Source organism: Lepidochelys kempii, chromosome 12, assembly GCF_965140265.1.
Source record: "Lepidochelys kempii isolate rLepKem1 chromosome 12, rLepKem1.hap2, whole genome shotgun sequence".
Taxonomy (NCBI): Eukaryota; Metazoa; Chordata; order Testudines; family Cheloniidae; genus Lepidochelys; species Lepidochelys kempii.
Genome location: NC_133267.1, coordinates 32,742,070 through 32,996,307, shown reverse-complemented (window position 1 = coordinate 32,996,307; position 254,238 = coordinate 32,742,070). Strand labels below are relative to the sequence as shown.

The following is a 254,238-nucleotide window of genomic DNA, read 5'->3' as shown; positions in this document are numbered from 1 at the left end:
TAACCTGCAAGAAAAGCGAAACCAAGCGAGGAGGAGGCAACTGCAGCGCGGTGACAAGAGTGATGAGGACATGGACATAGACTTCTCACAAAGTACGGGCCCCTGCAATGTGCACATCATGGTGTCAATTGGGCAGGTTCATGGCGTGGAATGCCGATTCTGGGCCTGGGAAACCAGTACAGACTGGTGGGACCGCATAGTGTTGCAGGTCTGGGATGATTCCCAGTGGCTGCGAAACTTTCGCATACGTAAGGGCTCTTTCATGGAACTTTGTGACTTGCTTTTCCCTGCCCTGAAGAGCAAGAATACCAAGATGAGAGCAGCCCTCGCAGTTGAGAAGCGAGTGGTGATAGCCCTCTGGAAGCTTGCAACGCCAGACAGCTACCGGTCAGTCGGGAATCAATTTGGAGTGGGCAAATCTACTGTGGGGGCTGCTGTGATGCAAGTAGCCAACGCAATCACTGAGCTGCTGATATCAAGGGTAGTGACTCTGGGAAATGTGCAGGTCATAGGGAATCCCATTGCAGCAAAGCCATCCACTAACTGATGGGGCAACAGACGGAACCCATATCCCTATATTGACACCGAAGGAGTACATAAACCAAAAGGGGTACTTTTCAGTGGTGCTGCAAGCACTGGTGGATCACAAGGGACATTTCACCAACATCAACATGGGATGGCCAGGAAAGGTACATGACGCTCGCATCTTCAGGAACTCTGGTCTGTTTCAGCAGCTGCTTTCTGTTGAAACAGGGGACTTACTTTCCAGACCAGAAAATGTTGGGGATGTTGAAATGCCTATAGTTATCCTCGGGGACCCAGCCTACCCCTTAATGCCATGGCTCATGAAGCCATACACAGGCAGCCTGGACAGTAGTCAGGAGCTGTTCAACTATAAGCTGAGCAAGTGCAGAATGCTGGTAGAATGTGCATTTGGGCATTTAAAAGTGCACTGGCGCAGTTTACTGCATTCACCACCCCGCATTCACCACCTCAACGAAACCAATATTCCCATTGTTATTACTGCTTGCTGTGCACTCCACAATATCTGTGGGAGTAAGGGGAAGACGTTTATGGCGGAGTGGGAGGTTGAGGCAAATCGCCTGGCCACTGATTACGCGCAGCCAGACACCAGGGCGGTTAGAAGAGTACAGGAGGGCCTGGTGCACATCAGAGAAGCTTTGAAAACCAGTTTCAGGAATGGCCAGGCTATGGTGTGAAAGTTCTGTTTGTTTCTCCTTGATGGAAACGCCCCTCCCCCCCCGCCCCCGGTTCACTCTACTTTCCTGTAAGCTAAGCACCCTCCCCTCCCCTCCCCCTTCGATCTCTTGCAGAGGCAATAAACTTATTGTTGCTTCGCATTCATGCATTCTTTATTTATTCTTCACACAAATATAACTGCCAAGGTAGCCCGGGAGGGGTGGTGGAGGAGGGAAGGACAAGGCCACACAGCACTTTAAAACTTATTGAATGCCAGTCTTCTGTTGCTTGGGCAGTCCTCTGGGGTGGAGTGGCTGGGTGGCCGGAGGCCCCCCACCCAACATTCTTGGGCGTCTGGGTGAGGAGGCTATGGAACTTGGGGAGGAGGGTGGTTGATTACACAGGGGCTGTAACGGTGGTCTATGCTCCTGCTGCCTTTCCTGCAGCTCAACCTGGAGCCTACGAGTTTGATCCTCCAGCAGCCTGAGCATTGACTCCTGCCTTCTTTCAGCAAGCTGACACCACCTACCATCTTCAGCCCACCACCTCTCCTCATGGTCATATTGTGTTTTCCTGAACTCTCAGACTGTCTGCCTCCTCGTATTTTGCTGTGCTCTGTCACTGTGGGAGGACAGCATGAGGTCAGAGAACATTTCATCACGAGTGCGGTTTTTTCGCCTTCTAATCTTCGCTAGCCTATTGGAAGGAGAAACATATGCAGCTGGTAGAGGGGAAAAAAAAGGAAAGTAGCAGTTAAAAAGACGCATTTTATAGAACAATGGGTACACTCTTTCACAGTAAACCTTGCTGTTAACATTACATAGCACATGTGCTTTCATTACAAGGTTGCATTTTGCCTCTTATTGAGGGTATGCCGGTTTGGTGTGAGAGATCACTCATGCAGGGCCGGGCAACAGAATTCGGCTTGCAGGCAGTCATGGTAAGCCACAGTCTTTTGGCTTCTTTAACCTTCATAACATGTGGGAATGGTTTCAAACAGCAGCGCCCTCATTTCCCATACGAAGTAGCCGTTGGGTTGGCCATTTAAAATGGGTTGGCAATTTAAAAGGAGGGGCTGTGGTTTCCACGTTCACGTGCAGCGGAAACCCAACAAACCACCCACCCCACCCACCCACCCACCCATAGAGTTCTCTGGGATGATGGCTTCACCCCTCTCCCCACCGCGTGGCTAACAGCGGGGAAGATTTCTGTTCAGCCCCAGACCAACAGCCCAGCAGGAATGGGCACCTCTGAATGTCCGCTTACTAAAACCACCCTATTTCAACCAGGTGACCATGAATGATATCACTCACCTGAGGGTAACACAGAGAGATAAAGAAGGATGTTGTTTGAATGCCAGCAAACACTAGAACCATACACTGCAATGCTTTGTTCTGCAATGATTCCCGACTAAGTGCTACTGGCCTGGTGTGGTAAAGTGTCCTACCATGGAGGACGGAATAAGGCTGCCCTCCCCAGAAACCTTTTGCAAAGGTTTTGGGAGTACATCCAGGAGAGCTTTATGGAGATGTCCTTGGAGGATTTCCGCTCCATCCCCAGACACGTTAACAGACTTTTCCAGTAGCTGTACTGTCCGCGAATGCCAGGGCAAATTAATCATTAAACACGCTCGCTTTTAAACCATGTACAATATTTACAAACGTACACTCACCAGAGGTCCCTTCTCTGCCTAGCGGGTCTGGGAGGCAGACTTGGGTGGGTTCGGGGGATACTAGGTACAGGTACAGGGTGATAAACAGACCCTGGCTGTTGGGGAAACCGGTTTCTCCGATTCCTTGCTGTGAGCTATCTACAACCTCCTCCTAATCATCATCTTCCTCACCCCCAAAAGCCGCTTCCGTGTTGCCTCCCACTCCTTGGATGGAGTCAAAGCATAGGGTTGGGGTAGTGGTGGCTGCACCCCCTAGAATGACATGCAGCTTATCATAGAAGCGGCATGTCTGGGGCTCTGAACCGAAGCAGCCATTTGCCTCTCTGGTTTTTTGGTAGGCTTGCCTGACCTTAATTTTCATGTGGCACTGCTGCGGGTCCCTATTATAACCTCTGTCCTTCATGCCATTGGAGAGTTTTTCAAATATTTTGGCATTTCGTCTTTTCGAACGGAGTTCTGCCAGCACGGATTCATCTCCCCATACAGTGATCAGATCCCGTACTTCCCGTTTGGTCCATGCTGGAGCTTTTCGGCGATTCTGGGACTGTGTGTTCTCCTGTGCTGATGGGCTCTGCATGGTGACCTGTGCAGGTGAGCTCGCCACACTGGCCAAACAGGAAATGAGATTCAAAAGTTTGCAGGCCTTTTCCTGTATACCCGGCCAGTGCATCTGAGTTGAGAGTGCTGTCCAGAGCAGTCACAACTGAGCACTCTGGGATAGCTCCCAGAGGCCAATACTGTTGAATTGTGTCTACAGTACCCCAAATTCGACCTGGCAAGGCCGATTTCAGCGCTAATCCCCCTGTCGGGGGTGGAGTAAAGAAATCGATTTTAAGAGCCCTTTAAGTCAAAAAAAGGGCTTCGTCATGTGGACGGGTGCAGGGTTAAATCGAAATAACGTTGCTAAATTCGACCTAAACTCATAGTGTAGACCAGGCCTAAATCTGGTGAGAAGGGGTTGCTTCAATACTGATGCGGGAGCCCACAGTTCACTTGAACCTCTTCCATTAGCACATAGGGAAATACTCATCCTTGGTCTGCAGCTGGGTGAGGGCAGCTGTTCGGCACATTCTGGTCCATTTCTTGGAGTCAGCGGTAGCTACTGCTTGAGGACACAGGAAACTGTGGCAAGGGACTCTGCCTGATCTACTTTAACAGCTCTTTGATCTCTGGGTTGAAAGGGATGGTCGAAAGACTCCAACTTCCACATTTGTCCCAGGCACCACAATGGTCCTCAGCACCTATGCTAGATGGATGGAAAAAAGCATAAAAATGTATTGCCTGTATAGACAAAATTGCTGCAGATAATGGAATCCTACAGATAGGGCATTATGTCATATGGGATCAGGCATGCTAGCAGAGCCCAAGACATGCTATTCTGTCCAAGCATGGATACGGACATAGAATTTAAGGTACCAAAACTACAACAAACAGGAAGGAATAGGAACCACATAAGATTTGAGATCACCCATGGTCCAAGTTTGACCTAGATCTACTGACTTAAACTGGAGTAATTACTATTTACTAGTGACAGGTTTCAGAGTAACAGCCGTGTTAGTCTGTATTCACAAAAAGAAAAGGAGGACTTGTGGCACCTTAGAGACTAACCAATTTATTTGAGCATAAGCTTTCATGAACTACAGCTCACTTCATCGGATGCTGTAGCTCACGAAAGCTCATGCTCAAATAAATTGGTTAGTCTCTAAGGTGCCACAAGTACTCTTTTCTATTTACTAGTGGATTACTCATTCTTTCTTAAATAGTTATGTTGAACAATAAAATGAGTAACGATGTAATAGTACATTGTAAATTGCAGTTTGCTCTCCATAAGATTCCAGGTAAGCTAATGAAAGTCATAATTCACAAGTGGCTCATTTTGTAATTATATATCACACGATATCAGTTCCTTTCAATGCACAGATGAATGGGTTAGCATAGGGGTGGACAACCTGATCTTGAGAAGGAGCCAGAATTTACCAATGTATGTTGCCAAAGAGCCACAGTAATGTGTCAGCAGCCCCCCCATCCACACACACACCCCGCTCCCAGTGCCTCCCCGCCACCGGCAGCCCCGCTGATCAGCACCTTCCCCACACCTCCCAATCTGCTGTTCTGTGGCATGCAGGAGGCTCTGGGGGAGAACGGGAGGAGCGAGTGCATAGCAGGCTCAGGGGAGGGGGCAGGAAGGGCTGGAGTGGGGGCAGGGCCTGTGGCAGAGCCAGGGTTGAGCAGTGAGCACCCCACAGCACATTGGAAAGTTGGCACCTGTAGCTCCAGCCCCGGCATCGGTGCCTGTACAAGGAGCTGCATGTTAACTTCTGAAGAGCCACATGTGGCTCTGGAGCCACGGGTTGGCCACCCCGAAGTTAGCAGAAAAGCAGGGTGGATAAAAATCAGTGAATTTTTAAAAAAATTTTTTTTACTTAAATTGAATTTTTTTATTTGATTTTGTTAGTTAAATTATAACAACTTTCTTTTTTTAAAATAAATCTGTTTAAAATGAAATCTGAATTTAATGCAAAATATATTAGGCCTAAACTTATTATAATTCAGTTATAAATGTGAAATGTTTTGATGAGAAGTTTATGTATCCAAAACATTTAAAGTTTGTTTGTTTAATAAAAATACATTTTATATGTTGTTTTGTGTGTTTGTTTAAATTCCAGTTACCATCCTAATATGGCACACAAATCATAAGTAAAAAGTTAATTATCTAATCTAGTAAATAAGCAATACATCATTCACCATTTTGTAACGTACTAAAAATGTACAGTTAATAAGAATCTGAAAATATGAATCTATATAATTGCTTAAATAAATGTAGTTATAGTGTACCCTCCTACATAGCAAAATCTACAGTGTAGGCTTTATTTAGTTGTAAAATCAAAATATTTTATTGGTCATATCAACCAATGAGAATGCACATTTCTTTAGAAAATACCAAGTACAAATGCAAAAGTTAACTAAAATTGATTATTTAAACTGAGGCTTTCCACTTGGTGATTTAAATCAGCAATTGAAATCATGATTTAAATCAATCCACCCTGAAAAGTCTGTACAAATTGCAAATAACGATTTTTTTTAAAGGCATGAAGGATTCATGGGATCAGTCTCATAAGACTGGGGCCGAGAAATAGAATCAGTCACTTACTGGTACTAGTTTGTCATACATTCATTGCCCGTCTACCCATAGATATTACACAAATAAACTACTGGGTATGTAAACTAAGAAAAGTAGAGAAAACTCTTTCCGGACACGCCAGCTAATATCCTTATCCCTTTGAAATGTGTCATGGAACTTCTAATGACCACAAGTACTCAGGGCCAGAATTGGACATTACATTCAAAAGATATCACCTCCAAAGTCCAGAGCCTGTGTGTCCTATGGCTGCAGCATTTGCTGAAGCATCTACCCATTGCCATTCCCTTGATGTAGAATTGTGCTTCAAGGTCTACATCAATGTTCCCTCTAATTTCTGACAGGCCATGTGCGCAAAAAATTTCTTCTGTGCAAATTTTTGACAGGCTGTGTGTGCAAAAATTTCTTCTGTGCAAATTGTTGTGCTTCTGTGCAAATTTTTGGGCGCGCAGTGTTTCCCCATGTGAACGGGGTTTAGGATCTGTGTGCGCGTGTGCACAGCTTAGAGGGAACTGTGGTCTACATTTTCACTTTAAAATATTTCTAGCCCTCATGGTTACAAAAGGAACCCTCCAAAACCCTTGAAAAATGTGAGCTGAGCATAAACTTATACATTGTTGCATATCACAGTCTATGGATAGCCTGAAACAATAGCTCTGAGAGGTGTGGGCCATGGGTGTTAACTGAAACTAAAGATGACTATTGAACTTTCAGCATTGTTAACTATTTTACTGATGATGATTTTAGCAGAAGCATTCTGCTAACTGCTTCCCACATCTTTTCAGCTGCCAAAGCCTACAACTTTCCCCTTGACAACATCTGTGATGTAGTTATGAATTGTCCATACAAAACTTTGCAGGATATAGAAAACTGAAAATGTGGGGGGTATCAAAATACAAAACAGAGACTGTGCCAAGTGTATTATTTATTTTCAGTTCTTAATCATTAAACCTCTCCATTTTTTATTTTAAAAGAAGCTGCCATTACATTTTTAGTCAGTTGCTCAACAGTGCAACGGACTCCAGAGACCTTGCTGTAGAAGTTAGGTACAGCTTACTGCAAGGCTTTGCCTAATACTGTGCTAATGCAGTGGTTCGCTATTGACTCAGAAGGAAGACTAACACCTATTGAATCACCAACACATTGCAGATTATCTTGTGATAGCACCTCCACTATTGCACGTATACTTTGTCTTAAAGGAGACATACATAGTCACAGAATCTATTAAATATATGGAAGAGGATCAAATCATAGCTGCATAGCACTAAATTCCCAAGCTTTGTTGGATGTAATTAGGATCTCAGCCATACCATTGCCTAGGTTTGGTGGGTGTATTTTGCAAACTCTAGGATTTTGCCCTTTACATTTGTGGAGATATTTGTGGGTAAAGAAAGAGGCCCAGATCCAGAAAGGGACTTTGAGGGTTAATCTATGCTGCAAAAACAAACAAAAAAGCCTCAGCAGTGAGTCTCGGAGCCTGGGTCTACAGACTGGGACTCATGCTACGGCACTAAAAATATCTGTAGCTCAAGTTCTGAGATCCATAGTGCAAGCCCCATGAGCCTGATTCTGTAGACCTGGGCTTTGAGATTTGCTGCTGTGGCTTTATTTTTGCAGTGTCGATGAATCCTTCCTAGGAGAGCACTGGAACAACACTGTTCAAGTTAAGTGCCTCAAATCTATTTGAATTGAGGGAATGGAATTCACAAAAGCCAGCATAGTAGGCAGGGAGCCACCTCAGCTAGCCAACGGAGTGGTGTGTTCTAAGTCTTGCCCCTCTCATGGAGATAGGCCTCTCTCTCTCCTTGCAATCCACAGCCAGGAACATTCCCCCTCCCATCCCTGTTTACAGGAGTCAGGTGGCTTAGGCACCTAAGTTGCCTCTTGTGAGAATGATTTAGGAGGAGTCGGGCAGTTTAGGCTTGGAATTTCTTTAAATCAAGTGTACAAAAACTATCTGCAATTTGCATTTCAAGCAAGGGGAAAGCACTTGTAGGGAAAGGCTGTAGTGCAGATCCAATGGGATGAATAACCATCTCAAAAAGGTTCTTAGGAGTAAGCAGAGAGCTATAGGGTACGGGGAAAGGTTTTGATCAGCAAAGAAAGCTACATCTTGGAGGCTGGAAAATGTGGGAATGAATGAGAATGGCTACAAATCAAGCTGAATTAGCTCTTGCCAAGGAAATTAAATAAATAATAAGTTATATAAATAAAAAGAGAATAAGGAAGGATTAGGTTAGGCTGCTATACAGTGTGGATGGGAGGGAGAGTAAAAATAATGTAGGTATTGACCAAAAACTAAATGAATACTGAGCCTCAGTTTTCAATAAGGATGATAATATGAAACATGACCATGAAGGCAGGACAGCTGATGGAAATGAGTGCATAGATATGGAAATTACCACATTTGATATGGGGGAAAATGTAAAGATCTTAATGCACTCAAATCAGGGGGACCAGATAATTTCCATCCAGAAAATTGGAAGAACAGGCACATGAGATTGCTCGTCCTGTAGCAAGAATTTTTAATATGTCTATCTATTCAGAAGTAGTACCATATGACTGGAGAATAGCTAACATTGTACCTATATTTAAGAAAGGGGAAAAAATGATCCAGGCAATTACAAATCTCTTAGTCTGACCTCTGTACTAAGCAAAGTTTTAGAACAAATTGTAATGGAAAGAATAATTAAATTCATGGAGGTAAATGGAAAAGGAGATTAATGCAACGTGGGATTACCAAAGGTAATGCCAGACTAACCTGATTTGCCTGTTTTATTCCTGTACCTCTTAATTGAAAATGACATCCTTTTTGGATGTTTCTAGTATTGTTGGTACCAGGATAAGAGAGAGACAAGGTGATTGATATAATATATTTTATTGGACCAACTTCTATTGATGAAAGATACAAGCTTTTGAGTTATACAGATATCTCCTTCAGGTCTGGGAAAGGTACTCCAAGTGTCACAGCTAAATACAAGGTGAACCAGATAGTTTCAGGGGTTCTCAGGACAAATTATTTGGTGGCCTCAAAATGTAGCCACCAACTCTTGCTGGTGGCTGCTCTCACACTTTTTCCTAAAATATTTAATTAGCTTTAGGAAAAACAAATAAATATGCACATATACATGTCCAAATCATTGTAATTTATTTATTGCTAACTAATAAGTCTGTTGTGAAAAGTGATATTAACAAACATACAAGCATCACTTTTCACAGCAGACTTACTCAGCCCTGGCAAGCCTGAGGACAAATTAAGCCCTTTATGGGCGGGGTTGGGGGAGGAAGTGGAGGCCAGGGGTGATGGGGGTGGATAGGTAGGTGGCTGGCCAGGGGAGATACCAGAGAGCTGGAGCCTGAAGCCCCACACCTGGGGGACAGGGCCTGGGGATGGAGCCCGAAGCCATGCGGCCAGAGCCTGGGGCGGGAGCCTGAAACCATGGAGTCAGAGCCTGCCTCCCCACCACTCTAAGGCTGAAACCCAAAGCCTGAGCCCCACAGTCCTTCAGAAGGTGGGGAACTCACTGGCTGCCTGCTTCTCCAGCATTGTGCCCCAGGTGTCTCCAGAAGGGGGCAGGGCCCAACCGCTGCTAGGGACCCCAGCAACCAACACCAAGGCGGTGCATCCAGGAGCAACAGGGAGGGGGAGGGGCGGCTGCTTCCTCCCCGCCCCAGTCACAGCCCAGGAGGTTGTGGCTGCAAGAAAAGCCCCTGGCAGCTGCATTTGAGAAACACAGGTTTAGCATAAATAGTTAACATATATTCCAAGAGACCATTCAAGGTGAAGTTGCCTGTTCAAGTTAACATCTCTGCAGTCATAGAACATCCTTTTTAGATGTAAATTTTCCTGTCCCACACAAACCTCATGTATAGTATCATAATGTACATGGCTCCATGCTTTTTACAGGGCCTAATAACTTAGCCTGCATATCTAAATGCTCTGGTAGATTATATCTGGACTTCAAGCATATTGTACAGCTGCAGACATGTCCACATTCTCATACCTTGGATAATTACAGCGCCATCTCACTACATCTTTTGCACAGGTCTGAATCCAGATTCCCTTGAAAGTGGTTTTCTTTTAAAGTGCTCTAGTAGTTACTTGACTCAGTTCTTACGGATTTACATTTTAATCCTCAGAAATCTTTGCAGCCTAATCATAATATATCAAAGTAAATACTGATTTAAAGTATACTATTCAAGTGCAGTAATGGAGAAGTTAATATGGGAGAGAATGGGTGTTGTGCTTTTTAATGACTGGCTGGGACATTTGTTTGAATCTCCAAATGCTAAACTGCTCTTTTTATACCTACCATCTTCTTGCCCTCTTATAATTTGCAAACCTTTATGAAATTGGCTTTTTTTTTTGTTCACATGAATGTTTGGGGAATGGCTGTCCTTTGTATGGATGCCCCATCCTGAAAGAAATCTTTTCTGAACCCCCCCTCTTCTGGCCTTCAAACAACAGCCCCAACCTCTCCAAGCTGATCATCAGAAGCAAGCTCCCCACAGACCAGGATACACCAACTCAAAGCGACACCAGACCCTGCCAGAACAACAGATGCAAAAACCTGCAGACATATCTCCACTGCTACAGTGATCATCATCCCCCACAGCATACCAATCAAGATCCATGGAACCTATACCTGCCTATCACAACATGTGGTATACCTCATGAAGTGCACTGACTAAAGCAGAAAAGCACTGACTAAAGCTTGTAAAGGACAATGTAAATTTTTCTTTAAGTCAATAAAGCAAAAACCTTTTGTAGGAACAAAAGTGGTGGCAGATTGCCAGCTCTGATAAACCCGGCTCCTAACAGTGCTTTCAAGTGAAGAAGTGCATTGCAGCTCAGTAGAACAGAGCCTAGATCCGCTGTTCAGTAACCACTCAATTCTTTCCTTACTTACCCATTGGCAAGAGCAGTGTGATAAGCAAATATAGGAGTAGAAATTGCTCCATTACCATCTTTAGCCTCTTGCTCTCACTCATTATACCTGTGAGCCACCAGAGGTGTGTGCTGGGAAGGAGAATTTAATGCGAGAGGAATGTGGAGACAAATGAAAGTGAGCAAGGTAATACACATAGGGCCAGACTGTGGCATTTAGCCATTGGTCTGTTCTGCGGGCAGTGTGGAGCTAATCTGCCATGGTGGGATCTCAGGAAGGATTGTGCATCACTAGCAGAGGGGTATTCGTGGCTATCCAACACTAGTGATGCACTTGACCTGCTCTATGCTTTTGGATGGTGTAGTATGCTCTCCCCTATGGCTGGCTATCTTCAGGGGTCACAATGCATTCATAGTCCTTTTCCGTCCTCTCCAAAGGCAATTTGCACCCCTGGGGACACGCAGAGTTTGCAGTCTGTGTGCATCTTGGAGCACTGTGATTGTGATGGTCTCTGGCCCTTCTACAGGGCGCACAGTCATGGGAGGGAAAATACCTTGCATTCCCCTGCCACATACATTCATTCATGCAAAGGTCAGACCTACACCAATTTTTTTCTGTGTTATAACCGCAATCAAAAAAAATCCAAACCTTTGAAGTTCACCTTGAGTTTCTCTTTATTAAAACAACTGGGCGGATTGTAAGATCTTTTCAAGAATGGTGAAGTCTTCCTATGACAATCACTGTATTTACCTCATGGTACACAAAGGAACCCTCAGTCCAGGCCTTATCCTGTTGTCAAAAATGACAGAAGAAGAACAGTGCATGATGCAGGCAGTCCAAACTCATCTTGTCTGACAGAACCCTCAGCCGCCCATCATGAGCCACTTAACCCCAGTCCTGGAATGGGTTACTGCTGAACTGAGTCACAAAGAAAGCTACACTTAGTTTTCTTTTAATCCTGTGCAAAATAATAAGTGACATACTGAGGAGATACGGTAGACATTTAGGTAGACAGACAGCCTCTTATACTCTCCATTTCCAGTGGGGTAGAAACAGACGTTAAAGCCCCTTATGCACATAGGATCTCAAATCAAGATATGAATGGACCAGCGCATTTGCGTTGAGGGGAATATAAATAAAACATTTGAACGCTTTCACTTTTGGCAACTCTTCACATGCTTAAAACTCCTTTATCAAAAATGGAATTTGTAATAGCTGATGTTCAGAGGGGAAAAGAGGAAGTGATAAGAAAAAGAATGCACCAACAATCCTGAAGCATGAACTTCCAGCCAGCAATAATCCCTCTCATAGCATCATGAGGGATTGGACCATGGTTCTTTCATTTACAGTGAATGCCAACCCCACACATTCAAAAATCATGAGTCAGGCTCCAAAAACCCACGAGACTGGCTTAAAAATTATGAGAGTTAAAAAAATAGATTTGGGGTTCTTTGTCTTTACCTCCTGGTTTCTTTGCTTCCCGTTTCCAAGCTTTTCTCTGTAACCTGGAGGGCTAGAAGCATACTTTTTTGAAAATTCAGATTCTCATGGATTCTGTTGATTCCAGCAGTTGGGGCTTTAAGAAAAACACCAAATATCACAAGATTCAGGATAAATTTGTGAGCGCTGGCAATGCTCATTGTTATCCCAATATATGTAAAGTACCCATCACTGTACTATCTGGACACATCTTATATGGCTTGTAAGGTGTCTCTGACATTTTCATACAAGGGTAGAAAAATCACCACATTCCGCTACAACTGTAACTGCAATATAGAGCTGGGTAAAATTTGTCATCAATAAGAAATTTCAACTAAAGTGTATGCCTTTCCATAGAATCATAGAATATCAAGGTTGGAAGGAACCCCAGGAGGTCATCTAGTCCAACCCCCTGCTCAAAGCAGGACCAAGCCCCAATTTTTGCCCCAGATCCCTAAATGGCCCCCTCAAGGATTGAATTCACAACCCTGGGTTTAGCAGGCCAATGCTCAAACCACTGAGCTATTTCATCAAACACGAACATTTTAGTGGAATGCTTTCATTTTCAGTAGAATTTTCCACCTTTTATTCCCCCTCCAAATCAACAACCAGACATTTATGCTGAAAAAGGTTTTTTAAAAAAATGCAAAACACAAAAAATTTGGGTGTTGGAGGGTTTTTTTGTTGTTGTTGTTGTTTTGGGGGTTTGGGGTTTTTTTTTTAAAGAAAACACAAGAATGAGAAAATGAAAAAATGGAATTTAAAAAAAATGTTCGTGGAAAATAAATGGTATTTTCTTCCAGTTCTGCTATAAAGATAAAGAAGGCCTGATCCTCTGAGGTGTTGATCACCCTTAGCTCCCACTGATTGCACTCAGCACCTTTCAGGGTCAGGTTCTATGCCCAGCTAATATTTCTTAGTGCCTGAGAGCTGCTGAGTGTCCTCAACACCCATTGGCTTCAGTGAGTATTGCAGGTATTCAGCACCACTCAAGATCTGGTCTCTCCAGAGAAAGCCCTAAGCAAAGCAAGGTGCCTTGCAACTCTTACTCAGTGTTGCTAAGTTTATGCTTAGATGTATTTCCAGCAGGGAAATAAGAATCAGTTCAAACCTTTTTCTGAATCTCAAACTAACCCCAAATCCTTATGGAGGTTTGAAAATTTTACAGACAAGAAATTGCTATTAAATTTTCAGGCACTTCTTGATTCTGGGCAGGAGCAGCAGGACCAATACCACATGAAAAACCATTGGCGAGATATTCCCAGCCTGACCCAGACCACAAAGAATCAGACCTCCCAGCACAGGATCCTTTTATGAGATCTCCAGCACCATCTCTTGATTGCACGCTTGTGGATCAGCTTTGTATGCACAACTGAACATTTGGGGTGCTTACCTCAAACCAAACTGAACTACAGACTTCTGAGTTTCACTCATCTCCAGTAACAATTAGGCTCCCTTGCCCATGTGGGAGGTTTTATTGCTCACTATTCCCATTTTAACCCCGCCAGTCACCTGCCCTGGTAAGAGAAGCCAGAAAGGGTGCTCTGACTGTAGAGGTATTCTGTGATTTGACAATATGACTAGATTATGTCCAAAGGGAAAGTATCCTCTTTAACATCTTGATTGCTGATACAGCCAAGGAACACAGGGTGAATTAAAATTTAATGGTCCCAGATCAATCCAGGTGTAATTCCATTCCCATCCTGTAGTCGTCCAACCACACTATCTCACCCTTAAACAGATTCTTCTGCCCATACCCCCAAGCATAATCACGGTGAGGGCATCTCAGTAACTTCATCCCATGGCCTCCTGATTGCCAGCCAGTCTGCAGAGAGCTGAGGCAGATGGACCCACAGTGTGAGCATCTATTCCAACTGTGGGGGTGACTCTTGGAGGCCAGCGTTCACTGGTCCCAAATTCAGAGGCCACTTCTGACCTCAGGGACTGGATCCTGGTGCTCCAAAAATCTTACCTTGATCTGCCACTGGGAACAAAATCCCCAAACCACGTGTTCAAAGTGGAGGAAAATCTTGGATTCAGTTCTCTCTGCCATCCCTCTTTCTTGCTTCTCCCCCCAAGGATATGTTCTCTCTTTTAATTATTAAAATAAAAGTCTAGAATATGGAAGAAACTGAAAGTTCGCAGTGTGGGGTATGGGCTTTGCCATTGGATGTGCTGGGAGACTTTGAGGGTAGCCATTTCACATTGCAGAAAGTAGGTGAAGGGGCTGCTGCTATCCAATGAAGATCTCATCTCATGAGTTAAAAAGACCCTCAAAGACAGGTGGAGCAGCAGAGGAGGTGCTGTAAACAAAGGGGCCAGATTCATAAGCATTTTATCAATTCAGGCCTGCACCTGACTGAGAAACTTGCAGTGGGAAGTCTACTGATCTAAGGCTATTTAAAAGCTGACCTTCACTCCACCTCTTCCAGGTTTTGAGAGATGGTATATAAGGTATGTACATGCCTTTTATGTCACCATATATATTAAACTACATTAATTGCACACTTTTCCAGAGAAACCACTTTGGCTAAATTATTTTCCCAGCATTATCCGGGTACGAGTGTAAGGCCTTTGTTCAGCAAAGCACTTAAGTCAGTGTTGGGCAACCTGCGGCCCACACACGATCTGTCAGGGTAATCCGCTGGCGGGCCATGAGACAGTTTACATTGACCATCCCTAGGCACGGCCGCCCGCAACTCCCAGTGGCCATGGTTCACCGTTCCTGGCCAATGGGAGCTGCGGGAAGCAGCAGCCAGCATGTCCCTGCTGCCCGTGCTGCTTCCCACAGCTTCCATTGGCTGGGAATGGTGAACCACAGCCACTGGGAGCTGCAGGCGGCCGTGCCTGGGGACAGTCAATGTAAACTGTCTCATGGCCCGCCAGCGGATTACCCTGATGGGCCGCAGGTTGCCCACCACTGACTTAAACACATGCTTAACTTCAATGGGCATTGACTTGAATGCTTAAAGTTTAACATGTTCTTAAGTGCATTGCTGAATTGGGGCCTTTGAGAACGAAATCAGACTACATGGACAAACCACTGACATTCTGTAAGCCAAGTGTAAGAACAGTACATTATTTTGAATATTTGATTCCTATAAGCATGACGTACCATACAACTTCATAAAGCACATAATCTTCTATACAATAGAAATCCAGTCACAAAATAACTATGAAGTCAAGACATACCAGCACAGCTAGCCAGCAGTAAGAGGGTGGGCAAGGGAGACTAGAGCGGTTTCAGCTGAGGTGTAAACCAGTTGAAGAGTACAGCCAATGAGGCAGCAGAATACAGGAAGGAACTGGCGAGAGAAGGAGATTAAATAGGCCAGATTCTGTGAAGTGACAGAGGATGCAAGTGCTAGAGGAGTGGGAGAAACAGAGACAGAAGCAGTGAGAGGTGAGGTACACAGCAACAAGGCCTTAGAGGGTTTTAAATAAAAGCAGGACCATTTTGACCAGGATCCTGAAATAAATGGAAACATAGAAACTGTAGTAGATTACAGCCAGATAATCTATTTTGTAATTGACAGCAGTTGGTACCAGATGCTTCAGAGGAAGGTGCAAGAAACCCTGTAATGGACTTGCCTGCCCAGGGAGAGTTTTCCTCCTAACCCTCATTAGTTAGAGATTAATCTATGTCCTGAAGCATAAGGGTTTGTATTCTTTATAAATGTTTTATCCAGTCTAATGTAGCTGTAGATGTTCTCATTCAAATAAATGTGTAATCCTACTGAGCTCTTGGCTTTATTGATATCTTGTGGCAATGAGTTCCACAGTCTGTGTTAAAATAACCTTTTACAAGTAATAAATGCATAGTCTTTCGACATTATTGGATGTCCTTGTACTATAAGAAAATAGGGGCACCTAATTTAACTTCTCTAAACCTTTCATTATTTTATATACCTTTTGTTCTCTTCCCTAAACTGTCCTCATTTCCTCTTGCATAAATAGCTCCATGGGGTGTTGTCTGAGGGGGGACATTGATCTGAGCACACTTTTTTGTACCTGTGGGAAGACAGGAAGCAACGTTCTGCATGTGCCATGGTCTAGGCATGGGGGGCAGGGAGGAATTTATGGAGACCCCGGAGCAGGCAGGCAGTTGTCATTCAGCTGAGAGGCACAGATGAGGATTTCAGCACAGATGGAGGCAATGGCTAGCACTGCTGGATTAACAACTGGCAGATTTACAGACATAGAAGACATGGAAGGAGGAGGATGGTTGAAGGGGAAGCATGCTGCCAAAGGTATGGATGGAAGAGGTGAATGGGAGGGCCGAGTTACGGAGAGAGAGCCCGGGGTGGAATTGTCTGTGGAAAGTATTTCTGCCTATGCAGTTAACAAGGGTGATAGCGGTTTTGGTTCTGAAAGTGCTCTATCCCCATGGCATCCAGATTACAAGAAGAAAGCCTGTCACTGACTAGCATATAGACCCAGCATAAGAAAAAATCCTCATGACCTCTCCTCCTCCCGGTCCAGTAACAAATACATACGGAAAGAAGAAGAAAAATGTTTCCAGCCTCCTCCAAAGGAGGCCACGGGTAGGCTATGTATGTTAGGGAGGAGACTGTTTTGAAGTAGCGGGCACCCATCAAAGAAGGCCATAGTTGGAGGGGGAAGGGAGGTGTCTGCCCGTTGTGTGCTGCAACAGCAGATTGAGGGCCTGGTTTTGATCTTCGTTTAAGTTCTCTACTTCACATTGTTAAACACAGCCTCACTGTCCCCAGGAGACAAAGTCAGTGGGAAACCAGGTGTTGCCAGATCACCCCTGATCGTTATTCTTGCTTTTTTCACAGAGAGGAAATAGTGTGTACGCACCAGCAGGTGGTTTACACTGGGTCAGCCAGGAAATCTGTGGCTGGTTATTTTTTTAATAGAGATATATTTTTATTTCAGGTTCCAGGAAAGATCTGTCTTTTCTCTAATATAAAAAAAGTACATGGCTAAAATTTTTGAGATAAAAGCTACAGGGTGGGCTTGCTGTGAAGGGAGATCACATTTGAGGTTGAAGAACATGTCTGTAAATGGAACATTGAAGCTATGAAACTATGAATTTTGTGTCTATTTTCAGAGTAACAGCCGTGTTAGTCTGTATTCGCAAAAAGAAAAGGAGTACTTGTGGCACCTTAGAGACTAACCAATTTATTTGAGCATGAGCTTTCGTGAGCTACAGCTCACTTCATCGGATGCATGCCATGGAAACTGCAGCAGACTTTATTTATACACAGAGAAGGTATTTTTTCATATTCTCTGTGTATAAATAAAGTCTGCTGCAGTTTCCACGGCATGCATCCGATGAAGTGAGCTGTAGCTCACGAAAGCTCATGCTCAAATAAATTGGTTAGTCTCTAAGGTGCCACAAGTACTCCTTTTCTTTTTGTGTCTATTATTAGTTGTGTTACAGTAGCAACTAGAACCCCCCACACTAAGTTCAGGGCTCCATTGTCCATGTAGGAGGAGACACAACAGACAAAATAGGTGCTACAGTAACACAAATATATAATAAATAATCATAATAATGTGGTGGGTGCAAGGAAATATTATTAGTTCCATTCTACAGATAGGGAACTGAGACACCGAGAGATTCAACGATTTACCCATGTTCACACACACTGTAGCAGGGCCAGAAATTAAACCAAATGCTTCTGAGTTCCACTCCAGTGCCTTAATCATAAGACCATGCTTCCTTTGTGCAGATCAGTGATGAGTGCAGAACAACAGTGGATTATTGTGGCTGCATTTCTGTTTTAAAATGTTTGAAAAGGCTGTTGAGGGGAAAGTGGGCAGAAATGGGGGGACAGGAGAAGGCTGTATTGTTTTTTGGCTTTATAAGGGAAGTATCTTTCAGAGGCTTGTGAGTTGGTCACGATTCATGCCCGTGGAGAAAGTAATTCACATAATCAAAAAGCCCTGAGCAATCATCAGTGGATCTGGCATTAACTAGCAACCTCTTTGGCCATCTCAGCAAGATGACCAAGAAGTAAAAGGGCATTGGAGGCGGAATTGTCCCCTCAATCAGCTGAGGTAGTCCCTCCAAGTCAGGGTTGAGGAATACAGGTAAGGCCGTGCAGGAAAGCCTGCACTGTTGGTGCTTGATGATATCATTTTTGGGCACAAGGAACTCCACAGTGGGTCCTTTGCAGGTAGCCAGGGGATTTTCATATCCCAAGATATCAGTCCAGTCCCTTTCACAGATGCTATATTCATTACAGCTGAATATTCCTTCAAACTAAAAAATACGTTTCAATTTGACCATGTGTGCAAACCTTTCATGTGCATTTTCCACGAACATCAGATTAATTGGTGATCTTCACTAGCCTGAGTAGTCCTGTAAAGCTACACCCAGAACACTCAGCTTATCACCAACTGAGATATTTGACTGGCACATTTCATTGGAATCTCTGAAATTTGAATTGCACACTACATTGGTTCATTACTTCTATCTTCTAATCAGGGAGCAGAAGCAATGCTACTATGTGACTAAAGTAGTTAACCAAACCAGTGTGAGTTCTGAAGTTTGAATATCAAATATTCACATGGGACTGTTAATGAACGATTCATAGCATGTGGGAGAGGGATGACATTTCGCTAAGAAATTTATGAATGACTTTGACTAACAAATTCAGTTTGAGATTCTATAATCTGATTGCAAAGAAAAAGAAGTGAAACTGGATAAATAAATTATTTGCTACCAATAATTCACTCAGATCAAATATTTGTGCTAACAGGTTAAGAGTGGAACAGCTCCGGAAATTATTCCTACTCCTCTCCCCTCTATAAAACATTTAAACAAAAATGAAAAAAACATTAATTTTGATCAAAAATTATCAAAAATGTCCAAGTTTCCACCAGTATCCTCAGATTTTTAAAAAAAATTTTTTAAAACAGAAACAGGATTTTTTTCACCGAAGTTGATCATTTCTTCAAAAAGCATTTACCACCAGCAAAATTTCTGACTAGCTGAGGTTAAAAGGGATAAAACAAAGTTGTATTTGATCTTTGTTGTGGGTGGGTCTGTCACCCTGTTTTTAGCTCACCTGCCTTGGAGGATACGTGTGGGTAATGAACCCATCTATAAGCAGGTTTCAGTTGGACATTCCTAAAGTAAAGGAGGAAAAAGGATCGTTCTGGGCAGGTTTCAGTTGGGAATAGACAAGAGAGGAAGGGCTCATATCTTCTGGCATGCACTGATGGGGTTTATCACAGAGAAGGAGGCCACTACGTCTCTGCTGTTGATTTTACAGGAAACACTTTGTTAACAAATTGCAACTACACTTTTAGTAGCTGATTTGAACTGTTAAAAAATAAAATCCCAAACAGAAGCCTCTGTTTCTGCAGGCATTGCTGACATGGACTCTTGAAGACTTAAAAACAAACTGTGGTTTCATACCACCAGTTTGCATTTTGAACACGAGCTGATGTGCAGCTGAGGTATGACCACTGCTGAGCCATTAAAGTTTGTAGGGGGATGGAAGCGGCTCATTGCTTTTACAGTAATTGCTGCTTCTTAGTTGAGCTGGGTGGTTAATAAGTTTAGGCTGAATTCTTCCTAAATGTCCTTCTGAAGTCACTGGGAGCTCTGGATGCTCAGGACTCCTGGAAATCAGTGGACAACTTTTTGTTCTAATTTGGCCTTAGCTTTTTGTTCACTGAGAATGAACCCTCTGGACCCTCCTCTTTAAGGGGCATTCCACTACCCAGGAGCAACCACAGAGGGCTAACATAGCATCTGGTTATATTATCTTGCTGCCTTGATGACTACAGAGCCAATATGGGGACAGCATGTGTTTTTCCCTGTTCCAGGTCTCCCGATTACTTCCCCAGCCTAGCACTTTTCCCACACTGGATCCCCAGAGTCTCCTCTGAGGAGAGAGGACTGACAGAGAGATGGTAAAGCCCCCTTTCTATGTGGGAGGTAGAGATCCGGATGTGAATCTTGAGGAGCAGTTGGGCCAAGAAAGATTATGGGCCATTTTGAATGACTTCATATGAAGTTTACAACTACGTGGTATTGGGTGGGTGGATAAATAACATTTTACATACGATGAGGCAGTGTGGCCTAGTAGATACAGCACTGGACCTGGGACTCAGGAGACCTGGGTTCTGTTCCCAGCTAGCCTGCTAGGTGCCCTTGGGCAAGTCACTTCACCACTCCATGCCTCAGTTTCCCCATTTGCACAATGGGGATAATGATACTTAGCTCCTTTGAGTTTTCACTCAAAAGCACTACATAAATGCTCAGTATTCATTATTATATAGTTCTCCCTACTGTATTTTCCACTGAATGCATCCGATGAAGTGAGCTGTAGCTCACGAAAGCTTATGCTCAAATAAATCGGTTAGTCTCTAAGGTGCCACAAGTCCTCCTTTTCTTTTTATATAGAGCAATGAAGTCCAGACTTAAAAAATTACTTAGAAAACAAATGTGTGTGAGCCCAGCATTCTTAAAACAATTTGCAACTCTGGTGACAATATGCCACTCCATCCCTATGAATATTTCTCATATCTCATTCAGTGAAACAAGAAATCATGTCACAGCAAGAGCAAACAATGACAATCTGGTTGCAGTAACTTTTACATTTTACTTACTGGTATCCTAAATGCAACAGACTGTGGAATAAAAGCAAGTCCATATTATAGAACTGGATGTTTGAAATGAGCATGATGAATTGAGCTTAAAAATAATCTCGATCCTGTCATGCACCTAAATATAAAAGAATGGAACAGACTAGGAAAAAATACTTAGTAAGCACCACTGCTAAGAATGTAACACAAAAGGAGAGAGCCAAAGTAACATTCCTATTCATATATACAGTAGTCCCTGTTGTTGCATATATATATATATGCACCTAATGTTGCCTTACCACAAGCATTATGCTTCATATACTGTCAACCCTCAGAGCTACAAGAGAGCTTGCTTTAGCTTTGACTCCATTCCTGCTGGCTTAACTTTTCAATTATGATTCCTGATACCATCTTTTATAAACCACAACACTTGGGAGAAGCAGCACCCTTCTGCTTTGTGCTGAAGTGGTGTTTACCTTGTTATACTGATATGAGATCATATTAAATGAGAAAGGAGGTTTTTGAGTCAAAGGCAAGGAACACGGGCAGAGAAATCACTGGAAAATGTGAGCGCACAGAGCTATCTACTTTATTTGCTATGCCAGTAGGACTAAAACACGCGCAGTAAATTTCATACTGGTGGCATCTTGACAGCTCTGGAGGCCAAAGTCCTTTGTTTATTCACAAGGAGAAGCACTGGCAGGCAATGCAGGCTCCCTCACACCACCCTGTCAATATGCCTATACCGGAACATGGATGGGCTAACTCAATGGGGGAGGGGCTAATTAAGGGCCGAATCCAAAATCCACTGAAGTCTATTGGAGGTCACGTACATTCAATGATCTTCGGATCAGACCTCAAATTTACACGCCCATTCGTTCCTCGGTTGCCCTGCAGCCCTGCCTGTTATTCAGTGTTTACGCGTATGGGAGTTAGAACGTTCGCCCACTAGGAGCTGGAGTGAGGCCAGCAACCCACTTTGCACAGGCTACAGAACAGCCTTGATTTAAACTCACCTTGATTAAACCAATGATCTGATGGTGAAAGGCCTCTTCTCTCATTATCCTGATCCACCCAGTCCCCTGCTAGAGGAATTCTGAGTATCAAAATAACTCATATGCTTTATAGTTTGCAAACACTTTACCCCTTGTATTTCGCCTTACTTAGACAACACATGAGCACAAGCCCTGCCCTTTCTTCTATTGCTCACTCTGTTGCTCTCCCTTTTAATTATAAATTGTTAAGGACTCCATGAGCTGAAATACAAGAGCGTCATGCTGTTGGCATCTGTGACGTATGCTACTTATTTCAGCAAGTAATGAAGGAGGCATATCACTTTCATTCTAAGGGGCGGGGGGGAAGAGGGATGGAAATTACTCAGTTTCTCTGATTAATATCAGTGAGGATTTCAGGCCAAGGAGAAAGGAACAATGAACGTTCCATCAGCAATTTCCATAATCGGCATTGTATGCTCCTTGATTCATCTATACAACCGGGGGAGGAGGGGGCGCACTGAAAGAGGGTTAAGAATTCAGATCATGAGAATAATCTCTTCTCTCCTGTGCCGCTGATCTATATCTCTGCTGCGGTTAATCATCTCCTTTTATCTACCTCTTCTTCTGCGATACCAGGATACCACATTCTGCCTGCATCCTGCTTTCTACCCACAGTTCCTTTTTCAGGAGCATTGCCACATCTGAAGAATCATAGCAGCTACCGGCTGGGTTGCTTGGGCCCTTTGTTGCTGTCATTCACCAATTCAGCTTTTAAATCACCTCTCTTCCAAAAGGGAAATAACGGCACAAAAATGGGACTGGAGCAGTGAAAAAAAAATCTACTGTGCCATAAGATATATGCATCCAAACTGCCTAGAATATATGAAATAATATGTACTCCAGCCTGACAACCACAATACCTTAATGCAAAACAAAAGGTCTCCCTTTCTTTCTCTGCCTTGGTTAACCATCCATATACGATAGAGATAATATTTCATAATCTAACATAATGTATTCTTTCAGAAGGATTCCAAAGTGCTTTTCAAAGTGCATCTATTCTTTACAGAGGTCAGATTTCACTATGTGACCCTCTTTGGGGTGAAAAGCAGCATTTTTCAGCAAGGCTATCCAGAGTGGAAAGTAAAGAAAGCCTTCTCCAAGGAAGTGGGGATTTTTGGCCAGCAAGAACCTATGCAATTGCCCAGCAATTATGTTAATGTAAAATCTGAACAATTAACGTACAGACCAAGCCATCCTCCTGTTGGGAAACTTCACATGCTCTTGCCTGTCACACCCAAGCATTTTACGACTGCTTTCTGTTCAGCTCTTTAAAAAATGAGATTCATGGAAACTTTGGACACATTGGGTGTCCTGCAGCAGAGGAAGGCCCAATCCTGAAAGGGTGCAAAGCACTCTTACCAGCATGAAACTCGGTGGCAATTGAATGCACTCATCATCCTGGCACCTTTTGTGTGAAATATACGTTTTATTCAATATGCCACATCTGAACAATGCAGTGGCTGTCATTTCGAATGACTGCCAGTGGGTGGCCATTCTGGCTCTATTTTGGTTTGCCCGCTGTATTGTAATCTTACTGGCCAGCAGCACAGCTAATACTCAGAACATAAACATGTAAAGCGATGCAGAAGACTAAAATGGAGAGAGGAACTGGCTTTTCTTTGTGCTATTTCTAGAGGCAGAAATATCAGTGAGGGTGAGGTCTAGTAGACTGATCTTGGGGCTGCAAGCACTTGAGTCCTAATTCCAGCACAGCCGCTGATTTGTTGTGTCACTTTGATCAAGTCATTGTGGGCATGCTTACACGGCAGGCAACCACAGGAGAGACTGCAGCTTGGGCCACCTTACCCCCAATAGATTTGATCTAGCTGCCATGGCTAAAAAGAGCCGTGATGTCATGAGGGCACCAATCCCAGCATGGGTTAGAATGCAAATATGTACCCAGGGTTTCAGGGGGCTTATACAGCTCATGCCGCAGTCCATCCCCACCGCATTGTCACTGCTATTTATAGCCATCTAGCAAGATTAAAGCTGGCGTGGGTATGCCAACCTGAGCTGCAACCAGACCTTCGAATGCAATGTTTTCATACCCTTAGAACCTGATTCAGTCCCCTTGGCAGTCAGTGACAAAACTCTCCTTGATGTCAAAGGATTGGGCCCAACGCTGCAAGGTGCTAAGTGCCTTCCAAGAAGTAATGAGTGCACTCAACACCCACTAACATCCACAAGTGCTGGGGATGCTAAGCACTCTCTAGAGACACTTAGAGCACTGACCTCTTAAGCTCGCTGCCTCAGTTTCCCTATCTATAAAATAAGAACGATGATAATATACAATTACCCATCTCTCAAGGGTATTGGGGGTTAATTAGTCCATGCTTCTAAAAGAATATGAGATGCCATCATACAAGTACTATGTATTACTAGAAGAGGAAAACTGAAAACTTTCCAAGTGCGTAATTCTTTGTGTTCAATGCCCATCTGGAGAACACAAGACTTACCTGATATTTGTAATCAGACACACAGGGAACCATAGACTGTCCCCTGGTGTAAGAACAAAGTGGCTTGGCTCACATAAGAGGCCTGATTCTCTGATGCTTTGCACCCTGTGAAATCATATGCATCTGTGCACAGTGAGTGTAAAATGCATGTAAAATGCTACCACCAGTGTAAGATTGCCCAGGTGCAGTGGCAATGCAAAGTACAAGGTAATAGTTTATATATTGCAAAAATTTAATTTAACTAGCATTGAAGACTCTAATATGGCCCTCCAGAGCCTTACCATTTGTTCCATCCATTCAGGTTAATAAACATTTACTTAACAGACTTGCTTCAGATATCTTTCTAGGTGGTTTCCAATAAAACTGGATTAAAGATCAACTTAGTTATCTATTAGCCAAACTGTTATATACTATCAGCTTGACTATGATCTGAGACCTGCACTGCACTATATCTTTTAGAATCGTGTGGGCTCACATTTGTATGGACATGATATGGTAGGTTTAGTTCTTTGCATGTTAAATTTTATTGGCCATTATATAACAGGCTTTCTCTGTAGTTTTCAAAACCCCTACAAAAGGTACACACAAATATGCAACAGAATGCAAATTTTGTCAAGGGGGTTTAGCAACAGGGAAGTAAACAGCAAAGAAATCATGCAAAATCCTGTATTAAAATAAAGCTAACACAGCAAAAGCAAGGGACTAAAAAGTTATAGCTAGCAAGGGATCTGGGGGGGGTCTTGTGAGATACAGTACCATATTGGCTGCAGGGATCCCGAGAATGGGTTAATGGTGGGTGATTGTCTTAGCTCTGACTCGTCTGATCACGTTGTTTCCACATAGTATTTGGCAATGTCTACAATGAGGTATTTTTGGCAGAAGAATGTTCACCAGCCGAGCAATGGTGGCGGGTAACCCTAGAGCAAACAAAACTTCCGTCACACTTTGCACCGTGTCTTTTACACCTGCTCTGAGCAAGGTCAGATGCACTGTTGTTAAAGCAGTCTCCTGGAACCCTGTCTACACTCAGGCTTCCACCGTTACTACCCCTGACAGACTGGCAATAGCATTAGAATCACTGGAAACATTTTTGTCAAAAAAAATCCCCCAACGATCACCTAGCACAGACACTGCCTACAGGCCCAAATTCTGCTACTGGATGTGTGTACATGGACCCAATTAATTTGAGGAGGAAAAAATAAGGATGCCCTTGTGTCTAAGGCTGACTTCTGCATGACCTTAGGCACATCTCCTAACCTCTCTCAGTTTGCAACCAGAAAAGCAGACTTAATGATGTTTACCTATCTTACAAGGGTGTTGGGAGGCCGAATTGACTAGCATTTGTAAAGTGCTTGGATGGAAGGCACTATCGATGGGCAAAGTGTTGTTATAATGGCAGCTGGGCACTCAGCCAAGGGCAGAATCCAGTCCATTGTCTCTTTATGAGCAGATTTTTGTTGTTGTTTTGGAGTGGGGAGAGTTGTTTGTTTTGTATTTTTGTAAACTTAAACAGCAGGGCTGAGCGGATTTACAAACAGAGTTAATATTGTAATTTCTTATTATTAACATATTTATTAAACCCAGTTTCAGAACACACACACTTTGAGAGAATCAGTTGTTTGGTGTTATTAATATACAAAGTTCACTTCAGTGCATAACACTCAAGCTTGTAGAACCAGCTGCAACCCTGCCTTAAAATACAAGCATGAAAGGCATCTTATTCAATACATCCGTTTGAATTTGATGAACGGCCTGTTTTTTTCGTTACTAGCTAATGCCACATGAGGGCAGCAGAGATTGTGAAATGAAGAGACTGCGTGTATCTATAAGCTGTGATGCTAGACTCCAAAGGGGAAGAGGAATATCAATGGAAGAAGGAGTTTCCACATAACATCATGCTGACAGGATCAGCCTCATCTTGCAGGGGAAATCTCTACTGTTCCAAGACAGATGATACCAACAGAGAGCAGGGCCTAACCTAGATCCTTCCCGCTTTCCTATGCTCTTGGTAACCATAGAGTCCAAACCCTTGATTGAGGCTTCCCTAGGTTTCAAAGGGGGATGGAGCTGAGGAGTTTATGATGTTTCTGCACATCTGTCCTTCCTATGCGTGGTGCTTGTCCAGCTTTAGTCCTTATGGGATGACCTGGCCCTGCGTAATGTAGCATTAAAAAGTACAAGATTGGGGCTTCAACCATTAATGTATGGGATAAATGTACGCATTGTACCCTGGTCAGATACACCATATATCTAGGCTGCATCCAAAAACTATGTTAAAAAACCATTATTAAGGTTGCACCAATGTTAGGAAATGGCAGAATTAAGATTGCCTGTGTAACAAATCTGGCTACTTGTGCATGTGCAGAATGATACAGTCCTTACTTACATGGCCCCGTATTATTTTATTCCATAGGATTCCTGCCCTCATTCAGTGCACAGGATGGACCCTGCTCAGATGAACAATCAGGGTTGTGTAGTGAAGTAGACTGTTGTCTGTAGGACCCGGGCCTTATGTTTTGCTGCAGCTGGATGGTGTGGAGTGAATAAAGCTATATCATTCCGTGGCTCTCCTCCCCCCGCCCTCCCCCCGCTCTCCTTGCCCTCCCCCTCTGTTGCTAACAACCTCTGGCTCCTGAAACCCTCTCCTTCGCATTCTGCTTCCTCTATTTCTCTCCCCTCTGCATTCAAATCAGGTTGTTTCTCCTTCTCCACATTGCCTGCCTGGGCACAGGGTACCACTGAGAGTACAGGACCGACAGTGTTCCTGCTCTCAGTTCTGCTGTCCAGCACCACAGCAGATCCCAGCTTCTGGGAAGACCAATTTCAGGGAAAGTCCTGCTCTGCCTCTGAAGCTCTGGACTGGAGCATGCTCCGCCACTGTGTGTGGATGGTACATGCAAAGGCTGGTCAGCACCCAGGGGTTGGAGCATGCTCAGTACAGACAGAATGTTCAGAGAAATTAGGTGCCAAATAGCCTCTAGACTCTCCACTGAACTGTGATTTTCCAAGGGCTTATCACTTGGTGAAATTTGGGTGGATTGTCACATGAACAGCAAAAAGCACCTCCCTGATACCAGGGAAACCCCTTCCGAAAGTTTCAGTCCCTGCTCCGAAGCATGGAAGCGCTAGAGCTTCGCAATGAAATGGCGTTTTTTAAAATCAAGGGCAAAAACAATTTTTTTTTTCCTAGCCTTGCTCTGAGAAATGGCTGAACTGTTTGACTGGACATTCCTCCCAAAAATTCAGTCAGAGGCAGACAACTGGTATGGAAAATTTCTTCCCAAACAGTTAAAGTTTGGCAGAGTTGTAAGCAACCAGCGCTTAAAGTCTGTGGTTGAAATGGGGTGGGATGGCGGTCAGAAGGGGTCACAGACATGCCAAAAAAATAACTAAAAATTGAGCCGGATTACTGAGGGGCACACTTTAAGCACAGTCTTAACAAAGCTTCTGCTCCCAGATTCTGGTGGACTCCCCCCACATATACTTTTTACAGACCACTTTAAACACTGTAAGTAACTGAAAACAGGGTGTTATAACTGGACGGGTCAGGCAACCGTAACTATAGTTGGAGTTACTGGCTCCGCTTACAAGGGGAAAGATCAGCATATCATTCGTTACAAGCAAAGGTAAAATAACTCAAAGCACCTATAAGTTGACGTGAAGATTCCCATGCTCTCAGGACAACACTAACTGCAGAGCTGCAGCTGCGCTTTGACTCGGATATCATACTCCAGTCTCCCCATGCAGAGAGAGCAAGAAGAATATTAAAATCAAGACCCCTTTCGATGGGCCAGAATCAGTGACAACAGTGCAGAAAGCAACAGAATGTTATTCAGTTAGTCTTGGGTTACAGGTTCTGTGTTTTCTAAATTCATGCTAATTACCACCAGATGGGTTTCAGAGTAGCAGCCATGTTAGTCTGTATCCGCAAAAAGAAAAGGAGGACTTGTGGCACCTTAGAGACTCCATTTTTGTTGTTAGTCTCTAAGATGCCACAAGAACTCCTTCTCTTTTTACCACCAGATGGTGCATTGTACCATGGAACAGCAGGGCATTCAAGTCCAAAAGCCATGAAAACAACAAAAAGGGGTATGGAGTCTTTGAGTCTCAGCATGTTTGAAACCCTCAGCCTCACAACAAAGGCTTGTGAATGCTGAGAACCATCGAGGAGCAAACAGAAAGCACGGATGGGGGTTTAGTATTATGATAAAATCATTATTGGTTGTGTGGTGTAAGAGATACTTCTGAAAGGTAAGGTGTGGATAGACAGTGAGTGCTGAGCCAATGAGATTGTGTGTGTGTGTGTTTGTGTGTGTGTGTTTCATAGGTTGAGTGTGTTGCTACTCATTATGCTGTTGGGGGTACAGCTCATTCTAAGGATTGGAGGATACTCTATCTTGATTGCATAAACTTGAATTAATTTCTCCTAATAGGCACAGTCGAACAGTTAGACACAGGAGCCATATTTCGAATTTGCTTCTGGACCTTGTAACACTATAACTCCCAAATATCCATAAATCCTGAGCTTTGACTACAAGGGTACATCATGCCTCCCCTCTCCTCTAAGGGCAAGGATCCACAGCTGAATTACATCTCCCATGATACACAGTGGTCATTTGACTCCCAAAATGCACCACATTGGTTCAGTGGGAGGAATATTGCTGTGCATCACAGAAGATATAGTTCATTCAGGGAATGCAGTTTATAGAGTAGACTGGGGAGTGAGGCATCATGGCCGGTATGGTAAACACCGATTAATATCAAGTTGACCCAAAATGAAATGGGTTTTTTCGGTTCAACAAACTGAATTACCATTTGAACCAATCCCCTATAAAACAAAACAAAATTCATTTATTTTGGCCAACGGAAAAAATGAAAAATTGTAAGAAAATCAAAACTTTCCTGTGGAAAATTTTGATTTTGCAGAAAAAGCATTTTTTGTCAAAAATATTTTGATGGAAAATTCCTGAACAGTGTTACTAAGTAATTCACAAGGTACAATATTGACATCCCTACAGACCATGTAATTATGATGCCATAGTGACTGAAGTCTATAAAGGCTGCAACCCCTCATTCTAATACACAAGGATGAATGTTGGACAGCTTACTGTTAGGAACGGGTGTAACTTGTCCATAACAAAAATCTCACAGTACTCTTTTTTTAAACTGGATTACAATTAAATCTCCCCCTATATAGCTTCATTTTGGTTACCTTGCTGATGTGAAAATTTCCTGTTTGTGAACTCATTTGCCTAAAAGTTCCCAGGGACTCACTCTTTGGCATCTTTGACAGGTTCTCTGCTCTTTATTTTCTGCTCAGTTTTATTAACATGTCAGCTGAGTCACTTATACATCTGTTCAATGAAAACCACGTGGTTATTTAATATTTGAGGAAAGAGAGCTGACTATCCGAGAGCTGACGGGAAATACTGACTATTGCTCTAAAGACAAAAAGCAAACATGTAAGTCAAAATCTGGAGAGGTAGTTTTCAGATGGAAGATGCAAAAAGTAAATATCTTGAATTATATACAACTATTCAGTTTCTAGCACTGTGTGACCTGATGTTGCAGTCCTTACTTGAGCATAACTCCTGTTGAAATCAGATCTTATCTATAAATTAGAACGTGTTACAGAAATGCATATTAAGTAAAAGATTTGTAAAAAGATGTATCAATACAATCTCAAGTAAAGGCAAGATTATGAAAAAAGACAACAACTCAAAGGGCGTTTTATCTGAGTAAAGACCGCACCAGGTGAACATGCATCCAAAATAGTGATCTAAGCTAAGTTAAATTTGCCAGGACTAGATTTCTGTGCAGCTAATTCTATGTGACTATTTAACTGCCATTCTAAAATGATGTCAATCATCAAACTCTGACAAATGCTGATACTTGTAAACGCAGCTTGTCCTAAAGACAGAAAATGACATTAATGGAGCTTTTCCTTACGATTCTCTTTGATTTTGTTTGTGAAACAGCTTTATGATGTAAGTAGAATTTTTCTTATATTCATGGTATTAAGACATTTTGAAGACATCAGTTGCATGGTAAATATAGATTCTCATAGCTCAACGTAAGAACACACAGTTAGTTAGACAGCTGCAACAGTATTTGGCTGGTTTAGGTAATACAGCAAAGACTTAATAAAATATAGCTGATTGGGTGGCTCAGAGGACTGGTAATGGATGTGGGATCTTTTAGCTCTAATGTACCAGTTCAAACCTCACCAGACTCCAGCGAGAAACTGCTGAATTGGAATTCATTTGCAAATTGGATACAATTAACTTAGGCTTGAATAGAGACTGGGAGTGGCTTAGTCATTATGCAAGGTAGCCTATTTTCCCTTGTTTTTTCCTACCCCCCTCCCCCAGACGTTCTTGTTAAACCCTGGATTTGTGCTGGAAATGGCCCAACTTGATCATCATACACATTGTAAGAAGAGTGATCACTTTAGATAAGCTATTACCAGCAGGAGAGTGGGGTGGGAGGAGGTATTTTTTCATGCTTTGTGTGTATATAATAAGATTTTCTAAACTTTCCACGATATGCATCTGATGAAGTGAGCTGTAGCTCACGAAAGCTTATGCTCAAATAAATTGGTTAGTCTCTAAGGTGCCACAAGTCCTCCTTTTCTTCAGGCTAGTAGTGACAGAGGAACTGTGCCTTCTAGAGGCAGTTTTGTAGGCTGTGTAAATCCATTCCAGCTCATAGCAAGCAGGAGTTCGTATCACAAAACCACTAGAGTTCGCATGTTGGTTGTAAACCTCAGCAGACATGCCAAGGATTGAAAGGGCACGGAGACTGCACTAAGCCTCCAGATCAAAGACAAGGCACATTCCTGAGCAGTGTGGGAATGCCCGTGTTCTGCTGTACCAGTTCTGGGGATAAATCTCCAGTTCTCTCAGTCTAGCACTGAATGCATTTTAAGAAGCTATTGGGACAAGCTCACTCTGTTTATGCCAGGGGGTGGCTACTTTAGTTTCCCCTGGGGGCATTGCTGTGCCACTGGTGAAGGCTGCAGATGAGCCACTCGGATGATCACATCTTCTGATCACTCCTTCCTTGGCAACTCTTTGGCAATGGGGACTGGGGATGGCCTTTGTCACTGCAACTTTTCCTTTGGGGGACAGACCACTACACTGTGGTCAAGACTGGATTAACCCATAGGCTAATAAGGCTATAGCTTTAGGACCTCCTATTTTTAGGCCCTACTGGTCATGCAGGGGGCATGGCCAGGGCCAGGTGATGGGGAGAGAGCTTGCTCACACAGCCCTGCTGGCGCACTCCTGCCAGCAGAAAAGGCAAAGCAGCCCCCTGGCTTGGAAGGAGCTGAGCCAGCTGCTTCCACTCCCTCCTGTCTGCATCTCCCCGCATGCAGGAACACACTGCCAGGTATCCAGTTAACATTGGTGACCGGGCACTAAAAATCCAGTTACCATGGGAACCCATGCCAGCTGTGGGTGTAGTTTGAGCAGGCATTGTCATCCCCCCTAGCACCCCCTACACCCAATTTCTCTGGAGCTCTGCTTAGCCGTCAGGGAGGGAAGAAGCTCCCTCTATCCCTCTCCTCAGCTGAGGCTGGGTGGCAGGGTTCTAGTTCCCATCACCATCATCTTCTATGTGTGCTGGGTCCTGTTTCTGGACAACTGGTGAGTGCCTGGGGCGGGGTGGGTGTGGGGAAGCAGGGAAAGAGGTGGCAGCGGGAAGAGGCAGTACCAGAGCGGTAGGGTGGGAAGCTTGCACAGGACCGGCACACACTCTATCCAACTCCAGCCTCTCCCATGTATAAGGAACAACTTCCCACACATTTGCAGGAAAAACAAAACAAAACATCCCGTTCTGGATACCAGGACTTTAACTTTTACAGTACCTTCCGTCGAGCGGCTTCAGATTTATGATGCACTGTGTTCAATAATGTATTGGACTGTATTAAAAATCAAAGAAATCAATTTTTTTTTCTTTGATGTATTTTTCTGTACTGGGCTACACAGGCAACCAAATTCTTTCCTTATGCTCAGCCTACTTCCACAAGCCAACACATCTTTGTACTTTTAAGGAGTTGCAATAGTGTTGCCGGCACAGAGTGCCCGAGGCAAGCAACAGCTGGGTTCGTTGCCCGGTGTGCGTCGCGCCAATGACCACAACGAGGTGGAGAAGCCGACAGTTTTATTTGAAGCTTCAAATAGGGCGCAGGGAGACTGAACTGTCTCAAATCCTGCAGCACCGCATGCAGATTCCAGTATACATTTTATACCTTTGCCTACTTCACTACACAAGCTTAAGCAACCAATTACCTGTTGCCCTGTACAATAGCGTAGCCACTCAGCTAAAGCAGCCAGTTGTGTTTTTCCTCAGTAGCATTGCCCGAGCCTTGCCTTATTTGGGTCTATTTGTTACTGGTTTTTGCTAAACATTTCTGCCTTATCTATACGTTTCCCAGGTCGAAGCTGGCCTTGGCTGGCAAGCCATGTGCAAACCTGTCTGTTTGTGTGCGAGCTTCCTCAGAGTTTTGCAGGGTCACAGAAAGTTCAAGGAGCAGAGGGGCTTCAGTTTGTCTGGGCCTAGACCAAGAGGGCTTCATCAACACTCGTGGTCTTCCACCCTCCCAAGTTACCTAGAGTAGTGCCCAGTGTCACCAACAATAGCACTGGAGGAAGCTCAATATACAATGTTGTAGGTTTCTCCCTCCCTTCTCCCTCAAGGATTTTAAATCCACTTCTTAGCAGAAAGACTTCTTGATGGAAAGACTGGCTGAATAGGCTAAAGGCAGGTGCTGTCCATTTGCTGGTTCTCCAGCAGTTCAATCCATCATAAAAGTACCTCACTTTTGATTTCTTTTGCGTTTCATTCCAAAACCTTAAAGCTAAATAAACCTGAAGTTAGTCCTCATTTTTCTGCCCCAACTCAAACGAACTTCTTTCCCAAGCGGGAAATGTTGGGTAAGCATGGAATGTGTGTGATTCGAGAAGGGAAGGAGAACACAGTCCAAGTCCTGCTGACAGTTACACCTGTGTAGCCTTATGGACTTCAGGGAGAATGGATTTTTACACAAGAATAGATTTTGGTCCCTTCTGCTTTTTCACACCAGGTATAAGCAGAAACTCATTCACTTTCCTCCCCTAAACTCTGAGCATTTTAAGTGGAAAAAAATAAGCAAGGTCTGCTTGATTTACACATTCAAATGAAACAGGAAGCTCTCCCTTCATTCTACACCAGCCTTAAACACCAGATCTGATGTAACAAGGGTGTCACTACAGCAGTCTTGGCTGGATGGTTCTTTTGAAAGATCCTTAATGGTTCTTTTAAGATGCTGATTTTCAATGAAGTCTTTTTGTTCATGGGGGCAGAGAACACAACAGTGAATGCTCTTTTTTGTCAACTCCTAGTCATTCAAAAGCTGAAAGGCTTTCAATTAAGTTTGTTTAATGATTGTACAGTGATTTTGAAGAGCTAACATAGTACAGAAGAGCTAAATGTTACGACTGGGCAACCATCTAAAGATCTGTGTCACTTCTAGCTGTTACCCTTTTCTTACAGAAAGCTTAAAACAAACAAATGCAAACACTGTAGGGGGCTGGTGCACACAGAACTCATGCTTAAAACACCTCATGTCAGAACTGCTGATCACACATTCTAGAATAGAAAATACTTAGTCCTGCCCTGAGTCCAGGGGACCGGACTAGATAAACTCTCAAGGTCCCTTCCTGTCCTATGATTCTATTCTATTATTCTAATTGTGGAAGAGCTTGGTGACAGAATGGCCTGATGTGGTGAATCACTGGAGATGAACTACACAAATGGGGTATCATCCTACAAATAATATTTGGGTTCAATGTGAAAACAGTAATTCGTTGTCCCCAGCCAGTTCAACACTAGGAGTCAGCTTTCAGAGCAAAACAGCCTAAAATACAATGCCACCCAATGTAATTTTCCCACTACTACTTCCTCTCATCAAGGATCTACAACCCATCCTGAAGGACGACCCATCACTCTCACAGATCCTGGGAGACAGGCCAGTCCTTGCTTACAGACAGCCCCCCAGCCTGAATCAAATACTCACCAGCAACCACACACCACACAACAGACCCACTAACCCAGGAACCTATCCTTGCAACAAAGCCCGTTGCCAACTGTGTCCACATAGCTATTCAGGGGACACCATCATAGGGCCTAATCACATCAGCCACACTATCAGAGGCTCGTTCACCTGCACATCTACCAATGTGATATATGCCATCATGTGCCAGGAATGCCCCTCTGCCATGTACATTGGTCAAACCGGACAGTCTCTACGTAAAAGAATAAATGGACACAAATCAACGTCAAGAATTATAACGTTCAAAAACCAGTCTAAGAACACTTCAATCTCTTTGGTCACTCGATTACAGACCTAAAAGTGGCAATTTTTCAAGAAAAAAACTTCAAAAACAGACTCCAATGAGAGACTGCTGAATTGGAATTAATTTGCAAACCGGATACAATTAACTTAGGCTTGAATAAAGGCTGGGAGTGGATGGGTCATTACACAAAGTAAAACTATTTCCCCATGTTTATTCCCCCCCCCCCAACCCCCGCTGTTCCTCAGACATTCTTGTCAACTGCTGGAAATGGCCCACCACTTCAAAAGGTCCCCCCCACCCCCACTGGTAATAGCTCACCTTACCTGATCACTCTCGTTACAGTGTGTATGGTAATGCCCATTGTTTCATGTTCTCTGTGTATATAAATCTCCGCACTGTATTTTCCACTGAATGCATCCGATGAAGTGAGCTGTAGCTCACAAAAGCTTATGCTCAAATTTGTTAGTCTCGAAGGTGCCACAAGTCCTCCTTTTCCTCTATTTCAGTGCATTTTACACCTGAGTGGTTTTCTTTTACATAATAAAAGCTGGCTGCCTCCCAGAGTGCAGTCAGAGTGAGATAGGGTGTGTGGTATAGAGTCCATAGCTTGGGGGGAAACCCTGCAGGGCTTGGCTTTGCACTGTGCCATGTGGAGAGCTGAGGGTAGAAGCAGAAGGTTGAAGGAGGCGAGCAGGATGGGGAATGTTGCAGTGTTCACCCTCATACAGAGGAGCACTCCACTACCTCGGAGGAAGGAGGCTCAGGAGAAGGACAGTGGAGCATCCCCCGTGCTACCACTTACTCAGAAGTATCTGCCTGGAGAATTGAGTGTCGCGAGAGTAGAATAAACTTGTTAATTTTACATAAATAAATAAATATGCAAACATGTATGTAGAGAAATGTTGGATGACATCATACTTTGTTTTGCAATATGTAATTCATACTTAGGCCCTTCCCTCCCATTAGCCTTAGGTCCCTCATAACCTTAATCCGGCCCTGACTTTGGTGTATCCCACTAAAAGGAAACATGATGCAGAAGGGACTCTGGGCCCATTTCCTGGACAACGATATCCTTTTGTGGCTCACCCAGGGAAGGACGATAAAAAAGGGCCACAGGAGTGCAAAGTTTCTCTTTTCATTTCCCCATTCAACCTTTCCCTAACCATGCTGATAGAGTGCTCACATTTCCCTGTAAACAGTGAGGTCCCAGTCCTGAGTCTAGATGGAAGCCAATAGGACGTGCCATTTGCTCTCCATTAAAAGAGAGAGGGACATGAAATGGAAACAGGGAATTATATACACTGGAAATGAAAAGGGACATTTCGCTTTCTAGGGCAGATCAATTTAACAAGCAAATGCACTACCCTAAGACCAGTGGTTTTCAAACTTTGTTTCTGGGGACCCAGTTGAAGAAAATTGTTGATGCCCATGACCCAACGGAGCTGGGGATGAGGAGTTTGGGGTATGGGAGGGGCTCAGGGCTGGGAAAGAGGGTTGGGGTGCAGGGGTGAGGGCTGGGGATGAGGGGTTTGAGGTGCAGGAGTGGGCTCTGGGTTTGGGGGGGGCCTCAGGGCTGGGGCAGGGGATTGGGGCGCAGGCTTACCTCGGGCCGCTCCCAGTGAGCAGTGCACCTAGGGTGCTAAGGCAGGTTTCCTGCCTGTCCTGGCACTGCGGACCATACTGCGCCCCAGAAGTGGCCAGCAGGAGGTCCAGCTCCTAGGCGGAGGCACGCAAGCAGCTCCATGCAGCTCTCGCCTGTAGGCACTGCCGCCCCAGCTCACATTGGCTCATTCCCGGACAAGGGGTGTGTGGAACCGGTGCTAGGGGTACGGGCAGTGCGTGGAGCCCCATGGCCCTCCTGCCTAGGAGCCAAACCAGCTGCTGGCCGCTTCTGGAGCGCAGTGCTGTGTCAGAACAGGTAGGGACTAGCCTGCCTAAGCCGAGCAGCACTACTGATGGGACTTTTAATGGCCCAGTCGGTGCTGCTGACCAGAGCGACCCAGTGCCTTACATTCCGCAACCCAGTACTGGGTTGTGACCCGCAGGTTGAAAACCACTGCCCTAGTCTATCAGGGAAAGGGAAATGCAGCTGCCATGCTCTGAAAACGCACCATTTGGGAAGGGGAAATTCTAATAGATTTCTGGGGGAAAAGATTATTTTTTCTTCCTCCACAAGGGCTCTGAACAGAGGTGATGCAGTAACTCATTTCCAGCATCGGTAATACCTGCTGTCTTTGTGTGACCTACTTATTCCATGCTCCCTGCACTCACAGGTTAGGCAACAGTTAATTCAGGGCCTGTAAGTGAAAAGTGTCAGACAGCGACTGCAGCAATAATTATCACGTCTGATGAACCAAATGGAAGAAATTACTGCCCCATGATAGAGATCTCTGGGCAATACCACATTTCAGATGCATTTTTAAATAGATATCGAACGGAAAAGCAGCCATTTTCAGATCTAAGTATAATCTTTCAAATCACTTTATCAGCTGAAGCAGAAGTGTTTTCTAATATTATGTCACAGCAAACTGCTGAATGTATTGGTTTTAATGTTATCTCGTAAGCCCCCCGCCATCCACCACCTGAAAGCAGCTGCAATGTCATGCTGTGACGTGACCCCAAATGACAATATGCACGTGCGTGCAAGAGAGAATGCAAATGTGCTGCTTTGTGTACATTGAGGAAGCATGGACTTCCCCTAGACATTAATGTGTGTAACACAACATGTATGCGGCAAAATACCACTTCGTATTATTTTAGGTCTCCATTGTTCATGTTATTAGCAGTGCCTTTCAGTAACTCTTTTGCCACTCATTGAAAGGTGACCTTATTTCCCTTTTTACTGACTGATCGAAATGCTGAATTACAATTCTGTGCAAGAAAAGAAATGGAAATCACCACTTGGCGATTTGAACTTTCATAGCATTTCCATATATTAATGCTCATGGGGGCTGAGATAGGGGAGTAGAAATGAATTAACAAGGTGATCAGAAATTTAGATTTTTAATTAACTTCTGTTAATTGCTGCACCCGATAACTGCAAACAACCACATTGTTTAAGGGTTGGTGTTTATTGTCACACTTGCTGATGCCAGGGTTCTTTTTCCACCTGGAACTAAAAAAAAAACAAAATAAAAAAACCCCGGCATTGTTTCTTGATGGGATCTCACTTCCCAGCTGCACAAGACACGTCACCCAATTAACAAATTAGTCAAGGTCAAAATCATCCCCAAATTACCAACAAGAAATAGAAACACAGGGGGAGACACTTTCAGCCATAGAGTCCTTTGAGGCTTATTTCCCCTGTTCTCCTGGGGTCTGATTTTGAACATTTTATTTATGTGCAATAATGCCTCACTCCACAAAACGTTCCAGGGATTCACTGAGTTTCATTGCTACACTGCAGAAATCTTAATGTGTGCTTTGGCAACATTCCTGTCTAGCGCGAATTAAGGTGTCATGCAGCACTCCCACACACCGCCACATGTGGAAGTTGATGCACGCTGGTGCAGTCAGAGTAAATCAACGGAGCACACGGTAGCATCCTAAGGAACACAGTTTGCACCTGTTAGGTGAACCGTCAATGAAACATACAGCTTCCCTTTGATCAGGAAGCTCCGCAGCTGATCTCCAGTCAGTGAACAGAGCTGACCTATCACAATCACAGCACGGTAACATCATCAAGTATTTAATAGGCAGTTACTGATCACAATTTAAGAACTTATGTCGGAGTTCTCTATGGCTATTTATAGTATTTTAAAGCATGGCTGCACACATGCTTAGAGAAAACCACCGATATCATCCAATGACGTCAATGCTATTTCTCCAAAGGGTGCACTGACTTCATAATTGCTTCTGGATCCAGCCTGTGATCTATGAAAGCTGTCAGAGGTTTGGGTCCTAACCACCTGACAGAGAGAAAGAGAGACAAGATCCCTCTCTACCTTCCTGAGCGAACTGTGCTATTCTTGTGGACAATCCCTTGATATGAATGCATGCGGGCTGAAGGCCAGATCTACAGTGACTGAGGATCTGGCCCATGCTCTTCTCAGCAGAGCCAAGGCCTTTAGAGTTCTCTTTTCTCACTGCTCCAAGACAGCCCAAGTCTATTCACCATTAGGGAATGATGCAGGCCTGTCTCTTTCCTCAGGCTTTTGCCTGAGTGCTGTGGCTAATCTATGTATATATGATAATGCAGGGAGTGTCTAGTGATCCATGCACTGATGTTAAGTGCTGTGTGTGTGTGTCCAGGGACAACAGTAACAAGGAACCCTTTTAATATGTTTACTAACCAACATAGGCGCCGACTCTGTGGGTGCTCCAGGGCTGGAGCACCCACGGAAAAAAATTGGCGGGTGCTTAGCACCCACCAGCAGCCAAGCTCTCCCCATCCCCGCCAGCACCTCCCGCCAGCAGCCCTGCCAATCAACTCCTCCCCTCCCTCCCAGCGCCTCCCACCCGCCACCATCAGCTGTTCCGCAGCATTCAGGGGGCGCTGGGAGGGAAGGGGAGGAGCAGGGACAGGCATGCTTGTGGGAGGGGCAGAACTGGGCGGGAAGAGGCGGGGTGGGGGTGGGAAGAGATGGGGCTGGGTGGGGATTTGAGGGAAGGGATAGCCTGGGGGCAGAGCCTGGGGCTGAACTGGGGGTTGTGCGCGCCCAGGGAAAGTTGGAAGCTGGTGCCTGTGCCAACCAATAAGCAAATACAGCAATGTCCTTGGAGACTGCTACGGGACACCTTTGTAGTAAGAGCACTGCTGTGGCTCAAGCTCCGGCTTCCCTATGCAGTAGTAACAAATTAACAGCAGGGTGATGGTTTCAGCCTGCCCTGTTTTTTCTATGTCTGGGACCTGAGAGAAGAAAAACGGGTGATCTCCTGTTCTTTACTTAGGCCCCACACTCTTAGGTTGGGACTTTCAAGTAAACCCAAGCAAATTAAATGCCTAAATCCCACTGAAATTCCTTCTCCTTTGAGAATCCTGTCTTAAGCCTCATTAATTTGAGCAGGGGAAATTCCAATTCAGCCCAATGTCAAGGGCCTACACAAGGTCCTCTGTACCCTTAACACAAAGCTTTGGTGATGCACCGGACATTTCATATATTCTACGGTACTACACTGGACTAGGTTGAATTTCACCCTGACCGTAGGAATTTACACGCATACTCTGTGTACACACTTTCCAACTGGGAAAGAACACCACACTTCTTACTCACTGATCTGACTCGTAAACATTTAGGATGGAGGATTTCTTTAGGGCTGTCCATCCAGCTGCTCTCTCTTGGGTATTTCTAAGGCCCCGATCCTCACCTTCACACAATATCTAAATGCCACCTCCAAGAGTTGCATCGAACACATCCTCCCGGCACATTTTTTTTTTTTAAGCAATCAAATACCTTGTCTGATTCCCTTTTCTAGAAAGATTTTTACTTGGAGTCCACTACTAGCTTTTAGTCTCCCAGCTGGGGAGAGTAGAACGAATCACATCAAGACTTGGAGGAGCCCAATGGGGAGCAGTGCCTCCAAATCACATGACTTAGCTCTTTTTGTCCAGTTCCAGACATTGCTCAAGTACACAGCTGATTGCTGCATATGGAGAAACAGTTGATGAAAGAGGACGTGGGCTAAGTCTTAGGCAGATTTAAAAACAAAAAAAAAAAAAACCTAGAAACGCACACAGGAATTTGCCAACTTTGTCGGGATAGCGAAACAGCAGTGAGGAGATGAGTACTAGTACAGAAGACAATCAAAGGCAACTCTACAAACAACTCTACTGAAGCAAATAGGGGGAAATTCACCCCGGTATAACACCACTGAAGGCAACTTGTCAACCAAGTCATCTACCTGCCCAGTTATTTTTCTTGGCTTGTCCTCTGACTTGTGCTTACCAGTGTGCAGAAACATTGGGCCTGATTCTCAGTTACACTAAGGTTGGTCAGGCAGAGTCAAGGGGCCTTAAAGGAGATGGAAAAGGCTCCCTGCCAATACTTGGTGTGTGAGGGGCCTCCCTGGCCCATGTAAAGTCATTGTAAAGACTCTACAGCCCCAGCAAAGGGCCTCACCAGACTGCTATGCACTATGACTATTCTCTGCTGTCCGGGGCCCGGAGGGGGCTAGAGAGAGCAAAAGCATATGTTAGAGCAGCAAACAACACGTACGTGTTGGCTTGCACAAGCAGACAGTGCATGCAGAAGTGCACCCAGAGGGGGGTGCACACTTAAAACTTCTGGCTCTGCCTGCTCCTTTTCAAGGGCTTGATCCAGCTCCTACAGAAGTCAGTGAGACTCTTCCCAGTAAGTCTGGAGGAGCTTGATCCAGCCCTTATTCCTCAGGGCAGTGGATGATTGCGTTCAGTGAGAGCTAACAACTCACTGTAACTCAAGTAACTTACTCCAGGATCATTCACAAACAGATGCCCATGGCTTATGAGGACACTATTCTCTCATACATATTAGGGGGCTTTTGTGTATGTGTGTGTGTGTGGGGGGGGTTCCATACTCAGAGGCTGAAATGAAACCAGATCCCAATAGAAACACGGATTACAGAAGACGCCAGAGCATTGTAACATGCACAGAAGTAGATGAGGCAATCCAGATACTTCATGATGACAAAGTTGAAGAGAAGAACAGGACATGCACTCAAATAAAGTGTTCTTATGAAACAAAACATTGCACCAATACAAGAAATGGTGTAACATGAGCTCAGCTGTGCCATTCTGGGTATGGGTCCCTCTTAGAATTTGCAATAAAGTTCGTCCCTTGGGCTTGGATTTTCAATGGAGTTGTGTGCCTCAATTCCTTTGGAACCTAGGAAAATGGCAGCTTTCATATTCATGCACAAGAGTAAGAAGCCACCTGGCGCCATCACGAGTTGCATCGTATAATCAGTGAAGCCACCAGCACCAAAATTATAGCAGGGCTCACTTGCCCAGATAATTAAGATCATGAGATCTTTCATTATGGGAAGTCAGGCTAAATGAAAGTCCTGAGAGCGGTTTCTCAATCTGGAAGCAACAACGACTCCTGACTCTGCTGGTGACTCAATTTTTCATACATTCTGATCACAAGATGAAGAGACAGTCACCTTATCTTACCACTTCCCACTTGCGAACGTCTTGCATGGTAGGTCACCTGGCTTGCAATGTCACACATCATCTAGAGTTAGAGTACTACACAGAAGGTCACATTTTATAAAAGGAGACTAACAGACCAGCAGCAGCAGTAACTGCTGAGGAGAAGGCCAGGCTGGGAACCCAAGGTTCTGGGAGAGAGATCCCAAGCTAAGGAACATTTTGTTCCCTTTCCGATGCTTTGTTAATTGTTATCATGTGCCTGATTATAGTAAAATTGACTCTGAGAAAAGGGCCATGACTGGCTGATGTTGTGGGGCTTTTTGCTGAGGTGCTTCACCAAAATACAGACATAAAGGCATCCATCTTCTGGATTTGCAAGCACAATGAGCTAATTAGATGTCTAAATGCTATCATTTGCGCTCACAATTAATTTAACCTGAAATTGTACACCTACAATTGGTGATGGATGCAAAATTAGTTGAGATCCTATTCCAAATCTGTCCAAAATTTTCAACTGTGTAGCGCTAAAGACATTAAGCCCATAAACATTCTTCTGCAGGAGTGATCAGTCTTACCTGATTCGGACTGAGCTAACTAGACGCCTTACCTTAAGGATGAACTCACTAAAGCAAACTGCAGAGTTAACCTGACAACGGAGACAATCCCAGATTGTAACAAATGTCCCCATGCTTTGACTAACCTGTTACTAATCCATTGCTCCCTCCCCGTCCTGAAATCCTCCCAGCACTTCCTGGCTTATTATAGACCTCCTAATGTGCATCACTGTGGTACTGCAGATGCCACGGGACGCAATGAGGCATGTGGCATGTGTGCAGATCAGAGAGGAGCATTTTGCCCTCGTTAGGAAATTGCTGACACAGTCAGCGGTGACACACACTGCCAAAGGCAATGCTTCATTTTCTCCTTCTAACACCTTTTGTTGGGAAGAGAACTCGTCACTGCTGAGATCAGTGCGCAGTTACCTTATTTACTCCCCTGGGATAGTATGACTCAGAGGTGAAAAGTGCAGTAGGCTGAAGGGATCCCATGTTCCTACGAAGGGTCAGTATGAGTCACTCAGAAGGGAGCTTCTGTCATGGTCTCTTACGGATGCCTGCTTTCTCTAACATTATATGCTGTGGAATATCCATGGACAAAAACAGCTACAGTGACGCACCGCCGTGGAGTGACATCAGTGCTCCCTCCTGAAGTCTCACAAACCCAGAGACCTCCCCTTGATCAATAATCATGTTGGTAACGTAATATTTAGGCCTCATACAGTGGGCAGGAGTTCTTCTTGCACAGTTTCCCTGCTGCTGTTCTCGTGGAAATGGACGAATACAGTCAGAGCTGTAGAAGCAGATCTATCTATAGACAAAGGCAGTGTTCTGATTTCTGCTAAATGTATTGTGACAAAACTCTGTCCTTGCCTCCATGGGTCCCGTGTTTCCTGGCGGATTTCGCTAGCCTCAGAGGCTCACTGTGACCCTCCACGTAACCCTTCTTTCTCTAGAGACAAGGGTCACAGTCTACTGAGCCATTTTCATCATAAGCCAGTGAGGGAGGTGAGGAGAAGTTATCCTTCCTTGCACAGTCTCTGTTGTCTTCCAGTCACAGTGACTAATCAGGGGGCAAAGGGAGGGGGGGAGCCCGGGCCCACCCTCTACTCCAGGCTCCAGCCCAGAGACCTTAATAGTATCAGCTATGGTAGCTGACCTTTTAGAAACATGACATGTACAATTCCCTGGGCTACTTCCCCCACAGCAGCCCTTACTTCCTCAAGCTCCACTTCACCCTTACCTCAGGGCCTCCTTCCTTGTGCTTGATATGGTGGTTACTACTCAGCTCCTCCCACAGCTCCTGACATGCACACTCACCTGACTAACTGGGAGGCTTTTAACTAGTTTCAGCCAGACCCTGATTGGCTTTAGGTGTCCCAATCAACCTAGCATTCTCCCTGCCTTCTGGAAAGTTCTTAATTGGCCCCAGGTGTCTTAATTGAACTGGAGCAGCTGCCATTTCACTTATCCTGGTACCAGGGATTTGTTTAGCCTGGAGCTAATATATCTATCTCCCACTACTTTTCTATAGCCATCTGGCCTTGCCCCATCACAGTATATATAAGATTAATGCTACAATAATGAGGCATCTTCCATAACAAAAAATAACAGACGATCCGAAGCAAACTAAGAACATGATTTCCATTGTACATTGATCTTTGGGTTCATTCTGGTTTTGCCCTGGCCATCTGTGGTTTGCACTTTCAAAACTGCAATAAAGAAGACAGTGTGAGCGTGGAATGTTCCATTCCAAACTCCCAGAGCAATAGAACAAGCCCAGAACTGTTTTTCTGTTTGTTTGTGATGGTGTTGACCTCCCCACCCCCACGCCTTTCTCCCATTAGCAAATATCACTTATTGGCTTGATGCAGGAATTACTGGGAGAAATTCTATTGTTTGTGTTATACAGGAGGTCAGATTGGATCATCATAATTGTTCTTTCTGGACTTAAAAAAAATCTAGGAATGAACCATTTCTACACTTTCCTTCGGTCTATCCCTGTCACCCCCATTTTCCTTAGTACACCTGTTCTAATTGGGGTCACCATTTTCCCTCCTCATTTTCTCCAAAACTATCATATCATATTGGCCCATCTCAGGCTGCAAAGAGAAAGACATTGGCAGGGAGATGGCCTAGATGAGTCTCTCATTGACTTCAACCACAAGCAGCCCTGATTCAGTTCATCATGACAAAAATTCACCTCTTGAGACCAGAAATCTTGGTATTTACCTCTAATGGGAGTAAATATCTGCTTCTCATCGATACCTCTAGAATCGTTTCCTATTATACTGCCAGGAAAAGACCAGTGCTGGCACAAGGGCCTCTTATTCATGCTATTGTTCAAATGTTAACTTGTCAGTAAATGGAAAGACTGTGTGTCCATTCATAGTTTCCATTTGAACAGTCTATATAGTAACAGTAGTGGCCCGAGTCAGCCATTTCCTTGCAGTGAATGCATTACGGTCTACACTTTCAAAAATGACACCTGATTTTGCCCAACTTGAGATACTTTAGAGATTCTTGACTGTGAGAAGTTGGGACCTCAACACTTTCTAAAAACTGGGCCTCTTCAAGGTGTCAAGCCCGGCACTCAGAACTGGGCCTTCAGTTTCTCCAGCAAGTTAACAACTGCCAGGAAGTATCCTCTGTTTCACTCACTGCATAATTAAACTGGGAAGCAATATAATTTTATCCAGAAACTGCAATGTGGCTACTAAGATTCATATATTCACACACACACACACACAAATACACACTGGAAAACTGGCAAATAGTTTTCACTGGCACAGAGCTCAGGTGGAATAGCCATGTGTCTGTACTTATACATGTGTCTCTGGGCCTAGAGACATCATTTGCCACTGAATAAACTGGTCTGTTTCCAGCTTTGAAAAATAGCCCAAGGTGACCTTCCATCTTCTCCATTCATCCACCTGAAACCGTAGCAGTGAATCCACTGATCATATCCCTCATTTTTTTTGAATCCAACATGATGAGTTTGGAAGCACTTACATATTTCCTGGCTTCCCCCTCGGCTTCTTTCTCCTTTTTCACAATTGGTCCATCTCATTCAAATTCTCCTTGGTGACATGACTGAAGAGGTTGATTAATTGCAGAACCCTAGTCCTCAATCAGGCAGTAACTCACATTCCCAGCAGATGTTTCTTTTTAAGATGGATGGGTTCTTTTCTCTCCAGCAACAGCTTGGTCAAGAGCCAAAATCGTGCCTTTTAAAATAAAAGCTGTAGATCTGCCCAATTGTGTAGAGAGACAGAGTTTTTTCCTATCCAGATGTGTGCAGTGCTGTCCATGTCACATTTTAAGGGATACAATGTATTCGCCGTTGTAAAATCACTGAAACTTCAAAGGTGCTCGTCAAAATCCATGAAGAAATAAGACCGTTCACTGAGCGATCTGAGCCCGATTCAAAGCCCACTGAAGTCAACAGATGCCTTTTCTATTAATTTCTATGAGCTTTGGATCAGGCAGCCTCTTAGAAGGGAGTGGATCCCTGAATCATGAACATGCCAGCAGCTTTGGTAATACAACCCAAGATTTCACCAACTTCTTTTCAATAACCTGAGGTTTGTTTTCCGCAAACCTGGACACAGAGCTGTGCATGTGTCAGTGAAGGATTTATTTGTTGTATGTTGTTTTGACCCTTATCCAGGAGAATCTATCATTCTGAGTTAATTCAAATCCAAAGTCTGTGCCAACCAAACCAAAGAAGAGTTGGACAAAACTCACATGAGCTGAAAACACCCTGGATCAAATACTTTACTCACTCAAGTAGCCCCATGGAAGTCAATGGGCCTATTAAGGAACTAACGACCCATGTTGACTGAAGTCAATGGGAGACAAGTTCTACAGGATTTGGGCTACATGTTTTGCACAGATGTAATGGAGACATGAACATGTTAATTTCCTAATTAATCACTATTCACAGTCATCCTGAGCTGAAGAGCATTCGGTAGGTTTAGTCCACAGTAAGCCGGGTGGGGGGGGGCCTGTCGCGCACTAAGCGGCTGTGGGAACCTTGCTAAAGTGCAATAAAAGTTCCGTCGTCTCTGTAAAACAGGAGGCTGTCAAAGTGCATGATGGAACTTTTAGTGTGTGGTGGCAGGGTCCACCCAGCTAGTAGATTCACCACTGCAGCTCGCTGCGCACAAACTGATCATGTAGACAAGCCCACAGTCAGTCAGTCATTGACTAGAGCTGGTTGTAAAATTTGAAAATGTTGATTAAGAAAGGTACAATCTTCTCATTAAATTTTTCACCAAAAAAGTTCCAGTTTTTCAGCTAGCTCTGTTATTGACTATTCCCCTTCTCCTAGTGAAGGGAAGTATCCAGCAGATATTGATGCTATCAGTGGAACTCTCCCTGTTTAGATATGCAGGTAAAGTTAGTTCTCCATGTTCCAGAAATGCCAGCCACACTGTGTCAGAGGAAAGTGGCAAAGATCTTGAAAAACAGACAAGACAGGAAAGATCATTGCCACATGGAAGAAACAATTATGTACGGAGCTCTACAGAATTCAGATCATTCTCTCGTTCTCAGTCTCATTGTTTCTGGCAGGAACGAGTCATTTCAGGGAAAGGACACATTAACTCAATTCATTGAGTTTCCTCTGAATTCCTCTTCTCTTGTGGGTGCTGGTGGAGGTTGCTCCTGCCATCGAAGAAGCTGGGAGTTTCACCTCTCTGTCCCACACAGCCCCGAAGATCTAGGTGGGAATGGCAGGAAAGAAGGCACAACTGATTGGAGTCACCTTCTACTGATGGCACCTGGAAACAGCTCATGTGCTTCCAGAGGCTGCCCCATAGTGTGGCTGGGACTGGAATTCCCCTTAATCAAGGCAGAAACATCTTGACTCAACACATTTCCAGGCTGAGTTAACTAGTATTGTTGGTGGTAGAAAGAGCCTAACTGGTTTCTCTACCTCTCCCGATCCCGCCTGCCAGCCCTCCCCATCCATCTCAAAGAAGCTGGAACTCCATGAAGTCTACACAGAAGGGTTTCTGCAGGGTGGGCATGAGAAGAGAAGACTATGGAGAATGGGTGAGGCCTGTCCCCTTTCTGGAAGTACGTTTCTCTTCATACATGGATAAGGCTTTGGAGAAGATGTATGTAATGAGATAGTACAGCTGGAGTTCCCTTTCCATGGTCTCCATTCTATTGTCCTAAGAGGCATTTATCCTCGGAGATAAAAGGGGACCTGAACTGTAACATACATGGCCAGATTCCATGAACCCCCTGGACTTAATTTGACCCAGTTTTGCTCAAGACTTTCAAGCAGCTTTGCTCAGTAACCAACTAAACTCCACCCCTTTGTCTGAGTTTTCTTATGAGTTTGCAGGTTTACAGGAACACAAAGCAAAACTCCAGAGATGTGAATCACAAGAAGTGAAATAAACACTAATGAGGATGGTGGTAACCAAGCTGCCCAGTTTCAGACCGCTGTAGAGCATGCATGTTAATGCACCCATTGATTGTCACCTTCAGGGTAAGGTATAGGAAATGTCCGGACAATAACTCATGGGAGATCAAAGAATCCAGTAGCTCCGTTAAGTCACTTCCATTTACTGTGCAACCACGCCAGTTGTCCCCAGCTCCCGCAGGCACTGAGAACACGCATTACCTCCCAGGAAGCATCAGCCCCTGCAGGATGGAATTAGAAGAAAAGTCCTTCTGAGCTGCTGCCAGAGGCCACGTCAGTAACAAAGCCGTGATGTCTGCTCAAGTGTGGTACTTGCATTGTCACTTACAGTGGTTTCCTTGGTAGCCAGTAAGCAAACAGCACTCAGGATACCTAAGTGAAGATTTGGTCACCATGGCGACACTGATGTCATGGGCTTTGTGGCCGAGCACACAGAGGTAACTTCAAGTGTGACTTTTTCTCTTTTTTTTTTGTGTGTGTGTTCAAAAAGAGAGAGAATTTGGAAGCGGCAGCCTAATGAAGCTTCAGTGTCGCCCTTGTTCATCAGCCAGCGTATCACGACACACACAGTTTGGGGCTTTTGGGCACTGGCTCAGCTGATGTGGAAACACTTCACTGAGAAGAGAAATACAGACAGTACTCCCTGAGGTCAGGGGTGGGGGATAGGAGGGGGTGAGGGAAAGGGAGCTGCGTACTGGGCTAACTCTCCATCCCGGCCCCCTTGGGACAACCCAGCAGCCGTTGCTTGTTCCTCTGCTGGCAAAGAGTGCTATATGTGCTGGACTGAAATTCTGTAGCTTCCTATTCAAGCAGCTTCGCCCCTGAAGATCTGCTTAACAAATCAAACTTTGCTCACTATACCTCCTCCACAGTAACCACACACATACGCTCTCTCTAGAGATCACTGCATGTGCACAGGCCAGGCTAGGCTGTTCCTTCTTGGCTAGCAATCATTAGTTTTCAAGCAGTTTCCCAGACAAACAGCCCAATCCTGCAAGGAGCCGAGCGCCTTCCGCAAAGTCTCTGATGTTCTCTTCCCCCATCCCCGACCGTGCAACATTATGAAGGGAGAGGTGCCAGTCCCTGCTGTGCTACTGTACCAATAAGCAGACAAACAAACCAAGCTGATGTCAGACAAATTGTGCGCATGGGCATATTGTCACAACTAGAGCAGGGAAGGAACCGACCAGCAAGATACCAGCACTGAACCATGCCCATCATTCCGTGGACAGCAGATTATAGGTGTAACAGGGGGTCAAAAGCAGATTCAGTACCTCTAACATTGGATACCATAGACTTATTATTGACATCCTCCTTTTTATCTTGTAAACTAACTTATACTATGATACCTTGCTATACTAGGAGTATAAATTACTTCCTGCTGCCTACTTCCTGATAAATTGTCAGAGACTGTTTTTCTGAACAATTATTTGACTCTTCCTGGATAAGGCAGGTCTGATATTAAAGAGGTGAACAGGGGAAGCGTGTCTCACATCCGACTTCACTGCAAAGAGCTGTGTTTTTCATGTGAGTGGTTGCAGATTTAGCCACAGAGAAATGCAAAGCACGTAAGTGTAAATGCAAGTGTTATTTTAAGGTGGAACTGTCAATGCTTGATTACTCTACAGGGAGCTTAACATTAATCTAGGGATACCTCTTAAGGTAGAAAACGTGAAAAACTGGAGAATCTATGCAACTGATATAATGCCCTAATCTGAATATTTTCATAAATATGAATGATTTTATTTGCATAAATGACGCAGGCTGAATATTTGCAACTCAGAAGCTCTGCACTGCATCATCCCTGCCTCAAAGCACCTTGATAAGCCAATACAGCTAATATTTTGAGGGAGAGGGCAACATACTTAATGATATCCTTGTGGACTGAGCAGGACACCACATCTGGAAAGAGGTAGAGAAACCTGAACAGAGTAGAACTGACTGAACCAGGGCCAGAATCCCCCAAGGGCAGCTGTAATTTGAAAGGCTGACCTGCACAATGCCAAGAGAAGCGGAAACCCAGGCAGGGAATATAACAATAATCCTTTGGACTACTAGTGTACCTTCCATAGGAGAATCCGTGCAGAGAGCTGCATTGCTTTAAGGCAGCTCACGTGAGCCATTGTTAAATGTAGGCAAGGGCAAGGTGGTTAGTTGTTAAACACCTGTCAGGTATTTAATCCTGCTTCATCATGGGGGCGAATGGGCATCTCTTGAGATCTGTTCCAGCCCTACATTTTCTCTGTTGCCTGAGGTAGCTGGTGATCAGTATAAAAATCTCTCACTGTGCAATGCTTGCCTCCCTGTCAATGCATCGGACCCTGTTGCCTTTCGGCAAGCTGAGTATCTGTTCAGAATGTACTTTTCAAGTATGGGAAAACCTCATCTCAGCAGCCAACCTGGTCCACCCCATTACAGAGGGGTTGATTTTCCTTTACTTCCTAAGAATTGAATGAGGGCCGCTCTACCACCATTGTGTCAAGGTGCTGACACTGCTTCTATTAGGAGGGGGCTGTATGAATAAGTATAATCCTCGTGGCTCCCACCCTTAGTTCTGCTGGGTACAGCTGCAGGGTGGGGAGTCTTTGTACCGCTCTGAGCCTGGGTCTGACTATTCCTGGCTGGCTATGGTCCAATTTAAGGGCTATTTACCAGTCAGGAATTGCTGCAGTTACACCCCCATCTATCTCTAGGAACACACCTGGCAGGCCACCTAGGCTGGGCACAGCAGGGGAATGATGTTAGAGCTGGCTACACTAGACTCCATCTGCTGGGAACCCCCCAACATGGAAGGGGAAATCCAGTTGCCTTGCAGCCCCCTTGCACCATTAGAGCAGTGGAGAAGGGCCAGAGTGGGGCTCAGGATTAAACCCAGCGTCTCAGGGATTGGCACTGTCAAACTTAATCAGTCAGAGCGGGCTGGTGCGAGAGCATTCAGTGTCTGCTTTGTGATTGCCTTTGGGACATCCTGGCCCACAGTACGTTTTCCTTTACTTGAGCTAATCCAGCTGCCATGTTTTTAATGGCAGGTTATTATTTTTTAAGAATCAATCCATCCTCAGATGAGACCTGGCCTATTTTTAGCTGGCTTCAAAGGGAAGCGGCCGCTTATCGTTCTATTAGCCGAAAGACCCTCAGCCTGGCTGCCCTGTGGATTGAAAAAGCCGCAGCGAGGTTATTTTATTGCTGCTGTGCTCTCCAGAAGGGTGATGCAAGGAACTGTGTGTTCAGCTAGAAGTGGCTCATTTTCTAGGAAAAGAAATGAATGGTTTTTTTATGCCAAGGGCACGCTGAAAACGATTTGTCAGCCAACGCTCTGCTGCTCCACCGCTAGGCCTGTGTGAAAACCGGGACTTGTAAACATTGCCTTTTCACTACCCAAACATTGGATCAGAGAGGAGGTAAGCTGCAGTGGTTAGCCTGGGGGCCGGGCCTCTGGGATTCTATTACAGACACTGCCATGACTTCTCCTGGGTGAAATGCACCCCTAGGCAGAGGGCCTGTACGAGGTCCATAAGCTCTTGGAGGCCAGGACTTCGTTTCCTGTGTTTATATAGCGCCTAGGTCCATGACTGGGGTCCATAGGTGCTACACAATACAAACAACATTTAATAATATAATAATAATAATAGGCATCATTTCTGTGCCATTTCAAAGGCTTAATGAGGACTTAAGATACATAGGCCTTTTGCCTGCCCTCACTACAGGGCTGAATTTCACGCCAGGTGACCTTAGGCAAGTCCCTTAACCTGCCGGAACCGCCCTTTACTATTATTGTTAGCCCTCGGCAAGGGCCAGAAATCTGGCTCTACTGCACCAGATTCGAAATAACACACGTCAGCCATTTTACTGGGAGGCTGAGGCCCAGCCAACCCACATATTTTGGCCTCCGCCCACTTTGCAGCAGCTGCTTGTTTAATGAATCGGCCACCTAGTTAATGTGCGGGAGCAGTATAAAGGCGGAACCTTCGCTTTGAATTTCTTGACTTTCTAGGCCTGTTCCACATGGTAGAACTATGTTGGTTGGGGCATGAGTTTTTTTAACCAATGAACTGATACAACCCCCAGTGTGGACACAGTTGTACTGGTATGAAGGTACCTTACATCAGCTTATTCCCCTCCCATACGGGAATATGGCCGGATATACACTCAAAAGTTACATCGCCCCAGCTATGTAGCTCCAGGGTGTGAAAAATCCACATCCCTGAGTGATGTAGTGAAACCGACTTGACCCATGGTGTAGACAGTGCCAGGTGGATGGAAGAATAATTCCATCTACCTAGCTGTCGCCTCCTGGGGCAGTGGATTAACTTTGCCCTCTCTTGTCCCTCGAGCAATATCTACACTGAAGCACAATAGCGGCGCAGCTGCCTCTTGTGACTAAAACGATGATCATGTGAAACTTGCATCTTTTGTTTTATTATGCTCCCTTTGGAATTCAAAAGACTCTTGATAAATGCACCATCCCTTCAGGTTCACAGCGTAGTATTTTACTGACCAAAGAACAGTAATACCTCACCTCCTATACGGTACTTTTCATCAGTAGAACTCAAAGCCCTTGACAAAGAACATCAGTAGCATCACTAATCTCATTAGCGTCATTAATAAAATGTGTCCAGCGTGTACCTAACGCGTTATGTCCCCATTTTAAATACACCCCAAAACCAAGTTACAGCACATCCCAAACATGCTGAAACCACTTTACCTGAAGGGAAACTGGCAATAAGTTTTAGGCCCCATGTTTATTTTTTTTGTTGAAAAAAGGGATTTAGGCAACCTCACTGAAGCATCATCACGTATTACTGATTATATTGAAAATGGCAATGGGAGTGTTGCAAAGAGAGGAGAATCTAGCCTGGGATTTAACTTTCTTCACTCCTGTGTGAATCCTAATCTTCAACTTCCCCCTGCCTGTGCTAGTGTATGCCAAGGGGAAAGTGAAATTGACAAGAATCTGCACACTATTGCAACAGAAAGTGAAACAGACTAGTTTAGTTTCACTGTTCAAACTGAGTGAAAGGTGCAAAATAAACAGCAACATAAATAATGGACAGTAAACGAAAGTTTAACAATTCTTTGTTTTAATCCATGAAAGTGTTATTAGTAACATGGATATAGATATCTTTTTATATTATGAATTTTATACTGGTAATGTTCCTTGAAGACTAAATGAGCACTATAAGATTTGTGTGTGTGTGTGTGTATTTGGAAGTTGGAGCCTATTACAATATCAGTTTCCAGCTAGTATTTTAAAAACATATGTAGGATTTCTAAAAATAAGCACTATGTACCATCCTGATAGGAAACATGCCTGTATAGCCAATACTATTGACATAAAGTATATTCCGAGACATGTTATTAATCAAAATGGTTCCTCTCAAATATTTACCCAAGATATTCCCTAGTCAATAGAAAAGAGTGGATGGAAAAAATGAAGGTTATAGATGGCACTAAAGCACATATTTTTATGCATGTACTATATTTAGTTGACAAAAAATCATTAAAAACTCATGATTCAGAGTAACACAGTTGAATGATGGGTTCCAACAAGGACATCTGGTTGGCTTTACAAAGGCTAAGAGTGGTCAAAGTTGTTTTTCACATAAAAATAATGGCAATACTGTGGTTTAACTGTTTATAAAGGTAAAGAAAGTAAGGATACTCAGGAGTGAAGAAAGTGTCGTTTCTCTGAGCTGTGGTGTTGGGAAACATTTAGTAAATCATCTCTCTCTATATATAGGGTGTGTCTGTGTCACATACACCCCCAATAAAAATAATAAAGACTGGTTAACTGATCACTTTCAAGAAGCCTGGCCATGAGAACTGGACATGTGAATTGGAAAGGCAGTAACTAAATACCCTGCAAAGCACAAGAGTTGATCTCTTGTTTGGATACAGTCTCTCAAGACAGAATAAAAACCCACTTACCTTCACTGATGGTCCTTAGTCCAAAACCCAAATTAAATCTTTGGAAAATTAGGGTTCACTTTTGTTCATCCTTGTTTTTCAGTCAGCCTTGGCCAGACCAAAAGTACAAAACAGCCTGCAAATGCAAGGCCTTATTTCCAAACCCAAGAAATCCATGTAATCTGGATGAGCATCCAACCAAATGGAACATCAGAGCTGTCTGAGCTGTACCTATTACTAGTGCCAAATTCAGCATGAAAGATTTCCATGCTACAAAGAGGCAGAGGACTTAGATCTGTGCATTGCAGCCGGATGAGGCATTCAGAAGACGCCTTGCCCGGACCTTTTTATGCCTGAATCTGTGGAACAGAATGCTGCTGGGGAGTGGAGAACACATCTAATATATTCAATTTAGCTGTGGTTCAAACAAACCATCTATGGTCAATGTAAAAACAGAGGAAACAGAGCCAAAGGTTGGACCATGCTGCTGCCCTTCAAGGCTCTTTGTGCTAATCTTCAGGAGAGGGCTCCTGCCTCAGGGGCCATCACCAGACAGCTGAGAACACTGAGTCCTTGATGCTCTCATTTAAAAAGTTTTAAGGTGCTGCCTGGATAGGTGGCTGCTAGAATGACCCGGCTAATGTGCTGCTCAACAACCTGGGACAGAGACCCCGTCATCAGCCCTCACCTGGCACAAGCAGAGAGCAAAGCTGACGATTCTGCACCCTAAAAAATTAAGGGTAAATCCTTTCCTGATTCCTGAAAGGGGTTATAGGAAGGAGATGGTGGGTATTTTATTTCTTCTGCACCCCCACACTCAGGGCCTCAAATCCCAGCCAAGAACTCAGACAGGCCTCCCATTTCATGTCAGTACCCAGAAGAATTACTCTAGCGTATCTCAAGGCATTCTCTTCCCCCTGGGGTTGAATGTGATGCTGCCACAGAATTCCCAACTCTGGGGCACCTGGGGAGTGGCAGCCCAGGGCCAAAGACAGCATGATGCACCGCTCTAGGCAATGCCCATTGGTGATAAATATCACCTCGGGCTCCATTCTCCCGTCAGTTGCATAATTCAGTAATTCATAATTGCAGTAGCAGCTTGAGGTCACCAGCCAAGGATCAAGGCCCCATGGTGCTAGGGACTGTACATGCAAAGGCACCTCCCGCCCTGCCGAGAGCTTACACAATTGCTACGTTTCTAAAGGACCTTTCACCCAGAAGCAAACCCCAGGCACTTGGTGAACAGGAATGTAGCAAATGTGGCAGAGACACTGAAAACACCTTTCGCTCTCTGCTGTGTGTTACTGAGGCCTGTGGAGATGTCAACAGATGACTCCTGCTCCCTCCTCCGTACAGCATGAGCTCCCGAGGGATTGGCCAGGAGATGGCATGCCCCACTCTGAACAGCTGACCAAAGGCATAGCAGGTCCCTGGCTACAGAACAAATTTTCCATTGGAGTGTGAGCACTGGAACCAGCCCTCATGTGGGACGCTGCAGGGATCTCTTCTGTTGAAGGTGTAGGAGAGTCTGCCAGGAGGGTTATGGGGGAGCTCCGGGTTAAAGTGGTTTCGGTGTGCTGGTGACACCCAGCTGTATAGCTCCATCTTGTCCAGCCCACAGGCAGGCGTGGCACTCAGGGTCCAAAGGAGATTGGGGTAAGTCTTACGAACAACTCCGGGTGCATGGCACATAACCCTCAGTGCAATACAATCGGGACCATCACTCAAAGAAGAACAACTGTTCTCCTCAGCTGCTGTTGTGGTCCTGACCTAAAATTGGCACTCTGCCCAGTAGGGGTCCAGGACAGGTAGTTCTTGGAGCCTGTTAGCAAGGGGAGTGAAGCTGGATCGAAATCACTCTCTGTCTTGCAGCTCAAAGCTGAGGTCTGGCTCTTCGTTGGCTCCTCACGTGCTCTGCCTGAGCTGGCTCATTGGTGCTGAATTTTCAGGCCTTTGAGCACAAATTTGGCTGGATGAGCCAGGCGTGAGTGCTGGTCTTCCAGCTTCTCCTGGAGATGGGAAATATGCTGTGGAAATGACTGCGGTTGTCGGGGCTGTATGGGAGTTTGACTCCCTGGGCTCCCAAAATACCACCCATCAGTTCCTGCACTCCAGCGTGTCAAGTAGCTGTACTGGGAACTGTGGAACAGGTACCCAGATGGCAGTACAACCGTAGCCCTTCTGTTGAGTGGCCTTGGGGTAAGTGCACCTGCAGCAGGATGCCGACTGAGGATGCACTTCAATGGTGCTATCCCACCAGTTCCAGTGCAACACTCTGATTCTGTAGCTTGGACAAAGCTCTGGACTCCAACCCTGCACGCTTCCATAGTTCCCTCTGATGGGAAACGTGACTGCTTCCAGACAGCTCACACCCCTCAGCAAACAACAGGGGAGGGAAGAAAGGGATCATTGTGAAGGGTTACAGACTCAGATATTAAGGTCAGAAGGGACCATTATGATCATCTAGTCTGACCTCCTGCACAATGCAGGCCACAGAATCTCACCCACCCACTCCTGCAATAAACCTCTCACCTATGTCTGAGCTATTGAAGTCCTCAAATCGTGGTTTAAAGACTTCAAGGTGCAGAGAATCCTCCAGCAAGTGACCCGTGCCCCATGCTAAAGAGGAAGGCGAAAAACCCCCAGGGCCTCTTCTAATCTGCCCTGGAGGAAAATTCCTTCCCGACCCCAAATATGGCGATCAGCTGAACCCTGAGCATGTGGGCAAGATTCACCAGCCAGATACCCAGGAAAGAATTCTCTGTAGTAACTCAGATCCCACCCCATCTAACATCCCATCACAGGCCATTGGGCCTATTTACCTGAATTATTAAAGATCAATTAATTGCCAAAATCATGTTATCCTATCATACCATCTCCTCCATAAACTTATCGAACCCCCCCCCACACACACATCCGTGATGCCACCTGATGTGCTGGGGTCCCACTGGTTCTGCCCGTTCCACCAGCCTGGGTTTCCTCACCCTGTCCTAGCTGTGCCAGGCTCTCAAGTCTTCTATAGCACGCACACGCATGCAGGTAAGGCCACACCCAGCTGCAGACACAGACTGAAGTCAGCTCTGTGTGAGAGGATTCACCCAGTACTTGTGCACATCCCTTTTGGGGAGTAAACCCAAAATAATACTGTCTTGTGTTGTATAGAAAGATCTGCACAGTGCGAGCTCATAACAATAGCCCTCTCCCTCACAGCAGAGAGAGATATGCACAGCTTGTTGCCCCCCCCCAACCCGATATGAATTGCACAAATTGGGTTATGTTATAAACAAGAAATAAGTTTAACAACTATAAAAGGTCAATTTTAAGTGAGTATAAAGGATAGCAAACAGAACAAAGCAGATTACTGAGCAAATAAAACAAAACACGCAAACTAGGCTTAATACACTCAAGAAACAGGTTACAAAATGTAATTTCTTACCCTCAATGTTGTTTTAGGCAAGTTGCAGAGTTTCTGTAGCTTAGAGTTCCAGTTATTTCTCTTTACTGACTAGACTTCTCACCTTCTCAGTCTTAGTCTGGACTCAGCCCTTGACTTTCCCGCCACTCAGTTCCTTTGTCTCTTCAGGTACTTTCAGCTGTCTTTCTTCCTGGGCAGGAAGGCAATGGAGAGGAGTCCTGTTTGCCTTACTCCCCGTCCCCAGGCTTAAATTGAATTTACATAAGGCGGGAAGCCTTTGTTTCCAGTGGAAAAGTACCAGCAGCGTCCAAGTTGGTACTCTGTACCAGGTGACGTTCCCACCTGCCCTTGCACTGTTACAGCAATCATGAAACCAGGTTTATTTCCAATGTTCACAGGAAGGAACTTCTGGAAGATGGGAGATCCGCATCTTCAAAAATTCATTGTTTTTACTAATGGCCCATCAAGGCTGACTGTTTACGGTCTGGGGGGCATCTCCAAGTATAATCACAGTTGTAATCATTACATAGTCAATATTCCTAACTCCAGCTACAGAAATGATATGTGTACAAATTGGATAATCACATTCAGTAAATTATAACCTTTCCAATGATATCTTACAGGAGCCATCTTGCATAAAATATATCTTAGTTACACCTAATTCATATCATAAGCATATTTCTATAAAGAACATGGAACATCATGTCACAACCATATCCAACTGAAACTGCGGAGGGGATTTTAAGGAGGCAGAATGAAGTGCTAACACCCGCCGGAAATCTCATCAGTAAGAGCTGGGTGCCATGTCAGCTCTGATTAGTCCATTTGCACAACCCTCCCACTATTTGCCAGATCTGACAATAAATAACCTGGTCTGATCACTGGAAAGTTCTAAGACAGTTTCTTTGCTGTTGCCATTGGTTGGATGCCAAAGGCAATTTGCACAGACATGACTACTGAAAAGTTAGCGAGACCACAGATATCCTGTTTAATTACACATTTGTCATCATTCTAGCTTCTTTTGGTTGTTGTTTTACTTGCCAGCCTAGGGGAAAGATGAATAATCATGAATGAGCAATTACTGATCTGAAAGTGCTTTATAAAAAAAAAAAGGGGGGGGGGGGAAGAATCATTTATCCCCATATTCAGAGGGGAAAACTGAGGTACATAAAGGAGAAGTGACTTGCTCAAAATCACACACACACACACAGCTGGAATATAAAACCCAGGTCTCAGGATTCTCAGCCTTTTGTTCTGTCTACTCATGAATATTACCACCCTGGTAAAGGTTGACCCCCAGGTACCCTATATGGCAGTACACCGCCATGACTATCCCGAGTCCTTAGGCTCCAGCATGTGATGGCCACATTTCCATCTTCTCAATGTGCCAGCAAGGCAGTTCAGGTTGCTGAAATCTGAGTGTATGTGCTGCCTTCCTAAATCAGCAAAAAGCTAGAGCTGTTAATAAGCAAATGGTTTTCTCACAGTACATAAAGTGCACGGTTTGAAACCCAAGCCACCCTCGCCCGGGTGCTTTGTGAGACAAGCGGCCATGCCCAGCAGCGCTTGGCATCCTTTAGAAAAGCAAACGCTTTATTCAGAAGCTTGTGTAAGATTCTGCTTTGCACATTAGCGCCATGTTGAAGGGGCAGCCTGGGTAAGGCCACCAGCTTGGGGCTCTCCTCTAGCCTAACAAGGAAAGAAGTGTGGGGACCAGTTAGTGAAATCCTATGAAAATAACGAGGCCCAGAACCTGCCAACCACCCGCATTCCAACTTTCAGAGGGAAATTGCAGCTGTTCTTCTCCCTTAGGAAACTAATTCCCATGGACTCTGGGGACAGGCTACTTCTACTGGGACTGGGGAGCAGCTGCTATGGGTCACTGCTAGGAAGGAAGAATCGTCCTAGGCAGCCAGAAGGTAAGTCAGGTTAGGCTCTTGTCTGCAGTGAGGCTGGAGTGACACTGCCAAGCCCCTGCTGGATCCCTCTCCCCACTCCAAGCTGAGCGGCCAGGTCCACCTTCTCCCTCAGGAAGGAAGTGAGTCTACATCAGCAGGATGGTTCTGGGGACTTGGGGTAAAGGAGCCCGGAGAGACTCAGTGAAGCCAGGCCAGCCCGTGAGTAAGTAAGGGACACTGTCTGGGATGGGGGCTCTCCCAGGAGATGGAGAGGCAAAGGCAGGGGCGTCCGTGTGAGAGAGAAGGTACTCGGAGAATTACACTCACCCACCAATTATTTCAGAGCTAGAACGGCGGCTCAGAAGGAAATGTGGGGTCTAATTCTGGCACAGTCCATGGGGATAGTGACAGGAGATGCCTGCCCCAAGGCCGCCCAGGAAGGCTTTGTCAGAGCATGGATCAGAACACCAGGGTTCCTGGCTCCCATCCAGTGCTCAGGTGACTAGGTTCTGGCAGCTAGACTGGACCACTCTCTTTCACTGAGACACCATAAGAGCCAGTAGATCTCCAGTGAGGACTATAAAATGCATCGCACAGCAGCCTGGCTTTGCTCGCCCCACGGGGGTTTGCTCTTTCAGCTGCCTTGAGACAAAAGGGCTTTGGGAAACTTTTCTGAAATGCTGCTTCACAGAGTCGCCCAGCAGGGTCCCCCCGTGAACCTCCACCCCAGCTGTGGCTACAGCTCTAGCTCAAGGGCTCGCCAGCGCATCGCATCTGGCCCGGTAGACACCATCTCCCCACTGGAAATACACGGACCAGCCTTCCCTCCAAGCTGCAAACACGCAGCCCCTTCCCCATCCACAGCTGCATGAACCCAGAGTCCTTTCCCCTCTGCAAACCCCTCCCCCCCGCCCACACAAGGCCTTTTCATGGTGCTTGGGGATGGAAGGGTTGGCCACTCTTGGGTCACGGAGTGGAGCCCATGGAGCCCAGGGCAAAGCTCCCATTTATTCAGTGGGAAGAGGAGAAGGTCCGATTTCTCCATTTCAGTACATGTGCTTCCCCAGTTGGGAGGGACGATTCTGCAAACACTCTTCTTCAGTTGCGTACAGGCTGTGCTATAGAAAAAGATAGGTTTGCACACCCGGCTCTTAAGGCCTTTCTGAGCAGTGACTCCGAAGGAACTTGGAAGCACTGGCCGAGGTGAGAGTGAGGATGCGGGGAAGCCGGTTTCACTAGAGGCAAGGAGGGTTTGATAACTGTCTAGATGTGGCACTGCCTTTGTGAGGCCATGGTTGGATGCTTTGCTGGCATCCTGCCCGCACGCCGTGTGGTGGGTTATCTGGGACAATGGGCAAATCTCCACAGGATCAGCAGTCCATTTGAATGCTTTCCTGAAGCTTATGTCCCTTTATCAGCAGCTCTCTGGATCTGGAAATGCCGCAGTGTTTCCAGGGCTCTCTGCTTTGAGTGCCCCACAGGAGCCATTTGCCAGGTAAGTGAGTGTGAAGCAAAGCTGGGATAGGGACTGGCTGATTGGCTTAGGGAACTCTCATGTGGCTACAGAGCCTTTCACCCATAAGTCACCAATTCAAAGCCAACCAAAGCTGGTAATAGCTGAAAGTTGTTTCCATCCAAAAGCTGTCTGGTGCCCTATGTGAATTGAATTTGGCACTCTCAGTGTGGTGCCCACATGTCAAAAATCCATCCATACAGCTGCTCCTGTGATAGCAGCCCACAGTATTGTGTGTATTAGGAATGCTTCAGCAGACAGTCAGTTCTACTGGAGGTGCCCAGGACTGAAAAGGGGTGGAGACTTCACTATCCTCTCAGCTCTACAGGGGGTCCCCGCTAGGTTAAGACTGGAGGTGGTGAGGAAATCTTGTACTACTACTTCCCGGGCTGCACCCAGCCTCCAGAGCGGTCAGACTTTCATAAGGACTAATCCATACAAAGACCAGTAATAATACAAAGCAATGTAAGTGCAGCCTCTAATTCTTATAATAATGCCTAGCTCTTACATAGAGAGACAAGGAGGGTGAGGTAATATCTTTTATTGGCCCAAGTAATAATATCCTGGGACCAACACAACTACATCACCACTGCATAGCTCTTATCTAGCACTTTTCATCAGTAGATCTCAAAGCGCTTTAGCAAAGAGGTCAGTATCAGTACCCCCATTTTACAGAGGAGGAAACTGAGGCACACGGGTGGTGAAGTGACTTGCCCAAGGTCATCTAGCAAACCAGTGGCAGAGCTGGGAATAGAAGCCCAGTCTCCTGAGTTCCAGCACAGTGCTCTAACCTCACAGTGTGACTTACTGGTTATGTTCTATCTACTTAGGTTCTTCTATTGATGCCAATCACCTTTATTATGGTTGTTCGCATTGCAGAAGTGCTGAGAAGCCCAAAGCGAGAGCGAGGCTCCATTGTGTTAGGCGCTGCACATACACAGAATAAGAAACTGCCCCGCCTCAAAAAGCTTACAATTTATATATAGACAAAGCAGGTGTTTTCTTACCAGAGTGGGAGCTGAGGCAAAGAAATTTGTGGCAGAGCAGGGCACTGAACTCAGGTCTGCTAAGACCCATTCTTCATCTCCTGAAAGTATCAGAGATATTCCCCTGCCACCAGCCAGTGCGAGAGCTTTAATAAAAAAAAGCACAAAGCACGCAGCTAAAAGATATTCACTTACAGTTTATTTTTGCCTGAAATTATTTCACATCTCTTTGTACACAGCTACAGAACAGTAGTAAACCATTGGTAAAAGCAACAGTGCTAAGGAAAAATGTTGGCATAATTTTTCTTTTCTTTTATTCTTTTCTTCCCGTGCTGTGTTCTTATACAGGTTTGGGATTTGAGGGAGGAAAAAAAAATATCTGGCAGACTAAGTGAGTTAAGACTTAAACCAATTGTTCTCTCTCTTTTTTTTTTTGTTTTTTTTTTTTTGGGTAAGTTATTTGGGCAGGGGTAATCTATCTAGCAACAAAGTAAAAAAAACCCATAAAATAAAAAGCCCCCCAAACAAACCACCCCCGCAACAAAAGCCTGGCTTCCATTGAAGATTATATATATATATATATTTATATATATTTATATATAAAAAAATTACATTGGCTGTATGTTAAATCTTGAGGTGCTCAAGAATAAAAGAACAGTGCTAAACTGAAAGAAAAAATAAAAAAAAACCAAGCCGCTCTGTACAACAAAGGCTCATTATGAAAAAAAGCCAACAGCATATTTATAAAATAAACCACAATTTTTGTTTATAATTTTTTAAGCAATTCTGGGGGGGGGAGGGGAGGGACGGAGAGATTTGGAAAGTAGTGGTCACATGTACAGACAGGGCAGAGCCATTAGATCAGCAACAATGTTATTTCTCACTCTCCCAAGAGGAACATGCAAAACAATGTGTGCATGATGAAAGGAAAGAAGAAAAAAGGTGGGGGGCGGGACACGAAGAAAATAAAAGCTAATGCACGAAAATTGCAGGAGAAGTTTTGTTTGAAATATTGGACGTAAACAGAATATGACAGAAGTGACTTGTGAAATTTACCAAGTTTTGTAAATATATCATTGGTAAAATGGCTGACAGGGTTTCCTTGCTCCCACCCAAAGCCCTAACCCTGATATGGCTTGAAAAGGCTCAGAGAAAGATTTCAGTCTTTCAGGAATGAAATTTATGTCTTATTAATCCCTGCGCCTCTCCCTTCACCCCCTCTTTTTATATATATATTCTCCTTCTGACTGCATGATGTTAGAGGCATTTTAAAATCAAAAATGCAGTGGGGTGAGTGTTCTGACACAGAGTGAGATTATAGTACGGTATGCATTACTAACAGGCAATTCCTCAAGGAGGGCTTTAAAAAAACAAAACAAAAAAATCAAGATAGCAAACTAGTTAATACAGTACTATATGCAAAAAAAAAAAAAAGAAAGTAAAAGAATTAACAATTCATAAATAAAAGACAGGTCCCAGACCTGTTATTTGTGAACCATTTTCTTAAATAGGTGCATTATGTAAATCTTATGTACAACAAAATTACTTTGCATAACAATTGCAAGGACCCAGGGAGAGGTGCAAATCATGTGGGTTGGTTTTTTTTTTTTTTCCCTTCTCTTGATGTTTTGTAGGCTGCCTTCCTGGAACAAAAACGGTGAAGAAGGAGGAGGAGTTCCTAATGGATGAACTCCAGCTGAGGGAACCCAATTAAAACCATAAGAAATTGATGTATTCTGTTTTTTTCCTCCACACAGCATAAAACACAAAGGCAAATAAAATCCACAAAGGATGGGTTTTTTCCCTCCTCTTTAGAATCCTCTTGCTGCTACAAAGTCTTTTTTTTTCCCCCCAATTTAAATTATGTTGATTTTGAAATTACAAAGCTGAAAGAATTAGGCAGGGTCTGGGCATGCTCAGTTCACCCTCCCCCCCCCACACAGCAACTCCTCTATCTCACAACCACAACTGCTAGAAGTGTAGTCCCAGAACTCACTGCTCTACAGGTCTTAGCCAAAAGTTGTTTTATTTTCTGGTTTTGTTTTTAAAATCTTTTTCTTCTTGTCAGAAGCTAAAGAGAGAGTTCACCAGGCTTCGGTGTAGCGCACATCCACTTCCTTCAGGTTGGGCAATTTAGCCTGTTTTGAAAGGGAGAAGAAAAAAAAAATCAGAATTAATGATAAGATTGCAGGTTCTCACAAGTCTGTATTGTCAGAACAATATGAGGATAGGTGCAATGAGCGAAACCAAACAGCCACCCCAGAAACGCCCTGATCCTGTGAACCCTTAAGCACGAGCTTAATTTATGCACGTGAGGAGCCTTATTGCCTGTAAAGTTAAGCACATGTGTAACTGCGTAACGGATTGAGGCCTTAATTAAGAAACAACGAGAAACCCAGTTCAAAGACATATGAGACCTGGTTCTGGTCTCAGTTACACCAATATGAATCAGGAGCAACTCTACTGAAGCCAATGGGATTATACTGATGCAAGATAAGGACCAGACCCTGGTCTTTAGTTCTGGCTATAACCGATTAACACAACTTGCTGTATGTAAAACCTTAAAATGACATTTGTAAAAGCAATCAGCTGACACTACTGTAGTCGCATAATAAAATACACAGCATCACACACTTCTCCCTCTGTCTCTCGTATCCTAATTTCCGTCCCCTTCAATTTATTATAAAGATCCCAAAAATTGTTAATGGATGTTTACTCTAATTCTGATCTCACTTAAACTGTAATTCCATCAACTTCCTTGGGGCTACTCCCAATTTCTACAGATGCAGGTGAGATCAGACTCAGGCTCTTTGTGTTGCTATTTGTCAGTTGCATTTCCATGGTCTCTTACTGCAATTGTAAAATTCTCTAAAAACAAACACTTACTTAGACTAGAGCCTTAGGGGGTTGTTGAAGTTTCTAGAGGTGATTATTACCTCTGTGTTAAGATTTATGTGCACATATATTTTGATAAGAGCTAGTTAGAACACTACAGACACTGCCAGCAAATAATTTTTCAGTTAGGCAATGACTTCAGTTGTGGGTGTTTATTTATTGTCTGGTTCAGCCTGCCTAGTACGTATGGGGGCGTCTGTGTACATGCAAGTGTGTTCGCTGACGGAGGGAGGTTGACAGGAAATGTCATCATTGCTCTAAAGGTTTGGGGGCTGAATCCTCACAAAGAGGCGTGGGGTGGAGAGGAAAGGTTTTTTATCAAAAATAGACTCACTTTGAAATCGGATTCCCAACAGATACAAAACCAAGTGCCTAAGGGAAAGCTGGTCTCTCTCTTTGAAAAGTCACACACACTGTATTTTTTCCCCTACTACTTTTAGAAGTGCCCCCTCAGATTAATGGAAGTAAAAGGGATCAGAGGGGAAAATGATTGGTGTGTCTGTTATTTCAGCTTGCTTAATTTTGTGCAACTGGCAACACTTTATGCAGGTTTTGTTGTTTGCCCCATATCATCACTTTCTTGTGTTGCTTGTGAGGTTCTTGCCACGCAGTGTCAGGGCAGAGCAGAACCAAAACAGGAAAATGTGACTGTAAAGCCACAGAAACTGCCAGGAGAGCTCAGGAGCTGGGGTGGGACCAGAAATTCTTTTAACTCATTTATTTTAATAGACCACATTTCAGGAGGGTGTTGTTTCTTTTGGGGCCCAATAGTCAGTGACCATGACCGTGTGTACATGTGACAAGTAAATGACAATTTGCTCAAGCAAGTACCTGATGCAAGTGCAAATGTGTTAACTGCATGTACAAATCAAGTGTTCAGTGGCATGTAAATTTTTACATGCACAATTATGATGCACATGCACATTAAGGTTTGGAAAAGCTAGCCCTGAAAAATCCATAGGATAATGGCCCTGTGATCATGTCTATAAGTGAGCTCTGTCTCCAAAGCAAGAACTAGGATGTACATTTGCAATGAATCCTCAAAGCTGTTTAAATTCAGCTGGTTCCAAGATTTGTCTCAAATTCAAAGCTCAGCCCAGGTTTGTGACCTTTTTGAGTGAACCTGGGACAATCTAAAATTTTGACACAAAAGTCGGTGGAACGAGGTGTTTCATTTTGAGTGTATGGGTTTTACAAATCTCCAGGGACGTGACTCACTCAAAACTGAAACGAAGAAAAAGTCCGTGTGAAGTCATGAGAACCAGAACCATCACGCTTCACACAGCCTTTGTCTGAATCCACCCATGGCTGCTTCCCTATCCCCGCTCCACTCCAGTGCATTATGTCACACTGTCTATGAAGTCCCTGGGAGAATGCAGACAACAAACTCTGAACATGGCAAATCTTGGTGTTTGGGGCAGTGCACAGGTGGTCTCTGTTTAAAGAGGAGTTCTGCCCTGATAAACATCTGAGTAAAAAAAACAATGGCACCTTTTTGCCCAAACAGTCTAATTTTCTGTATGTATTCCGACTCAGATCTCCTAATTAAATTGCTACTCCTTTTAATCCTGGTAGCACCAGAGGGCACACGCAGCTCTGGGAGAGGAAACTAGAATCAATTCTAGCTTGTGCATCAGTAATAGACCCAATTAAAAATTCTGCAATAGGAACATTGCATTTCTGATGGCACATAAACCAGAAAGAATCCAGCTGGAGTTTCATATCCCAGCTTTTTACTTGTACATTCAACAGACTAGATGTGGGTGTCCCTGAGAGACAAACACAAAACCTCCCAACACTACTTCTGCCATCACTTTTCCCCAAAAAACCCATGCTTTAGGCCACACAGTGTGCTTTTCCTGACTTAAACCTTCCTGGGTTTGTTATGCTCTGTTTAGATGCTCCACACAGACATCTGACTTTAGGCAATGCCCACCTCTTCTCCTGGAGTTTCCAGATCATCCGTTTCTCCATGACTGCTGCACTACAGAACATCTCTTTTTTCAAAGAGGTAAAATACAAGGTCTCCCCAAAGGCTGCCCCAACCAATTACCAACGATGAGGACAAAAATATATAAAGATCCCTATCCCAACACCAGAAGACGACTCAGGACACCACTTCCATGATACACTGGCCTAGGCTATACAATGTCTTAGTATTTTCAGGCTGACCCTGTCAGTATTCACAGACTACTGGTTGACTTTTACTAATGGATCTCAAAAACTGAAATACCTTGAGATCTTCATAGGTGTCTGCTGAAAGTTTGGTGCTGTTCATATTTAAGCTACACAGGCTTTTCATGGCTAAAAAAAGAAAACACACAGAGATATTTATGGGCTGGCCTACCTCTTACCACTTAATAATTCCATTTTATCTATAGGGCAATGCATAGACAGAGTGGTTTATACAGGCACAGTTATGAAAATTAAAATATATAACTTCAAAACTGGGCAATGGCATATTGGTCCCAGTTCAGGAAGGGCCTTTAATGCATGTGCTTAAGTCTCATTGACTTCAAAGGGATTTAAGCACTGCCCCAAATTGCAGCTTTTATTCTCAAGAGCACTGGTTGCCTATGCGTTATTTTGAATAACATCAGTCTGCACTGTGGGCGTGTTTATACTGTGCAGGAGAATATGCTGATCTAGAAACAGAGATGGTCATCAATCCATGCCATCTAATTTCATTTTGGGCTACAGTGTATTGTTGACCAGACTTTTCTGCTTGGGAATTCACCACGCCATCAGGTATTGACACATCTGGTACCTCTTGTGATGTCAGACAGCTGCTGATTTACGTCACAGCTATACATGCAGTGTGTATGACCTTTATAAACCTTGGCATCTACGATTCCCCAGCCCTCTCATGCAGCTCTCAGCACGTGTGGGATCCTGAATGGCTAGTTCAGAGGTTCCTCCTTTTCTTATTTACCTCTAATGTTAACAAACTAAAGCTGGGGTCTCCCCTCCCAAAAACCACAGTCACAAAACATAGCGCGGGGAATATAAAATTGGTCACTTCCTGAGAGGCTGAGCTGCCCAACTGATTTATAATGCAGCTCCACATGTCACCTTGGCTTTGCCTTTCTCTCTCTGACTCTCCATAAGATCACACTCCCATCAACGGAGGTATACCCACAATGGAGAGTATTAAGGAAGCGGTGCAGGTCTAAGACCAGTGGACCTGAGCATAAGGTAGAGGTGAATTACTATTGGGGGGAGAGTCCCATGAGGGACACCAAATCCAGCACCTATGCCTGCAGGCTGGGGAGTTCCAGATCCCAGTTGTTACTACTTGTGCCAATGGAACGCCAAACCTGGACACCCACTGCCCTCTCTAATCATTGCACAGCACAGAAATCCTTGTCTTTGAACCCACACGAATTCCCCCTCGAGTGTATTTGGGTCACTTACAGCTCAGTGCCAGCAGCCCAGCATCTGTGACGGGAGTCTCACACAAGTTGAGCACTTGCAGCATGGTGAGGTGTTCAGAGAGAAGCCGCAAACCTGCATCTCCAAACTGCAGGGCACAAGCAAACTCCATTAAAAACAAGTAAAATATTGTTCTGCAAGTAACCTGGCTGGGTATGTGGAATATTCAGGGCTTGGTCTGCATAGGAGACTTCAAACACTTCCCCTCCATCCCACAAGATTTACTACAATCTCAGATGACGAACGAGAAGGGTGAAGGAAGTATTATCCACATTTCACAGATGGGGAACAGAGAAATTAAGCCACCTGCTCAATGCCATAAACAAGTTTCTGGTAGAGCCACAATTTGAAAACAGATCTCCTGAGTTACAATCTACAAGGCCATTCCTTCACTGGATTGAATCCTTTGAAAATGTGCCCCTTATATTAGAGAGTTCCCACGCTGTCTACATGACAGTGGTCCCCAACCTTTCTTGTGAGAATAGCATATTGCTATTCCCAGAAGACTGTGGCGGGCGCCTAACACCCCACCACCGAAAAGCAGCAGCGGCAAGAAGTGCCGCCGCTGAGAAACGGCGATGCTTCTCGGCGGCCTTTCGGCGGCGGCGTGTCCTGCGGGCGCACAGAAATGCCCCAGCAGCTGCCATGGCACCCGCGGGCACCGCATTGTGGACCCTTGCTATATGAAATAGGCGATGGCAGTCTCATCCCAGTTCCTAACTGTATTACACCACAATTAGCATTAACTGGCTACTTTGGTGCCAGGAACAACGTAGTATCGGTAGGGCAATGGTCTTGTCGGCTCTGATCTCTGCTGTTTCTAAATTCTATGTTGATGGGCACACCAAGGTTGCACAAGATATTCAAAATCAAAGACAACATGGCTCCAAACTTGGGACCACACGTTTCAACTTTAACAACCACCCCCCACAGGATTATTTCACCCCAAAATTTGTGGGTTTTTTTTTTTTTTTGCGCAAGAGATCAGACTCCTTGTCCAACAAAAATGAACTCATTTTGAGCAAGAGGCATCTCCAGAATTCACATATCAAAAGTCTGAACATTCTGGCGAGATATTTTGTCCAATTTTGCACAAAAAAGGGACATTTGTTGTTTGCAAATCTCCGTAGAACAAAGTGGCAAAAATGTTCATGTGAAATATTGAGGAAAAAGATTCACAAATTTTGCACCGCTACATTGGGAATCAATGCACTATTTCTGGTGAGCTCTACCATGAGGTGCTAATAGTGCAGGGACAAACTCTATTCAATATTGGACCAGGGAGACCAAAACCAGCATGGCATGTAAAGAAAAATAAAACCTTACTGTTAAATGTAGGGTAATTTATTTAATGAATTTGTCCTCATTCTGCTAACCAAAATCACCATCAGCTAATTGCAGTTTCCTCACATTTATTCATTATTTGATTTCTTTTCCTCCTCTGTTCTTGTTTTTTAAATGCTTGATTCATCACGATTCATGGATGATTCACTATAAGTAGTTTTAACATTATCTACCGACTGTTGCTGAGCTGTGATTGGTCAGATAAATGGCATGGAATTGTTTCTCTTTCCTAATTGAATGAAAGCACTAGCATTTCCGAAGCAAACACACTGATATCTATGATCTAAAATTTTGTTTCAACGAAGTCAGAGTGGAGCATTCGAGTGTTGATAAGCAACAATCACTAAAGTGGTGTGATGTGACCAAAGGAAATTAATGTCAATGTCTGAAAATATTTGCAGAGGTTTTCACTGCAGTCCTTACCCCCTGAGATGACAATATGCCTTCTAAAATAAGGAAAACATGATTGACTAAATCATAAACCAGCTATAAAAACAGCAGAAAGGCAAATGCATTCTAAGGAGGCCTCTTCACACATCAGAACTCACATTCTTCTCACAATGACATTAATTCTGAAATTGCCGGTTGTCAGCACTGCTTCCATCTCGGTGCTTCTGTCTGCAAAACACGTACCTGAGTTGACCACAGGTTCAGCTGCTTGAGTGAAGGCAGTTTGATGAGGTGCTCAGCGCAGGCACTCGTTACATTGGTGAAGGCCAGGCTGAGGTTTTCCAAATTTCCAAAGGATCCCGAGCTTAATAACCGGGCCAGGTCTGCATCCTGAAAGCAAATATCAGTGTGACAAACAGGAGAATACTCAGTCTGCAATCATCTGCAGTAACCTGACTGATATGCTGGCCAGCAAGAGCTGCACAATTGTGCCGCATGTTTATAGCGATAAACAAGAACCACTCTGCATGGCTGCTTGTTTGGCAAAGAGCTGAACACTTGTGGCAGCATTGCCTCATAAACCCTTGGAAAATGAAACCAGCTGAGTCGAACATTACAACAAAATCTTCTTTGCAAGTGTATTATTATGGAAGCTGTGGGATTCATTGTCAGAGCAAATGCAGATTACCCCCGAGACCTGTTATTTACTCAGATCCAAAGTCTATTCCATTTCAAGTTCTAGGTCCCAATTCTGCTCAACTCAATTAACTGACTTCACTGGCATTAATCAAGGTGTACATCATTGCAGCCAACTGTGATTGTCTGTTTCAAACTTTCAAATGTAGAGTCCAGAATCAGACTTTCTGAAGTTTGCTTACGTTTTCTGTAAAATCCTGCCCTCAAATCCACACACCAGATTCTCCTGTAAATTCCAAATCTAGCGCAGATATGTATCTGACAATCTGAGCCGCACTTGTAGTGGCATTAAAAACTGCTGCACAGACCTGAAAGCGCAAGTTCCCCCTTACTTGGGGAATCCCCAGTGGAACGACTGCCCTTTAGACTGATAAAACTACTGGGGCCAATCTCTCCCCGTGCACCCTGTGACAGTGGTACAGCAGCATGTCTGAAAAAGGAAAGACAAAGCCTATTTTTGCTATTAGCAAGACTAACTTACTGTGGATTTGGACGGCAGGGTTAACCGTGTGGGACCACCTTTCCTTTGCTGTAACAGAGAACATACTTTGGTTACACAGGCCACTGTCCGCATTTCAGATCTCAACCAGAGTACAGCAAGTTTTTAGCCCTGCCCCAGTTCCTAGGTTTCTTGCCAGTCCTTCCACCGGCTTGCCTTGTTCTTCCAGGTGGACTGAATTTATTCTCGAAGCGCGCAGCAGGAATGGAACAAAGACCAGTTGTTGGTGCTGAAGCCAGTTCCACGCGCAAGCAGTTGATGCTTTTCGGTGCAATCAGGCAATGCTCTGCCTGGGTTCCACAAGGCAATATGAGGTTAGTCTCATTGCTGAAATAACCCTGTGAAGCAGGGCTAAGAGGTAGGAACAGGGTGGGATTTTGCTGCAGGTCAGAGCATTCATTCTATTTTAGTATATCATTGTTAATCCAGGCAGGTTTTTTCTTTGGGGGGCAGAGGGGGAGAGAGCGCGTGAGCGAGCGTGTGTAAAAAAAGAGAGATAGGATATTAGGAAGGACCAAGAGGAATCACTGCAAAATGGACAAAATTCATTTCGAATTTGTAAATCTTGTGTTTAAAACCAGGAAATTCAACACAAGGAACTTGTTAACCAGCTTTAATGCTGCTTGAACTCGTCAGACCATTTGATTGGGTCCATCACCTGGGAACTGAACAAGTCACTAAAGCTGCATCCCAAAGATGATGACATGAAGGTTGAAGCGCTTCAAAATACCAGGCTGTGCTGCAACCCAAATGCTACCAAAGGTAGCAGGATGTGACAATCAGACGTACAGTAAGATGTCACCATTGTTCTTTACGCTGATTGGAGACAGGTTATTGAATCTCATACAGGAGCATAACATGTGATCAAACTCACAGAGAAACATCACACTAGAGATACATGCACAGTGAAATCCTCTGATTACAGTTCCCACTCTGCTGTTCACAGGGAACTTCACATCCTGATTGTCTTTCCTTTGCACCTCCATTTCTGGAGAGTCCAGGCTGCTATGTATTGTGGCAATATCATATGCAGGGTGACATACCAGTTCTTTTAATTCCCTCTGCCTGTCACACAGCTGTTCATACATTCTCTTTCCCACATCCGTGCTTTCCAGGGTAGAGATGATCTGGAGCTGCGTGTCATTGTTGTCGATGATGTTATATTCCAGCATCAAACACAGAATCTAGCAGTAGAACAAAAAAAGAAGATCACTCAGTGGGAGCTCTGCAGTTCATTTCTTCTGAATCTCTTGATTGTGGTGCGTATCCTGGGCTAGACAAGAACTACAGGGTGAAATTCTACAGTCTGCATTATTATGCAGGAGGTCAGCCTACGTGATGTTAATGGTCCCTTCGGGCCTTAAAATCTACAAATCCTAATTTACTGATGGTAAAGAATGGCTTTTGGTCTCTGAACACTTGACCTATCCATCCTACCCTCTACGTCTGTCCTGTTCAGTCAATCAATATCACATGGCAATTAAAAAACATAGCGTTTCTCTCCTGATCATTTTTGACTGGTTTTCTCTTTTTACCAAGATCTATTTAAAGATGTAAAATTCAAGCATCAGAAGAACTCAGGCAACATAGTATTCAACTTCATTCAGCAACTCCCCCACTATTAAAGGGATTAATGATAAATGGTAACAATACCTAAGGGCTCTTCTCCAGCATTTTTCACCAATAGCTCTCAAAGTGCTTTTACGAAGAGGTCAGTATCATTATGTCCCATATTAGAGATGGGGAAACTGAGGCATAGAGCAGTGACGTGACTTGCCCAAGGGCACCTAGTAGGGCACTGGCAGAGCTGGAAAGAGACCCCCCAGGTCTGCTGAGTCCCAGTCAGCACTCTATCTACTGAGCACCACTGCCTCCTCTTTATACAGATACAATTAAAATTACCTAAAGTAAATGAAGCTAGTGAAGAACTAAAACTCCTTCTCCCTATTTAATCATTTCCTATTTCCCTCTGAACCAAAACATAAAGCCACATTTCCAAAGGAGCCTCCTCTAAAAGGCAGTCACAAAAATGACATTGCACACCTGTTAGTGTAAGACCAATATGCCACTCCATGCACTAAAAGTGCACGTTGGTGCAAACAAATGACAATTTCCAAGGCATGCTGGAATGCTACCTGGATGCTAATTTTGCAGGTGCAGTTTAAAATACTCTTTCAGAAAAAGTGTGACCCCATAAAATATATGATTAGCTACAAGAAATACAGGTTTCTTAACACTTGATGGAGATTACAGATGGAATTTGTATGTATAAAAGTTATGCCGGGCATCTGAATGACTTTAAAAGCTTCCATCCTGTCCTGCATTACATATCTCCCCGTTCCATACACTGTTGAACTAGACATCAGCCTCCTCAAGGATTGGCTGTGTGGGTTCCCTAACCCTCACAACTCCTCTCTGTCTTTGTCTGTCCTATTCTACACAGCCATTGAAATTTCTGTCATTTCTTGATTCAAAAGCACATAACATCCTGGTACCTCTGACTGACTACAGTGAACTGCTGGGAAGAAAACATCCTTCCAAAAGCATCAGCGGCCACCGTTCATGTATCTCATACTCATAATTGTGGCAAAACAATATTTCACGGCAACCACATAATCAAAAGAAACAGAACATCCCCTCAATAGCGTTTCATTTGACTATACAATCGCTTTAAAGTTGGCCTAATGCTTCTATAATCCCAGTAGATCTTATTCTGGAAGAGGCACCAAAGGATTCCGATGCTATTTATTGCCCACAAAACATATTTGAGTGGTTATTCTAGGAATTACCTCCACCATGGTCTGGTTGCCCCTCAGAGCCAGTAGCATGCAGGGACCAAGTTTGTTTTCAGCCAGCGAAAGCAGGAACTTTTTTGTCTTATAACAAGACCCCATTAAAATATGAACCTGTGTAGAAGAGAAGAGAGGGAGAGATTAGAGAAGTAATGTGGATGCCCATAAAACAGTCAAAGAGCCACATCCCATCTACCGCAAAGGAAATTGGATCAGTCAGTACCGTGACAAAGAGCTTGCAATATTTCAATAACTTCACTGTGAAGAAGGCCACCTTTGCATTCTTCTTGAACGATCCCTTGATCGCTCTTTGATTTCAATGGGACTAATTCACTGAGAAAGGTGCTACCCAGCATGAGTCGTGGGAGCAGATTCTGGCCCTTAGTGAATACAGGTTTAATGAAGGAGCTGAACTGACAGTAAGGGAAAAGTCCTTCAATTATCCAAGGACAGGTGGGCAGTGGCAGTCCAGCCTTCCTCACAGAGCCTTGATCTGGAGGGACAGGAGAGTAGCCCAAATGCAGCTTTCATGCTCATTTGTAACTCAGTTTGTCTTCTGGGAAGGCCAATAAGGAAGCTGGGTGAAGTGCTGGGGTGGTATTGGCAATCAACCAATTTCACAGAGGCCACTGGATCACTGCTGATGGCATGTGGTTCGTACTGCTGACCTAGTTGGATGAGAGCCTCTGAGCGAGGCGGGTAAGTCTTCGTGACAAGGGGCACCACCACCCGTTCCCTGGAACAAGAGGTTAGCCTATCAGAGTGGCTGCTTGGAAAACTGGGGGTGTGCTTGTACGAAAGGAATACCTTGGGAAGGCAGGGTTCCCCCCAAGAAGTCACAGGAGTGCGACAGAAGTCACAGGAGTGAGACAGAAGCTGGGAAACTTCCATTTCCTTTCCCATTCACGAGACATTGTCTTGCTTTCTCTTCACCCATTTTTTTTTTCCCCTTGAAGAAAAGACTTCACTGAGCCACTCTTCGTTCTTTTCTGCTGAGTCATTCCGCCCGCTCAGACTCCATATTCTACGGCCAATCCCGGAGCCGTGACATCACAACATACGTGGAGATTGTATTCCTGGCATAAAACTAAGTCACCTGTGAAATTCAGTCAAGAAACTGGACTCTTCTCATAGAAGAGAATGGCAAAGACCTTATTCTAATTCCAAGGCATCTTGGAATGGAGGAGTGGGGGAGTCCTGGACTTCTTGCTCACCATGGCACTGCACATAGAATGCTATTTAGAAATCATGCATGAGCTTCCTTGCAGAACAGCGTGTGGCCTTTTACAACTTCTCCTGAGCCAGGCTGACACTGGGCAACGCATGCAGTGAGAGCTGCATCTCTCTGGAGCTAACAGCATGGCTATTCTACAACAGATAGACCATTTCTACACAATGGCTACCTAACACCATATTGCATAAGACTGAAGGAAAATTTGGATGTGTGTATGCGCACAAAGAATACTATGGAGCAGATGGCGGACAAATGGGGTTTGAGGTATGATTTCTGTACAGACTCCATATAGGGTATGGCCACAGAATCTTATGGCCTTAGATGTTTTAGAGGAGACCCATGTTATAAGCTTTGCTCCAGGCCTCATGAAATTCCTCATTGCTACCATGGTATTGGACTCTGCTAGAGAAGAGCTGAAACCTCATGGAAAACACTGAAAATTATTCTACAGCTGAGACCATTCTGCACACAGAGTAGATCATATACTACTGTATCTTTTTTCATCCCTCATTTTATTATCACCAGGGACTTTAACAAAGATAAATTAACAAAGGATCATTGTTTCTTAAGCGTTGATTCGCTGCCGCTGTCTGTAAGCAAGGTGCTCTCCGAGCCAAAAGGTTCTCATTTTCAGGCAAATGTCCTTATTAATATTTTTTTTTAAGAGCAGAAAAAAATACTGAAACACTAAGGTTAAAGTCAGAACAAGATTTTTTTCAAGCTTTACAGTGAGTCATTCATCGCTCTTTAAATATTTATCAATATCCTTTTAAAAGTGCCCAGGCTATGCCATATCGCTATGGGCTAGCGGCATCATGCTTTCTCATGCTACCTTGGGCTTGTCAATGCCATGCAGTCACATAGCTCCCTCAAGAGCAATGATTCAGTTTTAACAAAGACAGGGATTAGGACTTGCAAGGACAGAACACAGAAGAGAAAAAGCTAAGTTGTGACCAGGATCCGGTTCACAATTAGCTGATCAGCTTGAGTTTCAGTGACTGTACAGATAGGCACATAGGTACTTACATCACCCAAGAGGATCATTTTCAAAAATGCCTATGGGACTTAAGCTCCTAAATTAGTGACAGATCACGGTCAGATCTGAGTGCCTCACAAACAGTAACACAGGTCTCCTCACAACAGGAAGCGGGGAAGGAATGTCTCCCCTTTTACCTTACACGTTGGACACAGAGGGATGTAAACTGCTCACATGGGGAGTCTATGGCAGAGCCAGGAAATGAACTCGGGTCTCTTGTGTCCATTGCCAGGATTCCTAACAGAAACCGGCAGAGTAACATTGCTGTTCTCCAGTTGCATTCCCCAGAAGAAAACAGAATATGAAAACGTGTCGATAGAGAAGAGACACTGGACAGAAATCTTAAGATGTGTGTGTAAATATTAGTTCACATGTTTCAGTTTTGTTGAAAATCCACAGTAACCTACAATCCTCAGACTGAAAGCTTTGGGGGTGGACGTCAAGAACAAAATCCCTTCAGGTGACCATATTTTACTGACAAACAGATCATTAATGGTGATCACCACCCCAAGGGGGTTTTGGGGGCGGGATGGGTGTGATACCAATAAAATAAATGGGTTAAATTTTCAAAAATGAGAATGCAAATTCAGTTATTTGCATGTGCAAGAACATCTGTCTGACTTTTACTGTGGAAGTGCCTGTCTGTGCCATACCAATGCTCAGTCTGCATGTGCAAAAGTGTGGGTGACACTCCTGCATTGTGTGAGACAGCATCCACTTCTGAAAATGTAGCTCCTAACTACCTTTGAAAAACACACGCTTCTATTTGTTTTAAGGCTGTATAGAGGGATCTTATTTAATGATCTATAAACACTACGTGTATGGCTTTCTTGTTAACATACAAGCCAAATTGCCATTGTAAGTGAGAACAATGGATTAAAACTGGTTTTATGAAGATTTGGATTTACTGGTTAGACACTGATAGTTCACAGTGTCATAATTTTGCAAGACAGGGACAAAGCAAATAAAGCTACTTATCACCAGCTACATATTGGCTAAAGACTACAAAGAAATTACTAAACTCACGTTATTGCAGACACGTACCATACTGGCAAATAGTTCTCCATCGTCATCACAGGCCACTCCCCCAGGACTGTATAGCTGGAACCAGCCATCTTTGCCAGCCCGCACACTCAGCAAACACGAGTGGACCTGAGAGACAAAGCAAAGACACTTGGAAGGTTAGGGTTACCTCCAATATTCTCAGCACGTCCAGCATATTACCCAGCATCCCCAGAGCAGCCACTCCACAAAGCAGGGGGATTCCTCTTTTGGTGTTAATATTATTATTTACAGAGCTGCAAGCCACTCATTGTTTTTGCATCACTCAACAGAATCAACACTTGAACAAGGAGTGGAACTCTATCAATGCTAGCCAAACAGCCCTTTTCATTTCCTTCACACAAAGCCCAAAATGGCATTAATCTAGAGCAGCTCCACTAGAAAACAAAAGGCTTAAATTCCTCAGCTCCCTCACCACTCCATGTGTGTCTTAGTTTCTGGGGTGGCAGACTGTGGCTTCCTCATTCTACTTACAAAAGTCTGTTATTCTTTCTGCTGCTATGAAACTTCACCAGGTGCAAGGGGGAAAGCCCAGGAAAGAGACTACAGCAGAGACAGAGAAGGCAGAAACTGGGCAGAAGAATTGGCCCAAACAACTGGCAGTTACTCGTCCAAATTTGGCTCTGCACATGCCACTGCCATTGTAGTTTCTCTTATATCTAGCTCTACGGTCTTTAAGAAGAGTCCTCCCGCTTCTTGGACTCTGATGCATTAGAGCAAGCAGTCCCTCTTGTGATTTTCTCTTTTCAATGGGCATAGCTTTATTTCAGGTTTTTGGTGAGGGGGAGATGAAGCGAATTATCTTGCATTTGGGTATAATAATAATCTTGGGCCAAATTCATCAGTGGTGTAATTCTACAGAAGTCAATGGAGTTACACTAGCGTGGTAGGTTTGATCAGAGAGTCGAAAAAAAATCTGAATGCCAAAAATTCTCAGCACGGACAACAATGCAAGTTCCAACTTACTCCTTGCCTGCAGTTCTGTGGTAGTTTTTTTCCCCTGCATGCTGATATAGAAGATTAATGGAGATGAGAGGCCCTGTCTGAATCAGCTTCAGCTGACTACGTTAAACAAGTTACATATGTGGCTGTGAAGCCGTCAGCCATCACGACACAAGAGCTATGCACTGATTCCAGGAATACCCTCCTTTGTTCATGAGAACAAAGTCACTGGCACACAACAAAACTGAAACGCAGCTAAACAAAAACTTCTTGTTTTGTAAATCACAGGATCCAGAGCTTGCTGCTTCCCTGTTCTCAACAGACGAGGAAGAGCCTGAGGGAGCATACAGCAAATAGGAAAATAATTCTTGCTGGTTGCATTTTACTGCAAAGCAGTGACATCATCAACTCATTTCTGCCACAGAAGATGGAGGTCATGTTTATATACAAGGCAAGAAGCCATCTATCATACTGCAGCCTATATCCTGAATGCATTTTGGCTCTCTAGGTGATTCAAGGGCAGCAGACCGAGAACTACACAGTGCTTTGGCACTTGTACTGCTTCGTGCAGGAACGTTTTGACAAGTGCACTCACAAAAATCCCTTTGATTACTATTCTGCTTAAACTGGAAAAAGAGACTCACTTCTTGTCTTGGGTCTTCCGCAAATCTTTGAATCACATATTTCAGCTCCCTAAAAAAAAAAAGGATGAAAGCCAACAGTTGATTGGTTGCAGAATTCACACAGGAGTCACATTTCTTGTGGGTTACACTTTAAATTTATATATTTGCAGTTTAGAGAGAAATAAATGGAACAGCAGTTCCAAGAAATAGGTGGTCTAAAAGTGATAGTGCCTATTTAAAATAGGCTTGGAAAGCTTTTGATGATGCACAGTGACAAACTATCAGTATCAAATGTCTTTAGTCCATGGACTTTTGCAGCCGCAGTAAATTACAAAGTAAACCACATAACTTTATTACTAACAGAACATACGCTCAGACCATCACAGACAAAAATATTGGAGACAAGACACCAATCGACCCATCCTTGCTAGTGCTGACTTGGTTTTGGTATCACAGAAAGGCATTTTAAAGAAACAAACACTTACTTTGTGAATTTCTCATGTGCGAGAGCCCTGCAATTAAAAACAGAAAGGTCTGAGAATTTGATTGATTGATTTTTGCAATTCTTACACAACACATTCCATAAACACGCAAAGCAGCTGCAGCCCACATTGCATAAAAGGGACTATACTGCGGACACAGACCCAGGTAGAAAACCCCCTTCATTTAACAATTATGAAAAGCTAATAGCACAGGGACAAATCCAGTCATTTTTACTCAGTCTTTATTTAGACAAAATTTCCATCAACTTCAACGGGAGGTTCACGTCAGCGGAAAGAGAGTAAAGGACTTCACAGTTTGGCCACTGAACTTAGAGTTGTAAACAGAATTTTGGCTCCCTTAAAGGCCCAGGTGTGTTCTTTAATTGCACTGCAAGGCCCGGTCACAACTAATTAGTGTCGCACATCAGTAAGGCAATTGTTGGTCATTTTGTAAAGTGCCTTGCATCATGGTACTGAGTTATACTCCCCCTGGGGAACTTCAGGAAGACTGACTCAGGCAAATGATGCCACTGATTCCTATTTCCCAAGACATGCCATAGCTCAGGTAGCCTGGTCCAGAGGAGTTGGACCTTGTTGCTTCAAGGCATTGGGCCACTGGGGGATGTGATAAGCTAGCAAAATTGTACAATTATAGGCTGTAATGTTCACCCTTGGAGATCTACATTTTATAAACACTAGTGCTCATTAATAGGTTTCCAAGGGAGCTTGGCTGCTCCTTAAGTGGCAGGGCAGCTTCTTCTTTCTACCAAAACACCGTAATACAAACAATTTAAGTCTTGATCACGTGGATGAAACGTCCTTGGATAGTCAGTCATGCGTTTCCTCCTCCCTGCTACAACTTCACCCTCCCCACCTTAGTGTATCAAATTACTCATTCCTCTCCAGGATTGTCTTGGAAAAAAGGGGAGAGGGACACAGGGCCAGGAAAACTATGCCTCTTTTTCTGTGGCCACATTGCATACGTTCCACTGGACTTTTCCGAAGTACAAGTTCTCCGGTGCAACAAGGTTTAACAGACTGTAGAGATTGCACCATCAAACAACCACACCAACAGGGATCTCAGTAAACAATCTGGTGCTGTGAACTTACTCCTTGGGAAACGGGATAGGTTGAAGCAAGCTGGCCAGAGCTGGTCTCCAGTCATCATAGTCTGACCTAGGAGAGGAACATTGTTATTAGCACCAAGATGTTTTAATACAGACTGTCAGCAGTTGGTTCAATGAGTCAGAAGTCATTTACTGTAAGCAGCAGCAATTTCTCTGCTTTATTGACGCACTCTAATGATCTAGGGTGACATTTTCCCGTTTCATTTTCAGCATGTTCTCCGGCATGGCACAATAAATCACATATTTACAATGAAATGCTGAGACCTGGCCTCCAGAGACCTCCTCCATGTCACCTTAAAGATGTGAGTTGTTTATGAGACCTAACATTTAATTGCTAGGTAATATTTTCATCTAACTTTGAACTGCAGTTACCAAGCCATTATTATTTACAACTCCACTCTGAACTTTAATCAGACCCCCCCCCCTTTTTTTTTTATGGTGGAGGAATGAGCCAGATTACAAAGCTGCCATCACATTTGCCCTACAAGTACCAAGTGCAATTTTACGGCCTGCTTCATAAAACAATTACATATAGTTAATTTGAGATTTCTGTGAACTTCACTTGGTGCGCACTCACAACTCATTAGACCCTTTTTTCTTCCGCCTCTCAGAGGTGGCCACTCCATTATACAACAAAGTGGCATGGAATCAATGGAATAAAAGGGCAAACCAAACTCTCTGCTCCAGAATGGAAAGTATGCCCAAAGAAAAAGAAATTAAAACCCTCGGCACATGGGAAAGGTGCCATTCAAACCAGACAAGGACCAAGGGCTAATTTAGATCAGGGGTCTGCAACCTTTTAGAAGTGGAGTACCAAGTCTTCATTTATTCACTTTAATTTAAGGTTTCGCATGCCAGTAATGCATTTTAACGTTTTTAGAAGGCCTCTCTCTATAAGTCAATATATTATATAACTAAACTATTGTTGTATGTAAAGTAAACAAGGTTTTCAAAACGTTTAAGAAGCTTCGTTTAAAATTAAATTAAAATGCTGATCTTACGCCGCCGGCCTGCTCAGCCTGCTGCCAGCCTGGGGTTCCACTCACCTAGGCCGGCAGCAGGCTGAGCGGGGCCTGCTGCCGGGACCCCGGCTGGCAAGGGGCTGGCAACCAGAACCCCAGACTGGCAGCGAGCAGAGCGAGGCTGGCGTCCAGGACCCCAGACCAGCAGTGGGCTGAGCGGCTCCGTCTGCCAGCTGGGGTTCCGTCCGCCAGCTCCTGTCAGCCAGAGTCCTGGCTGCTGGCCCTGCTCAGCCCGCTGCCGGTCTGGGATCCCTGCCCTGCCCACATAGAATGGGTACCTACCTTCTCCCTGGTTCTAGCCCATTCTCTTCCTCTCTCTCTGCACTGAGCTGAGGGCGGGAGTGCACTGAGCACAGGGCTGAGGGTGAAGGAACAGGCTGGGGGTTGGGGTGTAGGGTCTGGCCAGGAGCTAGAATGAGGGAGGGGGCTCAGGGTTGTGGCAGGAGGTGGAGTACTTACCTGGGCAGCTCCCATTTGGTGTGAGGGGTGCAGGGGGAATGTGTGTGTGTGTGTGTGTGTAGGAGTTCCAGTTTGGTTCTCAGGGTTGGGGTGGGAATGTGGGGGGGGGGTGCAAGAGTCAGGGCACGGGGGAGGCTGGGGGCGTGTGAGGAGGTTGCAGGAGTCAGGGCAGAGGGCTGGGGACATGTGTGGGGGTGCTGGAGTCAGGGCTGGGGTCGTGCGTGGATGCAGGGGTCAGGGCAGAGGGCTGGGTGTGTGTGAGGGGGGTGCAGGGGTCAGGGCAGAAGGCTGGGGTGTGTGTGCCCGGCCTGGGTTTGGCAGCGGGCTGAGCAGGGCCAGTGGCTAGGACCCGGCAGGCAGCAGCGTGCCATTAAAAATCGGCTCACGTGCCGTCTTTGGCACGTGTGCCATAGGTTGCCGACCCGATTTAGATCATGAAAGGGAAAAGACAGCATTGTCATTTTCCAGAGACATTATTTTTTGCACAGATACATTTTGTTTTGAAAATACTTCAGCAGTGTTGTCTGGGGAGAGGGTAGGCGAGGATAGCAAAAGAGGGCGGAGGACAAGAGATCTATTTAAGTTGAGCCCACACACAAAAAGGGAAAGAATTCACAAATGGAAATATCTCCCCTCTGTAAAACATTAGCAGGATGTATCTGCTACTTGATTCATTTTATTTTCATCTTCAATGTCTGTAGACATAGTTGACCATATCTGAGGTGCCTTCCAAAGGAGGATGTTCATGTGAACTGGGCTAGAGGGAATGATCGGCTTCAAGTGTAAGTGTACTTTACTGGAAAGCCAATTCCCTCAATCCGCCCACAAGGTGGGAACCGCTCGAATGGATAGGTCAATAGGGAAAAGCAGGGAAGGTACATTTTGTATGAATAATACTCCGCGCCCTTTCATCAAAGGATCTCAAACATCAATTAATTAATTAACTAGGCCCCACAACATGCTGTGCAAAGAGTATTACTACAACCATTCTATAACCATTTACAGATGAGTCAGATGAAGCAAAGAGAATGTAAGTGATTTGACAAGTCTGTGGCAGAATTGGGAATAGAACCCAAGAGTCCTGATGCCCAGTTCTCTGTCCTAAATACTAACACTCCCACAAGAAGTCCAGGAGCTCGTGGCCGAAACATAGGCTGATTCCAAGCTAAGCTCTTAATATGAGACAAACACTGTGGAAGATCTAAAAAAGATAGCGTAGGAAAGATTTTAGCTCTTCCTAGCACTGTTACCTTTCAGATTTGGTTTAAAAGCTAGGAGACTAGGGACTCCAGCTTCATTTCAAACTTGGCACAAGATTATGACGTCTCTTCAGAGATGAACAAAGCGTAATGTTCTCGGATGTGCATCATGTACTGATAGCACTAAGATCACACTCAGTTAAGAGACAACAAACAGAAGAACCCACTCAATAGTTATAAAAGAGCAGAAGCGGTTCTGTCCCAGAGAAAAGAAAATATAGACAAGTGCTGTGTCCAAACGCCCTAGCAGCCTTCCCTAGTGAAGCCAAGTCAACCCAACACATATAAAACAGATTTTCCATAATCTTTCAGATACGCAGTTTAACAGACAGTAAAATCCAGTCCACTAAACATCAATGATGCAAAGAAGATCTGCATGCATGAATATCGGATTATTAAACAACAATGTAAGGAGCTGATGAAATCCCAACTCAAGACAATCAAAATGATCAAATTAAGGGAGGAAAATAAACAGACAAGAGTATGACGACTCCAGCTCACCGGAAAACCTGGGATCCCTTTCTGCTACAGCTTCCAGTTCTTTAGAGCAACAAACACCACACAACCCCTTGGGATTCTGAAGGCATAGAAAGCTCACAGATGAGTGATCCAAGAGCACTGTGAGCTAGGATAGTCCCATATCCTAGTGGTCTCTCTTCCACCCTACCATGTGGGAGACCTGGGTTTGATTCCCACTTTCGGCACATTTCCATCAGATGATGTGTGTAACTCAGTGAGGGAACATGACAAGGAAAGGCACACATTTTTGGTTCCTGTACTCCAGAGAGCAGCCTGCTTTTTCATGATCATATAATCAGGTAGCAAATCTACACTGTGAGCAGCTCCTCCTAGCAGGCAAAGGGTCTCAAATACTGTGGCCAACAGAGTTTCGGGACATGATTTAGAGATCCCCCCCATCAAGAAACAGTAAAATAAATTGGTGTAAGGTGTCAGCATGAGAAAGGAGGTCAGTTAAGCACATAATGTGGCATTGTCCAGGCAGATAACCCCAACTCAGTTTTCTCTAGGACTCTAAACAAACAACAGTTGAGAATCCTGGCTATGTCCTCTAATAAATCCAACTTATTACCCTCTTGTTATCTTTAGTACTTGAGGCACAAAGCAAATCTCATGTCAAGCTATGGTGCTCTGCAACAGAAAGCCTCAGGTCTATGCCAGTGATTCTAAAAGGCATCAGGCCTGATCTTGCCCTCTGTCACACTAGTGTAAATCAGGAGCAACTCCACTGAAGTCAGAGAAGTTACACTCGTGTACAACCGGTGTGAGACCAGAATCAAGCCCACTGCAGCTACAGTACTCTTTGAGCTTTCATTAACAGAGTTTCTTCCTTAAGACACACAGCACTTTTGTGGACTGTGAGCACAGCTCTCAGCACTGCCAGTTTTACAGACACTAGGCAAGAATAGCACCGAGCCAGCTCCATTATGTGCTTCAGAGGAGCAGGTCCTAAAGACGGAATTCTTTAAAGCAGCAGCTTTGGTTCTCCATCATCTCCATGTAGGAGTTAATGCCTTCAAATGTAATAGCACCTGGGGATGGGCCTGCCTGGAAGCATGACTGGTGGTAATGCAAGAAAAACGCTGCACTGACACAGACCCTTTCATTAGAGAATCTCCAGGCCCTTTAAGCAAAGAAATATTAATTAAACTCACAACAGGCCTGCGAGATATTATCCTTGTTCTAAAGATGAGTAAACTTAGGCACAAATAGGTTAAGCAAAATACATCCGGGCAGTAGCAGAGTCAGGATTTAATCTTGGGAGTCCTGTGTGCTCTAACCACTAGACCTCTGTATAAGACAGACCACGCCAAACACCTACCTCCTGGGCACAGCCATTTATTCACAGTTGCAATTCATATTCCATCTGCAGCTACATTTTGAAAATTACTGTCACTGGGTCTACGACGTGCTCCCAAATAGCTTTGAGATTAAATACAGTAAAACCTCAGAGTTACGAAGTGACCGGTCAACCGCACAGCTCATTTGGAACCAGAAATACGCAGTTAGGCAGCAGCAGAGGTTCTACTGTACGTATATTGTTGATGTTTAGGTGCAGTGCGACCAACTAGAAAAGTGATCCTTTAAACCAGGAGACAGACCATTGCCAAAAGACTGGGCTAAGACATTCAAGGCTTCTTCAATACACATTTGAGTTAAGCACCTGAAGATCTTTCCCAACATAAGCTTAAAAGCTTAAACCTACTTTGAGGTTTAATATGTGAAGTCACTGTGACATCTCAGGTTAAGTTTTACACTGTGGAAATCCTTTCTTGTGCAATCTGGAGAGTTGTGATTAGGAATAATATGCACTAATCAATTTTTTTTGGCTGATCTTCAAAAGAAATTGGGAGGAGGAAAAAAGCAGCTTATTAAAGGGGAAGAGAGAGTGAGACATTGCAGACAGAGTCATGCAGAAATCTGAGACTCTCTATATTAAAGCTGGGATGTTATCTACTTCAAGCAGCACATGTCATTTGTGGAGGAAGGTCTATGAGGAACATTAGTAATAAACCAGATTCCATTTTAAACACCAGGAAAAAAGAAAACTACCTTAAGTGAACTATTTAGAGTTTGGACACAGAAGTGTAATCCGAACATGGAATACAGAAGTGTAATCTGAACATGGAATCTTGTCATGCATCTAGTCTCCTTTTCTGGTCACTCTTGAGAATTAGTTGTATCAGCCAATTCATGACCACGGAAACATGAAATAAACGCTGCAGAAAAATAACAAGATGAAAACTAAAACTTATTAGAAGCCTCCAGGAGTGGTCTCATTCTCCTCACACCAACTCCTTCTTCAAATACATTCTCACTCTCTACAGATCCCGTCAGGTTATTGCACTCACAAGGTTGATTTTTTCATTTTTTGGTCCCTGAAAAGCTCTGAAGCCCTGTTGGACAAGTCAGGGCTGTTTAAAACAGGAAAAAGGAAGGGAGTTGGGAGTATCTCTGGTTGAATGTTAACAAGAGGCCACAGCAGGGGAGGCATAGTGCACAAAGATACAGAAAGCATAATGAAAAGTGCGTATGACAAAATTTCCCATGTAGCTGTTCAGTGGTTGCTGAACTGAAAGCTCCAACTCACTAATCACAAGCCTTTAATCCCATGGAGGGCCTCTGCGAGAAAGCAGCCCCAGTGCAGCCATTATTCAGGATTTCAGTTTAAAATCCCAGATCAGGCAAAAATTAATGTCAGGATTGTGTGTTACTGAGCGTGAAGCTATCTGCAGAGTCCATGGAAAGCTAGGCACAGACTGGGTATCAAGGTGCTAAACGTGTGAAGGCTGTCAGAGTGACCACTTGCCATTGCAAACAATGTAACTTACCCAGAAAACTGTCTCTCTCTCAGTCCAGAATGTTAGCCACCAATAATAATTAATCTCTGCCTAAACTGCATTTGACTTAGGGCCATCACAATCATCTGCCTGCAGACATAATACATTTTCCTTTCCAGGTATCACCTTTCACCAAAATGAAAATCTGCCCACATGTCATATGCAGCGCAAACAATCCAAAACATATTAGCAGCCCAGGGCAACCCTGATAAACATGACATCAGAGAATCTGCTTGGAATATTCAGGGCATGGTGCTGACCTATTGGGGAATGCAGAGGAGGCTGGGGAAGCTGCAGTACATGTGTGCAGTAAGAGAACCTGGAGTTTGGGGCAGTGTGGATCCACACATGGACTGGAACTTCAGGGCGGAAATCATTTTCACTGGGCACTCGCTTGGGCCAGTAAGAAATGCTGCTGCCATTGTCTGAAAAAGGAGCTGGAAGTCTCTTATGCTCAGCATTGTTGTTTTAAAGGCAAATGTAGTGCTGCTGGATTGACAGCTTTGGAGAGTGAAGTCCTCTAATGTTCCCAGCAGATACAAAGCTCAAATAGCAGCAATGTAAGTTTCTCCAGGCATCTCTGCCGCTGGACTTAACTCTGTCCTGTACTTACCTACAGGCATGGCCCACATCGAGAGATATTTGGGGCCTCTTTTAGGTTCCGAAAGCACCTAGCACATTGTGGACAGCAACGGAAACAAATAATAACAAAGAGGAAAGATGGTCACAGGAAAATTCACAAGCACCGTCCGTGGCTGCTGCCTCTCCTAGTGGATTCTGCTCTTGCAACTGGGTTAGCCGCTATTTTAACTTACATATTAGCCTGACTGACAACAGTAGATGTCTCCAGATATGAATTGGGGAACACATTTTTCTTTTTTCCTTTATAACATAATTGCTTATATACCCTAAAAGGTAAGAGAACTCCCACATAATCTGAAGACTAAGCAATCCCGGAGACACTTGCATACATGTGCCACCTGCAAGTGGTGCCCCAGTGAGTCAGGCTGCAGGCAGCCTTTCCTCTGCTGTGGATGTACAGATCTCAACATGTGAACTTAAATCAGTCAGCTGAAGTTGAGACACAGCCAAATTTGTCAGCAGATGTTTCCCTCCTTACAGGTTTGCAACTGGGAGAAGACCTTGCTGACATTATGCTGGAAATTTGCTCCACGTGGAAGAAACATTTTACTGTACAGGAAACTCTTCAGTGTATGGGAATCATCATCACTTAAACCAGGCACTGGACAGTGGCAGGCAGCTCTCGGATGCTCTAACTGAATATTCTCAACCGCAAATTTTCAATCAATTTACCATAGATTCAAAGTAAAAAATTAAGACTATTTGTCTTTCAAAAAAGGGGGAGGCGGGTTGGCTGGTATTGATGATATCATCAAAGTCCAGGATCTGTGGGAGTCTATTTGACACTGAGTTTGAACCATCACGAAGAGGACAAAAAGCATATTTGTATTCCAGGTTAGAATACAGCTTCTTTAAAATCTGTCCAGACTATTCCTCATCTTCCAATACATGTCAAAAAATTAGTATAGGTTTTTCTTTTGTATGATGATGATGGAAATCATCAACCATTCCTGGTTCTATCACAGTCATCTCAATGTGGATGACAAAACTGAACTTGGTTAGAGATGAATTTTGTCAAACAGGTGCTCAAGCTTCCGTGTTGCAGAAGTATGAGTTATTCTAGAGGTTATTGAATAGCATTAAATTTTAATAGCTCAAAGGTTCTTTGATTCAAAAATGCCAAGTGTTCAGGAGAAAGAAGAACAGGAAATGTCCTCTACTGAAGATATTGTTAAGGATTCTTATTTGTGAGACTTTGAATAATTAAAATTAGCCTAAATAGATTACTCCCTGACGCCCTAAATTAATTATATAGTCATTAAATAAATAATGACTGTTATTGCAGGTAGAACTTCCTAGTTCAGGACGGGTTTGGGAAAACACCCAGAATGACTGAGGGACATTAACTCGCAACTTTGTTAGTAGTCTCAGTAGAGAGGAGGGGCTGAATGGGAATAGAAGGGCATTGGAACTAGGTTAAAAGCAGTGCCTTTTGTGTCAGGACCAGGACATACTGGCAAGGCAGTCAGAGGAAACTTGCACTGATTTTCTTGTACCCATTGGTGATGTGCTGTGCTCATTTTGTGGACTTAGGTCTCCAGGGTGGCCAATTACACACACACACACACACACACACACACACAGCCATAATGGCTCCCCATCACCACTGTTTCAGTTGAGGAGCTTGTTGAAAATACTTGTGGATCATGTCACAAACTGTATTTTAATGTACAGTATGTAATGAAATCATAGTTCTCTGTACAAGACTTGAGACTGATGCAGATGCTTCATATGGGTAACCTGAGAGTTGGAGGTAAACCACAAGGAAGAACATGCCCGTTAGTGAATGTGTTTATAAAATCTGTGTCAGTTGCATGATGAAACGAAAACAATAAAACAATCAATGCTTAATGAGAAAAATGAGTAGCGCCCAAGATAGCGTTGGGACTGGGAGTTCATGGTGTTTATGGAAAGTATCAAGAGTCAAGGGGACTGGGATGAATATGAGGTATGTCTCATGCATTACCTACGCACACACAGACTCTCAAGGTACCATGTAAACCAAAGCCAAATGCTGTGTTGATCGAACACTAACTTTTCTAAGGGGCAGGAAAGAGGAGTCTAGTCAAAGAGGAACCTACTCAAAACTTTGTATTAAAGCAGCTTGCTGCTAAAAAGGAGAATGACAGCTCCATCTTGGATTTAACTCGCCTTGCCAATAAATTGTATAGCCCATATTTTCAGGCTCTGTCTGCATAGAATCAAAGTGTGCGATGTCTGCATGTATACATGCAAATGTGGTAACGGCATACACAAAACATACTCGTGCATTTTTATAATTCTGAAAATGTGGCCCTCTGCTGGCTCTTGTTTTTAGGAAGTCCTCAGTCATCACATTTTGATTTATTTAATTCCAGGGAGTACATATTGAAATCTTGCCCACTTATTTAATGAAACTCTGGCCTCGCTGACGTCAGTGAAAAAACTCCCATTGACTTTGGCAGAGTCAGGATTTCATCCACAATGCCTTGTAACCCAAACATCTCAAATCTCAGTTATTTACCCCTCACAACACCTTGTATTATTAAAACATTAAAAATGGGGAAACTTTAGTGGTTTTCCCAGCACCACTTTCATTTATTTATGAGCACGAATTCGATCTAGTTGGTATTACTGAAACCTGGTGGGCTGATCTGCATGATTGACATGTTAAAAATCAAATGGTTATAACCTATTTAGGAAGGACCGAGTGGGCAAAAGGGGAGGCAGAGTGGCACTCTATGTCAGCAATGGGATTATCTGTTTCCCAAACACAGAAGAAAATGATCCTGAATGTTACACATCAATGTGCTAACAGATAAAGCACAAGATGCGATATTAGTTAATGTCTGCTACAGACCATCAAATCATACTGGGGAACAGGATGACCACCTCTTTACACACCTATTTATAATGTGCAGGGGGGAAAAAGCTGTGTAATCATGAGGGATTTCAATTTGAGTGACATATGCTGGAGGTCTCATGCTGCCAGCAATAAAACATCCTTGACATTTCTAAACATTATAGATGACAATTTCCTAACTCAAAAAGTGTTGCAGCTAACAGGGTAATTCTATATTAGACCATTTCTTGACAGATAAAGAGAAAATGATCACAGAAATAGACATTGATAATAGCTTAGGTACAAGTGATCACGACTTGATCACATTTATAATGTGTAAACAGAATAAAATCCAGACCAGTAATAAATAAATAAATTATATACATTTGGTGCTTTAAAAGGGCCAATTTCACAAAGCTGAAAATAGTTATGAGCAAGATCAGCCGGGAGGAAGAGTTTAATCAGAAAAATGTGAATGATAATTGGGAATTGTTTAGGAACACTTTGTGGGTTTTTTGGATGTCTAGCAATCGAACAAGGAGGCTGTACTGATTTAAAAAAGAAAAAAAACCTTGTTAGAGAGGAAATGAAAGCAGCTATAAAAATAAAAAAATGACAGTAAGGAAGAGTTTTTAAAGTATATTTGGAGCAAAAAAATTCCTAACAATGGTATTGCTCCATTATTAGATGGAAATGGTAGAATTATCAATAATAATGCAGAAAAGGCAGCATTGTTCAATAAATATTTCTATTCTGTATTTGTGAAAACACAGATGATATAGTCAAGTCATATATGCTAACAGTCTTCCCATTCCACTAGCATCTCAGGAGGATGCTAAACAGCAGCCAGTAAAGTTAGACATTTTAAAATCATCAGGTACAGATAACTTGCGTCAAAGAGGTTTAAATGACCTGGCTGAGGAGCTTGCTGAATCATTACTGTTGAATTTCAATCCAGAACCTTGCTGGATCATTACTGTTGAATTTCAATCCAGGAGCTTGCTGGATCATTACTGTTGAACACTGGGAAAGTTCCAGAAGACTGACAGAAAGCTAATATCATACCAATATTTAAAAAGGGTAAACAGGATAACTTGGGTTATTATAGGCCTGTCAATCTGACATTGATCCCAGGGCAAAATAATGGATCAGCTGATATGAGATTAAATCAACAACAAATTAAAGGATGGTAATATAATGAATGGTTTCAGAGTAGCAGCCGTGTTAGTCTGTATTCGCAAAAAGAAAAGGAGTACTTGTGGCACCTTAGAGACTAACCAATTTATTTAAGCATAAGCTTTTGTGAGCTACAGCATCCCATGAAGTGAAGTGAGCTGTAGCTCATGAAAGCTTATGCTCAAATAAATTGGTTAGTCTCTAAGGTGCCACAAGTACTCCTTTTCTTTTTGCGAATATAATGAATGCCATTTAACATGGGTTTATAAAAAATAAATTATCAGATGAACTCTGGTACTTTTTTTTTTTTTTTTGAAGAGTTTACAGGTTTGGTTCATAAAGGTAATACTGTTGATGTAATATACTTACACTTGACTCAGTAGCCACAACATTTTGATTAAAAAACTAAAACGATATAAAATTAACATGGCACACACATTAAATGGATTAAAAGATGGCTCACTGATAAGTCCAAAAATGTAATTGTAAATGGGGAATCATCACTGATCGGGTATGTTTCTAGTGGGGCCCCATAGGGATCGGTTCTTGGCCCTATGCCATTTAATGGCCTGGAAGAAAACATAAAATCATCACTGATAAAGTTTGCAGATGACATAAAAACTGGGGGATTGGTACATAATGAGGAGGACAGGTCACTGATACATAGCAATCTGGATCACTTGGTAAGGTGGGCACAAGCAAACAATATGCCTTTTAATATGGCTAAATGTAAAACTGGGAACTAAGTATGTAGGCCATACGTACAGGATGGGGGACTCTATCGTGGGAAGCAGTGACTCTGAAAAAGATTTGGGGGTTGTGGTGGATAATCAGCTGAACATGAGCTCCCAGTGCAACACTCTGGTCAAAAGGGCTAATGTGGTCCTTGGATGAATAAACAAGGGAATCTCGAGTAGGAGTAGAGAGGTTATTTTACCTCTGTATTTGGCACTGGTGCAACAGCTGCTGGAACAGTGTCCAATTCTGGTGTCCACAATTCAAGAAGGATGTTGATAAGTTGGAGAGGGGTCAGAAAAGAGTCACAAGAATGATTAAAGGATTAGAAAACATGCCTTACAGTGATAAAGTAAATAGACTGAGCTCCTTTGAGTATAACAGAGAGAAGGTAACGGGTGACCTGATTATTTTCTATAAGTGTCTACAGGGGGAACAAATATTTGATAATCGGCTCTTCAACCAAGTGAGAGCTAGACAAATTCAGACTGGAAATAAGGTGCAAATTTTAAACAGTGAAGGTAATTAACCACTGGAATAATTTACCATGGGTCATGGTGAATTCTCTATCACTCCAATTTTAAAATCAAGACTGGATGTTTTTCTAAAAGATCTGCTCTAGGAATTATTTTTGGGAAGTTCGCTGGCTTGTTATACAAGAGGTTTAGACTAGTGATCACAATGGTCCCTTCTGGCCTTGGAATCCATGAATTACACTGTAACTCAGAAGTAGAATTGAGTGTAAAACCCAGGAATCCTAACATTCAATCCCTTTGGGTCACACAGCCTCACTGTTTGAATACATGTTCCACTCTAATTTTTTTATTTCTACCATGCATCTCGTGTTATCCATTGATTTTACTTATTCATCCAGTTGATAATGTCAATTTCCACCCCAAAAAATTAGTGCTGAAAATCCTTTTAGTATCAATCCTTCTTGAAAGTATACTTGCTCCAGTGAAACCTATCCAAAAGACTAGCCTGATTAGGCAACGTCATGTCTCAGAGACCTTGTCAAAATATCCCTAAGTGTATGGAATTCAATTCTAATTCATCTTTATCACAAGCATTCTGTAATGGTTTCTTTAGCAGTCATTTATTTATCTGGGTTTCATTGTACCATGTGGACTGCCTAATCAACAGAGTAGCTTGTGAGGGAGGGAAGTCTGAACCACCTACAAAACCCAGGCATAACGAGTTGCAATACGTTAAGGGCTCAATCCTGTGAAGAGCTGAGTTCCTACTGAGGGACACTTGAGCTCACTCAACTCCCACTGAGGCCAATGGGTGCTGTGATGCTTATCACAACACAGGGTCTTGGCCTAAAACAGGAGTTTGTCTCTTAAAGCTAGTTCCACCCCCTGGAATCTGTGTTCAGTAATCCCGATGTGGTCCAGAAGGGTGAAATGGGAATGTTTTGTGGGTAATAAATGACCAATAGCTGCCAGCAACAATATCCTGTCTCAATGTACAAATAAGCTTTCAATTTTCATCCTCCGAATACTATTTTTAGAATTTATTGGCAGCACCAGATGCCTCTTTCAGGCACTGGACTTCAGTGCTCACATTAGATTTACAACCCTGTCTTATCTTGCCAGCTGCACACAGATGTTGGAGGAGACAGACCTCTGGGAAAAGCCCCCTAACTGCTAAGACGACAACGTACAAAAGGCTGTAAAAAGTCACTCACAGCATTTTGAGTATTTCCACGTAGCAGCCAAGAATCCTGTCTGCCTGGGCACTCAGCTCGATGCTCATGGTGCTACAGGTGGGGCTGACCATCAGGCAGTCAATCAAGTTGGGCTCACTATCGTTGCCGACATTGGCCGTCATCTTCTGGTTAGCTGTGTTGTTACGCTCCACTTCCACGTGGATCTCGTTTGATGTGACAATGACTGATTTGAGGCGAGATTCGCTCAAGGTTGCCTCTTGAGAGACTAGGTCAGGACTCGTGTGGAGAAGCCGGAGGGGTAAGTTAGACTTTCGGTCACATTGCTGTTGGCAGCCGTTGCGAATTTCCTTCAGGCTTGGAGAATTGTCTCGACTGCATTTTAAAGAGAAACTTATAACGTTAGTAGCCAAGCATAACAGACATAACATGGGGAAGACAGTGGGGCTGAGAAGCCAAGTTCTGTTGCAACTGCCCACTGTATTTTACCCCAGCCCATTTGATTACGATTCTCCTTTTTATTCGTATTACAAACCTCGATGAAAACTATTGAAGCCCCAGAAGGACCATTCCACAGGCCCTTATACTGTGAGAATTTGTACTTTCCATCAGTCTGACTGCTGTGCCAGCTCAACATAAAGGCGCGGGGAATGCTGCACTCTCACCCAAGTTACACGAAGCTGACGTTAAATTCATGCACAAGTGCGCAACTAAATATAGTACATGTCCAGACTCTGGTCTGCAGTCCTCTAGTTAGAAAATTTTGCTGGCTACTAGACAGCCAGCACACATGGGGAAAATCAGATAGGCATAAACGAGTAGGAAACAAAAACAGAAAGAGCCCTTGATATTGACTGAAAAAACGTAAAAGTACGTCAGTAGCCTGACACCAGGCCCATTTTAACATCGATCTTGTGGTAACACTGGAATCTGACCAGTTAAACGTCTCATAACAACAGCCTGCGGTTGAAAACCAACCCAGGTACGGAGCTAAATTTACACTACGATTTACATGCGGCCTCCTCTCAGATATCTAAACCTCTTTAGAGATCATTGGTCTCCTGGCTATTAGTATAGCTCACTGTGTGGGGGAAGACATTCACTGTGCATCGGAGTTAAGGAATTTCAACTAGCTCGTCGTTTCAGGTCATGAGCTGTCCCAGTGTCATGAATACACCGCCCCAGACTGGAAGGGGCCTTTGTGCAGATGCCTGGCAAGCCTCTTTACCTTGTGCATCTCTACAGGACCTAGTCACAACTGCAGGCCTCCCCTACAAGGGGATAGACAGAAGGTGCAAAGGAAGATGAGCACTAGAAGGTGTTGAGCTTCACCATCCTGAAAGATGCTGAGGCCTGCACACCCCCTTTCTACACTGGGGACTTGTGAGAAACCTCATCTCTGCATTATCTATCTCACAGTGTGTGGATTACATCAAGGGGGCCTAGCCATGGGAATCAAGGGTACTCAGCTCTCACAGGACATGCTCAGTTTCTCACAGGATATTTGGGAACAAATACAACAGGGTAAGGGCTCAACACACCTGATTCCGTTTACACACACCCCCCCACACACACCCCCCCACACACACCCCCCACCAGTGTTTGTAAATGAGCAGAACATAGTTTGGAAAAGTCAAACTGACCTGTTGATAAATTCCTCATAACAAGAATAAATGGCTGCTAAGCAGACAGCTACAAGATTCGGCAGGACCCTGGGATGGGGGCATTGTCCAGTGGGACCGTGCATGCTGAAAAATAAAAAAGAAACAATGGGGGTGGGAGGAAGTAACCTAAAGGCGACATTACTGTAATGAAGGTGTCTCTAGGTGATAACATTTTTAGGCAAAGAGGGGTCCCAGAACAGGGGACAGAGATTCGGGGAAGTTCAGTAAGATTGATTTAACCCCAGAAATTCCCACTGAATACGACTGCATTGAGAACTGTATCAAGTTGCTCCTGAGTTTATTTACTGTAGTACTGTTGTAGCCCCGTTGAAGAAAAACTACCATGAAGGTTCACAAATAGCTGTACACTAGATAAGAGTTCTCACTTAAGGGCCTGATCCAAAGCCCACTGAAATCAGGAGGAGTCTTCCCATGGACTTCAGTTGGCATAGGATCAGGCCCTCAGTGGGAAAATTTGTGCTGATGAACCTCTAGTTTTTCCTGGTGCTTGCTAACACCGACAGCGTTTCAGCAAACATTGGCCACTCCATGGTTATCCACAAGGAAAATTATACTTTTTCCTGTCTTTCATCTCAGCCACAAAGAGGAATATGTTTACAGGGTTGGAGAATACTCCATAGAATTAACTGTTACTAACCTATGAACGAACTTCTTCACCACCTCCATGCCGGCATTCAGTTCATTCAGAGCCAGAATATACTCCTGAGTAAACAGCCTCAACCGAGGGCACTTCCCAAAATCCTGTCCAAAAAGGAGACACTCAGTGAAGCCGCTGAAACATGCCTGCAATGTATGTTAAAACTGTGTGTTTTCAACAGAGATCAGCCCAGGGACATTTGAATTCATTTAATCACTATGCTGACATCTTCAAGAGAACAGCAGATACCACTGTTCATTGACCATACATACAGATAAATAATAAAAATGATGCCATATTTTCAAATTCTGTCACCCAAGATACACCTTTGAAATATGTGTGTACATGCAGAAGATGACCTTCCATGTAAAAATGTAGTACTTATACATGAGTTCCAATTTGCATATGCACAGCCCTCTTTTTGCACACTCAAGTGCAATTTTTTCGAGCCACAGTATATCTTTTAGGAAGACAACCAGTCTCAAGATAAATACTGAGTGCTGGAGAATGTCCTAGGTAAATTGTTCCAGTGGTTAATTACTCCATTTGCAATAGTTGAGCATGCAAATAGTCAGTTGAGCGTGTAATTGTCAGGACTTTTCAAGCAAATAATCACATTCAGTCTTAAAAATTCGAGCCCTCTGTTTTATAAGCTGGTCCAAAGGGGAAAGCTTTGAAAGGTATGGTCTGATGCAATTTGGAGGGGGAAAGTGTGCTCAAAGACAGCTGCTGACTTGGAAACCTTTGCAAACCACCCCCAGCTTCACCGTGTATCACAGTATGTCTGGAATTCCATTCTCTGGCTCCAGTCACATTAGTAAAAACATGACAGCTCATCTCCCATTGATGGCACCACAACCCCTTGATAAAATTAGTTGTCTTATGTACATAAAATGTAAATTATTCAACGTACTCTCTAGCATTGCTATAAACCCCCCAAAACCAGAGCGCTCAACTAGGAGCTATTCACAGATTTCTCTGTTCAATACGTTAGGCTAGCTTAATGGATTCGTTTAGCCTAAAGTCCACGTCAACTGGGGAAAAAAAGCAAAGCAAACCCAAAACGGCTTACACGCAAACACAGTCTGATCTAGCAAAGAGCTGAGCGTCTCTTGGAAGTCAATCGGTGTTGAAGTTGCCCAGCACTCAATATGTAACAGGATTGGGCCCACTGCCTTGCAATCACAGGCAGACGAAAATGCTGTGGCCAACACCACAACCAGCAGCTCTTTTATAGTTCTTTTCACCCATAGATTTCAAAATGCTTTACAAAAGAAGAGTATCATTTTACAGGGGGAAACTGAGGCACAGATCTTGAAGCAACTTGTCAACGACCACAGAGCACATTAACGGCAAAGCCACTAATAGAGTCTAGGTTTCCCGACTCCCAGACCACTATTCACCGGATTTCTAAGTGGCTTGCTAATGCCATGAAATTAACACTGGGCTCTTTGCTTCTGTTCCCCAAGACAAGGTTTTTATATACACACATACGCAGTCTAAAGAGACTAGTCAGAGTATAATTCCCCAGAGAGCAGTAAAGTGCCCAAATCCACTCCCATTAATATTTAACACTATAAATTCTTCAATTACACCCAGTGGTAAAAAGGCATGTTGAGTTCCAATCTGCAAATGCTAAGTATGGTAAACAGGAGCAATTCTCTTAAGCTAACCAAATACAAGCAGCGCACTGTGCATTTAGATTTTATTTGAGACCCCACAAGAGCACTGGATTTTGTTTGTTTATTTTTGGTGGTGGTGGTAGTAGTATTTTTAATGGTCTGGAATCCAAGAACAACACGTACAGAATATTTTATTGAAGGTTACGGCATATTCAAAAATGACACGTCTGGAGAGAGCGGGCGCAGGACCAAGAACACAGCCTTTCGGCCCTGTCGGATTGGTTGGTTTGTTAGTTCTGAAAACTCAAGGAGTTAAAGAAGTTGTATAAATAAGAAAGAAGAAATGTTTACTTGGGATGTATGTTGTGACCCAGAAAGGCTGTGGATGTCATCTATAATTGTAACAATGAAAACAAACCCTTTGTGCAGTTATAAAAGCATGAAACCCGTTCCAGGGATCATAGCAAACTGCAGCTTTGGGCAATCAAATCTGCTTATGCAAAGTAGAAAGTGTACTAGCAGCGCTCGTACCCTTCAAAGAGCTCATAAAAGCACTTTCTTGTTCTGGAACGAGACAGGCAGTCCTCAGTGTTGCTGGGAGGTGATAACCAGCTACTGGGCTCCATCCGAGATGGCTGCACTTCCCGGTATTAATGGACATACCTCGTAATAATTACATACAAATAAAAATGAGAGGTCAACATTTTCAGGCTTGGGGGTAGGATTTTCAAAAGCACCTAAGTGAGTTTAGTGTCTATCTAGCTTAGATGCTTTTGAAAATCTCAGCCTGAGTGCCCAAAGTAAGCACCTTAGATGTAGTGCATGGCTACCCTGCGCAAGGGTACACGCATATAGTGACCAGGCATCATGGTGATGGGTGCATTATAGACAAGAAATATAGCCAGTTCATATGTAAGGGGTCACAGTGACTGCTCTCCTAACCAACCAAATACATACATACATCGACATTTACCATGTTGTGTTTGAGGATTCTCTGTACCACTGGTGTGAACACTTCTATGACAACCATGGACCGAGGGCGTTCTCTGCAGTGCTGCAATGAGAAACCATAAATACATATGTGGCTTGGAGGAGCCCTAGCCTTTACCAAATCACTGTATAAAACCTGAAACTACAACATTCATCAATAATATATTTAGGTCTGTTCTATACTACAGACCTATACCGGTATATTGTAACTATGTTGCTCAGAAGTGTTAAAAATCCACACACCCCGAGCAATATGGTTATACCGACCTAACCCCCACCATGTAGACAGCACTACGTTGGCAGGAGAACTTCTCCCACGGACATACCTATCGCCTCTCGGGGAGGTGGATTAATTAAATTAACAGGAGAGCTGTCGACCATCAGTTTACACGTCTTCATTAAAGCACTACTGCAAAATAATGCAGCATTTTAAGTGTAGACTTGCCCTTAGTCACCAGGAGCCAATTTGGGATTTTAGATGCACATGTCCTTGAGGGCAGGCACTGGCCCTACAGGTGGTTAATAACAATGTGTGAATGACTTTGATAAGTTTCTGAATCTGCCAATCTGACCGTCTTTCCTTACAAGTGAATTATCCGGTAATCAAGGGACCTGATGGAAAGCATATATCCAACTGTCAGCAATTAGACTTTAAATTGAAATATCAATCAGTTTAGAGAGGAAAATTAAAATTATAGCAGCTTTTTCAAATTCAAAGACCTTGGGATCTCAAGTCCAGAATCCTAGTAACACACACACAACCTTTCAGGAAGAGGACAGTGTAGTGTATGCCCCACATTATGATCCATCAGAACGCGCTGGTTCCAGTGGCACTTACGCTAGCGACGGGACATACAAAGAGACATCACTGTGTGTCAGAGTTTGAGGATTACATTCCTGACATGTAATACTATTTTACAGTCTGGCCCATTAAGAACAGGGATCTTCCTGGCCATCAACCAAACACAGAAACCAACTGGGGGATCAGTTCAAGAGGTTAAGAAAAACAAAACAAAAAAACAACAACAATGAGGCTTCAGACAATGAATCTGTTCTTAGTACCTTGCAGAAGAATTCACAGAGGTCAGGCGGAGGGTGATTGTTTTCCAGCAAAGGTGCAATTGCCTTGAAAATAAAAAGTTAGCATACTTCAATTTGACTTCATCACACAGGCCAGCCCTAATAAAAGAATGTGAGTGAATATATTTTAAAATTCTTTAAAACAGAGACCTGGATAAGAAGGTGACTGTAAATTTAGTCTAATGCAGTGTTGTTGTAGAAGCATTGGTCCCAGGATATTAGAGAGAGACAAGGTGGGTGAGGTAATATCTTTTACAATAAAACACAACATGGTAAGTATCGACATTATAGATAGCATTACGATAAAAGATACTACCTTTTCACCTTGTCTCTAAGTTTAATTGGACCCTCTCAGGATTAAGTCACATATTTAGGATTTTAGGGGGTTTTGTTCTGTTTTCTGGAACAAAATCTACCACCAGTAGAAATGTGGTTTGTTTTTTCCCAAGTGTTAATAAGGAAACTAGGGTTTGTTTTATTTTTAAATTATGGGCCTAAATTCATCCTTGTTATAAGCCCATAGGGCAAATTTTGCTTTCAGTTACGCCAGCGTAAATTCAAAAGTAACACCACTGAAGACAATAGGTTACTCCAGATTTTACACCAGCGTGAATGAGAGCAGAATTGGACTCACTGATTTCAGAGGTAGTTCATTAGGGATGAATCTGACTCATGATTACAGTGCCACTTTATGTAAAGGGTTCTAAAATATACATAAACTCACACACGTTATGTCTTTCACGTTATAATTCATATAGTTCATGCTCGGACGTTACCACCCAGTACAAAACAGGCCCCGCTTGCGGGGAATGACTGATTTCCTTTCATTTTACCAAGATCACCACAATGACACTACTGTTTTTGTGGAACTATGCTCTATAAAAAACATGAGTCTAACTTTCCAAAAGTTCAGGTCAGCCTTTCTTTCTCCATCACTAAGCAACTTGATGTGGTTATGTACTGTAAATATATTACAAGTCATACCTGCCACTGTGAGTGTAATGAAATTATGTTGCTGCTGTCTCCTTTGTAAATTAGAAAGCAGTACTAGAACAATGCATTCTCTGTACATGATGATGCCTTCAGGCTTTTTCAATCTTGGGATAAGGGATTCCCAGTACCAGTTTAGAAAGTAAAACTCTTCAACAGAGCAGCTAGGGCATTTGTGTATTAAACTTCTGAACAACCGGCATTCTACCTGGATGGCATTTGGGGGTTTTGCTAATGCAGCCTGTTTGGTTTTCTTTTTTTTTTTAAATCTTCCCACAGGAGATCAGTTCAAATTAGCCCATCAAAATCACCATGAATCACAACACCCACTCAGCCATAGGAGAAGATTAACATGAATTTCTGGAATGAAAACCAAGCACATCTGCAAAGAGCTGCCTAGATTTTACATAACAGTGGAGCAGCTAAAGCTGGCTATTGTGCAATTCCCCTCCCTACAGCTGTTTATTTCTTCACTGGTCATGGCCCTATAGCAATATATTCTTACTACAGTACTATAAAAATGGTGCACTCTTGCTGTAATATTCAGCTGGACTATAATATCCTTGCTACATATTCGACAGTTAACTACATTAAGGACTCTACCTGAATTTATCTTTATAATAATTTGCTATAGCATCCATCCTCCTCCATCCCTCTGATAAACTGTATTACAAAGTCACGGTGAGGGTTTTATGCCTGCCTGTTGACAGAGAGGTTATCAGATCATAGCAGTTGAAGATGGAATTGCTGTTTGGTGGCTTGCATCAAATAAGCTTTGTCATCTCAGTCCAGACCCTAGTGTACAGATGTCCACTTCACAAAGAGACAACCAGAATTGGCAGTCTCAGAGAGGCTGAGATCTGACTGGGCCATGGAGATTCTCCAGTCAGTGATCTCTCTGGAACAAGGACAGTGTGGGGGAAGCCTGCATTCCTCTGCTCAACCTATGCCTGTCCTGTGGATAAAGAGAGAGCTTTGCTCTGCAGGGCTGCCCATCTGTTACCTTTCACCAGAACTAAATTCACATACATTCCACACAGACCCCCCACTCCACCCCAAAAGAGATGGATCTAAACCAGGCAGAGAAATGGTTTGTTACTCTCCGGCAATTTGGAATGAGAATCAGGCTGTTAGCTAAATCTAGGGCAAGGCACATGGCTTTATCTATACAGGTAAATCACTGAGGCCACAAATATTTACAACAACAACCTACTACTACTAAGCAAATAAATAACAAGAATAATGCAAGGCTGCTGCTATATTTGCAAGGGGCTTTAAAAACCCAGAAACTGTATTTCTGTTAATAACTGAGGCACAATCTTCAGAATTGGATAAAAGTCAGAATAGTTGGGGTTTTTTATTTGTTTTTTTTTTAAAACACAAAGTTTATTTTCCCCTCCCCCAAATTACAATCATCACTGACTGGCAACAGGAAGTCTGAATTAACCTTAGCACTGAAGTAAAACGAAATCCATAGTGGACTTCAGAGCAAAGAGACTGCCACTTTAGAAACTTATCATAATGACTGATACCAGCTAAAGTGGAGTCCTGAGCAGGAGATGAGTGCAATTCACACCTAGTGGCAGCTACATTTTATGTCATGTTGTTTTGCAGGAAGATTCATGGATGGACATAATATGATCAGGTGGTGGTGAAGTACTAGATTAGATTACTAAGAAAATCTCCTAGAAATCGCCAGCAACTGAAATTAAATTACAATGAATGGGAAGCAATTTTTACCACTGATAAACTGTTAACATTTTATATTTGGTTGCATGGGGAGGAAGGCTACCTTTTGCTTCACTTATTTATATATCCAAATAAATGCACTGTAGGTAAATCAGAGAAAACTGAAGAAAGCATTTTCAGATCCACTCGTGTACATGGGTAAAAGCATACACACACATTCCCACATTTGCAAGGGCAAACACATGATCACACACCTTCCACAGTCTAGCCTGAGTGTGCACAAAAGTACAACAGCACACTAGCCCCTGAGAAAACCTTGGCACCCACAGGTTGCGAGGGGCCAAATTTGGCAGGTGCAGATGTTAACATTTGCACTGTGCAACCATGCAGTGAGACAATTCATTCTAAAAATTTCTACAGAGTTTTATACACATTAATCAGGGATCTTTTATTGTTATTTATACCAAACAGGAAAAAGGGGACAATAGAATTATGAAAAAGTGAATGGGTTAAACGGGTGTGACCCTGCACCCATTGAAGTCAATGGTAAAGCTGCCACTCATGTCAATGCGGCAGGAGCAAGCACTATAGAAGCCAAAACCAGGGCGAAATGAAGCTATCAGAAACACAGAGTGACCCCCAAAACTTGACATAAGGATACTCACCACAATAATGCTCTCATGGTCTTGAGTGGTTAAGTTGGTGTTCTGAAAAGGTTGAACAGAAGAAATCAATGAGCTAACCTTATTTTGAAACTGACACGATCAATGCACACACCTCAGCCAATGCAAATGAACAAGGACCAGGGTCCAATTCTGCAATCACTGACGAACAGGAATAAAATCAGGCTCTATTAAAACCATTCCTTTAATGCTATCATCTATGCTAAAACTATTCCTTTAATGCTAATACATCATCTACTATCAAGGACCATGCTCTCTTCCATTTCTCAAAAAGGGGTGCTCAGCACCTACAGAATCATGACCCCTGGATTTACAGCCAGGAAGTTTCTGCTAAATGTTGATGCTCCCTGAGATACCAATTAATGGGAAGACTGAACTAATGGGAGGTATTTCTTAAAAAATGCTTTCTAAATTTCATGCTTTCAATTCCACAGACTGAGTTAATAAAAGGTTTTCCTTGCCGCTCTCTGCCATGGCTGGAGGACGAACTGTAGCAGTTTGCCTGTAATTCCTGCCTACTAACATGGAGCCAAATATACCCCCAGCATATACCATATAGCAGCTCTTAAGTCAACTGAGCTGCATCAATTTACTCCAATACACTATTTCCCTATGTTCTCTGTGTTCCACAAGGCGCTATGAGGTTACAATAGCGCCGCAATCTTAGTGCACCAAAGGAAAAGCAGCTCTTTTTCTCCTCATCGCAGATGAGCACAAAAATGCAGCCTGCCCTTCACACCCTTTACCCAACAGATACAAAATTTTGATATGCATCACATTTCATTTTTGTAGTGGAACTGAAACAACCAGAGAACAGGTGCTAAGAGTAAGAAGGAAACCCATTTCAAAGTGAGCAACAGATTAAATACAGCACCAAATGCTAGCAAATAAAAATGGGGACAAATGATATCAAACCTGCCCAGAAGTGGACCACCTATTTGACACAGATATGGGGGAGGCTAAAACCTCTGATATCTCCATTTGAAATTGCAATAAGAAAAGAGCTGCTTATTAGACGTATCAGTGTTCACATCCCACTGATCCATTGTGAGAATGATATAGTCTATTACATACATATAGAGCCCAGCTAGGAACCCAATGAAGTCACTGGGAGTTTTGCCATTAACTTCAATGGGCTATGGATCAGACCCATAATGAATGAGTTATCGACTATGAACACCTAGGTAGTGGGCCACTGAAATCAAAAGGAATTACAGTGCATATTCGAGGGCAGACTTTTGAACCCAAGTTACAAGTTTGGGATGGGGACAGGCTGTTAAATGTTTGGTTTCTTCCAAAGAGAAGGCAACAAGATGGGAACATCCTCATGATCTTACCTCCGAGAGCAGCTTTGAGACAATTTCCAGCGGTGCTTGATGGATGGAATCATCCTGTAGTGGAGAGTTTAGCGCCATGTCCACCAGTGTCCTAATCTCCTTCAAAACAACCTCCCAACGGCTTGGGTTACTAAGCACTTTCTTGTACTTGTAAATCTTTTTCTGCAAGAAAATATAAACAACCATATAGATACCATTGTGAGACTGTCATGATAAGGAAACTGCAAAAAAAAAAAAAAAAAAAAAGAGAGAGGCTTCCCTAAATCTATTTTAAAACTTCTTCACGTTTTCATCTTTTTCTTTGATGTGGGTTTTTCTTTTTTTGTTGTTTTTGTTTTTTAAAGAAAAATGCAGTGCTCAAGCTCTTTCAAGGGGGAAAAACAACCTCCATGTGTATAAATTTGTGGGTTCATAATTCCATAGAAGAAATAGGTTATGGCAGCCACATTTTTGCTTTGGTTTCAGATAGGGTTGCCAATTTTCTAATCACATAAAATCGAACACCCCTGCCCCAACCCTTCTCCAAGGCCCAGTGCCCGCTTGCTCCATCCCCGCTCCCTCTGTTGCTTGCTCTTGACCACCCTCACTCACTTTCATTAGGCTGGGGCAGGGGATTCAGGTACAGGGGGGAGATATGGGCTCTGGGCTGGGGGAGTGCGGGCTCTGGGCTGGGACCTGGGATGAGGGGTTTGGGGTGCAGGAGAGGGCTCTGGGTTGGGACCATGGAGGGCGGCTCCGGATGGGGGCTCTGGGGTGGGGCCAGGGATGAGGGGTTTGAGGTGCAGGAGTGAGCTCAGGGGTGGGGCAAAGGGGTGGGGTCTGGGGTCCTGGCGGGGCTTACCAAGGCTCCCAGGAAGCGACTGCCATGTCCCTGCAGCCCCTAGGTGTATGGGCGGCCAGGGAGGCTCTGCGTGCTGCCCTCACACCCTCAGGTGCCGCCCCCGCAGCTCCCAGCCAATGGGAGCTGTTGAGCTGGCACTGGGGGCGGAAGAAGTGCACAGAGGCCCCCTGGCTGCCCATGCACCTGAGGGCCGCAAGGACCTGGTGGCCGCTTCTGGGAGCTGTACAGACCTAGGGCAGGCAGGAAGCCTGTCTTAGCCCCGGGCCCGCACTGGCCGCCGACTAGACTTCTAATGGCCTGGTCAGCGTTGCCAACCAGAGCCGCCAGGGTCCCCTTCCAACCGGGCATTCTTGTTGAAAACCAGACGCCTGGCAACCCTAGTTTCAGAAGATGAACTATCTCTCACTGAAGTATGCCTCAAATCGTCCATATCTTGCAAATGCCCCACTCCTTGAAGCCCAGTGGAAGATAACAGCAATTGTACCCTTTTCAGAGACAAACGTCCTTTTGAATAAAATGTAAATAATTGCATTTAATTGCTAGGAATAGTAAAAAAAACCCTGCTATTGCTCTACATATGATTTTTTTTCCTCCACAGTCAAATGATGAACTATGATTCTAGAAAAATCTCAGCATTCTTCACTCAGAACTAGAATTGGTCAGAAAAACTTTGCCGGAACCATTTTCCATTGGAGACTATACTCCAGTTGAAGTCTAAACTCTTTACAAAAACGCGTGAATTTCTTTTTGGAGGGGGGGGAAAAAAAGGGAGAAAAAGTTCCAGCAATGTCTAAACATCCCGTTTCAGTATTTTTAGAACAAACAGAATCATTTTTTCCTTTTGAAATGACTTTCCATTTTAAATATTTTTTATGACAGAATACAAAAAAGTAAAAATTGAAAGAAAGCATTTCAATATTGTCAAAATGAACCTTTTTCATCAACTCAAATCGAGAATTTTTCTGAAACTTTCTTTTGCAGAGAATTTCAAAATTTTGGAGGTTTCATTCCTGATGAAAACAAAATTTCATCAATCTTGAAATCCTTCATAACATGGCATTTCCATTCTCTGGCCCGGTCTAGTTAATACCTTAATCAATGGATTGTCCCTGTGGACTTTTATATTGTTCCTGGTAATCTCCACACACTTCCAAATCTACTAGTTTTACACACACACACACCACAGCTAGATCAGCAGAGGATCAACTCTTGCCTTCTGAATAGCTATGCTCCCATGAATGATTATAGCATAGACTGTGTTGTGTTCATATATGGTATTCTTTGGGGAAAACCCCACGCTCCAAAATCCCAAGATTTTGATAAAATTCTAAAAGCCTAACAAAATGATGAGGAGATTAAAATATCACCCCATGTCATCATGATGGATACCTCAGAAACCAATACCGATTAGCCCAGACAGACAATCCTCTATCTCCATTCCAATTCACAGGCCCAGAAAGAACACAGCCTGAGCTGACAACTGGAACCTAACTGCCACCCCCAGGAGTTTTTGCTATAAATCATTTTCCTTTTTCACTTATGTCTGTTTACAAATCTGATCCTGTGACTGAGGTGTTCAATGAAGTCCAGATACATTTTCCCTCTGGTTGGAGTAAACCACATGGACAGACAGTTCCTCAGTTTGTACACAAAACACAGAGTTACGCACACACACACTCTCACAAATGAACACGTACGTTGAGCAGGTGCAACAGAGACCCTTTGAAAAATCACTCCCTTAACGCAGACTATGAATTTAACTCTGGTATGTAGGCTAGATATCAGCAACATAAATGTGATATCTAGACAACTCTCCAGCATTCTCGTTCAGAACTGCTTTGCTATGTGTTAATCAGCATTTTGCCCCTTCATTAATACAGTGCAGTCCTTCCAGAATCATCTGTAGCTATTTGCTTATTAATCACTTCTTTCCCGCGGTGGCATCAGCTTTCATGTTCAACACAAGAGCGCAATCTGCCCCAATTGTAGCAGAATGCAAGGGGGGAAGAATAAAGAAGGGATAATACATCTCACATACCAAGTTTTGGCTCTTCACAATGATGAGTCACGGCATTAGTGCTCTATACGCAGGCTGATGAAGTATTCCAGTGAAGTGAGCTGTAGCTCACGAAAGCTTATGCTCAAATAAATTTGTTAGTCTCCAAGGTGCCACAAGTCCTCCTGTTCTTATTCCGAATCAGTGATTTAAATGCACTTTTCATTTTAATTAAATTTATACAAATGAACAAGCACAACAGCAGCCACTCTGGCTTGCAAAGCATTTTGAAGATATTGGAAAGTAAAAGAAACAGGAGAAAAAAACCCCACTCTGGATACTAAACGTATTTCAGATTTTAGAGCGGAGTAAATACCTTTAGGTTTGAAAGCTCTTTGGAGCAGCCCTTTAGGGCTTCTAAATTACAGAGCACATTGTCATCATTTAATTATTATCATTACAGTCTTTTTTAGGAAACATAACATGATGCTCCCATAGAGATTTTAATTTCACTTATTTATTTAATGGTTCTCTATAGTTTCTTTTTTGTTAGACTGGCTACAGCAGTGAATAAAATCTAATCTTTCTAGGCTGATCAATCAGCCTGATAACCCTAAACTACTAATTTCTGGCTAATTATGCACAGTGAGCAAAGCATCCTAAACAAAGCAAGCTTAGCAAAGAGTTTTCAACACTGACATTTTACACTTCTGTCCTAGGAAATAAGCAAATTAAATTCAAAGCAGAAACCAGAGGATGACAGAACAACAGAAAGCAACCAGCTGGGCCATCCCAAGCACCCACTCCTCCCCCAGCATTCGGCTCTTCTTCCCTTTATCACCCCCACTCAGACTGCTTACAGCAATGTGGCTTCAAAGGTGGGTGTTGCAGTCTGAAGGGGAGCGTACTGTTCGGCAGGATGACCTTACCATGCAAACCCTTCTGCAGCCGTCAAATTCTCCCGTGCAGATAGAAATAAATCAGAAATGGTTTCCATTCAGATGTGAAGCCGTATATAGGAGAAGAAAGAGGGAAATGAACATCCTGCCACGCAAGAGAGACCTACAACAATTGCTGCTGATGCCAGCCGGACAGTGATCAAAAGGAAGCTTCGAGGTTAGGCTACCTTTGCACACACGCTGTGGCAGCTGCAAGCAAAGAATCCAAAAGGGCTCTGTATCAGCTCCAGCTTTCCAGGACAAAGGGGTTTAATGTGCTCACATGACGCACTGCTGTCTTTAAACCATGTTAAAGGACTTCTGAATGATGGTGGGAAATAAAAAAAACACAGCATCCATGAGAGGCTTGAACTCTGCTACCCTGAACCTTTGTCCATGGTTACCCGGCTGCTTTTGTCAACATAATGCTATTTACTGTGGAGCAGCTCACCGAAAGCTTCAATTAAAGTCTGAAACCCATCAGCTGGTTACCAGAGCAATTTGGTTTGCATCAGCGAGCACTGGGCCAAAGCTAAGCCATCTGTCCTCTTACCTGCACCAGACTGGTGAGCAAGCGATAACTAACACTTGGGGGTGGGGAGGGGGAGGCTGTGGCCGAGGACCAAGAGTAGAGACAGGTCCATTTAAGGATGCAAAATGTGCATGTGTTTGGATGCAAAATGTGCCTGAAGTTAACAAACCCCCCTTGCAATTCAGATAATGTTAGTGTCACATTTAGGTAGTTTGTCCTCCCCGCCACGTGGCACGCCCCTTTAAGAGTTTGGGGGTGCCCTGATACATAAAAGCCTCAGGAGATATGGGGGGAGAAGAAAGGGGATCCCAAGAAGAAATAGCACTTAGAAGGAATCCTGTTACTGGGTCTTTAAGAGCCTGGAACCTCACAGAGAGGGCAGGGCAAGGCTGCCCTCTCCCCCAGACAGTAAGGAATGAGCTGGGAGAAGGGGTCAGCGTCAATGCTGTCCCCTCCCTCATAGCAGGGCAGATGCCTGCTGACACTGTGGGGAGCAAGAAGGCCGCTGCGGGGTCCTGAGACTGCAGGAAGCAGACACCAGCAGAAGACTGCCATACCCACTAAGTCTGGGAATTAAGTAGTGCCAGCTGGGGGAGATACAGTGCCACCCAGCTCCAGGAGGAGAGCTGGTGCTCCTGCCATAAGGAGAAAGTGTGATGTACATTGCTACCCTGAACCAGGAGAACTGGGAACAACCTAGATGACAGACTTCAGAGAAACCCTGGGAGCCAGAAGCACCTTTTGTTTACTTGGGACTTTTTGATATGGCCCTTTTTGGTAAGAGGTAATAAACAAGCCCTATGAAGGGTATTATTCAATCACATGTCAAAAGAGCCTGAAATGGAGTTAAGGAGTACTTGTGGCACCTTAGAGATTAACAAATAAATTGGTTAGTCTCTAAGGTGCCACAAGTACTCCTTTTCTTTTGACGGATACAGACTAACACGGCTGCTACTCTGAAACCTAAAATGGAGTTACTGACTTCCTGAGAAGGGAAACTGAGGGAGGGAGTACATGCAGCTCCATAGTAACTCAGCAGAAGGTACTGCAGGGCAGGCACGCCCTACGACTGCCCAATCCCGCAAAGCTTCATTGGCATGAGCAACTCTTCAAAGATAATGCAGCTGATAGTGTCAGTGAGGCTTTGCCGAGTGGGCCTGAGCTTTGCAGAACGTTTATGGATCCTCATCCTGAGCAAGGACCAATCCCCAGGTAGGCCAAAGCAGATGCCTTGTGGAAATAGCTGCACTATGTTGCCAGTCATGCAGGCAGATTCAGGTCTAGTCTGTCTAGGCTTTTCTACTGACCGTGTCACCATAGGATTTAGGCATAAAAAAAGAAAAATACATTCAGTAGAGAGGTCCTCAAAAGAGATCACATCTCAGACGACGACACACACAAACACGCCACAGCAGACTGCCCTGTGACCTTGCTGGCTGTCGCCCAACCAGAACCACAAAGCTTTCTAATGCTATTCCAGAATTTTTCTGCAATGACTTTTTTTAATAAAGCTGTTACACTTAAAGTGGAAGTGGAGGGAAGCACAAGGAAGAAATAATGCTTTGCATTTATAGGGCACCTTTCTTCCAAGGATCTCAGATAAGTTCCATTAATGAAGCCTCATAGCCTCCCTCCCCTCCAAAAGCCCAGTAAACCTTTTTCCCATTTTACTGTCGGAGAAACTGATCCTCTCATAGGTTGTGTGACACACAGTGAATCTGTGGAAGAAGACACAGGACTAGAACCCATGACTTCTGATTCGGACTCTTCTTTTACCACCAGTAGAGCACACTTCCTCACACACAGAGAGCTGGGGAAAAAAGGTTCAGAATGGAAGAACGCAGGACAGAGAAGATTTAAAAAAAAATCCTATACATAATGAAGTTACATGCTCTGAGAGCCTAATCCTGCAGCCCTTGCTCACTGGAATACTCCCAGCCTCTGGTTGACAACAATGGGACCATTCACGTAAGTAAGCGCCGTAAGATCCGACTCTAAATGCACATAAATGAAAGGAATAATCTCTTCCTGGGGTTCTGATGTCACTACATCCCCCAAGGAGACATTACCCTTGATATGATGATTATGAGAAGATGTTGGTCTCCACTGTGCCCAAAATCCCATTCTGCTTGCTCACAGCTGTCGCAGTCCAGCAAACATTCTCAGTTCTTGACAGCCAATTTCCCTCAGGGACCTGAGGCATTTTTGTTTTCTTAATAAAGAATTTAAAAACAAAACAAACAAAAAAAAACCCAACCCAACCCACAACCTAGAGTGTCTTGTTAAATTCTAGCACTCGGACTCCAGCCATTACAGGATTTCAGCTGGGATCATCTTTCCCCTCTCTCTGCTCGACTGCAGATGAGCTAATTGCTCATTTCTGCAGACGCACTAACAGTACTGCATGGCTTCCCCAAGGCTGCGTGCGCCAGAAATTACTGATTTATTGCTCAGCTGAGAAAGGCAGTTCCAGCAAATGGGAAAATGGCAAGCTCCTTCCCAGCTCACTGCAGGCCAGCGCTAAGCCAGGCAACGTTTACAGCTCTATTCTGACAACAAGATGGAACAGTTATAAACTGAGGCTGCGTTTGCAAGGTGCAAATGACTCAGGTTTGTGGAATGCACAACACAGAAACTGTCACACTGAATTAACCAATGGACCAACTTCTTAACAACTCCGTGTAAAGTGCTGCACAGATAAGTCATTTTATTTGTTTTACTAAACCCAAGAATGTATTCTTGAATGCCATCTATTGGCCCTTAATCTATTAACTAAATATATAAGCGTGTGTTTGTGTGTACACACACACACGTACGTAAGTACACGTACAGGCATAAAGCATCTAGTCCAGTATCCTGTCTCTGACAGTGGGTGACACCAGCTGCTTCAAAGGAAAGTGCAAGAAATTCTGTCATACGTAGTTAAGGCATAACCTGACCCTACGGAGACTTTCTTCCTGACCTCCAAGAGTTAGAGGTTGGCTTAAGCCATGGAGAGTGTTTTCTGGCAAACCTTTTTTTGCAAACAAAGCTCATATCAACAGCAGTTGCTGGCTCTAGTCCTGGGCCCTAATCCTGCAAAGGAATCTGCCTGCCTGGAGCCCATTCCAGTCAATGGAACAGTGCATGGGTACATATCCTTTTGCAAAATCAAGGCCTTATATACTGACATGACTGAAGCCGTAACCTTTTCGTAACTGTCTGGATGCCCTACCTATGATGCCCACGTGACTTATGGCTCTCTGGGGCAGCTCTGTTTGCATCAGCAACATCATTTAACACTTTGCTCCAAAACTTGAGTTTTCTTCATTTAAATTTTGCCCGATCCTAGCTGTGGAAGAATGCCAATTCCCACCCACCGAGTAGGAATGCATGCTCGGGGCAGGCTGGACAATGGTGACTAAATTCCCACAAATAACCAAATACCAAAGAAATGCGTCGGGGGAGAGAGGGGAACTTTTGGAGCTAGGGATTCCCTGAACCTCCCAAACTATTTCTTGAGGTTTGAAAAGCCAGTTTGGGTTTGTATAAAACGTTGTGTTCTTTTTCTCTCATGGTGAGTCCATTTTTTCAAAATCTTGATTTTAAACTTGATTAAAAAAGCGAGTCCTGATTATTTACATTATGAAGTTTGGGGCCCTGTTGTGTCAGGCACTGTACAAACACACACACACTGAAAGACGGTCCCTGCCCTGAACAGTTTATGTCTTCAACAGACAAAGGAAGGGGTGAAAAAACCAAGGCAGAGGGGTGGAGTGACTTGGCCACGGTGTCACAGTGAGTCAGTAGCAGAGCTGGGAACAGAACACAGGGCTCTTCCCTCCTAGGTCTGTGCTCTAGACACTGGACCATGTTGCCACTTTAGTCCTCTGCTCTGTATTAAGTACAAGAGAAGCCTCACACATCTGAGCTAGGATGGCAAAAGTGGGTGGGATATATATAGCATCTGCTGTATTTTCCCTTCAGAATCTCTCCCCTTATTCTTCCCCCATTTCTACCTAGTCTATCTGGATTTGTTTTCCACTATGCCCCCCTCTTCCCCTGTCTTTTCACTGGGCTGTTTCTTTCTTCCCCTCCCCCATTCTCTACTAAGCACATATTTATTACAAAAGCCCCCAAACTTCCAAAGCAGAACACTCCACCGAACACAATTCTCCCCCTGGGGAATGGATACACCAGGACACACACAACACGTGTTAGTCACATTGCTTAATACTCTATGCTTGAGTACTACAGTGATGAGTGCGGCATAAGCACCTATACCAAATCCAACAGAACAAGAACCCGAGGAACATTTGAACCTGTGCTGAACTTCCAGAGCCATGAAGTTTACACAGGTTCAGCATGAGGGGAATGAGTTCAGCCTTGGCTAATAAACAAGCTGGACTATGAAACACACACTCCCCATTGACGTCAGGGCTCATCATTCCTTGAGATACTGTGCTGGAAAAATGAAAGAGCGAAGATGGTTTCCACTGCTGCTTAGGCCGATATAGACAAGAAAAGGAGACAGGAAAGGAGTGCTCACAAGGCAGCCCGACTGCCCGTCGCCATGCATCGTGCTGGCATGCAGGTAGCACTCTCACCAATCCATGTGCCCCTGGATGGCAGCTGAGTCCAAGTGCATCACAGCAGGGTTATGCTGAGGGAAGCTTAGTAACGACCTCACTACTTACAGAGTGATCACCCTCCTCCTTCACCCAGCAGTGGCTTCAGCTACTCAACCAATGGTGTGTCCTGTCCTCTCAGATGAAGCAAGGCTGCTCTGGGAACGAAGAAGCAGTGACCAAAAACCATCCATGGGAAACACACATAGAAAGTGACTAGATCACCTGTACAACAGCAAAACATCTGGGGGGCCAGTTCCTCTCTAGTGCCATTTGTGTAGGCTGTGACCACTCGAACCACTGTCTCCCACCTGTGCACCATAAGAATATATGCAGAACGCTAACCTAATATTTCTGCTTTCTCCTGCGAGCAGTCCCTGATTGCTTCCCTGTTTCCCCCCTTGGGATCTCATCTGTCCTCTCATAAAGCCAGAGAATCATATCACCACTCATGTGCGCTCTGTGCAAACAATGGTATTTTACAAACAAACAGCATCCTTCTACCCATGGATCCGAAAGTGCTTTATAAGTTACAACCACAAAGGCCACCACTAGGCTGCAGCCACCTCTGCTGAAAAGATGGCAACCAACCTGTACGCAAGAGAATGGGAAGCAAGGGGAATTTAATACAAAGAGACAGAGGCCAAGAAAGAGTCCCATGGGGACTTTAAAGATCCATAAAGGACAAGCAGGATTTTGTTTTTTTATGGACTGTACTATGGTTTCATGTGAAAAGCCCTTACATTTGAAACTATTTGGGACACAATATTATAGACCTTGGAAAGTTGAAGTAAACTGCTACCTTGCTGGGATTTGAACGCATGTATTCTACCACTGGCCTCTAACCCTAGCAAACATTCCCTATTTTAACCTGAACTGATTTGATTCCACTCTGTCCAATACTAAAGTGTATTTTTAGCATGCTGCATTCAAAAACTCCAGTGTGGGGGGTCTGTATTGTACCTTCTCACTTCCATGTGTGGGAAAGCCCTCTGGCCAGTAAATCCCATGTAGCCTCATATGCGGTCCCCCTATCATGATGGAACAGAAACATAACTGGCAGATCCTGAGCCAGACCTCCCCGATCTGTGCATTCGAGATGCTATTCAGTAACCATCTAACACAGAAGGCCAATTGTGGCTCCAGCTGCACTTTGCATGGACTAATGCGGTTACTATCGTAATCAGACCTGTCCACAGGGGAGATGTTTTTTTGGCAGGGCTGACCTTGATGCATTCCCCGAAACCCTCCATCCCCGCTTCCATTTCCTTTTGGCAAATGCTCCCATTCTTCAGGCCTCAGTTCCAGCACGAGCTTTACACTTCAGGTTGGCAAAACATCAGCTTTCATCCTGCTCACAGCAACTGCTGTCCCATATTTTTCATATCACAGTGCCAAGCAAGATTTTGTTTTTTAACGTTGCTCTGGCTATGCGGAATTTCACTGCTACTGTGGAATATGTTTCTAGCAGAAACACAGAACCCCAGGGCTGCAATAACCATTCGCACTGGAACAGCTGGACCCTTGGGTTGCAAATTGTATGTAGTCTTTCCCATAAGAAAGTGACATTGACCATGTTTTCCCATATTTTTAAAATGAAAGACAGAGAGGGCCAGATTCACCAGTCCTATGGCAGCAGCCAAGGGTCAGACACACCTTGCAACATGAGTAGTTGGGTGGGGTTACTGCTGCTGTAACCCTCCCTTGGGGTTTTCAGGAGACGAGGGCAGCGTCAAGCTTATGGCCAGATCTCTGTGGAAAACCACCCCACAGAGGTTGCTGGATGCACAAAATCAGACCATCTCCCAGCCGTCCTGCCAAGCCCGCACCATCTGCTTTAAGGGCTGCACTGGCCTCCCAGAGTACATCTACACTCGCAGTGGTGTGCAGAGTGCAGACCCTGCATGCCCGGCTAGCATGGGTATAAATAACAGTGTCGATGGGGAGGCATGGTGCAGGTGAGCAGAGCGCCCTACGAGCCTGAACCCTAGGGTATGTACCCTGCACGGCTCTCTACACACCCACCACTACCCAGCTCTTTTTAGCAGTGTAGCATCCCGCTGCCTCGGCCTTTCCCTGCTGCCTGCTTGAACCTTTCACTCCCACGTGTAGTTACACCTCGCAGCGAGCGTGGACGCGGCCTGCCTTGCACTGAGATGTGTACAGCTACATACACCGCACATGCCGTTGCAAGTGTAGACAAAGTCTTACTCATCCCAGTAGAGGGGAGGTTTCAACCACTTTCTGGCCCTGAAATCTCCTCCTGGGGCAGATCCCATTTCTGCCTACTGCAGGGTACTTTAACCTTCCTGTGAAGCACCTGGTGCTGCGCTAGGGTCCTCACAGGATACTGGACTAAATGGGTCATTGGTCTGATCCAGTCTGACACATCCTGTGTTTCCCTGATGGACTTCCCACCATTAGAGATGCTCTGTTATTGCCGCGCAGTGCCCACGTTCTAAGCTCTGGGCCAGTCACAGATGGACAGTTATGTACCGTAGCTAAAAAAGAGCTCAGACTATCAGCTAGGTATGTAAATTATATGTAAATTATAAATTACACCCAGATCAAGAGGTTCAACAGCATAAAGGCAATGCCTGGGAATGACAGTCTTCAAATAATACAACACAAGAGGCAGCGAGTTATGATGGAGTTACAGCACACGTCAGGAGGTGAACGCAGCAACTGTAACCAGAGAGGAGCAGTAACTCCAGCTGCCAGTACAGTCATACTGCTCCCCAGAATGGGAACTCACAACGCAAACAGCCCAATCCATAGAGAGACTGGGCACTACTGCCTGGGATCAGAACATAGCTGACACCAAGTCAAAGAGTGTCACTGGTATCCAACTTTCTAATGCCGCTTCATCATATCACACAGACGCTGGCGCTTGTGGAGTCTGGTTGGCGATGTACACCGGCTACCAGCCTGATGTGGGAATGAGGGACTTACACTCTAGAAAAAAGGCACAACATGGCCTGATCATTACTGCACTTTGACCAGTTTTTCCAAGTAGGAGACTGCATCCAGGCCACTGGGGAGCAAAGCCAGATAGCATCCCTGCTGCAGAGAAACCCATTGGCTCTGGCTTGCACACTTCAGATTCCACGCTGTGAGGTGGAATCCATTTGTCGCCTGGGAAACAGGATGCTGTGCCAACAGCAAGACTGCAAAATAGATGCCAATCATTCCAGGAGGCTAACGATTCAGATGGGAAATAAGACCCCCTCACCACCTGAGAAAGCTCCCTAAATTAGCACTAAGCGCTCTCTAATACTGCATATTTCGCTAACCGATAACAAGAGCCTCCTAAGGAGAATCAATGTCAGCGCTATTTCCTAGTCTAAAGGAGCATTGGGCAGATCAGGTGGCAGCCAGCAGCATGCAAAGCAGATATACAAAGATATACAAGCCAGATTTAAGGGACACACTTGTCACCCCCCTTTTTTTCCCTTTTACTCTCCATAGTGTGCAGCAGCCCCTCACCCAAACTCTCTCCTGGCCCCCACTCTGTCTCACCTCCTGCAGAAGCTTGGAAATAGAAATGCATATACTTACCTATTTTGTTTCCCCTTCCTCGGCAAACGTAATTTTTTTTCTTTTTCTTTTTTTTTTTTTTTTTTTTTTTTTTTGCAGTTTCTAGCTCTGCACCACCATAAATGGCTTTGAAATTGACTTCTCTCTCTCCCATGTGCACCTGCATCATCAGTGTCGTCAGCAGGAGAGATGTGCACGGCTCAAGGAACGTGTTGGTGTCAAAAAGCTGCCTGCTGATGCAGAGGCCTTAGGGAGGAGAGCTCAGATACTGTACACTGATGTGATACTCACAAGCATCTTAAAGGGACTTCGGAAAAGCAGCCATTTCCTTATGACAGAGCGCTGTATTGCGGTTTCCTTTCTCACAAAGAGAAGTATGGGATTTCAGAGCTGTGTTCACATCTGACATGAGTCCATCACTTAACTCCGTTCTTTACCCCTCAGCTCACCGCACAAGATCAGCATAAAACCTGAGATTTCACTAAAACTACTGCAATCTTTTTCTCCCTTATATAAATGTTGCTTGACATGGCAAGACAAACCAACACTTCAAAGGCCTAATTTGGCATTCATTTTGCACCTAAAACTCCTGTTGTGGCCCTAGGAATTTTGGGGTGGACAAAGAATGCATCCTCAGGGCCAACGTCAATCTTACTTTTAAAGCTACCACGGTTTAAGTAAATCACCCTAGGCAATTCCTTTGTTCTTGATGCATCTTACCTTTGCAAGGGTCACTTAAGTGTAATCTAGTATTCTCATTTCAAACAGAACTGTACAAAGCAGCAGAGAATATGCTGCAGTGAATAATCATGACATGCTGGCCACTTGGGGTTGAATAAATGATTTAAACAGCTTTTGCTGTCAGTATTCTCTTTCTTATTTTAGTTTTTAAAAATGCCACTCTTCAAAAATGAAGGACATTTAAATGACAACCAAGCGGAGTGTCTGGAAATTATTACAGGAGAGATAACAGATAATAAATATGGCAACGTGCAGCACATTTCATTCCATTTGGTTTGGTGGATGTTAAAGGTAATTGCTGCAATCCTTTAAGCGGCTATGCTGCACGCTGATTTTATACTGGACACAGCAATTTTATCGTGGTGAATTCAAGACACGTTATGATGAGAAAAATATGAAAAGAAGGAGGAGGAAAATTTAAATTATTCCTGTCCTTCTAGACCTGTGTGGCTACCTGGGCTAGGAAGGATCTGTTCCTGCAGCCAGCGAAATCAACGGCAAGACTCCCACTAATATCAGTGGTGCAGTATTGGGCTCTAAGGCTGCTGCTCCTACAAGGTACCAAGCACCTTTCAACTCCCATGAACTTTAGTAGGAGAGAGTGCTCAGCACCTTGCAGGATCAGGCCCTCTCTAAGAGAAATCTGACAGCCAGAATTTCTGAGACAAATTTACATGACTGATTTTATCAGGAGACAGTACTATGACATAGGCTACAACAAATGTACCAAGATCATGATGCCCATGAATGCTACCAGACATGGGCATCACACAACACTGTAAACACTCAGACATTTTCAATCCAGGCAAGCGGGTTGGACAGAGTTATTTATTCTAAGATATTTGAGCTTCATAGATCATAGAAATCATAGAATATCAGGGTTGGAAGGTGACTACAGGAGGTCATCTAGTCCAACCCCCTGCTCAAAGCAGGACCAGTCCCCAATTTTTGCCCCAGATCCCTAAATGGCCCCTCAAGGATTGAACTTACAACCCTGGGTTCAGCAGGCCAATGCTCAAACCCCTGAGTTATCCTTCCCCCCATGTGACATGAGACAATAAAACGCCAAGTAAAAAAGTCCTGTGGTGCAGGGTTTTCGAAGGCCTAGATTGTTCCTGGAGATGGCTATACAAGAAGGGCTGTACACTGAACTGCTCTACCAGACTGTTCTGGGGAAAATGTATTCTCTCCCCAAAATTGCCATTGATGACACGTTGCTTAATGCTGTAGAAAAATGATGCTATCTAATAAGGCCACAATTAAAGATGAAATCACACAGCGTATTTCTGAAGCCAGTTCTGCCTGTGGTCACCGTTCTCGCTGTCTGTGGAATGTCAGAGGCATTCAACTTCACACCAAGATTAGTGTCTATCGTGCAATCACATTAAGCTCTCTTCTCTATGGCTGCGAAACATGGACACTCTACAGCAGGCACTTGAAGCAACTAGAGCATTTTCACATGCGCTGACTGTTTCTCCTCTGTAATATCAAGTTTTCAGACAAGATCCCAACCATCAAAGTTCTAGACCAGTGCTATATGACTAGCATTGAATCCCTAACACCACAGGAGCAACTTTGCTAGGCTGGTATGGATCGATCATACGCGAACATCTATACTGCAATTGCAGCCTGAGCCCCAAAAGCCCTTGTCAGCTGACCAGGGCCAGCTGTGGGTATATAATTACAGTGTAGACATATCCTTATTGGCCTGTCAGTCTCAAGAATCATTCAGACAGCAATGAGGGAAGGAATCTTTCCCTGCTACAGAGCTGGAAAGGCAGCTGTTCTAGACACTAGCAAGAGAGATTTCACCTGCTCCCATAGGTAAGGGGGGGGATTTCAATCAGAGCAGATAAGGACACTTTCTAACCCTCCGTAGAAAAGAGAAAGGGGTTTAGGGAAACTCTTTATCCTGGGAAACATCTTAATTCTGTTCAGTACAATTCTTGAAAAAGCCTCAGCAGGAAGATGAGTTTGACTGAGCAGCAGCGAGCTTTGTGAGAAAGTACAGTCCAAGATTAAATCACGGGTTCTCGTATCCAGTGGCTCATGTAAGAAGGACAAGTGACAGTTACACCTCATAGAATCTCCCTGAAGGAGATCTCCAATCCTTTCCCAAAAGAGACCTCCTCGATGCTAGGGAATCTAGCTCTCCTGAGCCACGGTCTAGTTTAGGAACCCAGGGGGAGGTTGCATTTTATTACAGTTATAAAAGAGGCACTGAAAGAGTACTTTGCAAACCTGTCAAGACATAGGGTCACTGTGACCTGGAAAACAGAACTGCTTGGAATTAGTCATCAACCTACAGGAGCACTGTGCCACAGCAATTCTCCAGCAGGAGTCTGAGTGAAGCAGCAGCGCACCCCAGCTGTCCATCGCTCCTGTCATAAATATAAAGAGAAGGGTAAACACCTTTAAAATACCTCCTGGCCAGAGGAAAAACCTTTTCACCTGTAAAGGGTTAAGAAGCTAGGATAACCTCGCTGGCACCTGACCAAAATGACCAATGAGGAGACAAGATACTTTCAAAGCTGGATGGGGGGAGAAACAAAGGCTCTCTCTGTCTGTGTGATGCTTTTGCCGGGAACAGAAAAGGAATGGAGTCTTAGAATTTAGTAAGTAATCTAGCTAGATATGTGTTAGAGTCTGTTTTGTTTAAATGGCTGATAAAATAAGCTGTGCTGAATGGAATGTATATTCCTGTCTTTGTGTCTTTTTGTAACTTAAGGTTTTGCCTAAAGGGATTCTCTATGTTTTGAATCTGATTACCCGGTAAGGTATTTACCATCCTGATTTTACAGAGGTGATTCTTTTTACTTTTTCTTCTGTTAAAATTCTTCTTTTAAGAACCTGATTGTTTTTTCATTGTTCTTAAGATCCAAGGGTTTGGGTCTGTGTTCACCTATGCAAATTGGTGAGGATTTTTATCAAGCCTTCCCCAGGAAAGGGGGTGTAGGGTTTGGGAGGATTTTGGGGGGAAAGACGTTTCCAAGTGGGCTCTTTCCCTGTTATATATATTTGTTAGACGCTTGGTGGTAGCAGCAAAAAGTCCAAGGGCAAAGAGTAAAATAGTTTGTACCTTGGAGAAGTTTTAACCTAACCTGGTAAAAATAAGCTTAGGGGGTTTTCATGCAGGTCCCCACATCTGTACCTTAGAGTTCAGAGTGGGGAAGGAACCTTGACAGCTCCGTTATTCCAAAAGAGCAATGGAGAACATACAGTTGCCAGGCTACAAACAGAGGATCAAGGCAGAGCCCTAAGAGCATAGTAAAAAGCCTCTGTGTTTATTTGTCGGGTGGTGGGTGTTCAGCTGCACTTTGTTTAGTCATTGTATACACCACTGCAGACTTGCCTTGAATTGGCTTAAATTAGGACATAGATATAAGGTAATAACTACCTGTGCTTTGTCTCCACTAGGATTTCACAGCAAAATCACTAACGCATGTGAGCTACCTTGCTGTAAAAACACACCTTTTGAAGACATAGCCTCAGTGAGACTTCTGCTCTGGTGGGGACAGGGTCACCCACAGTCAGAGTGATCTCACCCCATGCATTGTCTGTGGAAGCGATTTTGCTCCAAGTGCATAAATCACTCCCTTTGTGCCAGTTCTTAAAAAGCTGAGAGGCCTCATGGAAAACACTACAGGAGTCTGCTTGTAGAAACAATTCTGCTAACCCGCCAGCTGTTTTTTTGTTTTTTCCTTGGTTTCTTAAAGAACTCATCCTCACCTTGCAGTTATTCTCAATCTGAGAGCAACATTCTCTGCTTCTGACACCCTGGTCACCCCAAGCAAATGACCACAAACTCAGGAAACAGAAGGCCAAGGCCAAGAGTCTCCAAGGGACTGGCAATATTGGATGGCTGGATTTTGGGTTAGGTGGGGCATAATATGTAGCAGGAACAGAGAAACTCAAAAAAAAAATCTCCTGTGCTCATGAAAATGCCCTGAGCAACAGGAAATTGTGGGTGGGGTTCTAAACATACCAAAAACAAACAAACTAACAAAAACACAGGCAAGTAGAATGTTTTCTAAAGAATTCCCCCCCCCCCCCCCAGGAGGTGGCCCTTTAATTCATAGACGGAGTGGTAACATCAATCACAGTGGAAGGAGAACAGGGGAATGCTACCACAGAGCCTCACACAAGCAGAGAAGGCAGCAAAGAGATGGCATTTCCATTCAAAACAAAACATAAAAATGAATGTTAAATCCCAGCAGCAAGAGGGTTTGGAGCTGGAGAGGCAGCGTTGCCTCATCCTGAGAGAAAGGCACCAGTAGTCCAAGGTTTCTGAGATTTAGTCTCCGTTTTGCTGGGAACAAAGCCACGTACATGGAAAAGCTCTTACTGGCATAAAATGCAGCAGCCTGTTTGTTTAGCAGCACTCGTCTACACAAACAAATCACCCTCATGCCTCACTCTGTATTGGTTGCTTACTAAATTCAGAGTCCACTTTAAGATCCTGGATATTCAAAGCCCTACGTGGGATTGGCTCCAGGTAACTAAGAAGTCACCTCTCCCTCCGTGGTCTCCCGTAATAGATACCTGTATATTTCACTGGTAGGGGCAGGAAACAAAATTTCCGAAGGGCTGAACCCAGAGTGTGGAACTCACTCCCGTAAGACATAAGAATGGCCATGGGGCCTCCACACTTCCAGAACTAAAGGCAAAACTAACTTACTCAATTTAGCTTTCCCTCAATTAATTATTCACGCACTCACAGAGACCCAGTCGAGGACTTCTCCTCTTTCCTCCTCTACCTTCAGTTACTGAAAACTTGCTGAAGAAAAGAAGTGTCAAGTTCTCGGTTTTATCAGATGCCTAAGATATTCCTACAAGAAAGGCAAGGAAATGGTCATGACATGTTTGTTCGGTCTTCATACTGAAATGTGATGTCTGTTGCAGCGCAGACTGGAAGCAATGGTGGAAACCCACCCAAGAGAATGGCTGAAATCCAGGAAGGATTCCAAGGAACAAGCAGCTCTTTGAATATGATTTTGATATGAAGTGCGTCACATGGTTCTTTAATGCATTATCACATGATGCTTCCTCTCTCAGATCATCTGCCAGGAGATTAACCGATGTCCCCATGCCAGTTTCAGTGATGGAGCTTTTTAGCCATCACCTCTGGTAAGTTTTCTGATCTCATGGTTTCGAGACACTTTTTACCCAGATTTAAGCCTGTGAAACCCTTTGATGCTATCATTTAAATTCTATATAAACCTCACTACTGCAACAGTGCTATTTTTAACCATTACCATAGTGACAATGCCGTAAGGTGTTTCACATGAGGCTACACCACACTTTTCAGAACAGTGTCTCTCATCTTAACCTTCGCTGTTTGCAATATAAAAATACTGAACTTCCATTGCTAGGGCCAGATTCCAACACCTTTACTCTTTTGGGCATAAAATTCAGTGGGGCCACTGGTGGAGTAAAGTGCTATTCAACATGAACAGGGGTATCAGAATCTGATTCCTAGCAATTCACACTGAGTAGTACCTTATACCATGAGTGGTTCCATTGAAATGTGGAATAAAGTACTATTCATTGCAAGTAAAGATGTAGCAACTGGACCCAAAGGGTCAAGAGAAATACTCAGCGGGCCATTGTGAGCGGATATTTGACCCAAAATACAGTAAGAGGGGCTTCCATGGATTTTAACACTGACTGTCATGAGACCAAAGGTGGGCTTGAAGTTAAGGCACTGGACAGGGAATTTAGGAGACCCGGATTCAGTTTCTATCTCTGACACAGACTTCCTATGGAACTTAGGGCAAGTCACTTAGCTTCTCTGTTCCCCAACTTTAAAACAGGGACACTAGTACTTCCTTTCAGTTTTGTCTATTTAGACATTAAGCTCTTCAGGGAAAGAAAGGTATGTACAGTGTCTAGTACAATGGAGTCCTGAGTTCAGCGGAGACTGAACTCCAGGTACTATCACCATACAAATAACATATAATGATAGTAAGGCTTCCCAATGGAGAACTACTTTAGACATTTGTATCTGGGTTCTCCAGACTTGCAGAAATGTTTAGAGCTACATTACTGATGAGAGTGCTGGCATCAAGGTACCATACCAAAGTATCATCCAGCCGGGCAACCAACCTATTGTAAGCCAGATGCAGATATTACCCTACCAACCGGCCTTTGGTGAACACCACCATTCTGAAACACCAGACTTCCCGTTTCTTTGCGGGTTCCCTCTGGATCTGTTTAGTCACCATACCAAACAACTTTCAACACAAAATGTAAGTTGACAGCTGAGTCGGAGCGACAGGTGGTAGCACAATTGAGCTGACAAATCTGTATCAGCAGCAGCAGAGGGAGATTCCGTAGCTGCTCTCAGATGCTCAAGTTATTTCTGTATAAAAGGGTGGTTTGCCCCTTTTTGGCCTAGAGGCCTGGGGCCAACCAACCCTAGTTACAAAGCAGGGCTTAGATGATTCCCCTATAACACCAGCAGGAGGCTGCGGGGTGGAAGCGAGAAAGAGAGATGTTCAGAGAGAATCAACCAGAGGAAGCTGGGGTAGAGATTGCAGAAGTGCAGCAAGCAAGAGCTCCTGCAGGAGACTTTTGGCTAGGGGGAAGTGTTTGAGTCTGGAAGCCAGAAGGCTAAAGAAAGCTACGGACCAGGGAAGGCAGGCTCCCCAGGCATAAGACAGAAAAGACTCCAGCCAGGTAGGGCCTGGGAGGAGCCTGCCAAAGCAAGAAAGGACCCAGGCAGGTAAGCCAGGAGTAGGAACAGAAATTTTTTGTTTGTGCAAACTTTTGCCAGACTTTTAAATGGAGTTTGGAATTTTATTTTGAGTTTATTTTGTGTTAATAAAGCCAGACCCCAAGGAGGGGTATTTCTGGCCACAAATAACCTACGGGTGAAGTTTATTGAAGAGTCCAAGAGGGGAAACTGAGGCAGGAGGCCACCTGCAGGGTCACCTTGTGACCCCCAGGTGGCACCTGGGAGGAGGCCACTAATTGATATCCTGCCTTTGCCCTTGCTTCTATTGTGAATTCACTTGAACGGCCAAATACGTTCCAAGGTAAACAGCATAATGTTAGTGGGTGTTTTTCCTCTGAAAAGTTAAGCAACCAAAACATTAAAAGCAACTATATTCCAGCAAACAGAAATGTTTTAGCACAAAGTATATGGGTCATGATTTAAGCTCTGCTATTGTTCTGTGGAAATGAATTGCTTCCTATTCCTGGCAAAGGGAAGGCCTTTCAAATCAAGATAATGTTTTATTCTACTAAAAAAGAACTTTTTTTAAAAAAAAAGCAGCAGAGGGGCAAAAATAAATCCTTCTATACAGCAAATGTCCACTGAGGTTAAATTACTCAAAGTTTCCCAGAATGAGAGGCTTGCTCGCAAGCACCGGAAAGTTTATGAAGCTCATCCTTAAGATCAGCTCCTACAGAGCGAAGTTGTCTCCATATCGCTGGAAGATGTATGAGCGAAACAAGCCATGCTAGCTACAGTGTTTTTTTGCTCTTTAAATCTTCAGGGCTAGATTGTACCTTTACCATCTGCCCTGTGAATGGGGTAGGATATGGCTAAGCCGCACCAAGAGCGGACCAGAGACATAGCGAGCAGCTGATTAATTCTACCTTTGGAGAAAGTAATCTGCTGGCCCACACCCCCAGCCTCAGCTCTCTGGGCACACACATTGGGTGGGGTGGGAGAATTCACCTAGTCTTTGCCCTTCCTGCTCTCTCCTTGCTCATCAATGCAGGAGGGGAAGTCACAGTACATGGAACCTTCATGCTGTAATCCATGATGCCCCCATATTTTACCGCAGGACTACATGAGCAGCAAGATAATCTTGCCTTCAAGGCTAATTTTGCATCAGTCATACACTGAAATATTGGTAAAAGGAAGATAAGGCACAGTTAAGTGGCAAAAGCAGAAGTGTCTTGGCTTAGCACAGCCTTTGCACACAATGCTATTTGTCCCCTAAATGGACACAAACAACAGACAGAATATTCTGCATGGTCATGAGCTGGGAGAGGGTTGTTAACTCCTTAACATTTGGATCTTGCTGCTGAGAACTTGGATGTGTTCAAAGTATGAGCTTGATCCTGCAAGGTGCTAAACACCATGGCCTCAATCCAGCAAAACACTAGAATTCAATGGGATCATTCAAACAGTAAAGTTACTAAACACGAGTAAGACTGGTAGAATCTGGCCCTTTAGCTGTAGAGCACTGAGGTATCACCACACGAAATCTGATACTGACCTGCGAATCATGGTCATCACATAACACAGCCAAGCAGACTCAAAATATTGCAAAGATGCATTGATTTCTTTTGTTCCTCCCACTAATTTATTTAACATCCTCAGAAGATTGTCAGTGTGTACAATTTATTAATGGGAGAGAAAACATTAATAGTTTACATTTACATAGCACTTTCCAGCCCAGGATCTAAAAGGATTAAATATGATTCACACTACAGCTGTAAGGTAGGTATTATTATATCCACATAAGTAAACCAAAGCATAAAATTTAAAAGTGATTTATCCCTAAATTTTCCTTTCTCTGTTTTATTCCCTTACTCCTAATTACTCATTTGTACTGCCCTGTACAATTCCTCTATAAGTAGCTGGTAAAAGAGGACTGTAACTGTACAAAACACAGGAGTAACCTAAATTTTCCTGGGTAACTGTTTTCCACAATCCATGCTATCCAAAAATGCCTACCCCAAAGCAATTCTATGGGAAGGACTTCCATTTATTTTCACATGCACTTGTTGTGGGCAGAATGGAATCCTGATAAGTGACCAAGAAAGAAGTCAACCTGTCAGACTGCACTGGAATGTTTCCAAAGAAAAGTCCTTTGCTGCTCTCTCAGGTCCAAAAAAACATACAGGAAAGTTATTGTTTCACACCGTGGAGTTTATACACATAACAACCCCATTCATTCTCAAGTAAACGTCTTCGTGGTCAATTTGGACCTGTAACAGAACTCATCCACAGTCCTTTAAAAGGTCACATTTTGGTGGTTGGGAATGATCTGTTTTTGACATATTATGGTGTCATTTGTGAGCCAATTTGTTTAATAATCCCAGCATTAATCAACCTAATTTCTAATGAGCAGGAAAAATTACCCAAGATTCTTGAATTAACACCACCCAAGATTGCAGGTAATTCCAAATCATTTAAAAGTATGAAACAGATTGATAAGCAGACTGATGCTACTTACAATGAATAGCAACTTTAAAAGGTACCCTTGGCCCAGTTTCACCTGAGTAAATAAAATCAAGTACCAGGGTGTCCTAGAATATCGCAAGATTAGGCTGTCTGCCCTTTTGTAAATTTCTATATATCTACTGGATTCTGTGGCACAGAAACAAGTGGGCTCTTGTTACTGTATCACCTGAAAATGGGTTTCATATATACTGCATGGAGGCTACCACAGGCTGACAGCGCTAGGTTATCACAAGCTGCTCAGTTTGTGGCCTTGTTAGGATTTAGGGATTCTGTAGGGAAAAGACCCTCCTCTTTAGACAGAGGACATGGCTGCAATAAGGTGTGGAAGAAAGACAAAAACAAAAAAAGAAGTAATCACCTAAATCTCAACGGGAAGGGACTTTTCTTCATTTGAATAAACTGAGCCTAACCACTAGGGATGAAGAAATGATGCATCTGAACTCTTGGGTCAAGACGATGTCAAGTCACTTCATTTTTTGCTGTGGCTCTTCTTGGCATTTGCACATCCACAGCACCATGCATGCATGACTCACAGGGCGTACAAGCAGAGGGAAAGCATGCTTCATAGTTACAATTATTAACGTTGCAAGGAAAATAGTGAATGCAAAACCTACCTTCCACTGCAAAGAATGAAACCACTGATCCCTCAGATAACTGTTTGCAGCCTGCAATTAAAAACAAAAACACATAAATTGAACCATTAGATTCTGTTAAAGCTCTGGAACATTGAGTCAAACACAAGCAAATCACCCGCATGTTCTTTAAAACCCTCAAAGCAGCACACAACTGTGTGCGTCTGAAACCACTGACCTTGGCTCTCTGATCTAGAATTACCAGCTTCAACCCATGCCCTTCTTGAAAGTGGAGGAGAGTTTTAAAAATCTACCAAAGACTTGGGTTTGCATGATCATCCATTTATTTTAACAGGCAGCAGTGACAAAGATGTTATTACATCTTCTTAAAATTTAAAATATTAAATATTTAACTTAAAAAAACCAAACCCTTAAAAGCATTAACTTCAGCCGATCCAAAACCCTTTGAGGTCAATGGAAAGATTCCCATTAACTTCAATGTGCTTTTGATCAAGCCTCTGACAACTATAGGCCACTAGTCCTCTATATCAGATCACCACCCTGGATTAAAATGCGGACAATCTTTTGCAGATACCTCCATTTATGCATCATCCTCCCTTGTTTCCCATTCCCCAGCTGTGATCTAGCTACTTGAGTATCGTCTTGGCAACAATGACAATAGAATGCAATGAAAACACACACAGTTTACAGCATCTGCATGAATGCTGCAATGGTCATTCTCAATGTAACATGTGCACCAGTTTTTGTCCATATTAAGCAGAACTGCTAAAAATTCCTTCTGTTCAGCTAGGGTCGTAGCCAATAAGGAAATAGTTCAATGCTCCCAAAGGTCACAGGCTTGATACCAAAAATTATAAAAGCAGCAGCGCTGACGTAAATTCATTAAGTGCACAGAAAAGTGTACATGCCTTTCCAGGGCTCTCTGTACATTAGAAGTATGTTGTGTGGGTTTGCTTTTCCAGCTCTATCTCATCTCCTTTCAGCTGCTAGGGCTTTTTCCTTGCAATTATGGATGTTTTAAATGAGTAGTGAAAATAATAGCATGATCAATGCACGTCCTATGCAAGTAAACAACAAGGCTCTTCACTGGATAAAAATGCATCTCCTTTCAGAGGGGGCTTGTGTCCTGCAATGGCAAAGATCCTACAAACTATTTCCTATGCACCTGAACAAACGTTAAAGCATCTTTTAATTATTTCTCCCCTTCCCCACCTTTTCGGATAAGTGTTAAAACCTAGAACGCACAATTAAATTTATTCCAAGCTAAAGGTAACTAATGGTATCCAGAGCTGCAAAAGTTAAAGTTAGTCTGGGTACGAAATATGCCTCTAACTTCAGGGTCTGATCCTGATCTCATGCTGGTGAAAATCAGAAGTGTCTCACTAACTCGAGTGGAGTAACACTGTTATAACAGCAGCATATTATCAGAATCACGTAATACACAGTGGATCACCAAGCAAAGGGGGTTACAAAGAGACTAGGCATATTATCTACTGGCCCCATTGATATAGTTGGAAAACGGAATGCCCATTCTGCCAGAAATTCTGACACTTCAAAATCTGCTTATTTCAAATCAGAATGAAAAACTAAAATTTTGATATCTCTCATGGAATGGAAATACTAAAAAATACCATCTAAACACTTAATTTTGGTAGTATTGAATCATTTCATTTAGGTAACGTCAAAACATTATATTATATATAACACCTATTACAATTAATATTTTAATATAATAAAACTTTTAAATTAAATGAATCCAAATGATAAAAAAACTAGACAACACATTCTGACAATATCAAATGAAAAAAGAAAGTCAAATCTGTTTCAATTTTTCCCCATTCAACATTTTGTCAAAATACGTATGTTCCTACACAACATTTAGATTTTGATGAAACTGCATTTTCTGACCAAAAACTTATGTGGAAAATTTTTCAACCAGCTCTAGCTGACTGGACATATTGATGGCCATGTACTTCTGAGGACTGAAGTTCAAAACTGCCCAAAATTTTCATATATCTTGTAACAAAAGCCAGCTGCAGTGCCAGAAAGGCTGTCCACCTGAAGAAGGAAGACGCAATCCTGGTCTTGAATTCCACCCAGCTGTTCTGGCCCTGAATGTAGGAAGACATACTATATGAAGACATCAACAGAGAGCCACAAGTGTTCAGTGAAACAAAAACCTATAGTATAGAACTATCTGGCACAGGTATACCCATCAGGTACCACTCTGGACTAGGAAACACACTGGGAGATAAGAAAAGAGAAGTAATAGAATTTCAAGAACAAAAACAAAAGTGACCTAGAATAAAGCATAAAAATACGTCGAAAAATTGAAATGATCATTGTTCCCTTCTAGGCCCTTGATTAAAATAGTAACATTTGGTACTTCTGCAGTACCTTCTGTCCAATCACTTTACAAATATTAATTAACCAAACCTCATACCCCAGAACTAGCAGCAGAGCTAAGAGTAGAAGCTAGGCGTCCTGGCTCCCAGCCCCTTGCACTAACCACTAGACTAGCATTTCCTCTCCAAGAAGCCAAACTTTTGTGTTCTAAAAGCAATACTTTGCTAAATGGACCATGCCCATGCTGAAACCAAGGACTGATCCCCCATGCTTCTTTGACCCTAACTGATCAATTAAGCTCAATATTCCAGCCAGCAAGCAAGTTCTTATTTTGTGTAGGTTTGAGAATGTGTGTGTAGCATACAAAGGCTAGAGTGCATGCTATATGTCCATAGAATCTGACATTTCCTAAAGGAAAATCAAATACTAGCTGAGCCTGTAAAAGTTCTATTAAATTGCCAGCAAACTTTCTAGATATCTATTGTTTTTACATTGATAACAACAACAACATACACTGGTTTCTAATATTACTAATAGGGAACTGTAGGACTCTTTCTCCTTAAAAGGGCAATGTCAACCTGTTTTAGGTCCTAGATTTGACCTATGATGTGATTTGAACCAAGTACCCTCTGAGCCAAAGGTAGGTGCTTGACCATTTGCATTAAAAGCAAATCACCATTAGCTGTTAACTACCCTTCATTTTCCAGACACTGGCGAGCACAAGACCATCATAAACACCTAGAAAATCAATATAAGCAAGTGGGTTTTATGACCAACATTGCTCCTCCTGGAGCCTAGATAGAACAGTGGCTAGGCACTTTATAAAAACCTGGATAAGAGATTGTTCAGACAGAATACACACAACAAGAAATAAAGACAAGGCTGAGAAAATTCCTGACCCGGAAAAACCCGATGGTATGGATTGCTAAATGTGAAAGCGCAAAACTAACAGAGGAAGAATTTATATTCAAATTTGAGAGGGAAACAACAGAATTTTTTTAAGAAAGTAGATCCAGCCTAAATGTGCCAAAATTGCAAGCTTAGATTCCAAACTTTGCGCAGCATTTAAATATGATGTTTTTGTTTAACCTATTATATATAGCTAGGCCATCAGCAAAATCTGCATCTGAATCTGGAGTTTAAACTCCTCCAGAATTTGGGACTTTCTGGATTTGGGTTGAGACCACTTCTAAGAAAAACAACTACAAAGAAGATGATTGTAAACACAAAAGCAGAAAACAAACCTTTAGAAAATCCCGGCAGGTCTACCACTGATCAAGAACTAATGGTATCAGGACCTTATCAAGTCAACAGTTGTATCCCAGAAGCTCACTCTTCAAAGTGCTACGCCTGGCCAGATCAAATTTATTAAACTTAACCACTGTTATCTTGCTGGGGTTGTTCTGACACTAACACTCTCTTTCCCATACTCAGCAAGACCAAACAGGCTAGAAAGCTTAATCCTCCCTGTACATGCTTCCTCCTGCATATTTCCAGAGAACTGCTAAACCACAGCTATGTCCAGGAAATGTTGGAACTTTGGCAGAGCTATGAAATTGCTCACTGTTACAAAACATTTTCTTCCTTTAGGCTGATATTGAAGAAAGGGTAACTGGGCCTATTTGATACACCAGGATAAATAAAAGTTCTACAAGACACAGAGATAACAGCAATATCTTTTATGACTCAGGTGTTTATCTAGTTATTTGCCTATGCAAATACCTTCTTTGTGTGAACAGTCGCAAGTAAGTGTTTGTGCATGTGTTCTCTGTAGCTGAGAAAAATCAGTCCCCAAAAGTGTATTTCCATCACCTGAAAGCTTTGAGGCTATGTTTCCACTGAATATCTAAGTCACGTTTGCTCTGGTCCAGAATGACATCAGCATGTATCTTCAAACATTAAGTTATTGATTTTTAATTGTTTTTGCTTAGAGAAATGCATGCAACATGCACAATGTCCTTGCCTCCTCTGTGCTTTTGTTTGCCATCCGTAAAATGGTTATAGCAATAGTTTTCTACCTCACAGGGATATCATGAGGCTTAATTAATGTTATTGAAGCATTCTGAAAATCCTTGAAGTTTATGATTAGTTTATTATTAATTATTATTATTATTAGGTCCCTCCTCTCACTTAATGGACCTCATTTTGATCTCTACACTCAGCTAAAGCAAGAATAGTTGAAGGCCGACACCTATGTAGGAGATTCCTTATGCATTTTTGGGCCAAATCGCCAGTGAGTAAAAATCGGCACAGTTCCATTTCAAGAGCTTGTCATCCATGACTTCAGTGAGATAACTCACATGAGTAAAATCACGCACATGCTTACATGTTTGCCAGACTGGGATTTAGCTCAAAACAAAATCCTTGATTTAGTGAATCAGCTCATAGGCCAATTTACACAAGCTGAGGATATGATCCATAACTTCCATTGAGCTTTAGGATACAATAAAGAGGAGAGATTGAGCCATCACAGAGTTTAAAACTTTATTTTAAAAAGTCATGTTTTAATTAGCTATTTTGGCTGCACTGGGGAATTTTTTCTTACTATCTCCGTCTTATCTGTACAGCCAGTGCCATTCTGCACCAGTTATTCAAAAAGGGACATTACCAACTTCGAAGAACCACACTTCTGTCCGGCAATGTTTTAGCTACCATTTTCACATTTAGCCTTTAAGATTAACATGAATTAAAGATAAAAGAAACAGAATAATTCCCTCATTTTTAGTTTGGTTAGTTTGTGCAGAACTTTGCATATAGTTGGTTGCACTATTTCCCCTTCATAGTCAGTCAGTTAGGCCCCAATGCAGCAATGAGCTCGGTGCGTCAGTCCCATGTGACCACGCAGAATCCCCTTAGTTTCTGTGAGGTTTCGTGCAGGGGGGCTGGTTGTTGGGAGCTTATTGCGTCCAGGACTGAAGCCTCAAAAGGACAGAGAAACAATTTAGAAAATAGGAAAATGTGAATGCAAGACCCTAAAAAATAGCCGCAACCTGTGTCGGATCTGAAACTCTTTGTAACTATTTTATTTTATTATGACGATTATGATGAACAGGTAGAACACTGAAATCAACGGAGCTCTGACAACTGACATCAGCTGAGAATCTTCCTCTCTATCTGTAAGTCAACATCTATCAATGCCACTTTGCCAACAGCTCCATTGCATTAACTTATCCTCTCACACTGAAGTCTCACACACTGCTGACCTCTGCATTATTCACAAGGGTACAAGAAATGGCTTGTCCAGATAACAAAATGTTATAACAATTCTCCTTATTATAGCGCCCTTTCTGTACGCCATCCTTAAAGAACTCCCTAGCCAGCAGCGGCACTGAAAAAAAAATCAGCTGGCAATACAAAGTGGGGTTTCATGATCTGGGGTCTGTTGTAATTCTTCCCAGGCTCTGAGTTTATTCTGTATTTCTCTCTCTCGGTATGTTTTCCTGCATTCTGTCTGTACTCTCCTCCAACTGGTAAGACTATAACTGTACTGCAGAGTTCTCTGCACCAATGGTCACACTAAAAGCCAATTTTAATACAATGGAGGGATGAAATCCAGGTTCTTCATGCAAAACTCAAGTCAAAAGACCTTTCACCAGGGAACAAAATCCTCCCTTCCAGTTTCTCAGGTGCTGCAGTCAGCCAAAAAACAGATCAAGTGGTCTCGCTGCCCCCATCTCTACTGTGTCCCATCCCGCACTGCTTGGCGCCCTAACACGCGGGAGGATTTTGCTGGTAAAAAATTCAGAGTCAGAGTGCAGGGAAGTAGCACAACCAGACTCCAGTCACTACTACAATCTGCATACAATCCCTGCCTCCTCCCCCCATGCACAGGAAGTGTGAGCAGTGTACTGACATCATTTGCAGATCCAGGTGCCAGACTCTTTCATTCCCATTGCCCAACTAACAACCCCACATACACAAGGAGTGAACTGCTCTGGAACCTCTTCTCCCTAGTCTCCCTGCCTAGTAGAGCCACAGTGGTTCTGCTGAATTCTGGGTCTTCCATGAGCCCAACCATATCACCCTAAGGATACTGAATGGATTTGCTACTAAACAAAACCCAGACTTTGAAAGGGAGGATTATATCTGGACTAATCAGCTTGCTAAACTAAAAACAAGTACCAAGAAAAGCATATGGATTAAGGAAACAACAGGCAAAGGCATTCCCAATCCAGCGGAAATATTTGCCTTGGGGACTCCCTGACAAAACACTGAGCTCAAGTAGGAGCTGAGTATGTGCAGTGAGCGTTGTCTTTATCAGGGCTTCCTGTTCCTGTTTGTTTTTCCTTCTGACAACACCTGATTGCCAAGAATAGAATAAAACAACACTGCGCATTAGGGATGGGAGAACTCTCTTTATCACAGTTGGATCCTACTTGAAAAAGCCACAGACCAGGACTGAAGGTTTCTGAGATTCCAGCTCATTTGGCTCTGGCAAAATCTGAGAGTGGACTACAGCCTGCATTTGAGGTTAAATGGTCTGTACAATTTCACCCTGTCTCACTTCCCCATCTCTCCCACCCTCCAAGATCTTAAACTGAGCCACCACCAAATTCCACTACCCTTCCCAATGAAACAGAAGTGTAACCTGCGATGGAAAGGAAAGGGAATTAGATCCTCCCAAGAAATGCAAACAAGTGCTGGGAGTTTGGGGTGAGCCAGCATGGTTAGTAAGTTGTGGCAACTTTAGTAAATTAAAGTCATTTGGGTTATTTTATTACGAACAGGTGCTTGTGACCATCAGTGTGCATTGTGCTCTGCAGACAAAAGGCAGAAAGACACAATTCTCCCCTAACACAAAGGGGCCTTGCTATGACTGATGCTGGGGGGGAGCTGCTCCCACTTCCTCCACGGCTGAATTTGGTTCATGCTCCCTGCCCCCAAAGAGCTTGCAATCCGTGCACCAGGTCCTGCAAAACCTGCGAGCTGTCCCAGTGGAACAAGTTTGTCAGAGTTCAGTGCTTTTTATTAGAACTGGGAATTGACACATCTGGCCAAAAAAACCCAAACAAAACATCCGCCTCATTATCATACCAGACCATCTGGGAAAATGACTTTTAGTGACACCCACAAAGGATGGTGAGGACTGAAACAAACACTATACTTCAAAAGCAAGACCGAGTGCAGACAACTGGGCACATATAGCAAACACTGAGCCTGAAAGGCCAACGTATCTAAAAGCTTTGGCACTTTGATCATACTCCATGTTTGCTCTTGAAGCAACATCCCTTCCTCCAAAGTGAGGGGGGAGTCATTCCCTGAACCAGGAATAGCTTCCTACCAGGAGAGCAGTCGCATTACCTCAGCTGTTAGTTTGTCAGGCCCCACATATTGAACTGGATTGGGATAGGTCAATATTTCAAAGGGAGACTGTCATGGGGAAAAAGCAGGTTATGTAAGGACCGTGTTGGGCTCTCGCTTCTGACTCACTACTGTGCAGCACCCTGCCACTAGGTTAAGAAGAGACAGCAAAGGCAAATAGGCACATGGACTCAAACCTCTAACACAGCATGCAGTGCTTCCCTGGGTGGACTGTACCTAACTCAGACAAATTCCTGAGGGACATCCCAGTACCACACCTTAGACTGGGGTGGGCAAACATTTTAGCCTGAGGGCCACATCGGGATTCCAAAACTGTATGAAGGACTGGGTAGGGAAGGTTGTGCCTCCCCAAACAGCCTGGCCCCTGCTCCTTATCCACCCCCTCCCACTTCCTGCCCCCTGGCTGCCCCCCTCAGAACCCCCGACCCATCCAACCCCCCTACTCCTTGTCCCCTGACCGCCCCTCTCGGGACCCCCCCGCCCCTAACCACCCCCCCAAACCCCACCCCCTATCTAACCCCCCCTGCTCCTTGTCCCCTGAATGCCCTGACCCCTATCCACACCCCCGCCCCCTGACAGGCCCCCTGGGACTCCCACGCCTATCCAACCCCCCCATTCCCTGTCCTCTGACTGCCCCCTGAAGAACCCCTGCCCTTATCCACCCCCACACCCCCGGCTTTAACCACCCCTTTACCATGTCGCTCAGAGCAGTAGGACTGGCAGCCGTGCTGCCCGGACGGAGCCAGCCACACTGCCGCGCAGTCTAGAGCGCTGGGGCAGGCTGGCGGCTCTCACAGCTGCACTGTCCAGCAGGAACTCACAGCCCCGCCACCCAGAGCACTGGCGGCATGGGGAGCTGAGGCTGTGGGGGAGGGGGCACAGCACGGGAGGGGCCGGGGGCTAGCCTCCCCGGTCACAAGCTCAAGGCCAGATGTGGCCCGCAGGCCGTAGTTTGCCCACCTCTGCCTTAGACGCTCATGTCTTGTTACTAAAGCCAGTCAGAAACCAAAATTTCTGTTCCACATTTGGAAGTTTGTTTTCATTCTGAATCGGAAAAGCCAAAAATTCAAAATTTCCTGAAAAATGAAATGAAAAAAATTCAATTCAGAACTATCGAACTGTTTTGGTTTGATAACTTCATATCATAGAATCAAAGGAATGTAGGGCTGGAAGGTATCTCCCGAGGTCATCTACTCCAGCCCTCTCTGCGCCCGGTGGTGAGGCAGAACCAAGTAAACCTAGACCATCCCGAACAGGTGACTGTCCAACCTGTTCTTAAAAACCTCCAATGACAGAGATTCCACATCCAGAAGCCTATTCCAGAGCTTAAATGTCCTTATAGTTAGAAAGTTTCTCCTCGATTTCCTCCTTAGATATGACATCGTTATTTAAAATGTAGGTTTTGCATCTTGATTCTCTAAATATTTATTATTTTATTTTAAATATTATTGTGCATTTGTGAGCATCCTATAGAACTTTCTGCATGGGAAATCCATTAATACACTGCATTCTGGCCTGGTCACATTGGATCAATCAGGATCAGCACCTATCGAAAGCTTGTATTTAGTTACATTCAGTTTCCCATAGTTACACTGGAGTCAGATCCAGTCCCCGCTAACGTAGTCCAATATAAACACTATGGAAGCCCAGATTCATTCAATTCCTTCATCATTTCCTGTGAGGTTATATGATGATACCAGTTTTTCAGAGGAATTACTGTGCATGCAAAGCACCCACTTTTAGATGTTCATTTCTCACAATTATATTAATTTGTTTTTTAAAATAACAAACAGCAGGCTGCTCCATATAAAAATGTGCCATGCCTGCCAAACTCCCTGTACACTGCACAAGGCGCTTTGGGTTCAAACTTGTTATCATTTGTAATAGTAAACAGGTCAGTAAAGGAGGCTATAAAGAGAATGCTATGGAATAAAGATTCAGAAATTAAATTTAACAGAAAAATGAAGTACAAATTATAGGACAGACATGGATGCTAACACCAGTAAGTGAAGTTGAAGAATAAAATAATATTATGGCATCATATGAAAATACTGAAGTTGTCCAACTCCACAGCTGAGCAGGGTTTCTCTCCAATAGATTCTATTACTTAATTGGATGAGGAAGATTCTGTGGTTAGGCTGCTAGCCTGGCCTTGGGAGATAAGGGCTCAGCTCTCTGCTCTGCCAGACTTCCAGTCACTTAGGAAATGTCTCTACAGCAATGCAAGGTATGCCTGCAGCTTGGGTAGACATACACATGCTAGCTTTATCTGCACTAACATGGCAAAAAATAGCAGTGTACATGTGTGGTGCAAACTTCTGCAACATGGAGGTTCTGGGGAGGCTAGTGCACCCCCATTGTCATGTTTACAATGCTATTTTTAGCAGTGCTAGCAAGGGTCTACCCAAGCTGCCATCCCAGCTTGGATGGCAGGGTAGCCACATCCACAGTATCTTCACACCTCAGTTCTCCATCTGTACAGTGGGAATAACAGAACTTCCCTGCCTCAAATGGGGGTTGTGAGGATAGGTATCATAAAAAGACAGAGTAAAAACCAAGGCCAGGTTGTGACTGACCTTTGCCTGGAAGCACCATGGCTCTCAGTGTTTCACCCTGTGCAAACTCTGCACATGCAGTTATGTGTGTGTATTTCTAAAAGCCTGGGCCATTAAGTAGTTATTTCAGGTTTGTGCTTTCCACTGTCACCTATACATGCATCAATTCAGTATTAACAGTAAAACTACGTAACATTAAAAATAAGAAAAGGAGTACTTGTGGCACCTTAGAGACTAACCAATTTATTAGAGCATAAGCTTTCGTGAGCTACAGCTCACTTCCTCAGATGCATATCGTGGAAACTGCAGCAGACTTTATATATACACAGAGAATATGAAACAATACCTACTCCCACCCCACTGTCCTGCTGGTAATAGCTTATCTAAAGTGATCATCAGGTGGGCCATTTCCAGCACAAATCCAGGTTTTCTCACCCTCCACCCCCCCCCCCCACAAATTCACTCTCCTGCTGGTGATAGCCCATCCAAAGCGACAACTCTTTACACAATGTGCATGACAATCAAGTTGGGCTATTTCCTGCACAAATCCAGGTTTTCTCACATCCCCCCCCACCCCCATACACACACAAACTCAATCTCCTGCTGGTAATAGCTCATCCAAACTGGAGATTGAGTTTGTGTGTGTATGGGGGTGGGGGGGATGTGAGAAAACCTGGATTTGTGCAGGAAATAGCCCAACTTGATTGTCATGCACATTGTGTAAAGAGTTGTCGCTTTGGATGGGCTATCACCAGCAGGAGAGTGAATTTGTGTGGGGGGGTGGAGGGTGAGAAAACCTGGGTTTGTGCTGGAAATGGCCCACCTGATGATCACTTTAGATAAGCTATTACCAGCAGGACAGTGGGGTGGGAGTAGGTATTGTTTCATATTCTCTGTGTATATATAAAGCCTGCTGCAGTTTCCACGATATGCATCTGAGGAAGTGAGCTGTAGCTCACGAAAGCTTATGCTCTAATAAATTGGTTAGTCTCTAAGGTGCCACAAGTCCTCCTTTTCTTTTTGCGAATACAGACTAACACGGCTGTTACTCTGAAACCTGTCATTAAAAATAAGATTTCTACTTCTCATTATTTAATGGATTATAAGGTAGAACCTAGACATAAAAACACCAAAAATGAATAACAATATTGTCACCTCAGTAGTGGCTCCTTTCTACTCTAAAAAAATGTATCTCTAAACAAGTCTCCGTTATTCTCTGCCCCCTAACCACTTGCATTACATCCTTGAACAATGAAGCAACAGAAGAGCTATTAGACAAAAGAGAAATTCCATTTCTTACAATTTTGTAAGTACTTTATACCTAGAAATACTGCAACAAATTTTGGAAAAGTGAGTTCCAGAGCTCAGTAAATACATTTGTATTTATAATTCCAGGTTCTTCAATTTGAGTGGAGCACAGAAGTGCATCTTAAAAGTGTTTCCACCTTTTTTGCTCGAATTTGCCTCTGCTGTCTGTCCTGCATTAGCCGATCATTGGCGTTTAGAGTTGGGGTAGAATGCAGAGGGCTCATGTCTTACATAATAGTACATTAACTGTGCTGGAATGGATTCTTCAGGTTCCAGATTCCATGTGTTCCTGACCCTCAACCTACACTGGAAAGTTCATCACACATGGGCTGCATCGTTCATACAGCTGGCAGGCAGGGAACAGGCAGGCAGGGAACATTCTCTGTCCTAGGTAGTTTCCCACACTCTTCCCCAGGTCCCAGTCTTACCTTCTTATTTTCTTAGCAGTTGCTATGAGGCTGTTTGGGCGGCGGATCAGATGGGGCCAACTGTGTGTCGGAAGGGGGGGGGGGGTTCCCGCCTGAAAGGTTCAGATAGTTGAATTCTAACCTCCAAGTGTTAGTCTACTTAGAACCAAATTTCAGGGATCATTTTTGGAATCTCTCTCACCCCTCACACGGAACCCTTCTGCCCACAGTCCTAATGCATAAGTAAAGGCAAAGACTACGGTCCAGAACCTCAGCTGGTGTAAACTAAAATGGAGTCATGAGAGTTTACTCCAGCAGAGGATGTGGCCCAAGATGTTCCCATGGATGACTCTTACTGAGAACAGAAAGTATATTTACTGTGTTGAAAATCATCACCATCAAGATATTTTTATGGCATTTCAACACCATCCAAAACCCCAGGCACTGGAACAAAGTGAAGGGCTAACGTCAGGGCCTGAGCAATAAGATGTATCCTTAGCCACTGGTAAACCACTCTGCATATGAAAGGACCAGTCTGAAGTAACTGCAGAAGACAGCCAGAGTAATAGGAGTGTGATCTAGCGTGTCCAGAACAGACTCAGAGTCACTCTGTTGTTCCATGTTCCTGCAGAAGCCTGGAATACGGAGAACACAGTTCATTTCAGTGCCTAGTTTCAGGTTGTTACTGGGCATCAACTGGGTGCAACTTCAAGTCAATGTTACCTCAACCCTGAGGAAAGCCGAATGAAGATCACAAGAAGTCATAAACACACACCTTGTGAAAGACTCAACGGAGAAGATCCCTGGCTTCAATCTTCCACGAAGCTTATGGGCAATCTTAAACTGCACCTGCACAAAACATGTCAGATGCGGGTACCTGATGCACTAATGGAAAATTAAAAACTGTCTAGTGTGCAACTGTTGTCACCCAGAACAGATTGTGGAACATATCACAACTCAATGCCCTAATCAACAAATACGATGGAGGTATTATAGTGATACACTCCGCTACTCCAAGCACAATTATCTGACTTAGCCACCTAAATGTAAAATTATAATTGTTCCGCTACATCTACATCAGCCATAGGAAGATGATGATGATCAACTGGATTATTTTCTCTTAAAAACCACAACTGTTTATCCCTCAAAGAAGGAAGAAGCCTAATGCTTCCTATGAAGATTGCACTGCAGTCTACTATTGACCAGCTTCCCCGATAATGCGTCAATATTTAATATTTGACCAATTAAAAATACTGGAATGTCAGATATAGCTATCTATCATCTTTCGTGGTTCTGATGGACAGCTGATCAGCAGCAGGGCCACAAGTACACAATCAGAAGAGGTATCAAGTTCTGCCCGTGCAGCACTGTTCATATCTTCATATATATTACTGAACTGCTTCCGGAGCCGCTGTGGTATAGTAAAGAGAGAAATGCAACTTCCATTAGAGTCACCCTTCTGCAGTTACTCACATTTTCACCAGAACAATTTCCTTTGGAGCTGAAATTTTTTATGAGTTATCTCCATTTCAAAGATACTCAATTTTTTTTACCTCCACAGTTTTCTGCTGAAATCACTCAGCCATTTCTGAATTCTATCCGTGAAACACGCGTTCTCGTCCACATATTCCAGTCAGAAGAAACAATGCACACGTAAGAGTCAACAGCTAAACAGATATTATTGAAACTTGATCTATTCTGCAGTCACCACTGAGATCTGAAGAAAACAGGGTCAGCAGTTTTGAAATTATGATTGCTGAAAGATTTTTTTTTTTTTTTTAAGTACATATACAGTTGGATTTTCAGTTAGCTTTCTTTTCTTGATCAACAGCAGTTTCAAAACTCAGGAATGTGGCGGAGCACTCTGCTCTCAGCTAAACTTGCAATGACCTTAGAAATCCTACAAAACCTTACAAACACAGGAGGAAGTGTGGGATAATGTAAAAATAAAGGAAATAAAGGTGGTGCCTCCTGTTTAGAAACAGCTTCAGGCTTAAGGAGGACTGAATACAGGAAACTATCTACTATATAACACCACAGCACAGCTGTAAAACAGCTGGTGATGGTAATTAGAATGTTACACAACAATCAGACATAGGGAAACGTGCCCAAGGACATTATCCTCATATGAATAGCACTTATCATTAGACGTTTCATCCAGAGATCTCAAAGCGCTTAAAAAAAAAGTGAGCATCCCTAGTCCCAATTTCAAGGTGGGAGAACTAAAACACAGAGATTAATGGCTTGTTTTTCAGACGTGCTGAACACCCACTGACACAGCTGTTCAGGACGTGTCCCACCCAGAGTTACACGGCACGTCAGTCGCCAAACTCTGAAAAGAAACTAGGTCCCCTGACTCCAAAGTCAGGGCCATATCTACTGAACCATGCAGTTTCCCTGAAGCTCTTGGAGATCTCATCTGAAATGCATGTCTATCAAATGTCTATTAGTGTCTGTCCTCCACAATTTCTTTTTTCTGCTCCATCATCATGTGGTGTGTGGGAGTGACCAACTTGCTTCTTCAAACTGAGAATGTTATGAGCAAGTTCTAAGAGTAAGTAAAACACGCAGTTGAGGTGTCCTTGAGGGCTGGCTGTTTTTAAATAAATCCTAGCATTTTAAAGAACTACATAAACATTTCTGCCCCACATCACCCCCGGTCACCTACCCACAGGGTGGTAATGGAATTATCCATTTCCAAACAGATACTTGAAAGTTCAGACAACTGAGGCGTCTGATTAGTTGAACCTTCTAAGGTGCTTTTTTCTCTAAAATCTAATGGCATTCAATCTCACCTGAAGTCTTTACATTAAGAGTGGATGTTTTTATAAAAGATATTATTTAAATTTCACTGGAAGTTCTGTGCTCTTGGCCAGGAATTACAGAGTGAAATTCTATAGTCTGTGTTATTCAGGTTGTCAGACTAGATTATATTGGACCCTTTGGGCCTCAAAAATCTATGAATTCTCCCACAAAGCGCTGTCCTGTTTATAAAATCTGCTGCAAGTTTAAGTCATCTTGGCCCAACACTTCCCATTCTTCACTATCACTTTAAAAAAAAACATACCTAGCAGGCAAAGCAACCCAAACAATCTTGAATGGCTTTGAATGTGTCACCTCACACAAATCTGTTGGTAAGTAACCAACCTGACCACAGTGAATTATCTGCCCAGTGTCAGCCTGGCTAATCAGGGCTAACATCTCAGACTTAGCAAACAAGGATCAAGTGATTAATAGAGAGTTGTTCTTTCATGTTTACTGTACCTGCAGTAAGATTGTACCCCCAGGGATGGTGAGCTGTAAACAGTACTTAGGGGCATTCTCCCAGGAGAGTAGCTGAACGTCTTCAATAGCACTGTAGGAAACTGAGTTTTCCATATACCCAGTTGGCTGCAAGAAAAGAAACAGAGAAAGAAAGAATAAGCATTTACTTACTCATAAAAAGTTTCACAACATGGATTCAAATGCTTTACGCCCCAGAAACTGATCCCATCGTATTTGGTGCTGGGAATAGCTGTATAGCGTCTGGTTGCCTTTGATGTTCTGAGCCCATAAGGAGTGGGTGATGGGCAGCCGGGAAGTACACACCATTAGCCATTCCCCTCTGGAACATCAGGCCCAAATCCTGGGGAGGTCACACGTGAAATTGTGCGTGACCTCACATTCGCTCCACCTGACCCTGTCACGCAAACACTGAACAACTTGGTGGAACTGGAAGTTTAATGAGGAGAGAACCTGAACCGACCCCTTGCTAAAAGAAAAGGAGTACTTGTGGCACCTTAGAGACTAACCAATTTATTTGAGCATAAGCTTTCGTGAGCTACAGCTCACTTTATGCATCCGATGAAGTGAGCTGTAGCTCACAAAAGGTTATGCTCAATTAAATTGGTTAGTCTCCAAGGTGCCACAAGTACTCCTTTTCTTTTTGCAAATACAGACTAACACGGTTGTTACTCTGACCCCTTGCTGTGTCTGGAGTCAGGAATAAAGTGCAGAGAAAGCACGTGGTCAGAAGCTTGTGAGAAGTTCTACAGAGTTATCAGTCCATCCCTCGCATGTATGGGAGTGTTAAAGTCACAAAGGAGTAGACAAAACCAGGAAACAACTGAGGTTATTAATCAAGCCTGGGGAGGAGGCTACAGTTGTTGATCACGCCTGTCTACACTGCAGCAGAAGCAGGCTTCCTAGAGGCGCGCTAGCTTTGCTCAAACCAGTGCCTTCAACATAGCAGTGTGGCTGCACAGGCTAGCTGCCAGAACATGTACCCAGGAGGTGGGTGGGACTGTACTTGGGCCACTAACCCAAGCCGCTGCCCATGCTGCCACAGTCATGTTGTTATTTTTAGCATACTAGCTTAAGCAGAGCTGAGCTTGTTAGTTTAACTGCGCTGGGAAGCATCTTCCCAGCTGCTGTGTAGACAAATCCTGTACAAAATGTGTTGACTTGGATTGGTTAAATGAATTTGTGAGTTCAATACTGAGCAGGATTTGAGTTGAGATATGCATGGGTGTGTCTGTAGGAGGAAGATACTTGGATTGTACTGACAAAATAGGAGTGTAATATAGTTAAGCTGGGAAAGATTAGATTTGTATTAATGGAACACCGGTAAACAAATTCCACTGTACACTCTCACAAACCGATGAAAAAATATTTCGATCGATGATCATCGAAATTTACACATAAGCAACATTTCTTTCTTTGCCTGAGAACTTAACAGAGTTTGTTTTAAGGATATTTACATTTAATATTTTGACAATTTGTGTTTTATTTGAATCTCAACATCTACGTAATTAATTATTTCTGACACCACCCTCCCCCAACCATTCTCCTCCATAATTTCCAACAACGGTGAAAATTTAAATCCATAAAAATAGGGAAAAAATGCTTTAAAATAAACATCGATATTATCTGCCAAAATTATGAAGAAAAATTCTTCCAAACCTAAATGTATTGCGTTGGTTTTTGTTCTGCCTTCTGCTTACAAAGCTGACCAAGTTCATTATCAGATCTAGAACACTGACTCTATCAATGGGTCTTTGGGCTCCAAAGGTGTCTTCTACGCACCTGGCAGAGAGCGGTGGATACTCACTCAACCAACAGCTTCAAGATTTAGGGCTTGTCAACACTGGCACTTTACAGTGCTGCCACTTTCTCGCTCAGGGGTGTGAAAAAACACCCCGCTGAGCGCAGCAAGTTTCAGCGCGGTAAAGCGCCAGGGTAGACCGTGCTCCCAGCGCTGGGAGCCACGGCCCTCGTGGAGGTGGGTGTTTTAGAGCGCCGGGAGAGCTCTCTCCCAGCGCTCTGCCGCGACTACACAAGCCACGTTAAAGCACGGCCGCGGCAGCCCTTTAACACTGCCAGTGTAGACTAGCCCTGATAATCAAAGGCAGGCCCCCAACTGCTTACAGCTGCTACATTTAGAGGTCAGTTTCCTGAAGAGGTTGCCACTGCCTGATTACAAGTGAGAGTCACAATTAAAACAAACAAAAAAACAACATGCTACAGTTAAATGTGTGATATGAATCAACAGCGAGGAAACTAAAAGTTAAATACGAAGCTTCTTTTTTAACCTCCCTCACCAATCTGAGGTATTAGAGCAGAAAGTACAAATACTACTAGGATATATTCTAAATAGTTGACATTTTATTATTTTCACATATATAAACAAACACGTTTAATCCTATACACACACACAAAGTAGGTACACACATACATTCAGAGATATAGATGTGTACATACACACACACACACACACAATTATTTGAGTTAATCCAGTGCTACACAGCAATCCTGAGACACTCCACTGGCTGCACTCAGGGCTCATATAGATGGAGAAATTGTCCAGCGTGGCTAGTAGAGTAACTATTCTGCTATGACTATGACCGGAGCCCTGCTTGCAATAAACAATAGGTATTTATTATTCTTAATTATGTATTATTTTCTCAGTATTTCTGGTTTACGTCTAATTTACATGTTCTGAATATATTACGCCCCCCTAGTTTAAATTATGTTAATCAACAGTCTTGCAATAGGCTATAAAGAAAATGAAAAAAAAAGAAAAAAAATCCTGTCAAAACTACGACTACCTCTGGGGCAAACAGGAGCAGCTCTAACAATCACAACAGAGGATCTTGTGGGTGAGTGTGAAATAAGCAAATTCCTTTTGGAATGTAGCTACTTTTTAGCTGCACTACTTCCTTCCATAAGGTAAGTGGGCGTTGTGTATGAAAAATCATACTCACTTTCACTCTTTAAAAGTATACAGAAGCCCCTTATAAAACGTCTGCCAAAATGCAGTAAATGCCCCTATAATACAAGATTACTACGACAAAACCATCAGCTGTCTTTTTAGCAAGAAAAAAAAAAATAGGAGTGCAGCTTAAAAAAAAAACCCTCTTAAAAAAATGTTCTGAATAATGCCTGTTGTGGAAGTGTAAATTTTATACAACTCTAGTGATGAAACATGTTCACTGTCTCTTTAACAAAAGTTTGTTGTGCAGGAAGTATGATAAACTTCTGTTTATTCATTTACCCACAATATTGTTCCATGCTAGTGACTGGCGTCCCAGTGGTTTTTGCTGAAACTGTACGTCAGACGTTGCCTACTGGATAGTAATTATCTTGTTCTCACAGGAAAGCAAAAGCCCAAGACCCTTTAGAGATCAAGACTATGACACTCAGGGAAAATATGAAAAACAGCATGAGCAGGGTCTATTAGGCTCAGGAGACAAAAGTTTTCAACAACACGCTTTCAAAGAATGGCGGGGCAGGGGGAATCCAGCACCAGCAGCAGTAAATATCAAATGAATAGGGCAGGAGCAATGCAAATTGTTCTCTAGGGCACCCACCCAGTGTGGTGCTGAGTGCCCTGAGCTCCCATTCCCTTCAAACGGGAGTTCAGAGTGCCCAGAACCCCACAGACACTAATCTTGAGACAAAGGTTTTTCCCAAAGCTTTTCCCGTAACTGCCTTTTTAAACTGTCACAAAGAGAACTGACCCAGTTCAATCACAGCTCTGTAATCTTTCAACAACTAAATCTCATCCCAAAGACTGAACATCAGCTGATATTCATTAACCAACACATTTAGAAAGAGTAAGATAATGTACAACCCAGCCTTCTTATTAAAGGATCAAAACAAAACCATTAGTCATTAATAGATATTTCTATTTTGTTTTATTCTCCCATAGCCAGAGTATTTTTTACCATAAGGGCTAATTTATATACCATTTAAATATCACTTCTGCCTCCCCCTGCTCCTTTTCCCCTCTCCCCCCACAAATGTACTTCAACATGGTTTCAAATCTTCCATCACAGAGAATGGACTGGATTTTGTCACAGTTTCAAGGGTAACTGCACCTGTATCTCCCCTCCCCGCTTGTGGCCACTCAGGTCTCAGGCCTCTATCTATCTCTCAATAGGGACCCAGGTCTCACTCCCTTCTGACCAGGGTTTTAAGGCTACACAGCTCCCTGCCTTACACTGTGATATCCCCAGCAAGCCAGTCAGCCTAGCACCCAGCACCTGCGCTTTGCTTTCTCTCCCAGGACAGGTTTCAGAGTAACAGCCATGTTAGTCTGTATCCGCAAAAAGAAAAGGAGTATTTGTGGCACCTTAGAGACTAACCAATTTATTTGAGCATAAGCTTTCGTGAGCTACAGCTCACTTCATCAGATGCATACTGTGGAAAGTATAGAAGATCTTTTTATACACACAGAATCACAGAATATCAGGGTTGGAAGGGACCTCAGGAGGTCATCTAGTCCAACCCCCTGCTCAAAGCAGGACCGATCCCCAACTAAATCATCCCAGCCGGGGCTTTGTCAAGCCTGACCTTAAAAACTTCTAGGGAAGGAGATTCCACCACCTCCCAAGGTAACGCATTCCAGTGTTTCACCACCCTCATAGTGAAAAAGTTTTTTCCTAATATCCAACCTAAACCTCCCCCACTGCAACTTGAGACCATTACTCCTCGTTCTGTCATCTGCTACCACTGAGAACAGTCTAGAGCCATCCTCTTTGGAACCCCCTTTCAGGTAGTTGAAAGCAGCTATCAAATCCCCCCCCTCATTCTTCTCTTCATCCCCAGTTCCCTCAGCCTCTCCCCATAAGTCATGTGTTCCAGTCCCCTAATCATTTTTGTTCCCCTCCGCTGGACTCTTTCCAATTTTTCCACATCCTTCTTGTAGTGTGGGGCCCAAAACTGGAAATAGTACTCCAGCTGAGGCCTCACCAATGTCGAATAGAGGGGAACGATCACGTCCCTCCATCTGCTGGCAATGCCCCTACTTATGCATCCCAAAATGCCATTGGTCTTCTTGGCAATAAGGGCACACTGCTGACTCATATCCAGCTTCTCGTCCACTGTCACCCCTAGGTCCTTTTCTGCAGAACTGCTGCCCAGCCATTCGGTCCCTAGTCTGTAGCGGTGCATGGGATTCTTCCATCCTAAGTGCAGGACTCTGCACTTGTCCTTGTTGAACCTCATCACAAAGCGACATATAAAAAGATGTGTATAAAAAGATCTTCTATACTTTCCACAGTATGCATCCGATGAAGTGAGCTGTAGCTCACGAAAGCTTATGCTCAAATAAATTGGTTAGTCTCTAAGGTGCCACAAGTACTCCTTTTCTTCTCCCAGGACAATGACAGGGTGTTACCAGTGACTGCACAGCTGTTCCAAAGCAAAGTACATTTATTCTGAGAGCAAAAGCATCCCCAAGAAAACATACACAAAACAATAAAAGGAATTAAATGCTCACTAAATCAGGAAACGCCTATCTCCAACATGGAGAGTCTGGTAGGCCAAAGTCTTTCCCTTCTGCAAAGGTTGGCACTGCCCTACGACACCAAGTCCTGTGTCTGCTGTATCGAAAGGAAGGCTCTGGGTTTGTTTAAACTCAATCTTTTATACCAAAAGCCCTGGTTTGTCCCCCAGCCTCCAGAAAACAGGTAAAAACCGTCCCTTCCTCTCTACCTAGCTTCAAAGGCTGGAAATCTTCATAGCCAGCATTGGGATTGTGCATTAATCACCCCCGAGTGATTCCAGATTTCACAGGAACCACCACCCACCCACCCGAGTGAGCCAGCAACACACAAATACACATCACCTGTACTGATACAAATGGCTATGAATATTCTACAGCTTGTACTGTCTGGCCCATCTCATCATAAAGGCTTTGAGAGGTTTTCATGCTTTAAACATAAAATACAATATGGTCCCCAAAAGACACCGCAAGTGGTTGCAATATCTGTCACGGTTGTGCTTCCACGGCACAACCTTGATAAGGAAATTTACATAAATATAAATGAGAATTTTGAAATGCCTTCCATTTTAAATGACGTAAAGCCATCTTTGCAGCATGGGAAATCTCTCTTAGATTTGACATATTTCAAGCCCCAGACACCCAATATATCCTCCAAAATACCACATCTGAACATTTTAACTCTGTTTTGCAATTGTAACTGCAGCCATACTGCACAAAGACTCTTGAAATGGTGTTTTTAGATCCTGTTACATACCCATGGCCACATTTCACACTAGGGGCTGTGGAGAGGCACATGACACCAGCAGGAGCTCTGGGAGGGTACCATGCCTGAGTCCCACACAGCACTTCCCAGAGCTCTAGGGAGCTCCATCATGACACTACACCGTCCTTTTCAGGAGCAAAGCCTTCATTTTGTCCCAGGCAGTGCCAGCCTGGCTTCTCAGTGCAGGGGGCCTTTACCACTTTGGAGTAGCCAGCACCACACTGGGAAGCCCAAGAACTATACTGTGCCTATCCCTTACACTTGGGAGCAAAGGCTTCTTTGAATGCACCTTCATGGGACTGAGCAAAATTTAACCTTCTATCAAGAAAAACAATTTAAAATCTAATTTATTTTTTATTGTTTATGCAAATGTTTTCATTTTTACATTTCACTCGGCTTCGACAAGGAAACTAGGTTAGTCAGTTTCATGTTTATGTACAGCTGACAAGCTCTTTGCTGTTGTTTTTGGTCTGCAACATGGTAGGGAATTTTTAAAGGTGGATAGAGGGCTGGCTAGATTGTCGGGCTCAATGGGTAGTGATCAACAGCTCAATGTCTAGTTGGCAGCCGGTATCAAGCGGAGTGCCCCAGGGGTCGGTCCTGGGGCCAGTTTTGTTCAGCATCTTTATTAATGATCTAGACGATGGGATAGATTGCACCCTCAGCAAGTTTGCGGATGACACTAAGCTTGGGGGAGAGGTAGATACACTGGAGGGTAGGAAGAGTCCAAAGTGACCCGAACAAATTGGAGGATTGGGCCAAAACAAATCTGATGAGGTTCAACAAGGACAAGTGCAGAGGACCTGGGGATTACAGTGGATGAGAAGCTGGATGTGAGTCAGCAGTGTGCCCTTGTTGCCAAGAAGGCTAACGGCATATTGGGCTGCATTAGTAGGAGCATTGCCAGCAGATCGAAGGAAGAGATTATTCCCCTGTATTCAGCACTGGTGAGGCCACATCTCGAGTACATCCAGTTTTGGGCCCCACACTACAGAAAGGATGTGGACAAATTGGAGAGTCCAGCGGAGGGCAATGAAAATGATCAGGGGGCTGCAGCACTTGACTTACGAGGAGAGGCTGAGGGAACCGGGCTTGTTTAGTCTGCAGAAGAAAAGAGTGAAGGGGCATTTGATAGCAACCTTCAACTACCTGAAGGGGGGTTCCAAAGAGGATGGAGCTGGGCTGATCTCAGTGCTGGCAGATGACAGAACAAGGAGCAATGGTCTCAAGTTGAAGTGGGGGAGGTCTAGGTTGGATATTAGGAAACACTATTTCACTAGGAGGGTGGTAAAACACTGGAATGGGTTACCTAGGGAGGTGGTGGAATCTCCATCCTTAGAGGTTTTTAAGGCCCGGCTTGACAAAGCCCTGGCTGGGATGATTTAGTTGGTATTGGTCCTGCTTTGAGCAAGGGGTTGGACTAGGTGACCGCCTGAGGTCTCTTCCAACCCTGATATTCTATGATTCTATGAAAAGGCTTTTTATTTAAATTAAAGTTAAATCATGGAAACATTTCCATTTACATTAGCTTTTGTGAAACCCATTCTCCCCACAAGACATACATACCTTTCCCTTCAGTGTAAGAGGAACCGAGAATTTTTGTCCTTTAAAGAAAAAAAATGTTGCATTTCGTTCAGTTTCATAAAGATTGATAAACCATAAAGCTTTGAAGCCAAGTGACTTTTCTGATCCAGGACAATCAGATACCAGAAGACACAGTAAATCATAAACTCAAAGGATTAAATGCTCATAAAATTGAAGAAACTTTCAGACTCAAATTTAAAATCAGCCTTCCTTCAACTTTTCTGGGAAGCAGCAGCAGCCTATACAATAAAACAAAAATCTGCACACTTGTTTCCATAGGAAATTGACTAAAAAGGAAAGAATAAACATGATGTCCACTGTTAAAATGAGGCTTGTATGCATTTACACACAATAACGTACTAAATCTTCAAGAGCACCACTTCGGCAAGAGACCGTCTAGAACAGATGCACCATACAAATAGAGGGAATCATTCACATGAGATGTGACAGACAGATGTACATATGTACTAGGGGAGTATGATAGGTAACCCTAAACTATCCTATGACTTTCCCAGGGAGATACCCTTGGCGGAAAAACATGGTATTCTAACACACTCTCCATCACCATCAGATGTCTAGGTCTCATTTGGCTGTTCTTGTTAGCAAGGCATTTAAATGCATGCAGTTCAGGATGATGAATATGCCCTATTATGTATAGCTGTCCGTATCTGTATTAGTGCCCAATCTGGTAAAGTGCACACCACCTTCTGGGAAATGCTGGTTGCCCTCACCTCCAACTGGAGTGGAGGTGAGGGTGCTCAATTACACCTTACAGGGTCATGGACTAAGGAATTGCTGACAATGGCAGCCAGCATGAAGAATCTCTGACAATACATGAATACATCTATGGCTCAAGAAAAGAAACAGCATATTAGAAACTGCCCCTTGTCCCTACAAAATCCAGAGGAATTAACATCTGATCTGGCCAAATATAAGTGACAAGACGACATTTATCAAGTGCACCTATTGACAATGTGAGGTCATGATATCCAGCTCAATACAATTTGGCTAATTCTTGATATGGAAGAAATGTATGGTTATTCATTTGTCATAAACAGGTGGAAGTCAATGTTAATCTCATGAAGATTAATATGATAAGAGACAAAGTCTAGTAGCAGGACTATACACACACCTCCACGGTAACATTAGTGTGCAATGACATGGAGAATGAGAGTTTTAGGTTTTCCTCTGAAGCCCAACCACATTTGGATCAAGGACAGCAGTTCTCAAACTTCATAGCATCATGACCCCTCCCGTTCTGACAACAAAAATTACTACTTGACCCCAGGAGGGGGGGGAACGAAGACTGAGCCTGCCTGAGCCCTGCTGCCCTGGGTAGAAAGGCGGGGCCAAAGCTGAAGCCCAAGAGCTTCTGCCCTGGGCAGGGGCATATAACCTTAGCCCTGGGCGGTGGGGCTTCAGCTTCAGACTTGCTGGGGCCAGGGCCAACATGAGCCTCAGCAACCCCATTTAAATGGGGGTCGCAACCCACTTTGGGGTCCTGAACCACAGTTTGATCTAGTGCCAGGATTCTTCATTAGATGAATCATGGGATCTGCTGCAGTACAGCAAGTCCTTTCCTAGTTGGATTGTTAAGCAAAAAGTCTTATCACACAGCTCCACAGCAAGGGAAACCAAGGAGAGCTCTTTGGTTCTGGATGAGATGCACCGGAGTCAGGGAAACGTGAGCTGAGGAGCACATGAAAGGGTCTGTGTTTCAAAGATGGGGCTATTCTTGTAGAGGGATGGCACCGTGTCACTAATTGAGGTAAAGCTAAATGCCATTAACAGAAGCTGCATTTTCCTATATGCCTCTGGGTTTGCTTTGGTCATTAACTTTTTTTTTTATGCCTAGGAGAAAGAGTAACACTATCAATTTGATCACAGTGGGCTAGATCTTCAATGCAGCTATACAGTTTACACTAGCTGAGGAGCTGGCTCCATGTATCGTACATTATGCACACACATGCTGTAACCTAGGGAATGCTAATGAACAACAACAGGGAATTCTACCACATTTATCTATACATAGGGAAACACACATGTCCCATGTTCAATGCAGTATAGGTTGATTCCAACAAAAATTAGTTATTATTTGTGTTACTGTAGCAACAAGGAGCCCTAGTCATGGACCAGGATCCCAGTGTGCTAGGTGCTGTACAAAAACACAGAACATAAAGATGGTGTCTTCCCCAAGGAGCTAGTTTACAATCTGATTTACTATGTGATTTAATTAAGCAAAGGCCCAGATCCTTAGTTGGTGTCAATCCGCAGAGCTCCAAAAGACTGTAGTGGAACTACATTGATTTATACAAGCCGAAAATCAGGGCCAGAAATTCATCTGAAGTTTAGCTCGGCAGCAGATCAGGTGCAACTCCACTTTTTCTCCAAATATTTAAGGATACATTTTAATGTGACAGCCTGCAATCCCAGGTAACACTGTCATTTAACAAACCAAAAACGTGGATGATAGTAGACTGCGCACAAAGTACTTTCATAATTTGCAATGCATTTGATGTACCAATCCCATGCAGCCACACGCGATGGAGAGAACAAAACTGTCTGTCACACAATTGACAAGAAAAGCTAGTCTCCGCCTCAACATGAAATAATCTCTCCCATGTCTGAGTCATCAGAGCAACAACACGGGGGCAAGGGGGAGAGAGAAGAGAAGAAAGAGGATGGGAGAAAAAAAATCTTGAGAAAAAATAAATGTAAATTGCTTCACATGTTGAATGAATATAAATGCTTCTATTAATCATATTTCATAAGCAGCTAACAGCAGCACGAGCTGACACTCAGACTTACACCATCACCTTGCATCTATGTGAAAGCAATGATCTGGATATGAACAATTCTCTGTTAGAAATTCACCCTCAAAAGGGGGAAAAAATAAAGTCGTTTTACAGGAAATGTGCTGTGGGAGAGGAGTCAAGTTGGCAGAAAAAAAAAAATCTGTTAATGGGTTGCTTAAAAACCAATGTTATAAAATCCATGTATGCACTTTCTTAATAGGGGAGGGGAGTTATTTCTTTCATTGTCAAACCCAGTTGAGGAACCAGTGAGAGCACGCTGTTTTTATTTTATCCATAGAATTATTTGACTTTCAGACAGTAAGATGAGAGGTGCATCTTAATGGCTTTTGATGATGCACAGCCACCAACAAGAATACTCTGCCTGAGCAGCTCATAAAAAGTCAATTTCCTGCTTTGGGAGGAGGGTTAATGTGACAAAGTGACATCAGGGGGATCTTTAATGTATTGAACGATTATGGACTGATGGGCTGGCATTTGAAAAGCACACTTTGCATGTATGCTGGTAAGTTGTCCCTCTATGTATCGTGCTACTGCCAACAAGTGTTGAAAACAGCCACTCTGCTGATGTGGGAGGAGCCATCCATGTGCAACACGTGGTGTATGAAGGAGAGCTGACCCCTCATAGAATTAGGGACTTGATCACATTTTGCAACTAAGTCTGTTGAACTCTATTGATTCAGTGCACACTACAGGATGACCATCAGCGGAGAGAAGTGGGAAGGGGAGGGAGCCACACTTGGCACAAGCTGTTATACGTGGCAAGGTTTTCTAACACAGGCCAAGCCCAGGTGGAAAGCTTTGTTCTCCAAGCACCTGATCCTTCAACTCTCATGGATGTCAATGCGAGTGAACGTCATTCAGCAGCTCGCAGAAAGCTGTGAGCCATATGACAGACATATAGGGACTGCTCAGCCACAAGGAGTTTCTTCCTACAGAGAGTGGATAGTCAAGCCTTTAATATAAAATACTTCGTAATTATAGAGCATCTTCCACCAAAGGATCCCAAAACACTTTACAAACTCCAACCAGTAATCTCACAACAGGGAGATACCAGAGATAGAACACAGAACAGCCATACTGGGACAGATCAATGGTCCATCTAGCCCACTAACTGGGCTGGTGCCAGGTACTTCAGAGGGAATGAACAGAACAAAGCAATTATTGAGTGATCCATCCCATCGTTCAGTCCCAGCATCTGGCTTAGGGACACATGCATGGGGTTCCATTATTTTTTGAACCTAGTTATACTTTTGGCCTTCACAACATCCCCTGGCAATAAGTTCCACATACTGACTATGCATTGTGCAAAGAAGTACTTCCTTTCATTTATTTTAAACCTGCTGCCTATTAATTTCATTTGGTGACCCACGGTTTAAAAATTCCAAACCATTAGTCTCACAACACCCATGTGAATGACTATCCCTCATGTACCAATGAAGAAAATGAGCAACAGAAAGATTACTCCGCATCAATTGCGGGGGCTCAGTACTTCTGAGGATCATGCCCTAAATGGCCTGCCCACGGTCACACAAAGTTTGCCGTATCCTAGACATGTGTGATTTAACTACAAGTCCATCCTTCTTACCACTTGAATTATCTTACTGTTTTCTTAACACGGGCAACCACTTATCCTAATTCGTGTAGCTTAGCTATTAATACCCATATTGCTATACATTTTGTGATTACTATTTTCCCCCTCCCATCCTTTGTCGTGTCTAATAGGATGGTAAATTCTTCAAGGAAAGGACTGTTTCGTACTATGGGTATGTAGAGCAACTAGCACAATGGGGCCCCTATCTCAGTTGAAGCCTCCAGGTGCTATTACAAAACTAATTAAAAAAACAAGAAGAAGATGGCCAACAAATAACAGAAAGCCTGAGGGACAACTGAGTAGAGGCTGATGTGCATTTAACAACAACATCAACACAAACCATATATAAAGTATAGAAAACAAATCTATGTATTTTGATTGTCCCCCCTCTCCCTTCCTATGTTGCCTGTCTTCTTGGATTGAAAGCTACTTTGGACAGAGATATTGCAAGCATATTGTGTGCCCTTTCAGAACAGCAATAATAAATAACAGTAACAGCAACAACAAGCACTCGTTGCAGAAGCCACTGGGCACATGCACACATTTATAAAATAATTAAATTGTATATATGCACATTTTAAAAAAATCACACCACTCTGCCCTCAATAGGCAGCATCAATAGACAAGCACCCAAACCTCTAGCTAAATTTCCATAGCAACAACGATGTGACAGAAAACACTCCATCCGCAAACCACTGAGTCAAGGCTGCCCTCCGTTTTCAATTATCTTCAAGCCAACACTTAGTGAACAGACTGGCCTTGCACTGTGCCATGAAATGCATCAAACTCAAGTACTGGCAGACTAGCGAGGCAAGCAAGCACTACACTCGAGGACGTTCCATTGTGCACCGACCCCGAGGTATCGTCTAAAGCTAAACTAAAATGCACGGCAACAAAGTATTGGCTGAAAGATGTGGTACTTGCAAAAACAATTATCACCCCAGGCTCTTCTAAACTGGTTTTAGGGCCAGAGACTAGATGTTTAGCTCAGCACCATATGAACTGAGGACGTCTACTATGATTTCTCCCCAGTATGGATAGAAAACCACAACAACCACTGCAGCAGCACTGGTTCAACTAACCTGTAACATACTGACTCTTTTATGGCTCAGCCAAAACAAAAGATAAGGGAATTACTACTACTGCCAGCTAAGGAAAATCTCCAACAATTGCACTGTCACAGCACACATCCGTTACAGGTCCGCCAACACCATACCAATGGAGTGCTTTATGTTAGGAAATTACTCCAAAGCTCCTCATTTCAGCCAAAACCAGACCGTAATGGATAGATGCTTTAAAGTCCAAGAACACATAAGTACAACTTCCGTTGTTAGGCAAGCCATGCAGTCTCAAAACTTTTTTTGGGCAAAAACAATGTTGCTGTGTGAAAGACATGTGAGTCATCACAAAAGCCAGCAAGATAACCCACCCTTACATGCACTTAACAGAAGCCCTGCAGTGGCTTCTTTGCTAAGGGTATCTCCTAGAGCTCACATCTGGGACCTGCTAACAGAAGAACATCACCTAGTCTCAAATATGAAGCTGGCACACAGGAAGAAAATCTCTTAAGCACCAGAGACCAGGCCATATAAACATATACAGATTACTTTGCTATGAAATAAAAAGACCAGCACACATCTCTATTTAATTTTTTTTTAACAGCTCTAACAATTGAGAAACCATTGTTTTAGTCAAAGGCAGTAACACATTGTCGTTGCATAGTATCTTTTCTTTCAAGGACACCAGGAAAGCCAGAAATAGGCACCTTTGCCAAAGAAAAATCTCCAGACAGTGGCAACAATTCCTAGAAAGGTGCTGGGACTATCATCCCTTGCTTGGCATAGATCAGCTTTGCGTCTTTCACACAGGATCCCCATCTATCTATGCCAGGAGAGAACTTTGGCATTTCCAAGGGGATTTCTCCTTGCAAGTCAAGTACCAAGTGCAAGCGTAGATGGCATGGTATGGGAGAAGATGCAGCCAGCACTCAGCCCACAAACTCAGCTCTAATACATTCTGCATATATAGTCAAGCATGAAAAGGTACACTGGTACCAAATACTGAAGCTGTGCAGATGTTGAATCATCCAGGATCCCACATCCTGTGAAGTTATTGATTTGTCTCTCAGACTTTAGCAATCTCTGGCAGCCCTCACTGTTTTCTTTACAGCACATCACAGCTTGTTTCTTATGTTGTTTGTTTTCAAGACCTGGGATTTAATCACTGCCAAGCGAGGACAGCTAAACATAGTACAAATGTGCTGCACTTTAAATGTCTCATTCTTTGCTTAAACAAATACCCCAAAGGCTGACCACACAGTCTCTAGTTCCCAGGATTCAATGTTTCATCTCAATCCAGATAGAGCACTGCATACTGGAAGCTGTAGTCTCTGTGAGCCAAACCTCTGTATTAAAGAAGAGGAGTAATACAATCTATTCCCTTTCATGTAAATTAGGTGCAAGCCATGAGCTTCCAACAAGTTGTCAGTGTAACCTTCTACTGGATGAATTATAAACTCCCCAGTCCTGACTTGAGAGATATTACATAAGGGGAAGGACACAGTGTTTTGTTTCAAGTGTCTCATCTTTTATTATACAATATTGGTATTCCTCATGAGGATTTTAATTAATGCATGCTCCTATGGCTATGTCAATGGTTTACTTTCACCACTTCCACAGCATTACAGAGAACACATCACCACTCCAAAGGAAAGCACTCTACTTATTCTTTTTTTTTAACAGGAAGTCTTTGGTAAAATTGCAATTACTCAACCCCTCCTCACACTCTCCAGGCTCCACCTATAACCTCCTTCAGTGCTGATCCTCCTCCTCGTTTAATGATGACTGACTTGTTTGGATTGTAAGGAGTGTTGCTGTTTAAATATAGGGTAAATGAAATGTGTGATACCTGCACCGTGGAGGGTGGGGTGAGGAATAGCATTTGCAGTGTGAAAGTGAATCAAGTATGAGAGATGTGTCAGTTTACTGGTACAGACACAATGGAGATGACACAGAGTATCAATTAGATTCCAAGCTGGCTTTGTTAAATCTTCTTTACTGCACACAAGAATTTTCACAGGTTTCTAAACATGCTTCTTTATCTTCATTTTTTGAAAAATGAAATTCAACTAAAACAATAATGGTTTGTGCTGTAGGGATGGCGAACTACAAGTTGATGCAAAAGATGCCCATTTGGTAAACTTGTTAGTTTTAATGTAACATTTATAAGCATGAGGTTTTTTCCAAGGTAAAGATCTCATAAAATTAAAATAAAAAGACACCTGCTTGGGAAAGGTGTTATATCACCATCATAACCAATATTGTTTTAGAGAAACTACAACCAGAAACACCACACTCTCAGTAATGACCAGACATTCATACGTCAGTGGTTCTTTTGAGTCAGAAGAATAATTCTATAGAAATTACAACACACCTTCTGGGAATTTAGGTCAACTCCAAAAACACAAACTCTCCAATTTCCTCAATAAGTCTTTTGTTTATTTGAATCTGGTTTACCAAGCTGTCCTATTGTTAGCCACACAAACACATTACTTTATCAGTTTAACCCTTCTCCCTCCTCTTGTTTGTTAACTCCACTTGTTAGGTCTACACTTAAAATAAGATTGTAAATCCACTGGGATAGGGACAGTGGGTTGCTATGTGGTCATTGACCCTGCAGCACAATGGGGTCCCAAACCTGATTATAGACCCTATGCACTAACACATAATTAGAGTGTACACAGACGCCCAGAGGAGTTCTGTCATGAGGCTCTACATATTAGAATTACACATCAAATTTTGACACAAGCACTCTCCAGAAATCCCTCTACTATGTGCTGAGATTCACAGTATATCACCGAATCCGTACACCTTACAGTACAGGAAAAATGCACTTCTGTATGTTAAAACATGCCCACTGTTGAGTAAATCCTTGTCCATGTATATACTACACACACCCCAAGTATTTTTAAATCTTGGAAGTTGCTTCTAAATTAAATAAGCAAAGCTGGTTAATTAAAGCACACACCCACACATTTGGAAACAAAAACAACGAGTGAACTATTAGGTTGATTATAAGTTTGTTTGTTTTTTTAAAAAAAAAGCATCCAGGAGATGAGACCCAACACCTGGATGAAGTTTGGTTGCCCGTGTGCCAGAACTGCAAGTTCCCATCAAGGCAAAGAAAAACAGCAGAGCACACACCCGCCCATGACTGCAATGTGGGAACCGGTAAGACCCTGAGCACAGCCTACCATTTAGAAGGGGGGCGGGGGGGGTGACAGGGACACGGGAACACAATGCCAGAAGAGCGGCTGCCTGCACCTCTGTTAGCTGTTGCTGCACACTCTCAGGCTCTGAATCTTCATTTGCTCACAGGACGGACCAAGATGAATGCCTTAAGAAGAAATGTCTGCCTCTGAAGTCTAGAAATGTTCCATGTTGCTCTAGCTATCTATGGATATGGAACTGGAACTGGAACAATGATCCAAAACTTTGCAGCAGGGTAAGCAATACACGGGGGAATTTAAGTACCAATGGAGATGGGGCTTTGTCTGACCTTCTCCACAATCATTGTGTGTCTGATCACTGAAAACAATCATCAAAATAGAATAGCCATGCACACCAGATATTCACATAAAGCATACTGGTGGCCAAGCATATATGGGGAAATATTTTGTTCTTTTCTAGATACAGATAGCCAGAGTATAGTAAACAAGGCCATTGTCAGCTTGGTCTACTCACTGCACAACTTTTCACTGAGCATGCTGAAGTACTTCTGTGGCAGTTTCAAAGGGACACCACCCACTAGTCAATTTTTAAAATATATTAGTTAGAAGTAGTTACAGGGCCAGATGCCTCCTAATCAGTGATTCTGCAGTCTTATTTTCCTATGCTATAAACATGTTTTCCCCTTCACTGTGGCTGGGTTCAAGACCCACACAAACAAAAGGGGCTTGATGGGAAATGACTGACTACAAAGGGAAAAAATCAATGAAATTAACTACACACAAAATGCAGTTAGTTGTACAAAGTAAACAAACTGGAAAAAACAGCAAAGAGATTGGAGGGAAAACCTTTTTTCCCCCCCAATAGTCATTTTAGGTGCTGGTGTAATAATAGCAGGGAAAGCATTTTCAGACAGAAGCATGAGTTTTAAGGTCTGGTGTCCCTCAAACTCTCAGGCTTAATTTTTTGTAGATTTACATTTAAGAACTGACATTATTTGCTTGTCACTGCTAGAACCTGCCCCTCTCACCTTCCTTTACCACCTTTCTTTTTCCTTCCTCAATCCCTTTCCTATTCTTTCTTTCAGCCTGGTGCACCTCCCTTCAGACACCAGCATGAATAAATGTTTCTTCCCAGCTGGGCCCTCCAATTACTAGGCACCACCGCCACCACTCCACCCCTTCCGCTGCCTCTTCCTGCCTCCAACTCCTCCTCCCTCTCCCGCCTCCTCCACTCCTCCTCCCTCCCCAGCGCCTCCTGCATGCGGCTGAACAGCTGACCATGGTGGCAGGGAGGGGCTGGGGGGGAGGCGGAGGGGCTGATCTGCAGGGCTGCCGGTGGGTGCTGAGCAGCCACTATTTTTTCCCCGTGGGTGCTCCAGCCCTGGAGCACCCACGGAGTCAGTGCCTATGCCTGTTGGCACTTAAATAACAGTGGTAATATAAAACCAGAGTTCTGTTTAATTCCCACAGAGGCAGCAGACCATTTCATCCACTTTATACTCAGACCTCTGGTGATAAATATTAAAAGCTGGAGTCAGCCTGACCTGCTCAACAGTCACCTGCCTGATCACACTGGGTTTAAGGGATACATCATGCTGAAAGACTTATGTCATGTCTTTCAAAAATGAACCTAGAGGAAGTTTTCTCTTTGGTGATAATTACAAGCGCCTTGCTCTGTTTGCACACAATGATCAGGTTGAAGGCACCATGACCACCCTCTGCAGTAATGTTCTGGTTTGCAATTCAAAGGCACGGAGAAGCCAGTGGCTTCCTGTGAGCTGTGTGTCAGTGCTTGATTCCTTTGGTAAGAATGTTTTTTGCATCTGAAGGAAATAGCCTATTTTTGCAAATCCTTAAATATCACAGTTACAACCTTTCAAGCAGGGAGGGAGGGAGGGAGAGAGGAGAGAAACTTCTCAGAGCTTTGATCTCAGAAACACAATAAAGAGCAATGAAACTTGAATTGTCATCAGTGACTTCTTTGGCTACAAAGCAGAAACACCAAGCCAGCCTCAGCATCTCCTTTGGGAAGGTGTGGGGGTACCAAAACCCCCAAATATGGGGCTGCATCAGAACACTGAATTCAAACACTCTGGAGCTGAATCAAGATTTGCATGTCATCATTAGGGCCTGTAAAAGGATTAAAACATTTTTGGTTCTCTCTGTATGTAAGCCACAGCCCCACAATTCAAACAGCCCAAGTTTTGGAAGTGTTTAAAATCCAGACCTGAACCTGGATCCTGACTTATGCCCATTTTTACTTGCATCAGCTATACCTAAAACCATATAAACAGGGAGATTTTCCTTGCTCTCCTCTTTTTAATATTGAAGATATTCATAAATATCACTGTACAACATGGCTCCTTAGAATCACAATGGTATCGGGGATGGAAGAATTCAGGTCCTTCTCCTCCAAAATCTCAAGCCCCTACCACTTGAGCCATAATTTCCAATAGTAGTAAAGTAAATGTGTAACCCAAGAAGTAGAGGGCAATGACACACACATGAGCAGTTCTGATTCGATCCAGCAGAGGGCAGTGGTATACAAAGGTAGCCATCAGTATTCAACAGTGGAAGGATTTATTTTTCACATTCTCATGCCTAATGTTTTATCCAAGAAATACAACTCAAACTGAATATGATCAGACAGGAGATTTTCATTAATTTGCTTTTAAATATCATCTCTCTCCTCTCTAATCACCTTGGCTATGTATTGCCCCAGTACTAACACCTTCTCATGGGACTACGATGTTTGCAGTTGTGAAGAACAAAAATCAAAACAAAAATCTGCTTTAATCAGAAGTGTAATCAGGACAGCAACAACAGGAAAAGGTGAGCATTGTGAATGTTTTGGCTTAGTTTTCCTACCTGCACATACTGGGTAACATTTACAGAGGAAAGTTGTATATAGAGATTGGTTATCAGTTCTTTTCTCACATAGGAACAAACAAGTTATTGTAAAGCATCTGAAAATAATGAACTGCAACTATGCCATCTCTTCAAAAAAGACCAAAGTTATTGGCATGCCCTTTTCAAGGGTTGTTAAAGAGTTTTGGGGAAATGTGTGAAAATGTTATTACTGGAGAAAAAACTTACAGCTTCCAATAATAAAGCTCCCCTCTTTCAGATATTCTCTCCCCTCCACCCTGGAGAGAGAGAGGTCTGGCTGACATTTGCTTGGCTTTCCAAAAGTACAAAAAAATCATCCCTGGGGAACTGTAAACAGTTTCTCATTCTCTTACAAGAAATCTAATTTTTATTATAAATGGGCGTAGAGCAGAAGCACAGGCCCACATTCGAAGTCTGTAGCCTGGATTCAGCCCGTGACAGATGTTCGAACACCCCAACATTTGGGAGAGTGTGGATTCCAATCCTGATTCCAAATACCCAAAGTTTTGAGACACTCAGAGCTAGAACTCTGATTTGGGGACAAAACATTCTGATCTAGGTCTGAAGTTCAGGTGCAGAGTTTCAATTCTGCTCATTATAGGGATATGAGACTCAGACCTCAGATCTCAAGTTTTAGTTTGGTCCCAATTCTAATATCTATACAGCTACCAGCCCCCTTTCAAATTGGAGAACAGGGAATTCACAGTATAGCTCCAATCACTCTTGTGAGGTGGGAATCATGCATTAAAAAGCTTTCTTAAAGGAAGTCAGATTTTCAAAGGTGCAATTGCATACCCACCCCATTTACACAGATTTGAATCTCATGGCTATGACCATGAAAGTCCAGCAACAGCAAAACCGCAAACCTTTGAATATCTGGCACTTGGCTAGGTCTTCCTCTTCATCTCAGCTCTCTAGCTGTGCAGTCTCTCTACATGCTCTCTCACAGTAATGATACAGGTAGTCATCTTGCATACTCCTACACCGTTGTGCATCAATTGCTTAAATTTTATTAACATTTCCACCCAGTGCGTTCATTTCCAGGATCTCATTCATCCAGGAGACTACCAAAAGGGAGCTGGGAAACATAGTGTTCCCATCTGCTGTCGTGACCTCATAAGAATCAACGATGCAGTAATAATGCCTCAATGGCAACAGATGTACAGCTGATCTTGCTGAATTCTAACAACGCTTTTTGAAACAAAGTGTGCTTCTATAATTCTAGAAGTAATGTAACATTCATTAAATACACCAATGCCTATCTATAAATGTATATAAATAGCAAATATCTATATATACAGATGTGCACATATATAATATTACACACAATGCATATACATAGTACAATATACAGGAAACATTTACCAACGAAAGTTAAACCCTGAAAGAATGCTAGACCCAAACAAAGTAGCTTATTTTTAAAACCGGAGGCCAAATCCTGAAGTGCTCGTTCAGTCCTTTCTCAGGCAAAACTTTCAATGACCTTAGTAGGATTTACTCACGTGAGCAAGATGTGCAGGGATTGGTCTTTCAGTAATTAATGGCTATGGGAATGAGCCCACAGGATAATTGTTGGGGCCTATCCTGCCAGCATGTATTCATGCATATAGACCTTCTTCATACAAGCAGCTCCCTTGATTGATATGGGATCATTTATTTGAAGATCAAGCCCAGAGTTTGTTACTGACACATCACTTGTGTGAGGTGAACTAAAACCAAAAGCAGTTTAATTATGGGCTTGATACAGAAGTTCCTAAGTGTGGTTTTCTGGCCTGTGGCCTGCAGGTCAGACTACGTGATCATAATGGTCCCTTCTGGCCTGAAAACCTAAGACTCTATGAATCTTAATTAAGTGTCACAACCATTCTGTTTCTCTAGCTGGGGAAGTCATGCTACAAGAACCCGAACATGGCAGCCATGTCTTCTTCACTATGAAGTGTTCTTCTAAGCACAACAGGACATAGGCACCGACTTCCCCTCTTTCCCGTGGGTGCTCGACCCCCTTCTGCCCCTGGCCCCGCCCCCACTCCACCCCTTCCATGAGACCCTGCCCCTACCTCGCCTCTTCACACCCCAGCCCTGCCCCCATTCCAAACCCTTCCCCCAAAATCCCCACCCCAACTCTGCCTCCTCCCTGTCCCTATTCCAACTCCTTCCCCAAATCCCCACCCTGGCCCCGCCTTTTCTCTGAGCATGCCATGTTCCCGCTCCTCCCCCTCTCTCCTGGAGCATGCTAGCGCTGCCAAACAGCTGTTCGGTGGCGGCCAGGCAGGAAGCGCTGGAAAGCAGGCGGAGGAGCGGGGATGCAGTGTGCTCACGGGAGGAGGAGTTGGGGTGGAAGGTGAAGAGAGCTTGGCTGCCAGTGGATGCAGAGCACCCACTAATTTTTCCCCAGAGCACCCACGGAGTCGGCACCTATGCAACAGGATCTCCTAGCTGCCATGCACATGTCATACAAAGCTATTTACAAGGCACATTATGACAGCTGCTTGTCAAGCTTACGAGCTACAAAAAAGCGTGGTAGCCAGGTCTGTCCATTAAAAATACAAATAAGACAAGCTGGAGATGACGTTTTCCACTAGACCGGTGTTTCTCAACCTGGGGGTTGGTGACAGGACAAGGTTAGGAGGCTTGCAAGTTGGGCCAGAGTTAGGGGGTAGGAAGCAGGGCAATTGCCTGGGGCCCCACGCCACAGGGGGGCCCATGAAGCTACTTCATATGTTTCAGTCCTGAATCCCCGCCCTTGGTGCCAGTTGAAGGTCCCCCCGACCCCCAAGCTTAAGATACGGGGTCACAATTTCTTCTAGTAGGGGGGTCACGATTTTATTTTTTAAATCTACTGGGGGCTGCCAATACAAAAAGTTTGAGAAACACTGCACTAGATAAAGACACAAAATACTATGCATCTGACTACTTGTCACAGGATGAATTCTGACAAAACTATTTCTAAGCACATCTCTCATTCCTTGGCACAGCTGAGTTTGTACAGGAAATTCATGTGTAGGCCATCCTATTAGCTCTTAAGGTACAAGACCATGCTTTGAATATTCTGAGTTCACACACGCAGGAGGCCCCTCAAAAAGGCATTCTTGCTTCCTACACATCCTAATTAAAATGCTTTTAGATGACCAACAATATAAAGAAGTTTTGATGGAAACTACTGGGTCACTACAGGCCAAATCCTACTCCCAGCACCGTCAGTAGTAAAGATTCCAGTAACATCAATGGAAATAAATTCTAGTTCAGTTACAACTACCCTAAATCATAAATATATATTAAAAAAACCCTACGAAGTGAATAGAGACATGTTTGGCAATCTGTGCTTCTCTATAAGATATTACGCCTGGGCTTGGTGGTTGTTGTGGGGTTTTGTTGTTGTTGTCGTCTTGAGATCAAAGACATCTGATAATCCATTTTTATCGATTAGTCACATACAAAGCACATTTATGGTATTTGGGGACACCGGGATTACCATGTGCTTGCACCACCCAAAGGTCTCCCAAACTAAACATGCTACTAACAGGATCAGCACTTGGGAGGGAGCTGTCCTAGGAACTTGTGGGTACTGCAGCAAGTGGTGATGGTGAGGCACGAGGAGGCATTTTTTCCCCTTTAAGTCAGTGCTGAGCCAAAAAGGACAAAGTAAAGGCACGACCTTGTAAATTCTAATTACAAACAGAGCACCAGAGGCCCAATGCCGCTCTCAGTTACTCTAATATAAAGTCAAAGTAAGTCTTCTGTAGTCAAGTGCAGCTGCTTTTGGAAAAGAAAAAAGTGTGTCTTTCATTATCCGCTTGATATGCAGTATCTTCCTAATGCTTTTCAGGGTCACGATTATAATAGTGCTACTTTGCTCTTCTCTATCTTCCTTATTCTCATGATCTCAGAGCATTTCAGGAATACAAATTAAGCTGCGCAGGAAACCTATGAGTTAGGTAAAAATTAGTCCCACTGGAAGATGGGGAAACTGAGCCACAGGGCTCCACCCACTTCCCATTCCGTCCTCCCTCAAGGCTCCTTCTGTTGACTTTTGCCACAGACTCTCGACATCAGCAGCAAATATGAGGGTAACTCTGCAAACCAAGGGGAAAGCCATCAAAATTTACCTCCCACTCAACAGTTCTCCAGAATTCAACTAAAGCAAGCATCTTAGTGTTGCTCGGATTCGAATGACAGTCTTCAGTGTCAGGCAACAGAGAAAAGGCATAAAAAGCCAAATTACTGACCTGGCAAAATACAACGGCAGCTCTCTTGCATTCTCATTCAATAATGTTGAATCAAGCGAGTTCATAAGCGCAGCATTCAGGGCCATGCACCAAAACGGAAGAGCAAATCCATTGTGTGGTAGAAGGAGTGGAACATGACATAATCCCTTGGGATGAGTTTTAATCCTCCTGTATTAAATGAGGTGTTTACATTACGATAAATAACGGATGGCGCACTCGCATCATTGGAAACCTCCCTTGCTGGTATATTAACAATTTCAGTGACTTGAAACAAAAGAACGTCCCTCCTCACCTTGCCTTTTCTTTATGGTTTTCGTAAGTCTTTCAAGGAGCAAATGAGCTATTTTGTTCTGATACTGTTCCAACATGATCGCATCTTATTCTTTGTCAGAACCTTTAATGTCCCTTGGCAGACCGCCTTAGTCCTCGGGTCTTTTTCATTTATCATTTGAAATAAATTGGGGCCAAGTTTTCAGCCGGCCCCAAAACCAAGTTTCACCAGGAAGCTAGGTGTACAAATGAGTATTCAAATGCTGTCTAACTATAGTACTCAAAGTGCGTGAATGGCATCAGCAAATGTTTAAAATCAACAGGAGACATTTCAGAAGCAGACTTTCAGGATCTAACCCTTTGACTTGATTCCAATGACTAACTTAACCATTGTCTAAAATGTCCTCTGTATGTGAGAGGCAAGTTGGGACAGGAGCCTGAAGAATTTGAGAGGGTTGTTTAATATCCACCACCTACCTGGCTAAAAAGAAAAAAAAAAAATATCCAGGCACATTTTTTTAAATTTCACTTCTTTTCCTTTTTCTTAAATGTTTTTCTGAATGCGAAACCTGTGGGTTTTGCTGTGCTTGGAGGTCTCCTTTGGGTCTCTTGCAACATTGCATACATATAAATGGCCTGTTTCATGCTTTGCTTCCCATTTAAACAAAACATTCGAACAGTAGCTTTATTTTTGTTAAATATAGTCAGTTTTTCTGTATTCTGTCATATATTTCTGAACTGAGTGGTTTATTTTTCCGTTTCAACAGGGATAGTGTTGGGACAAAAGAGGAGTGGAGGGGAGTTGTATATATTTTTTAAAATCAATACCCATGTTACTTAAATTATGTGAATTTAAAAAAAAATAGCATTCTAATTTACTTTTCACCATTTGTGCTGTATGTTTACTTTTTGTGCTTTCCTCTACAAAGACAATGAGACTAGGCTGTTTAATTTCCCTTTTAGGTAGTGAGTTTTGAGGTCTGATTGTAATGTAGCAGCACATGTGCTGTATTTGAGATTCCATGAAAACACATATATAGGGATCCAATCCAATTCCCACTGAAGTTAGGGAAGATTTCCCCACTGATTTAAATGCATTTTATTCAGGCCCTACATTAGGGTTGGCAAGTCCCCCTTTCGTTTTAAGCAAAACTACATTTGAGGCATAAAGCTAGTTGACTTTGTGCCCTCAAAACTGCCCTTCCACTCTAAAGTTGAGTTTCTGACATCTTCACCCCTCCAGTCATCCCAGTGGAATCAAAAGGAGTATGCAAGGAGCAACACACTACATGACACGAGTAAGGCCATCAGAACATATACCAAAGTGATTTCAAACATCAGAATTTAAAATTATGAACATTCTTTTAATATTTAACTCAAGAGATCTTACAGTTCAGAAAAAAGTACTGCAGAGTTAGGGAGAGGGGTTTAATATTCACATTCCGACAGTATCTTTCACTTCTTCTGATAAAGCAGGTGGGAAGCAGGGGAGGTACTGTATTTACTATTCTGATATCAGCCACTCTAATAAGCAATTTTTGAAGACATCTCATTGTAGTGACATGGTGTGCCTTCCTACCAAAGATTATGGAATTGCTTTCCACTAAACAGCTTCCTCCCTCACATGACCTTCCGGGACCCAGAGAAAAGAGCAAGGATGCAGTTGAACTCTGCTACTAACACTCCCTAATTATTTCAGAAGAAACCAAAAGATGTCAGCAACTGGAGTTTCTGCTCTTTCTTCCACAGGAAAAGAGAAAGAGCCTGTGACAAGCAAGCTACTGGATCAGCCCTCGTGTTAGAAGAAGTCAAGTCCTTGGCCCACCATGTAAAGGAGATAAAGATTGACCTTGCAAACAGCAAGCAGGTTTAGTCTGGGTTACTTCAGCAAAATGGTTGGCATTTAATGTAAATGAATGTACTACAACTAAAAGAAAAGGGAGTACTTGTGGCACCTTAGAGACTAACAAATTTATTTGAGCATAAGCTTTCGTGAGCTACAGCTCTGAAACCTGTACTATGACTGCGACTGTAATCTCACACACATCTCTGCAAGTAAATACTGCCTCTTCCACTGGGCTGACTTTTTCATATCCAAGATTGATAAATTAGAAACTTTTTAATTGCATGACAGCTACTGAGATTAGAAAGGAAAGGAGCTGACTGACTCATAAATCTGATCAATGTGTTATTCCATTTCTGAGTATCTTTGTCCTGGCTTCCAGTAATCTGTCCTACTGGTTTTAACTAGGTACTTTTTTCTTTTAAAGCTCTTAATGGCTTCAGGTTCTCACGTACTTCCCTTTTGCTGATGCTTTAGTCCACACACACACACAACGTAACCACAGACCTCCTCATTAGGGTTTACTTTGAAATCTTTTATCGTTGCAGAATTTGTCTTCTGCTCTGTGAGTGTGTTCCACTCACTAGCACGGGAAACCAGGCAATTAAAAGTTGAGGGGTTTTTTTGGTCTTGATTTTTGTATTTATTAAACACTAAGAGCATACTCAGCTTTATGTTATAAAAAAATACACTTAAGGAACACACAGCTTCTGCCTTGAAGAGCCTATGATCTAAACAAACAATGCAGCTTGATTTCAGGCATAAAATGATTTATCACAAAATAGTGCAGGTTTTCAGTTTGTTTTCTTAAATAGTATAACCACAACTGCTCATCTATGGTGTTGTATAATTGCATTGTGCCATAACCAGCAATCTTGTTTGCCAATTTCTAGTGTATTAGATAGAGCTAAATCTCAGGAATAGACCTAGCTCTTTTCTAATGGCAAACTAGAAGATCATTTTAAAACATGAAAGATACAGGGATCAACTCTATATAACAGTGACTACATTTTTTTTGGTGCTCGGTCTGCATATGTAAAAGTGAACATCAGCAGTGCCCAGAACATGCAGAAATTAACCCATGACTTGAAAGTGCAATGACCACTAATATTTTTGGCTGCAAGGCAAATTTTTATCAAGTGGCAGGATACCACCTCCTGCCAGTCAACATAGCTCCTTGTTTTGAAAGGGCAGCCAATGGAATAAACGTAAGCAACCTCAAACAATGTTAACAGTCGATCTAATTCAATGCAATCATGTCATAAATTGTACTGGTGTCAGCTTTTGATTAAGCACAGGATACTACACCCTTGAAACACAGAAGATGAATGTTCTGAACAACACAATACACTGCAGGTACTGTGCCAGTCATGGGTTGCTGTTTCTTTTACACAGGAAGAGCAAGAAGGAAATTGCAATCTGCTGTCCATACAGTAGTTCTGACAGGATGAGAAACACATCCCATAATATGTGGGGCATTTTTTCTATCCCCAATCTGACAGCTCATTGGTACAGACATGATTCACAGGCTGTGTAAAACAACAGATGGTTGTCAGTGGAGAAAAGGAAACCAAGGGCATCTAGATTAGAAATTGATTTGTCTATCCTACTTAATTTCTGCATGCTAAAACCTTGTAACACAGCAAATACTAGGCAACCATGTGTTATTCTTTGTAGGAAAGAAACTGACAATAACTAACGAGCTCTTAGCACAATCACAATTGGCACTGACTGCCAGCAATTGGCAGAATGAGGACAGAGGCCAAGGAATGTATGGGAATCGTGTCTGAAAGCTCCACTGACTCTTAAAGATTGTCCTAATAAGTGAAGTATTGGGTGCAGAAAGCTTGCACTGCCGCTGCTCATGCAGTTCCCGTTCTGTGGATAAGCTGAAAACTGACTCCTGGGGCTGACAAATGGGCACTTTTCACTAGGACTAAAATCAATATATGTTCATGGCCACCACATATAAAATGAAAAGGAGTACTTCTGGCACCTTAGAGACTGACAAATTTATTTATAAAATGTCACTGATCACTGTCAAAAGGGCAGGCTGACTTATAGGGAAGGAAAGGATCAGCTTAAACATCACAAGACGGTCCTGTAGCTGTAGAAACGTTCCCCATTTTCATCACAGAGAAGGTTTGTCTAATCATATGGTGGGATTATTTGACTTCATTACACACATGGTCAGAGAGGCAGAGTCTGCATTCCACTGGTCACTTTCCAAGGGAAGGCACTACAGATCAGCACCAAGAATCTGTCACTGAAGCAAACATATAAAAACGTTATATACCAGTCTGTGCCCTACAACCATCCCACTCCCTGTTGTAGAGACTTATTTTCAGAACTGTGGGAGAGATTATATATATCAAAGGAACTAATTCAGCCAGTTCCATAGAAAATATATGATCTATTTCCATATAACAGTTATCTTCAGAAAATACAGGTTGCAGCTGAAATTATTTTGGGGAAGTTCTATGGCCTGTGTTATACAGGAGGTCAGATTAGATGATCATGATCAGTGCCTTCTGGCCTTGGAAACTAAGAATCTATGAAAATGTTTTGCTTTAGAATTTTTGAAAGAACAAGTGTTATACAGTATTTACTAAGCTGGGAGCATCTAAGCAGGATCAGAGGTTCAGGACAGTTTTAGGCATGAATTTAGGGAGATACAACTGGCATAAATTAGGTAATTGTGTGAGTAATCAGCCAGTTGCAGCCCCTTATGCAGAGAGGCAAGGTGGCCTTGATGACAGAGCACTGGCCTGGGACACAAGAAAACTGGGCTCTATTCCCAGATCTACCATGGACCTACAAGGTGATCTTGGCCAAGCCACTTCATCTATCTGTGCCTCAGTTTTTCCATCTGTAAAATGGAGGGAGCTGATACAGCCCTCCATTGTAAAGCACTTTGAGAGCTACAGATGAAAAGAGCTTATGTATTATTATTATTATGCAACTAAACAATTTGCACAAATAGCTAGAGAAACTGAAAATCTGTACCATTATTTCTAAATATTGTGTTCAAATGTATTGGTGGTGTGGGTAAATGACAAGATACAAAAAACCCAGAAGTGTTAACTTTAACTTTTACCACCATTCCAAATTATTTTCTAGTAAATGTTACAACTTAAACAAAGAAAGTAGGAGGCAAATCTAGGAATTAACTTGCATCTACGTGATTCCCCTGACCTATATATTACTTTACCAAAACATTTTACATGCCGACGCAAGCTTCCTGTAACTTTAACCACTGAATGATGAAGCATAGCTGTGCTTTAACAGATCCTCTAGCTAAGTGCATTACTGCACAAGCCACTGCATATGACACCCAAAACCAAATCCCAAACAAGTCTTCTAGCTTTTCTAGGTGTACTTTTCTGTGTCTAAAAATATATTTGTACGTACCAGAGAGACTGTTCCACATGGTTGCTTCTGAAAGGTGCAAATAATTATATTGGTTTTTGCAATGGAATGCAATGTATTTCTCCCACCCCCCCACCCTTCGCGCTCTCTCTAAGGCCAAATCCTGCAGTCTTTTCTCAGTAGCTTGTCCAAAAATAGTTGGCCAGTCTGAGTCCACTTGCTAGCAGACACCTCGCAAAAAACAATATAATGTTTGGTCCTGACTGACACCTGTGCTTACTGTCTCATCAGAAAGGCTAAGGACTGATTGGCATGGAGTCTCTTAGAGGCGGTCCTTCCACACTGGAAGAGCTTGGATTTCTGCCACTCTGGAGAGTGAGTTTGTGTGTGTATGGGGGTGGGGGAGATGTGAGAAAACCTGGATTTGTGCTGGAAATGGCCCACCTTAATTATCATGCACATTGTAGGGAGAATGGTCACTTTGGATGAGCTATTACCAGCAGGATAGTGAGTTTGTGTGTGTGGTTTTTGGGAGGGGGGTGAGGGGGTGAGAGAACCTGGATTTGTGCAGGAAATGGCCCAACTTGATTATCATGCACATTGTGTAAAGAGTTGTCACTTTGGATGGGCTATCACCAGCAGGAGAGTGAATTTGTGTGGGGGGGTGGAGGGTGAGAAAACCTGGATTTGTGCTGGAAATGGCCCAACCTGATGATCACTTTAGATAAGCTATTACCAGCAGGACAGTGGGGTGGGAGTAGGTATTGTTTCATATTCTCTGTGTATATATAAAGTCTGCTGCAGTTTCCACGGTATGCATCCGATGAAGTGAGCTGTAGCTCACGGAAGCTCATGCTCAAATAAATTGGTTAGTCTCTAAGGTGCCACAAGTACTCCTTTTCTTTCTGTCTTTACTATGCACAGATTATGTCACTCTTCAAAGCTATCAGCTATTCCCTTCATCAGCAGTAATTTCACCCTTAAAAAGCATACCAGTCATACTATGTATAACCAAAATGATCAGACTCAATCTCCAATGCAGCAGCCAACACGGGCTTTGAAATAGAAACTAAACCTATGATTTATTCAGAGCGTAAGTGCAAGGCAGGCAAGTACAGGCTTCCTTGATTCTGCAAGGAAATACAGTGCAGAGGAGGTAGGCCATGCAATTCAGCTCAGCACTTGGTCTCTCCTACCCACACACCTTTTGACAGGATTAATTCTGTGGAAAGGCTAATATACTTAAAAGGCGCTCTAAGTGCTCATTAGGGTTAAGATTGAGATAACCAGTCTCCTCACAGGATGCAAGCAAGAAATGCAGTCTATCTAGGAAGCAGCTATGGTTTGGGTGTTGGTACTATAGGTAGCTTTTTTCCCCTCCAGATGCTACAAGGACAGCAGCACCAAGCACTACACTGAATGCACTGAAACGAACATGGAATCATCAGCTCCATAATGCTGATAAAAGAGCCCTCTTTTTAAAAATTGGTTTTAAAACTAACAGCAGAAGACGTGGGTGAAACGACGTGTATAGACAACAATTTAAAAAAAAGGTAAGTAGATCATGTAGTCCCACGAGTTCCCTGGAAACTACTCACTTCAACCGGCTGAACTGTTACTGAAAAAAACACCTCTAGGCATCACATACAACAAAGATCTTTGTCAGGTGTGCCTCTGAGTTTTAACCTACGTAACAGTCACATCTTATAAACCCAGCAGTTCAATGAATACTTAGAAAGATGCATAGAGAGAGATTAGACTTCCCCAGTATGCTAAGGGTTAAACTGAATGATCTCATCTCATATCACAATGATCTTGGCATCAAAGAAATGAAGAGGTAGCACAAATGCTACTTTTCTCTTCCTCTGTCTCAGATACGCCTATTGCTGCCTTTAAAAACTAACTACAACATAAAACCCATTTGGGCTAAAGCAAGGCGCATGTAGCAAGGGACTTTATTCCCTGGGCAGCAGCAAATTATTACAACTGTTATTATACCCTGTTACACCAGTTATTCCTCCTACTCTTTTAAAAACAAAGCAAACCTAGGATCCTGTCACAGAAAGCGGCTTTTGCCACATGGGGTATAAATCTGCGACAGAGAAAAGACCCTGGAAGATCATGTTTCCCAAGAGCTATCTGTAGTATACAAGTAGTTTGATGTACTTGAATTACTCCCAAATGCACTACCAGATTACACTCAATCTAGTTGGCATACTAAAACAGAAGTAGATAACAATGTTTGGTCCTTATATAGCCCTTTTTTAGTCTATCAGAACATTTTACACACCTTGAGCAACTATCTCCTAAGAAAGAAAAGGAGTACTTGCGGCACCTTAGAGACTAACCAATTTATCTGAGCATAAGCTTTCGTGAGCTACAGCTCACTTCATCAGATGCATACTGTGGATGCATACGATGAAGTGAGGCTGTAGCTCACAAAAGCTTATGCGCAAATAAATTGGTTAGTCTCTAAGGTGCCACAAGGACTCCTTTTCTTTTTGCGAACACAGACTAACACGGCTGTTACTCTGATATCTCCTAAGAAGCCTCTGAGCTACATATCATTACTCCCATTTTACTGGGCAATTGAGGCACAGAAACGTGAAGTGACTTATTCAGGTCTACACAGAGAGCGAGAATTAGGTTCCCAATCCCCATCTCTTATCACTAGGCTACCCTGCCATAATTTGTCTAAGGTCTGTGTTCTTTCCCCCCGAACATTTTCAATACACCTTATAATTATTGTTCCATAGAAGATGTAACAACGTATGGCTGGATTTTACTCTTTTCCTCTAGGAATCTGAGCTTTATCAGATCTCACACACTGGGTGACGTTAAAGAGAAAAGAGCATCGATTACCAGCAGTGGGCTACAACTGTGGTAGGGAGCAAATAATCTTTCAGAGAGTCAATGGAAAAAACACAGCCATGCACCAGCTGTAAAAAACACTGTTGTATTTCCCCCTACGCCCCACCCTCATCCGTTACATTTTCTAAAAAAGGTGAAACCTAAAAAGGACAGGAGCCATTTCTGATGCTGGTCTGCCTCTTGTTAAATTTTATTTGTATTAATACCTGGAGATGGGCTTTAAACACATACGCTCCCTTTGTCATTGTGTTGCTCTTTCACGTAGTCCAATGGGTACATCTGTTAGCATTTATATGAAAAACAAAAAATATTTTGCAGCCCTTGCCAAATACGGGTTACCAGCACATTACCATGTGTGTGCTCTCGCTGCACTTAGGCATCCTTAGAGAGACACAAGGCAGCAGTCTGAAACTGAGAGTCAAGATGAGCCTGTTTTAAAGAGTCCAAGAACTCTACAGAGCTTTACAGTAGCTGAATTGTCTCTGCACCCTGAAGTCAGCAGCGTGTAGGTCTTTCTGTGCAACCACAAGAGGTTGACTCCAATGTCAGCAGGCTAGCCATTTCAGCGGAGGCAAAAGTGCTGCTTTGTTTGCAGCCAAGTGTGTGACTTTTCAGAATCTCCCTCTGCCTCAGGCAGATAAGGGAAGCAGGCATGGAGGAGTCATGACTCTGACCAGTCACCCAGCCCCAGCCTATGCCAGAGGCCAGGTGGTCAAGAGAAAGGTACTGGGATTACTCAGCAGTAGAGAAGTTAGCAGGAGCAACGAAAACACATCCCTAATGTATGGTTTACTGGCATAAGTGATAGTTTTTAAAATTTAGGAAAAATGATGCATTATCTAAAACCTCTTTGCATGAATGCAAATCTTCCACGTTCACTGCAGAGCACCCACCCACAGGGCTCACATTTTTGCCAAAGCTGGTCCACAATAACCACAAGTAAGGAAGACTAAAAACAACAAAAGCAGCAAGTACAAACACCTGAGCCTACAGGTGGGGAGGTGGAGAGCAGAACCCATTATGGGCATCTCAGGGCAAGTCTTACCTACATTACATGGTGAGTGGGCACTTGAGCGCCATTACATTCAAGCCATCGTAAGAGACTATATCACAAACATCTCCATCAACCCCCGGACAATCAGAGCAAGGTCAAAATATCAGAGATGTTAGAGGCAGACATCAGGAGTAGAGACCGGTTGCCGAGGAACACAAGAATCATTCATAAACATAGCTGTTCCAATACAGGGCCTCAAAAGCACAGTCACTCTATATTTACCCAGCCGCTTTATCTAGCATGGTTAACACAGAATGTTTGCTTCAGATTTTAGAAAAGTACAAAGTACCACAAAGCAGGAACACTGGAACTTAAAATAAATAAATTAAAAAAAAACCAACCTAAATAAAAAGATTCACACTGAAATGGCTTGAGCTGAGAGAAGAGAAATTGGGGGGAAGCTAAGTTAAGATTCTTAGGGTTCAATTTTCCTGCTGCAGGATACAATTAAATCCCATGGACTTCCAGGGGAATGACCCTCTCCTGTTGCAATGCTAGCAATACACACTATTTCTAGCTCCACATTTTTTTGGACACTTTTATTGCGAAATGCTGCACAAACAGCATTTGCTCTGCGCTGAGTGGAGAGGAACCATCCAAAGGTCAGCACTACCCAGCATAAGTAAACAGAGGAAGACAAGACTGTGCCAGTGGAAGAAGAGACATGTATTAGGGGCTCCCTTTTGTATGCAGCAGCTGTCTCTATTGTAATCAATTGCAGCATGATGGGAAATGGCCATTTATGAAGGTACATCATTGGGGATTCTGTCTGCTCAGATTGTTGTTGCCTGGGAGGTTTTGTTGCTGTTGTCCTCAACTCTGGCAAATTGTTAACTGTGCTTCTCTGTGCAAAAGATAAGCAGGTTCAAATTCCATCTGTTAAAAATCTCAATAGGAACTGCAAGGCATAGACAAACAGATCGATTGGTCTTCTATAGTAACACACAGAGTAGAGGAACAGGAAGCAGAGGACTTCAAATTCCCATACCTGCAGTTAGCCAAGAACTGCATCTCCGCTCCTAACACTGACTTGGTCAGAAATCTGCTGATCCCATTAGCCCAAAAGAGAGAAAAATGAAACAGAGAGCACATATGTATACAGAGAAAGGGAAAGAGAATTCAACATGGCGAAAGGTTAGTTCACAGGATTAGCACCTAGTTAACCAATTCTGCATTTTTAAATAGAAAATAAAAAACAAAACTAAAAAAAGATGATCTAACAGTTAAAGCTCAGGACAGGGAGCCAGGAGACCCACTTACCATGTGACCAAGTCACATAAGGTCAACATTTTCAAAAAGTATCCACTTCATTTCCCGTGCCTGGAGTTTTTGGTGCCAAATTTGGGACATCCGGCTCCTGATTTCTGGAGATGCTGAATATCTGCAGCTGGCACTGACCTCACTTAGGAGTTGCAGGCATTCAGCACCACTGAAAATCAGGTCTCCAGGTCTCAAACTGGGCGCCCAAAGATTGAGTCCCTCAAATTAATAGTCACTTTTGCAGATATGCTCTTTAATCTCTGTCTCAGTTTCCCTACACATTAAATGAGGCTACTAAAATTTAGCTACAAACTGGCACTATGAGGTTAAATTCACGAAATATTTGTAATATGTTTGGATGGAAAGTACTCAAACAAGTGCAACTGTTATCATTGAAGAGATGTACTTGTTTCCAAAGACAACTGTGGACTGTAAAAAGAAAAAAATGATATATTTTTCCCCCCTTTTTCTTTCATTTAATGCTCAGGTGCCCCCTTTAGGGATGATGGCAGCTGTCAGCAGTAACAGTGAAAAAATTTGAAGTACAAGAACATTTATACCATGAGGGTAATGTTAGATCTCAGCAAGCAGTTTTCTATCCTACTCACACAGGCTACATGAGCATAGCTCTATATACAAGCACAAAGGACTCTGAAAGAAGTGAATCTTTTGACATTTTTTACCCTTATAATCACAAAAGCACAGCTCAGTCTGAATCAGTCATCATCAGAAATGACTAGAGGTTCAGGTTCTACTTGTAAGTACTATTTAAGAAGCAAACATAGTAAAGTGATGACAATCTTCATTCAACCATACCTACTGTATTGGTAACAAGTGTCATAATGAAGGGAGGGTGAACCCATAAACCCAGGGAGGATGTACACCAATATACAGTCTATATACCGGTTTCAGAGTAGCAGTAGTCTGTATTCGCAAAAAGAAAAGGGGCCACAAGTACTCCTTTTCTTTTTGTATTCTGTATACCGTCTCACTTATGTTAGTTAACAACAAATGAGGTTTTGGTCCTAATGGAAGCTGGGGATTAGCCACATCAGACCAGTTTGTTTCCCACAAGTACTTTTTAAAATATATAGTTTCTAAAAATACATCTGGTATTGCTTCATTTTACATTAAAGGAGAAAAAAATAAATCTGGCTTTGAACTTCCCAATTACTGACAAAGATCTCATGATGACATGCTGTACACGCTGAATATCAAGGTACTAAGCTTCATCTACCCATGAAATTCACAAAATGAAGCCCAAGATTAGTGCATTACACCTGCGTGTTGGCCGGAAAACTAGGTAGCACCTACAATTCTGGCCACAGCTGCTAACCACTGAGACTAATTATAGTCAAAATCTACCAAAAAGCTCACGTCACTGGTGGCTTGTGCGACGGCAGAGGACAAAGTACATTTCTGCTCCTCCAGTACTGTGTATCTCTACTCCTTGCTTCCTGCTTAGCAGTTTGCAAGAAACTGTATTCACAGCCTGTAAAGATGGCAAAATGGTCTGAAGGATTCTGCAGTCCCAGGTTAGCCTATTTTTCTGCAACTCCAGAGTCTTATTCACATCATGCTGTCATTCTTGGTAAATGCTCTCCACTAAACACAACTGTTTGAACAGAGAGCCCATGTCAATGAGCCGGCAGTCCTGCTAACATACTATGGGAAAAATCCTACCAGGGCTGGGTAGGAAAGGTAGAAGCCTGCGGAGTTTTTGAGGGCATCTTGTATGCTCTGGTCATCGCATTCAATACTGCCAGCAGCTGAAAAGTATTATTGAATACCTTGTACCAACGTAGGTGGATATCACTGGCTCCACCTAGACACTTCAGGAGCATTTCTTTTCTCTCCAACACATGCAAATAAATATGTCTGAGCCACAGAAACCAGAATAGTAGTAACTAAAAGCTTGAAAGTGCAAATCAGAGGCTCTCATCTTTTATCTACTGAAGAGCGCACAGATACACTGAACCGTAATAAATTACACCAAGATTCTGATACACTTCCATACCCTGGAGTAGTGGGCTGATAGTGTTACTCAGCATGAAGAAAGCTTGCACAATCAAGGTGTTAGGATAGTTTTTACAGGGGTCAGTATTGCTATCACGTGCTTTTCGCACACAGCCTGTGTTTCAACCATAGGTGTAGTAGACTCTATGTATAAGCAACTCCACCCAACCGTGGTTGTATTTGTCTCAGACCTGCCTTGAAGCGGTTAAGAATATGAGACAAAGCACAGAAGAAAAATAAGTTAGACTGAAAGAAATGCAGGGTGATGTTGTGAGCTGAGCTGACGGAACTGTAAAACCCCAAATACATGTATTCACTAGAAGATCAGTTACACAGGTTGTGACCTTCATGAGCATAGGCTTTTATTCAAGCAGTTTTATAACCCTTTCACACACTCATAGCAAGTCATTACAAGTTCTCTCTCTCTCTCAAGAAAATGGAAAGCTTTGTATTATGTTAACAGGAGCAGGAATGGTTCTATAGCCAAGGAGATATTGTGATATATTGGGGTGGAGGGATCACTTTTCTGTTCATGTTTCAATGGAAATGTTTTCCCAGCAGCTCACAAGAGAGTAATGAGACTACTGTGCATATGTACTACAATGTTAAAAATGTCTGAACTGTCTAATTAATTGTCTAAATGGAGTCACAAATGGATTAATGCTGGTTGAGGGTGGTCCTTCAAAAACTAATTTGTCTATCTGCAGTAATTAAGAACTCCTGTCTGTTCCTTTGATTTTCCACCCACTAGATGAACCCTACCCAGCAAGATGGCAGATTCTGGCAGCGGAGGCTGGCACAAACAGCAAAAAATACAGATGCCCATTTCTCAACTCAGTGAAAGAAGGGACTATTAAAGGCAGATAAATTACACTGTCTTTATCTCAATGTTACTGTGAGAGATCTCTCCCTCTCCTCCATTAACACCATAATGCAAATGACATATTAGGGCAACTCAAATTTTACATCACACAATTACCGGAGTTTGGGCTAAATAAATAAATGTTTTTACACAAACTGGTCTTAAAAGTGTCACATCATCATAAATGTTAGAACTGGAAAAAACTTAGGAGAGCACCCAATCCATCTCCATGCCAATGCAGAAGTCTATACCGGATGTCACAGAAAATGGGTTGGTCAGGCCTGAGATCTGTAAATATTTGCTGGATATCTCACCATCCTAAAGCAGATCTTATCCACATGCTTTTGGGACAATGCTACCTTATACGGACATTGAGAAGAGGTAACTGTTCTGGATATGAATTTAATGGCCAGTGCAGCCATCTACAAACTAAGACCTTGATCCTACGAGCCCATGTATGGTACATAGTAGGGACTGAGGGCTTCTGTGTTCTAGCTCAAGGGAGTGCACAGCCTACATATGAAAGCAGGCAAGGTTAAACACTAGATCACGTCCACCACACTGAAGGGGATTAAGGCTCATGCCCATTTCCCACAGTCAAGAGTGAAGAATAAAATAAAGAGTCAGAGTGTGGGTGGAAACTTACCCTACAGAAAACATGGGGCCAGATCTTCAGCTGGCCTAAACAGGAAGCTCCATCAAAGTGAATGGGGTTATGAAGATTTACACCAGCTGAGAATCAGCTCTGAGGAACAATGAGCAGAAGTGTGGTCCTTATTATGCCAGTGATACATTTAGCTCTGCATTCCTCTCTCAGGCCTCATTCATGCAACTAGGCAGTAGTAGTTTAGTGCTGATGCAGCACACATTCATATAGGACCAGTTTGCTTGTACTCTGTCCTGATCAGCATTTTTTACCTTCCATTTATAATCACAACTCTTTGCACTAGGGTTGATGACAAAACAGGCACAGGGGAAATTTTCCACAAAAGCCTCTCTGACATTTTTTTCAACATTTTCCTGAAATTTCAAAATGCAAGCTATTTTGACCAGCTCCACTCTGTACCTGTGATGTGCAAGATCAAGTGGCACACCGGGTCTGAAGAATGTTCCATCCTAAAAAGCAACCTGGAGGCAGATTTAAATTAACTGTGGTTGCAACTGGTTTGAAAATTCTCATTAAGATAAATTTTTGACCTTTCCACAAAAATATTTCCCATTTTCCAACTGGTTTTAATGGCAGTGATTAAGTATCTTAAAGCATTGGTAAGACAATGCTCCTCCAACAGAGGCAATAATAGATTACTAGTCTTACAATGCATCTCTGGAGAGAGCAATTTATAAAATACAGGATGGGGAAGTTATTTTGAAAGCACATAGATGCCATTTATGGATTATATTGATGGATCTGGGACTGAGTATGAAAATATGTTGCGTTACTATATTTGCTTACTACATAAGTGATGGCTACGTAGACTTGTTACCACATGGCAGTTTGATTTAAAAATTAGAATGATGTAAAATTAACATGGCACACACTAAATTGATTAAAAGCTGGCTGAAGCTAGACAAATTCAGACTGGAAATGAAGTGTACGTTTAGATTTATTTGGGCATAAGCTTTTGTGGGTAAAAAACTCCACTTCTTCAGATGCATGGAGTGAAAATTACAGATGCAGGCATAAATATACCCTGCATCTGTAATTTTCACTCCATGCATCTGAAGAAGTGGAGTTTTTTACTCACAAAAGCTTATGCCCAAATAAATCTGTTAGTCTTTAAGATGCCACTGGACTCCTCATTGTTTTTGTGGATACAGACTAACACGACTACCCCTCTGACTTTTAACTCTGAAAGTACTTAAACAATTAAGTACGTGGAATAATTCACCAAGTGTCGTGGTGGATTCTCCATCACCAGCAATTTTCAAATCTAGACTGGATGTTTTTCTAAAAAATATGCTCTATGAATTATTTGGGGGGACTTTCTATGGCCTCTGTTACATAAGGGGTCAGACTACATGATCACAATGATCCATTCTGGCACTGGAATCTATGAAAATAAGCATTCTGCTTCAAGTAATAGACTTTTGCCCTTGTCTCTTTTTTTCTTGGAATTAGGTTTTCTTCTTTGGGTCACTTTAGGGTTTAGTTTAGAATTGGGCCGTGAACATACACGTGGGTGTGTTTGTAATTATTATAATTTGCTAAATCTCACTTGCTGTATATGCTGGTAGGAGGAGCAAGGTTGGTCTGATGGTTAAGGCACAAGGAAAGGCTTAAGTGTCAACTTCTGGGAGTCAGAAGGCCTGGGTTCATTTTGTTTTTCTACCTCATGAAAAACCACACATTTGCCACTGACTATTAAAGCAACACGCAATCAGAGTCAGACTCACGTTTACCAGAAAAGAAAGCTGACCCTAGGGTTAGACACCTATGATAGGTACTGAACTTTAGGTTAGCAAATCAAGGGGCCAGATTCTGATCTTACTTGTACTAGTTTTACACTAGTGAAACTCCACTAATTACAATATAGTTTCCCCTGACTTACACCAGCAAGAGGATAATCAGGGTGAAAGCCCTTAGAGAGTAATTCACCCAAAATTCATGGAGAAGAAGAAATGCATCTCTTCCTCCAGCATTTTTCTTGGATAGAAAGACCAGATGGGTAACAGCATCTGGTAATATAGTAGTTGTAAATATTTAAGACCTACTGCCAGCAGCTGAAAGGTCAGTACAATATGCCAGTTGGTCTTAAATATTATGTCACGTATTTTAGGGTGAACAGACTCCAACTGGCTGTGTGACTCAGACTACAGATGTGAGCGGACTCAGAGCTCCCTTCCTGTAATCCTAAGATTAGAGCACTACTGCTTAGTTTCAGCTAATGCTCTGCCTCACTAGATAACAAGAACTCTCTCTGTGGCACAAGGTGTGGTCTCATCTTTCCATGCATGCTGTTTCCTCAACAATTCGACACCCTCAAAGGGCATTTCAACATCAGCAATTTAATCTTCTATAAATTGCATTGTAGCTATTTTCATATAAATTACTGTATTACAGAAAGAAAGAAATATATTTCCTCCATACACATTCATTTAATGCACCACACCTTACTGATTTTATAGCTTCACACACCTAGGAGGATAGATGTATTTTAATTTGCCTTCTCTATCAGCAGGCAATTTAAGAGTCCAACCTATTTGCAGTGTGCTTGCTGTTACAGTGACTTATCAATGTTAATTGTTTTATTGCCCCGTGTGTCAGAAGCGTTACTGGTGGAAGAAATCACAAATCAAGAAGTAATTTCAGCATATCAGAGGAAACCCCCCATTTAGTTTTTACCCTGGTTCAGATTGTTTGAGTTCTGGAATTTATGGTTCCAGAAATTCACAATAATAAAACCAAGGTTATCACAGAACTCTAGTTAATCTATAATCTTACAGGAACGTTGTATCAACTACATACAGACTCATATACCTATACTGTAGTTAATTAAGTTAACATGGTGCTAAAGCTGCCCAGGAAAACTAGGATAAGTAAAAGCTCCACCATTGTTGCATTGCATAAGACTTACATTTGCTGCACCAATTTTTATGTATGTATGTATGTATGTATGTTTAAAAAAAACCAAACTCTTTTTAAAGGGAATTTGGCACTTGAAAAAACGAGGGTGATTGTGTTAAAGACATGAAGCTGTCCTCAGCTAATGTAAACTAGGACAGCACTAATACAGTCAAACGGAGCACTGCCAATTTCTATCAGCTGAGAATCTGGCCCTGAAGTTCTCTATTTATTCCACAGAACAGGTACAACACGGGCAGCAGCTGTGGAAAAGTTGTTCCACGTTTACTCTACCAGAGTGTGTTTATTTTAAGGGTGGGTGTGTTTCAAGGGATAAAGTTTGGTATTTATTTTTATTCTGTTGTACAGAAGCCTACATGCAAAGGTAAGCTACAGAGATAAAATTATTCTAACAGTAATACATGACAGTTTTGGGAAGGATTTCATTTCTCTTTCCCAGAAGTGTGCCAGATGGTTAGTGAGGGAACACTCATTCTTACAGTAGTTGTGCTCTATTTTAAGAATGGTCAGGACTAGGTTCTCTTTAATGCAGATCTAGGAAAGTGTACACACACACACACACACACATTTGGTTTATAGACAGAGACACAGGGGCCAGATTCTCCGAACTGGTCAACAACCTGCAGCTTCCAGTGAGAAGTTGCCAGGAACTGTTGAAAATCTGGCCATTTCATATAAGTGCCTAGATAGCAGCAATTGACGGTTCAACTTTTTTGATAATCTGGCCCACAGATACACAGTAAAATCTCAGAGTTACTAACACCAACATTACAAACTGACCAAATGACACACCTCATCTGGAACTAGAAATACGCAATCAGGCAGCAGCAGACGCAAATACAGTACAGTACTGTGTTAAATGTAAACTACGAAAAAAATGAAAGGAAAGTTTAAAAAAAAAAAGACTTGAGAAGGTAAGGAAACTGTTTCGGTACTTGTTTCAATTAAATTAAGATGGTTAAAAGCAGAATTCTTCTTCTACGTGGTAAAGTTTCTACGGTGTATTAAGACATTGTTCAGTTGTAAACTTTTGAAAGAACCACCTTAACGTTTTGTTCAGAGTTACGAACATTTCAGAGCTACGAACCACCTCCCTTCCCAAGGTATTCGTAACTCCGAGGTTCTACTGTAGATACATTTGACTTTCACTGGGGAAGAATTATATTACAGTTCACTGACTGTTCTGTATATTCTGTGGCCCCCATAAGGCAACTGCTAAAATGAAACGAGAATTCTTTTCACCCTGAACTAAACAATGAACCTCAGCCTCATTTTCACACAATTTAACTATGTTGCCCAGATCAAAAATTCCCCAATTCCACCCTTAAAAACAAAACAAAACCCTAGACTGTCTCATTTCAGAGGATCTTTAAAAGGAGTAAGAAAGGGGAAGGGGGGGAAGAGAACCTGACCTTTATGTATTCAGGCGCAGAATAGAATTTGGCTCACGATATTCTACACCATCCAAAACCGAGAGGCTGTTACTCCTCACAGCTTTACTTAGGTAAATGATGAAAAGTAATTCAAAGCTGAAATCAGAGCACAGCACCCATATAAAAAATGACCACTTTAAAGAGGCTTTGTGAAGGAGAAGTTGTTTTCATCACTGGTAGGCCTGGCTGTGAAAGAATTTCAAGCAGCATGACCTATTTCTGTGTTTTAGCCTTTCCAAACCCAACAACAGCTGAGAACACATGACCTGAGCTACTCAAGTGACAGAGATGAGCAAACTCTGTCCAAGTATCTCTGGGTTCGTCAACACGGATCAAGCCTCGAGCAACATGACACAAAGATATAAAAACATTATTTAAAACTGCAATTACAGCAGGTTATTGTGAAAATAAAAACTCCATGCTCCATACTTGGAAATCCAAGCTAATCTCCATCTGTCCTACCGCTCACAATTACCTCTCACTTACCTCTATACAAAATAGGTAGATTACTGAACATTTCACAAAGAGATACCGTTGTAGTGTATCAAAAGGATCTATCTTACTTATACTCCGCTCAGTCCATACTGATACACAAAGCATGTTAAAGCTACAACAGTGTTCACAAACTAGCACGGTTTTCACATTATTTAGTGTCCAAGCAGGGGATTGGGATATTTTTGAACCACCGTATTCACTGAAATCATGTTGTCAGATAACAGTTCTCAAACTCTTCCATAGCACTGTCCACATCATCATAAGAGAGAAATGTTCATACGAACACCTCCCCTCACATTCATGGTTTCACTATACCTCTGCAATGGAAGATCGAACAACATCCAGCAATTGTTTCCACTGGGAAAGTATTTTTAAGGTTTTTTTTTTATAAAGTTAGGCTCTAACGTTAAGTATTAGGCTCTAATTAATGGTAAACCAAGTGATTTAAAATTTACATTGAAGATGTACTGATCAAGAGTTACAGAACTGTTAAAAATAAATCCTATCAATTTTCTATCATTGACTTCTGTTAGCAAATATCATTTTCCATTTCTATTGACTAGGGAAGTCTTACGAAGTCCCCCTGTTACTCCAGTAATCCTTTCCACCACTTAGCTTTGGATTTTTCCTACACAAATCCCATAATAAACAGACGTGTTAATGTTATCATTAACAAATATCCTCTCTGCATAAATCAAACACTGCTATTTCCCATGGAAGTTGTTTCCAGATGAAAAGATGTGACAGACAAGAGATTATATTTTTTTAAAATCTAATCTAGTGTTAAATCACATGGTCTATTGCTACTACAGTATCACAATTATATGATTATACCAAGTAATGGAAGATAATTTAAACTGTGTAACTGAAAGAAATGGCGCACGGCCTTTTCCTTTATGTACCATGAAATCCAGAGATCAGAAACACCGCGTGGATTATAAATCTACAATATGAAGAAGTGAAAGGATAAAACTGCCTGATAACCAGGTTACACATATACCTGATCACAGGCCAATCAATGGCTTCAATGAATGAACCCAAACAGGGAAAGTGCAGGGTTACTAAAATAGGCCCTGATCATTGTATGCACGAGTAGCCCCATTTACATCCATTGCACTACTCGCATGCATATACTTAAGCAAGTACATGAAACACTACAGAACTGGAACCTCATTTTGCTATTCCTGTTTCTCTCTAAGGTAACTATCGCCTTACAATAAAAGCAGTGATGGGTTGTACCTACAAAACTGGAGCCTGATATTTGAAACCATCCCAAAAGTTCATTGCTGTTTCATTTCAGGCTTGGCCCTAAATTATGTGGAATGGAATGTTTCAGTGATGAGATGAGGGCTCAGTCTGGGAAATCCGCTTGGACCATTCAAAGTGTGGTGGGGGAGGGAGAGTTGGAACCGGCCCAGCAAGATGTGCAAGTAAGTATACATAGGCAAGATGTGCTTCAATGTATTCAAAAATCCTCTCCTCACTTTGTCCACCATATTGTTCAGAGACCCAGTTTTGCAGGGACTTTTACAATAAATTGCCTTATGTAACTACAAACAACAGACTGCAGGGTTTTACTGCAAACTGATTCCTTTTAACAGAGTCTATTTTTATTGGTCCATGTATGATTCAGGCTTGCTGTTTTCTTTTTGTCCTCCTCTAAATAATTATCTCCTGAGTATTGCTCATTACCACATATGCTTTAGAGCTGCATTTAATGAGGGGCATTAAAATTGATTTCCCCATTCCTGTTCCATTCTTACTCCTTTCATTTTGTAATTATTTTGAGCAAATATATATGGGTGGGTGGGTGGGTGTATACACAATCTTCCTGTTCTACTTCTTTCTTGAGAAAAGATAAAAGATTTTCTAAAAAGGGGGGAAAAATGTCTGGTCAGGTGATCCTTATCTGATCTCTGGTTTCTAAGATGCTTCCTCTTCATGTACTGCTTCTTCTCATCCACTTTCCTTGGGTTATGCTCCTGTTTTCCAGCCGTGGCCCAAGGATTCAGTTCTGCAAAGCGTTTAAGCATGTGCTCATGTGCTTTGCTGAATGTGGGCCCAACTGTCGAATCATGCAGTCAGATGCAATAGACTGGCAGACTCTCCACTGGTCAAGTTACATTGCACCTTCTGTGCTGCACAGGCCTTAAATCATAAAGTTAGGGCCTTGTCATGTTTTATTTAAATGCTCAACCAGTTTATCAGCCTTTTAAATCTTCCCCAGGCCACTTTTTGAAGAGCAGTAGAAAGAGCATTAAATAATTGTTTAAATGAGAAATAGCCAAACTGCACCATTCATAAATATATGCATTACTAAAGTCTGCTTGGAAGTTATAACTACTGAATTTATCCCAGTACAACAACATTTGTTTTCAAATGTAAATTGGAACAGAAAGAATATTTGCAGGTGAGAGGTGCGGTCACCAGAAATGGATTCCTCCTATTTACCCACAAAACAGGCAGAGCACAGATGGCGGCATTGCACGACTGCCCAGGAAAACTAGGATAGGGGCAAACTACGGCCCACAGGCCAGATCCGACCCATCAGGGCTTTCAATCAGGCCTGTGGGATTGCCAGCCCCATGGTGCAGCGGTTCTAAAGCAGGCTTCCAGAAGCGGCCAGCACCACATCCTTTTGGCCCCTAGGGGATTGGCGAGACAGAGGGCTCCATGCACTGCCCTCGCCTGCAGGCACCACCCCCCGCAGCTCCCATTGGCCGGGAACGGGGAAATGTGGCCAATGGGAGCTTCAGGGGTGGTACCCCCAGGCAAGAGTGGTGTGCAGTGGAGCTGCCTGCCCCACCCCACCCCCAAGAGCCACTTCCGGGAGCAGCGTGGAGCCAGGGCAGGCAAGGAGCCTGCCATAGCCCTGCGGCGCACTGCTGCCATCCCGTCACTGTTCAAGGTAAGTGGCGCCGGGCTGAAGCCCACACCCCGAAACTCTCCTGCACTCTGCACCCCAACCCCCTACCCTGAGCCCCCTCCTCCTCCACACCCCGCACTCCCTCCCACACCTCAGCCCCCTGCACCAGCCCTACATTTATGGCCCTGCATACAATTTCCCCACCCAGATGTGGCCCTTGGGCCAAAAAGTTTGCCCACCCCTGGACTAACCCCTGCAGGTATGGCCAAAGAGGAGTTTGACCTCAATGATCCATTTGTTCTTGGCCTCTCCACTGAATTTGCCAATCAGGGTGCCAAGTATCCACAACTGCAGTGGTGGGTTTTTTGTTATGTAAAATGCTTGGTCACTAGAATCTACATACTCAGACCCACCAAACTCATGTCATGTACGAGAAGAGAGAGAAATCAGCCGGTAAGAACTTTCACTCAAAAAACCCTACGTTCATTTTTGGGTGCACTATGCAGCATAGAACGAGATTTCACGTATTGTATAAAAGTAAAAAAGTTGTTAGAGAGTGGGATAAAAAACTATTATATCAGATTAGCTCTTCACAAGTGAAGCATGAATTTAAGTAATTTAAACAGCAAGCATTACACCTCAAACATATTTTGAGATCAATCAGCACTTAACTATCCACTTGACCCATGAAATTAGTTAGTTCAGCCCTGGATCCAGTAAATCATGCACCAGCTTAGTCTGCCTTTTTTAGTCTCTTCTGGGAAGGTTTTTTTTTAAAACTAAGATGAAAATCAAAAAAATATCAAACACTAAAGGGTCCCATGACATGCTAGAAGCCAGACTGGCAATATTGATGCCAACAAAGATCAATACTTCCACTTGACAATGTTATACTATGCCTAGAAAGCATAGGACACACTAATGATATCAAACAGACTCTCAAACTCTTTGAACATAGCTATGCACACAATAGCAATGACTGTACTGCAAGTATCAAGTAATTACTGTCAGAACTTCCTCTGGACCAAAACTTTGGCAAGTATTTACGGGCAAAATAATATCACTTTAAAAAGTGGGCCAGTGCATCCATGAATTTCCCTTTTTCTGCCCTACACAACATTAGTGCTTGTCTGGAGTTTTTCCATCTCTGTTTTATCCTTGCCACTCATCTTTGGAGCTCTTCACGGACAGAGGGGAATTCAGATCCACCCATGGAATTTTATTTCAAAGCTGGGAAAAACATACTTTTCAGCATGAATGACCATGATTTTTAATTGCCAGAGAAATAACCCCACTGTAAAAATTCTCCTTCTAGACTCTGACCCTTTAAAAAAAAAAAAAAAAGTAGAGATTGCAAACAAGAGGATGAGGGAAGTAGAATTCTATATGCAATCACTTATTGCAGCAAGAGACAGCTTGGTCCAGTGGATGAGGCACTGGACTAGAGTTCGTAAGATTTGGGTTCTATTCCTGGCTCACCTGCTGTGTGATCTTGAGGAAGTCACTTCATGTCTGTTTACCCCTCACCTTTAGGCACTCAGATTCTATTTCAATGAGCTGCTGTACAAACCCTAAGATCATTCCTCAGGAAATCATCACCTAAAAGATGCCAGATCTGTAAAAATGGATGTCTGAGATTTTGCAGGAAATCTGCAATTCTGGGCAAACAACCTTTCATAAAGCCTCCGAGCTTCTCAGTAGTCAACCCCTGTCACCTGAATTTATCCAGCCAGCTTCCTTGGAAATCCACAGCTTCCTTGGATGAGATCTCACAGCAAATGATGAGCAAATTATGGGTAACAAATGTGCGTTTATGTCTGATGTGCATTTTTGACTCAGTGTAAATAATTTTAAAATGCCATGTGGGAGTACTGCTAGGAAAAGGATAAAATGAAATTAAAGCCATTACGTTAAAAAAAATCAAGTCCCAAAATGATTGGACTTTCACCAGATTGTAACTCTGGCTACAATTTCACATGAAATATCAAAACCTTCTCAAATACCATGTGTATGAAGTACCATATCACACATCTGATGTCATATGCCAGACAGTCATAAAAGAACAGGCTGCAGTTATGGAAAGAGTTTAAGAGGTAATGTAACATTGGGGTCATGGCTTTCACATCTCTCCTAAGCGTGTTTAGTACAGAACTACTCCTTTGAAGTTGTGGCTCATTTTGTATTGTTTAAGTCTGGCTAGCTTGACTTAGCACGGTTGTTTGTTTCTAAATCTTCAAGAAAATTAGACTGAATTTTTGTTAAAAAATAAATCCCTTTTTCTTCGTTCAATATACCAGAAATGCATCTTTTGCTGGCCAATTACACCAGTGCTTCAATCAGTTACTTATGAAATCTGTTCGGTCTAAGAAACTGGACAGAAAACTAGGGAGGGAACTTGTGAAATTAACCTCAGTTTAGCAGTTTATTGTTGTATTTCAGGGTAGGACTTTACATGCCATGGAGACAAAACAGATTGGGAGTTCAGAGAAAGCGGAACCATAGATAAGGAAACAAGAAAAATGTAAACCCATTTGGGATTGTCTGCAGACGTTGTTTTAATGAATTGTTCTTCATTTATTCTTAAATACAGAAATAAGTGAGCATATGAATAAAGTATAACAATAGTGTTTAGCATTTACATAACCCCTCACATCTAGGGCTTGTCTTCAGTGCTTTGTTAGCTCAAGCTATAACAAATTCAAGTTTTGCCCCTAAACCGACTCTTGTTCACACACAGTAATCACTAGCTTGAATTAAGTAGTGCTTTAAATGTAAGATAGCTGGCCTATCCAGTGGGGTGGGCTGAAGCTGATGCATGGGGGATGCAACACCTCAAGTTACAGCAATTCACCTGCTGCCAGTCCAATCACTAGGATAATCCAATCCCTCTGTGTAGCTGGAGGATTGTTTCACTTAATTTGCTGGAGCTAGGTGAGACTAACTAAAGAGGAGTAACTTGAATTAACTGTTGCCGTGAAGACAAACCCTGGCAACGCTCTGAAAATATGAGCTGATTAATTCCCACAAAACTACTGTACAGAGATTAAGAAAGATTAGCACCATTTTATAGTCAGGGAAACTGAGACAGAGGTGAGGTGTAAATACTACCATTTATTATTTTCAATGGGGTAGCATCTAACAGTCCCATTCAGGGCTCTAGAACATTATACATTATACTATACACACAGAATTTTCAAATGGCAAATGCCACAGAGATGAAGGAAAGTAAACACTAATTCAGCAATTCCCTACCCAAATGGGTCATGGTCTCTAGTATGGTAATTACAGCTGGGGGCATGACAGACTCGTTATCAGTAACTTAAAGGGCAGGTTATTTTTTTTCAAATATTTTGTGTCTTCCTGGATATAAATTATTCCACTTTGCGTTTCCTGACAGGTCCTCCTTCCCTTACCCCATTGGCATGGTATTCTGCTAACACTGTATGCTGTGTAGCATCTGAACTTGCACACTCAGGTATACTTTTATAACACATATTTTTAAATCAGTAAATGATGAGCAAATGCCTATGTCTCAGATACTTCAACAGGGTGAGATAGGTTATACGTAATCATCAAGGCAGGAGGACTTTGAGGACAGATTCTACTCTACTGTTTATACTAGAGCTCATTTTAGAAATGGTTCCATATTGGTCAATAAGGTACACTGTATAAAGTAAGGACCAAGACTAAACTTACATCAATACTATTGTTATAGAAGTGGTCAAAGAGAGGCAGATAGATGTTTAAACACCTACTGACTGAATATGCAGATTGGTACCCCGAACTCATTTTGGGATGCTACATAAGTTCTGTGCAATAACTTGTTAATGTGTAAGAAAATTGTTGGCATGGATAGATATTTAGTAGACATGTCCATGGCTTATCCAAAAATTACTTTTGGCTATTGTTTTCAATTCTAAGATTGGTTTCCAATTAACAATGTTTCTTAAGCTATAGTTTTTCTTTTTAAGTAAAATAATGAACACTTTGAACTATCTACTTCTGCTTTGATCAGAGATTTGTATGAAAAATTGAAAATCCCTTTACTATTTATACATCAAGGGATGAAAGGTTCTAAGGGAGGGGAAATCAACTTTAAAAGTGCAATACGGAGAATGCAATTTCAACAGAATAACACTGTTTCCTAAATTATTATCTATCATGCAATTTGCCCTTTTTCTAGGAGTTGCATAAAGCATGTAAAGTCCAGAATCTCTCTCACCTAAAAATGGGAAACATACCCACATCAAATGTATTACTGCAGACAGAAAGGGAGAAAAGGGCAGGTATATATTTAAAGGGCCACCATTTTCTGTCTCAATTTTTCATACCTTATTGTTAAAAGTAACATCTAAGATTATGGTGAACACTCAGGAGAAAGACCTGGGTGTTATGAAAAGCTGAAAAAGTCACTATTCAATGTGGTCAGAACAAAGCAACTAAAAAGGTTAGTATGCATAAAGAATGGGATGGGAAATCATTCTGAAAATATTATAATACCACTATGTTACTTATTACTTACACTGTAAGCTCTTTGGGGCAGAGACCATCTTCCTGTTCTGAGGGCTGGTCTTCACTACCGGGAGATTGACGCTGCTGCACTCAATGCAGTGGGTATTGATTTAGCGGCTCTAGTGAAGACCCACTAAATCAACAGCAGAGCGCTCTCTGAGAAGAGTAAGGTAAGTCGACAGGAGAGCATCTCCCATCGACATGGCGCAGTGAAGACACCGGGATATATTGACTCTAGTTACGTTATTCATATAGCTGGAGTAGCGTGACTTGGGTTGATTTACCCCGGTAGCGTAGACAAGGTATGTATAGCAGCTAATACAATGGAGTGAATGCAATCCAAAGAGTAAATAACCATAAATTGATGATATGCTCTCACATGTAGCTCTGAGCTCCAGTCTGGTATCCCTATCTTTAAAAAAAAAAAAAAAAAGATGTATTAGAAACAGAAGGGCTTCAGAGACAAGCAAAGAATATACTTAGGTATTGGGAACTGGGTCTGCTCCATATTAATCCATTGCTGTAGATTATTATCATACTACTTCAACACAGAACTCAGCTGTGCTGCCAAATAAAAAAGAATTAAAAAAAAGAGGGAAAGCCAGACCTCCAGTACAGCTTTCTGTCTCAGGGAGAGGGATTATGCAGTGATTCTAGTTTTGAGATCTACTCCTCGCCCAAATGCAGTTTGATTAGTGACTAGAGTTGGTGGATTTCTAATTGACACTGCCTCAAAAAGAGGTCACTTTACAGATGGGCACTAGGGCCTTTTGTTAACATATGCAAACCAAAACATTTGTACCATTTACCAAGCAGAAAGGCATATATAAAAGAAGCATTTAAACAACAAAACAAATGACTTTTCTGGCTCCATGTCATTGCAACTTGTTACCATAGAAACCACATCCTGCATGGCTGCTATGGTAACTATGCAGTACTGCTCATTTTTGCAAGTAATGATCCAAAAGGACAGCACTTTAGGCATATTTTTAAGCCAGTCTAGAGAAGTAAAAGAAAGTAAAGGAAAAACCAATAACTAAGCAGCCATACAGGGTTATGAACTATCTGTGCTGTACCTTCATGCACCTTTAGAAAAAAAAATCAACAGAACACATTCCTTCTTCCCCAGAACGAATATGGCTTAAAAACATAGCCCTTTCTCCGAGAGTCTTCCTGGAAGACTAACATTTCCATTAAGTGATCTGCCATAAACAAGAGAGGATGATAACATCGTGACAGAGAAGGTTACATAGCATAATGTAGTGCCTTGGTCTTTCATTTTTGATGCCTAGATTCAAATTCCGTTTCAATCTTAAGTGGAAAAAAAATTTAAATGAGTTGATGATCAGAATCTGAATAGAACATGTGTTTTAAAGACAGGTAGTAACTGGACTCATCTTGTATGACCTGGATAAAGCTTTGACCTTCTGAGTTTCAGGGAAGGGAAAAAGGCCTTTTAACACGTCTAACCTACACAGAAAACTACACCTCTGCTGCAATTTAGGTCTCACTATGTAAATTGTTTTAAATGTCTTCTCAGTTGCTTGCAGAGTTCAAACTTTGGTCATTACACTTTGGTAATGACTCATAAATTCCTAAACCCTGTTGTTCTTGGCAAGTGTTTTTGCATAATTACTTCTTTTGTGAAGTGTATACTGCCATGTGGAGCCTTCTGGGTGTATTATAAATGCTGTTTCCTTGTGTTTTTCCAGTCAAGGGTTTCAAATCAGACAGTTTTTGATGCAAGTTTCCCACCAGGTACAGATCTATTAAGAAGTGTGTTGTGTAGCAAGGCAGGTTGAATTCACGGAGAACAATAATGCCAAATCAAGCCTGAGGTGGCGCCCATCAAAAGCTATTCACTAACCTGAATAGGATTCATATTCTTTCTATTAACACTAACTTTTTAAATGTCACCAGGCTCAAATTGTGAACCCTGTATAAGAGACCGTGCCCATGCTGGGAAATCTCCCTTGTTAGGAGGCCATCCCAAAGTATCCTGAAGTTCAGAAAAGGGATACAGCATTTTTCTATAGAAGGCCTGTTTCTGCTAGGAAAGCAGTTTTTCTTGATCACTTGAGTGGTTGCTTAAGAGAGATTCCACTGGATGTTCTAGCCAATATTAATTTGAATTCAGTAAACATGATTACATCATGGTTACATGATAACTCAGACTCCTGAGCTGGAGGTCTCTGAAAGTGCCTTATGGACTATTAATTACAATCTAAACAGCACAGTAGATGTGCAGGGCACTTTGCAGCAGTTAAAACATACAGTTCAAACCCCCAAAATCACTGTCTCATCTTTGAAACTAGGTATAGTACGAACAGCAAGCAAGTAGCCAGATTCTCAGCTGATGTATATCAGTGCACAACACTGACTTCAATGAAGCTATTCTGGTGCAACAGTATACATAGCCCAACAAAGAAGCTGGCCTATGGAACTTATTTCAGCACAGTTAGGGTTCGTGAACAGGCAAGTTTTTAGTCACAGTTTGATCATGTGAAATCTGTAGGTTAGCTTTCCAGGATGCTGGGCGAGTCAGGACTTTTTAGTGTGCATTTAGTAGAGCTTCCTAATGCTCCCTTTTGAATGGTGTTGGTGTAGCCATGTTGGTCCAAGGATATGCGAGAGCTCTGTGAAGGTCAAAGGCTTGTCCCCCCTTTCACCAACACCAGCTGCTCCAACAAAAGATATTAACTCACCTACCTCGTCCCTCCCTTTTGAATCGTGTTTTGTCATTTTTTTCTTTTTATAAAATTTCCCTTTGCCACAATAAAAATGAATGTTTGAGCTAGTTTCCTGCCAGTTCACTCTGCTACCTGATACTGCTGTGTCAATATGAAATCCAGATAAGCAGACAAATTGGTATCAATTTACCACAGATTTCAGTAGAGATGAAAGGAGAAAAACTGTACTACGCATCTTAGTTAAGGCACTCAGTGCAACTTCTTATAGTAAAGACAGAAGAGAAGTGAAGAGTCCCTTCTCAAAGCATATACATATGGATTAATTTCCTAACAAGAATCTATCCCAATTCCCCTCAAAAAGCTGACAGCTCTCTCAAAGCATTTCAATCTTCCTCCACATCATCCTGCCTTGCAGAGATCTGTTCAAATTCTGGCCTCTCTGCTGAGACAGCCAACAAAGGCTGCAGTTTTGGTGGTGGCTCCGGGATACGAACACTCAGACTGAACTAATCCCAAAACAAATTTTGCATCAGCTATTGAAGAACCTTTACATAGCAACAACTTCTGGTCTCTACCAAGCTAGCCAGGATTCTAACCAGTGACCTAGTGGTTAAAACTTCTGTTTCCCATTACCAATTTCCTGAGCCACTCCCAGCTCCAGTTTTAAAATTCACATCTTGATATTGTTTCAACATATTTTCTTTAAATGTTTTCTCTAAAAAAAAAATCAAAAGAGAATGTTATGAATTTGCCCTCTACACAAGTACTTAAAAATGTTCAATGCAGATACTTTGTTACCATCATCTCTGAAAGCTTTAGCACTGCTAAAGCAAGCAAGTACCAAGCAAACCAAGTTGTGGACTGCAAATGCTCCCTGCCACCCACGTTTTATGTGAAGACTTTTTTCCAACTTGTAATTCCCTCTCCACACACACGGGTTAAAGGCAGAAAGAACTCAACAGTTAGCCCCAATTTAAAAAAACCAAACAAACAAAAACCCACACCCTAACATCTATAAACAAGAGGCTGCAAACAAAAAGGGAGCATTCCTAAATATTACTGGAAACCCAGAGGCTATAAGCAGAAGGTTTCTAAAAGCACTTGGATGCAGCGATGATGGGTGCTCTATAAGGGCTTGTTCGGATTTCCACTGAAGTCAATGGGAAAACTCCCACTGAATTCAGAGAAAGTTGGATTGGATTCCAGGGGCTCAGTCTGCAAAGTGCTGAGTGCTCTCAGCAACAATTGAAGTCAATGGCAGCTGAGGGCCCTGAGCATCTCACAACAATGCTCAGCACCTTGCAGGATTGAGCCCTATATACCTAAAACAGATATAGCTAGATTTAGAAAGTACCTGTCAATAAAGGCATTCAGTTGTTTCCCTCAAGGTAATGGCCTCACATCTTATTCCTGTCCCAGCAGCTAAGGGTGGGTCTCTACTGAATCATGGCTAGATTACATGAGGGTCTCACAGACACAAATTGACTGGATGCAGTCCTAGATATTTGCTGCCAGAAAACACGAATTCTACCTGTGGTTTTCCAGCTATACGGTGCAGCCAGAACTCTAGATGTTCATCAAATCTATTTTAAAGTGTTGCAGCTACAATGGTACCAATCAAATACTACCTTTTCAACTGGAAGCAAAGGCTGTAGGAACTCTCTACACTAAGAATTAAAAACCAAGATCACATGGGTCTTTCATCTGAGCTTGGCTCAGATCAACCGGTGCTCGGCCTGATCTTGGAAGGTTTGAAAAATGACTGATACTCTTCTAGGTTTGTAGCAGGGAACACACAGAATTGTTAGACCCGTGTCTCACATTCAGTGTAAGAAAACATGTGAATGGACTAGCAACCGAACAATGACTGAACAACAAAACATGGTGTTTTGAAGCAGGCAGGGTCACTTTCATGCATAACGTCAATTTCTGTAAGATTTATAATGTGGGAAACAAAGTCAACTCAGGACATAACAGGTGGCCTCCTTTAGATCACACTAGTCAGCATGAATGCAAAGAAGCACAATTCAGAACTAAAACGTAGCAGGAAAGCTTTTATGGATTTAAAAAAAAAAAATCTATCCTTAAGCATGCACTATAGGCTAAAATGAAAATCCTCCAGGACGTAACAGGGTGTGTGAGGCATTAAACCTTGCTTTTCAACAGACTTGATTTTTTTTTTTTTTTTTAAACTCGACAAGCTGCACTTGCTAAGACAGGAAAAATAGCTACTAGGGAAAATAAAAATAATTATCAACATCTCATAAGATCTCAGGCCATATGAGAACCTCACACCTATGTGGAGCAAAATACATGAATAAAATAAATTTTCAACCAATAATGGAGCAAGCAGCAAAAGCTGCAGAGACTTGACCAACTCCAGCAAGCAGTAAAGTTGGAAAGAGCAGTTTGATGTGAAGAGTATCATCAAACCTAGAAGAGGCTGGGAAATTGAGAGAGGGGAAGGTTCCACTGCAGGTTTCTGAATCCATGATCAGATCACAACAGAGCTAGTGTGGTGCTTTAAACAAAATGAAACTGCATGTCAGGACCTGCAGGCCTGTACCACAGTCAAAGAGGGAGGTGGAGGGGGTGAGGATCGCATGTCAGCCTTTAAAACCTCATTTCTTTGACCCTCAGACTCTAATTCCAAACTTGACTACAGCTCTGACGTCCAAAGGTGTCACCCAATCTCCAGTTAATCAAAGGAGAACTCTGTTTAAGCGGACCCCCTTCTCAATACTCCCAGGGCCTGGCTAGGAATTTGATCGGTCAGGGCTGTCAACAGATCCACATCTTGCTTCTCTTTTGCTATTGTTTTATCAGGCATAGCGCAATAAGTCTGAAACACAGACAAAGCAGAGAGATATTAAGGCTGTTTAGCAAGAGCTATACCCTGATCTTTGCCTTGGTGACTTTTAACTAACCTAGGCAGCTGCTGGCAACATAGAACTGTTGAGGCCATGTTTTATGCTCTTAAGTTACCAATTACAGTGCATTACTGTTAAAAGCAGAGGAAACATAAAGCTTAATTAAGTTTGTCAATCAAAATAAAATCCATCTATCAGACATCTTTTCCATCTAACCTAGTATTTTCTAATCTCCTTGAATTTTTTGAATTTGCTGGTGGGAACATAAGCGAACATTTTTTCCCCAATAAGCACAAAAGATCTAAGCCATAAACTGAACACAGAGAGGCCAGTTTGGTAAGCAGTGGAGGAATAATTATGTCATTCAGAAATCAATTTAGTTTCAGGAAAAAGTTTATTGCCGCAATTATCTTAAAACTGGAGTGAAGTCCATACAAAAATCACTGAGTTAGACTCTGACGCTCACTGCAGAATGTTTCATTTCAGTAATCTCAAATAAACTATGAGAAAGTCACCACTACTATCACCCTCTGAATAAGGGACTAAGAGTGAAAATGATGAATCTTTCTTTCAGTTTTCCAATGACTGATTGGGAAATGTACAACTGCATAGTTCTGTGGCTCACTCTACCTGAGATCTGCAATTTTCAAGGCCATCTTCAGGAAATCAATACCCAATCTTTTCAACCTGGGCTCAACCTTTGCTCACTTGCTTGTGAACAAAGCACCTTAGATAAACAGCACCAATTTTTCCTAAGGATACGCCCATCAGACTTCTGAAATAAAATCTTTGCAGCTTGATCTTATGAGGACTGATTTGAATTTATTCAAGCCTTTCTTAGGCAATTCCAAGCTGAAAAGAATAGCTTGTCTGTCCACCAGACACCTTAGCCTAATCTACCTAAATATATATATCATGTAGATCACCACAGTACCTTGGGGCCTAATTCATCAAGGTCCTAAATGCCTTTTGCTGGAAGATGAGTACCCTCAACTCCAACTGACTTCAGTGGGTTTTGAGGGATTCCTTAATTAGCAGGATCCTGCCTCTAAAATGGATGACAGACCCAGAAAAAAGGGCATTGACATGATCCTCATATATGCATGGCCCTGTTTAATATAGTGAACTCTGCTTCCAATGTACTGAACTAATTATTTTTATCTATAACTTACGAAGGGGAACTGCATTTCCGTCTTAACCCCAGTCTGGCTTACTGTGCATTCTGTATAAAAGCCCTTTATGAGACTAAGGACCTTAATTAATACCAAATGTGCAACAGAAATACCTTTGTTTCCTTGGTAGGTTTCTCTTTATTTGATGTTTTTCAATATGATCCTGTTGGTAATTACGGCTTTTGCTGTATTGTGATATTATGGTGACAGGTATTGTAGACAATGCAGACTGAAAGCAGCTTGATTAAGTGGGGGGAAGAGAAGGTAACACTTGCTCTAGAAAAATGCATTTGGGCCTGGTTTTGACTATACCAGTGTAAATCAGGAGTAACTGTCAAGATCAACAGTGAGAGATCAGAATCAGGTCCTTTATCTGCAAGCTAGCCCTAATAAGCATTGCAATGGGAAGGCCCCTTAATTAAAACCTGGTGTGGTTGAGCCACATTTGGGAGAAGATACAAAGTTCTGACAATTCTCCACTGCTACTTCAATCTCTTCCAGGTTCCTTATCAAATAAGTGTGAGCAGGTATTTTTTAAATGAAAGAGTGGGAGGTGGTCATGGAAAGGAGCTCAATACCAGTATTAGTCTCTTAATTCAAACTTACTTCCTGAATGCTGTGAGGAATAAATCTCGTGTCGTATATCTCGCACAACAGTTCACACAGCAGAGGGCCAAGACACACCAGGAAGATTTGTCTGACAGCACTAACCATTTTTCCTCCCCTTGCATCTCTCTCCCTTTCTGTCACACAACCACATGCACCCCTTCACCCACACACCCACCTCTTGAAAGGGAGAGGGGTTCTGATAGGCTTAGAGAGGACAGTATTATAGCTGAGGTTCTGCATCTGTCTCATACTCACAAGTAAAAAGACATCTTCTGACTAAAGAAAAATAAATGAATTGTGAAAGAACTAGCCCTCCAGTATCACACTGCTGGTACCGTCACAGTGTCCCAGCACACTGCTGAATTCTCAAATGGTACCAAGGGAGGTACGCGTAGCTCACGACAGAAGACAGAGTCAATCTTCCCTTCCTTGTGCACTGCCTCAAACACCCCTTTTCCTTCAGGCTCCCCATGGCTCTTTCCTCTTCCTTTCCTATTTGCTGTGGCAGATGCAAAGAATATCCCAGTCTGTGTGTCTAAATCTCCCTGCCATTCCCTTAGTGTGCCTACAACAGTGGCAGAGCACAGAATCCCACCGCACAATGGTGTCTCTCCCCTGTTCCTCCCAGTTCCAGATTTTCTCTTCAAGACTCTAAAACTCTAGAAGTATGTTTACACTGCACACTAAGCCCAGGTTCTGACTCAGGTTTGAGCCCAAGTCCCCCTTGTATCCACACACAAATCAGTCTGACTCAGGTCAATGAGCACTCAGGATTCATGTCCAAGGACCCTGCTAGTTGGTCAGGGCTCGAGTCCCACTGAGACTCAAATCCAAGCCCTGTCATTTTGCAATGTGGGTGCAGCATGGACATGTTAGCATGGCTGTGAGACCTGGGACCAGCAACTGTAAGCCCAGGTTTACAATGCAGAGTGGACATCAAACACAGACTTGGAAACTCACAATCCACAGACCTGGGTTTACAATGCAGTGTAGACATACCTTAAATGGGGTTTTATCAGATTGCTGTCCCTCCCCAGGGGCTTCTCTCAAAGAAGGCAGAACCCTATGGTTTCCAAATCCAATGGCATCTCAACTTAGTTGTAAACTCTGGAATTTCCAAAGGGTCCCACAGCATTCCCAAAACTGAAATGTTTGATTTTGGCTTATTGAATGGATCCAAAAAGCTTAATTTCAAGTCAGTTTCATATTGAACTGCATTTTCCTACAGTGGCACATTGCCTCACGGGAGTTATAGTTTGGGATCCTAACGGTCCCATTCTCCCCCATGGGCCAGGCTTCCTGACAAAACTACGTTTTCTATAATGCATCTAGAGTAATGTGACTCCTATGAAGCACCACACAGTTCAGATAGTGGGAAAGCCACATTGTATTACTGGACATACAGTCCTCAAGGAAGCGCAGCTCTTAGGAAAGAAAGGGGCCCCAAACTACAACTCCCATAAGGCAATGCATTGTTCAGGGAATGCACTTTAACGTTTTCTTTTAACTGATTAGAGTTTGAACATTTCAGATCAGTACAAAACCATTCTGATTCAGGTCAAACTGACCCCTAATGAAATATTCACTAGGATATTCCAGACAGAAAATTGAAAATTGAGGAGCAAAAAATAAAATATATATATATATACACACACACACACACACAAAATCTTCTCTCAGAAACTTTTGATTTTGAAGGAGCTGCATTTTCTGCCAGAATTTCATTCCAATGGAAGATTCCCGACCAGCTCTATCGAAAGCTCTTCAATACATATACTTTCTACCCTCCTTCCCCCAACCCCACCTCTCTCAGAGAATACAAATCTGCTCTTCCTCCAGTAAAAATATTTATCCCAAAACACTAGACCAATAATAATGAATTGAGCCTCAACAACCTTGTGAAGTAGATAGTGCCTATCATCCCCATACAGATGGGCCAACCAATGCAGTTTGGTTAGGGTCATGCAAGAAGTTTATTCCAGAGCCAAACAGAACCTAGATCTTATGGCCCATGGTTCTGTATTTTAGCCACCAGACTGTCTTCCCTCACTGTCATTACCTTTCAGTCTACAGCTGACTAAGGAAGGTGCAAATGACTACATAACACTGTGAAACTATAACAGGGTATGCACACCCACAGGAAGCAAGAATCACTTTTACAACAGTCCCCACTTGAAGGTGGGGAACAGAGGCCAACCTCTGAACTCCAGTAAAAGTCCAGGGGTGGTTTCTAAGCCACTGGCTGACTGGCAGCGTCTCCTGGGTCCAGAACTCCTCACTGGATGGCAATCCTGTCCGTCAGGACCGAAGCAGTTAAGTTTTATAAAGGGAGGACAATCTCTGCTTTAAAACTGCTTATTGTGTTCAAAAGCCAAAGTCAAGACACCAGGACCAGGAAGTAGGATTACTGTAATACATGTCACTGCTTCTAGGTTCCCCTTTTTTTGTTGCTGAATTACTGTAACTTACATATTTTCGGGATCTTTGATAGAATGACAAGATCATCATTCTCCAGATCCACTGAGCTGAAAAATTGCCATCATCCCCTGTGGAATTTAATTACTCAACCAATTCAATGAAAAGAGAAAAAGCTACTGTGGCTAGTATGGAACAACACACAGCATTTTAAAAAGTTAAGCCAATCCCACATGCTTATTGTACTGATGCCAAGAGGTTTGGTTTGCTTAAAATTAAATTGTTAAAGCAGCTGTTATAGTACTTGCAGTCACCCTTTCCCCTAACTAAGCACTGTTAACGACAGTAATTTTGCAAGAGTATGATTTTAGCAGTAGTCACACTTACCTCTACAGTAAGTAACATATGACAACACTGCTTAAACATTCACTAGTTTATCCCCACAAAACCCCTGAGTTCATCGAAGTATTATCCCCATTTTTCAGGTGGGGAAACTGAGCCACAAATTTCTCTCTTCAGGTGCCAATCCCAAAGTAACAGAAGGAGTCCATATTAAAGCTGGAATTAGTATTGGGAAGTTCAATAGTTGCCGAGTTGGCAACAGCACTAATGCATTGTAATAGCGATTTCAACCCTCCGTTGCAGCACAATAATTTACCTAAGAACGCTAACTTACCTGAATTGAAAACAGTACCCAAGAGGCCCCATTGTGTTAGAATTGTGCAAATACATAGAAAGTGACAGTGTGTTTTAATATATATACAGACACAGAGTTAACATTTACTGAGTGCCAGTGAGCTCAGAACTGTAAGAAACAGATGAAGACATAGGGACTTACTCAGAATAACCACAAATATAGTGATGCCCTGGTTAGAGTGAAGTAGGGTGAATACCTTCGATTCTTTAAATAATACACTGCCATGTGCAGGCTGCAATTCTGGTTACATAAAGCTTCCCTCTGGTAGTAATTTCTTCCTTTGGGAAAAATGGCTTCATTTTAAGAGGGTTCCAAGCACTACACCTGCCTGTGAGTCCCACTGGCAATTTTTGTGCTTTTACAATTACATCTCTCTTCTGTTCCCTGCCACACACCCGCCTTTTTTTTTTTTTTTTTTTTTTAAAGTTTGTCATTCCCCTACTCCTATATGAAAGACCCACACACACAGAAGAGGAAACTGACTCACTTTGTGAGGAAAGCCAATTTAAAATCACCCTTTATATAGTCAAAGTAAATAAACTGGAAAAATAATTGCTCTAATCACATTAAGTAATTTTAACTTGTAACTACAGTGGGTAAAGCAATTTCAGACAAACGTGACTTTTAAATTGTTTCTGTTCCTTTAACATCAGATTGCTTTGTTATTATTACTTTTAATTCCCTCTTAGATTTAATAACGATTTTCAAATTATTCACTGGAAAACAGACACCCAGAGTTATCAGCAGAGCAATTTAGGAAGTGGCCAACATCAATGCTAATAAAATGTAAGAAAGCTTTAGTGTGGCAGCATATGGGAATTAATAATAAAATATCAACAGGCAAAGTGAAAAGCTACTTAGCTATAGCTCACGAAAGCTTATGCTCAAATAAATTGGTTAGTCTCTAAGGTGCCACAAGTACTCCTTTTCTTTTTACTTCCTAAAGTTCATCCATAATCTCCATACACGAAGAGACAGCACACAAACAATCAGCAAGCAAGGAAGCAATATATTTTAGGGAAGGTATCTAGTGAAACCAGGCATTACATCAGCCTTCAGCACTAGAGATAGAGGCCATACCTGATACGGACCCATTTTTCTAATACCTCTATTATACATTAATACATGTGGCTGAGAAAACAGCTTCAAAAAAACCTGTGCTATCTCATGAATGGTATAGACGACAGGAATACCAAATAACCTTGACTGGTTCAGGCAGCTGAACTGCCAACAATACCAAATTACTTCTGGTAAGTCACCCACAACCATGACACATTTGTTGATTAGATTTTTTTTTTTCCCTTTTGATCAACGAAACAGAAAAACCAGAAAGGACTGTGCGACGCTATAGTTAAACGTTGATCTTTATTCTCCACTTCCTTGTATTTAATGCTATAATTATTTCATGTTTGTACAGGGCATTGAATACATAAATCAGTCAGTGAGTGCTAAAAATTATTATTTTTCCCAAAAATATCCTTTTGGACTTATTTTTTTGTTTGGAAAGTTTCAGCAAGATCCCTTGAGCCCTCGTTAAGCTGTAAGCCCAGGGAAAAGAATTATTTCAAGAGTGGTTCAGATGTTTTTGTCTGTTATAATTCAAAGACAGCTTGAATTAAAAACCTCATGGCTTGCCACAGAGACTCAGTCCTCAATAAGGATCACTGATGCAGATGCACAGTATTTAGTAAAATTTAGATTTGAAATGATACATTATGGGCCTGACACAAAGTACACTGAAATCAAAAGATAGCCTTGCATTTACTTCCATGTTCCATTTGGAACATGTCTGTATTCACACACAGCTATCTTTTCTACTCAGGGGGAAAGGAAAGGGCGACAGTAGTTGCGAATAACTAGGTTAAAGCAGATGACACCCTAAGTAAAACAAAATCCGTTCTTCAAAGTATTTCTTTTTCCACTGTCCTATAACTCAAGAAGGGATTAAGGAATTTTGTTGAGGATGGATGGACCTATGGCTAATATACCCAACTGGGGCTCAGGAGATCAGAGTTCAATTTCTGGGTCTGCCACAGACTTCCTATATGACCTTAAGCAAGTCACTTAATCTCTGTACCTAAATTTCCCACATGTAAAATGGAGATAATACCACCTCCTAATCCCACGGGGTGTGGCGAGGATAAACCCATTCATGTTTCTGAGGCACTAAGACACTATGGTGACTGGAGCTATACAGGTAATTAGACTATAATGTGGTGTGGTCGAAAGGATTTATAAGGATGCATTTACGATGGCTACCTTACAAGTGGCAAAGCCTTTGGGAGCCATGCAGGTCAGCCCAAATGAGTGGCAACAGATGTCTATGTACCACACCCCACCATCACATATTTTCTATTGGCTAGCCAATAGTGGCTACATATGGTACAAAAAAACCCTCATTTTAGAGAGGTTTCTGCTTGTGCTAAACTTTTACAAGGGAAGGATAATGAAACGCATGCCATTACATGACAACATTTCAAGAGTTCTCTCTTTAGTGCATAGATTTACACAGTAAATAAGCATGTTTTCTTCAGAGTCATTTACAGCATGTCTATACTGCAATAAAAACACCTGGCTAGGTAGCAGGGCTATAAAATTGTAGTACAGACATTCGGGCTAGGATACCCTCCCCCTTCTCAGGGTCCCACAGCCCAGGCTCCAGCCCAAGCCTGGAAATCTACATTGCAACTTCACAGCCCCAGCCTGAGTCAGCTGACACAGGCCAGCCACAGGTGTTTTACTGCAATGTAGACATACCTGTAAAGTCTAAGAACCTGATCCAAAGCCCACTGGAATCAATGCAATGTCAATGGGAGTCTTCAGTAGACTTCAGATCATAGTGTCCCAATCCTGCAAATACTTAGAACAATGAGCTGAGGGATTACTCACTAGCATAAAGCTAGTCTCTTATGGGTTTGCAATATCAAGAGCATGAGGGTACAGTGAGCATTTGCTAACAAGAAGGGTCCCACTGATATCAAATACTTGTTTCCTGATGGGTGAATGCACAGACTGAGGTCTTCTTGGCCTCAACAGTGCAAGCTCCTGGGCACCCTACAATCCCCGTGAAATCAATGAGATTTCAGAGGAGTCAATACTTTGCAGGATCCGGTCCCACATGAGCTGGTTGGGGATTTTTCAGGATCTTAAACTTCATTGTTAAGGTGGTCAACACCAACAGTTACATTTCCACTGTCTGCTTGCCAGCAGTCGGTCTGAAATTAGCATGCATCCATAGCAAGCCACTTTTACACACACACACACACACACACAAAATATGTCTGTTTAAATTCGAATAAAAACAAAAACATTCTCTCAAAATATCCAAAGGGCCTACCTTAGTTTCAATTTCTATTTCTATAATTCAAATCATTTTGCTTTTGTTTAGCAGGCTTCATAAATTCAATTTGGTAAGTCAATAATGCAAACTAGGGCTTTCCACTGGTTTGTTGCTAAAAGAAAAGGAGTACTTGTGGCACCTTATTTATATTTAAATTATTCTTATTTGACCTGAGCTTCATACAAAGCCATATTAAAATAACTTTACAAGGGTAAGCTTCTAAATTTCCTGGATTTTGTCAGTCTAAACCAGACTATTTACATGATTCTAACACAGCTTTTTAAAACAGGCATGTGCATTCTGTCTATACTTCTTCAATCCCACAACTGAACTGGATATAGTGAATGCAACTAAATTGGGTTCACTCGTGGAAATTGCTGCTCGCAGATAATAGAGGTGGGAACAATAGCCTAGCTTTACTTTGCCTCTGTGTCATCTTCGTAATGAATAGGAGTTTGCCTAGTGCAACATACTAACAAAGAGGTACAGACAAGCAAAATATTAACCAGACTGTGATGGCATAGACTAGATTAATATGCATTGACGCCTAGAGGCAAGGACAAACATCTTCCCAGACTGGAAAAGGCGACATTACCCTTGTAGTTTCTCTTTTAACTTGGAAACACCCTCGCAAGCCCTACAGAGATCAGTTCTCATTCTCCTGCCGCTGACCCCAAACACATGCTGGAGCGGCTGCATGCGCAGAGGGAGGCTAAGCAAGGTATCAGTGTTACATTTACTATCACTGTGAGGACTACGTGTGTAAGAAATGCATTCTTCCCATCACTTCGCTATTCCTTAAGGAAACCTGAAGGGGCACCAGTCCAACGTCTGGCATGAAGCAGATACACCATCAGGTTTCCCACGTTCAAAAATCCTGCTGCCAGAGAAGCATGAAAACTGCTTCCTACAGCGTCTGAGACGGAAGTGAGAAAATTAAGCAAACCCTAAACACAGCAATTATTCTGCTGATCCGTACAGGGCACTAACTGAAACAAAAATGAGTCCTCCTATTATCACCACCGCCAACAGCTTTTCTTATTTTCAGCCTCCGTTTCTTTATCATCGTTCTTTTACGGAGTAGAGTCCATGTCCGTCCATCCCCTTTTTTTCAGCCCATAAGATGCCTAGTTATTCTCTCTATTTGCAAACACACATTCAAGAATTGCAGCTCCTTTCCTGGCACCTCTGCGATTCTCCAGCCTAGCGCTCTCTATGGAATCTGTCTCTACCATTTGGGGAGACAAAAGTTGAGAGAACTGCCCTTTCTCTGATATGGGAAGGTCACTGTTGGTGCAATATTAAGCGCTGGTAGTGCTGTCCTCACCCTAGAGGACATACACACAGTCCCAGTAGTGTTCCCAGCCAGGAGAGCCAATGATTGGGGCACACAAGCCCCCCAAGCCTGCCAAACAAAACAAAAAATAAAATATATTTTAAAAAAAAAGTGTTTTTAAAAATGAACCATGGTGTATGGGAAGCAGCACAGATCATTACCGGGGATGCCACCACAAATGCTCATAATGTGCAGTTCAGTAAGTTGCGCACAGTAACAACTGAGACAGGCTGCCAGAACGTGCTCCATGTGGATCTATTCCTAAAGGCTAGCCTGAAGTTACAGCTGGTGCAGAACACGGGCTTCCCACTTGACAGTATGAGCCCTGAGGAGCACATGCCCACCTGTTCTTCACAGGTGCAAATTCAAACAGTGCAGTCTCTGTTCTATAAAGACCTCTATGGTCTGGGTCCTGGCACCTTTCTCTTTACGCACTATGTCGATTGCTGGACTCTAGTACACTGGCTTTTGCTGACACAGCTCCTGAATAGGAACGTCACGGGATTAAAGACAGGCATTTCTGCTGGAAGACTCTCAACTCTGGATTTCACTTCCCATCAGGCAGATGGAACCCGTTCACCATCCTCCAAGGCCATGGCATAAGGACAGTCTGTATCCTTTCCAGTGGCTGGCTAAGATATGTTGAGGTCTGCTGAAGAGGGGAGTTTGCTATTAACAGTCATTGCCCAATTTGGTACGCAGAGATTATTATTCAGGCTAGTTGGATGGTTTTGTGACAGGGTGCTGTGATGGATTTCCAGTCTTGAAAGATGGGACTTTTCCTTAAAGCAAATGCCTTGTGACCCCATGCCAGGAACCCTGCTCAGCCAATCCTCCCACTATGAGGCATTTCCACATAGCTAGTCCCAGTAACTCCCTCAGGAACGAGTAAAGGGAGGCTATGTCTAGCATGATCACAATTATTTCAGAAACATCACGGGAAACATAAAACATGTGAACAAAAGCCTCTGCTAAGTGATGAATGAATTAAAAAGAGCCTATTGGGGCAAAGATCATCCTTTCTACAGCATTTTTATGGCATTTCCCTGTAAATTATCTCATTTATTACTGTCCCTGGTATTCACAGTTGCATAATAATTCCAAAATTGCACATCAAACTGCTATAACATAGCAAGCAAAAAATGCCTAGGAACATTTAACTACGGTACCCTACATGAAAAATACAGATAATTCTATACTCACGGCTGTTTTGAGAGAGTAAATCTAATGCTAAAGGGAATCACTGTGGATCAGAAACTGTCACTGACTACATGTTTGTACAGCACCCAGCACAATTGGGCCCTGAACGTCTTGAGGCATATTAGCACTATTGCAATGTAAAAATAAGCAATAAATAATAAAAATAAAGGAATTAATAACATTGGTTAGAATCAGGCATAATACAGGCAGATGGTTGTAAGCTTCCCTATATGTGTATCTGCCAAATAGGGTCACCGCCGCTCCCTTATTATAAAGGAACTTCCTTTATTGTAAGGGTCACCCATGTATCAGGGTGACACAGAACTCATTATTTCAGCAATTGCATAAACCATATATTCTGATGGTACAAAAATCATATACTTGTACCGAGTAGAGTTTTGTATTACCATTAAAACATTGTGTCCCTTCAAAAATATATTTTGGTCCTTTTTACACAGGGTTCATAGATTCCAGCACCAGAAAAAACCACCTTAATCATCTGGTCTGACCTCCTGTATAACAGAGGCCACACAACTAGAGCATAGCTAAAAAATAAAATACAAAAATATTGATTTTTTAAATTACCAATTATGAATAATCCACCACATCCTTTGGAGATTGTTCCAATGGTTAATTACCCTCACTGTTAAAAACATACACCTTATTTTCAGTTTGAATTTGTCTAGCTTCAACTTGTAACCATTGGATCCTGAAACACCTTTGTCTTTGTCATCCTTTACTTCTGGGAAACGCTGGCTGGTCAATCAGGGTGAGAATTTCAAAAGTATTCAGCACCAACCTAACTTGGCTGCCACTGAAAATTTCACTAGGAGCAGAGGTAGGCCAAGGCAAAAAACTCTTCACCATGACTAATGCAAACATGTCCTAACTGGCTCCAGAGACTCTTGTATTCCATCTGTCCGTGACCCCTCCTGAACAAACATGATTAGCTGCACCAAAAGGTGTGGTGTTTTGTTTTGAACATGTACATGTATTCACCCTGGGCCGGGTCCAAAGCCCACTGAAGTGAATGGAAAGAGTCCTTAAATGACTTTTGGATCAGGTCCTAAGGAGGGGCTAGATGTGAGAGAGTCATTTTCCCTTGTGGCCTAGTTGAACTTGGTTTCCCAGAAAGTAAAAAAGAATCAACCCAGAAGTTCCCAACTCAGGGTGGTCGGGGGACTGCTGGTAGTGGGCAGAGCGCTGCTGAGTAACATGGCGGTAGCTCCTTCCTCACTTGCAGCTGCTAAACTGTGTTAAAAAGATAGCTAAAAATAACTTAAATACTTTCCTAATGCTACTGTGCCACATAAGCAACTGCCATTGCTGCCACAGGATGTTATGTAATGGTAGATGAGGTGGTTTGTGAAAGCATAACTGTCATTGGTACACTGCAGGCCACACTCAACACACTAAGTTCAAATAGCGTGGAAGGCTTACATACAGTGGAGATAAATGCTTGTATAAAAAACCTAACACAGATAGGAGATAGCCTGCTTACCCCAGGACTGAATTCTGGTGGTGGTTTGTTTGTTTATTTTTCCTGTTAGCAATGGCTAGATGTTTCAGAAATTAACTCTTTGTATGAGAGGATTAAAAAGTATTTCTCTCCAGTGAATGCTTAACAGCCACCACAGAATAGCCTAACTGCCAACACCATGCATATCTTCCAATATACCTCTTTTTGGTGAGGTTACAATGTGCACCTCAACTAACACAATGGAAGTCGGGACAAAGAACCATAGGGAACTGGCAGACGTCCCTTGTGTTTTAACAGGCACTAGGTCCCAAGGAACAAAGTTGCTTCAGCTGCATGGATGTCGCACAAGCTGTCTGTTTAAATATTGCAAAGTGGTAATCTCCTGCTTTTGCTACTTTGAAATTGAGGAGGCAAGGGAAAATATTTGAATGTGCAGTCCCTGAGGTCAGAGCTAAAGTTTGATTTGAGTTGGTTTGGATTAGTGAGAAATGTCCAAGAACAACTCGTTGATTTACTTTATTTCAGGACTTGGCATACAGCTTGGACCAAGTTCAATATCAAAATACACTGTGGCCAGAAAACACTGCAGAAAGAGCAGAGATAGGAGACATCTGGACTGTGTTAGAAACTGAGAGCCTTTAAAAATATTCTCTCATCATGTTGTGACTTCTCTTGTTTTTGTTTCAAACTGTTTGAATGTTCAAGCTGCATTTCATATTAAAAGTTAAAGCACATACCCCCCCTAAGGTCAACCTAAGCAGACTGCAAAGTAAAAAGCCAAGAGCATTCTAGGGAAATTGGACCATGGTGGAAAAAGTAGACTAGCATTTTCAGTAGAAGATCTACTAGAGTGAAAACTTTTAAGACAAGGACTGCATCAAACCTCAGCTCATTTATTGTTCTTCTCCAGCTCCAGACAAACTCAATGAACTCTGGATCAGGCCCACAGATTGAGGCAGTTTGGTACAATGGTTAACACTTATTTAATGCTTTACCTTCTCAAGGCACTGTACAAAAAAATTTTTAAAAAAGACAGCTTGAAAAAAATCATACTCTGTCTAAAACGTTACACCCAGGATAGTTACAAGTAACACCTAAGAGCTATAACTGAATAATGAAAAAATATTACCTGTCTTTATTTTTTTAAAAAAAAAGCTCATGAAAGCTTATGCTCAAATAAATTTGTTAGTCTCTAAGGTGCCACAAGTACTCCTTTTCTTTTTGCGAATACAGACTAACACGGCTGCTACTCTGAAACCTTTATTTTTTTAGTTTGTTTAACTTTGTGCATTTGCAAGTACTAGGTGCATAGTCAGCTTCACTCTTTCTGCTTCTCCTCTTCTGAAAAGATACTTATAAACATTAACAGGGGAAAGGAGGTGGAAAAGAGACCAAAAACCACTTACACATTTGTAAATGTCTTCAAAAACTGTTTAAACAAAAAAAATCAGGGGACACGATTTACAGAGTGCTCCATTAGAAATTGTGTGGGTTTTTAATTTTTTTTAATTGAAAAAATTAAAGTTGACAATGTCTCTTTACTAATAAATAGCCATTAAAACACCTATATGAAGTATATTAACACCACCTTTCACATGGAAAACCACCCAGAGTCATGGAGCAGACACACACAAGGAGTCAGCGGCACAGCTAGGAGTAGACATCAGGAGTTCCTGGCTCCTAATCCTGTGTTCAGTACGCTGGCTTCTTAGGGTACATCTGAACTGAAAACACGTAAGTAAATAAACAAACCAACCAACCCACAGAAATGAGTCTCAGAGCATGGGTCAACTGACTCAGGCTTACACTATGGGGTAAAAATAACAGCGCAGATGTTCCTGCTCAGGCTGGAGCTTGGGCTCTGAAGCCTGGCGAGGGGAAATGGGTCTCAGAGCCTGGGCTCCAGCCTAAGCAGGAACATCTACATTGCTATTTTAGCCCCATAGCACAAGTCCTGCAAGCCCAAGGAAGTTGACCTGAGCTCTGAGGTATGCTGACATGTTTTTGTTGATTTGGGGGTTTGGTTTTTTTGCAGGGTAGACATACTGTTAGATCTGGGAAATGGAAAACAGGACTCCCAAGTTCGATTCACCTTTCACTAATCATTTATTCTCTAAAAGAAAAGGAGGACTTGTGGCACCTTAGAGACTAACCAATTTATTAAATTGGTTAGTCTCTAAGGTGCCACAAGTCCTCCTTTTCTTTTTGCGAATACAGACTAACACGGCTGTTACTCTGAAACCTGTCATTTATTCTCTATTAATCATTTTACCCCTCAGTAAATTCCTAACTCACAAGGATGTTATGAGACTTAATATTGGTGAAGCACGTTGAGATCCTTTAGTGAAAGGATAAATTTGTAATATGCTATCTTAGCACATGTGAACATGGCTCCCTTTACTGCAGTGAATAGCCCCCAGGGACTAGAACAGCCTACTTACAGCTGTTGGAGTTCTTCTTTAAATCAAGGGGCAGAACCCTGAGATATGGTGCTGAAGGTCCCAGGTTCAATCCCAAATTATAACTGTGGTGTCTGTATTCCCACAATCAATCATGAGGTTCTTAACAAAGGAGTCTAACCCTTTAAAATCATTGAGCAGGAGTCAAGCTATGAAGAGAAGAAGAGACTTATCTACATAACACTGTGCTTCCCAAAGCTGTTTGCATGTGTGAAAAATAAAACTGATCTTAGTTTAAAAATATATTTGCTATTGAACTGCGCAGAGCTTCCTCCCAAAGCTGAACTTCCAGTAGAAGTTCAAGCAGCACTTGAGAGAACAACAGGTAAAAATGGGCATCAAGGGAACAGCCCTCCATGCACAGCTGTGCTTAATGCTGTAGCTAATGTTGAGGCTTAGCTATATTCAAAAGAGACTTGTGTGGAAGTCTTTAAAGTATTTTTCATAAATGCAAAACTCTTTTGAGTGAGGTTTCACTTTGAAAGGCATTATTTTCCAATGGCAAGGAATGTTTAATTTGTAAGCAGTTTCCTATGTTCTCTGCAGGCATGGTTATTTCAGCCTGCTCACTGGGACACAGCATCCCATTCTTCCACTAAGCACACCCTGAGACTGACCTGGCACCACCTCTGCGTTCAGCCACACTCCATTTCCAAGCAACTAGGCTTGACTGTCAGATAGTAAACTGAAGTGGGCAGGAAGGCCAGACAGTAGATTAGCCTGGATTGTGCTTGGCTACACACCTGAGAATTCTGGAGACAGCACGGGACCAGTCACAAGGTGAGCTGGCCATTATATCCACACGTTAAGAAAAAAGAAACCACAAAACCTTGCAGCAGCAAGTCACAGAGCCCAAGTTTACAGACTCAGGTTCATAGGGCTCACACTACGGCATGAAAAATGGTAGTATAGACATTCCAAATTCAGGCTGGAGCCAGGCTCTGAGACCCAACCCCCGTTCCAGGATTCAGAGCCCAAGTGGGAAAGTCTTCACTGCTATTTTTAGTGCAAGCCTGAGTCTGTAGACCCAGGCCCAGACTCACTGCCATGGGTGTTTTTTGCACTGTAAACAGCTGCCTCCCCAAGTGAGGGCAATGAGTAAAATCACCTGACAAGGGGGATAAAAAGAGAAGTCCCGGCAGTGGAAGAGAGTTTCCTTCTGAGTGTGAACTGGTTGCTGCAAGCATGGAAACTAAAAAAAGCCCGAGAGGGCTATAGGGGAGTCTAGGAGCAGGGAAGATGATTTACTGGTCTTTGATACTCTGGAAGCGATGTTTTTTTGGCGCTTAGCCAGAGAGCCAAGTCACCTTTTGCAAGTCTGTCAAGCTCCCTAGGCGAGTGGGAATCCACCTCTTCACAGGTTTACACTTCACACATTTCCACTTAAACCTCATGACACCACTTTGGCAATGTAAAGTGGCCTCGGTGCAAACAAGGGTCCAGCCCCATGAACTGATACGCCCTATGAAAGTTGTGCTGAGCTCATTAGAAATGCCTCAGGTTAGTAGATAAGCAGCATTTGGTAACACATCTTAATGCAGATATAAGTAAGCCATGTAGTATTTGAATTAGTCAGTACTTCATGGGCCTGAATCTCCTCTGTCCTACACCTTGAGCAGTAATTTACCTCAGGCAAAGCAGATGGAATATGGCATCAAACCAGCACAGTAGCATTTTACACCCACTTTGGTGGAGTCAGATTTTAACTAGTCTTAATTAGCTCATTTTAAAAAAAACTGATAACAGTAAATGATCTCTTATGTTAAAGGCTGCACAAAACCATTAAAGCAACAACAACAACACAGCCAATATCAACCTCAGCTAGGACACGGAAGTTTTGCAGACCCCAGTCCTGCAGGAGAATCCATTCCATCCACCTCACCTTGCAGGCATTAGGCCCAATACAAAATTGTATGCCCTCTCCATCCCCCACCCCCATAACTGGGGCCAAACTGCAAAAAAAAAAAAAAAATCTAGATTTCACTTCCTGCCACCGAACTTCAGGGGGAAGGCAAGGATGTTTGGACTCTCAGTTGTGGTTTGAGCCCATCTGCACTCTTCAAGTATAAACATCTTCATTGAAACCAGACTCATCCTGCACAACCATTCATTTAGTGAGCTCATCTGCGAGACACACAGACTGGCACATTTCTATGACAACCGAAAAAAAAAAAAAAAAAACTTGGCACAAGCCAAGCAGCTTTTTAAAACCTTCCCATTGTTCCCGAGGCTGCTTTCACTTCCTCTTGTACCTACAGCTATCTCGAATGTATCACACAAAACATAATACCTTCATGAAATGGACCCATTTCTTTCAGGAGAAAAAATAAGATATTTATGTAAGGTTCTAATGTGGGGAGAGAAGCTTTCAGATTGGGGGGCGGGGGAAAGAAATACCTACAAGACTAACAGTAGCAGGTCCTATCTAATCTGACTCTGAATCACTCCCAAACACCCTGCTGAAGAAGAAACAATCCAAACAAAGACAAGGTCAGACAACCACAAAAGCTCGGAAAGTATTAATTTTCCAAAGCAGGATCTCTGCTAGGAAAGATTCCAAAAAGCCCCTTTTTCCAAAAGGAATCCAAATGGCTGATCTTGGGAGTAAGGGGGGAAATCTGTGCATTAAAAGCAAAATGTACTGATTTCTGCCCTTTCAAACAGTGTCATTTTTAAAAATCCAACCATTTCACTGAAATATTCTTTCACTCTCTGGGCCCAAATCTGATCATGCTTCCCTTGGCATTACACTAGTGATGAGCACGGCTGGAACTGGGATCGTGATTAGCATGGCGGAACTGGTATAAGATTCTGACTCTCTGGGCCTTGAGATTCTCTGGCTGTCTTCACTGCAAACATAAAAAAAAAAGTGTGTGTTTACACTCAGATAGCTAACTCAATATAAAATCCTAGTGGAGACAAGACATAAGCACAGTTTACCTCTAGTGAAATTACCAGAGCTAGTCAAAGTCAACCTTCTGCCTCCTAGGGAGGCTACTTTACTAGTGTCATGGAGATATAAACTATCCATGCCTATAAACTATCCATCCATCTCCAGTAGATAGCTATCTTAATGCAAAACAAACTTTTTTTTTGTACTGAAGACACAGCCGCCATAGATTCAACCAGTATTTCTTTTAATTAAAGTACATTTGTTTAAAAATACACACACTACAGCGGTTCAGGGCTGGAAAAACAAAAGAGTTAGATTTCTGACATAAGCTGTCAACAAATGCAAAAATCTACAATGTGATTATGTCTGTTATTATGTCTTCTCAGGTCAATGACTGCCAGTCACCAAATTCACTAATCATAAATAGTTAGGATTGTTAGTACTAGGGGTAGAGACACCAACTCACTACTGTTGCAGAACGCATTCCCAACAAAAGGAAAACATGCTACGAACAAAAGCAATGGAATGGGTGCACCAGCAGCCACATATGCATAGCTATGAAAGATGCCAGAAGAATAATTTTAGTTGTTTACTCCCATTGTCTCCCCACTCAATTCCTCAAGCCATTTTTAGACTTGGACACTCTGCTAGGATCTTCATCTAATACTCTTTGTGTTCACAGTAGCTGGGACCACGAGATCACAGTAATAATGAGACACTCGGACAGAGTCAAGATTTTCTGTTTAAATCCTAGAAGTCTCCAGTGCCACATTTTCTGCCATGGTCAGTTTTTTCTACCCAGATCATTTAAAGGCTCTCCAATCACATGCGTACTGCACCCATCAACTCAAAGATTTTCATCTTGACAGTGCTTTGACTTGATCTTTCACTTCCAAGTCATTTTAGTTAATTTGCTTCATGCCTTCCCCCCCCACCCCACCCCCACAGGATTCAGAGGACTGAGATGCTGCCAAGCTGAGTGCAATATTCCCAGAGGCATAGATGAAAGAAAACTCAGTTATAAGTGGATCTAAATGGTACTTTAAAAGGAAAAAAAAATTAGCCATCTTGCCACAGACTACAATATGCTGATACAGGCTCATGGTGGAGAACATCTTACTCTAATAATTGTGCTATTGAAACCAATGGGAGCACTCATGGAGTCAGCTGCTATTAAGACAGAAAGAGACACCAGAATCTGCCCCTAAGATTTCAGTGATCCTCCCAATAATCTCTAAATGGTAGATAAGGTCATGGGGGGGAGGGGGAAATGGACTCCTTTATTCTGATCAGGTCAAAATGGTCACAGACTGGACCACAGGCTATATAGGACAGTCAGTCAGCTTTTGAACAGATTTATACCCTGACACTTACCTATGATGTAGGAAATCCTTTTCTAGCTAAACATTGAAATCCACAGTAACATGACACCTTTTTAAAACAAGTAGCTATTACAGAGGAACCACTTTCCTGAGCAATGTTTCTAATGTAATAAAACTGCCACAGGGATAAAAAGTTCCAGTTGTGAACCTCAGGTTGGAAGAGCTTTCCTAAAAGGTAAGCCAAATTATGGCAAATGCCAAGGGACTTATTATGCCGTGGTTTTCATCTGGGTCTGCAAAGGGTGAGGCAGTCGGAGATGCAGACACTTAGAAAAATATTTTCAAAAAGCAGCCACTGCCCATGGGTGTCCAACTTGACACACCTTGGGCATGATTTCCAGAAGCGCCAGGCACTCTCACTGCCAGCTGACGTCCACGCTTGGTGGGGCTGCTGTGTTTGTTGTGTACAGGACGCACTGAAACTACTCACTGATATATTCAGGATATATCACATTCTGTAGACTTGTGCCTTGTAGAGAGACACACTTCACCTCAAAACAGGCCAAGGAGCACTATGTTACACTTACAGCTCTGGGCAGGGTTCCCTATACTGTATCTTGCATTGCCTCACGGATGTAAAAATATGCCACTTCATCTGAGAGCTATGTAATCCACACAGACAGCAATCAGCTATAAACAGGGAGCATCCCTCCTCCTGCTGTACTTCACTGCAGAAGTAGGCAGCAAAGAGCGCACATCTGTACCCTCCAAAATGTATTTCTTTATGCAGCTGCTTCTATAGATAACAGCTGACATACAGTGAAAGGGTATTGGGTTACATTCCGACAGGTTCATAGAGAACAGAGAAACTAGGCAACCTATCCCCTGTATATATTCGTAAATTTAATCTTATCTTTATGAAAAGTGCCTCTGATCTCTATAAAAGGCAATATGGCTTCCGATGTACTGAGGATGAAGACGTGACATGACATTAAGTAGTTAGTGCACTCCTTAAATTATTACATTATACATGGAAGAGACTTCCAGGAAATTATCTGCAGCTACAAAAGTTCCTCTTCCCATTGCCAGGTCCTACGAATGACTCGCCTCTCACACCGCATTTTAGCTTGCAGGCAGATAGTTAAGGACTGTTCTAAGTGGATTTCTCTCTCTTGGAGCCGGTTAAACAGACTAGATTGGAAACAAATGTTGAAACTATTGCCATGATAACCCTAAGATAATCTTATTTTCTGCACAAGACCAGCCCCAGGCTTTAGAAAAAGGACTTTCCTTCACCTCCCCACACTTTGCACTAACTAGCCCTATGCTGAAGGAGATGCTACCCCACCCCCACATTGAGATCCACTAAAGAATTTAAGATAGTCCAAGTGGAAGGTGAGAGGAGATCATAGCATTCCCCCCCGAGTCAGTTCTTCTGTTCTGCCCATCCATATCTCACGGACTAGACACACACATCTTAGGACCGGAGAATCAACAAAATTACCCCAAAACTGCAGTGCCACGAGAGAGACTAAGTAAATTCCTTCAGCCAGTGAGAGGCCCGCTCCTCATACAGTAAATCGCTGGGACTGCAGAGGAGCCACATAACCGACACTAAACATGGAAAAAGAGCACTTTCCTCAGACACCAAAAGCATCACCTTTACTTCCCCTTTGCCACCTTAGGAGCCTGAGCAGTGAAAAGTCTCACATTGCTCTCAAAGTCAGACCTATCCTACGGTGAAGCACCTGACTACCTTAGAAATCACCCCACCAGCCACCCTCCCTTTCTACCAAGATCCTGTGAAAAGAAGCAAAGTCCAAAGGACAACACGAACAATTTAGACACAAAACCACCCATGCAAATGACAGAGCAAAGCCACAGAACCATCTAGGCCCCATTTGTGTAATTCTAGGGAGCAACGTGATGTAAAATATTATGCTGATGAAGTGCTACCTAATCAACAGTCTATTCACATCAGTACAGGAACATCATCCCTGTCTATTGCAGTTCACATGCAGTGCTGTCCAACTGTATAAAGGTGTTTCTTTGTTTTGAGAATCCCACACACACACCACATGGGATCATGCAGGCAGTCCTCAAGTGGCCAAATAAAGTTTGTGACCTGGGACTTTATAGCTATTCCATGTTAATCTGCACACTGAGCATATATCCAGCTAATGCCCCATGTATCTATCACTAGGTTATTGACTGGTGTGGCTATTAGGGGTGAAATGCACAAACTCCTGACCGCACAGTTAAAGTTTTGTGCACTTTCACTTGTACCTGCACAAGTCTCTCTCTCTCTCTCTCTTTTTTTTTTTTTTTTTTAAAGTCAGTCTTACCACAAAGAAAGAGTAATCGCACATCTTGAAGAGAAACTCACGTCACTGGGCCCAGGAACATACAGTAGCTAATGTTGAATGCATTTATGTTAGTGCTAACTGCAATGCAAACATGGCAAGAACTTTTCACAAACAAGTACTGCAAAAACAGGAAGTGAATGGGAAAACTTCAGTGTTTGGAAACAGCACAGTGTTTGCAGAGTTTTTTCCTACAAATGCAGAAACAGTCTGGTAATCTGAAAGCTGAGCACAACAGGAGTCTCAGATCAGTAACAAGCGTCACGACACCACCTTACAAGACCTATAGGTACAGACAGAAAAACGCACAGACAAGTTTATTTCCCTCACCTCTGCAGAGATAATTTGACAGGCAAAGGAAAAAAAACCAGCCTTTACAAAAATTCCATTATTAAACCTAGACAACGCAATAAAACACACCGCATCTTTATCTTAGCCTTCAAATGATGGAGAAAAAATGGGTATGATAAATCAGAAATGATAAATTCGTGGGTTGCCTGTATTTTCTAATTTAAATACAAAAAGAATTAAAAACCGAGGCCAAAAGTTCATTAACAAGGGAACACATATACAGACACAGGCCCCATCACATCACATCAGAAGGCCATATTTACACCATGGTAAGAACCTATGCTGTATTTAAGCCCCTACAAATCTTTTTACACAGATCATTTGAAGGTTCTTGAATAACCATCAACTCAAAGACCTCTATTTTCACATAAAGAGGGTGCTGACCTGATCTCTAACTGCCAGCCATTTTGTTTAATTTGCTTCATGCTGTATGCTTTTTTATTTTATTTATTTATTTTAATAAAGGCCATACAGCATCAATAGAACCAGAAAACTGCATGGCAGAGTGGGCTGTCCTTGTGGGGCATAGATGAGGCAGGACCCGTTAGGAATGAATGCAAACACAGACCAGATCCTCAGCTAGCGCACATCTGTCCACTGGAACACTGCCAGTTTACACCAATTGAGAATCTGTCCTGTAATCTTCACTTAGCCAGATGGGCATCAGCTAGGAGCTCAGTATTTCTCCCTAGTCTTTTTGTATCCAATAGAGACCAGTTTACACACAGTCAACCCCCATCCGCCATTGGTTGGCTTCACCATATTTAAAAATGTGTTAGCCTGAAAGACAGTTCAACCCTAGATACTGCTCTGATGGGAACAGGAGGAATGGCTTGCTGTAGATTAGACAAAACCACTTTGAGCAAGGCCAGAGATAAAGGACATCCAGAGAAAGCAATTATTAATCAGGTGCTTAACATGCCAGTAGATAAACACGAGAATAAGGAGGCAGTCTCACCATTAGGGTTTGTAGACAAACCCTGTGCTCTAAGACCACAAGCATTACCACTCCTCTTACCTTCAACGGTTAGTACAAAACTGTACATACAGCAAAGAGTATTTCATTTGAATTTCAACTTGTTACTTTTCTACAGTTGATGAAGCATGAAACAAATCACCCAAAATGCATTTTGTAACTCTAGCAAATGTGTTTCCCATCAAAATGGGAGACTCTTTGGCTGCATCTGCATTTTCATCTTCAGCAGAAGAGTTCTGTTCCAGCGGATGTTTTAAATTTTTCTCAATGGTCACATTATTTGGTTGGAAACCAGATATGTTCTTTGGTGCCAGGACTCTGCACAAACCATTTGCTCCTCTGGGAGAGGAGGAAGAGTCTGCATTGTACTTCTGGAAACCATGTTACTCTCTATTTCAAAGTGAAAGATAAATTAGAGAATTTGAGAGTGAGAAAGAACCCTGAAGAGTAGGACCGAGTGGGGGAGGAGAAGAGAGGGAACAACCAATAATAGAAAGATTTAATACTTTGCACCCACACAGCACCTTTCATCAAAACCCCTCATTTCCACACACTGGGAGAGGAAACTTGCTGCTTGTATTTCATAATACAGCTCAAAGCAATACTGTTCCAGAGCAGTTCATTAGTCATCCTTTGTTTACTCCTGAGGGAATTCTGTGACAAAAAATTAAGAATTCTGCACCAAAAAATTAAAAATTCTGCATATTTTTGTCAACACACCACAATATAATCACACCATATTCAATTATTTTGGTAATGTATACCTATCAGCAAGTACGTCTAATAATACAGACAACAAAAAAGATTCAGGAAATGTTTGACAAATAGATTCCTTATTAAGCATATTAGCACATCTATATGGCTCCATAGCAAGCGAGAAGAACAGAGGTTCACATGCACGCCCAGCCCTGCCCTCCTGATCCAGACAGGGGGCAAGCAGGCCTACCCCACCAGGATCCAAGTGTGGAGGGGCTCCAGGTGTAGGGGGAGAGGGTTCTGTTTGGGGAAATCTGGGTTCAGGTGGCTCTGTTGGGGGTTCCAAGTGCGAGGGCAATGGGATTCTGGCGTGGGGGAGAAGGTGACTAGGGCTCAGCAGGGATCTCAGTGGGGGGTCTGGGTGCTGGGAGAGTGGGGCTTGATGGATGGGGGTCTGGGTGCAGGTCGTTGGGACTCAGTGGAATGGGGGTCCTGGTGCTGGGGAAGGTGATGTACGGGGGTTGGGCAGATCAGGGGCAGCTCCCTATACAGTGACCCCCCTCTCCCCACAGCTGGAAAACAATGGAGGCAGGAAGTGGGACGAATGGGTGCAGAGCTTCCTGCAACTGGGGAAGGTTACCAGAGGTGAGTCTGACTCAACCCCAGCCCCAGAAGCAGCCCGTGCAGGGGAAGAGGCAGTCCCATTCCCCTGCCCCCAGCCCAGCCCGGACTAGCAGCTGGAGCCTGGCAAACAGTAAGAGCCACCAGCCGGCAAGTTCTCAACCCGGCCCCTCCTCAACAGTGCGCAAGAGGGACAGAGTGTGCTAAGGCCCACACCCCGCGAGGCAGTGATTTACATCACCCCCGACTGCTCCCCATGCCCAAACCTCTTCTCTCTTCTGCATTAGTCTGAGTTGAGGTATTATTCTCTGTGAAGCCTTGGTACCTATTTGAAGGAGTCACTTTGTACTGCCTGGTCAATCTGTGAACATTTGACTGCTCAGTGGTCAACAAAAGCCACTAAACTCACTTAAAGGCCACTGAACAGGCCACACCTGGTAACAATTTCTGGTCCCCACAATCTTGGGTTGGTCTCGATTACAAGTTGGAAGCCCCCAAGTCTCATTCCTAATCCCGAGTCATCTAGTTCCCCCCAAATATCAGAATGTTTATGATAAACTACAAAAGGAATTGCTGTCACACTCTGGGGGGGATTGCTAGGGTATTTGGGGGAAGTTCCCCCCCCCTTTCTTTTCCAGAGCCAAAATGTTGAGTAACTCCACTCTAGGTGGTAGAGAAAATACTGCAGCTAGAACCAGAGCATCTGTGGAACCACTATATCCAAGGAAACAATTTAGTCACAATTCTCAGCCAGTGCCATCAAATGCCCACACCAGGCACACTAAAAGTCTACGCACAGAAAACTTCCTTTGTACAGCATCTGATGAAGTGAGCTGTAGCTCACGAAAGCTTATGCTCAAATAAATTTGTTAGTCTCTAAGGTGCCACAAGTACTCCTTTTCTTTGTACAGCAATGTACCTAAGCTGCCAAGAACCACCCCAATCAGAGGTTCCCGATGCTCAGCTAGTATATCTTTACATAGCCCCAGTGAAGTCAATGGAGCTACATCAATTTATACCAGCTAAGGATCTGGCTCTTAGATGTATTATTTAAGAGTCCACACAATCTTTTACATCTTGTATCCTGCCCTCTTACTTTTACATGTAGTAAAGAGCAAGCACAACGTTTTGAGACTCCTCTGTAAACATATTCTTCCCAAGTCATTCCTAGGTTCAACACACCAACCTCTAACATTTGTGTTTTACACGCAGAGAAAAAAGCGCCAATCCTTTTGCAAAGATGGTGCCCAATACCCTGTTCCTATAATAATGAAGCAAGATCTCCCTCATAAAAAAGGAGCTATTGAAAAGGTTCAGTGTAGTCAAAGTGTCACTGACCTATTGTCTGGGTCTGGAATCAATCCTGACAACCTCTGAAGCAAGAGTATGCCTGTACGTTGTCAGAATGGGCTATTAAGAGAAAATACACCATTATTTTAAGCAAGAAAACAGTAAATGCTCACAAAAATTATCAGAATTGTCTCTCTGCACATGCAATTACCTGATTTACATGTTCAATTGCAGGAACTATAAACACAAATTAGGCAAGCACTCTGCACATGCAATTGCCTGCCAAAACTCTGGCCCACAAAATGTACATATAATAAATAAAGACACTGCGTGCATATACTCTATATATGGATATGTATGACTGACTATACTATAAGTCTTTACAACAGAGGGAAAAAATAATTTAAAAATTCCTGTAGTTGTTTGTCATAAATTTAGATTTTGTTAAGAGTTTATAAGAAAAATAAATGCAATCTTGGTATTCCCTGAAATAAACAAATAATCTTTAGTGTAACTAAATCTCAACTTTCTTCAGGTAACGTTTACAGTGTCATCTGTGATGTCTTAGAGTAAACAAAATTTTACAAACACTAATTCACCAAAAAATTTTCATGGTTTTAAAATTTCAAAAGAAAAACATTTTGTTTTGTTCTGATAATTTCAACATCTCTGAAGTGCTAGAAACCCAGGCAGCGGAAACCCTTTTATTGCCAACTGTTCAAAAATCCTGAGTTTGGCCCCAAAAATTCAAGAGATTGGCTTAAATGTCATGAGTTTTAAAAAATAATAATAATATATTTGAGGTTCTTTATTGATCTGCCTTCTGGTTTCTAGGTTCTTGTTTTTAAGCTTTTCTCCACCCCTACAAGAGCTAGGAATTTACTTTCCAGAGAATCTCATCAATCTCTTAATTCCAGCAGCTGTGTTTTAAGGAAAACATCTTATCGTGAGGCTCATGATAAAACTGCAAGAGCTGGCAATACTGGAAGCACTGGGCAAGGGCGTGAGAACCAGAAAGGGACCCTACCATGCTAGTTTCATTGTCCAAGCTGATTGAAATGCAAAAAGCAAACAGCATCAGTGGAAAAGCCAATTAGATGTTTAGACTTGGCCGTAATGCAAAGGCACTGGGGAGGGGGGAGAATGGACGGACCTTTCCCCACTTTGTGCATCCCATGCAAGGGCCAAACACAAGAGCAGTCCCTGAGCATGGAGGCTGCTCCCACAAAGGAAGCAGGATCCTGGCCCTACCCCACTCATTTCACACTAGACAGCAAAAGGATGGATGCAAGCTTGGAATAGAGCAGGCTGTATCATCCTCCCAGGGAGCTGAGAGTTGCACCTTTAGAGGCACAATCCATGCACAAGCTGCCCCTTGGGGCAACATGCCTAAATGTCACCATCAGGCCTTTAAAATGCTGTCAGCGCTGACAATGCATGAGCTCTAAAACGTAACGGGAGTGAAAGTGGCGAGGACACGTTTTATACGCATAAATGCATGGGCAAGTAAAGATTTTTAATTGGCAGTACACTCGGATGGCATGACACAAAGGGAGAGAAGTGAAAGCGGCGGTGAGGCTGAAGCTGGCAGGATGCTTTCGGGAACTTTGAATGAGGAGGATGGGCTTGCAATAGCACATTCTGACCCAGGGTGGTTTAGGGAGACACCAGATCCCATTTCACTGAATCACAGACACAGGTTCAACAGATCAGTTCTTCTCTCTCCTTTCTTTCTTCCCCTCAAGACACAGCAAATCATAGCAAGGCTCATTGGGAGATTTTTCCCTTCCTCTTGCTCTCTCTGTCCCCACATTTTTATTTGCTTAGGTTTGAGAACGGATCAAAAAAAAAAAAATCTATCTCACTGCTTTGTAGTTCTGTTCATTACCCTTGTACCACAATCCTGTTTAACAAATATGAATACATTTCAACAAATCATGCATATGCCCCAGCAGCGCTGGCCCTGCTGCAGTGGGCTCAGCGGTTCATGAAAAGGGTCACTATAGTCAGCACTGGCAGAGCATAGTACTCTGCAGGAGCCCACGGAACAGAGGCTGCGATGAGCCCCGGCACAGGGGTGGTCATTTCTTGTGCTTTCTTCCCAGCTTGCTACACGTGAGGAGGGCTAGCCACAGTCACACCCTCAATCTATGCCCTGCCAAAAGAAAGATGATCTCACAATCCCTTGAGGACCTTCTCCTCCAAGGTGCTGAGAACCCTCAATTCCCACTGCAGAACCAGACTTCTACTCAGTACACAAGGCAACCTGCAAGCTTCCTCCTGGGACCTGTCATTATGTAATGGTTAGCACTGCATCTTTCCTCCAATGATAAATAAGATACATAAAACAGAATGGAATTTATGAGTGCCTTTCTCATGCATGTCCATGAAAATGTAAAATGTACAAATGAGGATTTTTATGCTACTGGTATTAAAAGAGTTCTCATCCTACTGAAAAAAATATGGCTTCCGGTTGGGAATTGTATTCAAGTTCTATGACCATGGCAGCACTGGATACATAGATACCTTGTTTTTTTACTCTTTTGAAGATAATCCCTAAAGCAATGTCTGATGCAGGTGAAACAACTTTAAAGAAATAAACTATGTTAATTTTTTAACACAAAGTTTGGCTAAGATAGTAATAAAAATGGCCTGTCATTTACAGCAGAATAACATCTAACAAATCATTTACAATCTGCAGGACAGCTGGATTTTTGCTTTTCAATGCAGATTATATGTTATTAGTAAAATATAGAAGGAACAACACTTTGGGTACGATTTGCAAAAACCTCCACAATACCAATTGTTATGTACACATTCTAGAATTAATTTTTTTAAGGAGCTTGATGAAACTATTCTGATGGCTGATACAGGGCTTAATCATATCGTATGACAAAGAGAACACACCATCATATGCACACATGGACAAACATATGCATTACACATTTATGTATAACAAAGGAGAGCATTAATTGGACATATGAAATATTTTGACTTGTTGCTGTCAGACACATTATTCCATAATGCAAATTTAATATAGTAATTCATTTTTATGGTGCACTAGAAAATTATTCTCTTAAATTTATTCCTGATTCCATATCTGTCCTGATGCAGGGGCCAAGCTTGCCTTACTTATGTTGGCAGAGTCCCATTGATATCAGCGGACTTACAGATTTTGGAACATGAGGAGGAGTTAGGCACTTTCCTACACAGATGCTGGAACTAGGGGTGCTACAGCACCCCCTGGCTTGAAGTGCTTTCCATCATATACAGGATTACAGTTTGGTTCAGTGACTCTCAGCACCCCCACTATACAAATTGTTCCAGTACCACCGTTTATTTGGCTTATCAAGTAACTGTTTACTTTATTTTTATTATTACTTTAATTAGAAATTGGGGAACCTGATGGTGTTTGGATTTCAGGAACCCTCTAAATGTGGTTCTGTTTTTAAGCCTATTGTGAAACTTTCGAGTTCTGCATAACATTTCCCCCTTGATCAAATTGTTTTTCCAAGGGAAATTTAGTTTTTAAAACCATGTTTTTCTAACTAAATGGGAGCCTGTGCTCAAGAAAACAAAGATTCTAACTTGATAGCAATTCTTCCCTTGGTTTTAAGGCAACAGAGGAAAGAAAAGTTCAAAAAACATGCAACCTCACAATAGCTTCCATTTGGTCTTGAAAAATGAATTCAAATCTCTGTTTCCCCTTTCCTAATTTCAAGCAAATTTTCCTGTATCTGCTTCTTTTATTTTCAATCACATATAAACACCTATCTAAGGGGTGAATGTATATGCAATTCATCAGCTCCCTGGGTGACTATAACTTCCATTCTTTTTTTAAATATATTTCTTTACCACAAACTGGTGCCCCCACAGAACAACTCTGAATTCACTTCAGGATTATTTCCAGTTTTGAATCCGATTGGTTATGTTCCATTATATCCAAGCTCCCTGTAAAAGTGAAACTAAAAATAAGTAAGAAATGTATATATATAAAAAAAAAGCTAATTTTTCCCTTAAGGAACTGGATGTTAATGAGTAATTTCATGCTTGCAATTATGCCTTGTCTTCCCAGATGGAGTTACTAGGAGTATGTCATACCACAATAGTGAAAATGAACGGCTTACTTCATCCTCCCCTTTTTTCCTGTATGCGTGTATGTTACACAAACTCCAGGGACTAAAAACCAATTGCACTCAGTGTAAGGTTTGCCAGATTATACTCCAAGTGAAGGAAGAAACTGAATGAAAGGGAAGAGGCAGAAGGAAAAAAAGAAGACACACAAAACGGGCAAAGCAGGAAACGGAAAGATTCTACAGAAGCCCAGTTAAGGCAGGCACCTGAAAACTATTGAAAATGTCATTTTCATCTTTGTAGTCAAAATAGTCAATTATCGTTCTCCTCATAACAATTTAAAGAAAAGAAATTAAATTGGATTTTATTATCATTGATCTTTTTTATTACAATCATTGCCACTAACCAAATAATCCCTAAACAAAGGCAGACCCTATTTAAAAAAAACAGAAAGAATATTAGCAAATGCACTGTCATTTAGAGTTCGATAAATGTTTATAAAGCAAACAAACATCATTACTCCCAAAGGGAGAAAGTCAGATTTGTCCTCAAGCAAGTTGTTATCTGGTAAATGAAGTTTGTAAAATAGTAAAATGTCCTATTGGCACTGAAAGATTTAGAAAACAAACAAACAAACAAAACAAAAAACCCTAGTTAGAAAGCTGACTGATATTAAAAAAAAAAAAAAAAAAATCCCTGCACAGCAGCAGTATAGCCTACACAGGATGTATGTGTATTCATGCAACTATGCCATGTATAAAGCAAATTGTCTGAAGAGAAATGAGAAACGAAACAAACAATGGAAATAAAATACAGATCAGGCAAAATCCCAACATCCACAGGAAGAAGGGTTTCGTCTACCCTACAGATGCTACAGCAGCACAGCTCCAGCACCGCAGCTGTGCCATTGCAGCACCATAATATAGACACTTCCTACAGAGACAGAATGGTTTTTTCCATCATGGTAGTTAATCCAGACCACCAAAAGGTGGTTTCTTCCATCAGCCTAGGCACCACTACACTGGGAGTTAAGTCAACCTAACTGGAGCACTCAAAGGTGCAAATTTTTCACACCTCCCAAGTGACACTGATAGCTAAGTCAATTTAATTTCTCGGTGTAGATCAGAGTTAAGAGGGGTCTCTCCACTGTAGAACAGAGCAAAGTTTTCATGCCTTTAGGTTGGTGCCCATGCCAACAATTTACCATAAAATTAACATAAAGCGATTCCTATTTTTACTTTACACAGGCTAATTATAATTGAAACATTTACTGTTCACAGCACTGAAAAAAATTTATCATGTGATTTTTGTAAAGGTTGTGAATTCTGTTTCACTAAAACAAGATGGCCTGAATACTTCTCTCTTTATTTCCCTACTTAATGGATTCAACAAGGAAAGCTGTCTTCTCAGAGCCAGAATGTATATTTTCCTAATTAAACAATGGAAATAGTCACCTATCTTAACAAAACAACAGATTCATGTAGAAATGTGTATAATAAACCAGGAACAGTGTCTATCAGAGGTACAAACAACAGATGGACAATCCAGATACAAAATAACCCAACGTCTGGACTTGAATTGGTTAACAAATAAAAGTTTGTGGAGGTGGATTTCAGTCACATATGTCCCAGGCGATAACAAAGAGAATATCAAATGTCTGTGACTAACAAATATTTTATCCATACCATTTATGTGCAGACCTGGCTAGATCAAGGTTTAATATTTTAGCTACCCCCAAAACTTTTGCTTTCAAATGCAAAATAAGGTGAGGTTATTTCCCGGTTCAATTTTATTCCTCTTATATAGGATGCGTTAAAACTCATCATGCCACAGGAGTTGCACAGTGATGACGGGAAGATTAATTAGGGAATGTTTGTAGAGCACCTTGAACATGGAAAGCTGTAAGTGTGAAACTAGGCCTGTTTTCAGATGTGCGGAGTGCCCACAATGGTGCCTCCTTCAGTGGAGCCTACAGATGGCTCAGCAGCTCTGTGGGGAAAAAAAAAAAAAAAAAATCGAGCCACTTCTATTTAGATACCTAAGTATGGATTTAAGTGCCTAATTTTAGGCACTCAATACGTTTTCCATTTCTACCTTATCTTGAAACCAACAGTGATATCTGTTTGAATTATTCACACCTGGCTTTTTACAAAAATAAATTTAAACATCCAAGATCAAATGTCTAAAAACATGATTGAATATAGATCCACACATTCAGGCAACAAGTACATAACTTTGGGGCATATTCTGCTCCCCTTACTTGCCTAAGTAGTCCCTTGGAAATAAATGAGGCTACCTGCATGCATACATAAGGCGAGCAGGACTTAGCCCTAAACATACTGTATTTACTTAGTGAACTGGCACTGAGAAATGATAATTACAGGTCCAAGACCTAGCACAAATAAGCACCACTCAACAAAATGGAGCTCCCACGGAAAACAATGAGACCAGCAGCAACAAGAGACATTGGTGCATGGAATGATAGAGTAATTTAGTATATCTCTGTTAATTATGCGTCTTAATGAAACAGGATGAGAGAAAACCACGTATTAATTTGAGAACTAGCATAAAGTGAATGGGAAATTCTTTCAGAAAGTACTATCCTGGTGTCTGAAACAGAGTTAAAACCTTGCCAGAAAGAAAGAGGTAGCGCTCTCTTCGCGAACATAAAAATTAATCTCTGATGTATTTTTATTTTCTGGGTTTTTTTAATATATTAAGCACAAATATGACTACCCATATCAATATCTGGTATTGCACGTCTTTTCTCCTTTTCAGATAGCATGGCCACTGCAAAGAAAATGCCTTTCGCTATTAGTATTCAACTTCCGCTCTGCCCTCAAAGTATCTTCACAGAATGATGCAGAACCCAAACTTGTTCTATACCCAGGTTTCCTTTGGGGAAATTCTCCTTTAATGCTTCCTTGCCTATTGCTTCTTTCCTACCAGTAGCTCAGGGAGAGGTTAATATTCTTCTGGGCATGTGAACATCCTGGATAGCTCAATGGAACAGCAGAAGATGGCATAGTGGCAGCATGTTAGGTATGAAAAAGAACCACATCAGGCCCTTCAGGACCGGAAGATGGTCTACCTACAGATACCCCTGTGGATGATCCCACTTGAGATACTGTGTGTGTGTCAGAATACTGTGTTAAAGAGGCCTTGAACATTTACATGTGTGCTGTTCTCATATAAAGTTAGATCCATGTTTAATCTTCAAATACACCACTGACTGAAGGAAACTCATCCAAATAGACCACTGATGGACACCCATATAAAGACTAATTCCCAGGCCCATATTACATTGTGAGTTTCCTATGTTAACCCAATGTACCTGTTCTATTCTACAGAAGATCCACTGAGAAAAATAAGGTATTTACACACAAATCAAAAAGCCAGAATTAAACCACTATCTACCTAAAGTCTTATGGGACTGTAAATACGTGTGTAAACTTGTTAAATTTCATTGGTTCATACTGCTGCACAAATGCCACGGGAGCCTTTAAATGTATTGATACCATGTTTAATACATGTGTAATTTTTTTTTATTATTTGTATACACACACTCTCCATATTTTTAAGGCTAGTACATATTGCTATATGTACCCTTTGTATTGGTAATATTTGCTTACAACTTGGTTTTCTACATTGTCCTCAATGAGGGAGAGAAAACCCTAAAGGAGACCACCATATTTCAATGTCAGCTTCTGGATAGGATAAGCGACCACCAAAATCAGAACCAACAACAAGGCCTAGACCAAGACAGCATATTCATGGTCCATACCGAAACTATCTGGTTTCAAAATTAAAAGCATCCTGTCTCCCTCCTCCCTACCTTCAACCTTGCCAATACGTCAAATGGCATTTGCAGATTTTAGTTTAGATATTGTTAAAATATCCTAATTTCACATCACTATCACATTCCCAAGAAACAAAACCATAAAAATATCACACAAAGAATAAAAATGAGATTTGCCTTTAAAATGCAATACAATTACAAGTTAGCGAATACTATTTATGGTTGCAAAAAAAATAAAAAATATCCCAACAGGGTTTTGGACGTTGGGGTTCATTCACACATGTGCGCCCGCACACACACACACACACGGATAGGGAGGAACAGATTCTTTAATTTTTCATTTTCCAGTCCTGCACAAAGAGAATATTTATTTTCCATCAGTTACTATACGTACTTACTTTTGTTTTCACTTTTTTAGTTCAATGAGATTTGCTTGAGTAAAGTTCCCCCCCCATGTTATCATAGAACAAAATTATGAATGTAGGCAACTGGGGTTTAAAAAAAAAAAAATGAAGGTAGACCTGTGGTTGAACCCTTCTTCCAACATAGCAAGCTTCAGACTAGCCTTGCATTTTTGAAAGCAATATACAATTCTGGTTATACCTTACACACATTCAGGCAATTACTTTAAAAAGCCTAACACAGGTATCACCAAGCCCTCTACAGCAGGCAGGCTTTTCTAGATTTCCTAACCATCCCCGAGATGTAACTTCAACAACAACACTGATTTTCTCGCAGACTGTAGGTGGACATAAAATCGAGCTGCCCGTGTTGACGAAGGGGCATACCCAACAGCAGTCTGACAACAGGGCTGCCTTGCGTTACAGAGAAAGCAGAGCCAAGGCACGAAGACCAGCAGCGGGGGGCTAGCTCTGCGCTGCAGGACAGGAGCGCGTCCTGCTCTCCGAGGAAGATGCGGAGCCGTGTGCGGACACGGTACTTACCGTAGCGGAGGCTAAGCTGTTATCCGCCAGGGTTACATGATGAGGCTCCCACCTCCTCAAAAATTTGGAGGTGAGGATCTTGCTAAGAAATGTCCGGGGGTGCCGGATGACACAGACCTGGATGTCCCCCTCTTGCAGCAGTTTATACCTCATGCCATTGCAGTGCAGAAGGGGTCGCCTGCAACGAGCAGCACCCATTTTACTCCCCTCCGTAGCAGACATTTCACCCAGCAGCGGCTTGCTCTCCTCGATCTGGCGGCGATCGCTGCCCCCGCCCGAGCCGCCGGTAAAATCCATTGCCGCTTGGGGACCGCCTTTTTTTTTTAAAAAAAAGGGTTTTTTAAAAAAAATAATAATAATAATAATAAAAAGCCCCCCCTCCCAAAAAAAAAAAGCCGCCTGGCCGGCGGGGGGGGAGCGTGAGGGAAAACTGTCCGAGAGGATGGGGGGGGAGGGAACGAGCCACCCCCCAAAAAGGGAAGGAAGCAACTTTAAAAAAAAAAAAATTCCTGATTTCAGCGACAACCCGCGCGCCTCTGGCCTCTGGGCAGCGCCGTCCCGGCGTCCTCCGGCGGCTTCACTGCGCCGGATCCATGCTCCCGCGGAGCGCGCCCAGCGGGGCGCGGGGGGCGGCCGCACGGGGCAGCTGGCCGCGCGCGCGGAGCGGCGGGGAACCCGCCCGGGCGGGGGGGCGGGGAGGGCGCGCGGGTCTCTGCCCCGGACCCCCGGGGCTGCGCGCGTGCGGGGGGGCGCGTGCAGCCGGCGCGGAGCGTGGGCATGTGGCTGCGGCGGCCGGAGAGGAGCGGAGTGGCTCCGCCGACAGACTGGGGCAGCGGCAGCCGCAGCCGCTCACAGGGCGGCTCTGATTGGTCTCCTCGAGGTCATGTGTGGGGCCCCCTCTGACGTCAATGGCCGCCGCAGATTGCGGTGCCGTGCGCTGCCTGCTCCAGGCGGCCCGGGGTGCAAAGGACTGGGGGGGGGAGGGCACGTGCCAAGCGGCGGCGGGGGGCAGGGCGCGCGCGCTCCCCCCCCCCCAGAGCGGAGCCCCGGCGTGGGGGCTGGCTGCAGAGCGCGGGGGGGAGATTATGAGCGCCGGCGCCGTGCCGGGGGCGGCACAGGGCAGAGAGGGATGGGGGTCGGGGGGAAGGAAGAGAAGGAGGGAGGGGTTGGGGCAGGGGGGAGTACAGATGGATGAGGGACCAGTGGGGGGGGGGGTCACGGGGCAGGAAGAGAAGGAGGGAGAGGGGGATCAGGGGAGGGGTTGGGGCAGGGGGGAGAAGGATGGGGGATCGGGTGGGGGAGGACGGAGGGGTTGGGGTGGGGAGGGAGGGAGGGAGGGATCGGTGGGGGGGTCAGAGGGCAGGAAGAGAAGGCAGGAGAGGAGGATCGGGGAGGGAAGGGTTGGGGCAGGGGGGAGAACAGAGGGAGAGAGAGATGGGAGATCGGGGTTGGGGCGGGGGGAGGGGGTGGGGGTCAGAAAGAGAAGGCGGGAGAGGGGGATCGGGGAGGGAAGGGTTGGCAGGGGGGAGCACAGAGGGAGAGAGGGATGGGAGATCGGAGTTGGGGGAGGGGGGCCAGAGGCAGGAAGAGAAGGAGATCGGGAAGGGTTGGGGCAGGGGGGAGCACAGAGGGATGGGGGATCGGGTGGGGGGTCAGGGCAGGAAGAGAAGGTGGGAGAGGGGGATGGGGGAGCACTGGGGGATCGGGGTGGGGGGTCGGCAGGAAGAGAAGGTGGGAGAGGGGGATGGGGGAGGGATGGGGGGTTGGGGCAGGGGGGAGCACAGAGGGATGGGGGGTCGGGTGGGGGGTCAGGGCAGGAAGAGAAGGTGGGAGAGAGGGATGGGGGGTCGGGTGGGGGGTCAGGGCAGGAAGAGAAGGTGGGAGAGGGGGATGGGGGGTTGGGGCAGGGGGGAGCACAGAGGGATGGGGGGTCGGGTGGGGATCAGGGCAGGAAGAGAAGGTGGGAGAGAGGGATGGGGGGTTGGGGCAGGGGGGAGCACAGAGGGATGGGGGGTCGGGTGGGGATCAGGGCAGGAAGAGAAGGTGGGAGAGAGGGATGGGGGGTTGGGGCAGGGGGGAGCACAGAGGGATGGGGGGTCGGGTGGGGGGTCAGGGAAGGAAGAGAAGGTGGGAGAGGGGGATTGGGGAGGGAGGGATTGGGGCGGGGGGAGCACAGAGGGATGTGGGATCGGTGGGGGGAGTTGGAGGAACAAGCAGTGGCACTGGAGGAGCAGGGAGCAAGGGAGGGTTGGTCCCAGAAGAGGCAGGGAGCTTGGGGAGGAGGGGAAGTTTAGCATGAAGCTGGGGGGCTGTGCAGCCAGAGTAGGCCTAACAAACACACACCTCCCACCCCCATACCAGGCCATCTGTATAGCCACCCTTCAGCCACTGATGCTGCCTTGCAACATGAGCCCTGCTGGATCCCCCCCTTTTGGGACAAGTTTGCTGGCCCTTTGTGGGAGACCCCGGCCCCCTCTCCTGAGGGAGGGCTTGCGTCTGTCTGTTTCAGGTAACATACTGGACAAAAGTAAGTCTGTCCATTCCTTTCCTCCCCCCACCCACTTAAATCACCCTTTCAAACAGCACGAGCACAACACCCCTATCAAGGCCCTGGGAGATACTTTGCCCCCGCTATGAATGGGCAAGAAGGAAGCTGGAGCAGCACGGGGTGAATTCTGAGATTCCTGGCTTCTGTGTCACCTTGTGTTGCAACCAGCACAGAAAATGGTACAGGAAGCCCGTAACCGGCTTGTTGCGGTCACTGCCGTAGTGAGTCTGATTAGTGGTGTTCTTCCTCCAGTCTCAGGAAAGTACTGAGAACTGAAACATCACCCAAAGTACAAGACGTCAGCCGGCGGAGCTTTGAGTCCAGACCCCAACAAGATGGCGCCTAGATACTACGGTGATCAGCATTCTAAAAATACCTCAGCCACATAGACACAGGGGTAGACGGATGCTTAAATAATAAATAACCCCTCCTAAGCCCCATTTTTTCCCAGCAGCCATACAGCCTCAGAAGCAGCTGTCAAATGGCTGTTAACAATAGGCTTGAGAAAGCCACTCCGGAAAAAAAGAGGAACCTTCTTCCGTCCCTTTAAACCAACCTACTTTGAGAGACACTGAGGTGAACTCCCCCTTGCTTCCGCTCCCCCATGCTTAGAGACTGTTCAGGCACATAGTAAGAGAGGGCCCCTGCCCTAAGTGCTTGCAATCTAAACAGACAAGACAGAGGAAGGCTCAGAGGAGGCAGAGGGTATGTCTATGCTGCAGTTAGACTCCCGCAGCTGACTTGTGCCAGCTGACTTGAACTCTTGAGGCTCAGGCTGGGGGGCTGTTTAATTGCAGTGTAGATGTTCCGGCATAGGCTACAGCCCAAGCTGTGGGACCCTCCCACCTTGCAGGGTCCTACAGCCCAGGCTCCAGTCCAAGCCCAGACATCTACACTGCAATTAAAAAGCCCAACAACCTGAGCCCAAGTCAGCTTATCCAAGGTCACACAGTAGGTCGGTGCCAGAAACAGGAATAGAACTCAGATCTCCCGGTTCAATACCCTATCTACTAGACCACATTGCTGGTTTCCAGGGCTGTCAAATCAGCACTTCAGAAATCACTAAAATTCATTTTAAAATAAGTTTTTTTTAAAAACACAAAACATTGCTTAATGAAAAGTAATGGCCATGAAAACAAGGATAGCCCCACCCCATCCAGCCTAATTAAGATGGCCTAAATACATTCCTCTTTTGCAGATACAGAAGCTTCCCCCCCCCCTTCAGGCTAATTCAGTTGTGATGTGTATTGTTAACTGGAATGTTCATCTTCTCATCTCTAAACCCGCAAAGTGCGACTGACCCATAAATGCAGCCCTTTGCCTATTTCTGGCTAGGAATCTCATCTTAAACACACTTTTCATGCACTTCCAGTACTTAGTCTCTTGGCTGTCTATGTTCAGGTCCATCAAGTGTTCTGCATAAAGTCCCTCCTCATTGCCAAAACAGAAGCACTGGCATCAGATGACTTCTTATGCTTGGTAGCACCCATTAATAACCGTGTGTTAAAATAAAAACAATGTGAATTTTGGAGGAAAGAAAGACAGGAAATCCATGGGTACTTCTGGCTGCCAATAACACAGGTTGTATAGCAATGGGGGCTTGGAAAACCCATGAAAAACACTTGAGATGCCAAAATCTACATAGCAGAAAGTACGGCCTTCTGTGAAAGCAAACTCGGGGCGGGCAACGGCACCACATTACAAACTCAATGGGTGGGGGTGGAGGGGAGGAAAGGAGTGACTATAAACAGAGGCAAGATATAAAAATGCACATGCGTCAAGAGGGGTTTAACCCCAGTTGGGTTTGTGATGCACTTGCATAGCAGACAAAAAAAGATTAAAACATTGCTTGTTTGTTCAGTCCATCCTAATTAATTTTACAGGAGGCTACAGTGTTAACAGATGTTCTGACAAACTCTTAGCCACAGTCAGCTCAAGGGGGGGGGGGGGGAAATCCACTCTGACTATCTAGAGCCTGGAAATGTCTGTTGTCAAAGGTAACCTTTTTGTGTTAGCCATAAAAGGGAGATAGAGGCTGGTGGGCCAGAGCTGTCTGCAGGGATGTGAGCTGGTTTTCTAAGCAGAGGACTGAGCACCAGGAATTCCCAAATTGTGATTCTGTCCGTCCATCTAAGTTCTACACAGCACAGCTCCCTGTGATAGCCAATCCTTTCATTTAATTTCTACTGTTCTGCCTCAGTTTCCCCAACTGTTAGATGGGGATAACAGAACTTCTTACCTACCTTACAAGGGTCCTGTGTGGCTTAATTATTTCATCAGTCAATGCTTATAGAGTGCCATTTTTGACTCAGAGCAAATCCCTGCTTGTGATTGTCTTCATGGCTTCATTGTCACAACAATGCTGTACTATTTTAAATGTTTCAAAATTATTCCTTTGATGAATTCCCCAATTTCAGAGATTCCACTGAATGCATGAAGCATCCTACAGTGCACTGTTACCAGAGATTTTAAGGGTCCTGAGGGTCAAAGTTTGTTTAAAATCGCAGTCATCATAATCTCAGAGTGCCAATAAACCTTATCAAGATCAGGGTTCAGAATTGAACTTGAAACAGAATCGGCTACCCACGGGAGAGGTGGAAGCTACGTTGTTTGCGACATTTGAAACTTGACCAGATAGTCCTGAAAAAATGTCCTATAGAGTACAATCCTGCACTGCCTTTGGGAGATGGGCTAGATCTGGGGTTCTCTGAGTGCAGACCACTGCATAAAACTAAAATGCTGTTGTAGAATCACCTCCCTTTCCCAACTCTAATCACTTATTGTTTGGTTCTCAAATATTTAATTCTGCAAACTGCCGGAAGGACTTCCGCAGGTGGATCAGAGCATGGGGACAGCAGGACTAGATGAACTAAAACAGACTATTTCCTGTCTCTGATTAGTATGATTCTCCTGCTTTCAGCTTCCAAAATGCTATTTGTTTTTTGTATTTGGTCTCTATGTTCTCCACTTTCCTGGCTAGTACAAATAGTGCTAAACAGCTAGTTGCAATCCAGTTCCAACTACTCAGAGTCAGTGTACTCTTGAGTTACAAACCTACCTTTGTTTCCTTGCACACAGGATCCATACTCTCAAATGCTTGATTCAATATAAACGGGATCTTCTTTCTATACAGGCTTGATGTTGCACTTCTCCTTCCACCTTACTCCCCCATCATTCCAAGTGCCTGGGAAAAGACCCCACCCCAACAAAATCCATAAAGCTGCCACCTTATCCTCCTTTAAGTCCCTCATCAGCACTTACCTCTGCTATAGTGCCGGCAAATCACTCCTGCCTGGCATTGGTTAGGCAAGTGACATGCTGCGACGTCTGCTTTTCTGCTAAACTTTGTTCATGTTATTGTTATCTCATCCTTCCACCCCAGACCCCCTCTGTTTGTCTGTTTCATCCACCTGTCGCATCTTGTCTGTCATGTAGATCATGAGCATTCTGGGGCATGGACTGCCTTCTTTGTTACATGCTTGTTTCACACCTACCACCATGGGGCCTGATGTCTGATTGTGCCTAGGAACTACTATGATACAAATAATACATACAAATAAGAATGCCAAGATAAAATACTTGTGAGACAGAGCTATAACCCAACTCAGCAGGAGAAATGTCTGAAATGTCACTGAAACAGAGGAGGTCCAACAATAGAAAAAGAGGAATAGCACAAGGGGGAGAGTTTCATCTCTTTGCAGGCTAAACTGCCGCTGTGGGGAAGTGAGATTTCAAGAGGGGGAAATGCTTGAAGGATCCAGACTGTTTATAAAAGATCAGAAAAAAAAACCAGACTGGGAAAGGGGGAAGAAGGTGGAGATAGTGGGGCTATTAATCTCAGCTAGCGTGGTAATGCGGTGCCACGGAAGAAAAGATAGAATGACACCACGGATTACTAATTATGTTTATTATTAAATATCTATATTATGGTAGTACCTTTAATAAAAAGTGTGACGCACAGGAGTGAGTCAGAACTTCACTTCCTATCCTCAGTCACATGACATGGGTCAGGCTTGTCTACACTACCGCATGGGGTCGATCTAAGATACACAGCTTCAGCTACGTGAATTGCATAGCTGAAGTCAACATACTTAGATCTACTTACCGCAGCGTCTTCACTGCGGTAAGTCGACTCTGCTTGCGCTTCTCGTTCTGGTGGAGTACCGGAGTCGACGGGAGAGTTCTGAGCAGTCGATTTATTGCGTCTAGACTAGACACAATAAATGGACCCCTGCGGGATCGATCGCAGCCTGCCAATCCAGCGGTAGTGGAGACAAGCCCTTAGCAAAGACTGTGTAGACTCCTGTCAGATGTCAGGATACATTATGCAGTGACTAGGGCCTTGTACTAAGCACTGTATTTACAATATAAAGACACAGTCCCAGGCCCAAAGAGTGTACAGTCATATGTGTACACAGCAAATGCTGTGCATGGGCTAGCCCAGGGGTGGCCAACCCGTGGCTCCGGAGCCACATTCGGCTCTTCAGAAGTTAACATGCAGCTTCTTGTATCCGCACTGACTCTGGGGCTGGAGCCACAGGCGCCAACTTTCCAATGTGCCAGGGGGTGCTCACTGCTCAACCCCTGGCTCTGCCACAAGCCCTGCCCCCACTCCACCCCTTCCTGCCCTCTCCCTTGAGCCTGCCGTGCCCTCGCTCCGCCTCCTGCACGCCACAAAACAGCTGACCGGGAGGTGTGGCGAGGGAGGGGGAGGCACTGATTGGCGGGGCTGCCAGTGGGTGGGAGGCCCTGGGAGTGGAGTAGGGGTGCTGATGGGGGGGCTCCTGATATATTACTGTGGCTCTTTGGCAACTACATTGGTAAATTCTGGCTCGTTCTCCGGCTCAGGTTGGCCACCCTTGGGCTAGCCTATCTGACCTAGCTTGAGTCTAACTAGTGCAGGTAACAATAACAATGAATGCAACACAGTGCAGGCTTTAGAGTACACTAACAAGGAAAGTATGTACCCAGGGTCTCATGCTGTTGTACTACTCATGCTGAAACCCACATTCTACTGTCGTCATTGCTGTTGTTACCCACCCTTGCTGGAGTCAAGCTAGGTCAGGTGTTGGGCAAAGGTTTTGCTGTGTAGACATACCCTAAAAAGACAAGTAACATGCAAAGGATGAAAGAGGAGGGATCAGATATATTTTTATCTTTAATAATTTTTATATACACAGATATCACTGAAGACATTTGGTTTTTTAGTTTGTTTTGGTAATTGCATAAATAAGTGTATTGATTGTTTCCACCTGTTCCTCAGCTTAGCCTGGCGGATTTCTTGGAAGGCAACACCTTCCTTGCAGGCTTACAATTCAAGGGAATGAGGGAAGTAAAATGATGGTAGTAGCAGTTGGCTTAAGGCCTTCCACATCAGACATGCAATAGGACAAAGAGATGACAAATCCCAACAGCCTATGAAAAGAACAGACTGATTACAACGGGATATTTTACCTGCGAGGATGGGCCACATAAACAGAAGAAATGCACTAAGCAATTTTACTCACCCACCTCCTCCCCCCAAAAAAGAAAGAAAATATATCTGGTTCTGGCAACACAAAGGGCTGCAGCTGACCACAGGAGCCAATGTTTCTGGGTTACAACAGGATTACATTATGTGAAATTTGGACATTTTTATGATGAATGAATTTGGTTTTTGGTGTGTGGACCTGGCCTATGGCTTGCTCCTTGCAAAATAGAAAAAGAAGGCAGAAAGGGAGTATAACACTTCACTGGGATTTTCAGTGGAACTGAGGCAAGATTTGAGATACAAATGCAAGAAAGAACAAGAGAATAGAAGAGATCAGAAACAAGAGGGACCAGGTCTTAGAATCAGCTCCTGAAGCCTTTAAGACCTTGCCTTTACCGGGTGTATAACAACCATTGCACCAATGCAACCCATGACTTGTAAACTAGTTTACCTGATGGGTTAGCTGCACCAGTGCAAATCAAGGTTTACATTCGGTCAGCACATCCACATTGAGGGTTTGCACCAATTTACATGGATTCAGTTTGTCGATAATAGGGGTTTGAATTGCACCAGTTACATTGGTGCAGCACATCCACATTAGGGATTTGCACCCTCAAGCTGTATCAGTGTGACTAAACTGGTGGCTGAAAACCCTTGTGTAGACAAGGGCCTGGGCTACAATACAAAGTTATCACTGCATAGCCTTGTCAGGTAAGGGGGCAGGGGGAAAATCACACACCCCTAGCGGACATAGCTCTGCTGACTAAACACCCTGGATAGACACAGCTATGCCCAGTTTAGCCAACATGGTTTAGGAGGTCATATTACGTGCCAGCAGAAGCACTTTTGTCAGCATACACTGTACCTGCATAGGGGGTTATGCCAGCCTGGGGACACCAAGATAGCTATGCTGGCATAGGCTCTGTAGTGTAGACATGTCCTAGGTCTTAGACTTGCTTCAGACCATGGATATCAGTATATGGCCCTAGTTAGTTCTAGAGTCGGGACTAAAGCGAAGCCAGAAATATTCTAAACCATGACCCCAGTTTTAACAGGAGAACAGGAAGGGTTGGGTGAGGTCCATGGAATCAGAGTACTGGAAAGAAGGATGAGTAGGGGAAGTGGGATTGGTTTTAAACTAAATATAACATTTGCCAAAGAGTTTGGGATGACAAGAAATACAGACACTCAGAGGAAAACAATGCCGTGCAACTGACAGCACGGCTATAGAAAAAAGACACACTGCAGGTAGAAATAAATCATCCAATGCGCAGAGAACTAGGAGATTGCAGACTGAAACTGAGAGAGTAAACAGTTAGTTTAAAGTAAGGCTCCCCTTCACGTTGTGTTTTGATTAGAACTGCATGTAGGTCTCTGTGAACCAGAGACAAAGGAATTCAGCTGGAAAGCCAGCTTACTTTGTGCGGCAGCTTCAGTTAACTTATAACCAAGGCTGAAACACCAGCTTATGTGAGGTTACAGGACAGCAGTCATTAATTAACTATAGTGTTTCTTAATGTCCCAGACCAGGAAGATAATGGATATGGGGGAGGAAGCTTGCCTGATGAGTATGGGGCTGTGTAACTGGAGTTCTGGGAACAATCCCTTGAAATATCAGAGGTATGACAGTAATCCATTTCCTAAGGCGTACAGGATGCTGCCAAGCCATTTTAAGGTCAAAAGAATAGGCTCTACAGTTGATGGATTTTAGCACCTGCAAATGAATATCAAAATGAGAGTTATGGAATGAATGGTGGGCCCAGCAGCTAATTATTTCCATAGTCTTAGTGGCAGAAAAGAAGCTATGGGTTGCTTACAGAGAGACTGTTTCCTATAGTTTGGAGATGCAAAGTCCAGAAGTATGTGTTTCTTCAGTAGAAATGGTTACTCTGTCTTCCCACTGATTTAGAATATAAAAATACATCGGGTCATGCATTAGTCCCAACAGTTTAAAAAAGGGTCACAGGAAAAACTGGGCCCAGGGAGATGGCACATTTGAAGTCTCAGTGGAAGTTAGTTGCTGCCACTGTGACTGCCTTCCCTAAGCATTCTGCTGCATTTTCAGTCACCGGCCAGCCCCAGTGCAGATTTACCCTTCCAGCTGTCCCTGTGACGGTGTGTGTGTGTGTGTCTGCGTGACTGAGTAAATGTGTCTGTGTGTTGGTTTACGTCAGTGTGTGTCTCCGCAGAAGTGTCTGTCTCTGGGCTGCTGTCGGTATGTGTCAATGACTGTCTGTGAGCGTGTGCTGTTCATGTTTTATGTATGTGTGGCTTTTGTTTTAAATGGTTCCCTCACAAAAGCAAGGAGTCAGACATCTCATGAGATTGTTAGTTAAAACCAAGACATGGCGGGGAGAGATGGCAAGGGATAATTTACTGACAAAGAGAGGCAGATCTGGCTACAGTTAATCATCTGCCTCGGTATTCACAAGAAAGGCTGGGGGAGTTAACTCCAGACATGAAAAAGTCCCAGGGGAAGATAATACACAGCGTGCTGGAAGAGGTGATGGAGACAGTAAATTATCTGAAGGCTGACAAAGGAACAGAGCCAGATGTGATGTGACCTGACCCTAGAGAAAGGGTAAAAACAGGGAGTGGGTTTTTTTCCAAGAGACAGATAAGGATTCCTTGGAAACAGGGGTCTGCCTTATGGAGAACCAGATCCCTGCCTTTTTGAGAGTCGGAAATGGAAACTGGCCTGATGCCTTGAGAGAACAGGGATATTCCGCTACCATTCACACACTGATCACTGGAGCACTGAGTGCCTGGGATCCCAACAATGAGACTGTGTTCCAAGACTGTAGGGGTGCACTGACACTTCACCAAGCTGATGGGGTTGTTGATGATTTTATTGAGGGCAACAGTTTCAGACATCATCCGTTGGTCAAGCGACATCTACATTGAACACATCACTGGATGCCGTCAGTATGAAAATAATATGATCCAGATCATGAATGGGTAGTGATAAGACAGATGGATCTTTTTGAATTGATTAAACTGATGAACTTCTGTATGTTATTTACCCTCATCTGTATTTTCTACCACAGGCTATTTTTGGTTCAGACATTTTTTCTTTGGGTATTCATGGTTATAATGTCATTTTTAATGTACAGGTACTGTCATGGCTTGAGTGTAATATGTATTCAACAGTTTATGTGTTTGATCATTTTAAATGTTTTCTAATCAAGTTTTAATCTCTTAACAGCTGATGCATTCTCTCCTCATCCTGTACTTGCAGGGACACAGACTCAATGTTCTACCTAATAGGTCTTTTCTGTATCCTACTGCTACACAGAAATACTGTGAGATTCAGAGTAGCAGCCATGTTAGTTTGTATCTGCAAAAAGAACAGGAGTACTTCTGGCACCTTAAATTTGTTAGTCCCTAAGGTGACACAGTACTCCTGTTCTTTCTGTGAGATTCAGTCACTGGATGATTTTCAGTTCCTGGATGATAGAAACTAGAACTTAAGATACTTCAACCCCATAGATAGTAACACAAGCAACCTCTCTCCCACCCTTGCCTCCTCCCAAAAAACCACACACAAACAATATTCCCCACATCCTCCAAAACATGATCCAGTACTGAGATACTTGGAGGTTTATCTGGCTACCCAGACCATGTATTTGGGTTTATAGTAGAGCCCCCACAGAACCACAACACCTGACTTTAAAAGTATAAACCTTTGATGATTTTGTCCATGTCTGGTATTTACAGGTTTCAGAGTAGCAGCCATGCTAGTCTGTATTCGCAAAAAGAAAAGGAGTACTTGTGGCACCTTAGAGACAAATAAATTTATTTGAGCATCAGCTGTAGCTCACAAAAGCTTATGCTCAAATAAATTTGTTAGTCTCTAAGGTGCCACAAGTACTCCTTTGGTATTTACAGGACATTTCCCCCATATTTTCAGGTAGCTTCTCCCCCTTCCCCCCCGCCCCCGCAACATTTTAATAAGTTTTCTTCCATTTAGTGAGTGCTTTGAATAGCACACGCTTTAAGTTACTGAAACAAGTTCAACAGCCATCACTAAAACAAAAGCACTCTCCAATTTGTCACCTTGTTTGATTGAAAGTAACCACCCTGTTAGTCACTCTGATCCAGAAGCAGATACAGAAAGGTACATGGAGACCACGTGATAGTAAAATCCATCAATCCATTCCTGCTGCAGTTGCTTCATGCATTATGATGTGATGTGTCATTCAGAACCATTGTTTTCAACAGGAAGCAAGTTTGACCACCTCTGTCATTTAGATTGTGGGTAATACAAAGGGGTGTGGTGTGCAAAGCTAACAACACTAGACTAGCAGCTCTTTCTAATGAGCAGCCTTTTCACTTATATGCAAGGAGGCAGAACCGAGTCAGGAGACCCTAAGTCTATTCCTGTTTTGGCCATTGATTCACTTTGTTACCTGAGCCAAGTTCGTTAACCTCTTTGTGCTTCAGCTTTCCAACTGTTGATTAAGGAGAATAAAGCTGCTTATCCATTTTTTTTTAAGCCTTCTGAATTCTATGTAGTGTGTTATAACTAAAGTGGAGCAATGTGGGTAAATTAAGAACATTATATTGATTTAATTTTTTCTTTAAAACTAATTAACTAGGTTTACTGTAACAGGGATCAGAGTAGGAGCCGTGTTAGTCTGTGTCCGCAAAAAGAACAGGAGGACTTGTGGCACCTTAGAGACTAACAAATTTATTTGACCATAAGCTTTCATGGGCTAAAACCCACTTCATCGGATGCAAATTCTCAAGCTGGTCTCATTTCTGTTTACTACAGAACTATAAATCTAAAGCGATTAGAATGCAGATGGGTTTTATTTCTCACTTTGTGTAATGACAATGGGGGTGGAGAATATGTTTTTCCAGGAAGAATTTACATCAGAGAGTTTGTTAATGGAATCTCAATGAGTTAAATAAAAGCCACATTTTAATTGGATTATAGGAGGTGACAGATATAAGTCACCTTGCTCTATGCACTGCTGGAAGGCACGAAGATACCTTAGTGAGGAGTACCATATAAGAGCTTGAATAGAGTAGAATAATACTGAAAATAGAAGATGGTGGATAAGGCTCAAGATGAAACTTGAACTTGCTAAAACGAGCAATTCCGGCCCCCCCTTGGGTTTTATTACTTACAAGTATTTTTGAAAGTTATTTCAGCATTTAACTAGAGCTGCTCAGGCCAAATTCCATTTTGGGTTCCTCTGAAATTTTCTACTTAATCTCAGCTGGATAACAAGTGGCCAATAAACTGCAGTTTGGAAGCCCTGGACTTCTCATACCCTATGTAGGGCTATAGTGGGAACGGTATATTCTGTCATCTTGCCATGCCTCCTGCCAAGTTATCTTCTGCATGATGCCCATGAGTCCTCCAAGCCTACAGCTAAGCACGAGCACCATCCACTATAGAAACCTCTATAGTGGTGGAGTGAAGGGAGTACTGGCTAGCTGAGGAAAGAAGAGTTTGGAGGGAGGTCATAGAGTCACAGAGGTTGAGGCCAGGAGGGACCACAAGATCATCCAACCCACCCTCCTGTACGTCATAGGCTACCGAACACTATCCAGCGACCCTCATACCCAGCTCAAGAACCAGAACAAAACCAAAGTATTATAGCCCTCAGGAGGCTAAACCTATGTGCCACTGGCTGAGAACAGAAGGGACCGAGGTGCAGCATTGGTGCAGGGAACCAATTATGCCCCGGTCTACATTTAAATTTAGATCAACTCAGCTGTGTTGCTCAGAGGTGTGAAAAATTCACACCCCTCAGGGCCATAGTGAAGCTGCCCTAACCTCTGGTGGGGTGGCAGCTATGTGGATGCAAGAATTCTTCCACAGACCTATCTACTGCCGCGTGGGGAGCTGGCTTATGTACAGTGATGGACAAAATCTTCCATCGCTGTAGGAAGTACCCATAGTGTAATCATGCCCAAAGCGAGTGTGTTTCCTTGTAAAAACAAGGTGTCAAGAATGCTTTACCCCTTTAAAGTCTAGACATGAACACAACAGACTATCCCGCAGGAACTAGCCCATTGTAAAGACTGTCAAGGAGAGATGGGTCCAGAAGAAACGCCTGGATCTGAATGCCCCCAAACTTTGGGAGGGTTCGTATCTGGAGTGGAGTTTTGTGGCTATGCCCCAGATCAGTGGTGGGCAACCCGTGGCCCATCAGGGTAGTCTGCTGGCGGGCCATGAGACAGTTTGTTTACATTGACTATCTGCAGGCATGGCCGCCTGCAGCTTCAGTGGCCGGGGTTACTTCATTCATAATTCGGGAGAGTTCCCCCTCCCACCAAACCCTCTGCATTCTCCCCACAGCTCCCTACCTGGGACCCCTCCCCACAGGTCCTCAGTCTCTAATGAGGCTCATCAGCATTCCTTCCAAGAACACCTGCTAAGCCACCCATCCTAGTTAGCAGAAAGCAGGCATAGCTGGCTGCTTGGGGCACTGCTTTTAACCCTATCTCTGCTCCTGTTCCTGGAACTGCCAATCTGTCATGCCTAATCATATGTAAACAAATAAAAATGCCTCTTTTATACAGCCGTAGAGAAGGAAACAAAGAGGGAGTTTAATCAGAATGACTGGAACATGCCCCCACGGCAAAAGACAGCAGCCTAGTAAAGCAGTTGTCAAAATTCTCAAAAAGGTGAAGTTGCCTTAAATAAATGTATAATTAAAATGGATTCCCCTCCCTTTTCTTTAGCTTTGATTGTGTTACTTTGTGGTGGTAGAGAGCCACACTCGGGGTAGCTCACATTTCCGGGATGCAAAGCAGCCTGTGCGAGAGAGATCTTTTAGACCGCAGTTTTGGTGGGAGTCCTCAGTTGGTGCCATTACACTCTTACAAGTTCCTTCTCTTAGGGTGCATGCAGTGTACAGTCCTTGGAGAAAGGCTACTTTGTTGTTAGTTTAGTGATGTAATTTATTTTGGGGGAAGCTGTTGTAAATGGGAAGGGAGTTTTCCCTGCCTTAATCTCTAACAAGAGCCAATTTTGGGAGTGGAGTTGGCCCCTGGGAACTATGTATTAGTGTTTGGGGCAGTAATTTAAAAGAGATTGCTTACATGCCATTTGTAATCACCTCTGTTCCAGGACAGGTGTATATCGTGTAAATAAAATACATTACACCAAGAAAATATCCTGACTATACCACTGATTTCTTTTCCAACAGGAAACTCAGCTGCAAAGCCCCCAAATCTGCTACCTCATAGCAGAAGGGCTACACAGCATAATAATGAGTCATTAGCAGAGGAAGGACTAAGTCCTTGTGGTACCTGTCCAATTGCTGGAATGGATTACCTGCCAAAGATTGCATTTCATCCTCTGCAGATAGTTTAGCTGTGACAAGGGATGGTGAATGAACCCTAGATAAGGAAATCACATAGGCAATCAACTTCAAACAAGCAAGTCATTTAGGGCTAGGTTCTTACTTACCTAGCCATGTAGGGAGGGAAATACGTAAGCTGCCTTATGCCTCTCCGCACACTGTGACTCTGACTACAGTGGGAGAGCAGTTAATTACTCACTTAATACTCCATGCTGTACACAAGTGGGTGTGAGGGGCACAGTAGGGTGGGGAGTGGGAAGAGCCTTGGCTCCAGATAGAGCAGCTGGCCAGAGGCACTGCGAGAATGCCTGTTTCCACGGAAAGGGGTGAAGTACCTTCCTCTCCTCGTCAGCAGGAGGGGGTAGCTGTAACTCTAGCTCTGAGACAGAATTCATTCCTTGCTGTTCTGGTCTGGCACAGCTACACTGAGGGGTTCATCCCAGACCAGTGAGGGTTGCTACCACCGCCTGCTCTGTTGCTGCGGGTGCCTTCAATGCTATGCTGCTGTGGCTCACAGCCGGGATACCAATAGCCAGCAGACAAGTGTCCAGGTCACACCCTGGCCTCCACTGCCCAGTTACTGTTTGCAGAGTGACCCCCAACACCCTCCCAGGCCCAAATTTCCCCCAGAATCATCTGCCAATGTGGCAATCGGCTGTGGTTCCCTGAATTGTGAATTACTGTGTCAGCACCTCAGCCAGTGAGAGCTTTGCTATGGCTAAGCTGTGGGACAACTCCCTGACGCACCAGCTGGTCTTGCCCGCAGACTCTGCCAGTCTAACCCTTGCCTTGCAGGTACCAATCAATCAGCGCTGTTTCCCTGCAGTGTCCAGCTTTCTCACCAAACACTCAGAGAAGTCAATTGCTCCTTTAAAGAGACAATACTCTGCAGTGCATTAATTTAACGGAGCTTTGACAAACCCTCTTATGTCAATCATAGTGCTGAATTGGGTTACAGTAAAGGTAAAGCAGGTTTAGTTAACACAAAGACATCAGGTTAAGTGATGCCGAGTATAAGGAATCAAGATATAAAGGTTTACAAGCAAACAAAAGTCAAAAATACACTTGTAAGACTAAAACTTAATTTTAGCAAGTTACTATCTTTGCCTAAGGGTGTTTCTCACAAAGTCTCAGTTCCCAGGGACTTCAACCCCCTTCTCTGAGTTCAAGATCTCTGGCTCCTTGAATCCCCCAAGTGCTGGATACCAAAATGGCTTTCTGTTTCTGTTACAAGAGGCAGAAAGGTGTCTGGCTTTTCTTCCCCTCCTGTTGACTTTCCATCTCCCTGCTGATTAATATGTAAATAGGGCTTACATTGTTTTGATTCTACAATGCTTAATTTAGAGTTTCAGAGTAGCAGCCGTGTTAGTCTATATTCGCAAAAAGAAAAGGAGGACTCGTGGCACCTTAGAGACTAACAAATTTATTTGAGCGTAAGCTTTCATGAGCTACAGCTTACTTCATCGGATGCATGTTAAGTGATGCCAAGTATAAGGAGTGGAGACAGGTAGATAGCTACAGTGGAGACAGGTAGATAGTTACCTTCTCTTCTGTCTGGGAGAAAACCTGTTTCTCCATCTGTTTGGTCAGACTTTAAAGCATAATATCAGTGAGTATCCATAAGTCCTCCTATGATGGTTCATACTGATACTAATCATCAGTGGATCTCAAACTTTCATAAAAGACCTTACTTGATACACTTTTATAATACAATAATATTGTATATAATCAATTGATTCAATTGCCTAGTCTTTGAGGTTCAGCCCCACCCCTATCTTTACAACCTTTGAAATGTATTCTTTGAAAAGTAAGCCCAGCCCAAGCTTCTCTCTCCTGCTGGGGTGTAGAGGTCATGCAGGCTCGATAACTTTGTTTACCTAATATGTAAATGTACCTTCATTGCTCTGCCAGGCTCATCAGCAAGCAAATACACATTCCTTTGTCTAAAGCAGACTGTGTTTATACATCTGATGAAGTGCATCTGATGAAGTGAGCTGTAGCTCACGGAAAGCTTATGCTCAAATAAATTGGTTAGTCTCTAAGGTGCCACAAGTACTCCTTTTCTTTTTGCGAATACAGACTAACACGGCTGTTACTCTGAAACCTGTGTTTATACATTGCTTGCCAAACACATCTTAATACAATTCTGGCACATATTTAGGTATCTTTGTACACACCCCATATGTGTACCATGCAATGATGTTCGGGACTGGTGTGTTACCAGTTTGTATATGACACTTTATATGATACCTTTTCACTCTAGATGATGACAAGTATGTTAGGTGTAGTGAGTGTCAGGCCTGACAAGAGTCGCTGACACAGAGTAGCAATCACCAATGGGCCTCTGTGTCACAGATGCATTGTCCCCTCTTCAAGGCAGATTGTGATGTTACAGTTTAGCCCTTTGGGCTTCATCCTGTGAGGTGCTGAGTGCCCTCAACTTCCCCTGAGCTCTGTGCCCATAGGGCCAGTCCTCCAAAGGGCTGAAGGCCCTCAGTGCCCACTGGGACCTTGCAGGATCGGACCTTAGTCTCTTTGAGCCCGTGTTCAAACACCAATAAAATAGGTATAAATACTGCCCAATCTCCCCAGGATGGGGAGCGGCTTAATTACTGTTTGCACGCTGCAGGGTGGGAGATGCTCGTGAAAGCCACAACACCATTTATTACCTGAGCGCCTTGTGAATGTAAATCAGGATAGGCACATCTTTTGAAGTGGCTGGTTTGAATTTGTGGGGCAGGGGAGAGGAGCAGAGACTCAGCCACAAGGAATCATAAGAATGCAGGTGTGTACTCCAGGGGTGTCTCGCCTGAGGAAATCGGGCAAAGGTTCCCTGCAAGAGCAGAAGGGAATAGGCCAGGGAAGAATAGAGAGAGCGGGCTGGAAGAGCTAGGCTGCTGCAGACATCTCAGCTGGTTCACACCCTCCCATGCCCCAGCAGGATATTGCAGTATTAAGGGCTGGGTGAAACCTGCCAGGTCAAGGTCCCAGCACAGCAGGCTGGGGCCTGTCGGGAAAGGAGAGATCTGTCTGTCACTTGGCTGTGGGGTGTCTGAGGAGTTTCTTACAGAGCGGCTGGAGGAAAGAACTGTGCTTCAGCCAGCAGAGTACAGAGGAGTTGCTCTTCTAAGGGCAAGAAGCTGAAAACAGCGCCCCCTCCGCCCCCCCCCACCCCATGAGCAATGTCAGCAAGCTAGGAATTGTAGCATTTCCCCCCAGTCTCTCCCAGGCTCTTAGCCAGCATGGTTACGACACCCATCTAGGGTACTTGTATGTCCCCTATTACCATACAGGTTTCAGAGTAGCAGCCGTGTTCGTCTGTATTTGCAAACAGAAAAGGAGTACTTGTGGCACCTTAGAGCCTAACACATTTATCTGAGCATAAACTTTTGTGAGATACAGCTACAGCATGCACCCGATGAAGTGAGCTGTAGGTCACGAAAGCTCATGCTCAAATAAATTGGTTAGTCTCTAAGGTGCCACAAGTACTCCTTTTCTTATTACCATACGCTCTGCACACCTCACCATCTGTAAGGTATTTATCCTCACAAACCCCCTGTGAGCCAGGACAAGGCTGTTCTCCCCAGTGTACAGAAGAACCGAGGGACTAATTGACTTACCCAAAGCCATTCTGGAAGTCTGGGGGTGGAACAGGAAATTGAACTCAGGCCACCTGAGGGTCAGGCTAGGACTCTAACCACTGGCCCATCCTTCCTCTGTGTCTGCCACAGGGTCCAATAACAGCCTGCCAGTGACATTACCACCAAACCCTCCCCATTGCTGACAAACGCCAGGTAGCCATGGCATTCACCTGCCCATAATAGATACACAAATCACAGTAGCTGACCTGAGATGGAATCACCGTTAACTGAGAGAGGCAGGTGGGATCTTACTTGCTTGACTGATCTCTGTAAAGAATTGTCTTGTTAACAAGACCACCACATTTGTAGTATTTCTGTGGTAGGCCCTAGGGCAGGGGTGGGCAAACTTTTTGGCCTGAGGGCCACATTGGGATTGCAAAACTGTATGGAGGGCTGGGTAGGGAAGACTGTACCTCCCCAAACGGCCTGGCCCCCACCCCCTATCTGCCCCCTCCTCCTTCCTACCCCCTGACTGCCCCCCTCAGAACCTCCACCCCATCCAACTCCTTGTCCCCTAACCACCCCTCCAGGACCCCCCTCCCCTATCCAACCCCCCCCCCGCTCCCTGTCCCCTGACTGCCCCGACCCCTATCCACTACCCCGCCCCCTGACAGGCCTCTGGGACTCCCATGCCTATCCAGCCCCTCACTGTTCCCCATCCCCTGACCACCCCCCACCCAGAATCCCCAACCCATCTAACCGCCCCACGCTTCCTGTCCCCTGACTGCCCCCCGGGACCCCTCCACTCCCCACCCCCTTATCATGCCAGAGCCAGCCACGCCACCACATTGTCCGGCAGGAGCGGCGGGCCAGAGCATGGGCTTCGCAGAGAGCTGAGGCAGGGCCGGGGACTAGCCTCCCCGGCTGGGAGTTCAGGGGCTGGGCAGGATGGTCCCGCAGGCCAGATGTGGCCTGCAGGCCGCAGTTTGCCAACCTCTGCCTTAGGGGGTCTCATCCCTCAGTAAACACCCACCCCTTTGCTGCAATTTCAAAACTTAACTGCCGAAAACTGAACCAGGAGAAAGGATTTACTCAGGTTACTGTGTAAAAAGGGAGGAGGGAAGGTGTCTACTGATTAGAGCAGGGGATTGGGACTAGAGAAGGGGGGACATTTGATGCTGCTTTTAATCATTGAATTGCAATGAATTCCCTGTATGTGCTGTATTGTTGCCATTCTTTATAGTAATATTTGAGCCAGAAAGGGTTACTGAGGAGAGAGAGGCAGCATGCCATTGCCAACTCTCAGGATTTCATTGTCAGGCTCAAGATGTGAGCTCCTGGAGTCCCGTGATTTGGGGGAGATCTCTGTTTTCTTTTTTTTAAACATTTGCACGGTTTTGTTGCTAGCCTTTTTGTTTGGAAAACATGAACACTGAAAGGCACCCATACCAGAATAGTATTATTTTTACAATCTCATAATCTTCAGGCAATTCTCATGATTTGGGGGGGACCATATTCATGATTTTTGAATGCTTGGGGCTAGCAAGGCTAGGATTGGGCTGCAGGACTCCTGATTTCGAGGCCCAGCACTGTCATGGATTCACTCTGTGACGCACTGGGCAAGTCACTTAACATTCTGTGTTTCCGTGTCTCCAGTTGTAATGGGAAGAGTCTATGAGGGTCAAACATACCCCACATTCAAGCTTTATTTTGCCAGTCAGCTAGGTGGTTTGTTTATGCCGCGTACAAAAATACCAAAAGGTTGTGAGCAATGGTAACTGGAGTAGCTGTAAGAACAGGGCTCATTTTAATAACTATGCACATCCCCAAGAGCAGAAAAACGTGTTTTGACTTGTAAATGGCATAAACCTGTCACAGCAGTAATAGGAGTCACACAGGCCGGCAATGCTGCCCTCCTGCAGTTTGCAGAACAGAACGACCCTATTCAATCATTCAGCAGAAACAATAACTATTTCCTCCAGGTCTTTTTTATTTTTTAGCAAAACTGGTTAAAAAAAAAGTGCCAAGTTCTACAGGGAATTTGTTCTCCTTCCCATGAAAATATCCTGACCTATTCTGGTTTTGAACAGGATGAACTCCAAATCCAAACAGAGCCCCCTCATCCAGCAGTTTGAATGTCTGCACAGCACCCATTGCAGTCAATGCAAGGACTACTGATGTGCTTATCTTCAGCACAGGGTCAACCTTTGCAGGATCAGGGCCTCGCTTTGTTTACTTATTTCTAACTAACTCTTGAAAGTCTCACTCAGTGCAAATAACTGCTTTCTGCATAACGCCAGAGTGATTTCCTGGAACTTTGCATGACCAACTGTAGCCAAAAGTGACTGGACTGATCTCAACACGTCACACATGCACACCAGAGTGGGGGATAGGGGGAAGGCATGAGATGGAAGGAGCTGGTTTTCCTTTATTCTTAAATTTGAAGAAAATCAAATATACAAACATGTCTTGGTCTGAGTGGGCTGTTTCTAGAGCTCCCCCATCTTAACCTTAGATTCTACCAATGCCCCAACACACAAACCTTTTTATACTATTGATTGGACCGAATGAAACCTACCGATTTTGGCTTCTGGCATGAGTCATCCGAACAGCCCTACTGCTTGGTGCGCAAACCTCACACCAAGGCAGCAGCCCAGCTGACTTTAGCCCTAGCGCTGAAAGAATCTCAACAACTTTGTGGTTTGGATGAAATTTGGATTCTTGTGTGAAAGTCTTGGGTTGATAGAATTAGGCTAGAGCACTCTCATGGGAAGATATGTTCTCACTGCACTTTGGCACCTTCACTTTACTTCTGATCCCAGCTGGGAAATGGAAATGGAGCTTCAAGGGGGGGAGGGGATTCTAGTTCAAGTTCACAAATACCAGTGGTTCTCAAACTCTTGTAGTGGCGACCCCTTTCACACAACAAGCCTCTGAGTGCGATCCCCCCTTTTCAGTTAAAAACACTTTTTTTATATTTAGCACTATTATAAATGCTGGAAGTGAAGCGGGGTTTGGGGTGGAGGCTGACAGCTTGTGACCCCCTAGATAATAACCTCGCAACCCCCACTTTGAGAATCCCTGACTTATACAAATGGGCAAAGGGTTGGAGCGTTCTCATTGTTCCAGCTATCCCTACTAACCCTGTGCTGAAACAAGCCAGCAACTCACTCCTGCAATGCTGTCACTGAGATGTTCTTGGTATCTGACTAATACCCAGTCATTGGTGAGTCCAGCTTCTGGGTCATGGTTCTGTAAGAAGAATGTCAGCATAAAGAAGAGCAAACACAAAGGATCAGTATCATCACAGGATAAGGTTTGAAAGTGGAGCTATTTTAATTATGTCATCTGAAACATTAGGTTAGAAAAGAGAGCTTTGCAATTCGTCACCACCAGAGGAAGACTGTGGGATTTCAGTCTTTGTTTCCATGGGTCAATCATCAGGTTAAAACGTTCAACAGGGAAACTAAAATTGGGGCTCACTCTGTAAACGTTGACAAGGGGCGCG

At 43.2% G+C, this 254,238-nt stretch overlaps 1 protein-coding gene across 7 annotated transcripts; it reads right to left on the bottom strand.

Annotated features, from left to right (window-relative positions):
- Positions 1-61,757: 61,757 nt before the first annotated feature.
- On the bottom strand, positions 61,758-232,638 carry CMIP (c-Maf inducing protein). Of its 7 annotated transcripts, none has more exons than XM_073308041.1 (21): positions 231,810-232,637; positions 142,179-142,304; positions 126,998-127,048; positions 103,990-104,151; positions 102,635-102,676; positions 99,273-99,335; positions 98,194-98,274; positions 95,599-95,744; positions 94,920-95,024; positions 93,298-93,651; positions 80,118-80,183; positions 79,011-79,037; positions 78,547-78,595; positions 76,925-77,050; positions 73,626-73,742; positions 71,880-72,020; positions 70,819-70,866; positions 69,885-70,031; positions 67,890-67,995; positions 66,709-66,779; positions 61,758-63,718 (listed from the first exon to the last, which is right to left on the bottom strand). In XM_073308041.1, the coding sequence occupies exons 1-21, from the start codon at positions 232,104-232,106 to the stop codon at positions 63,665-63,667; spliced, it is 2,379 nt and encodes a 792-aa protein (XP_073164142.1). In that variant the 5' UTR covers positions 232,107-232,637; the 3' UTR covers positions 61,758-63,664. The 7 variants fall into 7 exon arrangements, with proteins under 7 accessions (XP_073164142.1, XP_073164143.1, XP_073164144.1 ...); XM_073308042.1 differs by having other exon boundaries at positions 76,943-77,050; XM_073308043.1 differs by having other exon boundaries at positions 95,599-95,702; positions 231,810-232,636.
- Positions 232,639-254,238: the final 21,600 nt, after the last annotated feature.

Coding starts and splice junctions, on each gene's coding strand:
- CMIP (XM_073308041.1), bottom strand. CDS start 232,106: ATGGATTTTACCGGCGGCTCGGGCGGGGGCAGCGATCGCCGCCAGATC. Junction 99,336..102,634: donor ACCATGAGAGCATTATTGTG/GTGAGTATCCTT, acceptor TTTATTTTCAAG/GCAATTGCACCTTTGCTGGA. Junction 70,032..70,818: donor CCCTGCCGTCCAAATCCACA/GTAAGTTAGTCT, acceptor ATTTGCTTTCAG/GATGCAGACCTGGCCCGGTT.